Below are 288,358 nucleotides of genomic sequence, written 5' to 3'. Positions count from 1 at the left end.
ACAGTCCTGGGAGTTAGGTGTTATTATTATCCCCATTTTAAAGATGAAGACATTGAGGAAAATTTAAGTGACTTACCCAGGACCATATAGCTGATTAAATATCTGACATTGGATTTGAATACTGATCTTCCTAACCCCTAGCATTATCTAAGTACTAATCAAATTAGCTAGAAATAAAAAGCAAAACTAATAGTTAGGAATTTCCATGTGCCTTTCTCAGACCTAATTAAAACTAACAAATAAACAAGCAAGAAATTAAAAATCTGAATAGAATTGCAAAAAAATTAGGATCAAATCATAAGAAAATGGAAAAGGCACTGATTTTAGTTAGAAGATCCTGATTCAAATACTACCTTTGAAACTTCCTATTTGTGTAAATTTAAGCAAATCATTTATTGTCCCTAGGTCTTAGACAAAATGACCTCTAAGATCCCTTACAATTTGAGATCCACAATCCTAAATATATTTATTCTCTGGTAATTAATGAATGGAAATTTAAAAGAAAATATGTATTTCTCAGCTTGCATTACCTTAAAAAAATGACTGTGTTTGAGGACACAAAAAACACCCACAAATACCAAAACAACAAAAATATTATATGTTCCCTTCACTGAACATAGCAAATGAATACTATCATCACAAAAGGATAATTGAAGAAAGGAATCAAATGTAAATAGAGACTAAATAATATAATCTGATAGAACATCTGCATCAAAGAAAAATCAGAGGCATTGATAATTTAATCAAAGAGCAGAACAAAATGGAGGCAATATAATAAAACTTTTAGGATGTAGTTACATTCTTCATCTGTAAATACTTTCATGAATTATAAATTGAACATACAACTTAATTACCAGACTTTCTGAAAGCTATAATCAAGCAAAAAAAATTGATTTACAAAAAAAAAAAAAAAATCACAAAGTAACTCCCAGACCTATTAAGGGCAGAGGACAAAGTATATAGAGAAAGAATCCACCAATCATCTCCTAAAAGAAACTCTGAACTAGAACCTAGAAAAACAGGAAATCAAAAAACCCTGGCTAATTCAAAAGAAAAGAAAAGAAAAGAAAAGAAAAGAAAAGAAAAGAAAAGAAAAGAAAAGAAAAGAAAAGAAAAGAAAAGAAAAGAAATGAAAAGAAAAGAAAAGAAAAGAAAAGAAAAGAAAAGAAAAGAAAAGAAAAGAAAAGAAAAGAAAAGAAAAGAAAAGAAGAGAAAAGAAAAGAAATGAAATGAAACGAAAAGAAAAGAAAAGAAATGAAACAAAAAGAAAGAAAGAAAGAAAGAAAGAAAGAAAGAAAGAAAGAAAGAAAGAAAGAAAGAAAAGAAAGAAAAGAAAGAAAGAAAAGAAAGAAAGAAAGAAAGAAAGAAAGAAAGAAAGAAAGAAAGAAAGAAAGAAAGAAAGAAAGAAAGAAAAGAAAGAAAGAAAAGAAAGAAAGAAAGAAAGAAAGAAAGAAAGAAAGAAAGAAAGAAGGAAAGAAAGAAAGAAAGAAAGAAAGAAAGAAAGAAAGAAAGAGAAAGGAAGGAAGGAAGTAAGGAAGAAAAAATATTAAAACAAACAAAACCCTGAAGTGATTACTAAAACTAGATGTCTTTTAAACTAATAAAATAGGAAAAAAAATACACTAATTTGTTTCTTAAAAAGGATTTTTTTTTTTCTGAGGCAATTGGGGTTAAGTAATTTGCCCAGGGTCACACAGCTAGGAAGTATTAAGTGTCTGAGGCTGGAATTGAATTCAGGTCCTCCTGACTTCAGGGCCAGCACTCTATCCACTACTGGAAAATCAATTTTTAAATGAAAATTGAAAAGCAATTCATAAGAAAGTAGAAGAGATGAAGGACATTATTAGAAAGTATTTTGCTTAAATATAGGCCAACAAAAAAGGACAACTTAAATGAACTAGAGTAATTTTTTTAAACTATAAAATACTCAAAGAATCTAAATAACTCAATCTCAGAAAAAGAAATTGAACATTCCATAAAAGAACTCATAAAGAGAAAAAACCCTCTGGTCCAAATAGATTTATTAGTGAACTATATCAAATATTAAAACAAATAACTTTAATACTACCTAAATTGTTTACAAAAATAGAGAAAGAAACCATCATTGCAAGTTATTTTATATGAGATTAATATAATCCTGCTATGTAAGCTAGGAAAAGGTGAAATGGAGAAGAAAACTACAGGCTAACATCTCCAATCAATAGCAAAGCAAAAATATTTAATCAAAAATCACCAAAGACACTTTAGCATCATATGTAAATCATATACTATGATTGAGGTGGATATATATCTCAAATACAGAGTCAATTCAATATAAGGAAAACTACAAATGTAATAGACTATATTGATGACAGAAATATTTTTGGAGGAATATATGGTTATTTCATAGTTTTTATAAGCTGTAACAATTATCGATGTTTAAACATTTTGAAAATCATAGTAACAAAGGTTTTCCCTTAATACAGTGAATAGAATCTACCTAAAACCAAGTGCTAGTGTTGTCTTATAATAGAGGATTGTTAGCTGCCTTTCCAACAAGAGCATGGACAATGCAAGGGTATCTAGTGTCAAAACTAGTAATTTAATATGATCCAAGAGATGCTGTGTGTTGCAATAAAGCAACAGAAGAAACTGAAAGAATAAACATAAAAAGGAGGAATAAATGTATCTCTTTTATAAATGATAATGGTTTATTTTAAGAATGCTAGCTATTCATCTAACAATGAATTGCAAACTAATATCTTATTACTATCCATCTTCTTCAGATATATTTTTACATTTTTAAGGTCATCCATTATTATGCTACATTTTAGGAATCTTTCAGTGAGGAAACCACCATCTCCATCTATATAAATGAAAAACCATGGTTTTATAAAATTTTCTGAATTACTGAGAGACCAAATAATTTGCCTATAGAGATCATATAGCTTGCATGGGTCAAAGGCAGGTATTTAACCCAAGACTTCCTGAATTTAAAATCAACCCTCTCTCCCCTACCCTAGTATGTAATGGTATATTCCCATGCCTTTAATTTATGATAAGTACTTTCTCAAATAAGATTTGGAGGAAGGAAAGTATCATTTCAAGGACACTTAGTTCTTAGAAATAGAGGTGCATTTGGGAGAGCTTATCTTCTGTCTTGTGTGAGGAGTGGGTAAGAAAGATCTTTTCTAGAATAAATACTATTTACATGGTGTTTTGTTAAGATTTGCAAAATGGTTTACAACCATGTCCTGGTTTGAGTCTCACAATGTTGCTTGACCAGTACTTAACAAGGTCTTCAGCTTGTCTTTAAAATGAGCAGTTGAAATGAGGTGATTCAAGGAAATTCCAATAGACTTGTGTTGCAAAGAGCCTTCTGCATCTAGAGAGCTTAGAACCATGGAGACTAAATATGGATCATAGTATAGTAGTGTTTTCAACTTTGTCATTGTTGTTTGCTTGCTTGTTATTTTCTTTCTCGTTTTTTTCTTTTGATCTGATTTTTCTTGCACAGCATGATAATATGGAAATATATTTAGAAGAATTTCACATGTCGAACCTATATTTTTTGATTACTTGCTGAATATGAGAGGAGAGAAAGGAGGGGGAAAAATTGGAACTCAAGGTTTTGCAAAAGTGAATGTTAAAAACTCTATTTGCATATATTTTGAGAGAAAAAACTATTTTTATTAAAAAATTTAAACAATAAAATAATCAGCTATAAGTATGGGACCACTGAGGTCTTTTGCAATTCTAAATCAATGATTTTAGGATCTTATCAAAGTAATTAAAATTGAACATTAATAAGTGAATAGCATTTGTTATTGTATGGAACAATTCTCTGGGAGGGAAGAAAGGAAAGGGATTTAAGAGGAAATTTAATCAGGGTCCTCCAGCCCCTATGGTTTATTTCAGGTTAGCTGAGGAAACTGAAAATTTATAAGTAAAAATACATCAGTAAAAATGGCACTGGATATGACATCAAAAGGCTAAGTTCCAGTTCTGTCTGTCATCTCTACGTGACATTGGCTAAGTCCTTCAACTGTTCTGGGTCTCACGTTCCTCATCAGTAAAGGGCAAGGATTACATTAAATGATCTCTCAGAGTCATTCCATCTCTAACATTCAGTAGTCTGGAACAAAAGGGAAATTTAGGTATGATCTAAGGAAAAACTTCCCAACAATTATTATTAATAAAAATAACAACAGCTGAATTAGCACTTAAAGTTTACAAAGTGCTTTACAGCTATTATCTCATATGCTCATCACAACTACTCCATGAGGTAGATACTATTATAATCCTCATTTTATAAATTTAGAGCTATCTAAAAAAGGAATAAGATTCTGGGAGAAGTGGTAGGATCACTCTCACTGGAAGTCTTCAGGCAAAGGCAGGATAATTAAACTTCAGGTATGTTATAAGAAAGATTCTTTTTCAGGTATGGATTCAATCAGAAGGACACTGAAAAACCTTCCAATTCTAAAATCCTGTGACTCTATGAACCAGCTAAGACCATCAATGCCAATACTAATGAAACAACCTGAATCACTTCTATAAAATCACAAAATTGCAAAATCTCAGAGCTGGAAGGACCTTTAAAGATCATCTAACCTAACATTGAGCTAATGATTTCTTCTGCCACAAATCTAATGGCTACCTTTGATGCTGTTTAGTCATTTTTCAGTCAAAGACTTCTCTTCTAATGAGCAGAACCAGGAGATCATTATTTAGGGCAACAACAAAATTATACAATGATCAACTCTGATGCATGTGACTCTTTCCAATAATGAGATGATTCAGGCCAGTTGTGATGAAGAGACCCATCTATCCCCAGAGAGAGTGGGAACTGAGTGTGGATCACTACATGTCATTTTTACTCTTTGTTGTTGTTGGCTTGCATTTTGTTTTCTTTCTCATATATATATATATATTTTCCTTTTTGATCTGATGTTTCTTGTTCAGCGAGATAATTATATAAATATTTATGACTATATTGGATTTAACATATTTTAACATGTTTAACATATATTAGGTTACTTGCATATAGAGGAGGGGGGAAAGGAGGGGAAGTTTTGTAAGGGCCAATGTTGAAAAATTATCCATGCATATGTTTTGAAAATAAAAAATTTTAATTAAAAAAAAAAAAGACTTCTCTTCTAATTGGTCTCCCTGCTTCAATCCTCTTCCCAACCCACTTAATCTATTCAGCCATTAAGCAATTTTTTTTGAAGTGGAGGTCTAACTGTATCACTTCACTACTTAATAAACTCTTGTCATTGTTCAGTTCTTTCAGTCATGTCTAATGCTTCATGACCCCTTTTGGGGTTTTCTTAACAAAGAGCCTCAAGTAGTTTGCCATTTCTTTCTCCAACTCATTTTACAGATGAGGAAACTGAGGCAAATCAAGGTAAGTGATTTGCCCAAGGTCATACAATTAGTAAGTATCTGAAGCCTCAAGTGGTTTGCCATTTACTGATGAGGAAATTGAGGCAAATGAAGGTAAGTGATTTGCCCAAGGTCATACAATTAGTAAGTATCGGAAGCCAAATTTGAACTCAAGAAGAGAAGTCTTTCTGACTCTATCCAGTACATACCTAGCTGTCCCATTACTATCCAGCCTCTATTAAAAGACAACTAGTGATAGAGGTTATTACCTTCCTCCATATAACTAGCTCCCATGATGTTTCATTTTCTAGGAAAGACTTTGGTTCTGCTCTATCTTTTAGGCCCTTCTCCATCATAGAATAAAATAAATCTTTTCTCTTGTAACCTACTCTCAGACCTACCACTCTCCTTCTCTGTTCTTCATCTAGCCCCTTCATTTTAACACTCATTGGAGCATTCAAAAGCTTATATCCAGAGGTCTATTTAGCTGTTTGCTGTATTGTCACTATTAAGGTCTAAGGCAAACTATGACCCATGGGCCAGATGCGGCCTGCTGAGGACGTTTATGAGGCCCGCCAGGTTATGGCAAATGGGCTGAGGAATGGAGACAGTGTGAGTTTTTGTTTTTACTATAGTCTGGCCCTCCAACAGTCTGAGGGACAGTGAACTGGTTCCCTATTTTAAAAGTTTGAGGACCACTGGTCTATACAAAATTTTATCATGCATGGTGATGATCTGTCTGATATTGAGATGCTAAACCACAGAGGGGACTCAGGTGACCTTGAAGTAAGCTAGCCTTCCTTAGAGGCTTTTTAAGTCTTCTATCAGACCTGTCCACATCTTTGTGATTTTATTTTAAGATAATTAAAGGCACAAGTAATAGATAATGGTTTCTTCTATGTGTATGTAAAAGTACCTTCAAAAGTCTCTTCCACCCCCCCCCCAAAAAAAAACCCCAAAACTATATTGTGATCTTTCTGGAAATGTAAGCTTCCTTGATGCAAAGTGAAATGTACTATATACATAGTAACAGCAATATTAAAATGATCCAAAATTGGCTCAGAGAGGAAATAACATACACATTCAATATGGGTATAGAAATCTATCATCCCTTGCAGGAAAGTAAGAAAGGAATGGGGAATGGGAAGGGGAGAAGGTGATAAAAGAGAGGACACATTGGGGGAGGGAATGGTTAGCAGCAAAACACTTGAGGATGAACAGAATGAAAGAAGAGAGAATAGAATAAATGGGGAAGGGGAAATAATTAACTATAGTAATTGTAAAAAGAAGAAAGAAGAAGACGAAAATTGAAGCAAGCTTCTATGATAAGGCCTCATTTCTCAAACATAGAAGGAACTGAGTCAAATTTATAAAAAAATAAGAGCCTAATTGATAAATGATCAAATGTAATGTTCTTCTCTAAAATGCAATGTTCTCTGGAAGCAGGTTTCTTGGGGAGCTTCTGTAGGCAGCCTTAGTTTCAGTTCAGTTTCAATAATCACCTCAAATACAGCCAGGAGTTAAGTCCAATTCCTTTATTGTCTCTGTCCAAGTCTTGTCCTTCCTTGGGCCTGGTTAGCTTTAATAGAGGCCTTTCTCTCTCCTTGGTTCCAGGAGCTCTTGCTGCTAGTCCTTTGTCTCTGCCAGCTTCAGCCTCTATTCTTCCCAATGTCTCCATCCAGCACAAAGGTGAAAGTTGGAATGAATTTGACTCTGCCTCTGAGATAGTGGGCTTGTGGGCTTCTGACTTGTGAATCTCCCAAAAGTCCAAGAGTAGGCTTGTCCTTTTATGTGCTCTCATAAAGGTGTGAACTTTAATGTGTGAACTAATGTGTGAATTCCTTTAAAGGGATGAACTCCTTTATAAGTATGAACTAAGTACATAAGCATTAGCACCTTGTTTCAAGTTCTGGCCCAAAACAATCAAAAGCTATGATCTATGCACTAAGGACTATAAATTAATGCATTATCCTTTGACCTATTAATACCAATACTTGGCATGAATCTCAAAAGAGATTTTTTTAAAAAAGGAAAAGGACTTATATGTACAAACATATTTATAGAAACTCTCTTCTCAGGATAAAAATTTGGAAATTGAGGGTATGCCCATCAATTGGAGAATGGATGAATAAATTGTAATGTGATTATGATAGAATATCATTGTTCTGTGGGAAATGATGAGCAGTATACTCTCAGAAAAAAACCTGCAAAGTCCTCCATGGACTCAAGCAAAATAAAATGTCTATAATTAAAGTAATAGAATGTCTAGAATGATCAGCTGTAAATGACTGCTATTCTCAGAAGTACTCTGAAGGGCTTATATGAAAAATCCTATCCATACTCAGAGAAGATTGTGTCTGATTATACAGATTGTGTTGAATACAAACTGAAGTGTGTATATATATATATATATATATATATTCTCTCTCTCTCTCTCTCTCTCTCTCTCTCTCTCTCTTTCTCCCTCCCTCCCTCCGTCTCTGTCTCTCTGTCTCTCTCTGTCTCTATCTTTCTCTCTGTGTGTCTGTCTCTGTCTCTCTCTCTCTCTCAATTTTTTTTTAATTTTATTTTTCTTGGGGGTTTTCTTTTAGGGTAAGAGATCTATGTTTTCTTTCCCAACATGACTTTTAAGGGGAAAAAATTGTATGATCAGCTATGAATGACTTAACTATTCTCAGCAATACAATGATCCAAAGATCTTAAGGACTTATAAATGCTAAGAGAAAGAATTGATGGTGTCTGAATACAAATTTAATTTATACTTTTTTAAAACTTTATTTTTCTTGAGGGCTTTTTGTCTATGTTTTCTTTCACAGCAGGACTATTATGAAATTAGTTTGCATGACTACGTATATATAACATATCAAATTGCTTGCTTTTTCGATAAGGGGTTTGGGGATAGAGGAAGAAAGAGAATCAGGAACTCAAAGATTTCAAAATTAACTTTTAAAAAATTTAAATGTAACTGCGTGAAATTTATTTAGAATAAAATACTAAATAAATGAAAAAATAAAAGGAAAGAAAACAAAAAGAAAGTAAGCTTCCTAAATTTCTGGTTTGCTTTATGTGTATTGCTAGGCATAGCTCAAAGCCTGACATGTCATAAAAACCTGGTATGTATCCATTACAGTTTTGGATATGAAGCTTGTTTATGAAGGATTATGATAATATCCTCAGACCCCACCTGAAAAAAAAATCCCAGAAGATCAAATTTGATAATTTGGTCTTTTCCTTTGTAAAGCAAATCCCATGAAAAGAAATTAGAAGTGCATTCTCACTTCCACCATCTCTGAATTTTTTAAATTTTTTATCAATATCTTCTATTTCTTATATCATCATAGTTATTCCAAATATCTTTCCCCTTCCCCCACCCAGGATGCCATTGCATATCACAAATAGTATTTCTAAAGAGGAAAAAAAATAAGTACAACTGATTGATACATTGAAGAAATCCAAAAATATATGCAGTGTATTATGTCTTTTCAACTCCTACCCACTACAAAGGGTTAGGTTGAAGCTGTCTTCTCATATTCATTTGAGTCACTTGATCTTTACAATTTTGTTATATTCACTTTTGATTTTTTGGTATATGGTCATTCTTTCTATTTACATTGTTGCAGTTATTGTGTACAATGTTTTCTTGGCTCTGCTTACCTCAAAATGTATCAGTTCATATAAATCTCTCCATGCTTTTCTGCATTCAACATATCCATATTTTAACTACTCAGTAAATTTTCTAGTTTCTCTTCAGGTCATATAAATCTTTTGCCATTTACTAAAGATTTTCATAACATTCATGAACAATTTTTTGGCCATTTCCCAATCAATGAACATCTCCATTGTTTCCAACTCTTTGATATCACAAAAAATACTACTATAAAATTTTTGCATTTGTGGGGGACTTTCTTCTTATAAATAGCTTTACTTCAGGGATAAAGCCAATAAAGAATTCTCTGGCATGGTATGGATACCTTTGGATTGGAAAGGTATACTTTTGTCACTTTAGTTTTATAATTCCAAATTGCTTTCCAAAATAGTTTTGCTACTTCACAGCTATATCAACAGCATATGAGTGTGTATACTAATTCCACAACTCTTCTAATTTTGAACATTGCCATTTTCTGTCATTTTTGTGAGCTGTGAGGTGAACTATATCAAATAATAGTGGGGAAAGTGGGCTTACTTGTTTCACTTATATATTTATGGGGGAAAATGATCTCTTGTACAGTTGTTACACATGATGCTTTCTTTTGATTTTAGATAGATGCTTTTTAAGACATAAAACATAAATTAAGATAACTCTTAGATACTACTACACATCTCTCAGATTGGCTAAAATGACAAGAAAACTTAATGATGAATGTTAGAGGGGTGGTGGGAAAACTGGGACACTAATACATTGTTGGTGGAACTGTGAACAGATCCAACCATTCTGGAGAGCAATTTGAAACTATGTTCAAAAAGTTATCAAACTGTGCATTCCCTTTGATCCAGCAGTGTTTCTACGGGGCTTATATCCCAAAAAGATCTTAAAGGATGGAAAGGGACCCACATGTGCAAAAAATATTTGTGGCAGCCCTTTTTGTAGTGGCAAGAAACTGGAAACTGAGTGGATGCCCATCAATAGGAAAATAGCTAAAAAAGTTATGATATATGAATGTTATGGAATATTATTATTCTGTAAGAAACAATCAGCAGGATGCTTTTAGAGAGGCCTGGAGAGACTTACATGAACTGATGCTAAGTGAAGTGAGCAGAACTAGGACATCATTACACACAGAAACAAGAAGATTATATGATGATCAATTCTGATGGACATGGCTTTCTTCAATAATGAGATAATTCAAACCAGTTCCAATTGTTTAGTGATGAAGAGAGCCATCTACATCCCGAGAGAGGACTCTTGGAACTGAATGTGGTTCACAAAATAGCATTTTCACTCATTTTGTTGTTGTTTGTTTGCATTTTATTTTGCTTTTCTCTCTTTTTTATTAGTTTGATTTGACTTTTCTTGTACAGCATGATAATTATGTAAATATTTGTGCATATATTGGATTTAGCATATATTTCTACCATGTTTAACATATTTTGGACTACTTACTATCTGGAGGGTAGGGGAGGGGGGAAATTGGAACACAAGGTTTTGCAAGGGCTAATGGTGAAGAATTGTCCACACATGTTTTAAAAATTAAAAAGCTTTAATAAAGAAAAATAAAGAAAGAAAAAAGAAAAAGGGATGAAAGTCCTCTTTTGTCTATATTTTGTAGAATTAAAGCATAAAATATTATTGTACTTGATCAAAGACTTTGGGAGATTTCCTTATTAGTTCCATTTTCTCACTTTCTTTTATCTAGGTATTTAATTCTTCCCTTCTTTTTTTTTCTTGCAATAAAGAAAATCTTCACTTCTCTTCTTCTCTTTCCAATAGTCCTATGCATTAATTTCATACCCTTTTCTAAAGAAGATTTCTTTCTTTTTCTTCATTATCCATTTTCTCTTTCTGTCTCCCCTAGACATTCTTTCTCTGGTTCCTGACCTTTATCCAGTTTCTTTCTCTTTCTAGTCTCTATATTCCTCATGGAATCATGACTTCCAATGTATCCATTCTGGGTTCTCCCATCTTCACAACATCTGCAACTGCTTTGTAAAGAACTTGTTCCTAAAGTTAATTTTAAATTTATCCCGTATGTGTCTTGGAGTTTTCATCCTTGAATTTTTTTCTGGATCCTATCTATTAATTCTTTCAATTGGTATTTCATTTTCTATTTTTAGAAATTCTGGGGGGTTCTCTTATATTATTTTCTGCATAATAATGTTAAGAATTTATGTCCTGTCAAGTTCTTCTGGTAGACCTATGATCCTTAGATTGTCACTATACATCCTGTCTTCCATATTAGTATGTTTTTCTTATAGAATGAACATATTTTCTTTTAATGTTGTTATTTTTGCTTCTCTTCCTCTAAATTGTTTTTCACTTCCATGTATTTGCATTCTCAATCTATTGTTCTCTTTTGTGTTTCTTTGGGAAAATTTCTCCTTTAAGATTTGAAGTTTTTTTTTCTTCTGCCCATTATTTTTTTCTGTACTGGCCATAGAGTCTGTTCTCATTGTGCTTATTTCTCTTTTAAATAACTCAGGAACAGGATGGCTGTGATTCCATATTCTTAAATTCCACAGTCTTCTGTCTCATCAAATGATAGATCATTTTCTTTTATTTTGCATTATTTTTATTTTAGATGCCTGAAGGAATTTACTATATCTAAAGATCATAATTTCTTTTTCTGCTGTTAATATCTTCCTTAATGTTTTATTTGCTCAGATTGTATGTCCATCAGATTTCTTCCCTAACTGAGATATTTGTTAATTTCAGTCTTTCCATCCCCCTTCCTTTACTATCTCCTATTGCTTGTTTTATAACTCTGACTTTTTCCCTTCTGATAATAGTTTCCTTGGGAACTGGTTCTCAAAGTATCTCAATTTCTTATTCTGGGCAATTAATGGTACACCAACCTATATCTCTGCTCCAAATGACTTTTATAGGGACAAAACTGGTTCAAGCTAGTTGCTCATATCTTTCCCTCAGACTTAGTAAAATGGCTGCATGGCACCCCTTTCTCCTTCTCAAACACACTATGTCCTATTCCTCTGTCTTGTCCTCTTCTCTCTGTTTCTCAGTTGTAAATCTCAATGCCAGCAGTTCAGAGCTGTCATACTGGTGTCAACTGGGAGGTTGATTTTTGTAGTTTGGTCTGTGAGACTCTGAAAGGAGGGGTGGGATGTGATGTTGAATTCTATTTCCAATCCCTTTTCCTCCTCCTTGCTCTCTTGCAAAGATATTTTATGGCACAGAACACTAGTTTTTCATGATATTGACTATGTGACCTCAGAGAGCTTCAATAGTCTTATACATTACAGAGGCATGCTGGCTAACTGAACTGAGCTTAGGAGATTTCTACAGACGAGAATATGGGTTTGAACTTTGTTATGAGTCCAAATGGATCATCTAGTGCAGTTTTTCTTTTAGTAGTTATGATATGAGCTCAGCAGAGACAAATCAATTCACATGTATGTGTGTGTGTGTGTGTTGTGTATGTGTGTGTATGTGTGTGTTTTCTCCTTGTTTTGGATTTTGGGAATCCTAAATCATGGGTATACGTTAAGTTTCTTTATCTTTGGCACATAATTTTCTGTTTGGTTTAAGAGACCAAAGGGATTTGAGAAAATGTCTAGTCCTCCATAATTTTTTATCACATGGCCTAGAATTCTTCATCCATCACTTTAAATGGAAAACAAATTAAAGGTAGATTTCATTCTGGGAATTGTTAGACTAAATTTGGTGTTGATACAAGACAAGGAAATGAGTGTGACTTGGTAATCCCTTGTTAGTTACTAGATCTATTAGAGTTGGCACTGGTAAGGGACTAAAAGTTAAGAAAAATTACTTTTCTAATAACTCACTGTTCATTCTACTCACAGAGTGTTCCATTATTTGTACCAGCCTTGAAATTGCTAAGGTACCTAGGTTAGATTTTGTTTCCATAATAACTATCTAAAGAGAAACGTTTGTCATTTTAAGGTTTCCAAAGAAAAGAAAAATGTTCTGTTCCATTCAATTCTCTCAAGTTATCGCTGGAGTAGTTCCCTTGGAAAAGAAATATGAACTTCCTCAGAGCATCAGGGATTGAGAGATCTGTAACCAAGAGGATCAGATTTTTCTTTTGTTTTTTCCCCTTTAACTATAAACAATTTGTATTTAAAGCTAGAGAAATGTTTTTATTAGCTTCAAAGTGGTTTGATGATCATCATCATGCATAAATAATAGTGACCCTAATTTCTGTAATTTTTCCTTGTAGATAGAGGGGCATCATGATGGAGTGACCACATGAGAGTTGAAGGCAAAGAGAAGACAGAAGTAGTTAGAAGGAGGAAGAAGGAAATCTAAGAGGTGAATTTAACACATCTGACCAAAGATGGTTACCTAGTTGTTAAGAGTACTAGAATATAGGCCCCTTTTTTTCTCCTTTTGCCATATGAGCAACTGGATGAAATGAAAAATGCATTCCAAGAAATAAGGATGGTTTGGGGTCCATCTGGCAACTAAAAAAGATAGGAAAAAGTTGGGAAAGAAAACACCTGTAGGGAGAAACTAGACATAAAGCAAAAGAGAAGAACTAAGATGTTTTGTAGAACTGGGATTTGGTCATTGTCTACACTAAGAAGGTAGAATTTAAGAATTCCATACTGAACTACATGCTTTTGTTCAGATTTCAGTGTCCTAAGAAGTGAGAGAAGGGAAGAAGTAGAGACTGAGAGAGATAAAGACAGAGAAAAAATCTAGGAATTTTTCACTTGGGGCAAAAACACTTTAGTTACCAGGAATGTGGATTAAGAAGAGAGTAACCAGGATGCATGGCATACGATCATTAGTTAAAGAAACTGTAAACCTTTAGCCTAGGCAGGGGGCATCTAAGTTGAACCTTGAAGAAAGGGAAGGATCTCAACATAATAAAGATAATGAATTCAGAAAAGGCCATTCCAAAGTAAATGAAGAGACTATTCTAACCAAGACTCTAAAAGATACAGACAAATCAGTGCTTAAGAGAGAGGGAAAAAGTTGAAAATGTTTTTCCCTAGGATTCCCCTAGGATTTTTTTCCTTTTGGTCTGATAGCTGAGTATGACAAAGGCAGCTGCTTTTTTTTTCTTAACAGGCTGTGGGAAATATCAGTGCTCTAAACTAAAAGAATATGAGAGAGTCTTTGAAAAAGATTACTTCTAGCCAAGGATTCCAATTGAAGCAAAGCTAGAGGCAAAGAGATGCTTTATAAAAACACAGCTCTAGTGGACTGCAAACTGCCATCAGTCAGCAGTGACCACTGGATTAATGAAACAGTATCCAGAAGAGACAGATTGTCTGGGAGAGAAAAATACATTGATACCATGTGCACAATAGAGTGAAGTATGGAGAAGAGCTGTTTTAAGAAGCAAGATGACATCATTGGAAGATGTCATAATTGTCATGGTTATCTAATGTAGTTGTCAAACTCATGGCCCACAGGCTTCATACAGCCCATAACATTCATACATAAGCCCCAGATAAGATTAAAATATAATTAGGAAATAGTTAACAAGTTAAATAAAATATTAAAGCATAAGTAATATTACATTTTAAAGCTAAGTCAATATGCAGTCCATAAGGATCTTTGTGGATGGATTAGTGACCATCATTTCTACTTGAGTTTGATATTACTGATCTAACAGAAGTCCTTCCACATATAAGTCTTGGTCAAATGTATTCTCTACATGTGTGCTCTTATGACATCAGATTACCTATATGAACATGCTCTATAAATGTGTTTGCTCCTTTAACAAATATGGAGTTGCCTGTAGGAAATTTTAGACAGGTTTGTAACAAATATTGTATTTCTATTATTTTTGTATCTCTCTTACTGTGTTATTTCATTAAATGCCTTTGCTTTGAACCAATTGTGTCCTCCTAATGACAAGTAAAGATAAATACATCTATTTGTGTGTTGTGAACTAGTTTTGATTAGATATGGCTTCATAGAGTCTCATCTGGGAAATCTAAATGTGAGTTGAAGGATGTTCTCTGGGTGCTCCATTATCATTGTCATTATTACCAACCATTATTGTTATGACTCTTACTGATTTTGTGACCGTGGGTAAATTGTATATAATCTCCAAATTGCTCCTAGCTTAGTAAACAGTGATCTCAGACTTAAGTCTATTTTTTTAGATCATCATGTTTAAGTGATTTGTCCAGGATCACACAGACACTGTATGATCTGAATTAAAATTTGAATTTAGATCATTCTGACTCCAAAGCCAATTGTTTTATTCATCATACTACCTAACTATGCCTTCAAGTCTATTTTTTTTAATTCTACCTCCTGATTTCCAGAGTTTGCTTCTGTTTGAGATCTTATACTAGTTTAAGGGAAGTATTCCTTATGCTATCCTATCTTAATCTTGATGATTAATATAACCTAGAGATTCTCACAGCAAATTACCATGGGATTTCAAGGTTTGGAGTCCTCTATTTTTAGTTCCTAAACTCCTGTTCTTTCATGCAAATGAGTGGATGGGAGAAAAGGAACAGAGAAAAAAAATAAGGCAAATGAGCAAAGTTATTTTATCCCTGCTTAACTACATTCTTACTTTTATCAGCTAAGTCTTTTCATGCTTTGAACTTCCTTTACATCAATAGAAAATAAAGAAGCAAGGTCATAGAGTTCTGGACTTGGAGTCAAGAAGACTTCAGTTCAAATCTCATATACCTACCATCTGGATGAGTCACTTAATTTTTCTGTCTCTTGGTTTCTTCAATTGTAAAATGGGGGTAGTAAAAATACTACTTTACAGGTTTGTGGTGAGGATAAGATAAGTGTTATAAAGTGTTTTGCAAAACTTTAAACCATTATGTAAATGTTAACTTGGCATAGTGGATAGAATATTGAGCTTGGAGTCAGGAAGATTCATCTTTCTGAGTTCAAATCTGGTTACTAGCTATGTGATCCTGGACAAGTCACTTAATCTTCTTTGCCTCAGTTTCCTCATCTGTAAAATGGATTGGGGGATGAAATGACAAAGCACTCCTATATCTCTGCCCAGAAAACCCCAAATGTAGTCACAAAAAGTCAGACCCTACTGACACAATATAGCATAATTAGATTATTAACTCAAAAAAATTATAATAATAAGTAGCTACTCTTATCCCCTTATTGCAGATAAGAAAATTAAGAGCAAAGAGTCAAATGCCTAAGGTCAACATAGTGGTAAATGCATGAGGCAAAATTTGAACCTAGGCCTTCCCCACTAAAAGCTCAGCATACCATCTATCATCCCACACTGCCTCCATAGACTACTGTGTATTATAGTTACTTGTGACTCTTTGTTACCTTATTAGACTATAAACTACATAAGGGTAGGGATTGTATCTTATTTTACTTCGTAACTCTCCTAATAGAGTGCTTACTATATTTGTTGAATGAGTGAATAAAAGAATAAATGAATTGAATTGAATGAATGACTATGTCCTGAATCTCACATAGTTTTCACTTTCTGTCTCTGAATTCCTATAATACATATTATGTATAGAATGCAGAAGGTCTTCTATTTTTATTTTTTTATGTCTATGTCTTGTCTCCCAATTAAATGATGTACTCCTTCAGGGTAGAGATCATATTATTTCCCTGGGAGTGTCCCCAATGCTAGCATATTACCCTGCATATTATATATGTTCTAACAATGCTAATAGTAATGACAATAAAAACAAAGATGAGGAGGAGGAAATTAGCTAAGAGGGCAGGTTGGGATGTAACCCACTATGTGTATCCTCCATAATTCTTATGAAGAATCCCAAAGCCTCTTGGCATGTTACAGCATAGGATTCTGGAATACCTTGAAATGCTGCCAGGGTATAAGATTACTGTTGAAAGCCAGAGAAGATAATTTTAAAAATTTGGAAAGGGCCATTGCATCTCTATTTGGTTTGAAATCTATAAAAATTAAGGTCTCTTAGGTCTTTTTCAGCTTTAATGAACTGTAACTTTTTAAGATTTTCTGTCTTATAGCTACTATTTCAACTATACTGAGTATCAACATTAGCTAATTAATCTTAGCAATAAGCAGAGAGGTTTGTCTAAGCAACAAACTGGATACTCATTGACTAATAAACATAATCCACATTTTAAAATGTCATTAAATCTAGCCAGAGCTCTGAGCAAGAACACAAATGTAAATTTCTGGGTTTCTTCTCCTAAGACAAATCCCTCTGTTCATAATTAAAACTGGACAGCTAATACTAAAATCACTTAAAGTTTGGGCTTGTAGGATGTTATGCCTACAGGAATCTTAAGACTTTAGAAGTGAATTATTTTAAAAATCTCTACTCCTCCCCATTAAACAAATGAACATAGTGAAGCTAAGGGAGGTTGGGACTCACTCAAGAGTTAACAGCTTGCTAGTTTCAGAGCTGACAATAGAACTCAAGGTACTGATTCCAAGCCCAATTTTCATTTTTTATTTACTTTTTAATTAGCAAAAATCTATTTTCTCTCCTTTCTAACTGCTCTCCCATTAAATATATATATATATACATATTATATATACATATACATATATACATATATATATATATATATATATACAGAAAACCACAAATATTCAGATTTTCTAAAAAGTCCCTCATTAACTATATAAAAATACATATTCTACTCCTCCCCCTGAGACATCACCTCCCTTTCAAGAAGTAGGCAGATGTTGTGCCCTGCTTTCTAGAGCTCCCAAGCTGGGGTGACAAAAAATGTGCAGTGCTTTCTAGAATCCCCATGCCGAGAGGTTAAAATATACTGCCTTAGTGAAGGAGTGATGAGTCAGGACTCCTGAGGATGGTGAAAATATGGAGTCTATTTATTCTCATTTCTTTCCTCTTTTTATACCCTAATACCCTAATGTAACCAAAACAACACTGGGCATGCGCTAAGTATATACTGCGTGTGTGGGACCACATAAACAACTTGCTATTGTAGATTGCCACTGGTATCACTCTTCTTCAATTACAGCACAGGTTGTCACTGACCCCTGACTTCTCAGAAAGTCCGAGAGTTTTTAGGGGATATGGGGAGCCAAACCAGACATTGTTAGCAGGTTCCCTCTGAGCTGAAGGATCTTATATGTCACCCAGAATTCCCCCACTATTTGTGGCCCTTTACAAGCAGGATGTTTATCAGAGATTCACTAAAATTGTGGTTGGTCATTGAATTGATCAAAATTTTGTAGTTCCAAAGTTGTTTGTCTTTATAAGTTTGTATTGTAAAAATTATTCTCCTGGTTCTGCTCACTTCACTCTGTATTAATTCATACATGTTTTCCTAGGTTTATCAGAAACCATCCCCTTCATCACTTCTTTTAAGATGTAGTATTCCATTATATTTATCTAATATCATTTTTCAGCCAATCCCTCAAATGACTGACCCTCTTTTTATTTCCTATACTTCACCATAACACACATACACACACACACATACACACACACACACACGAATAGCTAAAAAATATTTTTTGCACATATGATATCTTCTGCTTTTTTACTGAGCTATTTGGAATACTAGCCTCATAGTAATACCATTGGGTCAAAGGATATGCACAATTTAGTAACCAGAGGGCATTGTTCTTCATTGCTTTCCATAATAGCTAGACCAAGGCACAACTCTATCAATGAAAATGTATTAATAGGCTTATTTTCTCACAGTCCCTCTAGTTATCCCAGCCTCATTTGTTTCTTTTTTTTTTTCATTTTAACTTGCAACCTATGTGATGTACTGTAAAAAAAAAAATCAATTGTAGACAGCACTCAATTTTCTTTTCCTAGATCACTGCAACATATTATATTTCAATCATAATTACATTTATTAATCAATGTCACTGACTTGCATACACCACTTTTAAGTTCTCCACCCTCTTGCTTAAAAGCAATATCCATGAATGGGGCAATTTCCTAGGAGAAAGTTAAAAGGTTTCCGAGTTTGGATGCCCAAGGAAAGGCGTTCCTGGCTCAGCAAGAGTTAGAAGAATGAAGAGTTTTCTGGCAGTCAGAGTAAAATAATGTGTTTGAATAAGCATGGAAATGAATGGGAGTTACAGTTTCCTGCCTAAAATTGTGCTCTTGGATGCATTTAACTACATTACAGAAACACACTTTTAAATTAATGTCAATTCTGATAGGATTCTCCAAGGGCCAGAAAATGACCTTTAGCCTTCTGATCTCAAACAATAGAAGGGGACCACAAAAATAAATAAATAAATAAATAGATATAAATAAATAAATAAATAAATAAATAAATAAATAAAGGTAACAAATGGAAATGGTCCCAATTGCACTCCATTTATGGCTAATTCCTTGTCTAAGGCTCACACCGCTGTTGGTTTCTGGTTAAATCCAAAACTACTTAGTTGTTAAAGTATATGATTTGAAGACAAGATCAGATGCCTTAAAACTCAGTCACAAACAAGTTGTGTGATGTTGGCTAAATCATGCAATGTCTCTGGGCCTCAGATTCAGCTTAGTTTACATGAAAGGGCACTGAATTTAGTGTCGGTAGACCTGGCCTCTTAAGTCTTAGTGTCTGAGTAAGCACAAGAAAATCATTTAATCCTGAGGCTCAGAAGGATAGGGATAGAAGGTGCTTTAAAAATACTTTTTGACTGATTATTTTGTCTCCCATTTGAATCTGAATTCCTTGAGAAAACAGTGTTTTTTGCCTTTGTTTGTATCCCCAGAGCTTAAAACAAGATCTGCCACATAGTAGGTACTTTAAAATGTTCATGTCTGATGAAATACTGATAAAATGAGCAAAATACTGACTGATCCTGTGAAGCTTTATTATCTATCAGATGATCACTAAGCATTCTAATGAACCATTACTAAAACTTGACAGCACAAAGCTATAGAAATTAATAGATTTAAAAACTAGGGAACTCACATTCTATTCCCTTGTGCTTTAGCCCAAGCAGTGCATTACTTTGTGGGGATTGAGTAGTCTTTTTTGGAAGTCAGGTGGCATAGTGGGCAAGCATGCTATACATAGAACAGGAAAATCCAAGTTTGAATCCAACATCAAATCCTAGCTTTATGGCCCTGAACAAGTCACTCTGAGATTCAGTTTTATCATCTATAAATTGGAGATAATAATAGAACCTAACTGATTCAGTTAATAGAAGGAAGTTGTTTATTCATATTACTTTCCATTTGACTTTTGATTAAGTATGAGATTTCCCCCAAAAAAATATGAAAATCTTTTTAACAACAGGAATTTTTCATTCATTTTTGTTCTGTTTTGTTTTTCCTGTGTGAAAAGTTAGGCTTAAATCCTTTGAGTAAATATTTCATTTAGCAAGTTCTGCAACATGCCAACTATGATATATAATTAGATTAACAAGTCAGAGAGCTGATCCATTATATAAATATCTTGTATATGCATGGATAATGGACAATGAAGTAGACCCAAAACTAAACAGGAAAAGAATGGATCTGGTTACATATGGGACATTGTGCAATGTATTAAATGATTCCAAAATACTTGCAGTGGCAAGAGATAGAAAGCAAGACTCTCAGCACATTGAGTATATACCCTATGAAGGATATATTGCTAGGACATGAATAACTGTTCTAAAAACTGAGGAAGTGTGGATACGCTGCAATATGCACTTTTTGGAGGGAATTCTCATCTGAATCCACCAAAGCACAACCCCTTTCCCTCTAGTAAGAATCCAGATGTTCTTACTCCAAATCCAGTTCTATGTCTTGAGCCTGCCTAAGCCCCACAATAATTTTGGCTATTCTTGACTTCATGAGTTCAAATCCAGCCTTAGACACATCCTAGCTGTGTGATCCTGGATAAGTCACTTAACCCTATTAACCTCAGTTTCCTCATCTGTAAAATGAGCACAAGGAGGAAATGGCAAATCACTCCAGTATCTTTTCCAAATAAAGCCTAAATAAGGTCATAAAGAGTCAGTCATGTAATTGAAAAGACAGAATAACAACTTTGACTGCACCTTGGCTAAGCTGCAAATTGAGAACTGTTCATCAGCACCATAAACTCCACTTAGTCTTAGCTCTTGATTGACTCTAGCTCTAATAAGCAAAAGAGCCAGAGGAAATCATATCATTAGTTGCAATATTCTTATTCTTTGAGCATGTTCTTATTTTTATGTCTGATGTTCCAGCCCTACCCTTTAATTCCTTCTTAAATCTCTTCAGCTTGAGTTTCTATTACTCTTCCAGAAGAGGCCAACACTACCACTCTAATTAACCATTTTTCAGGTCATCTAACTGTAATCTAATCCAACCCATATGTGTCCATTTCATATACAAAGATATTAAAAGAGGTTTGGACCATTGGTCCATGATGAAATATAGATCTCTTATGTCCATAGCACTCCCTGATCTCCTCTTCTAATAATCCTTGTCAAAAAGATTTGCTTCAAATTGAATTTGTCAAAAACATTTATACAACCCTATTACTATTACTTAAGATAGGTTTCAATTCCATAATAGGTATCTATCAAAGCTTAGTGTCAAATGGGATTTGAAGTCATATATAAAACCAGAATAATGACATTGAACCACTATAAAATGAAAGGAGGCTAGACTAAATAATATCTCAAGTGCATCTACTTTAATTCTATGAAATATAGGTATAAATACACACACACACACACAGATAGATAGATAGATAGATAGATAGATAGATAGATAGATAGATAGATAGATAGATTTTTTTTTCCATAGAGGTAGTGAGCAGCAAAGATGAGATTCAAACCCAGGACCCTAATTCTAAATCCAGATCTTTTCCCATTCTATCAAGCTGACTTTAAGAGAACAAGACATGACAATAAGAGGTAGGAGCTAGGAACAAATACAGTGTCAGCATTCCAAGGATATAGCGCCAGAAAAACTGACTTAGAGATTTAGGCAAAAATCAAACAAACAAAACAAAACAAAACACTCCAAATACTTTAAGAAAATAAAAGGGTGATTATTTCTAAACATAACAAAAGAAGTTCTTGTAAGCTTTTCTGATGATTAAGAAGACCAAGAAAGACTTCTGTTAAGGATATACAGCAAGACAGTGATAAGTAAGAGAAAGGACAGCATCATTTACTTTTTATTTCACTTCTGTTTTCTGTTTACAAGAGTATGAGAAAGAAATAGTTTTATTCCTGGTTCATTTCCTACAGAAAGCCTCTAAAATCAGAGAACTTGGGTCCAAATCCCACATCTGACCATGAAACTATCTTCCCTGGTCCCTTCCTAGCCCACAAGAAAATGCTCTCATAGAGCTTTGCCCATACTTGAGAGTTGTACTTACTTCATTCTCACTTTTATCATAGCTATTTATATATGTGGTTCTCTGTTGATCTATTAGTCCATAAATTCCTTAAGGGATGAATGAGTTTCTAGCTTATTGATCTTTGTATCCTTCTACCCCCAAGTCCCTTATTTGACTTAACCAAATCTCTGATATATAATATAATATATAATATAATATATAAAATATAAGTGTTTGCAGATCCTTACTACAGTTAGGATGAACCCAAGGTATACACTGAGTTTAACAAGAGAAACTAAATTAATTTTAAGAAATGAACAAGTAACAAAGGATCCAGCATGGTTGAAAAACTTTGAAGTAAAGTTAGCTAGAAAAGAGTAATCACTGTTTTTTCCTCTTTTTGGATGAAACAAAGAATTCAGGAGCTGTAGTGATGTTGTGACATAGATATTCAACTTTAGTTTTGCTCTCAACATGCCTTGAATACCCTTTTAATCAATCAAAAAACATTTATTAAGTATCTACTATGTTTCAGGCCCTATGCTGAGTACTAGGGATATACAACAAGGCAAAAGACAGACTTTGCCAAGTAGCTTGCAATCCAGTAGAGAAAGCAACATGCAAATATATATATAAAGTTAGCTATATACATATGTATATATATATATATATATGTATATATATATATATATATATACACACACACACACACACACACACACACACATATACATATATATATATATATATATATATATATATATATATATATATATATATATATATATATATATATATAAAATTAACAGAGAGAAGCAATTGGAATTAAGCTTATAAACTTGCCCCACATGATTTTAAGTGTCTTTGGTGATGGAAAATCTTTATTTCTGAAAGTGGGTATGATTTGGAGAAACAGACTAAAGTTCTTCAGAATTATGTCTATTGAGAAAAGTAGATGCCCAAAATGATTTATACTCTTTTGGGTCAAAAAAAAGTTATGGCAAGATTAGATTTCTTTGGTACCTCATCATCTGGCTCTAAGAGAAATTCTAAAAGAGGACTCTCAAATGTGCTTGGAGCAATAGAAGAAATTCTGGAATACATCCCAAGGTGGCAGCTGGAAAATACAGCACTCATTTGGCTGTTCTAGTTCTAGTAGATTTGTTCATATAAACACAGAGATGCAAAGGATTTGTGATTTTGTCAGCATGGGGAACTCCCAGTTTGGAAATCCCCTCCAATAATGAAGATTATAATTCATTTATCACTTAGTAGTTAAATTCAAGGGAGTTACACAATGAACTGAAAGGTTAAATGACTTGCCCAGAGTCACACAGTTCATGTAAGAGGATTATGAATGCCAATTATTTTTGACTCCAAGCCAGAATTCTATTCAAGATGTCATGCTAACTCTATTTTATGTTACACACATCTTATGACTCATCATCAAAAAGGTGTCACTATGCCTTGTCAAAATTTATGTCTAGATTCATTCAAATATTCAATTTGATCTATAACTCCAATGATTCAGAAGTTTCCTCCTCTGATACAGATTATGAGATATCCATAACTGCCTATCCTACACAACTCTTCCTATGTCTTTTCATAAATTCATCAGAAGTGATCCAGCTCAGAGACTTCTTCCTTTTTTTCCCTCTTAATATTTTAAAAATACTAGTGGAGCAATCTGGTTATCTGCTTGTTATTCCTTGGCCTCACCAAATAACTCTTCTATTTTCTCTTCCTATTATCTAATTGCTTGATGATATCATATATTATTATTCTTCATGGTTCTTCATGGTTATAGGTTTTATTCTGCTCATACATCCCCATTCACTTTCCCATTAGCTCCTATGAGATATTTATTTTTAATTCCTTGGAAACTTTAGGTAAGTCACTTAATCTCTCTGTACTTTATGCAACTAAGATAATTTTTTTTAAAGTTGCAACAACAATAGCAACAAGTTGCCAACCTGCATTATTAGTAGGCAGTTTTGCCACTCAGAAATTCCTATGTCAATGAACTCACAGTTCTAGTTCTCTCCCTCTCCCTGTCTTTGGAGATAGTTTTATTCCATGTCCCACTGCCATTAATTTTGCTTTATATATGTGTTCAAATTCCACCTCTGATTCTTACTAGCTATATGTTCAGGGGAAAGGCACTTAAACCTTTATAAGCCTCAATTACCTCATCTGTAAAAATGAGGATGATAAGGTATCTATCTCATAAAATTGTTGTAAAACTTAAATATGTAAATGCTGCTTATTATCATCATCATTATTATTTTTTATTACATACAGAAGGAAATGATGGTAAGCATTGGGGGAAAATTGGGAAAAAATATAAAAGACATGAGAAGAGAGAAACCAGAAATTAGGCAATTAATTGGAAATATAAAGTAAGGGAGAATATGGTGATAAAGATAACACCAAAATGGTAAACCCAAGTGACTTGAAAAATAGTGGTGACTTTGACAGAAAATGGGGAAATTTGGAAAAGGTGTAATTTGGGGAGGAGAGAAGGGGTAAAAGATTTATTTTGAACATTGAGTTTTGGTTACCTTTTAGAATATCTGATTTGAAATTCTTAATCAGTAATTTATAATGTTGGACAATTCAGTGTTTCCATGGGAGATTTATCTACAAGTCTTTGATGCCTATGCCTTTGTATGTATGTATGTATACCTTCAAAAGCTACACAGAATTTTTGGAGCAGTCCAGAGGGAGTGAAACTATCTGATTGTTCAGGAAAATTATTTTTTTCCACTAATTATTCAATGAGACTCTCTGATCATTTGTGAAAGGTAAAGTAAAATTTGTGAAAGGTGGAAAGCTCTCAGGATTAAAAAAAAATACATATATATATATATTTTTTTTTTTTGCCTGCTATCCAAATTGAGTTAAACTCCCATGAGTAACTACTTGGATTCTGAAGAAAGTTTCTTGGAAAGAGATCGGTCAGGTTTTTCCAGGACAATGATCAAATTCTTGTTGCTTCTTGTTGATATAGACTGAAGAGAATGAATTAGATTAGTGGTTTACATTTAGTAGTTTGGGACTCCCTTAAGGGGTTCTATACATAATGAAACAAGAGATTCATGCTAAATATTCTTTAATGAAGCCTTAAGTAGTAAATAATTGCAGAATTTTATGGCTAGTATATTAAATTAGTCTGGGGTTTTACAACACAGATTTTGTTGTTGAAATGTGTTCATGAAACAAAAAAAAAAAAAACATAGAAAACCATTGAGTTAGATTAAGAGGGCAATGTGTTTGAGCACATAGAGAGCTGGATTGAGAGTCAAAAATACTATATTTGAATCCTGGCTTTAACATTTACTAGATGTGTAACTTTAGGAAATTCACTTAACTTTTTTTGACCTTTATTTCCTTTTCTGTAAAATGTTGTGGGCAGGGGGGAGGGAGGAGGTGCTACTAGATGACCTTTAAAATCCCTTCCATCTATATGATAATATAAATTCCAGATGGCTGAGGTTAAATTATAGGATTTGATATTTCCTGGAAGGGACTTGTCATAAACAAGGATAGTGAGAGTAGCTTGGTGGAGACTCACATCCATTCCCCATTCCTCCCAATCTGTCTCCCATCCAGGGTCCCAAATCATAGAGCAGAATGCCCAGAGCCTCAAACTATTGCTGCTCCTATTTTTTCTCCTCCCTGCTCAAATCCAGGCTTTTCCATGAGACCCAGGAAACATCACTGACTGCCCTGTGGGGAAGTCCAACCTGATTCCATCCCTATGACATCCCCTACCGAAAGATGAGGACAGTGTGAGTCATGCAGATTAGCTTGGAGCTGGCTAAATGACAGAGTAAACAAACCAGTGCTGGACTCCCTTTGGACCTAGGATCATTGAAATTTCTGGGACCACTGGGACAAAACAGGGGGGCCAAACAGGAAACATAAGATTGCACATTTCTCCCTTCTTTGCAGAGATGGGGGGGGCGCTAAGGAGGTAGAAATATATGTTGACAGGCATGGTTGATGTGTTTGTTGTATGCTAAATTACCAGTTTTTCTCAGTCTTTTTTATTTTGTTACAAAAGATAGCTCACTGGGTGGGAGAATTTAAAAATCTAAAAATTAATATTATGCAAAAAAACAAAGGATATACATTTTAAAAGAATAATAATTGAGGAAAAGGAGCTGAAAAAAAAACTTTTAAAAAAAGAAAAGAAAAAGGATCTGATAGAATGATCTTGCCTGATAATGCATATAGTTTTCTGTCCTAGAGAGATTCTGACTATGCTAAGAGGAAGATATAGTTTATTTGTTCTATGGGACCATTATTGATTTTTTTCAGTTACTAAGAGTTTGGTTTCTGTTTAATGATTTCACTTTACACTATTTTAATAATAGTTTATTTTACTTATTTCATTCTGTCAATTCATACAAATTTTTGTCTTTCTTTGAATTCCTCATATTCCTCACTTATTTCTATACAATAAAATTGTATTACATTCATATACTACAGTTGATTCAGCTATTCCCTAGTTCATTGAAGATAAATTTTTTTCATTGCCTTGTTTCTATCCTCATAACAAAGACAGATTCATGCATCTGAGAAAGGACTTCTGAGAAAACTGGGACCCAGACAGAAAGTCTAAAAAACTTTTGTCAACTTTTAGTGATAAGTCAATGGGATGAAACATTTTTAAATTGACAGGACCAGTTGCTTGATCTCCTTAGATTGTTCCCAAGGACTTGATTCACTCTCAACCTTCTATCTCATTGTTCTTGGGGATGAAATGCTAGAAAACTAAACCCAGAAGTTAAGCCAGACTATCCAGTGGTCCTCCAGAAATTGGCTTTCTGTCTTAATTCAATTCCTAGTAGGTAGTAAGAAATCTCTGGGCCAAAATATTATTAGCATTGTCCCAAACTCAGGAAAGGAGAGGCCAGCAACTGAAAGGTTTGGAAAAGGACTGACTCGCTCCCACTCAGAGGTGGTTCCTTGAGGTCAGAGTTGAAGTCTTTTGGCAAGAAACCCAACAGCTGTGTTCAGGATTAAGTAAAGCCTATAAATTAAATTATCTGGGAGTTCAGACTCAGGAGAATGATGATAATTGAGTCTGACTTGGATAGTATGACATCATGATTCTATTTTTTTGGCAGAAGGTGAGGGATGGTTGAGAGGTGGAATGAAGTTTATTCTTCACTTGTTGGTTTTTAGTAATTCTAGGTTTGTTCTTCTCTGTCCCTCTTCTCCCTACCCCCATACCATATCCTTTTAAATGATACCAATTATTAGGGCCATAGTTAAATCAGGAAATGGCCTCAACCAGGGTTGATTCCAAAGAAATTCTAATTCACTGACTTACTTAAAACAAGACTAAAACTACCAAGGACAATTAACAAAGCTGGCAGGGAGGGGGAATTAGGAAGGACAGATTTTTCTCTGGACATTTTTTCCATTTGTATAGGGGATTCTCACCATTAAACTGTCTCACTGAAGCAAAGCAGCAACTCCTCTGCTGTTTAGTCTTAGAGCATTGTTTGGGGCAATAAAAGGTAAAGAGCCATATCCACAGTTGTATAGCTAGGATTCAAGAGCTGTAAATAGCAATTTGGGTGCTTGGAACAAATGTCATAAAATCCACCTTCAAATGCTCCTGGGAAGGTAAGAGAAAAATAGGGAAGCTAAACCAGGAAAGAACTCAGGAGAGATTTCCCTACACCTACACCTTCACCTCTATCCATATATATTGCTAACTAGGTTCTAGAATGATTTGAGTTGATTGGTCAACTACAGGCTCCAAGTCAAGCTACAGTTAGTCTTTGTTTGGACCCTGATTAGCTTGAAATTAATATAAAGAACAATTATTTCTGTTTTGGCCAGAAATTCTGAAGGTCTTCCCCTCCTAATTTTTTTTTTGGTGAGCAGAGGGGAAAGACTGGGTAAAAGAGGCCATTCTCTGCTTCATTTCTTACCTAGCCTTAATTTCTGATCAAGTGTTGCCTCAGTCAAACTGAGACCAGTTAAAGACCTTAGTTTACCTCTAAATCACAAAGAAATACAAATTAAGAAAACTCTGAGATATCACTATGTACCTCTTAGATTGGCTAAAATGGCAAAAAAAAAAAAAAAAAAGATAATAATGAATGTTGGGGGAGGGGAATGTGGGAAACAATGGGACACTAATACATTGTTGGTGGAACTGCCATTTAGCCATTCTGGAGAGCAATTTGGAAGTATGTTCAAAAAATTATCAAACTGTGTATACCCTTTGATCCAGCAGTGTTTCTTATTGGACCGTTATCCTAAAGAGCTCTTAAAGAGGAAAGGGACCCACATTTGCAAAAATGTTTGTAGCAGCCCTTTATGTAATGGCAAAAAACTGGAAACTGAGTGGATACCCATCAGTTGGGGAATGACTGAATGAGTTATGATATATGAATGTTATTGAACATTATTGTTCTATAAGAAAGGATCAGCAGGAAGATTTAGGCGTGGAGAGACTGACATGAACTGATGCTAAGTAAAATGAGTGGAGTCAGGAGATCATTATACATGACAACAAGATTATATGATGATCAAGTCTGATAAATGTGGCTCTTTCCAACAATGAGATGACTGACGCCAATGATCTTGTGATGAAAAGAGCCATCTACATACAGAGAGAGTACTGTGGGAACTGAATGTGGATCACAACATAATATTCTCACTCTTTTTGATGTTGTTCGCTTGCATTTTGTTTTCTTACTCATTAACTTTCCTTTTTGATCTGATTTTTCTTGTGCAGCAAGAGAATTGTATAAGTGTGTAAATATTGGATTACATATATTTTAACATATATAACATATGTTGAATTGCTTACCATCTAGGAGAGGGAGTGGGGGGAAGGAGGGGAAAATCTGAAACACAAGGCTATGCAAGGGTCAATGTTGAAAAATTATCCATGAATATGTTTTGAAAATAAAAAGCTTTTTAAAAAGTAGTCTTTAATTAAACTTATTGATTAAATTAGTAAAAAAAAATATCATTTATGTAATTTTAAAAACTTTAGTTTACAAAGACCAACGTCTCCCACTGCATTCAGGGCCATCTCTAGTCATCCTGTTCTCTATCTTGCCATTGGACCTAGATGGTTCTGAAAGAGTAAGGTTGGTGGCTTTGTATACCCCTCCCTCACATAAATTCAATGAACTTGCATGTCATGGCATCACCTCCCTAATGTCATGGTCCTCTTTGAAAACAGAGGATAAATGACAAAAACTTGGTTTTAAGCTCAATTGTTTCTTTGACATTGGATGGCTATAAGTGCTATCAGCACCCTTTAAATTGGGGGTAAAAGGGGCTCTCTGGGGCAAAGGATCAGTTCATCCTGATCCTGGTCATAGCTCTGGCAGGACTTTTTAACCTAGATTTTCTGGAGACCATGGTCAGTTTTCTATATACTATATTGTCTCTCACTACTGGTTAAATTTTTCTACCTTTCTAAAAAAAAGTCTGACCTATTTTAGGAGCGTTTTTAGCATTACTCCTATATACCCAGCTATCAGAGAGGTTGAGACTGACAAATCACAGGAATTCTAAGCTTTGTCAAGTTCAGCATTAACATGGTCAGCTCCCAGGGATCAGGATGGGGTACCAGTTACCTAAATAGGGGCAAACTGGCTCAAATTAGGAAAAGAACAGGTCAAAGCTGATCAGAGATGGATGAGAACCATGAATAACCCTTGGATTTTTGGCATCTGGGCAATTCTTAAAAAAACAAAAAATCTTGTTCACAAATATTTAAAGAATTAACCAAGAGTATCCTCCTTTACCCTCGCAAATAACCAGGATAATGATTTGCCTGAACCTCTACAGCCCTGAAAGTTTTATAATTATCAGTATGATTAATTTTCCAGATTTCCTGACTCCTAACCATCTGTGGCAAGCAATAAGTAAAGGCAATCCTAGACGTTCTCCTTAGTCATCAAATACCCCCTCTGATCTCTCTGTTCTGACTCTGCTCTCCAAAGACTATAAAAGAAATTATCCCTTTTCTGACCCTCATCCTCCAGTTACTCCAAGAGAAATTGTATTAGACCATTCTCTCTGATACCCATGATGGAATATAATCATAATTTACAAGTCTCTGAGTGAATTATACCCCCCACCAGGAAATGAAGAGAGAAGAATAAATCTATTTAGTTGTAGGCTAAAGAAGGACAAACAAACAATCTCTGTGAGTAAAGCTGGCCCACAAAATAGAATTGGTCAGCTGACTCTTCCTTCCTTCCTTCCTTCCTCCCTTCCTCCCTTCTTTCCTAACCTCCCTTCTTTCCTTCCTCCCTCCATTCCTTCCTTCCTCTTTCCCTTCCTCCCTCCTTCCCTTCCTCCTTCCCTCTCTTTCTTCCTTCTTTTCTCCCTCCTTCCCTCCCTTCTTCCCTTCTTCCTTCCTTCCCTTCCTTCCTTCCTCCTTCTCTTCCTTTCTTCCTTCCTCCCTCCCTCCCTCCATTCCTTCCTTCCTCTCTCCCTTCTTTCCTTCCTTCCTTCTTTCCTCCCTCCCTCCCTTATTCCCTCCTTTCCTTCCTCCCTCCCTACTTCCCTTCTTCCCTCCTTCCCTCCCTCTCCCCCTCCCTTCCTTCTTTCCTTCCTTCCTTCCTTTTTCTACAGATGCTCTTAAAACATCTTTTTTTTTTGCACCTCCCAAAATATCTTGGGCTTTACTGACTAGATTTTTATCTCAACAACCAAGCCTTAAACCAAAACAAATCTGATTCTAATTGACCACCAAGAAGTCCTAGGCCAAGCTCCATTTGGTCATTGTTTGATTCTGATTGATTCTGAATGAATGTAAATAGCAATCAATTCTTCCAGAAACCCTGAGGGTCTCCCTCAGATTTATTTATTCATTTATTTATTTAGATTTCTTTTTTTTGGGGGGGGCTAGATGAAAGAAGAGATTCTTGGTCTGAATTGCTACCTACCCTTAATCACTGAATGAAATCAGCTTCAGTCAAATTAAGACCTGTTAAAGATCTTAGCTTAAAAAGGCCAGGATCTCCCACTGCATCTCTGGCTATTTTCAGTCCTAGGATATATATCTGGCCACTGGAGCCAGATAACTCTGGAGAGGAACGTGAGGCTGGTGACCTTGAACAACCCTCCCTCATTTAAGTACAATTCACTTCCCTGATGTCATGGTCCTCTTCTAGAGCAAAAAATAAACAACTTCTGATGATTTTTAAAAAATGAGCAAGGAAGAATGTATGTGATGGTTTCTGACCAATTTCTTCTTTTCTTTCCCCATAAAGCATATAGTCAAATATAAAGATTAGCAAGAACATCAGCAAATGACAGTGTCATATTTTCCAAAGCAGGTCAATAACCTTTAAAGGGATCTAAAATCTCAATAATATTCCTTGTTGTTTTTTTTTTTTGTCATTACAGAAACATGAATAAATCCAGTTGTTTATTCAAGTATTTTATAAGCTTTTAGAGCTGAATAAGATCTTAGAAATCAACCAAAGTAATGCCCTCACTTAACAGATGGGGAAACTGAGGCATAAAATAGTAAAGTCATTTGTCCCACATCACACAGGTGGTAAATGAAAGAGATAATGATGAGGTCTTGAGTAACGAGGTGGGGGTTAGCAGAGAGAGCCTGAAATATTGATAAAATTACTCCCTGAGACAAGCAGAGAAGGGCACTGATGGGGATCAGTTTAATCTTATAATCCCATCCTCTATGGAAGTTGTGGATAGCCCCACCTTGCTATGTCCAGTCAGAAATCCAAGTTAGATATAACTCTGGAGGTTAAATTTCCCCTATATTAGTGGGTGGGGAAGGGAGGAGAAAATCTGAAACACATGGCTATGCAAGGGTCAGTGTAGTCAAATTATCAGTGTATATGTTTTGAAAATAAAAAGCTTCATAAAAATAAAATAAAATAAATTTCCCCTATAAATCCATCCATAGCCCATGTCATCTTTGCTTACTTCCTTTTGGGTTTATAGCTGCCATAACACTCTGCTTGTGCTGACTTTCTCTTTCCCTCTTTCCCCATATCTCATGATGTCTTTCTCTTTATAGCTAAATAAGTCTTTTAGGATCCTAAAGTCCTCTCTGGATTTAGCCTGCCACTTAAGGGCAGACTCATGGAGTATGCGTGATAAACTATGAATTCCCTAAGGGAATTTGTCTTTTCCATAGTTATTAAAACCCATTTTCTTGAAAACCCCATTGTCCTCCCAACTCTATTTCATCTTTACCATTCCTGGTGTCTATTACATTTCTTCATTTTGACTACAACCTCTTCTCCCAAATAAACTTACCTCTTGCCAAAGAGAGTGGCCACTGTGAATTTTTATATGATCATATCCCAACATTTGGGGCCTACATTAATCTCACAATTGGTGCTAAACCCCAAACATATCATTTGAGACTAGGAATTGCTACCCAGAACACAATAATAGGACATGGGTCTTGTTCCAAGGACCCAAAACCCAGCATAATATAGTGGAGAGAGCATTTGGTTTAGAGTCAAAACAGCTAGCATTGTCACCCATTTGTTGTGTGGGGTTAGACAAGCTTCTTTGACTCTCTAGACCTTCATCTGTCAAATGAACTTTTGCATAGATGTCCTCTTGCTTCATTTCTCTTCCACCCTTTTCTCTGCTCTCCAACTCACCTTCTAAAACAGCTGCTAAAGTGAAATTCTGAAAGCACAAGTTGTCCATAAAGCTCCAATAATTTCCTATTATCTCTAAGGATAAAATATGAACTCCTCTATTTGGCCTTTAGAGAGTTTTATAATCTGGTTGCTGCTTATCTTTCCAGGTTTATTATACATGACTCTCTTTTATGCACTCTACATTCCAACAGAACGGGTCTGTACGCTCTTCCTCTTACACAATATTTTATCTCTTGTCTATATTTTTGTACAGGCTATCTTCCACCTTATGTACTCCATGTACTCCCTCCTTTCTTCTCTTACAAAATCTCTGTTATCATTCACATTTCTGACAGAGCATCATTTCCTATACTAAATTTGCTTAGTATCCCTCTCACTTTTCATTGCTTTGTTCTGGAACTTACTTTATGTCTTTTTGTTGTTGTTAAGTTGTTTCAGTCACGTCTGACTATCTGTGATCCCATTTGGAGTTTTCTTAGCTAAGATACTAGAATAGTTTGCTTTTTTCTTTCTCCAACTCACTTTATAGATGAGAAAACTGAGCAAACTAAGTTGAGGGACTTGCCTAGAATCAGATAGCTAGGAAATGTCTGAGGTCAGATCCAGGTCCTTCTGACTCATACCAGTGCTCTATCCACTGTGCCACTAGCTGCCCACTTTATATATAACTTCTATTGAATTTTCAATGAATATGTTGTTTTCTTTAAATAGAATGCAAACTCCCTGAGAACAGGCATTGTTCCAGCTTCCCTTTATTAGTTTTAGCACAATTCCTAGCATGTAGTGCAATCTTAATAAATGCTTTTTGGCTCAAAGGGCCATTTGTGTAAGATTCTCCTCATTAGTGGAGATTTATTATTCAATACTTTGTGCTTGCATTAGGAGGAAATTTGGCAAAAACTAGATAGAAGAAACATGATCTGGCTTCCAACTTCAGAAGTTGGAATAAGATTTCAGCCTCTCTTCCTACCCCTGAAGCCAACATGGACAGATGCAGGCAATTTCCATCAGGTTCCTGTTCCCAGTTTGGTACATTAGAAACTTGAGGGAGTTTCCTTTTTTAGAGATATGAGAAACTCTTTCTTAGTTGAGGTGAGTTTTCTCACTCCTAATGGAAGAGTTCATTCCCCTTTATATATTGTCTGGCATATATTCTCCTGATGTGTTTGAGGTTCAGTACCAAATAACAATATTGATGTTCAGGCATCAAATGACAAGATTTAGGAAAACACTTGGCACCAAATATTGGGACTTGGTCTTGTGAAGACTTTACAAAGGCCATTCTCTTTACTAAAAGGAACATTTATTTAGGAGAAGTTACAGACAAAATGAAGAGGTAAAATAGACATCAGGAAATGATAACTATGAAATAGATTTGGAAGAATATATAGTTTACAGGAAAGTAGTCTTAACAATTAACAATGGAAAAAACAAGTTCCCTAGTGGAATCCAAAATTAAGGAAGGGAATACTCCATGAGGTGACTGATAGGCTAAATTCATACAGAGATTTAGTACCCTAAAGGGACTAGTTAGCTATAAGAAAGAGAAAGACATCATGAAGCATGGAGGAGGAATGGAAAGAAAGATACCAGGAATCATGGGGGAGGGGAGGGAGAAGAAAGATACCATAAGGCAGATACAGCAGGCTAACCCCAAAAGATTTAGCAAAGATAGCATAGGCCACGGGCAGTTTTATTCCTATAAAAAATTAATCTCAGGTATTGTGTCTTGCTTTCTAGAGCCCCTAAGTTAGGGTGACAAAATGTACCATGCTTTCTAGAGCCCCCACTGTCCTAGTGGAGAAGTGATGAAGAGGGACCCCTGAGGATGGTGGGAAAATGGAGCCCATTTACTACAAGGTCTTTCCCCTTTTTATACCCTCATGCCCTTATATAACAAAAACACTGGACACATGGGACCACATAAACAACTTGCTATAACTCTGCTTCAATCACAACACAGGTTGTCACGGCCCCCTAACCTCTCAGGCAGGCAGAGAGCCCTTAGGGGAGATGGGAGATGTACCAGACATTGTTAGCAGGTTCCCTCTGGGCTGAAGGGCCTTATACCTCACTCAGAGTTTCCCCACTGACTGTGACTCTCTACACTCAGGAGTTTGACATAATTTGGATTTCTGACTAGACACAGCAAAGTGGGGCTACTCAAGACCTCCACAGAAGGTGGAACTATAAGTTGATCTGATCCCCATAAATGCCCTTTTCTTTTTGTCTTGGGGAGTATTCTTATCGGTACTTCAGGCTTTCTCTGCCAACCCCACCTAGTTACCCCATTTCTCAAAACTCCTATATTACACTCTCTGATTTCTGTTTGCTGACTATTTGGATAAATGGGTTTGTTTGCCATGTTGCTGATTATGGAATTGGCATTTTATCAGAAAGGACTAAATCCTTAACTTGGGCTCAATTTTCTTAGTAAAGGACAGTTATCAGGGGTATAGCATGAACCCAAATATCATTTCTCTTATATTAACAATATTTAAGGGAGCAGATAGCTATAAATCTAGATGAATACCCCTTCTCTCTGAAAAGAAAAAAGTGGCTAGCCTTTGCCTTTCCTGATAGAAACCAAAATTTCCCTTGGAGAAAGGACTCTAGAAATAGCTATTCTTGCTTCCTTTTGACCCTATTTGACCCCTATCCATTGTGCCAAATTTAATTCATGTAGACATATATAATCTATATGAGCAAAAAAAAATAAACAAATTCCAGCACCATATACCTTGTACATTTAAACTGAAGACAAATCCACAGCTGTGGTATGGTTTCCCCTTCCCTACCTCCTCCAGTAAAATGATACCATAATCTCCTTCACTCTAGAGAGTATAATTGGAATATAATAATCTTTAATAATTGTAATAATAGCATATTTATTCAGGCTTATAATTCATTTCTTTCACCATAACCTTGTAAGACAGATAAGGATATTATCCTCATTTCCAAGTTGAGAAAACTAAGGACCAGAGAAGTTAAGAAGACTGTGACAAAATACAGAAAGCCTAGGATTTGGAATAGAAAGAATTGAATGCTACCTCAGATACTTCCTGATTATATGAACCTGAACCTCTCAATGACTCAGTTTCCTCAATAGTAAAATGGGGTTAATAATAACAACTCATGGGGGAGTTGTATGGAGGATCAAATGAGTAAATGCATATAAAGAATTTTATATATTAAAATTCTATCTAAATGTTCTATAATAGGAGCAATAGTGATGATGGTGATAGTCATAGTCATCTTTGTCAGTGACAGAACCCTAAGATTCATGCTCTTTCTTTTACCACACTGCCTCTTTTTTCTCTAAATACAATAATTTTTACTTGTTTCCTGGAAGATAGCTTCTATGTACAGCTTCACATGAATCAGAAAACATCTTTCCTTGCTTTAGTTCAATTGACCATTCATGTAGAGAATGAATGAAAATAATCTTTATTAATAATAACTAGCATTTTCATTTCATTCTTTTAAGTTTTTACAACACTTTTCATATGTTACTTCATTGGATCTTCTCTTTGGTGATGTCATTAAGACCTTGAGGCCTCTGAGTATAATCAATGGCATCATTCATACTTCCTTGGCAATCACACAGAAAGTTACCATTTCCCAGAACAATGGGAAGTGCTGCTCAGAGGTGACTGTTATAAATATTCTACAAAGATTAAAAGGACTCAGGAGTATATGAAGTAAGTTGGTTTATTTACAATTCTTGCAAGAAACTGGCAATCTACCCAGGGGCAGTCCCTGGGTGGATCAGCATTTATTGACTCAGGAAAGAACATTTTATTTCCTATCCTGAAATGCAAGGTCCTTCCCTTGTCAGCCCAATTGGCTGGGGATGTTGAAATTAACAGATTTCTTGATCCTCCCATTGCATGTTCCTCCTTGACATGTTTCCCCTCCTTTATCATACAATCCTTGTTCAAAAATGGCAGAAATATTTATAGTTTTTGTTGGCTTCTACCTCTAGGGGCTGGGCAGAGAGTGCTGTATTTAGGGGATCAAGATGCCAGGGTAAGTAGTGGATGAGTGAGGCTATGTGATCCCTAGAGGTGTAAGTAAAAAACTATTCCCATCTCAAAGGAAATTATTGCTTTTCCACATTATTACATAATTATGAGACTACAAGAGATAGGGACTAGATGTATGATTTCATCAAAAGGTGCTTCCTCCTGAACCACCTTCAACCATTGTAAGTGGCACCTCCAATTTAACAATTAAAAAGGAGTCTAGGCTACTTAGAATTAAATGAGGTTAAGTTTTTTCTGAGGATAACATTACTAGTGTGAATCAGAGATAGATCTTGAATTCAGATTCTTTTGTCTCTAAGACTATTACATAACACTATTTCTCATAAGAGAGGTAGAGACAGACACAGACAGGCAGACAGAAACAGAGACAATCATAGAGAATGTGTGACAGAGGCAGAAAAAGACAAAGATTTCGAGACGGGATCAAATGCCTGTGTAAGATTATGTCTTTGCCTTAATCAATACACTACTTTAAAAAAAAAAAAAAAAAAAAAGAGGTTTCCTAGAGAAAATAAAAAAAAAAAACCCTCTTTGTATCTTACTTCCCTTTTCCCATCCCACAGAGAGCACCCTCCAGAGAAAACTGTACCTGGTTCTGCTTTCAGAACACAACAAAGAGTTTCCTTATGGACATAGTCCAAGAAATTCAGAGGAACTCCTAGAAATGCCTATGGACTATCAGTGATTCAGATCTCAGAACCATCCTCTTATGTATGTCTACACAAATCATGTCCTTGATATGCACATATGCTACATATAAATATACATACAAAGACATATGTACATAAACCCATAGTGGAAAGGACAAGCATTTTTAAACACAAGTTTCTCCAAATTTTATAAACACACACATGCAATCTTTCTGGCCCCATTCCCTGTGTTCAGTCTTTAACTCTCTCCAGCTGTCTCCTAGTGAAAACTTACTGGCATCTCACTGTGTTCTGTAAGAATAGGCACTTTATCAGTGATTTTGCTCCTGGCTGGGGACTCTCTCTCTGCCAATGCAGATCAGCAATCTTTGCAATTTGGAGAGTTCTCCAGAGCACAAAAGAAGATGATTTGACCAAAGTTATACCAGTATAACTCAGAGATAGGACTTGAACCGTTGTCCTTTTAGCTTAGAAGCTAGTTCATTTCATTCTGCCATTAAGTCTTTTCCTACAAGATTTAATCCTTTTACTGGCAGATATCCCAGAAAGCTTCCAGTCTTCTCTATGAACTCCCTCTGGATTTACTATGCTTCAAACTGGAAGATGCTTCTGAGCCCACCCAGTTAGTCAGCCTCTGCCCTAAAGCAAGGTAATTTCTAGAGAACTTGGGGATGTTTACTCAAAACTGAGAAACCCTCCAAAAAAGAGGTCTCTTTAGCCTCTGTCTCCAATCATCATCATCAGGTACCTTTTCTGAGCAGGTTTTATATACATACCAAGTAATCTGTTCTCTTTTAAATGTTTTCAAGTCTTTACAAAAAGACTTTTGACCTCCTACCCTACCTACAAATAAATGATGTTTGAAATGTTATTGCCAAGAAATGTTTAGTTGTACAGAGATAGAAAAGTGGTTCTGAGTACAAATCTGACCTAAAACTCTTATTTGCTATGTGATCCTAGGCAATTTAAACTCTTCCTTAGCTTCCTCAACTATGAAATGGGGATGATAATAGTACCTAGCTCCCAAAGTTGTTTTGAGGATCAAAAAACACAATATTTCTAAAAAGTTCTTAACATAGTATCTGGCATATAGTAGGTGCTTATTCCCTCACCTTCAAACCCAGGGACAAAAACTTTTAGTTTATAACCGGAAAAACAAAAATGTTGAATATGAATATACCAGATTAATCATACCTTGGCTTAAATTCAGATTAAAATATAAATTACATTTTATATTCTTATTTAAAAGTAAATTGAGAAAGAAGAGGCATTGGGCAACTGAAAGGAGGAAGGAGAAATATAGAAGCAGACTTAGAGTAAAGGAACATAACTTTAGGACTGGAAGGAATTTTAGAAACCATCTAGTCAAACCCTTTAATTTTATAGATGAGGAAACTAACAAGTTATGCTTTGTCCAAGGTCATACATTTCATAACAGAGGTATAATGACGTGTAGAGCCACAGAGAATTGAATTTTTCTGGTGTTTGTAAAGAGAACCCTTGTTGGTAGTCCTCTGTAAATATAATGTTATTTCTACTATCAAGCTGGTCAATTTAATTAAAATGCAACTAAAAGAAGAAGTTTACTGAAAAATAAGTTAGAAAATAAGGCTGGAGCTAGATTGTGAAAGATCTGAAGACTTAGTCTATTATCCTCAGTTATCCTCAATTAATTTTCCTTTGAACCAACATCAGCTACTTCCTACATGTTTCTGTCATAACTAGTTCTTACCTTAGTATCTAAATAATGAGCATCTAGTTGGTGCAGTGGATAAAGTGTTGGGCCTGGAGTCAGGAAGACTCAACTTGTAAGTTCAAATCTGGGCTCAGATATTTATTATCTATATGATCTCAGGCAAGACACTTTATCCTGTTTGCCTCAGTTTCCTCATCTATAAAATGAGCTGGAGAAGGAAATGACAAACCAGTCCAGTATCTCTGTCAAGAAAAGCTCACATGGGGTCACAAAGCGTCAGACATGACTGAAATGAATAAACAATAAGTGGTTCAATAATAACGCTTTAAGGCTTTTTATATTGGCAAGGAACTAGAAATTGAGTGGACGCCCATCAGTTGGAGAATGGCTGAATAAGTTTTGGTATATGAATGTTATGGAATATTATTGTTCCATAAGAAACGATCAGCAGGATGATTTCAGAGAGACCTGGAGAGACTTCCATGAACTGATGCTGAGTAAAATGAGCAGAACCAAGAGAACATTGTATATAGCAACAAGATTATGAGATGATCAATTTTGATGGACTGGTCTCTTTTCAACAATGAGATGATTCAGAACAATTCCAATAGACTTGTGATGGACAAAGCCATCTGCATCCAGAAAGAGGACTGAATATAGATTACAACATAGTATTTTCATCTTTTTTTGTTGGTTTGCTTACATTTTGTTTTCTTTCTCATTTTTTTCTTTTTTGGTCTGATTTTTCTTATGCAGCATGATGATTGTAAAAATAAGTATAAAAAACTGCACATATTTAACATGTATTGGATTATTTGCTGTCTAAGGAAAGGGGTAGAGGGAAGGGAGGGAAAAAATTTGTAATACAAGGTTTTGCAAGAGTGAATATTGAAAACTAAGCATATATTTTGAAAATAAAAAGCTAAAAAAATTCAACCTAGTTCAATAAAAAAATAATAATAATAAAGTTTTAAGTTGTATAATGCATTTTACATATTAACTTATTTTTACGAAAGAGGACACTGAGTCAATTTTTGAAGTGGGCTTTAGAATTAAGGTCTGTCCTGATCCCAGAACACTCTTCACTATAACACCTTTATTTTTCCAGAATCATTCTCTCTCACAGTGAATTTCCTGGATCTTCTCTTTACATCTCTTAAAATGTAGAAAATCTGAAATATCATCTGAAAAATAACTTATAGATAGCTGCCCTGCCTTTTAGAGTTCCCAAAGCAGAATATAAAGAACTCTAATAGGAAAAAAACCAAAATATTCAAATTTTATTGTAGTGGATGTGTACCAGACCACCTTGTATTCAGAATGTGTAAGTGAGTTCCCGGGAATGAGATGAGGACCAAAGAGACATGGTCCATGCCAAGAAGCATTAATGAATCTATTACAAAAGGCTCTGCTGTTTCTCAATGAGCCAGGTCCACAGGCTGAACAAAGGATGCATGTTGGTAGCAGCCTATTGAAAATGTTGGCTATTGAAAGTGATCACAGAGAAATGAGAGAAAGTGAAAGGGGATAGGAGTAGGGAGAGAGTCCACTTCCTGGGACCCATGGGACAGGCCCAATAGTCCACTGGAGGCAAGCCAGAATGCTGTGAGCTGAGTTTGTGCTGCCTAAAGATATCATTGGAGAGAACAAACAACCAGAGAGGGATCTTCCCCCCAGAAACTTCACGGACTTTGTTTGGCTTGTCTATTGCCCAACTAAACAGAATATTTTCCCAATCTTGGGCTGTATCAATTTCTGACAATACAATTTCAGGCTGATGCTGGAAGGTATTGTCTGTTGGGCTTGCCAAGGAAATTGGGAGTTTGGTCTGGAATTGTAAATATCCTCTTGATATTTTGATTTGTTTACTTTGAAGTGAGTTTAGAGGGGGGAGGAATTTGTGGGACACACTGGCACCAGATTTTGGTGGGAAAGATCATGGGCTGAGATAAGGGCCGGGGTCCAGGTCTGCAGACTGGCCAAAGAGGGAGAGAAAGACTCTCTATAGTTATTACTCAGCTTAAGTAGTAATGAATGGGACTACAATGGGGCATTCAGGAGAGCACTTGGTGAGCAGGAAGGGCTTTGCAAACACAAATGATGCAGACAGTGGCGACAGAGGCAGTCACTTAGTGGCCTAAGGGATCCATCCGCTCCTCCCACCCCCACTTCCAGGAGCCTGTGGCTTCCTGCTGTGACACAGTTCCCAAGGCCTGGAAGGTGTCTTGATAAAGAAACAAAAAGGGCAGGGTTCCATTTTGCATAGATTGAGGAGAGGTTAGAGCTTTTACAAAGGAAGAAACCAATTCTATCCTGTGGATGGGCAGTTTCTAGGAGAGGGAGTGTGGTCAAGTGGATAGCACAGGGCTGGAAGTCAGAAAGACTTGGCATTTCCTCACTGTGTAATTCCCAGACTTAATCTCTCTGTCCCTCTGTCTCCTCATCTGTAAAATGTGGATGATAATAACCTCAACTTCATAGGGCTTTTGCCAAGATTGAATGAAATAGCATACACTAAACACTTGGCAATCCTTAAATTTCTATGTAAATGTGAACTATCATTATTACCCTTGGGGAAACAAATTGGCATAATAGACATAATTTAATGGTCTGGGATTCAGCAAAGGGGAGATCTTAAATCGCTTTGAGCTTCAGACTTATTCACTTCACATGGATATCATGAGAATGGCTCTTTAAAATGATTTATAAACCATATAATACCATATCATGAAAGCGATTAGTTAGAGAATTTCTATTATTATTATTTCATAAAAACAACTCTTAATTTGTTTATTATTCAATAGTTTTCTTTCAGTTTTATTAATCTTCTCTTATTTTCAGAATTTCAAATTTGGTATTTAATTGGGGGTTTTTAATTTGTTCTTTTTTAGTTTTTTTAGTTGCATGCCCAACTCATTGATCTTCTCTTTCTCTTTTTTATTTAAGTAAGCATCTAGAGATATAAAATTTGCCCCAAGAATTGCTGTGGCTGTATCCCATAAATCTTGGTATGTTGTCTCATTATTGTCATTCTCTTGGATGAAATTATCAATTGTTTCTATGATTTGTTGTTTCACTTACTCATTCTTTAGGATTAGATTATTTCGTTTCCAATTAATTTTGGGGCTATATTTCCCCTAGCCCTTTATTACATGTAAGTTTTATTGTATCATGATCTAAAAAAATGCGTTGATTATTTTTGCCTTTCTGCATTTGATTTTGGGGATTTTATTATCGTTATTATTTAGAAGCAGCCCAATACCACAGGAGCGAAAGTGTGAGACTTTGTCAGAAAGTACTGAATTCAAATTCTTACTTTAGATGCTTACTAGCTTAATGATCTTGGACAAGTCAAGTAACTCTCTTCATCTCAATTTCCCCCATCTGTGAAATGGCAACAACAATAGCACTTACCCCCCAATTTGTTATGAGGATAAAATGAGATAAATAATTGTATTTGTTGTTCTTCATTCATATTCAACTCTTTATATAATTATATACCCTGTGGATCATGCACACCATTGATATCCTTGGATTTTCTTAGCAAAAATATTGAGGTGGTTTGGCATTTCCTTCTTTAGTGTATTAAAGTAAAGAAAGATTAAATGATTTTCCAGGATCATGCATGTTTGAGGCTGGATTTTTTTTAATTTTATAATTATAAATTTTTTGACAGTATATATGCATGAGTAATTTTTTAATAACATTATCCCTTGTATTCATTTTTCCAAATTTTCCCCTCCCTCCCTCTACTCCTTCCCCTAGATGACAGGCAATTCCATACAATTTACATGTATTACAGTATAACCTAGATACAATATATGTGTGTAAATCCAATTTTCTTGTTGCACGTTAAGTATTAGATTCCGAAGGTATAAGTAACCTGGGTAGATAGACAGTAGTGCTAACAATTTACACTCAATTCCCAGTGTTCCTTCTCTGGGTGTAGTTGTTTCTGTCCATCACTGATCAACTAGAAGTGAGTTGGATCTTCTTTATATTGAAGATATCCACTTCCATCAGAATACATCTTCATACAGCATTGTTGTTGAAGTGTACAGCGATCTTCTGGTTCTGTTCATTTCACTCAGCATCAGTTCATGTAAGTCTCTCCAAGCCTCTCTGTATTGCTCCTATTGGTCATTTCTTACAGAGCAATAATATTCCATAGCCTTCATATACCATAATTTACCCAACCATTCTCCAATTGATGGACATCCATTCATCTTCCAGTTTCTAGCCACTATGAAAAGAGCTGCCACAAACATTTTGGCACATACAGGTCCCTTTCCCCTCTTTAGTATTTCTTTGGGATATAAGCCCAATAGCAGCACTGCTGGATCAAAGGATATGCACAGTTTGATAACTTTTGGGGCATAGTTACAAATTGCTCTCCAGAATGGCTGGATTCTTTCACAACTCCACCAACAATATATTAGTGTCCCAGTTTTCCCACATCCCCTTCAACATTCATCATTATTTGTTCCTGTCATCTTAGCCAATCTGACAGGTGTGTAGTGGTATCTCAGAGTTGTCTTAATTTGCATTTCTCTGATCAATAGTGATTTGGAACATATGAATGGATATAATTTCAATTTCATCATCTGAGAATTGTCTGTTCATATCCTTTGACTATTTATCAATTGGAGAATGGTTTGATTTCTTATAAATTAGGGTCAGTACTCTATATATTTTGGAAATGAGACCTTTATCAGAACCTTTAACTTTAAAAATATTTTCCCAATTTGTTACTTCCCTTCTAATCTTGTTTGCATTAGTATTGTTTGTACAGAAACTTTTTAGTTTGATGTAATCAAAATTTTCTATTTTGTGATCGATAATGATCTCTAGTTCTCCTTTGGACACAAATTCCTTCCTCCTCCACAGGTCTGAGAAGTAAACTATCCTATGTTCCTCTAATCTATTTATGATCTTGTTCTTTATGCCTAAATCATGGACCCATTTTGATCTTATCTTAGTATGTGGTGTTAAATGTGGATCCATATCTAATTTCTTCCATGAGGCTGGATTTTAAACTCCAGCCTATCCTAACTCCAGGTCCAGATCTCTATCCACTGAGTCATCTAGCTGCCTCAAATGATTGTATAGTGCTTTGCAAACATTAAAGCACTATATAAAAGTTAGTTATTATTATTATTGTTATTGTCATTATTATTATTATCATTATCATTATTGGGGCAGCTAGATGGTGCAATAGATAGAGCCCTGAAATCTGGAGTCAAGAAGATTTGAGTTCAAATCCAGATTCAGATACATACTGTTGGATGTCTTTGGCCAAGTCACTTAACCATTCATAACTCAATTTCCTCAACTGTGAAATGGGATAATAATAGCATCTATCTACCAGGGCTGTTGTGAAGATCAAATGAGGCAATAACTGTAAAGCACTTAGCACAATACCTGGCACATAGTAATCACTATATCAATGTTAACCATTATTTATAGTCAAAATCATCATAATAAGCAGTATTATTAAAACTGGGACAGCAATAGCATCCATATTATAAGATGGTTGTGAGGATCAGTCAGTCAGTCAGTAAGAACTTATTGTGTTAGGCATTGGGAATACAAAAAAAAAAAGAGGTGAAGATATATTTTATGCGCTTTGCAAACTTTAATGTATCATTTTAAAGTGTGTAAGCTATTACCAATCATTCACTCTGTTTCAGTAGAAGGATGGCCTAGTTAAAAATTGTCTTGAGGCAACTTTACTGACTTGAAGAAAGAATAGATAGGGAGGGAAAAAGATACAATCTGTAAAAGATAGATGCAGAGAATAACACACACAAAAAAAATTATGCACGTACACAGAAAAGCAGGCTCAAAGAAAACCAAGAGACACAGGCAAAAAAAAAAAAAAAAAACCAAGAATATCTATCCAGATTTTTTAAAGGTATTCATCAGGTCAGAGGGATGTGTTTACAATGCTAAAAAAGTCGCACAGACTAGGGGAAGCACAAACCCAGACTAGGAGAAGAACTGCACGTATATATACACAAAAACTCTCATAGAAAGAGAGAAAAACAAAAAGGGAAGACAAGAGCTAAACCTATGGATTGAGTGTTTGCTTTGGTATTGTTTTGTAACTGTCTGTCATTCCAAAGTTTGAAATCTCTTGTTTGTATTTAGTGTGGAGTGTCTTTCCCTAGAGGATATCCTGTCTGAGATTATTATTGGCTGGTTGTTCCTAATGTCCTTAAAGAAACATCCAGAGAAACTAAACAAACCCCCCATCCTCAAACAGCATGCCAAGTGAATAGGAAGAGGAAGAAGAGAAAGCTAGTAGAAACTAAGATTTCTCTACTGGTGTGACAAAGCCCCTCAAAGAAGCCAATAGCTCCACAATTGGAAGTGAATCTTGCTCCCAGTGGACCTGAATCTTGCTTTTTCTGTCTGTACCACACATTTGGCCAACCATCAGTATGTTATTATTGCAGCTTACTGAACTTTGGAATCAGGAACATTATAGTTAGAATCATGTCTCCAGGAGCTCAACTAACTTTGTGAGTCTAGCTTATTTAACTGCTCTAAACCTCAATTTCTTTGTCTATAAAATGGAGATAACAATACCATCCACATCATAAGACTTATGAAGATCAGTCAGTTAGGATATCATACCTTGGTTCTCTCAGTATTATCTTATTCTGTTCTTTTAAAATTGACCTCTGGAAGTTGAATGGTCACTATAAGTTATGTGGCAGAAGGGATTCTTGTTTAGGTTTGAGTTAGACTAGAAGTCCCAATATCCTTGGTCTACTCCCTCAATAAAGTATAAACTCCTCAAGAGAAGGAATTATTGTACATTCAATTTAATCCAATTCATAATATCCCAGATTTAGAGTTGAAAGAGAAATTAGAAGACAATTAATCCATTCTCTCATTTTATAGGTGAGGAGAGTATAAGACAGAGAGATCAAGGGAATTGCTTCTCATTACACAGGAAGTAAGTAGCAGAGCTAGGATTCAAATTCAGCTCTTTTGAACCTAGATCCAGCATCCTTTGCTATACAACATGAAAATGCACCACAGCCCTTTCCATAGCAAGTAGCATACAATAATATAGTTAATGTAGATAAACTGGTTGAAATGGGATACTTTGTCAGATATTCTATCATATACCTATAAATCATATACTCTATCTTGAGCTGAATTTTAGGGGCAAAACAAAAAACAGGTGGTGGGAACAGCCCAATCAATTCCCACCCTCAAACAATTGGTTAGTTGTACTTTCTGAACTATCTCATACCTAGAAAAAACTCAAATATTGCTTCCTTTTCCAATTATCAATTGCAACCATGGGTAAAATGAATGGTTCAATTAGGATATTGTCTTGTGTGGAATTGAGTCTGACCCTCTCTCAATATATGAGGTGGTTTAGGATCCTGAAGCACAATATAAGGAAGTAGGGAATACAGTCAAACAGTAAGTAGAAAGTCAGGAGAGACTTTATTGAAATGAAATATCTATGGTAAGAAAAAAGCAGTCAAGGAAAATGGAAACAGACCTGACAGAAGAACTGAGAAAATTGGGAGAATTGTTGTAGGGTTCTATCTAGATTGAGCTGGACCAAGCATTGGGGAAAGACAGCAAAAGTCTGGTCCTAAGATATAGGTCAAAATTGGAGAATGGTGTTAGTTAATGTTGAGGAAAAATTTGTAGAATAATCAATTTCCTTCCAAAAAAGAGGAAGAATTCAGCCTTTACTTAAGGATTTCTCTTGATAATGTAATTTAAGCTTCCCCTGTAACTTTTTCATTTAGCAGATAGGATACTGAGATCCACAGAGATCCCCAGAATGAAAATATTAAGTGTTTCCTTGTCCCTAATTATGCAAATAATTCACTTATCAAGAATACATTTCTTGGTTCCTTTTTCCTCATTCACCCAAAAGAATTATAACTCTAGAGCAACAAGGAATCTTAGAAGCATTTTGTCCAGCCTTCTCATATTACAAATGACAAAATTGATGTCCAGAAAAGTTTTGACTCCCAAATTTATGAAGGTAAGTAAGTATGAGATGTGGGATTTGGAATCCAGAATTCTCTAAGTCAAGATGTAAGGATAAGGAGAGTTATCTACTATACCACTTTTCTCCTTGGTTCTATGGCTTTGCTTTGTATTCTAAGTGAGCACTCTATTAGGGTGAAAATGAGGAATTCCAACTTAAACATTAGAAGAAGCTAGTTGGTAGAATCATGACTAGCAGGGAAGAAATAGGTTTTTTTCCTTAGGCACCAACATGGGCAATTAATACAATTTTTCCCTACAGTGGACCACTAATCCTTCATCTCAAGGTTCATCTTTAGGTCTACATTTTTGCCCTCCCCAATCTCATGAGTATAAGAGTCAAGGTATGTTCTCTTCCCCTGGCATGACTGGTTCCCCCTACCCATTCCATTCCTGCTCAACTTTTTTTTTCAACAGTGTAAAAACACTCCTAGTTATGCCTTTTTCCTGGTTTCCAGGATTTTTTGACTGCCTAAAAAGAGTTATAAAGAGTGTGAAATTGTTTTCTCTGGAGATTTTAAAGGAAGGGGAAGATGACTGTCCGTTGGGGAATTCTCTGAGTATAGTCCTGTCCAGAGGCAGTAAAACCAATTAGAAAATCTCTAGGGACCCTTCATTGAGGATTGTATATGAGCTCTATCCTATTGGAGCCAACTTAGAGAAAAGTGGCCAAAGAAGGCATGACTTACACCAAGAATAAGACATGGTTTCTTAACTGTTGGTATGATAGGGCCAGGACTGGTTTCAACTGTGTAGCAGATGGTGAAGCGAAGGAAAACCAAACAGTGAGAGCTCAAATATGAGCTTAAAAGCTTAAGCCTCCTCCTCCCAGAAGCTTTCAGGCTCTGAACCCAAAGTATTTCATCGCTCTTGCTGAAAAGCCAACTCTTTAGCTCTGAAAGCCAAATCTGAAAAATCTTGGAGATTGTGTAACCTTCTCTGGGAAATCCAGCCAAAACCAAGCCTTCAAAACTAGACAAAGTTAAAGACTATAGAAAGAAGATTTGAAATGTTTCCATGTAAGCAGAGAAGATACTGAAAAGATTACTAGCTTTGAAATCAAGGAAACAGCTTCAAATCTTGCCTTTGCCACTAAGTAGGTATGTGACTATAAAAAAAGTCACCACTTCTCCAAGCCTTGTTTTCCTCATTGGATTAATTTAAAAATTAGTTTTCCGATTAGTTAGTTAAATAAATAGTTCATAAATCAATTAATTATCATGGGAGGACTGTATGGTCTCTACAATTCCTTTCAGCTATAAGTATAATCCCATGATTCTGAACTTCCTATTTAGAATCATCCTATATCAAGTGCTACTAAGATGATAGTTCACGTTAAATCTCATTTAATTCTTCTTTTAAAAAAGGCAAAAAAAAAAAAAAGTAAATTACCACTAAGTAATAAAGCCATATTCACTCAAAATATTATTATTCAAATCTTTCTCAAATGCTAGAAGAAAAAGGATGAGCAAAGAATGAAATAATGTTAAGCCTTCCTATTTGCAACCTATTTACAAAGAAGTATCCTTGCCTTGGAAATTTTGCCAATAGCAAAGTTTTAGGCCACATCTGATTACGCTCCAAATTGTATTTGAGAAAATAAGTACTTCTCCTATCATCTCCTCTCACACACCCAGTCTTGTCTGTCTCTATGCCTTAAAATAGTTCGTTCCTAAAATGTCTGGATTCATTGTATCCATATTCTCTTCCAGAGAAGATTCTAAAGTCAAAAAGTGCAGGCCTGAGAAACTTGAAGTAGACTGGGCTTTGAGTAACTCTAGAATTATGAAATGAAAAATCTTTGCATTTTAAAACAATGAGCCTCTTCAAGATGATGACATCCATGTGCATGCTCCACTCAGGTCCCCATATGGCACCATTACCTAAGGGTTTCCAGGTTCAGGGTATTGTTTTGATCATAACACAAACTCTGAACTCCTATTCCATTTATCACTGCTAGAGTTTGCCAGAAAACACATGAAATCAAAGCAAAAAGCAATCAATAAAACTGAATAGCAAAGACAATTACAAGAAATTGTATCCAATTTTAAGTATTTCTAGCACATAATACAGATAATTTTCACCCTATGATGTCTCCCAAGAGAACTACTCAATTCCCCTAATCTCTCCATCTTCCCAACACAGCTGGGGATACCATCAATTCAATTATATAAGGGTGATAGAAACTAGTGTTCAAAGCAAATTGCACTTAATCACTTCCCTTTGATCTTGATGCAACATGGAATGAATATTGGCTGACTGTGAGCCAGAACCCTAGAATATCAGGTTTGGACTCCTGCTGTCTATTCTTAGACCTTGCAGCCATTAAAAATTACATCTTAGAAGTCTGGTTCTCAGAGCCTACGTTCATATTTTCAGCATAGACTATACATTACTTCCAGTTCTTCCTTCTTTTTTTTTTTTTTCTTTTCAGTTTGGTGGCTGAACCTCTCAAATATCACAACCCATTTATCTCCACTCTTGGGAGAATTTGATAAGCTCTCTAAACTGAATGCAGTTTAAAAGTGTTCCTCATAAGTCAGAATGGGATATAACTTCTCTTCATATTCATGTACAGTCTTCTTGGAAATGTAATTCAGACTATTTCAATCAATGAACATGGAAACAAGGAAGAAAAGAAGAAAGAATGGAGAGGAGGAAAAGAAGGAAGGAAGGAAGAAAGGAAGGAAGGAAGGAAGGAAGGAAGGAAGGAAGGAAGGAAGGAAGGAAGGAAGGAAGGAAGGAAGGAAGGAAGGAAGGAAGGAAGGAAGGAAGGAAGGAAGGAAGGAAAGAAGGAAGGAAGGAAGGAAAGAAGGAAGGAAGGAAGGAAAGAAGGAAGGAAGGAAGGAAAGAAGGAAGGAAGGAAGGAAAGAAGGAAGGAAGGGAGGGAGGGAGGGAGGGAGGGAGGGAGGAAGGAAGGGAGGAAGGAAGGAAGGAAGGAAGGAAGGAAGGAAGGAAGGAAGGAAGGGATTTTTTTTAAAAAGGAAAAAAATAGGAAGATAACTTTATTAAGTACTTACTATATGCCAAGCACTGTGCTAAGCAATTTAAAATATTACACAACACAACAATCCTAGGAGGTAGATGCTATTATTATTTCCACTTTACAGATGAGTAAACTGAAGGAAATAGAGGTTAAATGATGTGCCCAAAGGGCATAGGGCTAATAGTATATGAGGCTGGATTTGAACTCAGCTCTCCCTAACTTCACCCAGCTTCCTCAAGGTATTGTGAGTACATTTTTGAATATACTCTTCTATACATTTAACTCTTTATTTTACAGAAGCAAACAACGAGACCTGGAAGAGAGAGGCAGCTTATCCAAACTCATGCAGCTAATTTTTCCCACAATTGGAGTTAGAATTCAGATCTTCAGATTCCCTGAGCAGGTCCTCTTTCCAAAATTCTGCCCCTCTATTCTGCCTTCAAGATATGTTGTTTTTGAACGACTTAAGTGTGTGACTAGAGTTCATTGAAAAGCTGAGCTATGCAATTAGCTACATTTTGATGTTTTTAAAAATTAGCTCTTTATAAATTAGTAAGAAATACATGTATTTTCACCTATTTCTATTAATATCTAGATGAAGTATTTTAAGATTTACAAATTACTTCTCTCAGAGCTGCCCAACATCCTTATCCCCATTTTACAGATGAGGTATTAAGATTCATAGAGGTAACTTGTCCAAGGTCATAAAGTTCTTAAAGTTTCTAAGGCAAATTAAACAAAAATAAAATTGTATGCAGTTTGTTTTGTTATACTGGGTCATAACCTATTCAAGCTCTAAGTGACTCAACTCCTTTCCTTTCTTCTTTTTCTCATTCAAAACCCTGCTTTGATCTCTCAGCAATTTTGCCTTCTAAAAATCATAAGTAGCAATTTTGGCTCCAGGAAAGCTTCGTGAAATGTTCCCTGGGCAGGCATCATGAAATGAATTTTTAAATCAATTTTTAACATACAAATTCATCTAGGCCAGAACAGAGACCAGGACACCATCCTATAGTACAGACTTAAATCTCTGGGTTGCTAAGTGCTGACTTTAGTAGTCTCTACTCTGCTGAATGATTGTGTTTTCAGCATACTGTATACATTTGTTCTCTGGGTAAAAATCTCAATTGCCTGTCCTGATTACAGTGCTATACCCATTGCTCTCTAATGAGATAAGAGTGGTCTAAGTTGATAATAACAATAATAACAACAAGTAATTTATATAATATTTTTAAATTTTACAAAATATTTCCCAAAACACTCTTGTTTGGATTTGAGTGCAATAAACAGAAGTGAGACTAAAAATGATGTGGGTTGAGGTTCCTTTAAGATTCCTTTCTGATTCTCAACCCCCCCATGGCTGAAGAAGCTGGGATCTTTGATTCACAAATCCTGGTCAAAAAGCACCCTTTTGAATTCCAATGATATCTGGACTTTCCCAGCCCTCGCAGGATCTGAGCTAACTTGGGCTTTCCCAGCCCCCCACTATCTGCTCAGGTTCCCCAACCCCCACAAACAGCTTCTTCCTTATCTAAAAAACCCATTGAATTCTATTCAATGCTAACTTAGCTGAAATCAGCCAGGAGCCTGGGACTCCACCCACCTTCAAGATCAACAAGAGCTCCCATTATAAAAAGGAAACCCTGGATCCCATTCTTTTGCAGGAGCCCTAAAACATGGCATCCTTCCGGCCATGTAAGGGTTCCTGTCTGTCTGGTGTCTTTTTACCTTTACCTTTTTACCTTTACTCTTACTTCCAAACCCCTACAATAAACCTTTTTTATCAATCTAGGTTTTTCGGGCCTGTAAATTCCTTTACAGGGGACTCTGCGCCGGCACTAGACTGCATTTAACTATGTATCCTTGCGCTGAACCAAAAGGGGTTCCCCCTTTCCTCACTCTCATCAAAAATACCCAAGCTAGATAGCCACACCATATAGAAGAGAATTAATTAATTAATATTCTAGGAAATTAAGAGAAGATGGCAGGAAGTAGACAGGTCTTTGAGCACTTCCTGGCTTCTCTCAGATCAACACCAGATCATGCCTCTACATTAGTTTTGGAGCGACAAAACACACAAATATTTGGAGTGTAACAAATTTCCAGAAGAACATATTTTGGAAGCATGTCAGAAAAGGTCTATTTCAATCAAATATGGGTGAGGTGGCCAACCACAGGCACAGTACAGGGAGCCAGAGCAGTGTGTCTGCAAATCTAATGGGAAGTTTTTAGCCAAAACACAGCAGCATTGGCTACTCTGTCCTGGTTCAGAAGCCAGTGGATCAGCAGACTAGCTGTGAGACATCCAATGCAACTACAAAAGTCAAATAGTGAGCTCCTGAACCCCAGAATAACTCTGGACTTGGCCATTTCCACCCAGGAGCATTGGCCCAGGGCAGCATAAAGCCACTGTGGCATGAAGAGGAAGCTTGAGATAATCTCCTTTTTGTCCTAAAAGTAAACCTCAATCTTTAAAAATGAGCAAAAAGACAAAGAACAGACCCCAAATCCTGAGGACACTAAAAGCAAATCGTCTCCAGATGAATCTCCAAAGGGTGATGTGAGTTGGTCTCTATCTCACAAGGCTCTCTTTGAAGAATTCAAAAAGGATCTTAAAAGATAGAAAAAAAAAATGGGGAAAGGAAATGAGAGCTTTGTAGGAAAGTTTAGAAAAGAAAACACAGAAATTACATGAAGAAACTTCTTTAAAAGAATTTAAGGAAATTAAACTCTTTATGTCCTATTGACATTAGGAAATTAACCTCTCTGGGTCACAGAGTATTTATTTTGTGACATCATGTCACTCATCACTGGATTGCCAAGAATCACTCATAGAATGATGATGATCTACTTTGGCATAGAGGACATTCATTTATTTTACTAGTTTACAGTGTCAAGGCAGCAAAGTATAAAAAGTAGGACTAAGAAGATCAAACCCACTCACTTTCTGGGAAACCAGGAAACTGACTTTGTGAAAAATGAATGATGGAAGTTTTTCTGGCTTGATTTTACTTATTATAAATTGCATCCTATCCTTGAGTTGGGTGACAGTTTTTTGGGGGGAGTGGAAACTATTTTTTAAAATATATGTAAAGGTTGTTTTCAAAATTCATTTTTATAAGATATTGGAATTCTAAACTTTTTAATAAGATTTTGAGTTCTAAATTTTTTTTCCTTTCTCTCTCTCTTCTCTCTCTAAGATAGCAAACAATTTGACATAGGTTTTGATATAGATTTTACAAGTCAATCAATTGACTTTTTACATTCCTAATAATAGGTCAAGAGCTGGAAGGAACATCAGAAACTATCTGGTTCATCCCTCTTATTTTAAATATAAGGAAACAGACCTAGAGAGCTTAAATGAATTGCCAGAATATCCATGTATAGGTTGGCAATAGTAGAGATGGGATTATAATTGGTTCTGACTGATTGGAGGGGAAGGGGAGTAATCCTAAATTTTCAGGACTTTATTCTGGATAGGGTTTGAGCTAAATGAAATAAAATCTTATTGATACTGAACTTTCAGATAATTCTATGAATCATCCCCAAGCAGGGTAACAACAATCCATTTATATTCAAACCATATAATTCTCCCAAGTCACAACCAAATTAAAACAGTGATTTGGTAAACAAGAGGAGGCTTAAAGCAAATTTGCTCCCTTTATTGCTTTCTGACCAGCTGGGTGGGGGGGAAAGTTGACTGAGAGAAAGTCACACCCTTGGGGCCAACTAGAGGGAGTAACTTTATTTCTGCTAACCTAAATACCTTCAACCTTGGCTATTCCCAAGCTACACAAGGCTGGGTCAGACTGATACCAGCTGGATTCAGTTAAATTTTCATATTCTAGCCTGGCAGTTAACTCCACCCATTTCCTCTGCTTTATGTTGATGTCATGTATGACTACACCCTACCCCCATCCCCGTCAAGAAGTCACTCAAATTCACTTACATTTTTACAATACTATAGTACAGTAGACACAAATAATTTCTACTGAAAGTGAAGGAAGCAGCATTCCATTACAAGAGCTAAAGGGAGAACTCCCGCAATAGCATTCACTCATTCTGATATTTTCCTTTACAAAGTTCTCAAGAGTTAGATGTTCTCTCCTTTCTCCTGACTGTCCTCAAATCTCTCTTGATACATTGTAAACATACTCCTTTTTATTTTTGTCTTAATGAGCATGTTAAAAAAATACAGGGCTTTCCATATCAAATCTGAAACCCTTAGCACCTCTACTGACAGTGCGGCAAAGCAGACCATCCTGATGAAGTTTAGAGATACTTCCTGTGGCAAAATTTTCTTATTCCACTCAGATTTCTTGCAAATCCTTAAAGAACAGTAGTCAGAGGGAAGAAAAAGGTTAAGAATACTAAACAAAAGACATGAATTAGTGCTTCCAGTATTCTAGGTCTATTTGTATGGAAAAAGGAAGGGAGGAAGGGAGGAAGAAAGAGAAGGAGGGAGGAAGGGAGGGAGGAAGAAAGGAAAGGAGGGAGAGAAGGAAGGGAGGAAGAAAGAGAAGGAGGGAGGAAGGGAGGGAGGAAGAAAAGGAGAGAGGAGGGAGGAAGAAAGGAAAGGAGGGAGAGAAGGAAGGGAGAAGAGGGAGGGAAGGAGGAAAGGAAGGGAGGGAAGAAAGAAAAAAGGAAGGGAGGGAGGGAAGGAGGGAACAAAGGAGGGGGAAGGGAGGAAGGGAGGGAGAGAGAAATGGAAGAAAAGAGGAAGGAAGAGAGGGAGGAAAAGAGAGAAGGAAGAAAGGGAGGGAGGAAGAGAGGGAAGAAAGGAGAGGGGGGAGGAAGAGGGAAGAAGGGAGGGAAGGAGGAAGGGAGAGAAGAAGGAAGGAAGGGAGAGAGGAAAGGAGGGAGAAAATGGAGGGAGAAAGGGAGGGAGGGAAGGAAAGAAAGAAGATATTAAGGGGAAGAAGGGACCTTGAAATTCGAAAATCTCCTTCAACTCTGCCTCAGTAAGGGACTGGGGGGGTGGCAAAGAGGGGAGAAACAAGATAAACAGCTTCATTCTGTTATCTAGATAGGGTTGGTTCAGTCCAGAGTTATTCAATTAAATTCAACCCTATTCAATTAAAGTAACTCATTCAATTCTATTCAAATTCAGCTCAAGCTGAAACCCAACTTATAGCCAAAACTCCTATTATAAAAGAGCCAATCTAAAATCCTCTCTTTGCAGAGGTTCTAAACATGCCATGCTATGCCAAGGAGCCCTCTGCCCACTGGAATAATTTTAGCTTCCAATGCTATCCTCTCTTTACCCTCACCTATTTCCCTAAGGAGACTTTATGCCTCTCTGTCAGGATTTCTAACCTTGCTTCCCAATCCCTATAATAAACCTCTTATCAATCTAGGTTTTCGGGTTTGTAAATTCTTTTACAGAGGATCTCTGTGCCACCAGAAAGGGGTTCCCCAAAACTCCCTACCCTTGCACCGAATCCCAAAGAGGTGTAAGGGAGCCAAATCTCTCCATTTGGTTCCCTGAATCTGCCACTAGACCTTATCATTTAACTCCCTGACCATTAGAAACCCTAATCTCATTTTGGTTCCCTAAATCTAGACCTCATCATTTGGTTCCCTGAAAATAGAACCCCGAAACCTAAACATCATAATTTTTTTGTTCCCTGATTGGGAACCCTGAAAAACTACACTTCACCTCATCAAAGAGAGGGAGGAAAGGAAGGAAAGAAGAGAGGAAGGGAGGAGAAAAGGAGGGAGGGAAGGAAGGGAAGGAAGGAGGGAGGGAAGAAGGGAGACAGTAGAAGGGGAGGGGCAGGAAGGAGGAAAGATAGGAAAGGGAAGAAAAGAAAGGGAGAAAGGGAGAAAGAGAGGGATGGAGGGAAGAGATTAGAAAGGATAAACAAAAGGGGCAAGGGAGGAGAGAAGGCAAGAAACAAGCTATTTGATTCTATTTTCTAAGTTTCCATTCCTGTTAGTGTGAGAGTATGCTGTAAAGGCTGGCCAGGAAACAGAACTGAAACTTAATTGGAATAAGCTGCCTGGTGCAAAAAGAGTCACTTGCTTTGTATGATTCTGCACATTGTTCCCCTGTCGGTCTGAAGCTGACTGAGAAAGCTAGGTTAGGGGACTAATTGATTTCTCTTAATGATCAGGTGTTATGGGCCAGAACTCTGAACTTGAAACAAGGATGTTTACAAGGTACTAACTAAGTGGAATTGAGACAATGGTTATCTAGTTCAGTATGATTGATTTAATCTTACAACAAATAATGGTTTCCTAGTGATATAATGATTGGTTTATACTCAGTGTGGAGCATATAAGAAGGACTAGAGAGATAGAGAGGACAAGTGTACGAGAAGCTCTCCCAGCCAAAGAGACAGAAATTCATTTCACCTTCAGTCAGGCTCCTGGTGGTTGTCCTGGCCTCCTGCACTTACCCCACTGAGACCAAGGCCAGGCTGAAAGGCTCTCCAGAAAGCTGTCCAGAAAGGAAATAATAAGGATTTGGACTTTAACACCTGGCTGTTCTTGTAGTGATTACTGAACTGAAACAAAACCCATTCCCAAGAACCCAGAGACCCCAAGAAAACCCAACAAGAGAACATTACATTCAGGTGCCTTTATTTATTGCCATATTTAAGGAAAACACTCAAGAGACTGATTATTCCTGTATTTTTCTAGAAGGAGAAACTGTATTAGTGAAAATAATAACTCAGAGTGTTTTCAATCAAAAAGTCTTTCAATTAATCATTTAATTAACAAGCAATTATTAAGTCTCAACTTCTTACCTTCAAAATCAAGGAAGCAAGAAGAGAAAAATAGAGAAAACCCTAGACATAAAAGGACAATCAGACAGCACAATGGATAGAGTGCCAGCCCTGGAATAATCAGGAAGATGGGTTCAAATTTGACCTCAGACTGTTACTAGCCCCATTACTGAGGACAAATCATTTAATCCTGTTCACCTCAGTTGGAAATGAAAGTGACAAAACCATTCCATTATCTTTGCCAAGAAAGCCCCATATGAATGAAAAATGGCTGGATAATTAAACTCCCAGGATCACCACCCTAGTTCACATCTTACCATTTCTTCCTATTCCTTAGCAATATTCTCCTAATTACTCTCCCTGACTCAAGTCGTTCCCTTTCTGTAATGGATCCTCTCCACAGCAATCTAAATGATATTCCTAAAGCAGAAATCTGATTCTATCACTCCCTTGCTAAGTAACTCCACTGGGTCACTATTGCTTCTCACATTATTTCTTTGGCATTTAAATCCCTTTACTATTGAGTTCCTAATTCCCTTTCCAGTCAAATCACCCTTCTTGAGGTTCCTTTCACACAACATTCCTATTTCTAAACCTTTGCACAGATTTTCTCCCATGTCTGAAATGCCCCTCTCTCTTCATCTCCCCTTTGGAGAATCCCTACTTTCTTTCAAAGCTCATATCACCTCCTTCATCAGGAATTTTCTAATGTATTTAATTGTTAGTGCCTATTCCCATCTCCAAAAAAAATTAGCTTGCATTTACTTTCTTTTTTTTCTCAATAGTGTTTTATTTTTCCAGATACATGTAAAGGTAGTTTTCAACATCCATTTTTGTAAAACTTTGTCTTTCAAATTTTTTCTCCCTCCCTCACCTTCCCCCTCCAAAAGACAGAAAGTGATTTGATATAGGTTAAACACGTGCAATCATTTTAAACATATTTCCATATTTCAATTGTCATGTTGTACAAGAGAAATCAGACCAAAGGGGCAAAAAACATAAGAAAGCAAAAGCAAAAACAAAACAAAACAAAATAAAACAAAACAAAAAAAAACCATGCTTTAATTCACATTTAATCTCCATTGTTCTCTCTCTGAATGTGAATGGCATTTTCTATCCCAAGTCCATTGGAATTATCTTGGATCATTGCATTGCTATTGAATTGATGAGAAGAGCCAAGTCCAACATAGTTGATCATCACATAATGTTATTGTATATAGTATTCTCTTGCTTCTGCTCACTTCACTCAGCATCAGGTCTTTCCAGGTTTTTCTGAAATCAGCCTGCTCTTTATTTCTTATAGAACAATAATATTTCATTATATTTATATACCACAACTTAGCCATTTCCCAACTAATGAGCACCTACTCAATTTCAAAAAGAGCTGCTAAAAATATTTTTGCTCATGTGTATCCTTTCCCCTTTTTATGATCTCTGGTCTACAGACCCAACAGCAATACAGCTGGGTCAAAAGGTATGCATAATTTTACAACACAGTTCCAAATTGTTCTCCAAAATTGTTGGATCATTTTACAACTCGACCAACAACTTGCATTTATTTTCTATATTTACCTTTATATGTCCACATTTTCTCCACAGCAGGTAAGCTCTTTAAAGGCTGAAACTGTTGAGTTTTTGTTGTTCTTTCCATAATATATAGATTTTGTTATTTTTCATTCACTTTAATCATGCTCAATTCTTAGTGACCACATTTTGGGTTTTCCTGGCAAAGATACTGGAGAGGTTTTCCATTTCATTCTCCAATTCATTTTACAAATGAGGAAACGAAGCAAACTGACAACTTAGTGTCACACAACTAGGAAGTATCTGAGGTCAGATTTGAATTCAGGAAAATGGATTTTCCTGGTTCCATACGGAGTACTCTATCCATTGAGACACCTAGTTTCTCAGTATATAGACAATAAGTGTTTAATAAGTGCTGTTAATTGATTGATTAAATTGAAGACTGGCAACCTGAGTGGCTGGAATTATAGAAATAGCAACAAGAGAAATGGGAAAGTTAAGGAAAGTGTTTTGGTTTTGTTTGTTTGTTTTTTTTTTTTTTTGTTGAAAAAATGAATTATTTTTTGAACAAATAGAGTTTGAGACTCCTAAAGGGCACAATAGTGGAGCTGTCAGTAGATAGTTGGTGCCCAGGAAAGAAAGCTGAGAGTTATGAGTCATCTAAGTAAAGGTGAAAATTGAGGCTTCCCCACAAGAATCTTTTCAATATGTATTGTCATTATTGCCCAACATGAATTCTGCTTTTTCCACTGTTTCTCACAAGAAGTTTGCCTGATCTCTATTCTACATCTTTTTATATGAATGAGGTCTTTCCCCTCAATTGCTAAGGAGCTCAGTTGTTCATTTTTTTTAAATCATGTTGGACTGTGACCTCATTTGGGGTTTTCTTGGCAAAGATCCTGGAGTGGTTTTGCCATTTTCATCTCCAGCTCATTTTTAAAATGATAAAACTGAGACAAACAGAATTAAATTGTAATAATGATAGAGCTAGTAAGTATCCGAAATTTGAATTCAAGACTTCCTGATTCCAGACCTGGCATTCTATCCACTGTGCTATCCAACTGCTCTTTTTTGCCTAGAATTTTCTCTATTATTCTCTTTTTTGCTTCTGTGACTTTGAAGGGAAAAAAATTACATCCTTTATCTCAACTGTCAAACAAAACCTCTCAGCCCAACTGAAAGTTGTCCTGGTAGTAGGGAAGATAGTGAGAAAGGAAGAAGCTCCAGCTGAACTCCAGATGGGCCCTGAGTCCTGGCAAGTTCAATTCCAAAAACTCAGGATTGTGAGCCCTGTGGGTAGACCCTTCCTGAGAAAACTCTCTATTGCTCACTTTTCAGACAAGCACTTGCATTTCCTATTTGAGACAAGATAGAAAGACAACTTATTTTTAGAAACAACAGAAGGGAGTGTCTGATAACAGCTGTAATTTTAATGTCAGTAACAAGAACAACTTCAAAGCATCATATTCATTGGAAAGGGGACCAGCTCCAACTCCCCTAATGAAGACAAACTGATTACTATGGATAGAGTGCAGACCAGTCCAGGACAACTGTGGGATTCCTCTTACAAAGCAGAGTCCCAACTAGAAATTTTGGCAACAGAGTGAAAATCATGGGGGAGGGGAAGGAGGAGAGCACAAGGGGAGGGGAAGGGAAGAATGACAGGGAAGAGAAGAACATGGTAAAAAGTGCAGTACAATCTCTATGGACAATCCTGGTGAGGTTCAAAAGGAGTGGAGAAACTGAGGGGAAAAAAAAAATTATATATATATATATAATCTCACCTGACAATCTTCAGTAAGTGGGAAGAGGGAAAAAATAGGAGGGCAGAAGACATTTTACCCTGATTGGTGCAATCCTACCAGGAAACTTCCTGTAGGATTAGAAAGAAGGGAGGGAGAGCATGAATAATGGGCAGGGAGAAAGGTGGATACTCCTCTCATGATAGAAGATGGGCAGATAACAGTAAGGATACTGTTAGGATACTGTTAACAGTAAGAATGGGCAGATAACAGTAAGGAGTAGGACAGGATCCTCATTGCACGGTTGTTCTGAACTATTCCTAGAAGGAAATGGAGTTTGCAAAAGACAAATTGCTTCCTTGGGTTCAATCATTTTTTATTCATTTTGAATATAATTACAAAAAGAAAAAAAAAAGAACAATTTCATATACACATCATAAGATGAGAATTCAATATAAAACCATGAATTTTCATTTCACATTATTTATTAAAAAAAACAAACAAACTATGTAACAAATACTATACATTACTTCAGAGGTTCTCTCTTTTTTGTGCCACCTTCTAAATTTTCTTTTGTTCTCTGCTATGCACTATTTTTTTTCTCCCTCTCTTCCCATCCCACTCTAAAGAAGATGACCATTAAACACAAATATGTAGGTGTTTCTGTGCATATATCTACATATACACACATATATACATATATAAACATATGCAATATATATGTGTATATATATATGTATATGTATATAAAATATGAATATGTGTGTGAAGCCATACTATAAATACTCCTCTTTATCAATTCTTTCTCTGGAGTAGATAGCAGCTTCCTTCATATGTCCTTTGGAATTGATTTGGGTATTTATAATATTCAAAATGACTCAGTCATTCAAAGTTGTTCTTAGAATAATATTGCTGTGACTGTATACAATGTTCTTTTAGTTCTGCTCATTTTGTTTATTATTTCATGCAAGTCTTCCCATGTATTTCTAAAATCAACTCCTTCATCCTTTCTTAGTTGAGTTAAGTCTTAAGAAAATCCTCTGATGGGTAGGAAGAAAGGGTAAGGGGTCTCTACATACAGACTTCCATTGAAGAAATATCACTGATGTCTGAGGCAATCTAATCTGCTTCAGATTAACTCTAATTGCTAAGAACTCTCTCCTTATATAAAAGTCAAATTGGCCTCCATGCAACATCCAGCCAGTACTACCAGTTCTGAATTCTGGGACCAATCAGAATCACTCTTTATTAAATACTTATGATGTGCCAGGCTAAGTATATACTCTAATGAGAGATGTTAATGTCAATAATGAGAGGTATAAGATATATACAGAATAGATGAAGGCAATTTGAAACTAGAAGGCATGGGTTTGATAAAAAGATGGGAATAGAGTCAAGAAAGGCCACCTACTGAAAATAAGGAAGCCAAAAAACCCAAGAGGTGGAAGTGAAGAAGATGGACAGAACATTCTAGGAATTGAGAGTACCCATTGTAAAAACGTGGAGATGGGAGATAAAATGTCATGTTTGAGGAACTACAAGTAGAAATATGACTACTCTTATTCTTAAAAGAATCCAGGGAACTAAGAGACAGATGAAAAGGAAAGGCAATGGCACAGTCTTGGGAGACATTAAAGGGAAGTATAAAAGCCAATTTTGATGAATATTAAGATTCTAGAAATCTTCCTTATAAAAATGATGATGATGGGAGCAGGTGACATCTTCAACAGAGAGAAAAGAGAACAGGCCCTAGAATAGTCTAGAGGGACACACTATTCTAACAGCATAGGAGATGGATGATGAACCTAAAAAGGAGGAGTGGTCATATTAATAGTGGAAGAATCAAGAAACATCAGTGTCAAATTTACCAAAAGAGGTGAGAGCATCCATGAATTTGTGGATGAAAGATATGCTAAGACTAAAATTATTGAAAGGTTATTAGTAACCTTTGAAAGAGCACATTCAATTGAGTGTTGAAGTCAGAAGCCAGATTGTGAGGAGGAGTAAATAGATCAATAAAGGGAGCAAATGTATATGACCTTTTGTGTTCAGATGTGAAAAGGAAAGGAAATGTGTTTTGATTTTCTGCAGGAGACTTTGGCCTTGGAAGAATACATCTACTTTTATGACTTATTTGATAAAACTTGGTAGGTCAAAAACTGGTACAGACTTCAAAAGTTACAACTTAGGTCAATCCCCCCATTTTGCAGTTGAGGAAAATGGGGTTCAAAGAAGTTGAATTACTTGTTCAATAATTTGCACAGTTCAATAAGAGCACAGCAGAGCCTGAATTTGAATTCTGATCCAGCAATGTCAAGTTCAGCATTCATTCCAATGCACTAGCTTCCTTTATGATTTCATCCATTCTACTATTGGTGGCTCTGTTCAATAGTTCTAGAAAACAATTTGGAATTATGACCAAAGGGTTATATAATTATACAATCCCACAGATTGACATGAGCTTTCATGGAGCAAATCATACTATTGACTCCCACTGAGCTTTTTTGTTTGTTTGTTTTTCTGCAACTGAAAGGCAGTTGAGGTTAAGTGACTTGCCCAGTATTACACAGCTAAGAAGTGATAAGTACCTGAGACTGGATTTGAACTCAGGCTCTATTCACTGCACAATTTAGCTGCTCCTAAAACTTTTTTTCAGACCCACATACAGTCGTGCCTCCTCCATCTTAGATATGGGTTTTTTTTTTTTTTCTGCACTCCACAGAATGATGCCTTCCAAAGTGACTTTGAATCCTTACCCACAATTCTTTAGGTTTTCCAACTCAATAAGTTCTAAATCTGCTTAATGGTCTTGTCTGTCACCTTGCTTATACTTAACCTTTTTTGTAAGAATTACATGACAGAGTTTGTAAAATTCCTCTCTAAACTTTAGATAAATTCTATAGTACTCCCAGGTTCAGTACATTTAGTAATCAATCAACATCAAAATAAGGTTAGAAGATAACATTGTACACAGCAACAACAAGATTGTGCAATGATAAATTGATAACTCTTTTCAACAATGAAGTGATTCAGGCCAATTCCAATAGATTTGAACAGAGAGAGACATCTGTATCCAGACAGAGGACTGTGGGGACTGAATGTGGATCAAAATATCATATTTTCATTTTTTTGTTGTTCTCTGCTTTTTTTTCTTTTTCATTTTTTTCTCATTTTAATCTGATTTTCCTTGTGCAACATAATGAATGTGGAAATGTCTTTAGAAAAAACTGCACATTTTAAACCTATATTGGGATTGCTTGCTCTCTAGGGGAACAGGGTGGGGGGAAGAGAGGAAGAAAAATTTGGAACACAAAGTTTTGCAAGGGTGAATGTTGAAAATTATCTTTACATGTATTTTGAAAATAAGAAGCTATTATTAAAAAAAAATAAGGTTAGTCTGGCACGAATTGTTCTTGAGAAAGCTCTTCTGGCTTTTGATGCTTATCTGTTTCTTTCCCAAATATTTACTAACTATCCATTTAATAGCACATTGTATAATCCTACCAGCAATCAAAGTTGAGCATCTTGATCTAGAGTTTATACATTCCAGTTTTATCCCTTTATTGAAAATCAGAACCAACTAGCAAATCAATTAAAATTAAAACTACTAAATACCTACTATGAATCAGGTACTATGCTAAGCAGTGAATATTAGCCTTCTCCAGGCCTGCCATACACTCCAGGACGTCATATTTTTTTCAAAGATCCTTGACAGATCAAGTTGGAGTTGTTTTAAATGTATGCCATATCTTCCCATTTTAATATATTTTTTCAATTTTGTCTTATTTTTACCTATGCTTTAGTACATGTATTTGTAACTCTTTTTTTACATTATGGAATCTAATGAAACCCATAGATGCCTTCTCAGGTCTTTATACATCTACTTATACATGTCTGTAAATAAGGGAAAGAATTGCTAAATCTCAATAAGAGGTTGCTGAAAATAAAGATGATTATTTTCCCCATTAAAGTTTGCAGACTTCTTCAGAAAACACAATGATAATCAGCTATCCCCTGTCTATTATAATATAATTAGTTTTAGTATGTTGTCTAATGTTGGTCAAATCTAATACTTTATGACTCTTTTCAAAATATTTATGCTATTGAGTTGTTGTTTCTGTAACTTAATTAATAAGTTAACTTAATAGTTAACAATTCTATAATTCTTTAAGGTTTGCAAAGCAGTTTCCACATATTATCTCATTTAATCCTCATAACACTCTTTTAAGGTTGGTGTCATTATTATATCCTTGTTTTACAGATGAGGAAACTGAAGACAAAATATTAAATGATTTACCTATGGTCACTTAGTGTCTGAGGTAGGATTCGAACTCAAATTTCCCTGGATCCAAGAACAGGATTCCATCTATTGAGCACTTTACTATATAGTCATCAAGAATTCAGCTTCTCACTGTAGCCTCGGCAATAAGAGCGGAGAAAGAGATTCAAGGAATTAGAGTAGGAAATGAGGAAATCAAATTATCACTTTTTGCAGATGACATGATGGTATACTTAGAGAACCCCAAAGACTCTGCTAAAAAGCTATTAGAAATAATTCAGAATTTTAGCAAAGTTGCAGGATACAAAATAAATCCACATAATCCTCAGCATTTTTATACATTAACAACACAATCCAACAGCAAGAGATACAAAGAGAAATTCAATTCAAAATAACGATCGATAGTATAAAATATTTGGGAATATATCTACCGAAGGAGAGTCAGGAATTATATGAGCAAAATTACAAAGCACTTGCCACAAAAATAAAGTCAGATTTAAATAATTGGAAAGACATTTCAGTGCTCTTGGATAGGCCGAGCGAATATAATAAAGATGACAATACTCCCTAAACTAATCTATTTATTTAGTGCTATACCAATCAGACTCCCAAGAAACTATTTTAATGACCTAGAAAAAATAACAACAGAATTCATATGGAAGAACAAAAGGTTGAGAATTTCAAGGGAAGTAATGAAAAAAAAATTAAGTGAAGGTGATCTAGCTGTACCTGATCTAGAACTGTATTATAAAGCAACAGTCACCAAAACCATTTGGTATTGGCTAAGAAATAGACTAGTTGATCAGTGGCATAGGTTAGGTTCACAGGGCAAGATAGTGAATAAAAATAGCAATCTAGTGTTTGACAAACCCAAAAATCCCACATTTTGGGATAAGAATTCATTATTTGACAAAAACTGCAGGGAAAACTAGAAATTAGTATGGCAGAAACTAGGCATGGATCCACATTTAACACCACATACTAAGATTAGATCAAAATGGGTCCAAGATTTAGGCATAAAGAACGAAATCATAAATAAATTGGAGGAACATGGGATGGTTTACCTCTCAGACTTGTGGAGGAGGAAGGAGTTTATGTCCAAGGGAGAACTAGAGACCATTATTGATCACAAAATAGAACATTTTGATTACACCAAATTAAAAAGTTTCTGCACAAACAAAACTAATGCAAACAAGATTAGAAGGGAAGTAACAAATTGGGAAACATTTTTACAGTTAAAGGTTCTGATAAAGGCCTCATCTCCAAAATATACAGAGAATTGACTTTAATTTATAAGAAATCAAGCCATTCTCCAATTGATAAATGGTCAAAGGATATGAACAGACAATTTTCAGATGATGAAATTAAAACTATTTCCGCTCATATAAAAGAGTGTTCCAAATCACTATTGATCAGAGAAATGCAAATTAAGACAACTCTGAGATATCATTACACACCTGTCAGATTGGCTAAAATGACAGGAACAAATAACGATGAATGTTGGAGGGGCTGTGGGAAAACTGGGACACTGATGCATTGTTGGTGGAGTTGTGAAAGAATCCAACCATTCTGGAGAGCAATCTGGAATTATGCCCAAAAAGTTATCAAAATGTGCATACCCTTTGACCCAGCCATACTACTACTAGGCTTATATCCCAAGGAAATACTAAAGAAGGGAAAGGGACCTGTATGTGTCAAAATGTTTGTGGCAGCCCTTTTCATAGTGGCTAGAAGCTGGAAGATGAATGGATGTCCATCAATTGGAGAATGGTTGGGTAAATTATGGTATATGAATGTTATGGAATATTATTGTTGTGTAAGAAATGACCAACAGGAGAAATACAGAGAGGCTTGGGAAGACTTACATCAACTGATGCTGAGTGAAACGAGCAGAACTAGGGGATCATTATACACTTCAATAATGATACTGTATGAGGATATATTCTGATGGAAGTGGATATCTTCAACACAGAGAAGAGCTAATCGAATTCCATTTGATCAATGATGGACAGAATCAGCTACATCCAGAAAAGGAACACTGGGAAATGAGTGTAAACTGTGAGCATTGGTTTTGCTTTTGTTTTTGTTTTTGTTTTTGTTTTGTTTCTCTTCCCAGATTATTTTTATCTTGTGAATACAATCCTTCCTTTGCAACAACAACAACAACAAAATTCGGCTCTGCATATATATATATTGTACTTAAGATATACTATAAGATATTTAATATGTATGGGAATGCCTGCCATCCAGGGGAGGGGGTGGAAGGAAGGAGGGGAAAAACTCGGAACAGAAGGGAGTACAAAGGATAATGTTGTAAAAAAAATTACCTATGCATATGTACTGCTAAAGAAAATGTTATAATTATAAAAATTAATTTTAAAATGCTTAATAAAAAAATAAAAAAAAAAGAATTCAGCTTCTCACCTTCCTGACTCCCCAATTTTTCAACATAAGATTTCCAATATGTTTTTAATCATTCTCTCCCATGCTCACTTTAGGCCTGAAATCATTTAGTTTTTCAGGATATGTTGACTTAATTTGATGTAGCTTGGTAACCAGTTCTGGGAGTCCTTGAGAACCCAGAAAAGAAAGCTCTCACATCCAAAGTTATTAGCATTGTTAAATTGTTCAAAATTAGAAACAGATAGGATTTTATCAGTACAGATGACATTAAAGGGAAGGAAAGAAGGAAGGAAGGAAGGAAGGAAGGAAGGAAGGAAGGAAGGAAGGAAGGAAGGAAGGAAGGAAGGAAGGAAGGAAGGAAGGAAGGAAGGAAGGAAGGAAGGAAGGAAGGAAGGAAGGAAGGAAGGAAGGAAGGAAGGAAGGAAGGAAGGAAGGAGGGAGGGAGGGAAGGAAGGAGGGAGGGAAGGAAGGAGGGAAGGAGGGAAGGAGGGAAGGAGGGAAGGAAGGAAGGAAGGAGGGAAGGAGGGAAGGAGGGAAGGAGGGAAGGAGGGAAGGAGGGAAGGAGGAAGGAGGGAAGGAGGGAAGGAGGGAAGGAGGGAAGGAGGGAAGGAGGGAAGGAGGGAAGGAAGGGAGGAAGAGAGGAAGGGAGGAAGGGAGGAAGGGAGGAAGGGAGGAAGGGAGGAAGGGAGGAAGGGAGGAAGGAAGGAAGGAAGGAAGGAAGGAAGGAAGGAAGGAAGGAAGGAAGGAAGGAAGGAAGGAAGGAAGGAAAGAAGGAAGGAAGGAAGGGAGGAAGGGAGGAAGGGAGGAAGGGAGGAAGGGAGGAAGGGAGGAAGGAAGGAAGGAAGGAAGGAAGGAAGGAAGGAAGGAAGGAAGGAAGGAAGGAAGGAAGGAAAGAAGGAAGGGAGGAAGGGAGGAAGGAAGGAAGGAAGGAAGGAAGGAAGGAAGGAAGGAAGGAAGGAAGGAAGGAAGGAAGGAAAGAAGGAAGGAAGGAAGGAAAGAAGGAAGGAAGGAAGGAAGGAGGAAAGGAAGGAAGGAAGGAAGGAACTAAGGAAGGAAGGAGAGAAGGAAGGAAGGAAGGAAGGAAGGAAGGAAGGAAGGAAGGAAGGAAGGAAGGAAGGAAGGAAGGAAGGAAGGAAGGAAGGAAGGAGGGAGGGAGGGAGGGAAGGAAGGAAGGAAGGAAGGAAGGAAGGAAGGAAGGAGGGAGGGAGGGATAGGGAACTAAAGAGGAGATAAAAGTACCTAGCGTGGGAGTATAATTCTATAGACTTGGAACTGGCTTTGCAGAGGGGTAGCCTGTAATGAACAGGCTACACGTTTAGTAGGATGGTCTGAGGTGAGGAGACTCAGGGTTTCAGAAGGAGATAGTAACAGAGGTGTGACTTTGAAGACCAAAGGCCAAATGAAGGCAGTCTGGTCTAAGCCCTTTCACATAATGGAGGCTTCAGGAAGAATTTAACAATGGGGAAAGAGTCTAGATCTTTTCAGATGGATATTCCACAGTGAACAGGTTGCAAAAATATAGAAAGGCCCCCTAGGAGAGGTAGGTATTTAATATTTTTTCCAGTTACTCATTCATCATCCATTTATTCATTCAGTTCCTTATCTCAAAAGAGGAGATAATGTCAATTAAATAGTTAGATGGCCCAGTGGACATAGTTCTGGGCCTGGATATAGGGGGTCCAAATCTAGTCTCAATAATTTAATTATCTGTACAATCTTAGTTAGTTCCTTAATCTCTGCCTCCAATTCTTTTCCATAAAGTGAGAATAGTAATAGCACTTATTTCCTAGGATTGTTAGAAGGATCAAATAAGATAATATTTATAAAATGCTTAGCACAGTCCTCGGCCCATAGTAGGTGCTTAATAAGTATTTGCTGAATTAAATTGAATGGAACTAAATTATATTGAATCAACTCCTTTATGGAGAAGCTTCCATTTCTCCCCTGAGAGCTGGCACAAAACTTTTTCTACCAAGTCTCTGCTTCTGATTAACTGTCCAAGGCACTATTAGTATTAAAACAATCCAACTGTGGGAAGTCATCAACAGATTTTCCACACTGTACTCAGAGGACCTGGGAACTTACAAGAGAAGTGGGTAAGGGGCAGGAGGCCAGATGACATCATAAGGCTACAGGAGGTCCTGTTTTTATAACAGTTGCTGAGGGAGAGTGGTGAGGAGGAAGCTGGTGTAATGGAAAGAGCTCTAGACTTGAAACCAGAAAAACAAGATTTACCTCCTAGTTCTCACACATAGTAGGTATTTAACTTTAGGAAAATCACTTCACTTTTCTGGACCTGTTTCTTCTTCTATATAATGAGAGGATTGGACTCATTCTGTGGTTCTTAGCATGGATGGTAATTAATGCATGTTGTCATTCAGGTATTTCATTCATGACCAGCTCTTTGTGACTCCATTTGGGGTGGTTTTCTTGGCAGAGATACTAGAGCAGTTTGCCATTTCCTTTTCCAGTTCATTTTTACAGATGAGGAAACTGAGGCATACAGGGTGAAGTGATTGCCCAGGATCACACAGCTAGTATGTGTCTGAGGCTGGATTTGAAGTCAGTAAGTAAAGTCTCTTTGACTAAAGGTACAACATTTTATATACTATACCACTTAGTTGCCCTCCTGGCACATAATTTAATTAAATTAATTTATTGTATTATAATAACTATTCTTTTAATATCATTAATATTAATTAATAATATTGATTTAAAATATTAATAAATGTTTTTTCCTGTTTCAGCTGTTAGTATCTTCCCTCACCTCCCTCATCAATTATTTTACATTAATTCTATGTCTACAATACACATTTGTGTACTTGCTGTTCCTCACTCCACTAAAATATAAGCACTTTGAGGGTAGGGAGTGTTTCATATTCCACTCCTTACAGTGCCTTACATGATTGCTTTAGTTTCAAATCTGCTATGTGATTTCATTGGGACAAGGACTACCCCATAAGAAACTCCCTCTACCAATATACATAACAATAGCATAATCATAGCATTTGGAAAGCATTTAAGGATTGTAAAGCATTTAACAAATATTATCCTATGTTTTACTTATGTTTTACCCTAGAAGGTAGGTGCTATTATTGTTTCCATTTTACAGATTAGGAAATTAAGGATGAAAGAGATAAGTGATTTACCCATGATCAAACAGCCAATAAGTATCCATAGAAGAAATCTGAACTCAGTACTTGATTCTAAGTTTAGCACTCCTGCTATTATGCTATATAAACTATGTATACCTGTTCTTAAAAACAGGAGCTCTTACTCTTTTTGTTGTTATAGACCCTCTCCTCAGAATAATGCTTTTAAGTAATTAAAGGGAATGTCAAATTTCAGTTAAAAGTAGTGATAATTAAACTGTATACTTAATATCCAAATTCATTAAATCCCTGAAATCTATCCCCTTACCTTAGGTTAAGAGCCATTTATCTTATAAAGAGACTGAGGACCTAGAAAAGTTAAATGGCTTTCAGTATGTAGCCAAGAATGAAGTTAAGATCAGGTCTTTCTGATCTTAAAAAAAACCCAAGCTGGTTTTTATTTAGTTGGTTGGTCGTTGTCCTTTGTTCTTGAAGAGGATCAACATGACATGGCTATGTTAGGGTCATGTTAAAGTGTGTCCAACTGTGGTTGATCAGACCACCACAAGTTCTGAATGTTCCACCACAGATCAAGCATAAATAATATCTATGAACATGTGGGTAGATATTTTTAAATTTGCTTATCTTGTGTTTCTTTTGAGTTACTACAATTCTGCTTTGCTCAAAGAGCCCAGCATCTTCTCTGATTAACCCCATTGTCACTAGTAATATGGCCCTGAGTAAGTTAATGGTAACATTGTAGGATGAAGAAATTGGGAGGCTGGGTTGGTAAAAGTAGAAACTCAAGTTCAAAGATATCAAGATGACCTATGAGGAGATTGTGAGAAAGAATCTCAGAAAAGTATTACCAGTCATGAGGATAAGCACTCAGTCATGGATTTCTCTGAGACCTAGAGCATCATCATTAAGGAGCAGAACATTGGACTCAAATTTGAAATTGACTGACTGTCACCTTCCTAAAGAATCCCATACAATGATAACAGAATGATTTTTCAGAAAGAACACCTATCAACCAGATGTTGATACAAGTGATGGAAACCTGTCAAAGTTGTCAAATCTTGCCTTTTCTACTTTCATAGGTTCATTGATATAGCTACCACCTTATAATTTTTCTCCTAGATTATTGCAACAACTTCTTATTTGGTCTTCATGCCTCATATTTAAGTATAGATTTGACCATGTGACCACTCTACTCAGTTAATTCCAGTGGCTTCCTGGTACCTCTAAATAAAACTTCTCTGTTTAGCTTGAAAAGTCCTACAGTATCCTGTCCCCAAATCAATCCCTTAAACTATCATTAATAGATTGAAGGGAGATAAGGTTTAAACCTGTGATCTCAATGAGATAGAGAATTTTGTTTACAAATTCAGGTTGACACCATCTCTTGAATTTATAGTCTCAGAGAGTTGTAGAGAACTTCCAGTAGAGAACTGGAAGATTTTACAAAGTCAGGATAAGACAAACAGGATATAACAGAGTAAGACTAAACTTCAGGTCTTCCTAGCTTGGAAGCCTGCTGTCTTCATCCTATCACACACATCTCTTAAGTGAGAAGCCAATAGATTGTTCTCTAACCTAACTTTTCTGCATGCATCCACCCTACGAGAGAAATGGTTGGGTGTTTTTCAAATCTAGATTAAATCAATCATCAAAACCATGGTCTGTTGATTGTTCTCCCCCCCACCAATTTCTCCCCATTAAATTAACTTTGTAATAATTTCCTGACTGGGGAAGTAATCACCTAGTTTAACGTTCCCAGGTTTCCTCCCTCCTTTTTGCTCTGTTAGTTTTAGTCTTTGTTCTTTTTCTTCCCCTCACCAACTACCTCCCCTTCCCCTTGCCCCCCTATCTGATTTGGCTTTATGACAATGCTCTTGTTTTCCGTAGTCCTCTTAACTCTGTCTCCTTGGAAACATCAGTTGACTAATATTTAAGTGAACAGCTGGCTCAAATCACAACTTTAAAATATTCATCATCAAATGCCTATAGCCACCACAATCTTGGATTAAAAACACAAAGAAATAGGTGAAACAAAGTAAAATGAGTTGTTATATATAAAGCACTTAGCAATCATAAAGTATTTTACAAGTGTGTCATTATTAGAATTATTATTAAAAGTTAAAGACTTTAATATTCACTTCTTAATGATCATATGAGAGAAAATAAAGCATTCCTTTTGGATATAAAATAATTTAAATTTTCCAAGAAAGAGAAAAGAGGAAAATATAGCCCACCCAACTCCTTTGCAGAGGTAAAATATCTGTGAACACCATTTGTTGCATATATTTTCAGACTTTGTTTTATGCATTCATTTTACCGGGTTTCCCTCTTTTTCTTCTTTTTCTTTAAAATATTTTGTGGAATGGCTCCATGGAAGAAGGAAAGATGAGATACTGAGAAAATTTCTAATGATGTAGAAAACAAAAGATGTATATATGTATAGATATATATATATACATATATTTTTTTTAAAAAAGAACAGCTTTCATTATATGATCAATTCAGATGGACTTGGCTCTTTTCAACAGCAAGATTATGCAGGCCAGTTCTAATGGACTGGTGAGGGAGAGAGCCATCTGCATCTAGAGAGAGGACTGTGGGGATTGAGCACAGATCACAACATAGTATTTTTACTTTTTTGTTGTTTGCTTGCTTTTTCTTTTCTTTCTTATTTTTTCCTTTTTGATCTGATTTTTCTGGTACAGCATGATGATTGTGGAAATAACATATAGAAGAATTGCACATGTTTTACATATGTTGAATTACTTGCTGTCTAAGAGAGGGAGTGAGGGAACGGGAAGAAGAAAAAAAATTCGAACACATTTTTTGCAAGGTTGAATGTTGAAAACTGCATATATTTTGAAAATAAAAGGTTTCAAAAATTTAATGAAAAAATGAAAATAAAATAAAAGGTGTCATTTTCATCTTTTTACAACTTGTATAAGGAGTCTTCAGTTCTAGTGAGTCCTTTTCTTTCACAATACAGGGAGAGAATTAAGAATTATTTTTTATTCTTAACAATCTGGCACTAAAGAATTCCAAGTGGAGTTCAGTTTTATAATCACTTGTTAAGTGTTTACTATATATAAGACACAATACTAAACACTGGAAATAAAAAGATTTAATTTTTAATGACATAGTTTCTCTTCTGAAAGTGCTATATTTCCTGAAAGAAATACAACCTACATCCAATTAAGAATCCAACATATTATATTTTGTCAGGAGGTATGGAACAAAAATATAGATAAAGTACTCTAAGAAAATTTGAGGATGGAGAGAGAGCTACTTACTTAGTTCTGTCCTGAGAAAAAACAGACTCAAGAAACATCCTCCATAAGTATAAAGCCCAAGAGTTTTATTGCTCACTCACAAAAATTATCTAACCTGGACCAGCTATAACCATTTTTCATATATATGGTAGTACCTTTAGGACCAATTAAGGTTTTCACAAATAGGCAGTGACTCTTAGAATTTGTCACTCCAAAAAGGTCCTTCAACCTGACAAAGCAGAGTCCTCAGTTCTTCAGAAAAAAAAAAATTCCAATATGCTTACCAAAGATCAGATGTCCAAGTGACATTTGCTATAATAAAACAAATTGACAATTGCTTGTGATAAATCAATACTCTATTTTAAAATTAAATATAAGGGGCATAACGGATGATGTTGTACCTTAGAGTGGATTCAAGGTATGAATTAATACATAAAAATGGGAAGTTTGGGAAAGAAATGGAAGTGAGAAGGAGAAAATACAATGGTTCATGTGTCTGGGACACCACTAGAGCCAAATCCATCTTCTCAGGGTGTGGTGTCAAATTTCTGAACCAGATGGATTAGGATTCTCTAAGCTCTATGATGTCTCTACTAAGAACTTTCCAGCCAGAAGTTGATGGAAAGAGCCAGGATGATTTTAGGTAACAAAAAGTTACAAAACCAAAGTGGTTCACCAACACCAAGGGGACTTTCACTCCTCTTGACTATTAAATGAATCAATTAATTGAAGTAGCAAGTTGTTTTTCCAAATATGACTCTTGTCTCCATGCCTGACAGAATTCATTGCATGATTATGATTGACTAATTTCTCATCTCTCTCAGCAATTCTCAAAGTGATCAGCTCTGGCAACTGAGACATAAAAGAAGCAACACATTTTATGTTTATCCAAGTGAAAGTATCTAAGAAAACATCTTTGAGGTATCTAGGTTGATACCCCAGGCCTGGGACCAAGCTTTAGGAGGGAGATCAGGTTGGTTTTGGGAGGAAATGTTGTGGTTTTCTTGAAGCACTGGGTGAGTTAGAAATACTTCCTTATGATTTATTTTCCTGGTATTTCAATGTTTGCTATTTTGAATGATTTTTTTTGTTTTCAAATCTATGGTATAAAGTCTAAATGATTTTTAATGTGTAGATCTCAATAAAAGGAGTTTCTATTGGGTAAGGGCTAACGAGACTCTTGAAAAGGAAGAAAATGGCAGTACTGGGAATATCACCTACATCCTTACCACATCTACCCCCATACACATACATAACTTGCTAAACAGAAAAGGCAAATATTACTGCAGAATAACATTTAGCATGACTTGTTTTCCTCCATGGAATGGAGGTGATGGTTACTTAACAAACTTCACTTTTGCTGGATATTGCTTTTCCTTTTGTTTTCAATAATTTTCAGCAGATCTAAAAACAACAAGCATTTATTAAGCACCTCCTAAGTGTCAGACACAGAATCATTTAACTTAGAAGTGATTATAGAGAAGCCTGGATTAAAAGGCGACTATAAAGAAGTCCTAGAATGAGTTCCTCATTTGAAATCTGATGGAACTGTGACAAAAAGAGTTGTACAGGTCACACAGAAATTGTCAGAACCAGCATTTAAAATCATTTCTTTAAATCACACTATTCTTTCCATTACATTACACTATCTCTTTCGTTATCTCCAATCCTTTGCTGTAGCATATACCTTGATAAGTAGTGGTTTAAAAAAGTGCTTTTTAAAAATGACAAAATCCTGTTAGATATCACTGCTCTCAAAGCTAAGTACAATATTGGGTTGAGAAGAGAAAAAAATCAATTTTCATTCATTAGAAGAGACAAGGAACTACCAATCACACCCTGTTAATGTGGACTAATGACTGAATTTCTAGCTGGGAAAGATGTGCTTTAGATTATAGAAGAATAGAATGTTTGATGGCCAAAATGGAAATGTGCTTTGCATGACTTCACAAGTATAATGAGTTTCATATTATTTGCCTTCTCTATGAGTAGGAGAGGGACTGCAAAAAGAGAGAATTTGGAACTCAAAATTGTTAAATATGAATGTTAAATAAATAAATTGTAATCATAAAAACATTCTAAAAAATAGAATGTAAGAGCTGGAAGATTTCTTACAAAATATCTATTTATTCTAGCCCAAACTTCATCATTTTTCATAGAAGAAAACAAGTTCTAGAGAAAAAGAAAATAAGTTTCCCTACATCAAAGAGCTAAAAAAATGTTGTTGCTTTCTTTTTTCTATCTCTCCCTTACTTTTGTTCAAAGTATGTGACATACTGTTTTTAAAATGTTTGCATCCTTCTAGTAAAGTTATCTTAGGCTGTATAATAAATAGTAGCTGCCCTTCTTATAGTCCTTCAAGGTTTGCAAAAGACCTTACATATATTATCTAATTATATATATATATATATTAAGATTTATCAGTCCTTTCAGATCCTGGTGATTACCATCTACCATCCCCTGTCATTCTTCCTCCTTTAATTCAAGATACTGCTAACACCCTGGTGCAAGCCTTTTTCAGCTCAAGCATAGAATATTGCAGTAGCCTGTTGATGGGTATCTTTGTTTTAAGTTTCTCTTCTTCTACTCTGTCCTCCACTCATCTGTCCAAGTGATCTTCCTAATGTATAGGCTGTCACCCCCATCTCCATTCTCCAGTAAACTCCATTATCTCCCTATCACTTCCAGCATCAAATATAAAATCCTCTATTTGGTTTTCAAAGTCCTTTATAACCCAGCCTCTTCCTACCTTTCCACTTCCTACCTCTCCACCTACTTGGTTTTCAAATAAGATACTCCATTTCTCAACTCCGGATATTTTCACTTGATTTTATTTCATATCTTGAATTTTCTACTTCCTCTTCTTTGCTCCAGTTTCCCTGGCTTCTTTCAAGTCTTAGCTAATATCTTACCCTCTGCAAGATTTTCCTGAATATGTTTGGAATAATTGCACATGTTTGGCTGATATAGAATTAATTACTGTCTTTGGGAAGGGGTGAAAGAGAAAAAAATTGGAGCACAAGGTTTTGCAAAGATGAGTGTTGAAAACTATTTTTGCATATATTTAGAAAAATAAAATACTATTAAAATAAAATAAAGAATTTTTTAAAAGATTTTCCTGGACTTCTTTAATATCTTTACTCTGAGATTATCTCCAATTTATTTATTTATATACTAAATTATAATGATGTGTATTGGACTACCTGCCATCTAGGGGAGAGAGTGGGGGGAAGGAGGGGATAATTTGGAACAGAAGACTTTGCAAGGATCTATGATGAAAAATTACCCATGCATATGTTTTGTAAATAAAAAGGCTTTAATAAAAAATAAATTATAATGCTATTTTCTTATTGTTTTTGTTCAGTTAATTTGTGTTCAACTCTTCCTGTATATCAGGCTCTTCTCTCTCTCCCAAAGTTGATCTAAGTTCATGTTCATTATTTCTTTTATCCATCTCATTCTCTGTTGTCTCCTTTTCCTTTTGCCTTCAATGTTTCCCAATATCAGAGTCATTTCCAATGAGTTATTTCAATATATTTAAGTAGCAGCTGCAGTATTTGACCTTCCAGTGAATAGTATGAATTAATTTAAGTATTGACTAATTTGATCTCCTTTCTGTTCAAGGGACTCTCAAAAGTCTTCTCCAACACCAAAATCTGAAAGTTGATTATACAATGCTCAGCTTTCCTTACAGTTCAACTCTCATAACTGTGCATTTGACTGTATGCATCTTTGTCAATAAGGTGATATCTCTGCTTTTTAGTATGCTGTCCAAATTTGCCATAGCTTGCTTTCCAAGGAGCATGTATCTTTTAAAATAAAATATTAAAATAACACATGTAAATGGATATTTTTTGACAAAAAAGTTATTTCTTTGATGTTTCCACTATTAGATTGTGAGCTTCTCAAGAATAAGTGCTTTTATTTATTTATTTACTTATTTATTTATTTGATTTTTTAAATTTATTTATTTTCGTATTCCCAACCCATAACTCAGAGCTTGGAATGTAGTAGGTGCTTAATAAATGCTTGTTCACTTGACTTGTCATCTCCAATTCATCTTTGCATGGACTGCCTTCCATATCTGAAATCTATTCTTTCCTTACTTTTTCTCTGAAAATCCTTGGTCCCCTTCCTAACTCTCTTCAATCACCATCATTTGCATGAGGCCTTTGCTGGTTTTCTCAGCTTTTACAGCTTCTCCCCTTCCCCAAGATTATCTTATTCAGGCTTTGTGTATTCATGTTATCTCTTCTGTTAGAATGTGAGCTCTTCCTGGGAAGGGACAGCTTTGCTTTTGTCTTTGTATCCCCTGTCTATCATAGGTCCTAGAATTTATTGCTTTCTTAATTATTACTTGTTGAATGAATCAATTTGTCCAAGATTAAACATAATTGACAAAATCTGAATTTCAATCCAGATCTCCACTCTGTCCTGTGCTTCTCTATAAAGTCAGAATTTCCTCCAAGCCACTGAACTTCACGAACTCATGCTTGTGGAAAAGTAGATTCTATGGCTATGATGTGACATTTCTAGACTGAAAAACAAGATCAAATTAGGTAAGTAAAAATGCTGTCATAGCCCCTGGTTTCCCATTTCTTTCACATTCAAGGGCTTATATACCTAAATTTCCTTTTTCTTTTAGGAAGGAAAAAGAAACAATTTAAATGTACTGGCCAGTTGTGTGTATGTTCTTCTCAACCTGAGCAGTTCCTAGATGAATGCACATTCTTATCTCTAGGGAAAAGTTATGTTAATTAAATCCATCTGTTGCATTTGAACAGCCTGTTCAAGGAACTAGGCTCACTTCACAGTGTTTGTGACTTGGGAAAAATCTGCAGGGTAGTGGCAAGAAGGCAATGAGGGGGCTAGATATAGAAAAAGAAAGAATCATCCCCCACAACAAACTCACAAAGAGAACTTGAAGTGGGGATGGGGGTTAACTACATTATATTCTTATGTGTGATTATCTTTCACATCCCCCCCAAAAAAATCCTCTTCTAATCTTTCTCTTCTTCTTGATTTTCATGACACCAACATATCTCCAATCATCTACACATAAAATCAGGAAGTTACTTTTTGACAACTCATTCTTTTTTGTCTTCCCACATTGCTAGCTGCTATATATTCTGCCCCTCCACTGCTTCTTCTATTAGTCCCTGACTCTTCTTTCTGACTAGTCTCAATTCTAATTTCACAGTTGACTAACATCCAGAAAGGAAAGCAGTGATTCACAAGAGTTAGTATGTGATTTGATCAAAAAGAGATTGCACTACACTGACCTTATTTCCTTTGTTGAAAAATTAACTAAACTAAATGAGGGGAATCCTATGGATATTGTTTACTTAGTTCTTAGCAAAATTCTTGGTAAAGTATCTCCTACTTTTCTTAGGAAGAAGGATAGAGAAATATGGATTAGTCAGGTTTAGCATGAGTTGGATGGCAGACTCAATAAAGAGTTATGGATGCTATTGATCAGAGAAATGCAAATTAAGACAACTCTGAAATACCACTACACACCTGTCACATTGGCTAAGATGACAGAAAAAATAATGATGAATGTTGGAGGGGATGTGGGAAAACTGGGACACTGATGCATTGTTGGTGAATACATCCAGCCATTCTGGAGAGCAATCTGGAATTATGCTCAAAAAGTTATCAATCTGTGCATACCTTTTGATCCAGCAGTGCTGCTATTGGGCTTATATCCCTAGGGAGTACTAAAGAAGGGAAAGGGACCTGTATGTGCCAAAATGTTGGTGGCAGCTCTTTTCATAGTGGCTAGAAACTGGAAAATGAACGGATGCCCATCAATTGGAGAATGGTTGGGTAAATTGTGGTATATGAATGTTATGGAATATTGTTGTTCTGTAAGAAATGACCAGCAGGATGAATACAGAGAGGCCTGAAGAGAATAACATGAACTGATGCTGAGTGAAATGAGCAGAACCAGGAGATCATTATACTCTTCAAAAACAATACTGCATGAGGATGTATTCTGACAGAAGTGGATATCTTCAACAAAGAGAAGATCTAACTCAGATCCAATTGATCAATGATGGACAGAATCAGCTACACTCAGAGAAAGGACACTGGGAAATGAGTGTAAACTGTTTGTATTTTTGTTTTTCTTCCCAGGTTATTTTTACCTCTGAATCCAATTCTTCCTGTGCAACAAGAAATTCGGTTCTGCACACATATATTGTATCTAGGATATACTATAACATATTTAACATGTATAAGACTGCCTGCCATCTAGGAAAGGGGGTGGAGGAAGGGAAGGGAAAAATCAGAACAGAAGTGAGTGCAAGGGATAATGTTGTAAAAAAAATTATCTATGCATATGTACTGTCAAAAAAAGTTATAATTATAAAATAAAATAAAAAGATTACACAAAAGAGAGTTATGGATGGTTCAAATAATTGTAGAAGGTCTCTAGTGAAATATCTTAGGGATCTGTAATTTTTCTTATAATTTATCTGGGAAAAAATAAAATACTATTATTTTTTTAAAAAGAGTAGAAGAGGTCAGGGTTCATCTGCAAGTTCAATGCTGCCCCTCTTCTGCTCAAAGGTCCTCAGTGCTTCTTGGAAATAAAATAAAAATTCCTTAGCCTGACATTCAAGAGCCTCCATGATTAGAACTTAATCTTCTTTTTCAACCTTATCTCCCACAATTCTTACTCTACATTTCTGCTACCATGTTCTGTGACAAGTGGATAATCATCATTCCTTAACTTTTCTGCCTCCATGCAGCTAGATGGTTCAATGGCTGGACTACGTACACAGAGACAGAAAAATTTCAGTTCCAATTTGGCTTCAAACACTTCCCAGATGTGTGACTTTGGGAAAATCGTTTAACTTCTATCTGCCTTAGTTTCCTCAGTTGTAAAATGTGGATAAATAGCACACAACTCCCAAGTCAGAACATATTGATAAAGTACTTAGCACACATAATAGGGATTTAATAAATGTTTCTTCCCTTCTTTCCTTGCTTTGCTCAAATTCTTTCTTCAGTTATAAATTCCCTTCTGACAAAGCTCTAGAAATTTAGACCTTCAAGACCTAATTAAAATGCTTTTGGTTCCATGAAACATATCCTGACCTATTTACCCTCAGTTGGAAAATCCAACCTTTTATCCCCCAAAGCACTGAGTTTGTACTTTAAGAATCAGAGGGGATAGAATATAATTCTTCAAGGTTTTAAATGGGTAGTAGGGAGAGGAGAGATTCTATTTCTTCCTTGCTCCAAAAGGCTTAACTAGCAATTAATTGAAATGAAGAAAAACAGAGTTTAGCTTAATATAAGGAGAAAATTATTTTAAAATTAGAGCTGTCCAAAAGTAGGATAGGTTGTCTATAAAATAATAAATTGCCCTTCCCTGGAAATATTCAAGTGGGGCTAGATGTTTATTAGTTTAGTATTTAATAGAGATGGTTCTCACTTAGATATAGGCTAGACTATATCAGCTCTTCTTAAACTTTTTCCACTCACAATTCTTTTTCACTCAAGAAGTTCTTTATGCAACACAAGTATATAGAGGCATGTAAAATAATTTATTTTAAAACAATTTTGGCATATATATACATATATATATATAAATATATATATATATAATTTTATCATTTATTAAAGATGAAAGCAACTTTATATAGTAATGAGATGGATGTGGGTTTTTTTTTACATAAATAATTAAATCTTTGTGGAATATTTGATACCTTTTATTGTGGCCAAATTTTTCATGACTCCCACATTCTGTTACACAACCCTATATGTGATTACAACTCTCTAAATTTAAGAAGCTTTGGAATAAATGACCTTAGGAATTCTGTGAATGTAGGACTCTTATTAGACAGCTAGATGGTGTAGTGGTTAGAGTGTTGAACCGTGAGTCAAGAAGATTCATCTGCATGAGTTCAAATTCAGTCTCAAACTCATATACCAGCTGGGCAACCCTGGGCAAGTTACTTAACCCTGTTTGCCTCAGTTTCCTCATCAGTAAAATGAGCTGGAGAAAGAAAAGTAACTTACTCCAGTATCTATGCCAAGAAAACCCCAAATGGAATCACAGAGAGTAGGAATCAACAGAATAACAAAAACTTGGCTTTTATGACTCTATTTAATATGCTATCTTGTTTTGCATTTATTTATGAATGTTTATGAATTATCTCCTTCGCTAGAATTGAAGACATTGTGTAAATGTCAAGATTAAATCTTAATTCATCTTGACATTCTAGCACACTACCTAGTATAGGAATAGCATCTGTAATTTCATAGCACAGGGAATTCTCCATTGAGGAAACTATTTACTAAAGTTTGCAATTTATAATCTTAGATGCTATAGCCCCCCAGAGAAATGTAACTTGCTCAGGATCACACTGATAGTATATGTCAGAAGTGAGACTTGAAAACAGATCTTCCTTTCTTTGCAGCTGACTCCTTATCCATTCATTCTTTTATGCTGTCTCTTCTTTTACACATTTTTATTGGTTAGTCACTTTCAGTCATATTCAACCATTCATGATTCCTTTTATGATTTTCTTGACAAAGATATTAAAGTAGTTTGCCATTTCCTTCTCCAGTTCATTTTACATATGAAGGAATTGAAGCTATCTATTTTACAAATAGTAGGTACTTAATAAATATCTACTGATTAAATGGTAAAAGTGAAAGGAGAAATTTATTTTTTTTTAATTTTTTATTTTATTTTATAATTATAACATTTTTTGACAGTACATATGCATGGGTAATTTTTTACAACATTATCCCTTGCACTTACTTCTATTCAGATATTTTCCCTTCCTCCCCCAACCCCCTCCCCCAGATGGCAAGCAGTCTTATATATGTTAAATATATTACAGTATAATTTAGATACAATATATGTGTGTAGAACCGAATTTTTTGTTGCACAGGAAGAATTGGATTCAGAAGGTAAAAATAACAGTTTACATTCATTTCCCAGTGTTCCTTTTCTGGATGTAGCTGGTTCTGTCCATCATTAATCAATTGGAATTGGATTAGCTCTTCTCTATGTTGAAGAAATCCACTTCCATCAGCATACATCCTCGTACAGTATCATTGTTGAAGTGTATAATGATCTTCTGGTTCTGCTCGTTTCACTCAGCATCAGTTGATGTAAGTCTCTCCAAGCCTCTCTGTATTTCTCCTGTTGGTCATTTCTTATAGAACAATAATATTCCATAACATTCATATACCATAGTTTACCCAACCATTCTCCAATTGTTGGACATCCATTCATCTTCCAGCTTCTAGCCACTATGAAAAGGGCTGCCACAAACATTTTGGCACATACAGGACCCTTTCCCTTCTCTAGTAGTTCCTTGGGGTATAAGCCCAGTAGTAGTATGGCTGGGTCAAAGGGTATGCACATTTTGATAACTTTTTGGGCATAATTCCAGATTGCTCTCCAGAATGGTTGGATTCTTTCACAACTCCACCAACAATGCATCAGTGTCCCAGTTTTCCCACAGCCCCTCCAACATTCATCGTTATTTGTTCCTGTCATCTTAGCCAATCTGACAGGTGTGTAATGATACCTCAGAGTTGTCTTAATTTGCATTTCTCTGATCAATAGTGATTTGGAACACTCTTTCATATGAGTGGAAATAGTTTTAATTTCATCATCTGAAAATTGTCTGTTCATATCCTTTGACCATTTATCAATTGGAGAATGGCTTGATTTATTGGAGAATGGCTTGATTGAAAGGAGAAATTTAAACCATGACCTGGAATGATAGCTCTGGGCTTACAGGAAATGGATTCAGTTTTGGGGAGCTTCTCTCTAAAATAGTTTTTGCTCATGCCCCTCACTTAGGATTTTTCCTGGATTACTCTTCAGAATTTGGATTGCTTATAGTTTTTTATAATAAAAAGAAATACTCATGCTAGCCAAACTACCAAATATAGGATAGGCTTTCTTAAATTTAATAAAAAGTGCAAAGGACATGACTCAAGCTCACAAATGGAAAATACAATTCATTTTTCTTTCTTTGGTGGGGTTTCTAGTTCTCAGGGATGTATATATGTGTATGTCTGTGTATGTGTATGTATAGATGTGTATGAAGAGAGGGGGAAAGAAAGAAAATGAGACGGAGAGAGAGTGAAAGAGAGATGGAGGAAGGGAGAAAGAGAGAGAGAAGAGAGAGAAAAAAGGGGAGAGAGAGGGAGGGAGGAAGAGAGAGAGAGAGAGAGAGAGAGAGAGAGAGAGAGAGAGAGAGAGAGAGAGAGAGAGAGAGAGAGGCCTTGAAGAAATAGATCTCACAAGGGGAAAATCACTTCAGTAGTTTAAAAAAGCAATCTCCTTACACAGATGGAAAAAATAGTGGATTTCAAAAACTCAAAAGATATAGGTTCTAGTTCCTTTGTCCTCTAAATTTCAGTTTTCGAATCTATGAAGTGACCATACCCTCTATTGTCTAAATTCTTATCTAGCTCTTAGTCATTGAATGTTGCCTCAAACTGAGACCTGGGAAAGACATTAATTTAGAAAAGTGATCCTAACCAATGCACCCTAAGCCATCATCAGCCTTGACTTTTGTCTTTCCACTGGACTCAGATGACTGGAGGAAAAGGTGAGGCCGATGACTTTGCACAGCTCTGGCTTATTTAAATCCAATTCTCTTGTAATTCAAGATATCATCCTCCTGATATCATTGGTACTCTTCAAGAATAAAGGCTGAAACACAACAACAATGTGGCCATAAAAATGTCTACCCACTTTTGTCTCACAGGATTATTGAGTAAGGATAAAATAACATTCAATATATGAGAAGATGTTTTGAAAAATGAGTATTATTGTTAACCTATAGGACAGCTGGGTGACTCAGGAAAGAGAGCTCTGGACTTCAATCTGACTTGAAATCCTGTCTCAGACACTAGCTGTGTGATCCTAGGAAAATCATTTAAAACTCATTCTAGTTGTTTCCTTCTATATAGAATGAGGATAATAATAGCACCTGCCTCAAAATGAGTATTAAATGAGATATTTATAAAATTATTTTAAAACTTCAAAGCTATATATAAATTCTAGCTCTATTAAAGTACAAGAACCATTACACTTCACAATACTGGGTCTAGAGTCAGAAAGAGTCACCTTTCTGAGTTTAAAAGTGGCCTCACCAAGAAATTGGAAATTGAATGGATGCCCATCACTTGGAGAATGGCTGAATAATTTTGGTATATGAATATAATGGAATATTATTGTCTTATAAGAAATGATGAGCCGGCCAATTTCAGAAAACCCTAGAAAACTTACATGAATTGATAAGTGAATCAGAAGAAGATTGTACACAGTAACAACAAGATTATATAATGATCAACTTCAATAGACTTACCTTTTCTCAGCAATGTGGTAATTCAAGACAATTCCAATAAATTTGGGATGGAAAATGCCATCTGTATCCAGAGAGAGAACTATGGAGACTGAATGCAGATCAAAGCATACTATTTTCACCACCTTTTTGTTTCTTTTTTTCTTTTTAATAGTTTTTCCCCTTTGTTCTGATTTTTCTTTCACAGCATGATAAATATGAAAATATGTTTTAAATTATTTTACATGTATAACCTATATCAGATTGCTTGTTGTCTTGGAGAAGAAGGAAGGAGAGAGAAAAGAAAATATGAATGTTGAAAACTATCTTTACATGTAATTGGAAAAAATAAAATACTATTAATTTTTAATTGATCATATTTGTTAGCTATGAGACCCTGGGTGAGTCACTTAACATTATTTGCCTTAGCTTCCTCATCTGTAAAATGAGCTGGAGAAGACAATGACAAACTGCTCTATATCTTTGCCAAAAACAAAAACAAAAACAAAAACAAAAACCAAATGGGGTAATAAAGAGTAGGACATGACTGAAAAACAACTGAACAACAAAAATTATAGCAAGTGAGATGTAGATTAGAAAAGAACAACTACTGGTTTCTAAAATAAAGAATAAAAAAGATGAAACATTGTAAAATCTTATTTCTATAAATTTAGCATAGTGAACATAGGATTACTATCCAATCTAATTTTAAATTTCAATTATTTAATTTAAAAATTTTCCCCAGTTATATTCAAAACATTTTTTTACATTTGTTTTTAAGATTTTTGAGTTCTAGGTTCTCTCCCTCCCCCCCCAATTAAGAAACAACATGTGAAGTTATGCAAAACATTTCCATAAAAGTCATTATAAAAGAAAACATAGATCTCCTACTCTAATGAAAATAAAAAACCTCAAGAAAAATTAAGTTAAAAATAGAGACATATAGAGAATGCTTCAGTCTGTATCCAGACATTATCAGTTCCTTCTCTGGTTATGGATAGGAGTTTTTCATCATAAGACCTATAGAGTAGTTGTGAATGATTGTATTACTGAGAATAACAAAGTCATTTCCAGGTGGTCATCCCAGAACATTGCTATTACTTTATATACAGCATATTTCATTTTGTTCATGGAGGACTTTCCAGTTTTTTTTTTTTCCCTGAGAACACCCTGCTCATCATTTCCCAGAGAACAATAATATTCCATCAGAGAAACTTGTTTTGAAAATATTTTACAATTACTATTGCTAATTGTATTCCCCACCCATTTATTCTCTCTCTCTCTCTTTCACTTTGTCCCTCCTCAAAAGTGTTTTGCTATTGACCATTCTCTTCCCCAATATGCCCTCTCTTTTATCACCCACCTCCCTTTTCTATATCCCCTTCCCCTCCTGTTTTCCTGCAGGGTAAGACAGATTTCTATACCCCTATTGAGGATGTATGTTATTTCCTATTTGAGTCAATTCTAATGAGAGTAAAATTTCCTCACTCAACCTCTCCTCTTCTTCCCCTCCATTGTAAAAGCTTTTTCTTGTCTCTTTTTTTATGGCAGATAATTTGCACTGTTCCACTTCTCCCTTTCCCTTTCTCCCAGTACATTCCCTTCTCACCCCTTAATTTCAACCTTTTTTAAAAAACATAATATCCCTTCATATTCAACTCACATCTATGCCCTTTCTCTACTATATTTACTCCTTCTAACTGCCATAATAATGAGAATGTTCTAATGAGTTACAATAAACCTTATTGTCTCATATGATGTCACTTTTCTAATTTTCTCCTTATGTTTCTCCAGAAGTTTGTATTTGAAAATCAAATTTTCCTTTAAGCTCTGGTTTTTTCATCATGAACACTTGAAAATTTTCTGTTTCATTGAATGACCACCTTTTCTTCTGAAGGAGTATAGTCAGTTTTTCGGGGGGGGGGTGATTCTTGGTTGCAATCCTAGTCCCATTACCTTCTGGGATATCATATTTCAAGCTCTCTGGTCCTTTAACGTAGAGCTGCTAAATCTTGTGTTATCCTGACTTAGCTCCACTATACTTGAATTGTTTCTTTTGATATGCTTGCAATATTTTCTCCTTCACCTGGGAGTTCCAGAATTTGGCTATAATATGCCTGGGATCTCTTTCAGAAGGCGATCAGTGGATTCTTTCAATTTATATTTTCCCCTGTGGTTCTAGAATATCAGGACAGTTTTCTTTGATAGTTTCTTGAAAGATGATGTCCAGGGTCTTTTTTTGATCATGACTTTCAGGTAGACCAATATTTTTAAATTATCTCTCCTGTATCTCTCTTCCAAGTCAGTTGTTTTTCTAAATTCACATTTTTTTCTATTTTTTTTTTGGGGGGGGGGAGGGTTTGCTTCATTGTATCTTGATTTCTCAGGAAGTCATTAGCTTCCATTTGCTCAATTCTATTTTTTAAGAAAATATTTTCCTTATAAGGTTTTATATCTCCTTTCCCAATTGACCAATTTTGCTTTTAAAGACATTCTTTTCATTAGCTTTTTGTATTTCCTTTTGCACCTCGATTCTTTCCTTAATTTTTCATCTATCTCTCTTACTTGATTTTCAAAGTCCCTTTTGAGCTCTTCCTTGGCCCAAGCCCAATTCTTATTTTTCTTGGACACTTTGGATATAGGAACTTTGACTTTGTTGTCATTTTCTGAGTGTGTGTTTTCATACTCCTTGTCACCATAACTTTCAGTGGTCAGAAACTTTTTTTGTTTTCTGCTCATTTTCCTAGCCTATTCTCTGCTTTTAACTCTTTATTAAAATAAGGTTCTGCTTCCAAGGTGGAAGGTGCAATGTCACAGTCTTCAAGGATTTTGTACAGCTTTTCAGAAATTCTTCTAGGATATATAAAATCCACAAGCACTCTTTTATGCCCTGCTATAAGAGTTAGTATGTTGGCCTGGGCTGGAGCTTGCCCTATCTATTAAAAAGGGATGCTGTACTTCAGGAAGTCTGAGAATTTATTAATTTTCCAACAGCCAAGCAAATTTTCCTAAACCACAACTTTGACCAAGTTATTTTAAAGCCAAAAAAAATCTTTGGGGAATTCTTATTTCTCTATAATTAATTAATCTTCCAACTCAAATACCAGCAGCAAACTCCTTAGGCTGGCTTTTTTTGCAAGGCAGTTGGGCTTAAGTGATTTGCCCATGGTCCTACAGCTAGGTATTTGAGGTTGGATTTTAACTCAGGTCCTACTGACTTCAGGACGAGTATTCTAACCACTTGGTCATCTAGCTGCCCCAAAACTAGCTTTTTAAAGACTTCAAACATTTGCTGTCAGTCTACCTTTCTAGAACTAATCACATGACTCTTCTTCATGTAATTTATTATGTTTTGTCATACTAGCCAACAGTCAACATCTAATTCTGTGCCTTTGGTTAAATTGATCCCCCAATGTATCCTCACTTCAGGGTTTTAGAATCTTCAGCACCTTTCAAAGATCAGTTTACTTTGAGTAAACTGGAAAGTGCCTCATCTTCCATGAAGCCCTTCCTAACCATCCCAAGCTTTAGTGCTTATCCCCCTTTCTCCTCAAATCATCTTGTAATTGCCCCTAGTAGAATGTAAGTCTCTTAAAGGCAGGAATACTTTTTCAAAATTATTTTAGCTTATGGAATAAAATAAGCATTTCCATTATATAGTACAATAGAAAGATGCATGCACATAAAATTGCAAATCTACTATTCCTTTCAAATATACAACAAACATCATCTAAATTTCTTTTTTTTTCTTTCTTTTCTTCCTTCTCCCTGTGATAAAGATGGTTAGAAACAAATAGGTATATATAAAAACCATGTTAATATTATAAATATTTTAATAACATATATATTATTTTATACATGTTTCTATTTTCCAGTTCTTTCTCTGGATGTAGATAGTATCTTTCTTCTATATCCTTTTCAGTTAATTTGAGTATTTTAATTTTGTTTAAAGTTTGTTTTAAATTTGTTTAAAGTCATTCTTAAAACAATATTGTTTTCTGTATATAATGTTCTCCTGATTCTGTTCATTTCACTCTCCATTGTTTTGTGCAAGTTTTTCCATGTTTTTCTAAGATCTTTGAGCTCATCATTTCTTATAGCACAATATTCCATCGCATTTATATATCACAACTTGTTTACCCATTCTTCAATTAATGGGCTTATCTGTAATTTTCAGTTCTTTCTTTGCCACAGCAAGGAGAGTTACTACAACATTTTGCACTTTTAAAAAATCCATCAGCATTTTAAATTGTTTGAGGGAATTTCCTGAAAATTCCCTATACTAATCAAATCACAGTCCAGTCTATATCCTCTCCTTATCCTATAAGAACTTCATTCTGAAAAGCAATATGGTGCATCTTTGTTTTTCTGTGCCAAGCATCCCACTGGCCATCAAGACCCATTTCCTCACTTATTCTCAGTGTTTGTGGCATTGCATTACTCACACCTGTTATCTAGTGCTCCGGTCTTTCCTGAAGGATAAAGAGAGGATTGTCTGAGGCTAAGGAAAAACCCTTGGCTCAAGGTAGAACTGCTAGAAGAATGAACAAGGTCTAGTGAAATAATGTCTGGTAATAAAGGAAAATTGTGCTTCCATGGAGTCTACATGAAACCCTGAATATAAGGGTCATACTGTGAACCAGGATATCCCCAAATCTGCACTCATTGTTGTTTCTGACAGGTGAGCCAAGGTCTATTAAAATCTGTTCTTTGGGGAAAGTTGTTGGATTATGCTGAGAGACACTGCCAAAACAGCCCAGAAAGCCTTTATTGCAGAAGTCTCACTCTGAAGTCCTGTAACTTCAAATTTTATTTTTTGTTACATCACAAAAGTCTAGAGAGGACACAAAGTCCAGCAATTTAAAATCCCCTTTTGGAAATAAGAAGAATAAAACATCTGTTAAAAGTTAGGGTCAAACATATAAATGGGGAGGGGGAGCAAGAGTGAGTGCACTGAGCCACTTACATCTGTGACGTCAATGACTGGTGGGTTTGGACAGATCCTGCTCTCATGTATCAGTCAGGGACCTATTAATGTTATCCAGCACTGCCGTGTTTATGTGGAAAATCCAAGACCAGGAAGTCTCCCTTCATTGTGCAATGAACATTGTAGAAAGTAATTTATTCTTCAGGAGTATAACTCTCTCTCTTTGTCTGTCTCAGTTTCTGTCTCTGTCACTGTCTGTCTCTCTGTTTGTCTTTCTGTCTCTGTGTATGTCTCTATGTTTCTCTCTATCTCTGTCTCTGTCTCACTATCACTGTGTCTTTTCTTTCTCTATTTGTATATGTTTGTATCTTTGTCTATCTGGTCTCCCTACCTCTGGGTATTTGTATCTCAGTATCTCCTTGGGTCTGTCCCCATCTTTGTTATCTCTTTCTCATCCTGTTTCTTTGAGTAGACATGTCTCTGTGTCTTTCAGTGCTCCTGCTCCTCCCAAGGTCTATGTAACTGGCTCTTCCTCTAGTTTTCCAGACTCACTCTGTCTCATCATGTTCTCTCTGTTTCTTCTGATTCTCTGTCCCTTCATGTCTCCCTGTTTCCTAGTATTTATGTCTCTGTCTTTTTGTAATTTCAGCCTCATTCTAGATCTTTGCATATTTATTTATTTATTTATTGTTTTATTTTATTTTATTTTATTTTTGCTGAGGCAATTGGGATTAAGTGACTTGCTGAGTGTCATACAGCCAGTAAGTATTATGTGTCTGAGGCCAAATTTGAACTCAAGTACTCCTGACTTCAGGGCTGGTGCTCTATCCATTGTACCACCTAGCTGTCCCCTATTTATTTCTTTAGGTAATACCCTTCAACATTTCCTCTCTCCTTGCTAAATGTTTAGATCTAAATGTTTCTTTGCTATCCCTATTGTTCTTGTAGTTCTGTCTCAGTAATTCGATCTCAGTGCCCTTGTTTCCTTCTTTGGTTGGCTCTCTCATGTCTCCTGTTTATTTGCCTAGCAGTAGCCAGGTGGCACAGTGGCTCAAGCAGAGGGCCTGGAGTATAGAAGATCTGAGTTCAAATCCAGGCTTAACCGCTTATTAACTGTATGACCCTGGACCAGTCACTTTAAAAAATTCAGTCTGATTTAGTTTCCTCATCTGTAGATGTGAATAATAATAATTACCACTCAAAGTTGCTATGAAGATAAAATTTGTAAAATGCTTAGTGCCTATTCATAGTAGGAGCTTAATAAATGCCTATTTTCGTCTTTATTTCCTTCCTTCATTTCATTGTTCCACAACAGCTGGAGTGTCTCTACATTCTATGCTTTCATTCACAGACACTCAGAGCCAATAAAATTTTCATATATTTTTCTCTCAATCTACAAGGACCCCCCTTATTTCTCCAAGCACATGTATGGCTTGTCATTAAAACAGAACAAGAATGAGATATAACTTGGCAAAAACAAGCTGTCATAAAAAGAAAAAAAGAGCTATATTAAGCAAATATTTTGTTTTCCTCAAGTGGTATTGAATTAGTTAATTATAATTATATAATTATTAATAAATTATATGGAAAGTTACATATAAATTTCATACAAATAACAATTATATATTTAGTATATTAATGAATATATATGTCAATAAACTATTAATTTTGTAACTATGTTGAAAGAAAAGAATCAGAAAAACTAGATCTGGACAGGAAAAGATGCTCATCACCTTTCTGTATTAGTCCCTCATCAAAAATTAAAATATATATATTGAACAAAGGCAACTGCCTGGAATACCACAGGTCATCAGGATCACAGCAATAAGTTGGGAACAGGACAACCCATAGTAAAGCAGCAGAAAATTTCAAATCCAACACTTGCTTTTATACTTGCTCTCTTTTCCAGTTCCTAACAGTCATTCTGGGAGTGAAATATTAAGGAAACTTGAGTCTTAAAAAGGGAAGGAGAGTAAAGAAGAGAAGAGCCTACTTAAACAAATGTTTTTAAATACTAAGCTGAGCCAAGCCCAGATTAAGAAGGCTAACCTGCCAAAAAACAAAAACAAACTATCCTCAAATATAATTTTTGGAGCATTTTGGGGATTTTATATGTCATAGGTGACTGAGTTAGCATTCTACATGAAAGGTACATGAGGGTCTCATTAAGATATAATGTTTTTTAATAACTATACCAAAAAATACACAAAATGCCAAAAAAAAGGTACACAAAAGACACACAGGATTCTATTTAGTAAATAACTTAACAGATGTTGCCTTACATCCATTTCTCATCATCATATATAATATTATAGAAATAGCCATCAGAAAACCTGCCTTTAGATTTAATAGTAGTCTGACTTTAAATGAGTTACTTAACCATTTGGAAACTCAGTTTCATTATCTGTAAAATTAGACATTACATACATTACTTGCCTCACTTAGGCTGCTGTAAGAATCCAATGTGAGGTCCCCATGAAAGAACTCTTTAAATAGCTCACAGCTAATGGACTGGACCTGGTTTAGTAGGAACAGTCAAGGGAGTCCCCAGGTGAATTTAATGAATTAAATTCAATGAGAATATAGAGCATGGTCATGTTTTTTGTAAGAGAGGATGTGATTTGGTTTCTTCTCAACTCAATTAATTACAGGTGTTAATATCTAATGATCTCCTTAGGAAATGTGAATAGCTTTCTTTCTCTAGGTGAATTGAAAGAGACAATACCATTAGCTGATGGAGATAGCCACGCTCCAGTGATCCTTAAGAGATAAATTGAGAATCAATTCAAGTTTAGTGCCAGTTGAGTCTGCAATGGAGGCATGATGTGACCATCTTAGAGAGAATTGATTAGGGGGAGAAGATGGATTTCTTGCCTCTCCCCCCCATATTAATCCTGAAATATTCACACAGAATAGTGCACCCTATAAAGTAAGTTTGATATGAAAAGCTACCATATGAGATGGATATTTCCTTCTAGGAAAGTAACTTTGCTGCTAGATATTCCCTCCCAAATCCCTTCCATATTTCTCACCCTGGTGGATTAAATCCCTAGGGTTCCTACGGGTTCTAGGATAGTCTGTGAACCTGATCTTCCACAACCCTAGTTTATGAGCCCTCATCAGTGGGCTTCCCATTTGTAGTCAGTGTATAAGTAGTTACAACTACTCTTACCAAAGGCATCTACTCAGCTGGCATTATTTTAGCATATTAAGCATATTCTACCATTGTTAGCATACTAAGAACACTAGCTATAAAACAATTATACCCAGAAACCTGGAGCACAATCTCCTACAAAGTACATCCAGAATCTGTGAGAATATTAGTACATATGGTATATTTTGTACATATTGTGAGAATACAGTGCAACAATATAGGAAATTAGATATACATATAGGAAAGGTATTCACATAGGAAATTGATGTGACTAAAGCAACATAAAGCTAAACTTTAAAGTATTTTTTATTTCTGATGAAGTTTATACACTATTTCCCACTGGGTATAGTTTATATGCTGGTCAGTTTGGGCCAATGCTGGGTAGAGCTTATTTCTCATAAGAAAAATTTCCTGATTTTTTTGGTTTGGTAGTTTGCTATTTTAAAATTTTTTTCTCTAGTATCAAGCTCAGATGTAATCCTCTGAGGGGAACTGCTGTGATCTTTTATAAAAAAAAAGCAGAAATTGGCTGAAATCTCCTAGCTCTTCTCCTTTTGGACTTAGATTCTGAGCCTCAGAACCCAGGCAAGAGATAAAAGAGCAGAGGTTTAGCCTTCTTCTCTAGCTGGCTCTCCAACAGCTGGATAAACTTTCCTTTTGAATTCCTTTTGAATAATTATCTCCAAATTAGATATCATGGCCAATGGTAAAAGAAAAGAAAAGAAAGAAGTCTTCTCTTACTACTTCAAATAGTTCCCTCAGGGTGCCAGGTATTTCTCCCACCTCAGGCTCTTGTTTAAACTAACTTCAAACTGATTCTTAAACTGTGGTTTTTTTTTTAAGGACTACTATGCAAGTATGGATATTTTCCATCAGCCATTGGGATTACTCCTTCCAATCCATAAAAGGGTCACCAATGTTAACATCTTATTAATATATTAATATCTTATCAATGCAAAACCATGTCAGTGAAACTGGCGTGAAACAATATCTCTCAGGTACTACTTCCACTGAAGATGGAAAGGTATTTCTCTGTGGAGAGAGGTGAAGGGGAATATTTGCCCTAGCACCTTATGAACTGGCTTTCAGAGATTTGAGCTACTGAGGATTACTTGACTGAGACTCAGGAGTATGGACTTTGCTAAGAAGAGCTGGCTCCTACATTGTCTATCTCATCAAGCTATGAAAATATAATAAATCTTATAAATCATTTTAGTGTTTTGAATTTGCTCACTAGATGCAATGAATCTTTTGAATGTTTTGCATTTTCTGTAGTGGAAGAAATAAAGCTGTCCCTAATGAGATGCTATTATTATTTATTGAATGTCTTTGAGGGAAGAAACCCTATTTCCTTCCCAGGATTAATATACTGAGTACTTTTGTAGGAAGACACTTCTGCTAGAGACACTAGAAATGAGCCATAACTAAGCTTTATTATTATTATTTATTAGTTATTATTATTTATTATTATATTTCCTTAGAGTTTATTCCAAGGTGAGGGCAAAAAGCTAAAGAAACATTGAATCATTTGGAAAGCAAATATAGTCCATATCTACTCAAAGAGTTTAAAGCCTAAATTAGAGGATAATCATGGATTTTGCACTTGGTTTAAAAAATACCCTCCCCAGATTTTATATGTGTGTATGGGAAATATACCTAATCTTGTTGGGGCCAGAGGGACTGAAATTTAATTGAATTTTGGGTATGCCATTGGCAACACTAATGTTGTTTGAGAAGAGACAGTAGAGGCATTTAACACTAACCATTTAATTCTCAGGGCAGGGAATATTGTAAAAATTTTAGGAGGGGGACTAGGACAACTATTATCCAAAGGAGTCAGGGGGTTAAGAGTAGGAAACAACAGAGAAACAGAACAAGTTGCTAGAGATGAGTTGCTGAAGATCAAGAGAATTGGTTTTTAGAGAAAGGCAGAAATTTTTGAGCTGGAATGAAGTCACTATAGGGGATCACAAATTAAGATCTAAAATGTATCATTGACTTTAGAGTCCAAACCTCTCTTCTTCAGATAAGAAAGCTGAGGGCCAGAGAGATGAAGTTGCCTAAGGTTACACAGAATAATGGAAAAGCCAAGATTTGAACACAGATCTTCCAACTTCAAAATTAACACTTCACTTTGTTACTTTGACTTTTTAGATAGGTTCAGAACCATTTTCTTTTCTTTTCAGATCCACACTCTCCCTCCACTTCACCCAACATTCATTGAGAAGGCAAGAGAAACAAAAACTGTAACAAACATGCAAAACATAGATTCTATATACATAAGTGTGTATATATATATGTGTGTAGCATATATATGCATGCTATATGTGTCATATGTACATATACATGTATGTTTCTATATACCTATCCCTCAGGCTATTATATATATATATATATATATATATATACATTTCAACATATGAATATATACACATTTACACAGAGATATGTATATGGCCCTGTACATATTGTGCATGTGTACATAGATGTATGGGTATTATATACATATACATCTATACACATATGGATTAGACTATCTATAAACATGTATTTCTCCATGTACTATATAAATATATGCATATATGTATACAGATATATACATGTTTTGCATTGTGCAACATATATGTATCAGTCTATACACTTGTATATATGTATGCATTTGTATCTTTCTAAAATATACACACAGACATATGTGTACACATAGACACACTTATGTCTTCATTAATGTATACAAGTAACATATATACACATATATCTGTATATACATGTACATACCTATCTGTCTCTTCTAACTTATAATACATATACACACATACATACATATACAAATATATATACCTATATACACTTACATACATATGTGTCAATATGTACTCTTAGTCTGTAGTCTTAAGTCCATTACTATCAAGAACATTTCACCTGGAGTCCTCTGGAGTTGTGGTTGATCACTGTGTTGATCAGCATTCCTAAGTCCTTCCAAGTTGTTTGAGTCAAGGTGGCCTATGCCTAGACCGCAGGAGGGGTTAATTAATTCTGGGGTCCAAAATATGAGAGATACCACTGAGTGGGGATTTAAGTGGCTGAAAGAACAGTTTTAGCATGTAGCTGAGCAATAGATTCATAGCCACTCCCTACCTCTACTGCTCCCTTCCACATACACATACACACATAAAACCTGTTTTTCTAAGGACCAAAAAAGCTTGAGAAGGAAAACTTCATAGAAGCCTAGGTGGAAATTGGGTGAATTGAGAAAAAAGAGACTGATCTGAAGAGTGAGCAGAAGGAAAGTCATACAAAAGGAAGAGAAGATAAACAGAGAAGATACAGCTGTAAGAGGCTGATTAAATTCACACCAAGAGAATTGTGCAATCAGTACTATAACTTCCTTATCTGTCTATAGTTTGTTTCCTGTGTGGAGGGCTTGTAGGACGAAGATCCAGAAAAGCCGAAAATGCCCTGGTAGTTTGTTAATGGGGATCTAGGCAAACAAGGGCTTGTATATGGTATGTCAGCAAAGACAAAGAAAAAAAGGTAAGTCCCATAGGCAAAGGCAGGCAAGATAGGATGTAGAATCTAAATTGTAACTTTCAGCAAGTATCACTAAAGGAAAGATCAGACCTGCTGAGTTCTGTCATGGAGCAGAGGTAGCTTCTTCTTGGCCTTGATTCCTATTTTCTGCTGAGACTTGACAGCCCTGGGTTCATTGTCAGCTAAAGCCAAAAAGAGTTCAGAAGCCTGGATATGAACCTACTTTTAATAGAGGCTGGTATAGAGAAAGTAGGGTGGCTTTGCGTTATTTCCCTATTCTTTCTACAATGGACTTGAAAAAGTGGAGTAAATAGGTACTTTCCTTCTAACCCTCTAACAGCTGCCATTATTGGCCAACAAAGAGGGAATTAGAGAATAGCTTCCAGTAAAGTATAAATCATTCATTGAGAATCCCCAATTGGTTGCTGAGTCAAAGAAATGATGACATCAAATGCCCCAATGGATAACACAATCATCAGTCAGTAAATTTTTATCAATCCCCTACCATATTCTAAGTACTGTGGTAGGAACTAAGGACAAGTACAATGAACTAAAGAAGATAATAAACAAAAAAGACATGGGTTTGTGTTGAGTTCCTCTAATAAGCCAGTGACTTAGCAGTGGAAAAGTAAAACCCTGATCTATTCTAACATAATGACAATGAGAGTAGCAACCCCCTATGTTTTGGAAAAAATAAAGCTTTCCTAATGAGATGGCCTTATTATTTATTGAATGTCTTTGAGGAAAGAAAATCAATTTTCTTCTCAGAATTAATATACTAAATATTTTTATAGAAAGATATTTCTGCAAGGGACACTAGAATGAACCATAACTAAGCTTGATGATGATGATGATGGTGGTGGTGGTGGTGGTGGTGGTGGTGGTGGTGATATTTCCTTGAAGTAGGGAAGGTTTTGGAAGGTGGACTCAATTAGTCTTGTATCAAGGGGCTCTAGCTACTTTAAGCATCAACCTTGTTCATATCTAAAAATTTGGAACTGACAGCTTTCCCTTCCCCAGCACCTAACTAACAGTGGGGAGAGAGTTCTTAACTAATAGTAGGAATGGATAAATGAAAAGAATCATAGACAGACCCCCAGAAAGACCAAGCTTGTCTATTTCATTAAACAGTGCCAACAGAGTTGACATGCAACAGGGCTCAAGTGAAGTCTTGCAAAAATTGTTTGATATTTCAACAATGACTGAATATTAATTAGCCTCCCACCTGGCTGTACTAGTAGTAATAAGTTAAAATACCGAATCCCATCTAAATTATACTGTTAATGCACATTGTAATTCCTGTGTGCTTATCATTTGCTTTGTGGAAATAAATACCCAATTTATATCATGTGTTGGATAATTCTTTTATTAACCTCCTTTCTGCAGTGAAACCACAGACTAGAGCCAAAAGTAACATTGTCTCTGGAGTTGCTGGGATGGGGGTTTTATGAACTTATCAGACTTCCCCAGAGCTGAACTCAGGCAAGCACAGTGGCTAAGTAAAATCCAGACTCATGAAGATCATTAAGCAGAAACATCTATACTCTATGCTAGAATAGACTGGGAAATGAGTCAAGGAAGACATATTAAAAAAAAAAAAAAGATGTCCAAGCCAAAAAGAGACTTGTGGAAAGTACTTTCGGTAATTACTATGATAAGAAAGAGGAAAATAGGAACAAAATGACCAGGGAAACAGCAAATGGATGACACAGTAGAGGAGGGAATCCAGAGGAAAAAAAAAAAAGTCAGGCTCCTTTTTGGTAAGAAGTTTTAACAAACTAAAAAATTCAGGGTTTTTTTTTTCATGAAAGAAATAAGAAAACATAAGAAACATTAATAAAGTAAAAATCTATGTGTGGCCAGCTGAATAGAAGAAAACAGGAAATAGAATTCCAGATTTAAGAGAGAATAGGCAGAAACACTAAGATAAAAGCTCCTGAAGTCCAAAATCCCATGAAAATCCTTGTAAATCAGCCTAAAAGAAATGTGTAGAAACACCAATGAAAGCATAAGGTCAGACTTGGGAGTTCGCTGATTCTGAGAACCCCTGAATAAGGAAACTCCTACCAATTCAAGTCAGCATCTTCTCTCTAATTTATAGTATTAGAAGGATACTTAGAGCTTACCGAATTAAGTGACTTGCTCAGTCAAGAAATTTAGAAATATCAGAGACTAGGCTTAAACCCAGATATTCCCAGATCTAAGACCAACTTTATCCATTATGCTTCTCTGTCCCTAAGAAACATTAGAGAAGATAAAACCAAAAACATAGAAGAACAAAGAAGTCATTGAAAATGGGTGAAGGATGACATCATCAGACTAGGAATACAAAATTTTCAAGCTGGAAGTGATTAAAGTGGGAAGAACTTCAAGATACTTCTGAAGAAAAATACACACACGACACATGCAAAGCTTTCATGTTGTTAATTATAACTCACAGGAATGGGCATGCTATATATGTGTGTGTGTGTGTGTGTATGTAAACAAAGAAAGCCAACAATATATTTATTAAATTACATCTCACACCTGCTTTATAGGTGTATATACTACTTGTTCATTGCACTCTTTTCTGGAAGCATGTCCATTAATTGCCTCCAGGTTTTATGCCTTATCTCTGCTTCATCAAACATCCTAGTGAATAAATTACCATTGATTTTATCTCCTTGGAAATCAATCTTCATAATAATATTTTTGGAGAACTTAAGTATTTTCATCATGATCACAAAAGATGAAAAATAATGACAAAAGAAAATGATATTTTGATGGAAATATGGAAAAGCTAGTCTTACTATATTGCTTTTATTTGGCAGCCTACATCTGTTCAAGGCTCTGAATGACCACTAATCAGAACCCTTACTAAACGTCAAAATAAAAAGATGTGATCAAACATATTTCTCATGGTAGCCTCTGAGATAGGTGTGGGGACTTGCATAAACATAGTATATATCTATACAAGGAATTTATATTTTGACTCTGTAATAACTGCTCCATCAACTTTATTTGCACCTTAGAGAAGGTATTCTTCACTGTATTGAAAGTGACCATTTCCACCTTGAATTTATTTTACTCTTTAATATTGCTTTTAAAAAACATATACAGTTTAAACAATGAGATTAGAGATATAGTTTACACAAGAATGAGAATCTACCTACCTCTTTGATTAAAAAGTCTTAACAAAAGTTTAATGATCAATATCACTTTATTCAAACTCTTATATGAAGTTTCTCCTTCAGTTATATCAGGGCTTCTTAAACTATTTTTTTGCCCAAGAAATTTTTATGTGACCCCAGGTAAATAAGTATATAAAATAGTCATACAAATCAACCATTTACTAATAATAAATCATGATTTCATGACCTCCACATTCAGTTACAAGACCCCATATGGGAACAAAATCAGTTTAAGAAGTTCCGAGTTACTTCATTGTGTCCAGACTAGCTCTCTGCAGGACCTCAGTACCAGCCTGAGTCCTTGGTTTTAGAAGAGGAGTGATGAGGTGAGACTCATGTGGATGGTCAAACGTGGAGTACATTTATTCCAAATTCTCTCAGCCTTATGTACTCTAATGCCCTTATATAACTAAAGCAACACTGTATGTGTACTAACTATATACTGTGCATATGGGGCTGCATCAACAACTTGCTATTGTATGTAAATGATTCTTCACTCTGCTTTAACTACAACACAGGTTGTCACTACCCCCTGACTTCTCAGAAAGGCAGAGAGATGGAGAGGCAAACCAGACATTATTTGCAGATTCTCTCTGGGCTGATGGGTCTTACACCTCACCCAGAGTTCCCCCCACTATCTGTGGACTTCTACATTACTTAACAGCCAATAAAAGAAAGAAAGCAGCTTTGACTATTCTTTACCTGGTAAGCCAAGCTGCTGGCTTAATAGAAACTTACATATACATATATCTGTACACATAAGATACCTGACCAAATTACTAAGGAAATTCTATAAGAGGAAATTAATTTGGGCTATAGACTTGTTAAATTCAGAAGCTTCTATAAGCAATTCACCTCTTACCTGTACATCTCTCCCTTAAAACCATGAAATATATTCAAAATAAATTAAAGTAATTTTGCAAAGGAGAACATTAAATAACTAGAGTGACAAAGAAAATATTTCTGTGGAAAGCAGTATGAGTGTTATTCTTTGATAGAAGGTAGCACTTCTATGATATGAAGGCAAAAAGAGACAATGATCCAGAAATATCAGAGAGGCCATACAAAGGCAGGAGCTGGGAGATGAAATGTAATGTATAATAGGGTGGAAAGTAGATTTGGGGACTGGAAGAAATATGCAATTGATGTGCAAAGATGAATTTTATCAAAACATTTCCTTAAAAGTCTGTGGCACGTTTAAGCCAGAGATTCTACTAGTAGGCAGAAAAAGACTCATATACACTACACCCCACCATCAACACCCAAAGCTGATATTCTCCTTAAACTATTTCCTGCACCTCATCACAAAAAATTTCTCAATTAGTTAATGAATTTTAATTCATATACTATCTCAGTATTAAATTTTTTTCACAAAAAAACTAATTACATAATATTTATGCTATAGGACATACTTACACATAGGACATTCCATATTATTCAAAGAAATACTTTTAGTAACAATAATAGGAAACAAAATAGCAACCCATCAGATTAGGAATGGTTTTTAAAATGTGGCATGTAATTGAATATTGGGAAGACTGGCATGAAATAGTACGAAAGTGAATTATTACTAGAAGAATAAATCCAATGATTAAATGAAGTAAAGATATTAGACACTAGAATAAAGGTGAACCCTGGAGAAAATGTGTGTAATCATCTCCTTCCTTGCAATAGAGAGGTAGGGGATTAGTAACACAATATAATTGTCTATATTCTTGCATGCCATCATTGTCAGTTAGTTTGCTTCACTGATTTTCTTTGTTACAAAGGTAATCTACAACTTGAACCTAAGTTTTTACAAAAGATTCTCTTCATTGCTAAAGAGAATTATTACTCATCACTTTGAATCTATCTGAAGGGTAGAATTGGAGAGAGCTTGAAAGATGAGAATTGCCTTTCCGGTATCTGGTTTCAGGAGAGAGCATTCTCCCCCATTCTTGGCTTTCACTAACTCCACCTCTCATAAAGGCATCATTCTCCCCACTAATGAGGAAAGTTTTGTATAACTGTTTAGGTTGAAACATTAAATTAAACAACATAGGATCATTTTTGTAATGTGAAAAGAAAATATATATCCTGAAAACATTATGACATTAAAAATTCAAAGCATCAATGAAGCATTAAAAACAATAATCATTCTATTACAGCTTCTCAACAAACTGTAAGAAAGTTTTTTTTGCACAATAGTTATAGGACAGAGAAGGCTCTAGAATATTTTTTCCACTACCGATCAAAATAGCCAAAAACAATGAGGCTATTTTCAGCATATTAGCTTTTGGTTCAATAGAAGGAATCTTCTTTGGTACAAACTGTACAATCTCCATATAAAACCTCAGCCATCAGTGTTTCTTTGGAATCTATATTAAAGAAAAAAACAAAATACAATTACTAACATCAATATGGACTGAGACAGTATCATGATAGGTACAATACCAGTCTTTAAAGATATCATGTCTTTGTATAGCTCTTTTTTATTCTATATATGAACAACTTGAAATAGTTGTTAAATAAGCTGATAAATAGATTCCTAAAATAGGAAATAAGAAAATAAATATCCTCCTTTAGTTTATGTGCCCAGTGAGAGGATTTTCTTTTCTTCCTCCTTTCCCCAAATTGCTTTAGGAAAATGAAAATCTGAAGAATAACTAAAGGCATAATCCTTACTTGAGATAATATCAATAAAGATATTTGCCCAATTTGATAACTAGTATAAGTCACTGACAGTATTAGATTATTTAAATAGGGTCACCCAGTTATTTTAGGTGATTCAATTATGGAACAAATGATGTTTTGTCAGACCTTGGACAGTATTTCTCTAGGTGAGGAATCAGGACTACAAGTCATATTGCCTCTATAGAGACTAAAGGAAAGATGGTCCACTGGAAAAAGGAAGAATTCAATTTCCTACTGAGTTGTAAATTCTTATCTCCTATAAGAGAATACCTCCTAGAAGATGAAATGACTATGTAGATCCCTAATGGAGAAAGAGACCCACATAGAAGGAGAAATAACTTGATTCTCTAACAATCTCAAGTCCTTTTCCTTCTAGGAATTCCCATGCAGGACAGCACTATAAATCTATAAATCTGGACAGACACACACACACACACACACACACACACACACACACACACATCCCTATGGGAATGCAGAATTCCTATAGGAAGGGAATGGAGGTACTGTTTCTTGATCTCAGGTTCAAGTTCTCTCTGAATTCTTTTCTGTATAAATAAGTTTTCTCTGTGATGCTTGTAACATCTGCCTTATAAGTAACATGGTAAGTCTGAATGCTTGTAAGTAGACCTTTAAAGGATGCCGTAAATTAGTTTCCAGGTGCTCCTTGAGTGGGGAAAGATGAGACAGATTAATGTTTTAGGTTATGTTATATGCTGATGTTTACAAATTTAACATTGGTAAAAACACATGTGCCAAAGAAAGTTGGGAGAAGTCACTAAATTAAACTCATACTCTTCATGTAAGGAGGAGATTCCCTTACAGAAAGAATACATTTTGATTCCATGATTCTAGTCTTTTGACCAAATACTGGAAGTTTCAGCTGCCAAATATGGTAGAATCCTACTAACCTAAAAAAAGAATTCTGAGCTGACTTTCCACAATCTTGATAATGATTTAAAGAGAATTAAAGATTGAAGTCTCCTCCAACCTTAATATTTATTTTAGAGCTACTAAGTACACAAATTCACCTGAGGTGGGTAGCGATCAGAACTTATTCTTATGAACATTGAGGAAGCTAAAGATTATTATCTAAAACTACAAATGGTAAGTCTTTCCAGACTATGGACTATCCTTGGCAAAGGGATATTGACCTTAGTGGCAAGAAGAAGAGGGACATTAAAGGTGTGTGCAAATAATCAGCTGCTACATCTTCTACAACCCAGAACTGAAGATAGGTCACTAGTAAAGAAATAGAGTGACTTTACTCCTAGGAATCCCCTGGCAGCCAGAGGCAACTGAGATATAGGGGGTTTCTATAAGAAGAGTAAATATATATCTAGACTCTTTTTGCCAAAGCAATAAGAAAAAGACCATTTCATTATAGGAAAAACCTTGGCCTGTGCATGAGGAAACCACAATTATAACCAAAGCTCTTCTTCTTACCAGCTGTGTGAACTTAGGCAAGTTACATTGTCTAGGGATTGCAGTATTTTCATTTATTAAATACAGGTATTGAAATAAAAGATTCTTTTCAGGTCCAAATACTAATATATTATAAAACTGCAGAAATCTGATGCAAATATAGGTACTTCCATTTACTTGCTCCACCTCCTGGTTCCCTTGGCTCTGAGAGCCCTGATTTTCCTTTTTTGTGAGGGCCCAAGTTTCCATTCCATTTTCCAACCTGTATTAGCCATGCCCCATTCTCCTATCTCCTTTCCCCCTCTCCTTTATATATCTTTTCCTACTTGAATTCAAGATTATGGAGATCAGAGATGGTCTTGATTATTTGTACTTGTAACTCCATCACTTAGCAGAGTACCTGATATTTTGTTTTTGTTGTTGTTGTTGTTGTTGAGTCATTCAGTCATGTCTGACTCTACGTGATTCCATGGACTTTTGTCCCATGAAATTTTCTCAGCAAAGATACTGTAGTGGTTTGCCATATTCTTCTCCTGTGTGTCCCCATTTTACAGATGAGAAATTAGGACAAATAGGGGTTTAAAAAAAAAACCTTTCCCAGGGTTACATAACTAGTAAGTGTCCGATTTGAACTTGGATCTTCCGATTCCAAGCTCAGTGCTCTATCATGTGCACCATCTAACTGACTCTGATATAAGATAAGCTCTTAATAATTACTCTATATATACCTATATGTCCATCTCTCTATTTAACTATCCATATCTGTCTGCAATTTTTCTTTCTTTTTTCTTTCTCTTCTTTCTTTCTTTTTCCTTCCTTTCTTGCTTTTTTCTTTCTTTCATTCTTTCTTTTGTTCTTTTTTCCTTCCTTTCATTTTCTCTTTCTCTTTCTATTATTATTATTATCTATTTATCTATCTATATGTAATATGTAACCATGATCAAATCCCTCCATCTCCCTGAGCTCCGTTTTTTTCATGTGAAAATGGTTATAATATTTGTACTACCTACCTTCAAATATTATTGAAGAAGGATTTGATTTGTAAATCTTAAATTATTAATTAATTTGAGCAATTATTGCACTGTCAAAACTGAAATTATCCACCTTGCAGTGACCAAAGTGAGAGATAGAAACTTCTTTTTTAATATTTGGGCCTGAACATCTGGTAGAAAATACTGGCCCAAGAAAAAGGTGAGTCCACCCACTTAGGACAATATAACCAAGGTCACAACAGCAGAGTATTTTTTTCATCAAGTAATTGAAAGAATAGTATCTTTATTAAAGCTGAAAGATCAGTAAGTCTCATCCTAGATAAGGAAAGACTACAGCTGCCTATAGCTACTACTCACACCTTCCACCCTGAGTATAAAAGAAACATAAGGGATTTTCTCCAACATTTTCAGTTATCTTCATGGTTGTCTAGCTTCTTATGCTCTTGGTAAACCTTGAAATACAAAAGCCAACAGCTTAGCATACAGCAAGCATTCAATAAAGAGTTGTTAACTGATTGACCAAATGTCTCATTTCTTATTCTTTTAAGTACCCAAGAAAATCCATTCCAACCACTTCTTTTATTTCTGTCATTTGAGGAGAATCTGTCAACCAGTCTTCTATGTAGTTGCAACTTATAACTTTATCTTCTGATTTTCATTTACAGAAAGAATGGCAATTTGGATATAGTTCAATTCTTCTATTAGTATTTCAACTCTTTCCCCCATTCCTTTGGACAAAAATTGCATGGTAAGAATACCAACAAATAAGTTTAAATTTATAAAGTGCTAAATTGTTAACACCCTTGGATCAAACCATGATTGAGATCATACCTCTTGAAAAGGAGAAAAAATAAAGGACTCATAGGTAACAAAATATTTATACAATTCTATTAATAATAAGAAAAAACTAAAAACAAATTATATCTACAATGCCTGGGATATAATTTAAGAAACTGTGCTAAGTGAATGGATTTGGAGTGTTACTGTAATATAATAATAAATGTGAACATGAAGAATTGAAGGAAAATGGGAAAACATAAACTGTTGCTGTATGAAAAAGCAGAACTAAAAAAGCAGAGTACACTACAAATTATGTACAGAAATTACTAAAGTATATAAATGAAGCAATACAAATGGCTGCAAATTCAGATCAAACACATTGGACAATGTTGGTTACAAAAGAAAAGCACAAATCTATCATTTTCGGTAAAAAAAAAAAAGTGAAATTCATATGATGTTTATAAAGTTTGAGAGATATAATTTTTGTGTTTTTAGTTATTTAATTAATAATTATAACATTTCATTAACAAAAGAGGTCACTGGCCAAATGGCCAAGACAATCGTAGGATGGCAGACTCACAGCATATTACCCTTGGTGAAGTGAATGCTCCAAAGAGTAGCAATCAAATCTGATTGGTTAATATGTAGTGAAAAACAATGAATATTACAATAAGGATTTAGATCTATGCTCTTGAACTTTGATTATGTCATACACACACACACACACACACACACACACACACACACACACACACACACAGCCTTAGACAATTTAATCAAAGAATTTATCCCTCCCACCAAATCTGAATTGAACAGTGGGCAGAAATTCACCTTAGATTATTTGACTCCTTATAAATCTGGGTAGAATCTGACCAAGACTGAAAAGAAACTTAGTTCATACTTTCAGAGACTAAGCTTTTAAGATAACTTTTAAAAAAGGAGGAACTCTTGACCTACCCAAATCATTGGTAATAATCATTTCTTTCATTCAAAAAATACTGTTGGTGTTATTTATGTATACATATGTAGATACACACACACACACACACACACACACACACACACACACATCTTTCCTATATCAGGGCTGACTAATTAAATTCTACTCCATAATTTGTATTACTAATACTTACCTTCTCCCCACCCAGAGATTCCTCTCTTGTCTTTTCTCATCTTCTGCTTCCCCATCTACCCATTTCTCTCCCCTTGTTTCTTTATAGATTTGAAGGGGGCTTTGCCCTTCATGATATATATGTAGTATTGCCTAACTAAAGCCATTCCATATGTGAGTAGGTTTTCAGAACTATGAGCCCTCCTCCCCCCTCTAATGGAAACTGTGTCTATTCTTCCTCTGTCATTTGTATAACATGATTATTATTTTTACCTTAACTGTGCCAATCTTTCTTTTAAGCTATCCTATTGTGGATGTAAACCTTAAACATTTAAAATACATTTCTCATGTAAAAAAAAAAAAACATAAACAATTCATCCATGTTTAAACAAGTTTGTCCATGCTGAGTTCCTTAAAGTTGATCTTTGATTTATATGTTCAATTTTCTGTTAAATTTGAGTTTGGTTGATAGAAAGTCCTAAAAATCTGCAAGTTCATTGATTATAGATAATTTGCTAGATATAATATTTTTGGCCTAATTCTTTTGATTATCAGTAGATATGATTCTAGGACCTGTCTTTTGTTGTAGCTGCTGATAAGTCTTGTACAATTCTAATTGTAACTCCAGCAATTTGAATTTTTTCTTTCTGTTTCTTGCAAAATTTTCTCTTTGATCTATGGGTTTCAAAATTTGGCAATAATATTCCTGTGTTTTCCACAAAGGATCTCTTTGAAGTGGTCACCGATGGGGTTTTTAATTTCTATTTCTACTTTCTCCTCCTGTTCTACCACTCCAAGACAATTTTCTTGGATTATTTTCTGCATTATTGTGTCAAGGTTCTCTTTTTGGTCACAACTTTCTGGCAGTTCAATTATTCATATATTTTCTCTTCTTGATTTATTCTCCAGATCTGTCATTCTTCTTATGTTTCACCTTCTGTTGTATTTTCTCATTCTCTATCATCTGTTTTGTTATTTCTTGGTCTCTCATGATTTCACTGACTTCTCCTTGCCCAATTGTAATTTTCAAAGAATTATTTTCATCTTTGAGACTCTGTACCTCCTTTTCTAATTGGTTAGCTCTTTTTTCATAATTTTATTGTTTTTCTTGGATGGTTTTTATTTATTTATCCATTTATCATTCTGTCTATTTTAGTTTTTCCTCAATGTCTCTCATTTGATTCTTAAATTCTTCTTTGAGTTCTTCTATAAATTTTCTCTGGGCAGTGAGCCATTTTACTTTACTTTTGGGGGCAGAAGCTTTTTTTTTTTTTCCTAAAGTGTTCTCCTCTGAAGATGAACACAGATCTTCTCTGTTCCCATAGTATTTTTCAGTAGTGGGGTTCTTTCTTCTTTGTTAGTTCATTTTTTAAATGAAAGGTATTAGTGCAAGCACATCCAATCTTGGGGTGGGGGCCTCAAGTTTTCCATTAGCTTTTCACTCTAACCAGCAACCCCAAACGGAGAGCTCCACCCTCTTAGTGCTCACAGTCAACAGCATCCCTGCCCTGCTGATTCTGCTGGTTCCTTCTCACCCAAGGCTGTTTCTCAGCAGCACAGCTGGGCTTGACTTTCCCAATCAGATGACGTTCACTTTGTCTTTCTGGACTCAGACTCTAACTCCACATACAGTCCTGGAGATGAAAGTTTCTATGGTTCCTACAAAGACACCAGCCACACCCAGCTTGCTCCAGGATTCCCCACTTAGTGTTTCTGTGGAGCTAGCCTGGAGGTGTTTGCATTTCAGGCAAATTAATTTCCAGGCCTGGGTCTCTCCAGATTTTCTCAAATTGTAGGAGGAGGATCCCTGTTCTGCCCCAAATCTTCTTGATTTTTCACCAGTCTATATTGGCCCTAAGGTGAAAATTTGTTCTGTTTGTAGGGGTAATGGGAATATCTTGAAATTTGCCAACCTATTCTGCCATGTTCCTAGATTCCTCCCCTATTGTTATTGTTGATCCTTCATTTTCAAAGAGGCTCAATGACATCGCAGGGTAACCCCTTTTGCAGAGCTGCCCATCTGCCTTTAGTGTCTACCTATTCCTCAATTCTCACCTGTGGCTCCAAAAAGCAATAGCATGAGCAGAAGCCACACCCCAATAAAGCCATCTTGGTAGACAAACTAAACTAAGTTAATATACAGAGTACCTTAAACCTGGACTTATCTAGAAGATACACTATTTAAGTTGGGAAATTGTTGCTCTTGAAGCCTTGCAAAATAATAAAAATAAAATAAAATAACAATAGGCAAGAGAAAAACATTTGAAAAATCTAGCATAAATACATATTCAAAGCTTAGAAATAGAGTATGTTTCTGAATTTTATTAAAACAATATAAAAATATTTCATCTGTGATATAAACAAATGGGAAAATTGATTTTAAATTTTATTTAAAAAAGGAACAAGATCATGTCCTTTGTCTGCAATACTATTTAATTTAGCAATGGGAATGTTGAGGTTCAGAATGAGAGCCCAAAAGGTTGAAGGTCGCAGACCAGTGTAGTGAGGTATCTCAAAAGAACCCGAAGACTTGAACATGGGTTCAAGTCAAGGGGCAAAATTTATTGTAATTGTAACACCAATTGAAACAGGCTAGGTTCCAAAGAACTTAACAAACAACCAAGAGAAAGGAGATAGATTTATAGGAAAAAGTTAGATAAGAGTTTCATGTCACTTATTTGCTAATTTTATGGCTTACAGGTAGGTTTGAGGGGTAATCTATTCACTATTGTCTCAGGAACCTGGTTATCACTGACCAACAGATTATCTATCTGACAGTCAGTAATGTTTTCTAAGACCAGAAGACTTTAAAATCATTGACAGACATATTGTTAGAACAATAGCATTCTAAGGTCAGAGGGCCTCAGGAGCACGAATATATCTTCCCTAAAGTCTAAGGGAAGAGATATTATATTTCTAGGCTAGAACACTTTTACAACAAGTGACGACAGACTGTTAGAACAATAGCACTCTAAGGTCAGGAGGGACTTCAGGATCACTGATTCTAAAGCCAGAAAACTTTAGAATCACTGACAGATTATTAGAACAGATGCACTCTAAGGTCAGGAGACCTTAAAATTATTGCTACATTGCCCCTAGAAGCTGTATCCTATCAGGAATACTATGTGATTTCACTAAGAATCAATGAAAAATCAAAAGTATGAAATCACAGAGAACAAAACTCAAGCCTCTAGTTTTCAAGAGAAAAGTAAGTAGCAAGACTGAAATGATTTAACATAGAGGAAAAATCTCTTTAAATATCTGGGATCCTGCACATCTCACAATGCTGAGGGCAGTCTCCAAGTACATTACAAAGTATTAGAAAAACAAGCACACTAAAAACAATAATTTGGTCTTGAATGAATAAATTGGGTGTAGCCACAACTATTACTTAGAAACAATCCAACTTTTCTATGCCTCTCATGAAAGTTACACAAGTTGGCAGGATTTTAAAATAGAATTGAAAAAAATAAAAAATAAGTTAATTTAGGAAAACAAAAAGACCAAAGTAAAGAGAAAATTACTGATGGTAATAAAAGAGAAGGCTGGTTCTTCTCAATTTCCAGTTATAATAATAAAATAACCATCCTTGTGCTCAGAACAAAATGGGGAAGGGGAGAAATACATTAGATATTACATTATTTAAAGGATCTACATTTTTAAATTTCTCATTTTTGAGAAAGATCTTTATAAAGATTATTTGAAAATAACTAACCAAAAAAAATTAAAACAATTAACCCATTGAAAAGGGTTAGCCAGATGGCACAATGGATAAAGTGAGAAAGTCAGAAAGATTTATCCTCCATAATTCAATTCTAATCTCAGACACATTCTAGTTGTATAACCCTAGGCAAGTTACTTAGCCCTGTTTACCTCAGTTTCCTCATCTATAAAATGAGCTAGAGAAGAAAATGGCAAGCCACTCCAATATCTTTGCCAAGAAAACCTCAAATGGGGTCACCTAAGATCAGACATAATTGAAAAATGGCTAAATAATACTTTTTTTTAAAAATTGAAAATAATTCAGTGATTTTATCTCAGTAACATAAGAATTCAGGGATATAAATTGATTTCTGTGTACTGCTTTGGCTGCATTCTAATTTCCCAATTACAATTCTTCAGATTTGTACCAAATGTTCCTGTCTGAAAAATTTTTACTATCTAGAATTATTACTTCTAAAAAAAATATCAATAAACCTAAAAACTTCATTCTTCCTTCACTTCATCCTTCTCTCTTTATCCTTATGGTTCAGTCTCCCACTTCCTTTTTTTTTTTTTTTTTTCTAATTCTTTGTTTGCATCATTCCTTCCAAAGTGTCTAAGACTGACCTCGTTAAGACTACAGAGAATGGAGGATCTACAGTAGAGATATGCGATATTTCACCAGTCATTCATCAGGTTTGGAAATACCTACCTCTATCACTCTGATCCAAACTCAGAGATCACTAAAAGATTACCAAAACTCTCTAATGTTCTGCTAAGATTAATGAGGTCTTACAAACTAAGCTTCAGAATACTCTTCTTCACAACTCTACTCCCCCATCCCTTAATTTATTATTTAACATTTACTATTTGTTATTATTTAACATTTCCTGTTAGAGATGATCATGTCTGCTCTTTCTCCTTACCATCTCAGCAGTATCATTCTTCTATCGTGCCTGACCTGAATTGACTTGATTTCATTTCATTTCATTAACTCTTTTCATCTGCCAAGGAAAAGTATGGAAGGGGGAAGAGAAGAGAACAAGTATTTATTAAGCACCTATTATGTTCTGGTACTGTGCTAGGTGCTTTATAAATATTATTTCATTTAATCCTCAATACAACCCTGAGAGAGATGTTGAGAAACTGCCAAGCTCTGCTATTACCTATTATCTCTTTATCTGTGTTTAGTGCTTCCCTCAATGCATATGCATATATTTCTTAGGGTCTGTAGAGACATTTCAAATCTTCTCAATTCTATCTCCATAACAGATCTTGCACCCATTCCTTTCTTATCACTCCACAAAGTTATCAGTTTAGTTCAAACTCCCATTACTTCTCATAATGGATTAAATAATTGGTCTTCTTACCTCTAAGCTCTCCTGCTCTCATCCACCTTTCTAACAGCTAACTAATTAATATCTCTAAATCACAGACCTGATATGTCATGTCTCTGATCAAGAAATTCTGATAGTTCATTCTTGTTCTAAGATAAAATAGAAATTCCTCTATTTGTCTGTTAAAGCCCTTTACAACTTAGCTCTTTTTCCAGGATTGTAAAGGGCTGAAACTCTTGAGTTAATGCACTGAGGTCTGACAACAGAGCACTTAAGGCTAATCACCAATTTGACAATATTCTATAAGCATATACTTGGAAAATGGCCCTTCCCAATATTCTGTGCTGGCTGGATAATTGGTGTATACAGAGAGTTGTAGAAGAGATTAGGGAGTGGAGTAAGACTAGCCAGAGTCACTTTTTGGGTGGGAGACTAAGAGGAGATATCGTAGAGATCCTGTGCGTCCATTCCCTTCACTTCTACCACTAAAGACCAAGAATAAAGACCAAGGACTTTTACTTATCCTGACTCCAGCTGATTCTAGGGTGCTAATGCGGTCATCACACAGGATTATTGAATATTACTCTCCTTCAAACATTTTATGTTCCAATAAAAGTAAATTATTTGTATGTCCCCATGTAGAACAAACCATCTGTCATTTCATGCTTTCCATTCCCTGGATACACTATGGCCTCATCTTTGTCCTCACAGAACAGCTAACTTTAAAGCTTATTTGATGTCACCTCCTACCCAAGAAACCCAATTTGTCTCTAGATGCTAGTGTCCACTCTCAGAAAATGACTGTTTATATTATATATTTATTTGTTATAAATATTTTGTCCCTCCCTCTCCTCCCCCTAATTATTAATAACTAATAATTAGTTATTAGACTAACTAATGTTAGTCTCTTGAGGAGAAAGACTGTTATAGTTTCATCTGTGTCTCCAGAAACTAGTACAGAGTCTACATAAAGCAGACATTTAAAAATGTTTGTTGAATTAAATTGAACTGAATTGAATTAAAGCAACAATCCTTGTAGAGTCACTCTTCTGCCATCTGCTTCAAATCTATCCTCAAAAAGAACAGAAATAAAGGAATATGGATAGGGATGGAGGTGACAGAAATAGTGGTTATATAACTCTAGATATAGAATAGACAAAGACATAATTGAGACAAAGACATAATTGAGACAAAGACATAAAGGTACCAATAGAGCTACCAATGTACAAGGTGACCCAAAAGTCATAGTGCAGTTTTAAGCTTGAAAAGTCTCACATATTCATATATGTGTGCATTTATAATGCACATGTGTATCGATGTGCAAATATACACATGTGTACTTTTATTAATTGTATATATAAAAATATTTTAAGCATTTGCAGCCATAACTAATATAATTGGTATATGCATAAACATATGAATAAAAATACATATACTGTCAATTCTTGTCTTCATTCACAATAGTTAAGTTCTATAAAGCCATCACAAACACTGAATTTTAGTTGTTATTTGATCATAACTAATTCTTTATGACTCTATTTTGGGGTTTTCTAGATAAAAATGCTGAAGTGATTTGCCATTTCCTTCTCTAGCTTATTTTATAGATTAGGAAACTGAGGTAAACAAGGTTCGGTGACTTATCTGGGTTCACACAAGTAGTAAGTATCTAACTTTACATTTGAATTCAGGTCTTTCTTACTCCAGACCTTGAGTTCTATCCATTATATCACTTCACTGAACCACTGCCCCTAAGAGAAATCTAGGACTAAGTTCCTGAGAGCTTCTGCTTACATTTACTTTAGTACTATCCAGAGAAATTTCATATCAAGATTAATGAATTTCTTCTTCCTTTTTCTGGTTATGCCATATTGCTGTTTTTATTAACACTGAACTCAGTCAGCAGCGTTACAACTCAGGCCAAAGTATGGCTAACATCCATATATTCTCCATAAGACCTATCAGAGACTTTTTGCACCCAGGAACACTCAGGACAGCATCTCACCATTAAACTTGAAGACCATTTTAAAAGCAACATGAACAAGAAAAATATGACAATTAAAAAGACAGTTGTTTAAAGTAGTAGAGCTAAAACAAGATGAAAGAAGTTCACTTTTTTCAATCTCAACTGGAGATATCCACATTGGGTGATTCAATTTTTTTTATCATTCTGTCCATGTCCTCACATGAGCAGAAAAGTACCACAAATATAGGCATACCTTCTTTCATAGAATTTTACTTTGTAAACTTCAAAGATATTGCATTTTTTTACAAATTGAAGGTCTATGGTAGCCCTGCTTTAAATGTTGCCATTTTTCCAACAACATGGGCTCACATCATGTCTCTGTATCATATTGTTGCAATTCTCTCAATATTTCAAGCTTTCTTATTATTATTATAACATCTATTACACTGATCTGTGATCAATGATCTTTGATGTTACTATTACAATTGTTTCGGAGTGCCATAAATCATGTCCATATAAGATGGTGAACTTAATGGATAAATGATGTGTTCTCTCTGCTTTGCCAATCAACTATTCCTCCATCTTCCTTCTTTTCAGGTCTCTGTATCCATGAGACATAAAAACATTGAAATTAGGTAAATTAATAACTTCCAATGGCCTCTAAGTGTTCAAAATGAAAGGAAGAGTTGATCCATGCAGCAAATTTCATTCTTACCTTATTTTAAGAAATTGACAAAGCTACTCCAATCTTTAGCCACCATCACCCTGATCAGACAGCAGCCATCACCATTGAGGTAAGACTCTCCATCAGTAAAAAGATTACAACCCACTGAAGATTCAGATGATGATTCACATTTTTAAGCAATAAAGTCTTTTTAAATGAAGATATGTAATTATTTTTAGACAATACTATTGCAAATTTAATAGATTACAGAGTATTATAAACACAGCTTTTCTATGTACCCAGAAACCAAAGAATTGGTGTGAATTACTTGATTATAATCTTCATTTTATTGTGATGGTCTGGAATTGAACTTGCAATATCTCCAAAGTATTCCTGGATTTGTAAATTTTAACAAGTAGGTAAAACTGTGAATATGGAATACATGAAGAATGAGACTGTACTGCATGTGTGTGTGTGTGTGTGTACACATACACATGCAGAGACCTGCAGAGTTAATTAAAGTTTAAAGATATAAGGCCTAATATGCTGTCAACCAAGAGCATTGATTTGCAGTTAGAAGGCTGCTTATGGACACGATCCCAGAAGAGGTTGGCAGGATCCTCACAGCTAATGGCTCTGATACTTTCAATACAATCTGAGAAAGGTTTTTGCAACTGACCCATGAGGATTTCCACAGTTCTACTGCTGAAAGACCTTGTTTGACATATACCCCATGTTCTGAATTACAGTGTTAAGAATATAACTTGATCCAACTCCACAATCCTAAAAATACTGCTTTTTGTGACTGAAATGAGTGAGAAGTAGTGATGTGAATAGAACAACATTTAACTGCCTCTTTAACTGTCTAGCAAATCCTCTGGCTTATAAGACATGATAGGCTTGAGATAGCACCAAAATATATGGCAAGATAATTATGAGATATTTAGTAGCATTGCCCTTTTCTACAAGTATACCTCATTTATTTACAATTTTGTGTCTTAAAATTATTTCTAAGGTCCCATTAATACAAAATTCTGCATCTATTCCCACCCTATTAATAACTCACCATGGCTAACTTTTATTGCCACATATTGGATAACATACTAATGAATAAGAAATTTAACAAATTTTCTTGGCCATGTTCCTTCAACAATTCCCTTTAGGCATCCTTGGTAGTTTGTTCTATGCTTTCAACAGGACCACTTCCTTGAGAGTAATGAAGCATGATAGTGGTGACAGCTAGGATAAAACTCCTGTCTGCAAATTCCTTAAACTCTATGCAGACTCATTTTCAGGAATGATCAATTATACCTTGTAATCTGCATACTACAGATAAGTAGGACAATGCTATAGTTGTTGCTCTGAAGGCTTGAGTTGGAACCAGAAGGTGTCTGCCATACTGAAGAATGATTCCTTTGAAATAAGAAAGTAAATAGGGATTCTTGACTAAGGTTTATTAATTACTTCCTCCAGAAAAGGAGATGCCCTTTTGGGTGTTATGATGAGTAACCTGGAAACTAGTGTATTCTTCTATCTTTACAATATCAAAATCAATCCCAAAACATTGAGAACTAGCTTCTATTTAATGTTCTTATGTCAATAATTATTGATGTTTAAGATAATGTAATTATTAGTTTCTTATCTGAGCAAATAATGTGATTCTTAGCTGATGGACAACAAATTTCCAAATAAAAGATATCCTTTATGGACTCGTAATCAATGTTAATAAATATTAAATGGCTTAAATTTCTTAGAAAGTTTCTCTGTAAACCTCTTTTCCTATCATGTTCCAGTATTCATTGCCAGACTATCTTCCCTAGTCACCACTAGGGCTAGGGGATTTGGAATACTTTAGCAGTTGAAATTCAGATAAGCAGATCTAGACTGGATCCAAAATAAAGCTCCTTCATCACTTCTCCAATTCAATTCAGTTTGTCCATCATGAATTAAGTTCTGACTACTCTGCCAGGATTAAAATAGAGGAATTGAGGATAGAAAAACAAAAAACAAAAGTCCCCATCTTCATAAAACATATAGTCTATTGAAGAATAATACAACACGGCACAAATAAGTAAATGTGAGCTAATTTGAAAAGAGAAAAAAACATTTAACAACAAGAAAATCAGTATATTCAATGGATTGGGTGGTATTTTCACTGAACCTGGAAGAAAGATGAGGATTCTGAGAAGCAGAGATGAAAAAGGAACCCATTCCAAGTATAAAGAATAACTCAAGCAAATGTACAGAGATGGGAGATGAATTGTTAATTTCAAGGTTGGAGTGTTGGCTCTTCTATTTACTATCTATATGGCACTGGGCATGTCACTTGACAATTCTCAGTCTGTTTTCTTATCTATAAAATGAGGTGTTGGGCTAGATGACCTCTGAATTCTCATTCTAGTACTGCTCTATGATCCAAATTTTGACTAATATATAAGCAGTCAAGATCAATGTGAAATACTGTTAAAGCTTTACCTTTATTACATTTTGAATAACATACTTTTCCAAAGTATCCCTTCATCTTAGAGATTATGGGCGCTTGACTCTATAAGCAGAAAGTCAATATAACCCTGGAAAAGGAACTGTTATGTTCAAATGGGTCTATAAACCACTGTTGAAGATGCCTTTCCCTGTATTCTACTGACCCCATTGATACCAGCTACCTGTCTCCATATTATAGACAACACTGATGATAATTTCATTTCTGTGACATGCAGCAATAATATCACTCTCTAGGGCCTCATCTTGAACCATCATAAATGTCAAATTTGGTCCAGTCACAAGTTGGTAATGGAAATCTCAAATGTCACATATAGAAGAATTTCACCATACAGTATGTAAAAACATTTCAAAATTTCAGTTCTGAGTCAAATGAAACAGCTCAGTACTATTGATAAGCAAGGATGCTTCTCTCAGTCTATTGATTTCAACAGTGAACTTTAAGCCTTTGGAAATTACTGGTGTATACTAGTGAAAATTAGGCTTTCAAAAGGTACAAAGCATCTAGGAATACACAGAGAAGGATAAAATTTTTTTTTACTTAATAATTTTTATTATATATATATTTTTTATAATATTATCCCTTGTATTCATTTTTCCAAATTATCCCCCCCTCCCTTTATTCCCTCCCCCCGATGACAGACAATCCCATACATTTTACATGTGTTACAATATAGTCTAGATACAATACATGTGTGTGAATATCATTTTCTTGTTGCACAATAAACATTAGATTCCGAAGATACATGCAACCTGGGCAGACAGATATTAGTGCTAACAATTTACATTCACTTCCCAGTGTTTCTTCGATGAGTGTAGCTACCTCTGTCCATCATTGATCAACTGGAAGTGAGTTGGTTTTTCTTTATGTTGAAGATTTCCACTTCCATCAGAATACATCCTCATACAGTATTGTTGTTGAAGTGTACAGTGATCTTCTGGTTCTGCTCATTTCACTTAGCATCAGTTGATTTAAGTCTCTCCAGGCCTCTCTGTATTCCTCCTGCTGGTCATTTCTTACAGAGCAATAATATTCCATAACCTTCATATACCATAATTTACCCAACCATTCTCCAACTGATGGACATCCATTCAGAAGGATAAAAATTAGATGGCAAAACAAAACAAGCAAAAAAACCTACCCAGCTGATTTCATAGCAGTAGTATCTGTGGGAGAAATATGTGGGAATGCAGGTTATTATAGATTTACTTAATGATTATAATAAAAATGATTATGATAGCATTTATGTAATGACTTAAGGTCAAAGTGCTTTACAAATATTACCTCATCTTACCCTTACAAATACCCTGGGAAGTAGAAGTTATTATTATCCCCATTTTATAGGTGAAGAAATATCAATTTACACAAGATCATTTAGCTGTAAGTATCTAAGGATGACTCAGATCTCAGTGAGAGGTGCTTTTATTATCCCCATTTTACAGATGAGGAAAATGAGCCTGAGGGAAGTTAAACTTCTTGATCAAAGTCAAACAACTAATGTCTCTGACAGGATTTGAACTCAGATCTTACATCTGACTTTGAATTAGGTCTAGAACTATTGACTTGGAATTCATTATGGAACCAATTTCAATTTCAAGTCCTAACATCCATTCCTCTTCCCAAACACACATTTCTGCTACGCCTTTCCTCTTTCTCCTTTCTAACACAGCCTTCCAACCCTTACCCAATGATGATCTTTTCAAGTGAAAAGAAGACAGACATTTCCTTGCCAGATTTCAGGAACTCAGCCTTTTGATGATGCAAGGACTCACATCAGGTTTGGGGTTTTGTTTTGCTTTGTTTTTTTTACAAACTGTAGAAAGCTCTATGGTTCTTTCTGCCAAGAAGTAGAGCCAAACTGCTAGAAGAGGGGATGAGGAATAATCATTTGATTCAAAACCAAATCACTGACTCTTTTGAAGGAAGGATATCAAATGAAACCGTAAAGAGGGGGATATTACAATGCAATTTTCAGCTTACTTTGGATCTCTCAGCATCAGACCCACACTCCATATAGTTCAGGGGGTGGGTGACAAGTTTTAGGAAGGCATATTTCCCAATCTAAAGCATGAATACTGAAGCACTAGGGTTGTTGAATTTCAAGGCAAGTAATTGCCTGGGCTGAGAATCAAGTCTTCCCTATGGGAAAGGAAGGAAAAAAGGGATTGGGGGGGGGGTAAACAGTGCACGGAGGAGACCCTTCTGCCTCCAAAGCTTTTGAGTTCTAGCCTTGGATTCTGTAGTGTGCCCTAATCAATGGCGTCCCTCCCTCATCTCTCTGAGCTCCCTCCCAACACACACAATAGGGGCCAGAGAGAGATGCACACTCCAACAAAAATGTCCCAAACACTGTAAATGCTGCTTGTCTCTCAGCCTCCTGAGAAACCCGAGCTCTGTGTGATTTTATTCCTTTGCCCTTATCACAGCAGGCTGTTTTGTGGAATTAAACTTCCATCCAAAAAAGCCTTTTCTTTTCGCCTTCCCTAGCTTTTTCTTTCCTCTTTTCCAGTAAGAGGCAATAAGGAAGTAATGGGTAGCACAAAGGACTCTGAAAGGCTGAAATACTTGTATTTATCTTCTGCCTCTGAAACTTGCTAGTTATGTGTGAAAGCTAAGTTATTTAAATTCTCTGAGCCTTGGTTTTCTCATCTATAAAAAGGAAATCATTAAAAACTTTTAAAACAAATAAATAAATAATCGTAAATTGATAATCGGAAGAAACTTAAAGACTTTCAAAGCCAACTCATTAGTTTACAGATGAGGAAACTGAGGCTGAGAGTATCTAAGTAACTTACCCAGGGTTACTTGAACTCAGGTCTTTCTGGTTACAAAGCCAGCCCTCAATTCATTGCCATCTAGCTAATAATTGTAGTTTTACTCATAGATCTATCATGAAGCCCAAATGAAATAGTGTTTGTAAAGCATGGAGGGTCTTAGAAGTTAAATTTGACCAATATCTCATAGCCAGTATGTCAGAGGCAAATCTTGAATGCAGGCCTTCCAGAATCTAAGGGATGTACTTAATCCACCACCCCACACTTCTTCCCTTTAGTCACTTTGACTCTCAGGAGCCCAGGCAATGCTCTAAGACTTTTAGAAACAGATGTATACTCTATAGCAGCTTACATGCTAGAGTAATTCCTCATTGAATAAAATCATAAATGTTGATCCTCTCACTCAGTTTCCTTATTGTTAGAGCATCTGCATCTATCCCTTGGGATTCTGGGATAACTGGGGGATTTGGAGAAGGGTTCTTTTCTCTACTACCATCAGTTTGAGTTGCCACTGGCTGTATTTCCTTTACTTTTAAGTGCTAGTAACCAGACCCCTGGTTCTATGTAATCATTTAACATATTTACTTCAAAATAAAATCAAAAGGGAATAAACAGTTTTCTTTACCCAACACTTTGATACATTCTTCCCTATTTCACTTTAGTCATCCAAAGAGAAACGCTCGGTTTTAGCAGAGTTCCTACATAACATTGGTCCACCAAGTTCAGAGCTAGCTGTATTATGACTATTGTATAAGTCCTCCTTGGTTCAGCTACCCTGGATAGAGATCTGAAAGTCATTTTTGAATGCCATTCCTTGTTCCTCATTCAAAAATGTTGAGCTGGCTGAAAAACTTGTCACTGAGATACAGAATCTCCACTTTCTTCACCTAAACAGAAGAACAAATACCTAAAGCAGGAGAGTATTTGTTACTCAAGCTTGTATTGATGAAGCCATATGCTAGCTTTAGTGAGAATGTTCCAAGGCTTTTTCCCATAAGTCAAATGCCAAGTTCAAAAGATCTATCAAGAATATGGCCAAAGAGAAAATGGAGAGACAAGGGGAAGATTAACTTAAGCCTTTTGTAATTTTTCCCATTCCTGGCTACACAACCAATCAAAAAAAAGGGCTTTTTCTAACCAAGTTGTTAATAATCTGGAACCTGTTAGAGAATATCTCCTCATTCTCTGCAATGTCTCCAAAGACTATCACATCATATATGATACATAGTCTCCCCATATGGGAGACATTATGAAAGGCACTCTGCATATGGACCAGACCCTCACTGTATGACAAAAAAAAAAGTAAGGCACACGTATAAATGGCAGATTAGTAGTAGTAGTAGTAGTAGTAGTAGTAGTAGTAGTAGTAGTAGTAGTAGTAGTAGCATCTCTCAGCTCAACCCCAACACCTTTCCCTGCTGATGAAAGTCACTAGCTAATAACTGAATTGTCTTTTTTAATAGAGTATTGATAAAGGCCAATGAACTTCCAAGTGAGCAAGCTTTCTCTACTAATGTAGGCTGGCAAATGATCCCCATTATAGACCTAGAGCAGGAGTCTCTCTACCTATGCTTTGCCCCACAGGTCCCTGAACACAATTGAATAGAGTCCTATCTTTGCTTCTCTACTATTTAAAAAAAATAGACCTCAGACTGGGACACTGATTATGTCCATCATTTGCATCTATTTGAAGGAATATAAACTGAATTAGATTCATTTTCTGGCCATTCACAGTCTAACAGCCAAATTAAAAAAATAAAGCTAGACAAATCCACTTGCCACACACCAAATTTTACCCACCCCTTCTCACACCAAATTAGTCATCAAGAATTGAGATTGCTGAGGAATAACTATGTCTACACAACTTCTATTGCTCCATGGGAAAGAAAAATATTTGAGAATCAACTGGGAATGAATGTATACTGAAAATTCCTTATCAATTCATTAGTGTCCATAGAGGGAAATCAGTGGTTCCTGAGGCTATTGTTAAGTGTTCCCCTACTATATCCTTTGGTGCAGGAGGGGTGGTGCAGTGAATAGAGCTCTATTTTTGGAGTCGGGAGATACTAAGGTCAGATTCAGCCTCAAACCCTTACTAGCTGTGTGACTGTGAGCAAGGATATTAATCCTGTTTGCCTCAATTTCCTTATCTGTAAAATGAGCTGAAAAAGTAAATGGTAAACCATTCCAATATTTTTGCAAAGAAAACCCCAATTGGGATCACAAAGATCTGAACATTACTGAAACTCCTGAACAACAACAATCTTTACATATGCATCTTTTTCTACCTTACTTTTTCTTTCTGTTTCACCCTCTCTTGCTTTCCTTCTTTTTTCCCTCTCTCCTAACCTTTTTCTCTTTCCTAACCATTCTTATATTCCTTTATGCTTTCATTATATATCTGCAAAGTACTTAGCACAGTGCCCACACCTAGTAGATTCTTAAATGCTTATTCACTTCTCTTATGCTCAAGATTGAAGAAAGCATGGTCTTTCTTATAACATCCCTTTTGGGTGGGAAAATGTCTCTTCCCTGGCCAAAAACTAATAGTCTATAAAATCAATGATATAAAAATTAAGTCTAAATAGATAACAATCAAATTACACAAGATGGTTGCTACTTTTCATACTCTATATGCTTTGAAATCTCTCTAAATAAACTCTTCTAACATGAGAAAGTTTCTGGGTTCAAGTAATATAAAATTGTCTGTTTGAGTAGGTTGGGTCTGGAAATGGGGACCTTTAAATGCCAAACCCAGAAGTTTATTTTCTGTCTTATAGGCAATAGAGAACCACTGAGTAGATGAAGTAGGGAAGTAACACAGTCAGATCTGTGCTTTTTTAAAAAATCATTTTATCAATTATGATATGGCTAGATGGAAAAGAACAGAGACTGGAGTTAGGGACAGTGGTTGGGAGGCTATTGCAATCATCGGAAGAGAGTGAGAAAACTTTAACTACAGTAATGACTCTAACTGTATTACTTGATCTCTGTCTCTACTTCCTCAATTGTAAAATGAAGTAGACTTAATATCTTCTCAGTTTCCTTCTAACTCTAAGTATATAATCCTATAATCATCTTATAGATGAGAACACAGAGTCCCAAAGAAGTTAACATGATGGCTGAAAGAATGAATACTTGAAGATAAAGCTAAGATTTGGAAGCCAGGAGATTGATAGCATGGTGATACCCTCCATAGAACAGAGAAGTTTGGGAGAGATACGGGTATCTAGATGAAGATAATGAGTTCTGATTTGGACTGAGTTGAGATGCTTAGAACAGTACTTTTATTATTACAGTTTTTTTTTTAATTTCAGACCCATAAATGAAAGGAAAGCACCTTTTGTCATCATTTCCAGAATAGCTGGGGTTTCCAGTCAACCATTTTGAATTAATGAGTAAGCTTCAAGGGTCAGACTAATAGGGACTTCCTTTTTAATCATAAATCCTATTGGAAGAGAAACTCAACCTGATATAGTGTAGAGTTCTCATTTTTGTTTGTGTTGGCAATCTGATGAAAGCCTGAGACACCCTAATTCAGAAAAAAAAAGTTTTTAAGTATATAAAATAGAATTAAAAAGTTGTAAAGGAAGCTAACTATATAATAGTTATCAATTTTTTTAAGTTCTTGGACTATTGGTTAAATGTCCCTAGATACTAGAAACTGTTCTGGATTTACAGTCAGAGGACTTGTATTTGAATCCTGGTTCTGTCACTTACTCTGCATGTGAAATCTTGGTCATTTAATTTCTCTATGTTTCAGTTTCCTTACCTGTAAAATGGTAGCATTTTACAAGTGATCTCTAAGCTCTAAATTCTAGGACCCTAAAATCACCAGCCTGTCCTGTGAAAAAACTGACTTGGAGAAATAAATTAGTGAGTCCTAGGGATATATTTCCTAACATCTTTGTGAATGTTGACCTTAAAGAGATTTTTCTAATGCCCTTGTAATATTTAAAATTGAGAGTCTTGAGTTTGAATTTTGATCCAAAACCTTAGACATTAGCTGGAAAGTCACTAAACCTCTTCTAGCCTCAGTTTCCTCATGTGTAAAAATGAGAATAATAATAGCACCAGTCTCAAAGAAACCTATGTATGAGGATTGTGAAGACCAAATAAGATAATGTCTGTAAAGTTCTTTGTAGATCTTAAAGCATTATATAAATGTTTTTGTTATTGTTGTTGTCATTTTTCCTTTCTTTCTATGTAGCCATAGATCAGAGAACTTCTGAGACTTGGAAATCCTAGGGAAAAGGAAAAAGGAGCCTCTTCCCACTTATACTGTGGCCCTTGCCAGCATTGACATGGCAAACTGATGTGAGAAAGGTTCCCTATAGCTTCAGTGGCAAAGATGATACCCTGCACTCAGTGGAAAGAGATTGAACTGGATTCATTTTGCAGGTTTTAGAAAGGAAATAAATGAACCAAGTGTGAATTTTTATTGATTCCATAGCACCCACAGCACCAACACTATCCTTACCATTACCAAGTGTACATCTGGCTCACATCACCTATCACACTTACTTAGTGAATCTTTCTCTAAATGCACACTTAAACTGATTCCAATCAGCAATAGTTGCTTCTTTCTGGGATTCTAGCCTTCCTGGATAGTATGACTTGGGATAGAGAGCCCAGAAAATAGACTCAGAGTGGATAACATAATAAAGAATAACTCTCCTACAGCTCCCTTAGTGCCATGTATAAAGACAAAGTAGACCAGAAAAACCATTGATCTTATAAAGTGAAAAATTCTTATACTCAAGAGAATATCATGGTTCTCTATTGTCTATCATTATAATTATCATAATACTTTACAAGTACTAATAAGGAGAGTTAGCATTGATAGAGACTTTAAGGTTTGCAAAATACTTTATGCATATTTGTTATACAATATTCACAACAATCCTAGGATATTATTATTACCATTCACAAATATATGTAACATAGCCTATCTTAAGAATCCCTGATCTATACCATCCATGCCCCTTTTTTTCAGAAGTGAGATGATTCTGAAGGTTAGAAAAATAACAGTAAAGTCCCAAAGTTGAAACAGTAAATGATTAAAGAGAAAAGAGTCATTGATGGGAGTATAAATTAGAGAGAAAAGTAAAAATGTGATCCAGGACAAAGTTGGATTTTTATCTAGAAGAAATCTTAGAGGATTAGTCCCATTCTTTCATTTTATAAATGAAGAAACTGAGACTCAGGGACTGATTTGTCCAAGATTACCTAGATAATTAATGGAAGTTTGGGACAAGAACTCAGTTCTCCTTTGTCCTAGTCCAAATGTTAGTTTTGTTTTTATCCCACACTGACTTGCTTCAACAGAGCCTTCTAAAAAGAAGGTTCTTTCTTCCCTGAATCCCTGAAAGAAGCAAAGAAGCAGCTATTGCTCACTTTTGCAGGAAGAGGCATAAAATAAAGGATGACTCCAAGATTATATCGTGTTTTCATGCTTGAGAAACAGGAGGATGGTTTGGGGGAAGATTGGAATCAGCTTATCTGTATATTTGGAGAAAGCAAGTATGACAAGTGATGTGAGCCAGATGTACACATGGTGGTAACAGTGATGTGTATCAGTGCTGCTAGTGCTATAGAATCAATTTAAGTTCATACTTGGTTCATTTATTTCCTTTCTAAAACCTGCAGAATGAATCCAGTTCAATCTCATTCCACTTGGTTTTTGCCACTGCATCTGTTGGAACCACAGATTTTTGTCTTGGAGTAAATGCCCCGGCTTCATTTTATAATTCTGCAAAATGTCCATCTACAACTTGAGATATGGAGTTCTTAGGATAAATGAATTGAAATCCTGGAAATTCTAAGAATTGCTAGGACATTTTCACCTAAATTTTACTCTCTGACAACAATAATGAGAGAACATTTAAGGCTCAGGCCAGTGGCTACCTATACTATGAAGCCTTCACTAACATACACCCCTCCCCCATTTCCCAGTCAGACAAAAATGATCTTTCCTTTCTTTAATCTTTCATACTACTCCCTTTGAACTTTTGTCACACTCTTATATTAAATCACATTGTAGTTATCTGGGTATTTATCTTATTCACCTATTTCCCATTAAATAATATGGTTCTAGAAAACATGGATAAAGTCATTTCCCATCTTTGAAACCTGCCGTGATGAGTTGTACATAGGTACATAGTTGTACATTCAAGAAATGTGTATTAGGTTGAAGTGAACTGAAATGAAGATTTGAATTGAATTTGAACAATGATTACTATCAATACAAAATAGACGATAGAAGTATCAGGAAACAGAAGGCTGAGAATGTATTGAAAGGCTATGGACGTGACTAAGTTTGTAACATGGAACAATGTAAAGAGGAAAGGAGGAAAGAGCTTAAGAATTGAGTATGTGAGGTGGGAAGTCTTTATGGTAACATTGACTATAGGAGGATGGGAGGAGGACTAGAGCTAACGTCATTCATATATTCAGGTTAATTTCAGGAGCCTGCTTTGGGAAAGTGAGAGAAGTATATTTTTTGTGCTATAGCAAGTCCTGCAAAACAGTCAAAGATATTCACATATGAGATATTCAATACATGGGAACTAGAAACAGATTAGTCTGGATTTATTCAGAATAAATGAAAGACAATATCTTTAGGACCCCCTCTGATCCTTCCATAAGCAGTAAAAACTGTTGTTTTTATTGTTTGTCCTTTGATCTTGAAAAGAACCATCAGAGAGATGATGCCATGACATACAAGTGAACTACCTTGAAGTGAGGGAAGGCTGTGGCACCTGCCTCACTTTCCCCTTCAGAGCCATTTGCAGTAGCCAGATAAAGATAAGAATGAATGGAGATGGCCCTGGATTCAGTAGTACACCTTGGCCTTTTGAAGCTAAGGTCTTCAGCAGGATGAATACAGAGAGCCTGGGAGAGACTTACATCAACTGATGCTAAGTGAAACGAGCAGAACTAGATCATTATCCACTTCAACAACAATACTGTATGAGGATTATTCTGATGGAAGTGGATATCTTCAACATAGAGAAGATCTAATCCAGTTCCAATTGATCAATGATGGACAGAATCAGCTACATCCAGAAAAGGAACACTGGGAAATGAGTGTAAACTGTTAGCATTTTTTTGTTTTTCTTCCCAGGTTATTTTTATCTTCCGAACCCAATTCTTCCTTTGCAACAAAAACAACAACAAAATTCAGTTCTGCACATATATATTGTATCTAGAATATACTATAACATATTTAATATGTATGGGAATGACTGCCATCCAGGGGAGGGGGTGGAGGGAAGGAGGGGAAAATTCGGAACAGAAGGGAGTACAAGGGATAATGTTGAAAATATTACCTATGCATATGTACTGTCAAAAAATGTTATAATTATAAAATTAATTTAAAAAAAGAAACTAAGGTCTTAAGGACTGCATCAGATGTATCAAAAAGAAGAGAGACATCTACTTTTTTCCTTTGTGTCTTTTATCTGGAAGATCTACTTATCAAAGGTGAATGTCCTTTTGATTTTTGTCAAGCTATTTTGTCATCCATTTTTCCATTTTTTTTCCTTTCACATTGTCTCCCCTCATAAGTCCCAAGAAACCCTTGATAAAATGCATGCCTTTGATCTAAAAGAGATGGCCAAATGACTGTTCTTTTTAATAACCTGTTGACCTTGTTAATAAAATGATTAATTGCTTTCTCCTCCCCCTTAAAAAAAAAAGAAACTAAGGTTTTTGAAGGACATTAAAATTTTTAATGTCCTTCATTCTCAAAGAGGACCATGACATCAGGGACATGATGTTAAGACATGAAAATGAATTGGATTTAAACAGTAAAAGGAAGGTTAATTCAGGTCGCTGCATTTTATAGGTAAGGATTGATGAGGGATTGTGACTTATCTGTGGGAATAAATAGCAGACATAGATTTCAGACCCAATGTCCTGCATCTAAACTCAGATTACATTCATTGGACCACAATTATGAAAACCCTTCACCATCCACATCTCTTCACCCTATCCCTCAACCTACCTTATAACAACTCCTGCATCAAATGAAAGGATTGCAAGAGTTGATTTCTAAAATCCTTTCCAGCTCTAATATCTGGATATTAGATAATTTCCATCCTAGTATTCCATGTGCCCAGGATGTTATTGTATGCCCTCATCTCCACCCATCCCTGACTTTTTTGAGTTATCTGTTCCTGATGGGTCAGAAAAAATAAGTGATTTTCACATGGCACCAAACATCCTTAGGAATGTTATCTCCTTGCCTTACATTTTTATCTTGCTATTGTGCTGTCTGTTTAGGAATTAGTCTCCATTCCAGACTATTGTATGTCTTTAGTTAATTGTTAGGGTTGCATTCCATTTCTTGAATGATCATATCTACTTAAACAACATTCTGTGTTTATGGGAAATTGTAGTTGAGCTCGGGTGTTTATTCAGAAGGAATGAATTATTAGATTGGATAATATTCTAGGTCCTTTCCAGTTCCAAATCCTATGATCCTATTTGTAAGCCTTTAAGTGTCATATAAATGTAAGCTACTATTACTCATGGCCATCTAGTAATAATAGCTTGCATATATATTGAAATTGGAAGTTTATAAAGCATTTCATTATTTTAACTTTATTATTGTTATCATCATAATCATCAACATCACCACAGACATTATTATATTCCCAAGATTTCACTGTCAAAAGCTAATGTTGAACTTGCTTTTAATAAAATTAATATTTCATTTCTTTTTTCTCCTGAAAATTTCCCAAATCTAAAGTTCAAAGTCTAAGCCAGTTCTTTTTAATTTTACCAAATTCTTTGCTGCCTCTCCAAGCAATGTGCATTCATTAGGATTATGATCTTGGGATCCATCCCAATTGAATAAGTATCTGACTTTTATCAGTGGCTTCCATCGATGGCCAAAAGAGGAGCTCAGGCCTTGTGAAGACCTTTAAAATGGCAGAAAGAGGAGAGAGTGCTGCCAAACACCTCCCTCCTCCCTTTCATAGCTCTCCAAGCAGCCCAAACAGTTTTTCAATATCTGGAGACATGAGATGAACTTATTGGACCATTCTCTTCTTTCCCACTGTTCCTTGCACTGTGGGGGCAATCCCAGGGAAAGCTAAATTGTATGTTCTTAATTTCTTCATTTTTAACTCGGCCAAATGACCTTTTGCCAGCACTTGGTGAAGTTTAGAGAAATTCTTGTAGGATTTTCTGAGATTTATTTCTTTTAAACTGGCCTTTCCTCCAGTGTCTCTCTTTATTCATCTGGGAATCAAAGAAAATCTCAGCTTTCAGCTCAATGCCACATTTTTGGTTAAACACCATGTTCCCATAAGAGCTTTCCTTTACAATATTTTTTGAAGCCAGATCTCAGATTGGTCAATTTTGTGATCAAGATTGTACCCAATAAAAATTAATTTTATTCCATTAAGGTTATGTCGACATGTGCAAACTAGTTAGGCCAGGAAAGAAGAATGTAAAATTGGATTCAAATTAATCATAATTTTAAAAATAGTCTACTGGTGGTCCAGAAAAGATTATAGTTTTTCAGACATAGTCTTTTTCTTAAAGGGAAGTTTTTATTCTGGCCATGTTGAAGGCAGCTAGTGGAACAAAATAAAATGCTGGACTTAGAAAGGAGCAGTCCTGAATTCAAATGCACCTCAGATAAAAGTCACTTAACCTTGTCTGCCTCAGTTTTCTCAATGGGGGGAAGGGGAGTGATTCTGAAATTCAGTGGTTCTGAAATTTTTTTTTTTACCTGTATTCAAGTTCAAGTTTTCTTTTGTTTTGTTAAATTAGATATACATATTTTCTTTCTCTTTTTTTAAAAAAAAGTTTTATTTATTCTATTTTAATTTATGGAATAAAACAAGAATTTCCATAATACTGTATAATAAAAAGATGATTGTACATGAAACTGCAGTATCTTATGTACATTTAAATATATCTCTTTTTTTTGGTTTGTTTTTTGTTTTTTGTTGAGGCAATTGGGGTTAAATGACTTGCCCAGTATCATACAGCTAAGGAAGTGTTAAATGTCTGAAATCACATTCTACATATACTATTATTTATCAGTTCTTTTTTCTGGAAGTAGATACAATATTCCTTCATATGTCCTTTGTAGTTAATTTCAGTATTATTTGCTCAAAGTTGTTCTTATTTTTTTTATTATTTCAATCTTTTTACTTTATTTTGACATACGTTTTCTTATGGAGTCAGTGAGGTATGTTTACTCTATTACTTTTTTTGAGGGCATCTACTACTTAAGTAAGGCTTCCCATCCTTTCTCATTTTTTTTCAACTAGAGCTCTAATTTCACTTTTTTAAAGCTCTTATTCCATTTCTTTTAGGCATTCTTATAGTCCCTGTGTGCAAATCACCTTTTTTTCCTCTTAAACTGTTCTTATAATTGTGTGGAATTATTCTCTTCTGGTTTTCCATTTAATCTCCTCTTATCCCATATTTTTTTTCATTTTTTTTTGGATGTCTTCTTCTGTTTCCTCATTAGCAGCCTCAATTCTTTGACTGAGCTTTTGTATTCTGGTCAGCATCTTCAATACTATTTCATGGGTTAGACATAATTTCATCCTGTCCCCTCTTGAGATTAGAAACTATTCCTGCTAATACTGCCACTATGTATGGGATAGCTGGCTTGAATCCCTATATTCTGTCTCAGTCTTTAGGGAGTCTACTTTGGACTCAAATCTCAATTGGTCTCTTTCTTCTCTGATCATGATCTTCAATATAGAATTTGGGTCCATACTCTATTTTATCCATGACTGAGTGACATGTTGGAGATCATACTGATCTCAAATTTTCTTCATAGTCCTCTCCTTTCTTTTATTTAGTAGCTAAATTAACACTATCTCCTGTTGTGACTTCAATTCTCTAACTAGTAAATGGTCAAGCTCTATCTCAATATGATAACCTTTGGAAATTGGTTCTGACCCATTTTATTTTATGGCAGACCAAGAAGAGGAATCTACTTCAGCCACTGCTAATTAGAGACTCACTGCATTCCAGCCCTCACCATCCCTTTGTCTGGTTTAGATTTAGATTGAATATCTAAGTAAGTTTATTTGATGCTACTAATAATGAGATATGCATTGAAAAGTAGGATGAAAAGCACTCAGAAAAGCAATTGAACCATTCATATACAGTCAAGTTCAAATTATTGTTGTTTAGTCATTTCAATCAACTCTCTATGACCCCATTTGGATTTTCCTAGCAAAGATGCTGGAGTGTTTTGCCATTTCCTTCTTCAGCTCATTTTACAAATGAGGAAACTGAGGCAAATATAGTTAAGTGACTTGCCCAGGAGCAAACACATAGTGGTTTGTCATTCTCCAGTTCATTTTACAGATGAGGAAACTGAGGCAAACAAGATTAAATGACTTACTCAGGATCACACAGAAAGTAAGTGTCTGAGTCCAGATTTGAATTCACAAGAGGTAAATCTTTCTGAGTCTAAGCCTAGCAATCTATCCACTACACCACCTAGCTATCTTAGGTTCCTAGAAGAATGAATTACTAAAATCTCCCTGAATTCTTCATATTGATACTATGTATTTCCATTAGGCTGAAACCAATTGCCATAATGTGAATTTGAATATTTGCAATCACTTCAGGATATCCAGTATTTGCACTAATCAGGACTTGTCTGTAGAGAAAATGATTGAGTGACATATTAGTATTGTAGAGATAATAAAAGAACTTCTTAGTCTATGTGGGCTAAGATGAAATATCACAAAGAACAAGAAGGCAGCTTTCTAACTGTTTTATAACCTCTATGAAATACTTATGGGAAAATATCAGCTAAAAGGATGGTCACAGGGTCATAGACTTCTATATAAAAGGAACTCTAGAAATTATCTTTCCCTATGACATATTTTGAACTGACAAGAACCATAGAGGTCACCTTATTTTACTTCCTACTTACCTACCAAACTGATTTTCCTAAAATGTAGATCTGACACCAACAAACTCCAGTTTATAGAGTTCCTATTGATTCTATGACAAAATGGAATATTTTTTATTAATTTTATAATTATAATATTTTTGACAGTACATATGCATAGGTAATATTTTACAACATTATCCCTTGTACCCCCTTCTGTTCTGAATTTTCCCCTCCTTCCCTCCACCCTCTCCCCTAGATGGCAGGCATTCCCATACATATTAAGTATGTTATAGTATATCCTAAATACAATATATATGTGCAGAACTGAATTGTTGTTGTTGTTGTTGTTGTTGTTGTTGTTGTTGTTGTTGTTGTTGTTGTTGTTGTTGCAAAGGAAGAATTGGATTCGGAAAGTAAAAATAACCTGGGAAGAAAAACAAAAAATGCAAACAGTTCACATTCATTTCCCAGTGTTCCTTCTCTGAGTGTAGCTGATTCTGTCCATCATTGATCAATTGTAACTGGATTAGCTCTTCTCTATGTTGAAGATATCCACTTACGTCAGAATACATCCTCATACAGTATCATTGTTGAAGTGTCTCCTACTTCTGCTCGTTTCACTCAGCATCAGTTGATGTAAGTCTCTCCAAGCCTCTCTGTATTCATCCTGCTGGTCATTTCTTACAGAACAATAATGTTCTGAGTTCAAATCTGCCCTCAGACACCTACTAGATGTGTGACTAGGACAAGTCACATAGCCCTGTTTCCTTCAATTCCTCACCTGTAAAATTATCTGGAGAAGAAAATGGCAAACCCCTCCAGTATCTTTGCCAAGAAAACTCCAGATAAGGTCATGAAGAGTCAGACATAACTAATCCACAAAATGACAATATTCTATAATCACTGATTTTTCTTGGACAGAGGTACACTGATATCAGGGGTTCGAGTATCTGAAAGGTGGCAAGTGGAGAGCCATTTTTAAAGTTGTCACAGCTTTCCAGGGGAAGGAACTTCATTTAGATCTTGACAACTTTCAATGAAGTTCCTTATGTTAATCAGTTTTGCAGTTATAGTAGTTAGATAATTGTTTTTTAAATCATAGATTAAGAATCGCAAAGGATATTAAAGGTCACACTGGTCTATTCATTTTACAGATGAGAAAATCAAGTACCAGAGAGATGATAATGGCTTGCCTAAGATTAAAAAAAATAGTGGTCAAGATTTGAATACAGAATATCCTACTCCAAATTCAGTTTTCTGTCTACTATAATCCCTTCTAGGCAATTGAAATATTTCTAAAAGCATCTATCACTTAGGAACAAGGTTTAGTCTTATCTAATCAACTCTTTTCTAAGGCAATAGAAGAGAGCAGAGGTGTGGATAATTCAAAAACAGAAAACAATCTGACACTCATTCTTATTATTTTATATTGTCTCCCCCTGTTAGAATGTGAGCTCCTTAAGAATGGAGACTGTCTTGTTTTTCTATATTTTATCCCCAATACTTAGTATAAAACTTTGTACATAGTAAACAATAAATGTTTTTCCATTCAATCATTCATTCATTGATACAGGGATTTGTTCTATGACATATGAGACAGGAAACATTTATCTTTTAATCTAAAGAATATTTTCCACAAACTGATGCTGAAATAACTTCACTACACTGAATACACACAGATTGATAGGTGGGTAATGAAAAGGCAAAATGCCCCAAAGTTCATTGGGTATCCAGAAGCATCCAGTGAGGAGATTCCCTAAAAATAATTCCATCATTTGTATAATGAAGAAGAAAATACCCTTTGAAAATCTAAAAGAAAGTAACCATGCTTGAAAGAAATTAGCTGCTTCTTTTCATTACCAAATGAAATTAATGACTTTTTTAAAGACTTTAAAAATTATGAAGGAAGAGGTGGGGGAAAGAGAGAGGAGAGAAAAAAAGTCCGTCCTCATCCACAAGTTCATTTCCTCCCTTGGGCCAGGAAGAAAAATCAATACAGTTAACTTAGACTTGCCATAGGGATGTGGTCTTCTATTGCCCTCTCCTGACTGGGAACTAGACTGCATGCATCTGACTTCCCAAGGAGAAAACAAGGCATACCCAAAATAATTATAGTCTCTCTTCTAACCAAGGTAGCTTCTAAATTGGGAAGCACTGAGCCTGACCCTCCAAGAATAACCAGTCCCATTCATAGCAAAAGAAACATAAAATTCTTTAAGAAACTCCTGACCAAAGGGATAGGGTGAAATGTTCAGTTATCCTAAGAAAATGTGATTAATTCAGTCATCAAATGTTTCTTTCCTGTATACCTCCAAGCAATTCCAAACTCTCAAAGGTTTGCAAATATAAGTGGAAGGATTTTTGAATCTTCTTGTCCTTTTTGACCTTGAATCTCAGGACACTAAGTTAGAAGTCAAGAAACCTAGGTACCACCAAAACCTATCTGTGGCATCTAGAGTAAGTCAGTTCCTTTCTCTAAGTCTCACTTTTCTCATATGAAATAGGAATGAGGTAGACAGAATAATTTCATAAGACTTTCATAAGAATAAATTCAAGAATAAAATAATTTCAAGGTCCAACATTCTAAGAATTCATATTCTTCCAAATGTTTGTTATTTACTAAGCTTCTAATCCTTTATTATTACCTTTCTCATTTTTCTTCTTCTTTTTCTTTTCTACTCTTCTGACTTAAAATAAAGATGTTTATTGGACACCTACTATATGCAAGGAATTTCATTAGGTGCTTTTGGTACAAAAAAAAAAAAAATAGAAAACCAAAGCTCACCTTTGGCTCATAAGGAGCAAACACTGTGATTCAGTGGGAAGAACTCTGGCTCTAGCATAAGAGATCCTAGGTTTGAAGCCTGCTCCTAATTTTGAATAACAGTGTTTTGCTAAGCAAGTTATATGACCTCAATTTCCTCATTTGTAAAATGATTGGGGGAGAGGAGAGGAAAACTAGATGACATGTGACTTCTAACTTCTATAATCCTTGCATTATATTGAAGAAATCAAATTCACATATGTGGAAAAATTAAATAATAATTGATGATTGAGAAAATAAGTCAAATTCCCTAGAATACAATTCATAAAATCATTCATGATAAATTATTTAACTCGATAGATGTATATGCATATATTTCTGCTTGTATATATATATATACATATGTATATATAATATTATGAATCATATAATACTATGAAGATAGACATCATATGTGTAGGTATATATTATATACATATGTATTATGTGTTTCTATTATATGTGGAGGCTATATGTATGTATTGCATATATTTACATATATGTGTATTATATGGATGGGGAATATATACATATAGAGGGAACTGATGACTTAATAGACAGAGCAGTGGGCCTGGAGTTAGGAAGATCTGAGTTCAAATTCATCTTCAGACATTTCCTAGATATGTGACTATGGATAAGTCACTTAATCTCTGATTGCTTGACAAAATGAATCTGCTGGATTTAAAGAAGAAAATCACAAACCACTCCAGGATCTTTTGCAAGAAAATCCCTAATGGAGTCAAGAAGGGTTAGTCATGACTGAAACAACTGAACAACAATACACATGCGTGTGTGCGAACACACACACACACATACATACAAAAGCAATAAATGCTATGAATTCATAAAGGAAAAGGAATACCTCAAACAGAAGAGTTTTTAAAAAAAACTAGGATGTGATATTTAAGATAAAGTTTGAATGATGGATAAAATTTAAATAGATGGGTGGTTCATCATGAGCACAACCATATAGATGGGAAAGTACAAGCTATGTTTTTGAGATGCTAAAAATAAAAATTTGTTTGGCTGAAGCATAGGATTTATGTGAAAGGAGAGAGGGAAATTAGATTGGAAAGGTAGATCATGGAGAGCTTTCAATGTGACATAAGCAGTTTGGAACTTTCTTCTGTAAGTAATGAGGAGCCATTGAAGAATTTTGAGCAATGAAGTAGAATAAGCATAAAATTATTTTAGTAAGATTACTTTAGTGGGAATACAACATGCAAAGTTACTTTGTCCAGTGCCATAAATTCCCCTCTCTTGGTACAGGAAAATGGAAACAGTTTGTACTACTCAGACAAACTATGCTAGAATATATCAGGCCTCCCTTCATTATCATCAGCTTCCTCGATTCTAATGTATGGCCTTTGGTAATATCAGCTTATATAAACTATAAACCCAGACCACTAGTCAAGAAAAAAAAACAAAAACATTAATCTATCACATTTTATCAACATTGCAGATATAAACTACACCATTATTTTCTTTTTCATTTTTATGGTTCTATTTTGTTTTTATATCACATCCCTGCTGAGTCATCCATTATAACAAAAAGAAGAAAGGAAGGAGAGGAAGAAGAAGGAGAGAAAGAAGAAGGAGAGGAAGAAGAAGGAGAAGAGGAATGAGAGGAAGAAAGAAGAGGAGAAGGAGAAGGAGGAAGAGGAGAAGGAGGAGGAGGAGGAGGAGGAAAAGGAGGAAAAGAAAGGGTAGGAGGAGGAGTAGAAGTGCAAAATGAAGGCAGTTCAGCAAAGCTGACTAACACATCAAAGTATTTGTAATCTATATCTATATAGATATCGCATCTATATATCTAAAAAGATCTATAAAGAACAGATTTATTTTTAAGCTCCTTATCCAGAGACAAATTCAATAATTATATAATGTTTAGTTTAATTTGGGATCTTTCCATTGACGTTGTATAAACATTGTATATGTTTTTTCCTGACTGTTTATTTCTCTCTAAATCAGTTCATCTAAGTTTTCCCACACTTTTCTGAATTCATAATCAGTATTTTTACATTCATTTACATTTTAACATTCATTAGATTATGTAAAGTAATTTATTTGGCTATTCCCCAGTTGATGCATCTTATGACATGTCATGACCTCACGATCAACTTTGCTCTTCCTCATAAGCATATCTCTTACCAGATAGTCTTTGCCCACAGAGGAATGGTCAGTGTCCTCAGAAACCAAAGCATACTTAAACCATACCAGAAGTCTTCCTATATCATAGCACCATCACTTTCTGCTTCCTTAACTGTTCCCCATAAGGAGAGTATCTCAGGGAGCTTCACTGTACATATTTTACTTATATTTCCCAGTCCCATAAAGTTCTCAGAGGAGAGACCCTAGAGCCCAGTTAGGTAATCAAGAGGTCCAACTATGAGATAATGAAGGCTTTATATGGTTATATATGAAGAAAATATAAGGCTATATATGGTTAGAGAAGATAAGCAAAGGAAAGACAAATACAGAGAGACAGAGACAGGCAGAGAAAAACAGAGAGATAGAGACAGAGAGAGACAAGTAGACAGAGACAGAGATGAGAGAGACAGAGAAAGGAAAAAGTCAAAGATAAATATTGATTCAATGTCTTCTTGCTCAGCAAGCCATATTTATTTGCTACGTCTAGGCCATAGATCTAATATTTCCACGTTAGAAAACAGGATCAGATCCATCCTCTTCTCCTTTTCTGTTCTCCCTTCATTCCAACTTTCTCTCATTCCTTTCCCAGGCTAGATCCACAAATCCCAATACCTTTAACCTCATCATTAAATGAATGTTTAGGGAAACCTCAAACTCATTTGGCCATTTGCACAATATTCAACAGTTTGATCCTAATCTGCCTTGTGTGAAATTAAGTAATTCTTGCTTGAGGCAATATAGTTTATTCAATTGAAGAAAATGTTTACAAAATGCTTTGTAAGAAAATCAACTAAACCACACTGTCCCAGGGAAATGTAAAGAGAGAACTGGAAAGAGAACAATGAAAAACAACTATCCCCTCCAAAAAAAAATGAAAAAGATCTACATAGATTTCTATAAGAAAGATCTTTCCTAGTGATGATATCACTACAGTGGAGTCACCACTTTTAGATTCTAATTTCAGTCTTTTATGTACTAAGTGATAAGTTAGAAGGAAAACCCTTCTAGATACAGAATCTAAGTGGTCTCCTGTAAAGGGCTAGCACTGAGCAATGCACTTGGATAATGAAGCACGTGAGACTAATTGCCAATTGGACAGTTCCCTATTAACTTGTTTGAAGGTTGACACTCCCCAGCTGTTCTGTGCTGACTTGATTGGTGGGACAAAGAGGGGGAAGTGACTTGGGTGGGAGGAGTAGGAGAAACTTGGGTGGTGGAACTCACGCTCTCTCGCACTTGTGACCTGGCCTTAGAGGGTGATGGTAAAAGATCTAGAATAAAGACATTTAGTGATCCTGACTCCGGCTGATTTCTGGGAAGATAGAGTTCCAGCAGTCTCCATTATGGGTTCAGCTTTACAGTATGTACAATAGAGGTGAAAATTTGTCAGCAATTCCAGCAGAGAATATATATATATATATATATATATATATATATATATATATATATATATACACACACACATATACATGTATACACACACACACACACACACACACACATATATATATACATATATATATATATGTATATATAGATATATATAGATATATATATGATTTGTCAGTACAAAATCAAATAGATCAAAGGTCACAATACTAACTAGATTCCTAAGGAAAACAGAGGTTGCCTTAGGAACAGAAGAGAAATTTGTCTGTCTAACAGAAAGATATTTAGGAGACAAAAACTACTTATGAAAAGAATTTAAGATAAATCTGAAATCATGCATAAAATCATAAGAAAATAAGAGAAAGACAGAAGAAGATCAAAGAGCAGAATATGCTGAATTCAGTAGCCATGGACACTATGTCATCATCAGCTTGTTTGAACCACCATTTTCTAAACTCTGAATGAAAGCAGGCATCAGGGATATATTGTTAAATTTTAGCAACCAGTGTTTGGTGGAAAAAATGTATGCACAACATAGTTTTTTTGTTTTTTTTCCTGAGTCAATTGGGACTAAGTGATGCACAACATATTTTTAAGTTAGTCTGAGTATTATATTAAATTTAAAAAAAATCTTTGCATCAAGTTTCTCTGATAAATCTTATTTCTAAGATATGTTAGAAATGATTAAAATTTATATGAGAGCTATTCCCCAATTCATAAATAATCAACGTATATGACTATGTAATTTTCCAGTGAAGAAATCTAAACTATGGATGGTTATATGAAATATTGTTTAATATTTTTAAAGAAATGAAAACAAAAGTACCTCTTAGATACTACCTCAAATCATCATAGTTGTCCCCCCAAAATGAAAAATGCAAATGCTGGAGGGACTGTGAGAAACAGTACATTGATACACTATTGATGGTGCTGTGACTTGGTCTACTCATTCTGGAAAGCAATTTGGGACTATGTCCTGTTGTAAAATTAGATACACTTTTTGACCTAGCAGTACTACTACTAAGATCTATACTCCAAAAAGATTAAAGGAAAAGGAACGATACATAAATAAATATTTAGAACAACTTTTTTTTTTTGTAGTGGCAACAAAAACTAAAGAAACACATATCAATTGAGAAAATGAATGAACAAAATATGGCATATAAATATGATGGAATACTGTTGTCTTGTAAAAAATAATGAAAGGGATAATTTCATAGAAATCTGGAAAGACTTACATGAATTAATATGTAGTAAAGTAAGAAGAAAGAGGAGAATAATATTTACATTACCAACAACATTGAAAGGACAACTTTGAAGGATCAAGAACTCTGATCAATGCCATGACCAACCATAATTCCAAAGGAATTATGAAGGAAAGAATGAATCACTAAGTATTCATTAATTAATATTAATTGATGCTTATTTGGTTTTGACTTGATTACCTTTCTGCAGGGAAGTGAGTAATATTAATTAATGAATACTTAGTGATTCATTCTTTGGCCATGGCAATCCATAAAACAAAAGAGGACCTTCAGTCCTATGTAACATCTTTCTCTATTTGTAATGATAATACTAGAATGGTAAAAAATTAAAATTAAAATAAAAAGTCCACAAGTGATAAAACTCTATTTTTAAACAGTCTATAAGCATTAGTTTGAGTATTATTTAGTTAATTAGTCATTAGCTTATCTGAATATGAGATCCTTGCCCAATGACAACAATTGGACTTCCTATTAGAGCAATTGAATCATGACAATACTGATATTCTCAGTTCTAAATTAAGTCATATATATAAAGAAATAAACCGCTGCTCAATTTTTTAAAAATGGCTTTAAGCTTCTTTACCGAAAAACAAAGGAGTTGTTATACTTATATGCCGAAGGACAGTGAAAAATATAATTTCAGGGGAATTCTGTTCATCTCAATGACATTGCTCAATAAGAATTTGCAAAAATGTAGTGACAAAAACAAGACAGCTAGGTGGTACAATGGATAGAGCATTGCCCTGGAGTAAGGAGGAGCTGAGTTCAAAATCTGGCCTCAGACACCTGCTGTGTGATTCTGGGAAGTCACTTAATCCTCTTTCCCTCAGTTTCCTCATCTGTAAAATGATCCAAAGAAGAAAATGGCAAACCACTTCACTATCTTTGCAAAGAAAACTCCAAATTTGTAACTTTTGAGTCATAAAGAGTCAGTGTGACTTAAAATACTCAACAATAACAAAAATTGCATCTTATATCTCAAAATATTTTACAGAGCATGGGGAAATAAAATTCTACAAAGATAAAACCCTATGGAATAAATCAACACAAACTTTAATACTCAGCTTCTTTGATGAAATGGTGGGAAAAAACTAGATCGGTAAAAATGTTGTTCAAAAAGTATGGTCACAGTGTGATAAAAAATATATACAAATCCATATGTAGACACATAAATAAATATATACACATACACATAATAGGTACATATGTAAGTTTATTCCTACTATATATATTATATATATATATATATATTCAAATTTATACACATGTGTGTATGTTCATATATGTGTGTATATTCATATACATTTTATCATGCATGCATATCACAAATATTCTCTTCAAGAAGGAAATAAAGGGTTTTGGACATGGCTAAAAATGCATGACATCACAAAAATTGAAATTGATTATATCTGAATCATTGAAAATGGTTAAAAATATGAGGGTCATTTCTGAATCAATTCTATATATAATAATACCAACCTTATTAAAGATAAAAATCAATTCCAAATAAGAAGAAAGAATAAAAATTGGAAGCTCAGGCATCCAAAACTCTCTAAACAAGCTGTTGACTATTTGTTTGTTTTTAATATAAAGGATAATAAATCCTTAAGAAGTTCAACAATTCACAGTGGATAGAGCACCAGCCCTGAAGTCAGGAGGACCTGAGTTCAGATCTGATCTCAGACACAACACTTTCTAGCTGTGTGACCTTGGGCAAGTCACTTAACCCCAAATGCCTCAGGGGAAAAAAAAATTCAATTATTGCAAATCAAGTACCATAGTGAGATCAAGGAGATCCTAAAAAAAGGTTTCAGCCAGCAAACACTTTATTTCCTTGTCAAATGGGAAAAGATAACAGCCAAGGCAATACTGTATTAGAATATAAACTCATGCCATGTTTGGGAAAACTATGCCTAAAATGTTACTAAATGTTGGGTATCCTTTAACTCAGCAAAAATTCTATTAGATTCATACTTCAAAGATATCATACAAAAAATGCATACCAAAAAATTGTAATAGCTATTTTTGTAATGATAAAGAACTGGAACCTAAAAATTTTAGTCATCAATTTAAGAATGACTAGACAAATCATATCATATTAAAAACAATAAAATACTACTATGTTGTAAGTAATTAAGAAAAAGATGCTTCCTGAGGAACTTAGAAAGACTTTGTATAAACTGATACAAAGAGAAATAAGCAAGAACCGGGAGAACAACTTATAACACAAAAACAATACTATAAAAAGCAAATAACTGAAAAACTTAGAATTCTAAACAATGCAATGAATAATGATTATTGAAGCAAAGAAATGAAAACAAAATAAATATCCATTAATCAGGGGATGTCTAAAAAAATTGTGGTACATTATGTTGGGATTTTATTGTACCATAAGAAGCAGTACATATAAAGAATTATGAGAAACATGAAAAGACTTATATGAATTGATGAAGAGTGAAATAATCAGAACTAAGACAGTTTATCTTTCACTAGCAGAGTCATCTCTATCCTACAATACATCGGAATAAAACTTAAATATAGGATGTTTCTCTACTGGTCAATTTTTTAAACTTTTACATGGAAAAAAAGAGGAGAGAGTAAAGGATAAAGAAAGATGAGAAAAGGAAGAGAGAAAGAATTATATATACTTAGATTAATTGAACAAAGGTTGGAAGAAAGAAGGAATGGAGAAAATGAGATAAACTTTTGCCTGAAGTAAAGGCCTATCTTTTTAATACCAATATTCTTCTGGTGGAGTCCTATATCTTCCAATCATGGAATATTAATTAACCTCTTAAGAATTAAAGTTGACAGTCATTGAAAGGGTGATCAGCATACTCAATATTCCATAGTTCTTCTCCTCTGCAAGGAAGGATACATGCTAGGCATGAGTGAGTAGGCCTCATTACAATGAGAAATTAATTATGTAACAGATGTTTAATCAATTTAAAATCATTAACTCAAGAAAATTGACAGAGCCATAAAACAAGATCAAACAGCTAATAATTACTCTCCTTACCATGGGAAGATACAGGAAAGCCAAGTCAAATTAATAGCAGTTTAAAGCATAAACTCATCAACAAAATATCATGAAAAAAATAATAAATTATAAGCAGTGTCATCTCACACTTTGCTCACTTTACTACAAAAGTAAAGAAAGAGAAAATTAAAGTAAACAGATATGAATAGGAAACCCAGAAAGTCATTTTATTCTAAGTGCACTGGCTGATTAAACTGAGAAAACAACTGAAAAAAGGGAGCATGAAACAGATTTGCAAGTGTTTTTAGAGTGAAGTATTCTCAATAGTCATGAACATAAAGGTTCAGTATGCATTATTGTTGAGCTCAACAACCTATGTGCAGAAGAAACACATGATAGTCTTCATAATTTAAAAGCATCCAAAAATTGGTTTTCTTAACAAAAAAAAATTTCAGAACAATGTAAAAGATCATAGTAATTGAGATTATCAACAACTTTTGACCCTTATACCTGCTTTACTATCTCTATAAAATCCTCATAAGAATAAATTATGTATATATTAGTTAAAATATGAGGAAAAAGCAGAAAGATTTTTATAAGATTTTCCACAATAACCAGAGTTATGGTTTTTCTACTAAGTTTTAGAGAAAGCAAGGTCTATTTAGTCAGTAGTCAGTTAGTTACTTTGTGTTTAGTCAGTTAGTTAGTTAGTCAGTTAGTTAAAATCAATAAATTAGTTTTTGAGAACTAGGATTGTTTTTCCCTTCTTTTTGTCTCCAAAGTATTGTGCCTGGCACTTAGTAGTGCCTTGAAGAAGATGGTATCTTCATCTCTGACTAGCTTGAAGAAACAGGTCTCTGCTGGTATATTAAAGTCTTGGTAGGATAAGAAAGTTTCCTGAATCCCTGACTTATTAATGGGATATTAGAGGTCCTTATAATCAATGAAGGGATCCCTCTACAACTTCTAAGATAGAAAGTCAGTTATCAATGGGAATCAATGGGATGCCCATCCTTTGGGGAATGGCTGAATACTCTATAGTATATGAATATATATTGTGCACTAAGAAATGATGAGCAGGCTACTTTCAGAAAAACCTAGAAAGGCTTGCACTAAGTGATGCAAAATGAAATAAGCAGAACCAGAAAAATATTCTACACAGTATCAGCAATATTGTATAATGATCAACTATGAATGATTCAACTCTTCTTAGCAACATAAAGATCCAACAAGTACAAAGGACTCAAAGAAAGAAAATGCTATCCTAACCTGATGGACTTAGTGCAGATCAAAGCATATTTTTTCCATTTACTTCATTCTTTCTAGTGTTTTTTCTTTTGATTTTTTTTCTTTTACAACTATGACTAATATAGAAATATGTTTTACATGATAGCACATCTATAAACTACATTAAACTGCCTACCATTTTTGAGAAAGAGGAGGGAGAAGATAAGAGTGGGAGAAAACTTTGGAACTCAAAATGTTGTAAAAATGAAAGCTGAAGATTTTCTTGTCACATATCTGGGGGGAAATAAAATACTATTATATTTTTAAAAGGCTTCCCTAATGATGGTGAAATTCAACAAATGTACCTGTTCATTGCCCTAATCATACAGCACCATATTACATATACAGAGCTCTAAAACATTACACAGTAACATCAGTAAAACCCATAGCAATAGAAACATCACCTATAGATTGGTGGTAGAAAAACTAATCTTTAATGGGTGTAACAGTTGATCCAAAATTAATTAAATCAAGCAGGGATCACATTTGGGGTACTATGTAGTGCTGTTAAGTATCTCCAAGTTACTATCTTCTTTAAGAATTCCATCTTTTTAACACCCATACTTTCCCAGGGATGCCATATGACTAAGAAATATGAACTATCTTCATCTCAGAAAAATTAACATAATACATAATCCAAATAGAAATAGAAATATATTCAGGGGTTTTGTTTTTGTTTTTGTTTTTTTTTTGTTGTTTTTCCTGGAATGCCTTTTCATTACACTGATCACCAGAATTCCATTGAAACTGGTTTGGGAAAGATTGGCTTAACTGAAACTAACCAGATACCCAAAGGAATGTGTGCTCCACCTTGCCCTTTTCTCAAGGAAAGTTCACTGGAATGGCATCAACTGGCTCCAGATTCCCATGTTCCTGCCTTCCTTGTTCTCAGGGAGAAATCACAATTTGATACTGAGATATTTTAGAATGTGATGTCCAAGGGCAGAGAAGACTGATAATAATGATTCATTCCAGAACTGACTTCTTGGAGATATCCTGGGGTCTTCTAAAATAGAAATAGGATAAGAGTAGGGAGAAAATGAGAGAACAGGGGTCCCCCCAAAAAAGTCTAGCCCTTTAAATATTTGAAAAAAATTCTCATGTCCTTCCTCCCCTAAATTTTCACTTTTCCACAGTAAACAATCCCAGTTCTTTCAACAGTTCTTCACATCACATGGTTTCCATTCTCCTCACTAGTCTAGTCATACTCCACATTGTCAATGTCCCTCTTAAAATGTTGCCTCCAGAAATGAATACAATACTCCAAATGTGGTCTAACTAATACATTGGCACTCTGCCTTCCTAGTTCTGCACATCATCTTTCCATTAATGCAACCTCAGATTACATTAGCATTTTTGGCATCCGTACCATTGTGTTGCCTCATATGAACTTGCAGTCGATTAAAACCCTTAAATAGTTTTCACATGATTGACCTACTGTTGAACTATGGCTCCTCTATCCTTTACTTACTTGTTGTTTTTTTTTTTTTTATCCTAAGTATAGGATTAAATATTTAGCCTTGTAAAAAGTTTATGTTTGAGATTAGAGCCTGTATTTTATGCTGTCAAGAAGCATTTAAAATTTTGCTTATTACATAAGCTTTCCCTCTTAAGCATGTCATTTGCAATTTTGATAAATTATCTGTTTTCAAGCAAATCACTTTTTGAAATGTTGAAGAGGACAGATACAAATGCTGAGTCCTGTGATACTCCAAGTCAACACCATCTATATAATGTCTAGTTATAGATCTAAGCAGGAGGTGACAAAATGAATAAAGTTGGAAGATCTGAATTCACTTCCTGCCTCTAGCACTAAGAGTGTGACCCTGGCAAAGGCATTTAACCCCTCTCAAACTCAATTTTGTCATTTGGAAAATAATTAATATTAGCCACTAACTCATAGGTCTATTGTGGAGATCAAATAAGACATGTGGAAAGCATTTTAACAAACCTTAAAGTTACATGTAAATGTTAGATATTATTAGTAGGTAGAGATTTTGCTCGAAATTTTATTGGTGTACGGATTCATAGGTGAAAAACCTCCCAATTCCAGTATAAATTAGTACCTTCTCTGAACCTAAAGGGTAAGCAATTTTTCAAAAGTCACCTTCTGGATTCAAAGGCAGCTCTTTATCTGCAATATATATCAGGATGTCTCCCATCATTATAAATCAGCCAATAAACATTTATTAAGTGTCTACTGTGTGCTAAACATTATGCTAAGTCCTGTAGATATTAAGAAAGCCAAAATATAGCCCTTGCTCTCAAGGATCTTATTGTTTAATAGGGGAGACATCATGCAAACAACTGTATACAAATGAGTTATATACACAACCAATTGGAAATAATCAATAGAGTGAAGGCACTTGAATTAAGTGAGACCAGGAAAGATTTTCTGTACAGGGTGGGATTTAGCTGGAAGTTGATCATTATTATGTTGATCATTATTATTATTGATCAATGCACTTTGGGTATACTTGTTCATACTTGTTCATAAATCCAACTATCTGAACTATCTATTATCCTTCTGCCCACATTACACCATCTTGTCCATAAGGTTCCTTAATTTCATCTCTCAATACCATCATGAACCAAACAACTTCATGCTGCATTTTACCTCCCATTACTTCATCTACCATCATATTCTCATCATCTCCCTATCACCCGCATTACCAACAACAACACCATAATCTTTATCCTGTCTTCTAATCATTTTTTTTTTTTACTTTAGAGAGTCTAAGTGTTCTCCTCTTTGACCACTAGATGGTGGAAGAGGAAAGTATCTGGAAGTAAAAGTGGCTTATAGAATTCAGGGATAGTACAAGAAAAAGAAATATCAGGATGAATAAAATATATTTTTGTAGGGAGTTTTTCACTTGGTATTCCCAAAATATTCCTATGAGTAAACTTATTCACTTTTCTTCATAGTATCATAAAATCTTAGATTTAGGGTTAGTTAAGGATCTTAAAGATCATCGGATGCAACCCTCTTATTTAACAAATGAGGTAACAGGTCAGAGAAGTTAATCAGCTTGTCTAGGAACATAGGGCAGCTAGAGGGCTCAATGGATAGAACATTGGGCCTGGAGTCAGAAAGACCTCAAACACTTAATACCTCTGTGAGTCTGGGCAATTCACTTAACTAATGAACCAAAGAAGGAAATGGCAAATTACTTCAGTATCTTTCCCCAAAAAATCCCAAATGTGATTGATCATGAAGAGTCTGACACAATTAAAAATGATTAATCAAGGGGCAGCCAGGTGGCGCAGTGGATAGAGCACCAGCCCTGAATTCACGAGGACAGGAGTTCAAATCTGATCTCAGACACTTAACACTTTCTAGCTGTGTGACCCTGGGCAAGTCACTTAACCCCAGCCTCAGAAAAAAATAAAATAAAATTAGATAAGATAAAATAAAATAAAATAAAATAAAATGATTAATCAACAACACTAACATCTCGAATCATACAAGTAGTAAATATTTGAAGCAGAATTTCCTGACTCCATATTCAGTATTCTACTCATCATACCACACTGCCTCCCTATATGCCAAGTTACATAGTACCCCAATTTTCTCTGGACCTCTGTCCAAATTCTATGTGAGCTTTCCATTAATGGATCCAGTAGCTGCACCTACACGTGATATATAGAATTTATCCATTACTGATTTGTTTTTCAATATCACAACTCAGTTTTGTTGATCAGATCTTCATCCAAAACAATGGCTTCCAGTAATGAAAGAGATCATGTCTCTATTGAAATATTAAATACTGTTGTCCATTTCACCAGAGCAGAAAAAAGTCCATATATGATCTTTTGTTCTGTAAAAAAATATACATAAATACATCACTGAGTCCCTTATATATAGTATGTTTAGAATACCCTACATTCTTAAATTTTATGTTAAGATATCATTTAAACTCAAAATGAATCCTTATTAATATTTTATGAGGAAAGCATATCTATACATATGTATACATATACCTACATCATATATACATTTATATCTATACATTTTACTTGTCTTTCTTATTTTATTCACATGTGCTTCTAGGGAAAAAATGCTAAATGACTTCAAATATTTTAAAGTTAGTTGCTCATTATAAGGAATTCCTAAGAATTTTCCAAAATCTTCCCTGAAGATGAAACTAAAGATGAGACTTGCTTGAGATCAACTAAAGTTTGATATTCTATAATTTTCCACTGTTTTTTGCCTGTCATAATTAAATTCAACCTGCAGTGTAATATCTTATCAGTATCTGCCAAACAATTAATCAAATAGCACATCTGTTAATAAAAACTTACAGAATCTTTCCTTTCCAGAACAGAATGAAACGAAATGTAATAAGACCTGACATTGACACTTGGAACATTGTGTATTTGTACAGTTTAGAGTGTGCCTTGTAGATTCCTATCTCTGTGGCAAATTTTTCTTGAGATGTCACTGACCTAAAAGGATGATTCAAAATAAAAGCAGATAAGCTAAAGAATCAGAGGATGCCAGAGGATTCTCTTCTTCTGATTTTAAGTCTTGTGCTCTTTTTTATCTGCCACATATCTAACCAAAATATGGAGGCAAGATGGGGTTTTGCGCTCAGGTGCCAAATTTAGAGGGCATTGATAATCCTTCAAAGAACCAGATTCAATAAAGCTTCATTGGTTTGTTGTAGACAAGAGACCTGTAATTCCTTCTGTCTGGGAAGTTGTTGGGTGTGGAATTCTCTCTGTGATAAGATCAGTTATTGTTCAGCAGCTCACAATCTTTGAGAGATGCTTAGAACACTGATAGTATAATTGATTTGCCCAGCGTTACACAGTCAGTGGCTATTAAAGATGAATTTGAACTCAGGACTTCCTGATCTGAAGAATCTAGTTAGAGAAATAATTAGGGGAAAAGGGCTCAGATGATTTCCTTCCTATTTCTGGCAGTCTCTTGTCAAGTGAAATGTATCCTAAACCCAGGCAAACCCTAACCCTTATGATTCCCCATTCCCCAGTAGCCTCCAAAGCATCTGCTTCCATGTTTCCCAGGGGTCTTCCCTTCTTCTGTTGCCTCTATTTTTAAAAGATGATTGGAGGGGCAGCTAGGTGATGCAGTGGATAGAGCACCAACCCTGAAGACAGGAAGACCTGAGTTCAAATCTGCCTTCAGACTCTTAGCATTTCCTAGCTGTGTGACGCTGGGCAAGTCACTTAACCCCAATTGCCTCAGCAAGAAAAAAAAAAAGAAAGAAAGAAAAAAAGATGACTGGGGTGGAGTATGTTTCATGCTGTTTTCTGGCCAAAAAAAAAAAAAATGCTAATCGCAACCTTGTTCTAGTATGACAAAATATGGACAAACCCTTAGATCAAACTTGAATAGAATAAGAATTCCCTTCTCATTAATAAAAAGTCTATTTTAAATGAGTATAATATAATATAACCACTAAAATCTTTTTCTAATGCTTCTAGCTGTGATGTGGATGGTTGCAGGTACTAGCCTGGTGAGGAAGAAACTCATTAATCCTTTCCCCCCATAAACATGTACTGCTGTCTCCAAGCTCCTTTTTCTGCAACTCATTGGGCATGGCTTAGTTTTCATTTTAAACCCAGCTTCTGAAAAGGAATGATGAGAAAAGGAAATGGTCAATGGTTATACCTCCCTTACCAGTCATAGTATCCAGCATCCATAGCTATTAAACAGATTTATCTAGAGAGAAATATGAATCTATTTATTTCTCTCCCTGCCTTGGGGAAGCTATAAAATGTGAATCAATAAAGTCTGTCTGTCTGTCTGTCTCTATCTCTCTCAAACACACACACACACACACACACACACACACACACACACACACACACACCATTGACTGCCACATTTGAGCAATGAAGCACATAGATAAGAATGCAATATTTAACCACATTTTTAGGAATCTTAGATAGTTTAAACAACAGGCCAAAAAAAAAAAAAAAAAACACTTATGAAATTGAGGTTGGGATGCCTAAATGCCTACCTCTCTTAGGAAAGAAGATGCAAAAGAAAAAGAAGGAAGAAATGAAAGAAAAGAGAAAGGGGAAAAGAGACGACAAGAGAGAGAAGGAGAAAAGGAGAAAGAAGAGGAAGAAAAGAGATAGAGAAATCACTAGTTTTGCATCAGTCAACTGTGAACTGAGCAAAACAGAATCTTCCTAAATGTGACTGTTTCATGACCCAAGAACACATTGCTATCAGCTTCATCACTGATATTGCACTTCTGCCTCCATAGTGACTGTTACCCTGAGCTCCTGCTCTCTTGGTCTTCTGATGCACTGCTTTGTCAAAACTCCTTCTCTCGTTGCCCTTGGACATCTCTCCCATTTAGCAGAGCCCAGCACAGCCTCCATTGTCCCTCCCAGGTTGTCAATGTGTTCACCCTCTTCTTTCACTCCACTTCCACCTTTTGAATTTCTTGATCTTATGTGTATATCTACTATCTTAAATTGGGAGAAAGGCAAATTTTATAGCCATAGTCTTGGTGGCCCCTCAGGGATTGAAGGAGATTAAATATTGAGCAATTTATGTCTCCTAGTGAACATTGACTTATAATATACTGTTATATTTTACTTAATAGTTTAGAAAGCTCTGGATTCACAAAGAAAATGCTAGTGTAACATAAATGCTTTGTTCTTCAGTCATGTTCAGTCACGTCTGACTCTTAATGACCCCATTTGGGGTTTTCTTGGCAAAGATACTGAAGAAGTGTGCCATTTCCTTCTCCAGCTCATTTTATGGATGAGGAAAAGGAGGCAGAGTTAAATGACCTATCCAGGATTACACACCAGTGTCTGAGGCCAGTTTTGAACTCAGAAAGAGGACTCTTTCTGATTCCAGGCTGAGCTCTCCATTCATTGAACCACCTAGCTATGCCATTGGTAAATCCTACCAGTCTATAAAAGTTTCAAATACAAGAGTATTCACAGACTATACATGTCATTTAAGGTCAGCCTACCTAAGTCAGAAAACTCTAATTATCAGGAGGCAATAAAGTAGTGAAATTTTTGGCCAACCATTCTGGAACACTATCTACTGAGTTATAGGGTTTCAACACTCAAAATCATAGACCTTTATTATACTGACATATTAAATAAATTTGTGAGATACAGCATTCATTACTTAATCTAGCATGAGAACATTCTTGTCTCTTAAGATATCCCTGAAGGACATCCAACCAAAAAACAGCAAAAAGATTCAATGGAGACCCCAACCCAGGTTTTAGCACCAGATTTGCCACATCAATAATCTTGCTAGGTTTATTGGCAAATCAATAAATCTTGCTAGGGTTATAGTACACATCCATAAAAATCAAGATAATAACATTACTAAAGTAGTTTGAAAGAACGGTTTGGAACTGAGTTGCCTATGATGGGGAATTCTTTTAAAAATGGACAGGAATTAACATGTATGAGACTGCCTGACATCTAGGGGAAGCAGTGGAGGGAAGGAAGGGAAAAGTTGGAAGTGATTGCAAGGGTCAATGTTGAAAAATTACCCATGCATATCTTCTGTCAATAAAAAGCTATAATAATAATAAATGGATAGGAAAATGGAAAAGAGAGCAAATATATTATAAAAAAAAAACAGGGCATGAAAGGAAGAACTAATACAGAACAAGCAGGTGGAATGGAGAGCTGGTTATGCTGGATCCTATTTCTCAGCTGAGTTGAAGAGGAAATAATATGTACATCTAAAAAGGTATAGAAATCTTCTAAACATATAGAAAGGAAAGAATACTGAAGGATTAAGGTAGGAGAGGGACTTTCAGAGAGGTGTAAGAATTGAAATGGGAGAGGTGGTGAGAACTTGGGAAGGTAGTCTTTGGAGGGATGGTCAAAGTAGGAAACAGGAGGGTGGGGCGAGAAGATAAGATAACAGGAATGGGGTAAAAAGAGAGACTGAGAAAAAAATTAGTGAGTAAAAATAAGATGAAAAGAAATTTACTAAGTGGTGACAAAGAACTGGAAATTGCAGGTAACCCCATTAACTGGAGAATGACTGAACAAATTATGGTATATAGTTGTGACAGAATACTACTATGCTATAAGAAATGAATTCAATGATCTTAGAAAGATATGAAATAATTAAGAGCAAAGTGAACAGAACATTGAATATAATAACAGAAATATTGTTTTAAGGACAACTTTAAATGACTATCATTTAGACTATTATAAATACACAAATTAAAAACAAAGGACAGGGGCAGCTAGGTGGCACAGTGGAGAGAGCACCAGCCCTGAATTCAGGAGGACCTGAGTTCAAATGTGACCTCAGACATTTAACAATTCCTAGCTGTGTGACCCTAGACAATTCACTTAACCCCAATTGCCTCAGCAAAAAATAATAAAAAATAAATAAATAAAGGACTTATGAAGAAAGATGCAATTCGCATTCAGAGAAAGAACTGATAAATAGAAGTATGTATAGAATCATTTCACATATAAATACACAGGGTATGTGTAGAGGTGGGGGGTGTTTCATAGTATCCATCTTTGGGGGGAAGGAAATCCAAAAAGGGAGGGAAAGAAATCTATCTAATAATTTGTATATTTGGAAGGAATAGCAAGTTGTATATGGTAGATTTGCAGTATCATGTATTTTTTTATTATATTGTGTTATATAAATGCTACTTTATTCTGTGCTTTGAAAATAAAATAAATTATTTTTTAAAAAATAATATTCAACCTATCTCTCACTAAAGGTTTTTGATAGAATCAATCAAGAGTTATTTGCTAAGCACCTACTCAGCCAAAAATAAGATTATTTGGATTTATTAGGTGACCTAGAAGGGGTGACCTAGAAGTCATTTTTGAAGAGGAAAAATCCAGAAAGGTAGTAATTTGCCTAAGAGCACACAACTAGCAAGCAGAAGGATTTAAATTCAAACCAATCCAGATCCAGTGCATTTTCTACTGCTTAACTACCTTAAGGCCTTTGCCAGCCTTCGAGAGGCACATATTCAGCAAAGCAACACAGCTTCTTTTTTCTGATTCCTCTGCCAACACTTCCTCTTCAGCAGATGCTCTGGTCTAAATCACTAAGTCCCCTTTTACCTTTTTAGTCACTGCTGCATTTTTCTGATACAATCTTAGCTCTAAGAAGTAGATTTTGTTTCTGTGTATGTGTGTATGTACATATATATGTGTGCACACACAAATATCCCCCTACATAAATGGAAAATAAGTAGTGTGGTACAATAAATAGAAACCCATCCTTGCAATCAGAAAGAACTGGATTCAAGAACCATAGTTGACATGTACTGATTCTGATACAATAGGAAAGTCACATGATCTCTTATTGCTCTCCAAGAAAACCTCTAAGGCATAATAGTATACAAAGTGAGGAATGAAACTCCTTGAAAGGTCTTTATTGACCTTAAGTAGTATGTGATCAGCCAATCAGAGAGTGGAAAGATGGGCCATATCCCATATTGATTGCCACATTGAACCAAGGGACTTGTCTTTAACTCAACTAAATCTATCTATTCTGCTCCCTCCCTTTCTAGTGCAAATTCTCAGCACCCTCTTTCTGAGCATCCATCATCCCCTCAAAGTAATTATAACCAAGGGTACACTAGAGTTGAGTCATATTTGCTTATGAGAGGTAATTGTTAAATTTTCATTGTGGGCATTTATACCTCAGAAATTGGGAAAGTTTACAAATCAGGACTCGATTATTCTTTTGTTGATTATCTAACTTGAGAAATGTGATGTAGAAAATTTCAATAAAGTAACTTAAATTTAAAAGCATATCCTCTGTGTGTGTGTATATATATATGTATATATATACATAAGTGTTTATGTATGTGTACAGATGTATATATATATATATATATATATATATATATATATATATATATATATATATATATATATATATGTAAATCTTCCACCCCCCAACTGATCACCTGATAAGCTTTATCAAATGCCCTTGACTAGGAGCTCCATCACAATCCTTTCATTTTCAGTGAAACAGAATAATTTTCATAGATACCATTGTGAACTATGGTGCAAATTTCATTTCATTATCTTTTCCTAAAGCATCCCCCTCTTCTGCATTTTTCTGTTGAAAACACCACCATCCTTCCAGTCATCCAGATTCACAACCTTGGTGTTATCTTTCACATTCCATTCTCTCCCACATAGTGAAACACTTACCAGATCTTACCCTTTCTATCTACTCACTATCCTTAGCATATGTCTCCTTCTCTCTTCTCACAAAGAACCAATATAGTTAAGGTCATCATCATCCATCCATCTCCTAATCAGCTTTCCTGTCTCAAGTCTTTCACCACTTCAATTCATCCTCCACTCAGCTACCAAAGTGCTTTTTTTTAAAAGCACTAGTCTGACAATGTCACTCCCTCACTCAATAAAATCCAGTCATGCTCTATTGATTTTAGGATGAAATATTAATTGATTTTTATTTTAATCTTTATATTTTCTATTTTTGTAAATTTTATAATATGGATAATTGTGAATATAATTTACAAATAAGTAAATATGTATTTGGAGGCTCAATAGATAGAATATTGGGCCTGGAGTCAGCAAGTTGTGTCCAACTTTTTACAACTCCATTTGGAGTTTTCTTGGCAAAAACATAGAATAGTTTACCAACTTCTTCTTCAGCTCATCTCACAGATAAGGAAGCTGAGATAAGCAGGGTTGAGTGACTTGTTCAGGGTAACAGAAGGCTAGATTTGAACTGAGGAAGATGAATCTGCTAGACCCCAAGCCCAGTACTCTATCCACTGTACTACCTAACTACCAGTCAGGAAGCTCTGAGTTCAAAGTTAAGGTGGTCAAGGAAATAGCAAATCATTCCAATATCTTTGCCAAGAAAAACCTCATGGACAATATTAGCATTATATACCTATGACATCATGAAGAATTACATGACTGTAATACAACAACAAATAAACATTTATTAGAAGTGTTGTTTCAAAAATACTTTACTAATGATGGATGCTATTAAAATAGTTTGGAGACCATTCTTCTAAGATCCTAAATTGCAGAGGAGATATAATTGTACATTAATAGGAGTACACACAAAGGTTTATTCCATGCCAATAAAATCACAAGACTGAAGCAAATGAAAAAGATGGTAATTGGAAGTATTTATGGTGAATTGGAAAGAGTCATGTCTTGAGAATCAGAAGAACTGGGTTCCAGTCCCAAGATAACCTCTTAGTGACTGTTTGAATTTGGACAAGTCATTTACTTCTCTGAACTTCACTACTGGGAGTGTGATATCCACCCAAAAGCATTTTCTATCTTTCAGGCACTTGCATAGAACAGCTAGGTAGCACAATGGACAGTCGAGTTTTGAGCCTAGAATCAAGAAGATTCATCTTCCTGAATTCAAATCCAACCTCTGATATTCACTAGCTATGGGCCCCTGTTTGTCTCAGTTTCCTCATCTGTAAAATGAGCTGGAGAAGGAATTAGCAAAGCACTCTAGTATCTTTACCAAGAAAATTTCAAATGAAGTTGGACACAACTGAAATGACTAAACAACAAAAACACTGGGAACAAATATAATAATTAATTAATAATTAAAAATTAAAAGACAAAAATAGTACTCCTGCCCTCAAAAAGCTTACACTTCAATACAGGAGAGAATATGTCTGAATATGGATATTAAAAATATATATACACAGGATAGATGAAAGGTCACTATAGAGGGAGTTGGGAGTAAAAAAGATGGGGGAAAAGAATCTGACATAAGGTGGCATTTAAGTCTCAAAGACAGCCAGGAATTCTCACAGGTGGAGGTGCTGCATATTAGTTGGGTCACCTTGGACAGATCAATTCTCTCATCTTCAGTTTTTTCAGTGGTGAAATTTGGTCCTTTCCAGCATTGAGCTACATTGTTTCTCAGATCCCTTCTAATTCTATGTTTACTAGATGATAATCTATTTGGGAGAAGAGAAGGTGGGTGGGTTTAAGACTGCATGGATACAGTTACCTTTGTAGCCATTCCCACAGCAACCACTGCAGAGCATTACTGCTGGGTAGTACGGTGGTTAGAGTGCTCAGACACAAGTCAGAAAAATCTGAGTTCAAATGTGACTTCAGATACATTTACTTGTATGACTCTGAGAAAATCGCTAAACCTCAGTTTCCTCACCTGTAAAACGGTAGTACCAGCACTTCCTTGCAGGGTTATTGTAGGGATTAAATCAGATATTTATAAAACTTAGCACAGTACTTGGTATAAAGTATTTCTATATAAATACTTATTCTCTTCTCCCCTGTCTCCATCATGCGTATTAAATGTTTATAAATGTTGCCTGTGCATTATTATTCAAACTTCTCTAGTTTATTTAAACAGTACAGTGACATTTAGTAGGAAGGGAGGGGATATAGGGATACAAACAGTAGGTGAGCTTTGAGAGGCAGCTTGTGTGCTTTGGGAAGCACAGCATTAAAAGAAGGTGCTTAAGTTATTAAAGTGAGGCACTTTAATCAACCAGTCCTCCTAGAGGGCTGGGGATTAATGTATTTTTACCACAAAGCCAATGAATCTATTCTGGTCATTTCAGGATCGCTCTCCCAAGCAAGGGAGAAACTTGTTCTGCTGCCCTTTCTGTGGGGTAAGGAGATGGAGTTTTACTTGGAAATTGATCCTGTTACCTTGAACCTGATTATCCTAGTGGCAAGCTATGTCATCTTGCTGCTGGTTTTTCTCATCTCCTGTATCCTCTACGATTGCAGAGGGAAAGACCCCAGTAAAGAGTACGCACCTGAAGCACCTCTAGACTCTCCACCATCCATCCAGCTGGTATTAATGAAACAGAGTTCTCCTGGTAGCCACTGGGCAAAGGGACCTGGCCTGCCTTATGGCACTTCAGCTCCTCTTGGGAAGAAGAGCACAGTGGTTTGAAGGGTACCAGGCAAGCAGTGGGCAAGAATTGGACCCTCTTCCATCATGTTTGCCTTCCCCTGGCACAGGACCAGCTTAGGCAAGTAAGTAGAAATCCTTCCTTCCTTTGTTTTTGCTTATCCCACCCCCACTTTGAGACTGCTGATTTTACCATTTGGGAATATTAAGCTAGAAGGGTGGCACTTGGTCATGCTCTCCAGTAGGAAAATCTCAATGATATTAGTAGAGTGGGGATAGCAAGTTTAAGTCTACAAACCTGCTATCAGGACAGGACAGGAAATATAAAAGCTTCTGGGAAAGATTAACATTTAAGGCATAGAGACAACAGAAGGGATACCCATATAACATAGAACTTCTGTGAGAAATGAGATGGGCTTACAGCTGTACTGCCTTCAGCAAATTCTCACTTTCCAAAACATTCATTTGGTGTCATTTCATCTCTGGATCATGCCCATAAATCCATATGGCCAGTTCTTTGCACTCATTTTTCTTCCCTGTGAATTCAGGTATCTTTTTGTAATATAGGCAGTGAATACTGTAAAGAACTTTCAGACATAGAATTTATGAATCAGGGGATTGCTTGAATGTACTGAAGATTCATATTATTGAATATATGGGTACCTTCCTACCAGTTGTAGGTCCAAATCAGTTGGTTTGGAGAAGTTTGAGGAGATATAGATTTGGAGTCAGGAGACTAATGATCAAATTTCAAGTTGGCTATTTCCTATTTGGGTCTTTGGCCACTTCCTCCTTGTTCAAGTCTTTAAGCTCTTTGAGTCTCTGTTTCCCAGGCTATAATAGGAGGGTTTGAAATTGATGATATTTAAGGTCTTTTTCAATTTTAAATTTCTGATGTTAAGTAGAATTCTTCCAGAATACTGTGAACTTTTCTAAGTAAAATCATCCCCATTTGTTCACTTATTCAAAAATTTAGAACTGTCTCTAAAAAGTTTTTGCATCTTATGTTACCTGAATCCAGATCAAATTATTCCCATTCTTAGATAAGCAACTTAAAACATGATAGGAAACAAGATAAAGAAACCATTCCCCTCCCCCCCTTACTAATGCAGAATGCAGGAGAAGAGGTTTTTTTGGAAATTAGCATTAGTCCAATACATCCTGCATTGTGTTGCCATATTACTTTCTGTTTTGGACCTTTTAGCTATTGCAGCCAACATAAAAATAACACCTTCCCTCATTACTTGGTTATGATCATTTGGGAAAGGATTGGTGTGAACAATATTTTATTATAAAGCTATGCTTTTCTCTAAAGCATGTTATTTGTCATAGTTTTCTATATTCATAAGTATAATTTATCTCAGAGTCAAAATATTATATATATATGTATGTGTATGTATATATATATAATGAGATTGTATAATACATGCATTATATAACTCATAATTATAGTATTATCATATATAATATAATATATATTATTACAACATAACATATTGTACATCCTTATATGTACATACACATATGTTTGGGCAATGTATATATCTATATATATACATATGTATATACACACACATATATATATATATATATACATATATTTAAAAAATATATGTATATATATATATGAAGGTCAATGGGAAAATGCCATTTAACATGAAGAGCTGCACTTCACATAGACCTAATCCACAAAGTGAAATTCACCTAAATTGCTCATGGCAGAATTGGGAGATCATTTTTCTATAAAGGGATAATAAGCTATATAAGAAAAAGAAGTTGAGGAATTCACAGAAATAAAAAGCAGTCTGATTTTTCTCTAGGTTTGAGAACAAGGAAGGAGAAAGGGGAAAGGAGAGAAGAGAGACAGACACAAACAGAATGAGAAAGGAAGAAGAGAAAGGAATTACTCTCAATTTTTAATAATAGAAAATACACAAATATAAAAAACTATTTCTATCTCATATAATAAACATTACATAAGAAGGAATTTTAAAGATCATTTAGTCCCCAGCTGCTTAAAACTATGGGTCTCAACCTCATATGGATCATAACTGAATGTGAGAGTCATGAAATTATAGTTTATTATCAATAGATGTTTAATTTGTATACCTATTTTATATACTTATATACCCAGGGTCACATAAAAAATGGGGGCAAAAAGAGATTGCAAATGGATAAAGTTTAAGAAGCCCTGAATTATAATTCAGTTATTTGAAATATGTAATAATGTATCACAATGGAGAGAGCACTGGATTTGCAGTGAGCACCTATCTACAAGTGTCAGTTTGGTCACTTGCTACCTCTAATCTGAGTGTGCCTATGTCTAGTGAGGAGTAAATAGTGAGGAAACTGAGCCTTTTATAGTGAGAAAACTGAAGCTTAAGGAAGATAAAGTGACTCAAATTGATATTTGAATACAGGTGCTCACTGCAAACCCAGTGCTCTCTCTATTGTGACACATTATTACATATTTCAAATAATTGAAGAGAAAAACAGAAAGAGGAGAAAAATAAGAAAAATGTAGTGGTAGTGGGGAGTGATAAAAGAGAGAAAAACAAACCCAGGAGAAAGAAGGGTGAATGTCTTATTAGAATGTATAAATTGTTCTTTTCACACCTTCATTTGCTTCTGTGAAAAGCCATCTGAGCAACGTTTTCATTGCTCTTTGAAATTCTGATCTCCTTCAACAGTATAAGAATGTCTCTTGCTGTGAAACAGCTTAGAATCCTCAAATGTTAGAGCTGGAAGGAATCTTGAGATCTAGTCCAACTTATCCTGTGCGTTGTGGAGTTGTGGAATTGTGGAAAATGAGGCCAAGAGAATTTAAACAACCTTCCCATGGTCAGAGAGAAAGTAGAAAGAATGGAGCTATATATAACAATGCTTCTTCTCTGCTTTCATTTTTAATATATATATTTTTATTATTATTAAATATATTATCTTCTATATTTATATTTGATAGTTGTATTTAATATTTATATCATGGTTGTAGTTTAACTATATTTATATGTTTATCTAAATTATAATGTTTATATTAATCTATAATTATATTCATATGTTAATAATTTATTTATATTGTGCTGTGCACAATATGCAAAACATATTGACTCATTTGATCCTTATGACAGCTCTGGAAAATATGTGCTATTAGCACCCCCATTTACAGATTGAAGTCTGTTTTTTTTTAAATAAAGATTTGTTTTCCCACGAAATTATGATTGCTTTATACCTATATGAATTTAGCAATTAATTTAGGACCCTAGAAGTGGCTGTTGATTTCTTAGTTACATCCTGAATATCCCTCCTATATTCAAAACCTGTCTGATTTTTATGGTAATTTAGGCTACCTCATTCCCAAATGGTTAAGAATTCTCTTCGGAATCATCATTTATTTCATTATTCTGATATCCCCCTCAAATCTATTCCCTTACATAATCTTTTCATATTTAAAAGGAATGGGTTTATAGTTTAATGTGTAATCATATTTTTATTATACTATGTTATGGAAATTCTTGTTTTATTCCATAAATTAAAAATAAGATAAACAAATGTGAAAAAATAAAGAATGTGATTCAAGGTATTTTTAAAAATCAGTCCCTAATTCCCCTATTCCTATTTCAGGTTGTCAGATTGTAATCCAAGTTCTTAGTCTAGCTGGTGTATGAGATAATGGAAAAATGAAAATCTCTTTTTACAAAATAAAAAAGAACCCTTTAGGGAGAAAAGGGTTAAGCTCTGTTTGTAGTTTTCCTTGCTCATAGCAAACCTTCAAATGTTGTATTGAATAAGGTAGCCAGAGCAGATAAACCTATAGGTGATAGGACTTTGGCCAGATCTCACATGGTAGCTATTGGTCAGGTGAAATCAAAGAAGGAGCCGGATTGATTTTCTATAAAGGTTAGTCAGAAATCCTCCACTCAGGCTTAGCTTGGGTTATATGGATAATCCTTCCCTCTCCCCCATTTAACAGATAACCTTGTGTATTTTTTTTAAATGAGGGCATCAATCAGAAATAACTGAAGATAACCTTTTTTTAATATTCTTAATTGCAGGGATTTTTGTGATTTCTGTGTTTCTAATTTTGCAAGGATTAAGAAGCTGACTATAAATTGGCAGTTAGGCACAGTGCTGGACTTACAGTCAGAAAGATCTGAGTTCAAATTCAGCTTCAGACACTTACTAGCGTGTACGACCCCTGATAAGCTATTTAGCTGCTGTTTGAGTCAGTTTCCTCATCTGTAAAATAATAATACTTAGCTCCCAGGATTGTTGTTAGGATCAAATGAGGTAAAGTGCCCTAACATAGTACCTAGCATATTTTTGTTGTTCAGTTATTTCAGTGGTGTCTAATTCTTTGTGACCCTACTTTGGGATTTTCTTGGCAAAGACACTTCTGTGGCTCACTATTTCCTTCTCCAACTCATTTTACACATGAGGAAACTGAGGCAATGTTAAGTGACTTGCCTAGGGTCACACAGCTGGTAAGTGTCTGAGGCCAGATTTGAACTCATAGAGTTACTTCCTGACTCCAAGCTTGGTGCTGTATTTACAGCACAATTTATCTGCTCTACCCAGCACATAATAAGTGCGACACACATATTAGGTATTATTATGAAGTTTAAAAATAGGAGTTGCAGTATCTATTCATAAAGGAATAAATTAATGAAATTCAAGGAGCAGCTATTTGGTTTAATCAAAAAGCCTCTCAATGATCATAACTGTTGGGTCAAATGCATTGCATTCTGTGGACACTATAGTAAATATTAATTAAAAGTTGTTAATCTCATGATAGATCTAGCTGGCAGAAAATAGAAAGATCTCAAAATAAAGGAAGAACCAGCCCACTTCCCTTTAGTACACCTCTTTCCATTGTACCTATACTTTTTTACCCCGAGTCCAGTGGAAATTTTTTTCCAAAGTAAGCAAGGCTGGTGTCTGTTCATTCACCAGGTTAAGATTCCATCTGTGCTTTGGCCAGTCCACAGAGAGAAAAATTAAGTTTCACTTATTAATGACAATAGAAATATATATATATATATATATTTTTTTTTTCTCATTAGACTCATCATGGAGTTTTATGGATGTTAGTGGTTGAGGTTATCTTGGAAAATGCCAGTGTTTAGGAAAGAAGCTTCTTACTTTTTTAAAATTCCAGACTTCAGTACTACAATAAAAATAAGTTTTGGAAGTAGAGCCAAGAGGGCAGAGTAAAGGCAGTAACCCTCCCAACCTCTTCCCCAAACTGCTCCAAATTCCTTTAAATAATGACTTTAAATAAATTTTAGAGCATCAGAACACCCTGAAAGATGGAGTAAAACATTTTCCAGCTGAAGGCAACTTAGAAGATCAGCAGAAATGGTCTGTGACACCAGGGTAGGAGTCCAGCATGCAGTTCTGGTGCAGGCTGTGCCATCACAGCCCTGGACCTGAACCTGGACCCAGACCCAGATCCAGCTAGATCTCTGAATCATTGGCAGTACTGGTGGTTTTCAGACCTCTCATCTCAAATCACAAAGAGGATCTGGAAGGGCAATAAAAATAGGCTTTTTGGAACCAAATAGTTTGCATCGGATGAATATGAGACATCATCACTTTCCTGAGTCTCAGTTTTCCTACCCATAAAATGAAAGGGTTAAACAATGGGCCTATTTAAAATGTAGATAGGGACAGTTAGGTGGCAAAATGGATAAAGGATCATCCCTGGAGTCAGAAGGACCTGAATTCAAATACAGGCTCAGACATTTAGTTGCTATATGACCTTGACTTCAATTATCACCAAAAAAAAAAAAAAAAAAGAAAAGAAAAAAGAAAAAAAAAGAAATGCTATGGTTAGAGCACTAGGAAGATGTGGATTTAAAACTTGTCTTAGACACTTTCTGGCTGCAAGTATCCTAGGAAAGCCACTCATTTTCTGTTTGCCTTGGTTTCCTCATTTGTAAAATGGGGATAATAATAGCACCTATTCCCCAAGATTGTTAAGAAGATAAAATAAGATCATATCTGTAAATTACTTTGTAAACTTTATATAAATGATAGCTTTAAAAGCTATCTACTATTCTTATTTTTTATTATGGATAGAAATTCTGGGGAGGGAGCTATAGGCTGTGAGCAAGAAGAAATTTAATAATGGCTAGCATTTGTATGGAACATTAAGGTTTACTAAACATTTTATAGATATTATCTAATTTTGTACTTATGACAACCCTGAAAAGCAGGTGCTGTTATTATCTCCATTTTATAGATGAGGAAGATGAAATAAGTAGAAGTTAAGGTACTTGACTTTCCCAGGGTCACACAGCTAATAAATGTCTGAGGCAGAATTTGAACTCAAATCTTTCTAATTATAGGACCTGAGTTCTATCCTTAACTGCCCCTTACAATGAGAGTTGTCCAAAGTAGAATGGGCCATCCCAGGGAGGGAATGGGTGCTCTTTCACTGGGTAAGGTCTTTAAGCAAAAGTTCAATGACCACTTATCTGAAATGCTTCAGAGAGGATTCTCTTTCTGGTACAAACTGGCCCCTGAGGTATCTTTAATTCTTTTCTAGAAAGAGAGAAAATCTTGTGCCAAGTAAACTTAGCCAAAAATAAGAATCGAGGGGCAGCTAGAAGGTTCAGTGCATAGAGCACCAGCCCTGAGGTCAGGAGGAACTGAGTTCAAATTTGGCCTCAGACACTTAGAACTTCATAGCTGTGTGACCCTAGGCAAGTCACTTAACCCCAATTGCCTCAGCAAAACAAAATAAGAGTTGAATTGTTGCTATGGAGGCAGCTAAGTAGCACAGTGGACAGAGTTGGTCCTCCAACCAGGAAGATTTGAGTTCAAATCCAACTTCAAATACTTACTAATTGTGTGCCCCTAGGCATTTGTTTTCCACAGTTTCCTCAGCTATAAAATAGAATTTAACAATAACACCTACCACTCAGGGTTCTTAAAAGGTTCATACAAAACAAGATTTTGTACCACTTGAAAAGTTGGAGAGACATAGTTTCTGGGTAAGATAATTTTATTAATAAGGTTAACTTGTTGTTAATAAAAGAAATCAGTGACACTCTTGAATGCCAAAGTCCCTCATGGCAGCAGCTTCACAACTTGTATGACCTTGGAAAAGTAGATATTGTTGAAGGTGACAATAAACTCTAATTGGTTAACAATTAATTAGAAAATTAATATTATAATTAGTTGTGTGCTCATTCTAATGAGAGTCTTGGGGGTATGACTTGGATCATCTAAGTCTTGTTCAAAGACATTTATCAATATACATCAAAGAAAGAATCCACTTATAATCCAGACCCATAATGAATAGGAATTCATCAATTCTCTTAGCCTGATTGGGTAAGTTTTTCCCAAGATTTTCCTCACTGGTTGATTTCTGGGTGAGGAAGTCTAAAACCTTTTAATTCTAATACCATAATTGGTTATTTATATAAGAAATAAATAATCATTTCTCTCAATTTATAAAGCACCTAGCAGATATTAAGAGCTTAATAAATGTTTGTCCCCTTCCTCTCTTGATAGAATTAATAGTATCGAATTTATTGGGTATGAGCAAAAGTTCCTAATAATTTGACCACCAGATACAGTCAATGTTGTCTTATTATTTCAAGGGCAGCCTCATTCTAAGTGACATCATCATGCCCTGGCACTCAGAAGTTAGTGTTAGAGGTAAAACTCTTGTTTACAATATTTGCTTAATATACATCTGTTGCAACAGTTCATCTGGACTTTGGCCATTGCTATGCTGTCACTGTGTTCCTGATAAGAGTTTTCGAGGCCATAACTGAAAAACATCTTGGCTATATTGCACTCTCCCAGGATACTAAAAATTAATCCCCATCTGCTTAATTTATAATCAAGGCTCCACTGTACCCAACCATTATTTTAATTAAACATCAACTTTGTGCTGAGCTCACCAATGAACTTAAGATTGGTCATGTCCCACACTGTTGGCCATTGCTATACATTAAATTATTCAGGCAGTATAAAACTCTGAGAATGTGGGAGAAACAGCAGGACCTGGGGTATGATAGGGAAAGCAGAATAACTCATGTGCTTAAAAGAAAGAAGAAAAAAATTATAACAGTCGATGAGTTAATAGATGGGAACGTGGCAATAGAGTTTGGAACCTAGGTTATTTGCAAGGAATTATCTAAGTGTTCATTAGCCTAAGAATTTATCAGCAATAGGTTTCTTGCAATTTCAAGGGCAGAGATTATGTTACTAGAGTGATAGTGCTGTTGTTGCTTTGCCCTTTATTCTTGAAAAAGACCATGACATCAGGGTGATGATACCATTTAAGTCAGGGTGGTCTAGTATATAGTGATGATACAATGATAGTGATTTCTTGCAGGAAGGACATACAAAGTATTATAAAACATGTTGTTCATTTCTTAGATCTAGAGGGAAACTCAAAAGATTACTTGATCTATTTTTTTGATCCAGAAAGGAAGATAATTATTTAAATTTTTTCTGATAATTCTAATTCAAAATATATCTATACTGTAATACAGTCAATAAACAACAATAAGAAATGAAACTTTCAGATAAGATGTTCTTAATTTTTTTTTGTATGTGTCATAGTCCCCTTTGACAATCTAGTGAAACCTTAGAGCCCTTCTCAGAATAATGTTCTTAAATGCATAAAATAAAACATAGGATTACAATGAGAACCAATTTTATTAAAATATAGTTATTGAAATTCTTTTTTAAATTCACATCTGAATACATATTTAAATATACTTTTTGCCTTCACTTTTATTTTTTGTTTTATTTATGTTTTCTTTAACAACATGGTTAGTATAGAACTATGTTTTCCATGACTTCACATGTATAATAGATATCAAATTGCTTTGTCTTCTCAAAGAAAGGGGCTAGGAGGAAGGGAGGGAGAAAAATTGGAACTCAAAAAAAATTTTTAAATGATAGTTAATTTTTTATAATTGAGAAATATTTAATGAAATAAATTAAAATAATTAAAAATAAAATAAGACAAGTTCACAGAACCTGTCTGCAGGTTAGGAAGCCCTGATTTAATGAGAATCAAAAAACATTAATTTCAGAAGTTGTCTTAAAAGTTCAGTTCCCTCATTTTTTAGAAGAGGATCCTTAAACCCAGATTGGAGAAAAGATTTTTCAAGGTCTCAATGTGGTAACATCTACCTCAGGATTATGCATACAGGGGAAATTGGGCAAGTTTGGACCATAATTGACCAGAAAAGCAAAAAGGAAATTTTCATTTCCATTATAAAACTACTATACATGAATTACTAGAAGAAGAAGGTTGAGGGAGGATTGGATTGCCCAATATGATTCAGTGACACCAGCTTCTCCTCAGTTTCTCATACAAGCTCCTCCAACTCCCAGCTCCATGCATCTTCACTGTCTCCCATGTCTGGAATTTTCTCCCTCCCCATCTTAGCATACTAAATTTTACGTCTTCATTCAAGTCTCAGCTAAAACCCACCTTCTGCAAGAAGCCTTTCCCAGTCCTCCTTCATTTTATGCATTGTCCCTGAAACTTTTTATTGTTGAGTCATTTGGGTTTTTTTTTCTTTTTTTCTTTTTTCAGTTGTATTCAACTGTTTGTGATGCCATTTTGGAGGTTTTCTGGACAAAGATACTAAAGTGACTTGCCATTTTCTTCTCCAGCTCATTTTATAGATAAGAGAACTGAGGGAAACAGGATTAAGTGACTTGTTCAGAGTCAAAGAACTATTCAGTGTCTGAGACTAGATTTGAAGTCAGGGCCCAGCACTCTATCCACTACATCACTACCCCAAAGTTATTCTGTATATATATATATTGTTTGTACATAGTTATGAATAATGTCATCTTCCCCATTCGATTGTTAGCTCCTTGTTGTATCCCCAGTGCTAGCACAGTGCCTGATAAAGAGAATGCATAAATAAAAGGGGAAGGCATTACTTGAATGAGCCTACCAAATAAAATCCTATAACTGTGACTCTTAGGGAGAAAAATTGGAACTCAAATTTTTAAAAATTTATTATTAAAATTTTAGATTATTAATTTCAATTTAATTATCTTTAATTTAAATAAATTAAAATTATTAATTTTTATAATTAGGAAATATTTAATTAAATTAATAAAAAATAATTAAAAATAACATAAGACCAGTTCACAGAACCTATCCCCAGGTTAGGAAGCCCTGATTTAAAGAGAATCAAAAAACATTAATTTCAGAAGTTGTCTTAAAAGTGCAATACAGTTACAATGTATTTTTGTTAAAGATACAAAAATATTCAAAAAGAGAACTAGAAAATTATATAGAGAAACTGAAACATTATTGACAACAAATCTAATTGATTCAATACTGGTTTGTTTTTGTGTTTTCCTTCGTTCTTCCTCCTTCCCTCCCTCCCTCCCTCCCTCTTTCCTCATTTCCTCTCTCATTTCCTCTCTCTTCCTTTCTCTCTTCTTTCCTCTTTCTTCCTCCTTCCTTCACTCCCTCTTCCTCCCTTCCTTTTCCTCCATCTCTCCCTCTCTCTCTGTAATTTCTTTTCATTCCATTCCTCTTCCATAGTAGAATTACTATATGGATAACAACACATCCTTCTCTATACTCCCATTTTTTAACTTATAGAATCACAAATCTAGAAGGCCATCTAGTCCAACTCCCTCAACTCACATATGAGAAAACTTAGAGAAACAGGGTGGACAAGTGCCTTGCCCAAGATCATGCACATAATAAGCATCAGAGAAGAGGGGGGATTTGAACCAAAGTCCTCTGACTATATGGTCAATACTTGTTTCAAAGTGCTTCATTCTCAGAGGAAAGCATGGGAGTAATAACAGGGTATGCTTGAAACTTCCAAGGCTTGGGGGGAGAGGGTTCATTTGCCAGCTCTACCACTAACTAACTCGATGACCTTGAGTTACGTCTAAGTTTTGGGCTTTTTTTCTTTCTCAGGAAAATGTGGGATGTGGACAAAATGCTGTCAAACTCATCCAGGCCTGGAATCTTATGATTTCTCCTTTCCTTTTGCCTGTTCTTTAATCCCTCTTTTCTGCCTGGCATTTTAAAATGAAGTATGAAAGCAAAAATGAGCTTTAGAATTTGTCCTAGAAAACTGCTGGTATCTGACAACACCATTGCTAATTAGGGAGCCCCATATTGAATGCACGGTGACAGTTAAGAGAGGTTGGGGGAATAAGTGAGACCTTTTGAGTGCCAGATGTATGACCATGCCTTATTATATAACCTCTTTTTCATCTGACATTCTAAGTATCAATCCCCAGGTTACCACTTCTACACATCAGTGGTTATTTCACCTTCCTCTTGAGGAGAATAAACAGAAGGCAAATGGTCCCTAAATAGGCATATGGTGATGCATGGATTTCATATTTGGAGAGAGTGCATTAACCAAACTTATTGGTCCCAAATGTATGAAATGCTGAATTTATCATATCACGTGTTATCTTTTACAAAATGAGTCTCAGTGCATTAACTGGAACCTCACAAACAGCCCTTATTTTTCTAGATTATAATTCTTCTACATGGAAAGGAATTTCAAATTTCAAATACATTTCCTTAACATACATATGATAGTTGGATTAAAAAGAAATAGATATGTTAGTTGTAGAATTATAGCTATAGAGGATATACACACACACACACATATACACACACACACACACACACACACACACACACACACACACACACATATATATATATATACAAAGATGTATATATTTATTATGTTTCAGAATCTGTGCAAGATGCTAAAGGTAGAAAGATAGAAAATAGTGCTTGCCCTCAAGGAATTTATTTTCTGTTGGAAGGAGGCAAGGTATTCTTAACCTGCTGGGGTTGCAAACCAACTCCTTTATGTCTCACTTCAGTTCTTTAAAATTCTGGGGTAGGTTAGGTGATGATACATTATGTAAATTAGTTCCAAAATTTTTCTCCATCCACTCCCCCCCTCAAAAAAAAAAAACCTCACCAACTACTCTGGATTGTAGAAATTTAAGTCAAACAGACCTCACCTGATGCTTCAGTGCATCTCTAGAGCAACTTAATTACTTGAGATTGTCTCTTCCATCATTATTTATAGTAAAACATGGAAAATCTGGCACCTTTTCCCCAGTATGGAAGATCTCATGATCATTTTTAGTTCTATGGATTAAAACAAACATTTTCATAACATAGTACAATTTTTAAAAAATTGTACAAGAAACTGCAACTGTACTATGCATAATTTTTCTGTTCCTTTCAAAAATACAATAAAATTATCATGTATATTTTTCTTTTTTTTCCTTCTCTTCCCCCCCCTCCCCAGAAATGGTTGTGCTTAGATAGAAATATATATATATATATATATATATATATATATATATATATATATATATATATATATATTTTACATATATATATTTTACATATATATATTTTACATATATATATACATACATATATATGTATGTATATATATATATGTAAAAATTATTCTGCCTATAGCTTATATATTTATCATTTCTTTCTTTGGATATATAGATAGCACCTTTCTTCAAATGTCCTTTATATTAAATTTAGGTATCGTAATCAACAAAATAATTTATTCACTCAAATTTGTTTTTAAAATAACATTGCTGTTATTGTATGCAATTTTTTTTGTTTTGCTCATTTCACTCTTTGTTATTTAATGCAAGTCTTTGAATGTTTTTCTAAAATTATTAAGCTCATCATTTCTTATAGTACAGTGGCATTGCATCATATGTCATAACTTCTTCAGTCCTTCCCCAATTGATGGGTGTCTTTGTAATTTTGAATCTTTTGCCACCACCAAGAGAGAGCTGCTATAAACATTTTAGAACATACAGGTTCTTTTCCTTTTTTCCAAATCATCTTTGGAAAGTAGTGGAATTGTTGGGTCAAATAGCCTACTTAATTTAACAACTTTTTGTGCATAGTTCCAAATTGCTCTCCAAAATAGTTGAATCATTTTATAATTTTACACTTTTCAATACCACAAACAAGGAATTAATGTCCCAATTTTTCTATTTCCTCTCCAACATTTGTCATTTTCCCCTTCTATCATTTTAGCAAATCTGGTAAGTGTAAAATGACATCTCAAAGTTGTTTTAATTTGCATTTCTCTAATCAATAATAATTTGAGGAATTTTCTATATGACTATAAATTATTTTGATATCTTCATTGGAAAACTATCTGTTCATATCCTTTGGCCATTTTATCAACTGGAGAATGATTTGAATTCTTATAAATTTGACAAAGCTCTAAATACTATTTATGAATTTCCTTCTTTTTTTACTAGCTATTTTCCTTCTTAGCCTCTCTTTTGAATCTATCTCTATTACCTTATCTTTTTCACTAACCCTCTTATTTAGTATTTTATCCAGCCCTCTAAAAATTCCTTCCTTGTTTTTTTTTCTCCCACCTCCTAATCTTATTCTATACACTCTCATGATCATTTGTAAGATTTTTTTGAATCACAAGTAGTATTTTATCTTTCCATTTCAAAACAATATTAGGCATTGACTTAAAGAATTTTTAAACTGAAGACATCCCTTCTAATCTAACATTTTTTATTCTGTAAATATGGAAACTGAGGTCCAGAATAATCAAATAACTTCTCAAAATTGAATAATTAGAATTAACACTCTATAACTGGATGAGACTTCAGTGGCCATTAAGGTCCAATCCTTTATCTTATAGTAAAGCCAAAGAAATAATCTGAGGTGATACAGGGAACATCAGAGATAGGCTGTAGACCAAGGTCATTTCTTACTCTTAGATCTCTACTTTCCACTGTCCCTCTCTGACTTTTCCATTGGGTAATGCCTGGGAGAGAATTAGGACCCTGACTTCTTGTTACATTCTACCACACCATGACCAAGAATGATACTAAACAATCAAACTCAGTCTTTTTTTTTTTAACAAAGTATCTTAAGGAGATGGATTTTTATTGTGAGGGTATTATATCCTCCTTTCTCTTCCTCTTATAGGCACAATTTGGGATGGTGATATAGAGATAGAGCATAACATATACAGATATATATGTGTGTATGTGTATACATATATAAAGTATACATGTATATAATGTATGTAAACATGCATTATATGTATCTATCACATGTGTAATATGTGCATATCATATAAACACACATATATTGTATATGCATATAAGTGCATTGCTTTATTAACATACATATGCACATGCTACAGGCATATACATGAGCATATGTTATACTTTGTGATTTATGTACATGTACATAATATGAATTTATATTATATATATATATATGTGTGTGTATGTATTTTTGTTGATCAGTCCATTACTTCATGACACTGAAGTAATTTGTCATTTCCTTCTCCAGCTCATTTTACAGATGAGGACACTGAGACAGCCAATTTAAACTTAGATTTTCTTGACTCAAGGTCCAGTACCACCTAGCTGCCCCTATTTGTATATAATTATCTATCAACTTTAGCACAGTGGTCCTGATACCACCCTTCTTGTAGACAATTTGGAGATTTCAAAATTAACAAAGTTATAGGGCACCAGGGCTTCTTCTGAGGGGTAGGTCTTCTCTGCAGCTATTCTGTGATAGGGCCAATTCAGTGTCACTGACACAACTTGAATGTGCCCTTTAGATATTATAGCTTTTGTTCTAATACTTTAAAGTGGTTGTGACATACATTCTAACCCACACACCATGTGATTTCTAAGACTTATAAGTACAGGAAGCACAAGAAGAAAAATATCAAGTAATAAATAGCCAGAGCCAGCAGATGAATGAAATTGGAAGGAATATAAAAAGACTTTGCTTTTCTGTGCTTGTTCTGACCAGGCAACACTACTACACAGATACAAGAAGGGCAGAATTAGTACTATCATATTAAATTTGATTTTTATGAAACTTTTTAAAAAGTTATTCAGTGTTCTACCCTTTTACACATAGAAAAATATTCATATATGTAGACGAATACCAAATTCATGATAAAAATAATTTTTAAAAGCAATGTTGCAAAAAAGATAAAGAAGAAATACAGGAGAAGAAGAAAAAGAAGGAAGGTGAGAAGGAGGAAATGAATGAGATAGAGGAGAAGGAGAAAGAAGTAAAGAGAGGTGGAGAAATATCACAATAACAACAACACATAAGAAAAAGAAGAACAAGAGCAGGAAAAAAACATGGAGGAGGAAAGGAAAGAGAAGAGGGTAAAGATTTTTTTTCATATATCTTTACAAATATCTTCAAATCTGATCTCCACACCAACCGGATGAGGTAGATTTTATCTCCTTTTTACCAGGAAAAATTGAAGCACAGGAATATTCAGCTTTAAATATACAACAAAATTTATAAATATAATAGTCTGAAATTATACCAACAAGACAGGTTTAGATGTCATATGTGACTATAGAATCAACCATCAAAGAAATATCTCATTTGTAAAATGAACAAATTTCTTTTTTTATTTTTTGTAATGGCTTTAATGTCAAACAGAAGAGATCTGTAATTAATGTAGAGGCCATTGAGAGGCACCAAAGGTTTCTGAGAAAGGGACTAATGCAATCAGAATTGTGTCTCAATTATATCAGCTTGGCAGCCAGCACAGGAAAGAGGCCTGCTTCCATGTGGAAGAACAATTGGGCGGCTCTAGCTGCTATCCCGGTGAGAGGTGAGGAGGACTTGAACTGGAACAGTGGCTGCCAGAGAAAAGAGGACAAATGTAAGCTAAGCTGCGGGGGAAGACTTCACAGCATTTGGCAACTAATTGGATGTGATGAGGAAGAGCACAGAGAGATAGATGACCATGACATTTTGAACCTGGAGACTAAGAAGATAGCAATGTCCTTGATGGAAATAAGGAAGTTTGAGAAAGGAGTTGCTTTAGTTTGGAAAGAGAGGAAGTTTTATTTTGGATGTGTTGAGTTTGAAATAAAGAAGTCCATCAGAGAATTGGCAATGAAAAAAAAGAAAGAAAGAAAAAAGTAGGGGAGTGGGAGGCCAATCTTTCTATTTTACAAGAAATTAAGAACACATAAATGCAAGTTCTACAAGATTATCCATGAGTAACGAAGCTCATTTTCCTCTGCCAAGCTGTAATCCTTGGTTTCTAACTGCCTGCTAGACGTTTCCACATGGATATCTTGCTGACACTTCAAATTCAACACGTTTCATCATATCCCCAACCAGAGTCTCCTGATTTTTCTTTATCTCCAAGTGGCTCCTAAATTCTCCTGTTTTCTCAGGCTCAGAACCAGAGAGATAACTTTCCTTCTGCTGTCTTCCTCTTCCCACCCCTACCCCCACCAATTCAAATCAGTCACCAACTCTTTCAGTCTTCCTGTCTTGGATCTTACAAATCTATCCCCTCTTTTCTTTGCATTCTTAACACTATGATCCTAGTTTCAGTGTTCATTCTTGCCAGCCTCTTAACTAATCTCTCTGCTGACAGCTTCTCTCCTTTCTAATCCATTGTGCATAGGGCAGCCAAATTAATCTTTCTAAAGGACACATCTGATTAGCCATATAACTCCTCTATGCAAAAGCCTTTGAATGATTTTCAAATTATTTAACCTGCCACTCAAAATACTATGATAATAATAGCAGCAGTAATAGCAAATAAGAGTGGAAGGGAGCAAGCATTTATTTAAGCACTTACTGCTCTAAGGTTTTTATAACAAATATCTCATTTTATCCTCACAATAACTCAGGGAGATAAGTGTCATCATCTCCATTTTACAGATGAGACAGAAGTTAAATGACTTTCTTAGATCACACAACTAGTAAGGGTCTGAGACTAGATTTGAGTTCAAATCTTCCTACCTCTTTCTTTCCTTCTTTTCTACTTAACCTCCCATCACTTTTTCTATTGCACCACCTATTCCTTACAATATAGCTCCAACTTTCCAGTTTCATAATTATATATAGAATTTTAAGATTTGTTAAGTTTACTTTTTTTTTCAGACCCTCATGACAACTCTGTGAGGTTGGAACGATTATTACTCTAGTTTTATAGGTGAGAAAATTGAAGTCCAGGAAGTTAAATAATTTACTTGGGGTTACTTAAAGTAGAAAATGTCTGAAGGAAGATTCAAACTTGGGTTTTTTCTAAGTCCAACCTTCTATCCACTATACAACCATCTACTGTCTCACAATTCCAGCATAGAAGCCCTATTTTTCTAAATAAATTAGATGACTCATCATTCTCTAAAGATATCTTGTGCTCTTCTGCTTCTGTTGTGACTATTCTTTTTTTCTTCACCTGGGGTGCCCTCTGTAACTTCATTGCCCAAGAAAAGATAAATGAATTCTTCTACTCTGCTCAAAGCTTCCAAAATCTTCCTTAGCCATTGTATTACCCACAATCCACGATTAGAGAAAAAACCATAGCACAGACTACCTCAAATCATAACTAAAGATCTAGAAAGAAGCTCTTAAGTCATCCAGTCCAATATCTGGCCCCCATTTTAATAATGGAATTAATGATGAGGAAATTGAAACCAAAGGAGGTTAAGTAATTTTTGTCCAAAGGTCTCAAGGATATGTATCAAAGATAGGATTATGAATTAAAGTCCAAGCCTGTGTTTTTTTACTAATGTAACACATCTTCAATGCCAAAGCACATAGTACCTACTCCTAAAACCAAACTTGCTTAGCATATCACATGGGACAAGAACAGAAGGTAAAGTTTGAGTTGTTTTTATTAGCTGTATGTTGGGTGACCCTTAGCTTCCTTATCTGAAAAATGAAAAAGAAAATTATTCAATTACTTTGAAGAAAGGGCTAAATGTGACATATCAATAAACCACAGCATATTACAAGGAAATGATTTGGAAGTATGGTGTTTTTTTTCCTCTAGAATATAAGTTCCATAGCTTACATGTTAAGTTACATAACAAGTACTTACAAGTACTTACAAGTAAGTTACATAACTTACTTGGGGGCTAGAACAGATTTTTGTTATTGTATTATCACATAGTTGGGACAGAGAGACAGATGGGAAAATGGGGACAAGAGAGGAGAGACCAGATTTGTGATTTTATGTTAATGGAATTTAGAGTGAGGCAACTGCTTCCATGAGTAATACAAAATTTTACCTGTCCCAAAATATATTGTTTTAGACCTCATTTTTTGGTATAATGGACCCTCTTGTGAGACATGATTACAAAGGAAACAATTATGTTGAAAGACAATTTCCTATCTGTCTTTGTGTTTATATAAACATATTTAATATATACTGTAAAAATTATAGCAACAATTATGTGGCACAATGGAGAAAGCAGTAGGCATAGAAGCAAAAAGACCTGAGTTCAAATTTGCCTCCAGACAGTTACTAGCTCTATGAACAATTAACTCTTTTGCCTTGTGCAGTTTTCATTTATGATTTCTTGAAATATCTCTTTGAAAAAGCCAGATACTGTTAAAGCTCACTGTAATTCAAATAGGGCTATTTGACTATGCCTTTTTTTTAATATAATACTTTATTTTTTCCCCAGTTACATGTCAAGAAGATTTTTAGCATTTATTTTTACAAGATTTTGGGTTTCCAAGTTTCCTCTCCTCTTCCATACCTCCCCTTCCCTTTTCTGAAGATGGAAGGCAGTTTGATTTCATTTATGCTTGTGCTATCATGTATCATTCTCATTGGCTGAGGTTCTTAGAATCTAAATTCAGGAACTACCCAGGAAATTGAATTTTGGCCAATAGGTACATAGGTGCCCATATTTGATTGAGGTAGGAGGAAATTAATATCATGGAAGAATAGTAGGAAGGGGACTTAGGTATATCCTTGAGTCAATGCCCAAGGACTACCTTCAAATCCATTCCAACTCTGGGGTAGATGATACTTTACTCGATTTTCACAACTGTCTTGAGTGATTTCTATTTCGTTTACATATACATATATACATACACAGTACACACACACATACACACACACACACACACACACACACACACACACACACACACTTCTATCTGCATTCCATGTCCATCAGTTCTTTATCTAGTTATGGATAGCATTTTCTTTCATTGAGTCCTTTATACTTGTCTTGGATCATTGTCTTGAGAAGAGTTGAGTCAATCATAATCCATTGTCATATAATCTTGCTGATATTGTCCACAATGTTTTTCCCAGGTTCTGCTCATTTCATTTTGCAACAAGTCTTCATACAAGTCTTTCCAGGGTTTTCTGAAAATCTGCTTTTCATCATTTTTTATTGTGCAATAATATTCCATCATTTTCATATACCACAATTTGTTATTCCCCAAAAGATGGGCATCCCCTCAACTTCCAACATTTTGCCACAACAAAAAGGACAGCTATAAATATTTTTGCACATGTAAGAACTTTTCCCTTTTTGGTTTTGGTTACCCTTTGGGCATATTGACTTTGCCTTTAAAGCTAAATCTCTCTGGCTTTCACTGATTGACCAATAATCGGTTCCAGCTAAAACCTCACTAGTTCTTTGTTTGAATTTGGATGGCTCCCTGTGAATGTAAATAGCAACTGTTTCCTATCTGGCCAGAAACCCTGAGGGTCTTCCCTTTTCAGACTGATTGTTTTGTGAAAGCAAATTAGTTCAACTTTTTCTTCCATTCTTACCTAGCCTTTAATATTGAATGGGTGTTGCCTTAGACAAATAGAAACCTGGGAAAGACCTTTGATTTAAAAACACCAAAGTCTCCCACAACATCCAGAACCATCACCAGTCATCTTGACCTGTGTCTTGCCACTGGAATCCCATGACTAGAGGAAGAGAATGAAGCTGATGACTTTGCACAGTTCTGCTTCACCAAAATCCAATCCACTTGCAAATCAGAACATCACTTTCCTGATGTCTGGTTCTCTTTAAGAAGGAAGGAAGCACAACAAGAGCTGTGTGATCCTAGTCAAAAGGTCTAATTCTGTGTGCTCAGGTTCCTCATCTATAAAATGAGCTAGAGAAGGAAATGGCAAACCGTTTCAGTATCTTTGCCAAGAAAACCCCAAATGGGATCAGGAAGAGTCAGACGCAACTGAACAACAGCAACAAAATATAAGTCATGTGGGGATTGATTGATTGTGAGACATGGAATCCATTTATCCACCCGGAATGGCATGCCTACATGAAAGAAAGTACTTTCTCTATGAGAAAAACAGAATTGCAGTAGCTCAAAAGAAACATGAGAAGTGCAAATTTAGAGACATATGTCTTCCAAATGTTCATATGGACTATTTGTGCCATATCTCCAGTAGCACCTTCCAAGCTTGTATTGGCCTGATCAGCCACAGTGGACACATTGTATCAACACCAACATAATGCTGTTATTTTGGTCCTCCTTGAGAATGAAAAACAACAACCAACCAACTAGCTGTGTGACACTAGGCACATCATTTTACCCTGTTTGCCTCCATTTTCTCATGTGTATAATGAGCAGGAGAAGGAAATGGCAAATTGCTCCAATATCTCTACCAAGAAAACTCCAAATGAGGTCGTGAAGAATAGGGTATAACTGAAGCAGTTGAACAACAATAAAATATAAGTCATACTGGGCAGCTAGATGTCTCATACAAGAGCTAACTCCAAATCCAGCCTCAGAACACTTATGCTCTCTGTCCATAGACAGTCATATAACTTCAGAAGTCATATAACTTCTGTCTTAATCCACTGGAGAAGGAAACGGCAAACCATTCTAGTATATTTGCCAAGAAAACCTCACAAACAGTATGGTCCATAGGGTCACAAAAAATTGGACACAATTGAACAACAACAAATACAAAGCATATATAAATATTAAGATATTCTATTATATAGATATGTGTGGGTATTTGTATATGCTTATTTATATATGCAATACATATACACTGTTTATGCATAGGGCATGACTGAACTACAAAGACAACAAGTCACATGTGAAGTGACTCACTCAGATCAGATATTATTCAGTATATGTCAGAGGTGATTTAAACCCAGCTGTTCCTGACTTTGAGGTTTATCTCTAACCACAATGTCACAGCTGTCTGGCACAGAGTTCCTGCTTAATAAATGTTTCCTGAATGATTAAATGTAGTGGACAAGCAGTAAATTCTTATTAATTATACTGATGATAATGATATGTGTCTATCTTATTTTGGTCATTTAAATTCAATTTGCAGAAAATTCCTTGCATATTAACTAGTTATGTGAATGGACTGGTGAAAAGGCATGGCAAAATAACAATTGATCTTAAAAAGATCTAGGAGTTTTAGTAGACTTTTGAAACTTTATTAAATTTACTGTGAGTCAGCTTTGGGATATTACAACCAAAAAAGCTAATGGCATCTCAGGGAGATGGCACTTTTAGGAACAAGGGCCTAATAGCTCTGTTGCCCCATGCCCTAGTTAAGTCTATAAAGAAACATATGTGTGTAGATAGATGGATAGATAGAGTAGAAAGACAGACTGATAAATAGACAGATAGATAAATGGACAGACAGATGGACAGAGATAGCTTGATCAGATAGATCAGAAAGTCAGAAAGAGAAAGAAAGAAAGAGAAAGAGACAGACAGACAGATGGATGAACAGACACACAAACAGATAAATGGACAGATAGATAGGCAGATAGGTAGATAAACCAGACAGAAGGATATATAAATGGATGGATAGATGGACAGAAATAGGTATACAGACAGAAAAACAGATATTTAGACTAGATAGATAGATAGATAGATAGATAGATAGATAGAGACAGAACTTGGGAATCACATTTGGAACGACTCAGACTACCTCTCTAAGCACTCTTCCCTAAAACAATCTACCTGAGATCCAGACTAACTCTGTAAACTTGGATTAATTTATACTAATACCATAACACTGGACTTAATCAGAAAGATCTGGGTTCAGATTCCATCCCATTGCTTACTCATTGTATGACTACAAGGCAAGTCACCCAAACATCATTGTGCCTTTGTTTCCTTTTCTAGACTCAATTACTTATAAGATTTCTTTATGCTCTAAATATGTGATCATAAGTAATAGATATTTATTAGCTATGTGACCTTTAGCAAAATATTTAACCTCTCTTTGCCTCAACTATAAAATGAGAATAATAATACCACTTATTTCCCAAGGTTGTCTTAAGCATCAAATGAGATAAAAGCACAGCTCCTGGCACACAGTAGGCCATTATATAACTCCTTATTCCCTTTTCTTCCCCCCAATCACTTAATTTCTCAGCGTCAGATTTCTAAGACTCTATAATTTGCCAGTTATCAATCTGTTTTGAGAGAATCAATTTCTTTAGCAGGAGTTCCCTACAACCCCAAGCTGCTAACACGGTAGGAATGGAAACTGTCTCCAACTGTTAGTTCCTCAGACTCTTTGTCCTGTAGTGACTTACAAGATAAATTCTTGTAACACTGTTGAAGGTCAAGAAGAAGGAGAGCTAAGCAAAATTGGGTTATTCCTCTGCATTCAATTGAAACAAAAGAATTCAATTCCCAAGGGAAGTTTGGCCACTTTAGTTGAACTAGAACAAGAACTTAAAAAAACCATCCTGGGGCTGACTTCTAGAGATTATCTTTGTTTTTCTCTGCTGGTTTCATATTAAATGCTGCTAACTAACTCATTTATGTGGAATGGATGTGTTAGCCAATTTTCTAGTCTCTCTTCTGTAGGCCATATTTAATGTTTCTGCTGCTGTTGAGCAGTAAATGGAAACCTGTGCTACAAATCAGACACCTGTGCTCAAATCCTGCCTGAGAAATTTGCAGTTTTTTTCCCCCACCCAATGGAATTTAATTCAGTGGGCTCTAAGTTTCCCTTCCTAGCTTTAAATTTAAAATTCTAAGACCAAAGGAACTCTTCTATTACTCTCCACCAATTGCCTGAATCTCTGCTAGTTTCCCTAGGAAAGAAATAACCTGTAATTTTTCCCTTGAGTTGTTCTCATTTTCCATGCAGCCCCAAACCAATAAAATCCAATCCAATAAGCATCAATTAAATTCCAACAGTGTACATACAAGGCACTATGCTAGGTTCTAAAGATACAAACAAAAATAGTCTATGACCTCAGGGAGCTTATATTTAACCGAGGGGTTAGAATTTATAATTAGATAAAAATATATATGAGATTTTTTTAAAGAGAGAGAAAACAACTAATAACCAGGGAAATCAGAAAAGCCTTTCCCAGAGAAGTAGCACATAAACTGAACTCTGAATAAAAGTAGGGAAATGAAGGGACAGAAAGGTGAAGAGAAAGCTCATTACAAACATGAGAGGAAATAATGAGAAAAGAAATGGAAAGAAATGTGGAATGCTGAGTTCAGGATATTAAAAATAAGCCAGCTGGCATTTAAGAGAAGAAAAAAAAAATGGGCATTCAAGAAACCCTTCAAGTTCTTATGGAATCATAGAGTTTCAGAACTTCAGAATTGTGCTCTGGTCTAGGGGGCCATTTGCTAACCCCTGGTCTAGTTTAACACAACAAAATATTAAAATCTACTTTCTAATACAGTGGAAAGAATATTGGATTTGAGATCAAGTGATTGGTACTTAAATCCCAGCTCTTCCGTTAACCACTTGTACAACCTGAAGTAAATAATTTCAACTTTCTGACCTCCTCTGCTTTACCTACAAATTGAGGGGCTGGATCACATGTGTCAAATTCAGATAGAAATAGCCACTAAGCCATACTTATGGATCCCTATGGATTTTGGTGTTAGAGAACTATATATAATAGGTAGAACATATGTTCATTGTGTTTTTATTAAGTTTATTAAATATTTCCCAATTATATTTTAATCTGATTTAGTTACACTCAGGAGTACTGTGGAGTAAAACTACATGTTTAACACTTCTGAATTCAATGACCTTAAATTCATACTGTAGAAAACAAATCTTAAAGTACTGTGTAAATGTCATATATTAGAATACATGAAATGTTTAACTTGACCTTTCCTAACCATTCAGTTCATCAGTCTTTCCTCCTTTGAAATCTGAAGGTTAGTGTCATATCTATGCAGACTTTGCACTTCAAGGTATCAAGAAGTCACAGGATTGGAGGAGCCAAAAGTCTGAGCTAACATTGATTTTTTTTTCACTATACCAAACAGTAGCTCCAAATGGAATTTGATCCTAAAAACAATCCTAGATGTAGGTGTTGTTATTATCCCATTTTATAGATGAAGAAAATGACATGGAGAAAGGTTGATCAACTTGCCCAGGATCATACCAGAAGTGGCATTGTGAACTCTGATCTTACTCACTCTGAACCCAGTATTCTCTGCCATTCTGTTCCCTAAAAATAACTAGAATTATTTCATTTGATAACATTTATTTTCTCACTTGACAACAACCCCTGGGTATTATGAGCCCTGGTTTATAGTTAAGAAAACTGAGACAGACAGTGGCTGTGACTTGTTCAGGATTGCACAACTAGTAAGTGCTTGAGGCTGGATTTGAACTCAGGTTTTTTTGCCCTAGCTTTATCTCTTTATGTAGTCATGTACTGGGTAATGGCTCTGTTCCCTGGTGTGGTCTGGACAAGTCCCTCCTGTCTATCAAAAGACTGATCTGCTTTCACAGGCCTCCTAGAGGGCTCTGACGTAGGAACTGCTTGGTGGGCTCCATCCTTTCACCTGTTAGCACAGTCACTGACCAAGAACAGACTGTTCCTTGCAATAGGTACAGATCTGAACAACCCACTGGCATAAGACCCCCCCACTTACTAGAAATCACCCTGGATTCAGAATCCCCTGAAGATTTCCCCAATCAAAATTCCCCCAGGCTTCTAGCTATTTGTGCAAAGCTGGTCTAGAGAGAAGAGCTAATGACTGTTTCTCTGGGATTTCCTCGAATTTCTACCTCATCAATGTTTCTGGTTCATCTTTGTGGGGGTGTTTCTCTGGGGAGCTAGATTTGGCTGAAACCCTTCACATTACTAGCTTTGCCCAAAGTCCTTTATTTCATTTATGAAAGGCAATGATGTGAACTAGGACCATCTTTTAGAGGCAAGAGGTGGGAGTTATCCTCAGGAGAAGCAATTTATCCAACATGGTCTTTAGTTTTCTAAATGATTGCTTCCATCACTGAACTCCTTGTTTTCACCAGAGTCCCTCATTTCCCATAGTAAGAACCCAGCAATAAGCAAACACTGTTGCATAACAGGCTGACTGGTCTAACGGGTGCTATTAAGTGACACAATCAACTGTGGGTTTTTTTTTTCCTCCCTCCCTCCCCCTTCTAAAAATTTAGGATCATGGGAATTTTAGAGTTTAGACTCTTAGAGGCCAGATATCCTAAAGTCCTGAGAGATTTAGAGCTAGAATGGCCCTTAAATATCACCTAATTACAGCAAAATAGGAAGGAACCTCAGAAATCTACCTGTCAAATCTAGACCTGTACAGAAATCACTTCCATTAACTTACTAATGTTCCTTCAGTCTTTGTTTAAAGACCTCCAGTCATGCCTTTACATGTGGGTACTCCGACCAAAAAAATTTTAATGTTGATTGTTTACATGTCTCATGGTATCTTGGGATTTGGGGGCTAGATTTTTTTTTTCTTCCCTATTTATTCTATCATTTTTTCCCTAGAAAATTGGGACAATTAACCTTTTTGTCTCACAAAGATTTCATTTATGATTTCATGAAATACAGCTTTGAAAAATCAGGTTTTGATAAAAGCCTTAATTTTTTAAGCTAAGATCTCTCCCAGGTCTCAATTAGTCTGAGGCAATATCTGTTTAGTAATTAAAGGTTAGGTAAGAATTGAAACTAAAGATGGTCAATCTAATCTTCTAATCCTGCCTTCCCTCTGTAGGTTATCTCCAATTTATTTTGTCTATATCTTGTTTGTATATAATCATTCACGTTGTTTCATGTTGTTTCCCCCATAGTGTGAGCTCTTTGAGAGAGAATGTCCTTTGCCTTTCTTTATAATTCCTGCTACAAGGTACCTAATAAATGCTTATTGATTGATTGATTACTCTCCCACTTAAAGTTCCAAAAATATTTGAAGTCAGCTATCATGTCATCTTACACACACACACACACACACACACACACACACACACACACACACACACATATACCTCTAACACCTTCTCTTCTGCAGATTAAACATTTCCAGTTCCTTTAGTGAATCTTCATAAGACTTGGGCTTAAGGACAACCAACTCTATTCATGAACCTCATCCTGCTAGTTAGTGTCCTTTCTAAAATGTGACATCCTGAACATCACAATGCCACTTTTGGTATTTATGGCTTGTTCAGGTCATAATACGGCAAGCCCATTACTTCCCTGGTCCTGGACATTATAACCCACTGAATAAAGGCTAATATAGTATAGGCTTTTTTTTGTTTTAGCCATCACATGACAATGAATGTGTAGTTTAGTCAATAAGCACATAAATAAAAGTGATATATTAATGAAAATAAGTGGTGACTGGGTGACAGAAACTGTGCTAAATTCTGGGGAAACAATGTAAGGCAAAACTATAATCCCCACTCCTAGCAGAAACAACACATAAATAGCTAAGTAAATCATATAGTTTAGACTTGATAGCTAGAGAAGCTGGAAAGGGGAAGTAAGGAAAGAGAACAATTATATACTTGGACTTTTTTGCATGGGGGACAAACATCAGCAAGAAATGGATTCATTCCATCTATCTCAAGGTTATAGCCCTGGGTGGTGGATAAAATTTCAAACTTAAACACATATAAGCAGCAAATCTGACTGTTTTGAATTTTCCCTTGTCTCCTTTTACATGGTCCTTCATGGTCATTCATCTAGAGCTTGAATATCTTCAGTGAAGGGGAGTTCATTATCTCTTGGAACAATATATTCCACAGATAACATTCTGGGCTCTGAGAAAAATTTGGCCTTTCTCATTGCCAAGGTCAGCCTCCTTTCCTTGAACCAGTGATTTCAACCCCTTTTATCTCCCCATGGAGCTTGTCCCATCAATCCTTCCCTCTTTTTTTTTTCTCTCATTTTAAATCTTTTCTTCTTCAATGATTTCTTTTCTACCTACAAAGTCAGATCAACCCGACTCTAATAATAATAATAATAAATTTTAAAAATCATTTGAGTCTTTCATCTCTTTGATATGTCACACTATATTTCTTCTCTTATTTCATAGCCAAATTCTTAGAACGGATAAGGAATACTTACTACGTTGATCTCTTTGCCTCCTATTTGCTTCTTTATACTTCCTATCTTTTGCAGTAAGGTTTCTTCCCTAACCACTCAACTGAAACTGTTCTTTCTAAAGATACCAACAATCTCATAATTGCAGAATCCAATGTTCTTTTTTTATTATTATTTTAATAGTTATTATTTACCAGATATATGCATGGGTAATTTTACAACATTGACAATTGCCAAACCTTTTGTTCTAATTTTTCCCCTCCTTCCCCCCCTCCAGATGGCAGGTTGACCAATACGTGTTAAATATGTTAGAGTGTAAATTAAATACAATATATGTATACATGTCCAAACAATTGTTTCACTGTACAAAAAGAATTGGACTTTGAAATAGTGTGCAATTAGCCTGTGAAGGAAATCAAAAATGCAGGTGGACAAAAATAGAGGGATTGGGAATTCTATGTAGTGGTTCATAATCATCTCCTAGAGTTCTTTTGCTGGGTGTAGCTGGTTCAATTCATTACTGTCCTATTAGAACTGATTTGGTTTATTTCATTGTTGAAAATGGCCACATCCATCAGAATTGGTCATCATATAGTATTGTTGTTGAAGTATATAATGATCTCCTGATCCTGCTCATTTCACTCCACATCAGTTCACGTAAGTTTCTCCAGGCCTTTCTGAAATCATCCTGCTGGTCATTTCTTACAGAACAACAATATTACATAATATTCATATATCATAACTTATTCAGCCATTCTCCAGTTGATGGGCATCCACTTAGTTTCCAGTTTCTGGCCACTACAAAGAGGGCTGCCACAAACATTCTTGCACATACAGGTACCTTTCCCTTCTTTAAGATCTCTTTGGGATATAAACCCAGTAGTACCACTGCTGGGTCAAAGGATATGCACAGTTTGATAACTTTTTGAGCATAGTTCCAAATTGCTCTCCAGAATGGCTGGATGTATTCACAACTCCACCAACAATGTATCAGTGTCCCTGTTTTCCCACATCCCCTCCAACAGAATCCAATTTTCTTAATTCATTTCTCATTTGGAGCTTTTTAACATGAAGAGTTTGCTCTTCTGCCCGGATTCTCTCCTCCCTTGATTTCTATGACACTGCTTTCTTTTGGTTTTCCTTCTACCTCTCTGATTGCTCCTTCTCAGTCTACTTTGATGGATTTGTATCCATTTTCTGCCTCCCTTACATGGATATCTTCCAGAACTCCATAATGAGTGCTTATCTTATACTATTTTCCTTGAAGGTTCAAGTATCATTGCTATTCAGATGACTGCTAGATATGAAGAAATGTTCTTGAGTAATGGTTAGCTTCAAAGCCAAGAATTCACTATCACTTATCTTGATATATACTGGTTACTTGACCCATGCCAGTAACTTGATTTCTCAGCACTCTGGGAAGCCTCTAAGACTATATAGAAGAATTGTAGAGAAGGGCTTGAGCAACCTTGATAAATAAAACTTCTTCTTGGGATTTATTTTGCCAATGAAATCACAGTACTAGTCTCTATTCAGATAGATAGATAGATAGTTAGATAGATAGATAGATAGATAGATAGATAGATAGATAGATAGATAGATAGATGTAGACAGATGGATGGATCAATGAATAAATAAGAAGTCTTATTGCAAAAGATAAAATAAGGAAATAAAAGCATTGAGTATGGCTGATCCTTTCTAGGAGTTTGGCTATGAATTGCAAAAGAAATAAAGGATGAGGAAAATATGTGTGTATTTAGGGGTATATATGTACACAACATTAAGCAATCAATATTTATTAAACACGTGCTAGGAATTGTGCTAAGTCCTATAGACATAAAAAGAGGCAAAAGATAGTCTCTTCACTCAGGAAGCTTACGGTTTGATCAAGGAAGACAACATGCAAATAAATAATGGGATAAATAAGAAATAACTAACAGAGAAAAGGTACTAGAATTAAGAGTCTAGAGCAGGTTTCCTATAGAATATAAGATTTTAGTTGGGACTTAATGGAAGCCAGGAAGGTAAGTAGTTGGAGTAGAGTAGGAAGAGTATTCCATGCATAAGGAGACAGTCAGAAAATATCCAAAATGGAAAGGTGAAATGTTTTGCTCATCAAACAATCAGAAGGCCAATGTCACTGAATTGAAGGGTATGTGTTAGCAAGTAAGGTATAAGAAGACTGAAAAAGAATAAGAAGGCTAGTTATAAAGGGCTTTGAATGCCCAACAAAGCATTTTTTTTTATTTTGATCCTAGAGCAATAAGAAGTCACTGGAGTAATTGCAGGAAGTTTCATAGGACTGGACCTGTACTTTATGAAAATCACTTTATTGTATGAATGGAGGATAGACAAGTAGAGAGAGATTTAAAGCAAGCAAACCAACCAGTAGGATATTATAAAAATCTAGTCTTCACCAGAAAGATGGCAGTATCAGAGGAGAGAAGGGAGAATATTCATGAGAATATTACAAAGATAAAATCAATAGGCCTTAGCAATAAATTGCATATGAGAGGAGGAGGGGGTAGAAGGGAAAGGAGTGTTAAGAAATAGTGAAGAGTCTAGGATGACTCCTAAGTTGCAAGCCTGAGGAACTAGGAAGATGGTGTTCCCTCAGCAGTAATAGGCAAAGTTGAGAGTTAGGGGAAGCTTTAGGTGGAAAGATAATGAGTTCCATTTATTCAATAAATTTAAGATATCTAAAGGACATCTAATTCAAAATGTCTGAAGGGCAATTGGATGCAAGATTGGAGGTCAGCAGAGAGTTTGAAGCAGGGGAGGTACATCTGAGAATCATCAGCATAGAGATGGCAAATAAATCAAAAGAGAGAAGGAGAAAAAGAGAAAGAGATGTATATGTATATATGTGTGTGTGTGTGTGTGTGTGTGTGTGTATTTTTTTTAACTTTTAACATGATAAAACAAACTTTTCCGCCTGGATTCTCTCCTCCCTTGATTTCTATGACACTGCTTTCTTTTGGTTTTCCTTCTACCTCTCTGATTGCTCCTTCTCAGTCTACTTTGATGGATTTGTATCCATTTTCTGCCTCCCTTACATGGATATCTTCCAGAACTCCATAATGAGTGCTTATCTTATACTATTTTCCTTGAAGGTTCAAGTATCATTGCTATTCAGATGACTGCTAGATATGAAGAAATGTTCTTGAGTAATGGTTAGCTTCAAAGCCAAGAATTCACTATCACTTATCTTGATATATACTGGTTACTTGACCCATGCCAGTAACTTGATTTCTCAGCACTCTGGGAAGCCTCTAAGACTATATAGAAGAATTGTAGAGAAGGGCTTGAGCAACCTTGATAAATAAAGCTTCTTCTTGGGATTTATTTTGCCAATGAAATCACAGCACTAGTCTCTATACAGATAGATAGATAGATAGATAGATAGATAGATAGATAAATAGATAGATAACATGGAAAATTATAGGCTTTACATAACTATGTTATGTATAATATTAATTTAAACAATTATGTATTTCTATATAAACAATTTTATACAAATATGCATATATGTGTATATATATACACATATATGTGTGTGTATGTGTATGTGTAAACTATTGGGGAATCCAAAGAAATCACAACTATTAACAGTGCTATGAACAAGGAATATGAGAGATTTTGTCATTATTAAAATACTAATCCTCAAGTGATTAAGTGTTTTAAAAGATGCAGAAAAACAAGAAAAAAACTAAGATTAGACACCAGGTTTCTTGACTCCTGAGGAAATGGGGAATCAGAAATTGGGGAAAAACAGAGTCTATGACAAAAGAAGCCCTTTTGAGGAAAAGAAATTCAAAAGAGGGGGAAATGTCCAAAAAGGCAGCTGCAAAAGGAATAGTAAAGGACTCAAAAGTGGGAATAGTTAAAGGGGTCAGAGATGACAGCATCTTGCTTAGGACCAAGTCCTAGAGATATCCTGTTTGCTAGCAGGTTTTAGAAGCAGAGAGAAGCCTGTATAGTGCAGTGTCTGAAGTCAGGAAGACCTGAGTTCAAACACGGCCTCAGAGATTTACTAGTTGTGTGAATAATCCTGTTTTTCTCAGTTTCTTTATCTATAAAATGAGCTGGAGAAGGAAATGACAAGAAAACTCCAAATAGGGTCACAAAAAGTTGGATATGACTGAAACAAGTGAATATCCTTTTGGCTAAAGGAAGAAGAATTAATTTTATGAAAATCAAGTTCAAAATAAATGCCCCAGTCTTTTAAGGAGGTCCCTATGGCTTAAACATAAATCTTGTGTCATGGTTTAATTCCTTCTTTAGGGAAAAAAATAGTTTTGGCAAAACATCAACAGCCATTAACCCTAACTCCCCAAGCCCCACCATGAAATAGCTGACACAGAGATCCTTAGTTATGCAGTTCAGAAGCTGAAGTCCAGACTGAACCTTCAGAACTTTTCTAAATTATAGACTAAGTATTTATTAAGCATCTACTGTATAATAGGAACTGTACTATTTATCTTACAAATATTATCTCATTTGATCTTCACAATAACCATGGAAGAGAGGTGCTCTTATTGTCCATATTTTATAGTTGAGAAAACAGAAAGGGAAAGAAATCAAATGATTTTTCTCAATCACCCAGCTAGTAAGTATCTATGGTCAAATTTGAATTCAGATCTTTATGACATAAAGAGTGGAACACTTCTGCAAAACAACAAACTTCCTGACTTCACACTCAGTGCTGTCTATCCACTGCCTCACTTAGCTGTCTTTATTTTTGTTTCATTTAAAAGCTGTTTTTGTTTTCTTGAAAAGCACCAGATCCTTATCATCTCTGACCTCCTATATTAGTTCATTATATGCTTTCCATTTTATCTTCAGCCAAATGGCATATGATTTTCTTTCTGATTTTAAGCCTTTCCTGAAAATGGTTAACAGCTACTTTGGAAGTTCTGGCCAAGAAATACTACAAATTATATCACCTTGGTGGAAAAATGGAGGCTCCTCTACAAGCAAAAGTTAATATCTTCAAACAAGCTCACTTCTTTGGAACGAGCTCTTCCCCACTCCACTCTCCCACTTCAGTGTCTTTTCAGAAACTGTCTCCCTTGCTCATAGAAACCCTTGATATTTTTCAGTAGTTTTTCACTTATATCTGACTCTTCATGACCCCATTTGAGTTGTCTTAGCAAAGATTCTAGAACGGTTTGCCATTTCCTTCTCCAGTTCATTTTACAAATTAAAAGGCTGAAGCAAATAAAATTAAATAGCAAACCTAGGATCACATAGTTACTCTCTAACGTCAAATTTGGATGCAGGATGATGAGTTTTTGACTCTAGGCTTAGCATTCTAACCACTGTACCATCTAACTGTCACATTTTACAGATGAGGAAATGAAGGCTAGGAAAGGTTAAATTATTTGTTCTGTATTTAATAAGTGTGTAAAACTAGATTTAATTGGGTTTTTCCTCACGTAGTCTTTGAAATATATTTTCTGAACTTGCTGTTTCCTACATGTTTTCTCTTCTAACTTCCATTACATGTAAACTACTTGGATAAATGAATTTAAAAAATTATTAAGCATTTACTATTATCAAAGAAAAAAAAGCTATTTCTATGTTATAAGCACAAGCCTGACAGAAACAATTTTCATTAATTTATTATATTTTTATCCAAGCATTGTTCTATTTGGAGAGAACAGTGTTCAAACTGACAGAGTCCCCTCATGCCCTCAGCCATGTTTTCCCTCACAAGTCATTTGCATCCCAGTTTGTTGTTGTTCATCCTTCATTTTTGAAAAGGACCATTGACACTGGGGGAGTAATGTCTTGACTTGAAAATGAATTGGATTTGAATGAGGCAGAGTTGGGCAAAGTCGTTAACTCCACTTTCTTATCCAGAGCCATCAGAGTCCAGAGGGAGGACAACTGGTGATGGTCCCAGATGCAGTGAAAGATTTTTTTTTAAGATAAGTTCTTTCCCAAGTCTCAGTTTGTCTGAAACAATGTCTATTCTGTAATTAAAAGCTAGGTAGGAATTGAGGCAAACAATACACAAAGCAATCAATCTGAGAGAGGAAGACTTCAAAGTTTCTGGCAAAACAGAAATAATTGCTATTGACATTCCAACATTCCAATTTATAGGATTCTTGAATGAGAACTATCTCACAGCCAAGATTAAACAAGAACCCACAATTTAGATAACAGTTCTGTCAACAGTTTGCTTCATTAAAGAGAAGAATAGCCCACAACTTTAGGCACACTCTTAGAAAATCATTTTCCTAAAGTCACGCAGTCCCTCTATGATTTGTCCAGTAAAGGCACTAACCACTCTACTCCCAACCTAGACTTTTCCTTTTTCTCATATGGATTATTCTTAAATGGACCAATAAAGCATTGCTAACTCCTTGTTGTCCTATACAGTCACTGTCCTAATTATTTTAAAGGAGGAATTTGTCCTCTAGTACGGAGTTCAGTGAATAAGATAGGATGGTGACCATTTAATAAATACAAAGAAAACATTTAATAATATTGTTGTTTTTCAGTGATGTCCATGTCTCCATGATCCTATTTGGGGGTTTTGGCAAAGATACGGAGTGGTCTGTCATTTTCTCCTCCAACTCATTTTATAAATGAGAAACAGGGGCAAACGGAGCTAAGTTGCTTGTCCAGGGTCACACCGCTAGTACATGTCTGAGATCAGCTTTGAATTCATGAAAATGAGTCTTCCTGATTCCAAGCCCAGTGCTTTATGCATCGAGATGCTCCTTAAAAATAATAATAGCTAGCATCTATTAAGTGCCTATTATAGACTAGGCATTGTGCCGAGTGCTTTACAAATATTATTTCATTTGATTCTCACAACAACCCTGAGAGGGATGTTCTATTACTAGTCCCATTTTACAGGAGAAGAAACTGAAACAGATGAAGTGATTTGTCAGGATCATGCAGATAGTAAATATCTAAGACTAGTTTTGAATTCAGGTCTCCCTGATTCCAGACCCCACCATTGTATCCACTGTGTCACCTAGCCTAAAACAAATAAATAAATAAGCTGGGTATCATTCTTTTACCATTCACGTTAGGAAGATAAAGGAAAAGGAGGGCTTGTAAATTAGGGGAATCAATTACACTAATAAAACAGGTTTAAAATAACTAACAGGCATACCATGTGCAACTCCATCAAAGATGGATTATATAAATGCTGGAAGTTGTAAATTCTTGAGAGTTTAAGGTAAAGGGCATGTGATATTCTGAATAAGAGGAGTTTTGAAGGAAGAGAGATATAGGAGTGGAGGACCAGGGATGTGACTTCTACAAAAATAAGATTATTAGAATATGGAAACTGCATGCAAGCCAATAAGACTTTCTTGCCTACTGTAGAAATGATATAGGGTTTGGGTTTAAAAAGGGCCTTGGCAATCATCTCCAGGTGTTCTTACCCTGGAGTCTGTGAACCTAATTTTAATATTTTGATGCCTTTCAATATAATTGGTTTCCTTTGTATATCCTATGTATTTTATTTTATGCATTTAAAAGCATTAATCTAAGGAATCCATCAGTCTCACCCAACTGCTAAAGGGGATCATGCTACAACATGGAAAAAATTAAAAATTCTAATCTAGTATATCTCCCTCATTTCATAGATGAGAAAGCTGAGGCCAAGAGAAAGGAACTGTTTTGTCTAAGATCAACTGGGTATTAAGTGGAAAAGCTGGGATTAGAACTAAAGAGCTTTGACTGCTGGTCAAGAACCTAATGTTTTTTCCCCATTATTTTATTCTGAAACAATTTTATGGAATATCAATGTACCTACCTCAAATCCCACCTTCTATGGGAAGACTTTTCTAACCTCCCCACCTTAATTCTAGTGTTTTTTTCTTTCTGCTCAATTTTTTTAATCTATCCTGCATATAGTTTCTAGTTCATTGTTGTTTACATGTTGAATCCTTTATCAGATTTTGAGCTTTTGAGGGCAGGGAATATCTTTTACCTTTCTTTGTATGCCCAGTGCTTAGTAAAATGTCTAGTATATAGTAGGTGTTTAATAAATGCTTAGTGAATGATGGATCATCTCAGGCCATGTAAGGATGAATTAGAGGCAGGTCTCAGCAGAAACTTGCATAGGTAGTGTCTGGGCATACAAATTGTAACTATCTTGATTGAAGGAGTTTCTTCACTGGGAACTCCCTAAATGGATGAAATCATAGATCTGCAACCCACCCCCACTAAAAAAAATTTCTTTAATTCAAAAAACATAAACTACCTTGAAACATGTAATTCTAATGTTCTCACCTCCAGAAATACCCAGACTCTATGTAGTGAATACATAGAACTTGCAAGCACAGGTAATGAATGACAGGTAAAACAGGTCTTAATATTTAGCCCAGCCCATCCAGGTCCTTGATACTCAACATGTTATCGGGTTTTGGTTTTGACCTTTTAAAAGAATTAGCCTGAGGTAGTTTCCAGCAGCAGAGAGCTACTGTTGTGTGTGCTGGCTCAGAGCACCCAATCATATCTCCCTAGTGTCTTCATTTTTCCCTTCTGTTACTGAGCATCCCACTGCATTAGAGTTAATTGTTGAGGTTAATTAATTTAACTATTGCCTTGAGACAGGAAGGAAAGAAAAACCAGCTTCCATCTTTGGGGACTTAACTATAGGCAAGTCACTACATCTTTCTAGATCTGTTTTTTTTCCATCTAAAACAATAAAGGGTTTAGATCAGATGACTTTTTAATGCCCCTTCCAGCTCTAAATCTATGATTCTATGACTCTACAGTGTACAACTTTTAACTTCAGTTATTCAGCTTTTTATTGATGCTCATGATGAAACTTTGAAATAATTGTATTTTGTTCAATCAGATGCATAGGATTTTGCTTTTGTCACCTAAAAGATGTGAATTGGGAAAGAGATCAGCTTTGTCCTTCTCCCTACATACTGTTCAGACAACTGAGACTAATAAAGAAGTTGGCTTGGTATAATTGCATATATACATATATATATATATATATATATATATATATATATATATATATATATATATATATATATGGTGCTGTGGAGTATGAAAAGCAGTGAGAATCTAACCATAGAAATGGTCTTCACTGAAAACTGAGTGGATGCCCATCGGTTGAGAAATAGCTGAATAAGTTATGGAATATGAATGTAATGAAATATTACTGTTCTATAAGAAATTATGAGCAGACTGATTCAGAAAAGCCTGGAGAAACTTACACGAACTGATGCTAAGTAAAGTGAGCAGAACCAAGAGAATACTACACATAGTAACAATAAGATTATGTGATGATTAAGAGTGATGAACTTGACTCTTCTCAACAATGAGATGACTCAAGACAATTTCAATAGAGTTGGGATGGAAAGTGCCATTTACATCCAGAAAGAGAACTGTGGAGACTGAATATAGATCAAAGCATAGTATTTTCACCTTTTATTATTGTTACTGTTTGTTTACTTGAGTTTTTTCCTTTCTCATATTTTCCTTTTTGATTAGATTTTTTTGTGCAACATGATGAATATGGAAATATGTTTAGAAGAATTACACATCTAACCTTTATCAGATTGCTTTCTGTCTTTAGGAAGAGCAAGGAGGAAGAGAGGTACGAAAATTTGGAACACAAGGTTTTGCAAAGGTCTATGTTGAAAACTACCTTTGTGTGTATTTTGGAAAAACAAAAATTACTATTAAAATATGGGGGGGTGGGGAGAAATGGTCCTCCCAGGGACTGAAGTCTTCTGGTATTCATCCAGCATCCCTAAGTTCAATTCAATTCAATAAACATTTACTAAATATCTATTATAGGCCAGATACTGTGCTAAACTTTGAGGATACAAATAAGAAAACGGAAGATAGTCATTGCTTACAATCTAAGAAGTTATCTTCTTTGGATTAAAGGAAGCTGAAAAAGCTGGAGGGGGAAGCAAAGACCAGGGAAAATCACCAAGATGGTAGAAGATGGAAAGTTACTCAGATCTAGACCTTCTGTAGAGGAAAACTTTGTAAAGGGTTTATTACTTTACTCTCTAGCCCTCTAAGAAGAGTGAAGAGGCAATTGAGGGAATTATGAAGATGTTAAGTATTAAAACCTGAGTCAATCAGCTTAGTTAGAGATTCAGCTGATTAGCTCATTCCAGAGAAAGCTTGATGTTCCTTGCAATAGAAACAAGAAGAACTGTTCATGGAAAATGAGGTAATAAGTGGTTACTAAGAAATGAGATGTGTCAGAAATGCAGAAATTATTTCAAGGGCAATAGTATGAACTTCTCACTGTCTTTGATTTCAGACCCCAAATGATTTTTTTTCAGGCATTATAGTGGAGCAAACAAAAAGTAGTAGAGTAGAGGCTAAGGAGATACATAGGTCTAGAATGTCAAGGAACAGGAAAGATCATCGCGTCCATGTGTCCTTTTATACCTAAGGAAACTATGGTGATTTATGCCTGTAATCCCTGCTACTGAGAAAGTTGACATATCTTTTGAGCTCAGGGATTCTGAGCTCTAAACTAAGCCAATCAGGTACCTATGGTAGGTTTGCCTTTAAAATGGGAATAGGAGGAGAACCAAGAATCTTTTTGCTAGATTAAGAACAGAACAGTTTAAAGCTCCCATGAAAATTATAGCAGGATCTTCCAATGAATATCCTGTATTTTAAGATAAAAAGATTCCATCTTTTAAAAAAAGAAAGAAAGAATAATAATTTGAGGCCCACAGAGATGTAATAATTAGTCTATGGTCCTCTTGTGTCCAGCATGTTTTAAGTCTCCCAATTCCTGCCTCACCCAATTACTAAATGTTATACTCAAGGAATATGCACTTTCGTCACGTTAATATAAGGCAGATATCATAAGGATGAAAAACCTACAAAAAATGAAATTAAAATGATCTAGTTCAGAGCCACACAGAAAGAAGATTTTGGTTTATTCATTCTGTTGTATGCCTCTCTGGCTGAAGAGAGTAGAGCATTTGTCTCCTAGGACTGACAACAAAGAGGTCCCTGATATTTTCTTCATTGGGACATCTTTAGAAGTCTCCTAGGATTTGAAAGATCCAGTGGCTTGGCATATGTCATCAAATGTCCCAGCCATGAGAAGAATTGGAGTACTTTGAGATTAGAGAACAAAAAGCCCTTTCTTTTAAAGATTGGTCAGGTGAAAGGGGGGAAAAAAGGATCTTTTTTAGTTTTTTGTGGTATTTTTCTCAAAGATTTCATTATCTGTCCATATCAATGAGTCCAGCAGGACTCTATACACAGTCCATGCTCACTTTGCATTGTTAACTACTGAATGGGTGGTTTCCCATTGGGACAGACTAGTATCTCATGCCAGGCAAGACTAGTATCCGCTAACCAACATTGAGCCTGCTGTGTATAATCTGTAGTCAGAGCAGAGTCAATCACCGCCTTGCACACAGCCCCTCTCCAAAGAGATAGCAACAGACTAGCTATTTCAGTTGTTTAAAATGGAGAGCTCTTGGAGTGAAATTCAAGCTTCAGTGACCAGTTAGTTTATCTTTATTCCAGACTGCAACCCTAACCATGCCAACCCAGATTAAAAAATGCATCCTTAAATTCAACAAGTATTTATGAAGTACCTACTATGTGCCAGGCAGGCAATAGAGAGAGTGCTGGGCTTGGAGTCAGGATGACTCATCTTCCTAACACTTAATAAATGTTTCACCTTGAGCAAGTCACTTAATCTTGTGTGCCTCAGTTTCTTCATCTGTAAAGTGAGCTAGAGAAAAATATGACAAGCCACTCTAGTATCTTTGCCAAGAAAACCTCAAAAGGGATCACAAAGAGTCAGACACTCCAGAAATGAACTGAACAACAACAAAGGTAATGCATAAACACTATATACATATTTATATACATATTTTCACAAAGATATATAGATATAAGTATATACAATATATAATTCATAATTAAATATTTGCTTTCTTTCTCTATTGTAAAATAAGGCACCTAGCAATAAACAACAGCAATTATGGAAATCAAAATAGCTGCTATATGGTTTACACATGGCTCCTTGATGTCTTTTGTTGGAGGGCAGATTACCACTATAAATAGATGAATATATAGGTAGATGATGATGACAGACGGGCAGATGGACAGAGAGAGAGAGAGAGAGAGAGAGAGAGAGAGAGAGAGAGAGAGAGAGAGGTAGACAGAAGAAAATTGGATAGATGATAGATAGGTGAATGGATAACTAGATAAATAAATAAATATGTTGATGAATGGATAGAAATTTGGATAAATAGATAATATAGATTAATAGCTAGGTAGATGATAGAAAATTGGATAGGGTGGTAGACAAATAAATAAATGGATAGATAAATAAATAGAAGATTCAGGCCTTTCTAATTCTTTCCACATACTGCCTTGAATGCCCACAGTGCTAACTTCTCCTATGATATGAGCCATTTAATTCAAATCCATTTGGAAGTGTAAAGCTTCCCTTACATTTCCTCTCTCAACTAGGAAATAGGAAAAGGCATTTATCCCTGACAAGTGGCTGGTACTTCTTTCAATACCCAAAAGAAGGGTCCAAAATAAATTTGCCATGTCTTAGAATTGCAATTGGAGATATGAAAGACTTCAACTTTCTCTGTTGGCTGCCCTTGGAGTTACCAGGAAACTTCACAATTCCAACTTTGTTGTGGAAAGAGTAGTGTCCACATGTTATAAAAATCCCTAAGCCCAGGGGGGTGAAGCTTTGGTTGTTAAGTGAAACTATTGACTTGCTTGGAGCTTTTGTTTGCTTATTGCTTTGCAAATAAACATGCTTCAAGAGAAAGAAGAATAAATCAACAATGGGAGCTTATCACTCTTTTTTAATCTGTAGTCAAATATTTATTCTCTTTATCTACTCTAAAATAAGGCAGCTGAGCTCACTAATAATAAACAACAGCTACTAAGGAAATGATAGTAGCTGTAATACAGTTATACTTGGTGTCTTGATTTCTTTGTTGGGGTCAGAAATGGGGACAGCTTTGAAAGATCCACTTTCCCTCCAGATAGTTCTAGGAAATGTAACTTTTTTCCAGATGCAGATTTAATGGATAGCAAACTGGTCTTGGAGTTAGGAAGGCTTTGGTTTAAGTCCAGGTTCTGATTTATACTGACAGCTCTCTAAAACCATAAATTATACAACATATTGGTCTGCAAAGATAGAAGGAATTTCTTCACTGGTAACTCCCCACATGGAAGAAATCACAGATCCAAAGGATGCACACAAGCCCCTCTCCCCACCCCCATAAAAATAAAGTCTCTAATATGTGATTCTAGTCTTTCTGCTGCTGTTCTCATCTCCACACCTCAAGGACTTGAAAGTTCCAAACTACAAGCAATATATAAACTTGCAAGCACAAGTAATGACAAGTAAAACAGGTTAGGTCTTAATTATCCAGAGAAGTGCATATGCAAATTAAAAAAAAAAAAAGTTATTCAAACCCTTCAATTTAACTTTAAGTTTCACCTATCTGCTCCACAAAGCCTGAATGACGGATGCTTACAAGATCATTTCAATCCCCCACCCCAACCCTTTCCATCCATCTTCATCTGTAAAATAAGCTGGGAAAAGAAATGAAAAAAACACTCCAGTATCTTTACTAAGAAAACCCCATATGGGTCACAAAGAATGAGACATGACTGAAAAATGATTGAACAACACTTATTTACAATAGTATAAGTCGTCCTGGACATCTGAATATCTGTAAACTGATCTAATTTTAATTTTTAGAAACAGATAGATGTTTACAAACACAAAGTCCTTCCAACTCTTTTCTTTCCCATAGGCATTTTTTCATTAAGTTCAGGAAAACTGTGAACCCTCAGAATAACCCATCTTTGTCTAGTTTGGCATGGACAAGCCTCTTTCTTGAGCCCTAGATATGCATTTCCTTGGGCAGATTCGAATTCAACCTAAAACAAATGGTCTTGGCAGTTAATCAGAAGACATTAAATAAACAGCAATTAAAGGCTTAAAATTTTTTTTTGACTGACTGACTATACCGATCACATTTCCAAAAAATAGATTATATTACCATCTACTTACCTTTATAGAAGGTAGTAGATGATGCAAAACTAAAAATTGACAATGAAGGTTCTACTACTAGGGAAAAAAATGGGATGGGGGATTTGACCACAGGAACTCTGCAGTGAGAGGCAGCAGAGTGAAAGATTATTGGGCAGCAATGGGTGAAGGGGTGTGAGATTATGTTAAGTATGGCAAGGAAAATGGGATTCAACTATTTTCCCACTCTCTGATTAGTTATTCCTTGGGTTTATGCCATACCTTATTTAAAGTCATATTATAGCCACTGATGGCTAGTGCCAAATAGATATTTCAACATATGAAAATAGATCCTGAGTCCAGGTAACCTCCAAATCTCATCCCTGAAATAAAGATTAGACCAGCGTATCACCCTCCTATGACCAGTTATTGAGTGTGGAAGGGAATGGAGAATGAAACGTGAGGCAAGAGACTTCCTGACATTCACAGAAACCTAGATCCAGAGGTATAAAGAACTTTTAGAAGCCATTTGGTCCAACCCCATCATTTTATAGATAAAGAAACTAAGGCTTAGAGAAATTAAGTGACTTACACAGATCACTTAGCAGAATTAGGATAGGAATCAATCAAATCAAAGGATTTGATTTGACTTCAAAGCCAGGATTTTTTCATTCATTTCAGAGAGAATATGTTTATCTTCTACAAAGGGTGTTGGGTTCCCGGATGAGGAGAGCACCTAACCCAGTCCCTGAAAATGGGCTGGTTCTGGGCCACCCATCGTCACTGATCTAGTAATGGTGACACAGTGCTTTTTCAGTCAGCGGACCCGGCTTCAAATTCTGCTTCTGCTACTTACTACTCAAATGGTCACGGTAAAGTTATTTAATATTTCTGGGTCTAAATGTTCTCATCTGTAAAAGAGCAAGTTTTGAATAGAGTTCTTACTTTCTAGTTCTAAACCTAATGATCTCTATGAATCTTTCTAAACTACAGTTTTCACCCAGTGTATCTCACAGAACAGTAAGGAAAGCATTTTGTAAAATGTGAAACACTATAAGGATTTGAGAGAGTATATAATTTTTCTTTTTTTACTTTTAATAATATTTTATTTCTCCAAATAAATACACGGAAAGATAGTTCTCAACATTCATCTTTGTAAAACCTTGTGTTCCAAATTTTTCTCCCTATCTCCCTCTTTTCCCTCTCTCTAAGTCAGCAAGCAATCCTATATAGGTTAAATATGAGCAATTTTCTAAACATGTTTCCATATTTATTATTTTGTATAAGAAAAATAAGATCAAAAATGTAAAAAACACAAAAAAAGAAAGAAAAGAACAAGTAAGCAAACAACAACCAAAAAAAGATGAAAATATTGTGCATGATCTGTATTCAGTCCCCATAGTCCTCTTTCTGAATGCAGATGGCTATCTCCATCAAAAGTCTATTGAAATTGGCTTGAATCACCTGATTATTGAAAAGAGCCAAATCCATCACAGTTGATCATCACATAATCTTGTTATTGTATACAATGTTCTCTTAGTTTTGCTCACTTCACTTAGCATCAGTTCATAACATTTTTCATAAAACAAAGAATCTCCAACTCAAAGAAGACTTGCGTGATATGCAGTGTGGGACCAGTTATCTCAGAACAGTTGACTATTTTTCTGGAGGCCTTTAGAATAGAATGCATTTTTATAGTCATTGGGGTTTTTTACCAGACGTGTAGAAATGGAAAAAGAACAAAAAAGGGACACTTGAAAATTTCCCCCAGTAATCTGGCACTTGGAAACATGCCAGTTTGATGAAATTGACCAAATATTAGTGTTCTGGAGGTGATGCACAGACATAAACAATATCATTCACTTTATTTCTACAATATGTATAAATCAGAGTTAATTTATAACCTGCAAGGTGTTTTATTTTGTGTATATTTTCTGCATTCATATATGTATGTGTGTGTGTTGTCTCTCTCAAAAGAATGTAAGCTATTTGAGGACAGATACTTTTGTCTTTGCATCTGTTATGGCAAATAACCTAATAAATATAGGCTTCTTTTTTGTTTGATTGACCCTGGTCAAGTGACTTCAGCTCTCTGTTCTTCAGTAACCAGCATTTATATATCACCTTAAGGTGTGTAAAGCATGTCTCTACTGACCTTCAGTCTCAAATCTTCAACTGACTGCTGGGCATCTCAAATTGGATGTCTCATAGGTTTCTTAAACCAACATGTCCAAAACTGAACTTATATTTCGCAGAAAACTCTCTTCTTTTCCTAACTTTCCTATAATTTTTAGTAGTACCATCATCCTCCCTATCACCCAGATTGGAAACCTAACATCTCAAGGGAGAAAAATGCAAAAGGAGTATACTTCAAGCATGGAAGACAACTTTTGTAAAGGGATCAAAAAGGGAAATAGAATAACAAATTAAGATGGTAGTTGTTGTCTTTGTTCTCAAAGATGATCAAAACAACATCACTATGTTAGACTCAAGTTGCAGTTTGTCCAACTGTGGCTGATCAGATAATACCTCACTGGACAATTTGTTGTATTCATATAGATCGTTGACTTAATTCTATAGACAAGGGAGGAGGAAGAAAGAAAAAAATGAGTAAGAGGGTGAAATAAAGGAGAAAGACTATAAAAAATCCAAATCTCCTTAGGTTTAGAGTTTTTAATATGCATCCCAATATTAAAGACCCTCATACCTAATGTTTCCATGATCTCATTATTTGGATATTTTCTCTACATAAACAACTCATAATCTACCACCTATCCATGGCCCCATCAGTTGACTAAAACTATAAATGAATAAAACCAAACAATAATATGGCTTTCTTGCTTCTATGTTATGTGATTAAATTAAACTCCCAGACCTAATAGGAAATAGAGGAAAAAAGGGAAGAAAATATGACACTGAAAAACATGAACAGGTACTTTTGAAATATAACCTGTTACAATGGAAAGAGCACTGATTTGAGAATCAAAGGTTGTTGGGGTGATATGTTCTATTGAGCACCAGATCTAAAGTCAGGAAGACCTTCATTCAAATCCTCCCTCATATACTTACTAGGTGTGTGACCCTAGAGAAGTTAACTAATTTCTCAAACTTTGTTTCCTCATCTAAAAAAAAAAATGGAACGACACTCACCTTACAAGGTATTGTATGGCTCAAATGAGATGACAGATGTAAAGTACTTTGCCAAAGTACTTAAAATTTTATATAAATATTTGCTATCATTAGCTTTCTTTTTAATTCCTCTTTGGTCTCAGTTCCCTCATCCGTAAAATGAGAACATTAGACTAAATGGTCTCTTAGATCCCTCCAGCTAAATATCTTTTTTTTATTTTAAATAAGAAAAGAAAAAAAGTATCATGTTCACAGTAAAACATAAAAGAGGATTCAAAACATAAAGCAATAAATTTACATTTCAACAAAGCCTATATAATAAATACTACATATTGTGAACAGAACTGTCAATCTTTTCTTGGTTTCCTTGTAGATTTTCTTTTGTTCTCTGCTGTGCCCTTTTTACTTTATTCTTTTTCCCCCTTCCTTTCCCTTCCTCCCTCTTTCCCCAAGAAAGCTACAATTAAGTATGGATATATATACATACACACACACACACACACACACACACAGACACACATATATATATATGTACACATATATATACATACAAAATATATGCACATACATAAACACATGCCCACATACACATACATAGATATCCATAATCATACACATATTTATTCAAATGCCTCTATGTAAGATCATATTATGCTTATTTGTCCTCTGTTTCTCTGAAAGTGCATTACATCTTCCTTCATAATTTCAAGTCTTTTCATATTTATATATTTTTTATCTTGGAAGTAAAATATACAGTCTACATACACAAGTTGTACATATTAATAACAAGAAGGCAGTGGGTTGTTTGGGTTAGTAGCATAGAAAAATGTGTCCCATTCTGTTTTATAACAAGATCACATGGGCTTTCCAAGTGGATTTTTCAGAAATAGGTTTATTCATATACTTCATATCTGAGACTAAGAAAAATCATTAGGTATTCATGTTTACTACCACTGCTCACTTATTTAAAGACTGCTTGATTTCCTGATCCTTTCCTATTCCTTTGTTTTTTCCAGCTTCCAGAATATAATCTCTTAGCTTTCAGGTTTCTGCTTTGGGAGATGACATTGAATTAAAATCCTTTATCATCCATTTTGCAATCCTCTTTGCCACAAGAAATCCCCTATCAAAAATTACTATGCAGGGCTTGCAGTGATTTCTGAATGCTCATCATTTAGCAAGTCCTATTTTAGAATAGAGTTCAGGAATATATAGGTTAGTCTCACCATGACTTTAGCAAATGCATCAAAATTTGATAGAGGTAAAACACCATTCCATTGTTTTCCATGGGTCCCATAGAAGGTCAGTTCTGTACAATTTACCAGCAATAAGGATTCCCAACCTACTTTCAGGAACAATAATAGATCTCATAGTAAAAAAAGTATTTTTTTATTTGAAAATAAGTTTTGCTGATACCTTCTGATTTTATTTCAGTCCTCTACACATCCAAATTAGTCTCTCCTTTGTAGCATAAAAGAAAAGAGTTAAGCAATGGCAGTGGTTAGCAATATGCACAACATTTTATCCTCAGCTCCCTTCAGCAGTAATGAAGGAAAACATGTTTCATGATCTGATCTCCAGGATATTATTGGTTTTACAATTTTTTCAACATTAATTTTTTGCGGTCTTTTGCATTGACATAAATTGTTTTCTTTGACCCTGTTCATTTCACTTAGATTCAGTTTGTACCAATCTCCCCATATTTGTGACTTTTGGCCACCTAGTAAATAGCTGGTTAATTCACCATTTAGTTTGATGCAATCCAGTTCCATTCCATTCCATTCAAAGCAACAGACATAGGGCAAGAATTTTTCCTAGTCATTTCTTGTAGCACAATACATTTATATTCATGTCAAAGTTTGGGGATTTTTTTAAACCATACCTCAGTTGATCAGCACCTACTTTGTTTCTATGTTTTTCAGCTGCAGAATTGCTGCTCTGCAGATTTGCATACATTTTGGAACTTTGTTTCTGTCTTATACCTCCTAGGGTTTCTCTTAAAGTTCCCAAAACCACACTCATTCTACATATCAGTTGCTAGATATTGTCATTTCTATCTCCATATTTCTCCAATATGCCTTTTTTTAGAGTTATACAACTACCAATCAGGTACTCATAAACTCTTGCCTCATTATTGCAATAAGTCTTCTAATTGGTCTCTCTGCCTCAAGTCTCTTCCCATCCCAATTAATCTATTCAGTCTGCTAAGCAATTGTTTTTGAAGTGCTGGTCTGACTATATCACTCTGCTACTCAACAAATCCTTCTTGTTGTTCAGTCATGTGCAATGCTTCATGACCCCATTTGGGATTTTTCTTGTCATATTTACTGGAGTATTTTGCCATTTCCTTCTCCAGATGATTTTATAGATGAGAAAACTAAAACAAATAGTTAAATGACTTGCCCAGAGTTACATAGCTAAAAAGTGTCTGAGGTCAGATTTGAATGCAGGAAGATGAATCTTCCTGACTCCAGTCTCCGCACTCTATCCATTGTGTTTACCTAGTTTCATGATAAAGAGTGTTTCCTGCAGAATTTTTTTGTCTATGTCCACAACTTTATCATGATATAGTGGAAAAGATTCCTGAAGTTAGAAGCCCTAATTCATAAAAAATGACTTTACTTCTTCCTATTTGTGTAGCCTTGAATGAGTGGTTACGTTCTTCACATTGGACCTAACTTTTCTCCTTTGAAAAAGCAAGAGATTGATCTTCTCTAAGGAGCCTTCCAGTCCTAAGTTATATAATCCTCTAATAATTCTACTTTAATATGTGATATTGAATCCTAAAACTGGGTAAGAGATCCAGAAATTTCAATTCTGTTATGGATATATGTATTAGGTGTATGATTAGGCATACAGCTAAACTTCAGTGTCTCCGAGTCTTCCTGATTTCAGGCTTGGAGCTTTATTCACTATGCTATCTAACTTAAATTTTCCTCACAAAAGCTTCAGGGATCTTCTATCCTCTTATTAGTTAGAAAGATTTTTCCCAACAATAGTTCCTCAAATCAATGAATAACAGGTCCAATCCAAAATAAATAAAATAAACTTTTGACTTTTTTTTGAAATGGAAAATAATGACATTGATTCTGACCTTATTTCTTAAAAATGTTCAAGTAGGGGCAGCTAGGTGGCGCAGTGGATAGAGCACCAGCCTTGAATTCAGGAGGACCCTAGTTCAAATGTGGTCTCAGACACTTAACACTTAACCACTTCCTAGCTGCGTGATCCTGGGCAAGTCACTTAACCCCAGCCTCAGGAGAAAAAAAAAAAAAAATGTTCAAGCATTGACATTCCTAGAAATCATCTCAACCAACAATCTCCTTGCCAGATAGACCCAGCCAGCCAAAGGCAATAGTGATTTAGAAAACAAAATCCTTTGTGAAACATTGTCTAGAAGTAGAAGATAGATATTCATTCAATCTTCATGGATCTCTATTCTGTTATTGGTAGTTAGATGTGTGTATAGAAAATGCACCTTTTAAGGAAAAGGATTTTCTCACTAGTGCCTTTGTATCTCAAGCACCTAGTACAATGACTTACATATAGTAGTCCACAGAAGGCACTTTACAAAAGCTTGTTTCATTGACTTGGATTGGCTTGGCTTGAGTGTGTTTCATGGTTTTTCTCATTCCTTAGCTAGGCTGATATATAATATTATATATATATATAATATAATACAAATAACTAACTTAGCCAAATGTCTTCTCTTTTCATATCAGTTTCTCCAACTGTAAAATGAAGAGAAATTAGATCATCTGATACCCAAATACCCCTAGAGGCAGATGGTTGATAAAATGGATTTACATCCTGAGCCTGGAGGCCAGAAGACCAGAATTCAAATTCATTGGCACACACTAACTAGTTGTGTGACCTTGGGCCAATCACTTAACTGTTGCCTGCTTCAGTTTTCTCAAATGTAAAATAGAGATAGTAAAATGGATTTTTGTAAGGATCAAATGAAATAATTTGGGTAAAACATTGAACAATTGGCACATAGTAAATGCTAATTAAGTGTTCATTTCCTTTCCCTTCCAGCTCTAACATCCCATAAATCTCAATTTCCCTCACCTAAAAAGGCTCAAAAATAGCAAGCATGATCTCACTTTTAAATCCCAGGAAGTAAATATGGTTTTCTTCTTATTCAGGTGAAATTTACTCTGAAACATCTCACCATAAAGGAGAAGAGGGAAAAAAAACCCAGATAAGGATCTTCATTTTCCAGTGCTGAGTGCCCAGATCAGACTACTCTAGAGTTTTGCAATAAGAAGGATCACATTACACAGAATACTATCTTCAAACCATCTCCCTACAACACTGTTCCAGCTTAGCAAAGGGCTAGTGAATATTACAGTTGACAAAATTACTTTAAAAAAAAAAAGTTAATTTTCCTTTGGCTTAATGGTCTTAAAATAAATAACTATGTGGTTCAGTGGAAAGAGTGCTTTGCCTGGAATCACAAAGACCAGCATTCACATTGACCTCAGACACTTGGTAGTTGTATAACCCTGGACAAACGATTTAACTTCTCTTTGCCTCAGTTTTCCCAGATACAAAAATGGAGATAATACCTCTCAGTGTTTGTTGTAAGGATCAAATGAGTGAGATATTGGTAAAGTTCTTAGTTCAGCTCTTGCTGTTGTTCAAATGATTTATAACTTTTAAAACTTTGTAGTTTTCTTGGCAGAGATACTGAAGTTCTTTGCCATTTTCTTCTTTAGCTCATTTTACAAATGAGGAAACAGAGGCAAAAAGGGTTAAGTGATTTGCCTACAGTCATTCAGCTAGTATCTGAGGCCAAGTTTGAACTTAGAACTTTCTCACTCCATTCCTAGCACTCTATCCACAGTGCCAACTAGCTGTCCTTAGCACATATTAGGTACTTAATAAATGCTTGTTTCTAACTTTCCTTAAATCCTGTACCTAACTCTTCATCCCACTTAAAAGAAAACTTCCTCAGGAACTGCATTTGCATATCCAAAGTATTAACTAGAGTGGAAAGACAAAATTTCCCATCCTTTTTCCTCCTCTTTCTATCTTGATCCTTGATGATCAAGTATAGTTTCCTACTATAGAGAGAATACTTAAACAGATTGTCACATGTAGAAGTTAGAAAATAATATAAAGCAAGAATACTCACCTACAGACACTGGTTAAGCTCAGGGCAGATACCACAGCTCAGTAAAGTGTCAGTGTTAATACAGAACCCTTTTCCTGGATTGATTTATATTCTCAAATGGAGGTCTGATGAATGGGTGGAGGATATTTTACTCATCAATAAGTAAATAACATATTCCCTAAAATCCACTTTTCAGTATTCACTCTGGATATCTTATTTCTTTATTTTTGCATATCCAAAGATTGATCTATGCTTTAATTGTGGGGTAAATCATAATACCTTACCTTCATATAGTATTTATGATAATTTATAAAATACTTTCACATGTTATCTCCTTTCACCTAATCTAAAAACAAGAATAACATAAAGCAAAATATAGTAGAAGGAAACAAAATGACATGTTGTAATAGCTAAATGATTCCTTGGATTCAGGAAGAGTTGAGTTCAAATCCAACTTCAGACACTGTCTAGTTGTGTGACAGCTCAGTCATTTGACCTCTTTTATTTAAGTTTCATCCATCAGGTAAGGATAATAATAGTTTCTGTCTCCCAGGATTGTTGAAGGATCAAATGAGATAATATTTGTAAAGTCCTTTGCAAGCAAAGTGCTATGTAAATACTAATTCTTATTATTATAGCATGAGAGAATATAAAATACATGATATGTGACATGATAATATGTAACAAGACATGACAATGTAATATGACATAATTCAAGATAATACAAAACAATATAATACAATCTAATATAATAATATGAGGGCAGCTAGAAGTGCATTGGATAGAATACCAAGTCTAGAATCATGAAGACTTGAATTTAAATATGACCTCAAACATTTACTAGCTGTGTGACCCTGGGCAAATCACTTAACCCTTTGTTTCAGTTTCCTCACCTGTAAAAATGAGCTAGAGAAGAAAATGGCAAACTACTTTAGAATCTTCGCCAAGAAAATCCCAAATAAAGTCAGGTAGAGTTGTACATGACAGAAAAACAACTCAACAACAAAATATAACATGAAATAAGGTAATATGATAGGACACTATAGGATACAATGTAACAATATATTATGCTAAAACATATAATGCTATAAGTATTATAACATAATATATATGTTTTAATATATAATGATACTGTTGAAATTTTAACTAATTTCAATACAAATGTTTCACTCGACACTCAATATTCTTGGCCCACTCTTGTTTTCCCCTAAATATTTGTATTTCCCAGATTTCTCTCCTCAATAGTCTTCTTAGTCCTCTCTCTCTCTCTCTCTCTCTCTCTCTCTCTCTCTCTCTCTCTCTCTCTCTCTCTCTCTCTCTCTCTCTCTCTCCCCCCATCCCTCCCTCTCTCTTTTCCTCTCTCTTTGTCTCTGTTTTAACACCTCTAAACAGGTGATTCTCTAATCTCTATTACCAATCTGACTTAGGAGATAACTCCCAAGTTTCAGACTCACATTTTCTGGATATCTCCAACAGACATCTCTCTGATACCTTCAAAGGCAATGTTCCAAGATGAATCAGTCACCTTTTCCCTTACTTAATATCCTCAAATCAAATCTTCTTCTTGATTTCCATGTTTCTCTAAATGACACCACCCTAGCAACCAAGTTCAGATGCTTAGAATGATAGATACAATGATATCTCATAGATTTTAAATTGGAAAGGGCCCTAAAGATCATCTGGAGCAGTCCCTCTTTAAAAAATAAAAAACAAAAACAGATGAAATAGCTAAACACTAAAGATAGAACGAGTCATTTCAATTTATACATGACAGAGACAGGGTGGATCAGACTCTATTCCTTTACTTCCAACTGTTTTCATCTTTAGATCTTCTCTTTAAATCTACTCATGCCAACATAGCATCAATCCCTAGATTCTGTCATTTTGATCTCCATATTAACTTTTGCTTCATTTTCTCCCAATTAGACTCTAGCAATGGTTCCTTAATCTCTCTCTCCATCTCCAGATTTTCTACTCCATCCCATCCATATTATTCAATGTCATGAAGTCTGTCTACCAATTAATTATTCTGATCATATTGACAGCCCTCCAAAATCCTTTAATGATTCTACACTGCCTACAGGATAAAACTTCAATTGCTTAGCTTAGAGTTTAAGATCCTTCACTAATTGACCTCCACCATGTGCAATCTTATCCCTCCACTGGTCCCCAGCAGACTTCAGGTGAATAGCAATATTTACTGTTCTCCAAACATGCCCCCATAATTCTGACCATTTTGCTCCAAGGAATACTATTTTAACCACCTGGAGTAACCTTCCCCTAAAAAAATTTCCTAACAATTCTACGAAGTCCAACTCAGAAATGTAGAATCACAGAGCCAGAAAGATACTTCAGAGGTTATATAGTCTACCCAATATCAGAATAATAATCTACTCTACAACACTCCCAATGATTGGATAGCCTTTCCTTAAAGATGTCTAGTAAGATGGATATATTATCACTGAAGGTACCCCACTCCATTTTAGACAGCTAAAATTGTTTTATATATAGCCTGAAGTTGCCTCTCTATAATTAACATTGAGACAAAGTAGAAAGAGAGTCTAAAGGATCTGGGTTCAATTCTTAGCTTTGCCATTTACTAGCTGTGTGGCTCTCAGAAGTCTCTTAATTCCTTTCAGCCTAAGTTACTTTATCTATGAAATGAGGAACTGGAATAAATGATCTCCAAGATCCCACCATACTCTACATCTATGATACTCTGGTCTTACCATTACTTTTAGTTCAACCCTCTAAGGCTAAGCAGAAAATAAATAAACTTAATTCCTCTTCCATAACAATTCTTTAAATCCTTGAAGAGGATAATCATGTTCCCCTAACTTGTCTGTGCTCCACACAGAATATCCTCATTTCTTTTAACTAGTATTTTTATGACACAATCATCCTTCTTTGTCATCTTCAGTCTCCCTTCTGTGCTCTATCTCCTTAAAATATGATGCCCTGGGGCAGCTATCTGGTGCAATAGATAGAACATTAGCCCTGAAGTTAGGAGGACCTGAGTTCAAATTTAGCCTCAGACATCTAACATTAGCTATGTGATCCTGGACAAGTCACTTAATGCAAATTGCCTTGACAAAAAAAAAAAAAAAAAAAAAAAAAGAATTTAAAAGGTGATACCCAGAACTGTATGCCATCACAGATATGGTCTAACTAAGACAGAGTTGTCCTCATTTTGCATTTGTTCCCCAAAAGATTCAAATGTCATCTCTTTTCCAAGATGTCTTTCCTAATTCTTGCTGGTCAATTATCAATCAACAAGTCTTTATTCAATTAGCCAAAAAAAAAAAAAATGTTTTCTATGTGCTAAACATTGTGCTAAAGTCTAAGGATTTAAAAAAAAAAAAAAAAAAGATAAAAGAAGGACAGTTGGATTACACAGTGGTTAGAATCCTGGATCTGGAGTCAGGAAGACTCATCTTCCTTTTTTTTTTTTTTTTTTAGCTTTTTTATTTACATAGTATATGCATGGATAATTTTTCAGCATTAACAATTGCAAAACTTTTTGTTCCAATTTTTCCCCTCCTTTCCCCCCCCACCTCCCCCAGATGGCAGGTTGACCAATACATGTTAAATATTTTAAAGTATATGTTAAGTACAATATATGTATACATGTCCATATAGTTACATAAAGAATTGGACTTTGAAATAGTGTACAATTAACCTGTGAGGGAAATAAAAAATCCAGGCAGACAAAAATAGAGGGATTGGGAATTCTATGTAGTGGTTCACACTCATTTCCCTGAGTTCTTTCACTGGGTGTAGCTGGTTCAATTCATTACTGTTCTATTGGAGCTGATTTGTTTCATCTCATTGTTGAAGAGGGCACGTCCATCAGAATTAATCATCATATAGTACTGCTCATTTCACTCAACATCAGTTCATGTAAATCTCTCCAGGCCTTTCTGAAATTATCCTGCTGGTTGTTTATTACAGAACAATAATATCTTAATTCTGTTTGCCTCAGTTTCCTCATCTATAAGAATGAATAGAGGAAGGAAATAGCAAATCACTTCAGTAACTTTGACAAGAAACCCCAAAATGGGATCACAAGGAGTTGGACATGACTCAAAAATTACTGTACAGAACAGTCTTCAAGGAACTCGCATTTTAATATAAAGGAAAGGGGGGTGCTTTACAACTATTATTTCATTTTATCCTTATGATAGGTAGGTGTTACTCTCAGTCCCATTTTAGAGTTGAGGAAACTTGGAGAGAAGTATGATTTGAAATCAAATTTTCCCTACTATGGGTCTACTGCTCTATCCACTATGGCAGCTGCCTCTAATGGGCTTTTGTTGTTGTTCTTTATCCTTCCTTCTGAAAAACAATCACTGTTGTGACTGCATTAGTACCCTGGATATCTTAGAATCAGCTGGAGTCAGGATAAGCAAAAGTCTTTATTCTTGGTCCTTTGGGGTCACAATCAGGGGATTAGATCTAGCAATCTCTACATCTCCTTTCTCTCTCTCCACCACCAAAGAAAGATCCCGCTTGTCCTACTCCACCCTCTGATCTCTCTCCCCTTCTCTGTCCACACCCATAAATCGAGCCAGCACTGATCAGAGTAGGGTTATCCTCCAAGCATATGTTAATAAAGTATTGTCCAATTGGTAATTAGCCTCAAGTGCTAGGTTATCTGCATCTGCTCAGTTCTAGCCCTTTACAAATCATGACATCAGAGAAGTGATGTCATAACATGCAAGTGAATTATATTTAACTAATATATTTATTTGTTATATATATTATTATATATAATATATATGTACAATATAAATAATTAAATATACACAAAATATATACAGAGTAGACAGAAGGCAATCTCAGAACTACTCTAACAACTAGTAGGAATCAAGAAAGACCTTTTGCTGAAGGTAGCTTTTGAGCTGAGTCTTGAAAGAAGCCTGAAAAGCTAAAAGGCAGAAGTGAAAAAGGAGAGCATTACATTTATGATTTACAGCAAATACAAAGGCATGGATAGTAGAAATTAAGTGTCCTGCAAGAAACAGCAAGTGAGTCCATACAGCTAGGCCACAACATTCATAGAAGGGAATAAAGTGTAAGAAGATGGAAAACAGAAAAGGTCTGTGTGAAAAGCTTTAAGTACCAAATGGAGAATTTTATATTTAATCCTCCATGTAAAAGGGAGTCATTGGCATTTATGAGGATAAGCAAAGAGAAGGAGAGATAAGATGGTCACACCTGTATTTCAAAAAATCATTTTGGCAACATTGTGGAGGATAAATTGGAGTGAGGAGAGACTTGAGATGAGAAGACTAATTAAAAGATTAGTACAACAATCTAATCAAGAACTGAGGACAAATAGACTTGTAATGGAAAATGCCATCTATATCCAGAGAGAAAACTATAGAGACTGAATGTGGATCAAAACATAGCATTTTTACTTTTTTTGCTGTTGTTTGTTTGGTTGTAGTTTTTTCTTATTTTTTTTTCCTTTTTGATCTGATTTTTCTTGTGCAGCATGACAAATATGGAAATTGTTTAGAAGGATTGTACATGTTTAACCTATATAGAATTGCTTGCTTTCTAGAAGAAAGGATTGAGGGGAAAGAGGGAGAAAAATTTGGAATAGAAGGTGTTGCACTGGTGAATGTTGAAAACTATCTTTGCATGTATTTGGAAAAATAAAATACTATTTAAAAAAAGAATAAGAAATAGAAGGGCCTGATCTAGAGTGATGGCTCTGTGAGAAAAGAAGAAATTTTGTGAAAATAGAAATTACCTTATTTATTTGAGAATTGATTGGATATATGTGGTGAGTAAGAACAAGAAAGATGGGGTTAAATGGGAAGGTGGCGGTACTATCACTTCAACAAGAAAGTTAAAAACAGGAGAAGGTTTGAGAAAGGGAGGAAAATATGTTTGATTCTGGATGCCTATAAGATCTCCAATTGCAAATGTTCATTATTAAATTGGGGATCTGAACTTGGAGTTTAAGAGACAGGCTAGGGCTAAATATGGAATCATCTACATGCAGATAATAATAAAACCACAGGAAGTGAACCCAGTGAAAAGTGGTCCTCTCACAGCCCTCAAAGTAGTTTTCATATCTTATTATACTTTTATATTCTGAAAAATATGGAAATATGTTTAAAAGGATTACACATATTTAAACCCAATATCAAATTGCTTGCTGTCTTGGGGGTGAGGTAATGGAGGGAGGGAGAAAATTTTAGAACACAAAGTTTTACAAAAATAAATGCTGAAAACTATCTTTGGAATATTTGGAAAAATAAAATACTATTGAATAAAAAATATACTTATATATTCTCTCTTGTATTGAGAGTATTTTATTTCTTCTACCAAGGCCACAAGCCTTAGGTGAGGGGACCCTACTTTATCCTTCTCTGTAACCTCCATAGGAGCACCTGGCATTATACTCCAACTCTAGTTCTCAAGGAAAAGTCAGAAGCCCTGAGCTCAGATTTGGGTTCCAATACTCTTTTACTATGTGATTATAGGCAAAACTCAGCACTTCTATGAACTTCAGTCTCCTCATCTATAAAATGAGAGAAGAGTGGGAAATAAAACATGTACTGAGGAGGAATACATTTTATCTTTAAAATGTTATAGAAATAAATATGAGTAGCTTTTATTGATGGTAACAATAAATATTTGTTGAATGCATTATTAATGGCAATTTAATATGGAACCAGAGCAATTATATTAAAATCCTTAGGAGTAGTACTCTTCTTGGTATCCTTGGCCTTTTTTCCCCTACTGAAACTGGATCTTCCTGCCTCTCACAGCCTGGAATGTATCCATGGACTTGATACCTATGCTCAGAAGCACAGAAGCTTTAGCTTGTTTCATTTTTCCAGTCTGGGCTGGACTCCTTAGAAAGCTTGGTGGCAATCTGTTACCTAATGGTACCAAACTCAGTGCAGAGCTTTAGCTTTAATACAGCTCAGAACTCTAAAACTCAAGTCCTCAAGCCATCAGATATAACCTCCCCAGAAAGAGAAACAGTACACACTATGCCCGGATCCTTAATTTCATGGTTTTCACTTACTACAGACTGTTGTTCCTCACTAGATACATGGCAGAGTAAAGAGATTATAATTGAACTATTCAAATATTAAATAATCTATCATCTTTAATGGAGATCAGTAGTTTATCAGGCTATTGGTATTTCATGTTGGCCTTTGCTTTTCTGGAAAAATCCCCACATCATTAGATTCCACACTATTAAAATGTTTGTTTTCAAAATAAAGATGAAAATCTAGGAGGGGAACTAGTAAATTACACCCTTACCCATTAATGGCAGAGGTTAAGAAACAGCATCTCATAGAGTGTTGGATCTGAATCAGGAAGACACCTCAATATTATTTATGTCACAGTAACTGTATGACTATAGGCTAATCACTTAAGCCCTCTGAGCCTCCATTTCCTCATTTGTAAAACAGATAGGGCAACTAAGTGGCACAATGGATAAAACACTGGGATTGGAATTAGAAAAATTCATCTTCTTTAGTTCAAATCCAGCTTCAGACACTTACTAGTTGTATGATCCTGGACAAATCACTTAATCTTGCTTGCCTCAGTTTCCTCCTCTGTAAAATAAACTGAAGAAGGAAATGGTGGGCAGCTAGATGGCACAGTGGATAGAGCACAGGCCTTGGAATCATAATTGCTGGTATGTATTACATTTTATTTCTCTCTAGTAGAATGCAGGTCTCTTGGGGGGGATAGATTGTTTTATTTTTGCCTTTTTATCCTCAATATATGGCATAATGCCTGGCATATAGTATATATATATATGTAAATATTTGGGGAACATTACATGGTACAGGGTGAAAAAAAATATTGGCTGGGAAATTGAAGGACATGGGTTCAAATTCCTTCTCTGATGCTTACTAGCTATGTGAATTTAGACAAATCTAACTTCCCTAGGAAATTATTTTCTCAACTGAGAGTCTCTGAGATCCTTTAGGACTGAATACACTAACCTATTGTAGCTATGTTCAGGGTTGAAGATATTTAGGCTAACTGTTATTGGCCAGAATTCTGAAACAAGGATCCTTACAAGGTGTTAAGTCAGAATTGATGAGACAATGGTTATCTAGTTTAGCGTGGTACTTAATAGCTCTCTAAATTTGGTAAGATTGATTTAATCTTACAACAAATAATGGTTTCCTAGTGATATAATGTTTTGTTTATACTCAGTGTAGAGCATATAAGCTGGGAGCTCAAGTTCTGGGGGTGGGAGTAGGATAAGGAGAGATTCATTTCCATCTTCATCAGCCTTATGGTGGTTGGCCTGGCCCCAGGCAAGGAGACAAGACTCTGAAGGAGATAATAAAGGATTTGGACTTTAACACCTGGTTGTTCTTGTGGTGATTACTCAACTGAAAAGAAGGCTGCCCCAAAGACCTCCAGAAACTCACCAAGAACATTACAGCTAACAGAAATCGAGTTATTCCCTCTTAAATGTCCCTCCCCTGTGGCTCCAGAAGTTGTAACACACACAATAGCCACAATCTAACCATCTTAGTAGACAGACTGAACTAGGTTGAGGGTTACCAACAAGCTTCAAATCTATTGGTGACTTAGGGGGATGTCTACCCCAAGCATGTGAAGAATTCCTTGGATGAATAAGAACATCCTTAGTTGTCTAGACTTTTGTCTTGCCACTATACTTTAATTATTCTGGAAGAAAGTGATATCAATGACTTTGTACAACTCTGCCTCACTTCAATTCATGTGCAAATCAAGATATCACCCTGTGATGTCACTGGTCCACTTTGAAAACTAAAAAGGAACAATTTTAGTCCTGATTCTGAAGCAGATAGGGCTTTTAGAACAATGATGGAAGTTAATTTTCCTGAAACATACTTCTACTGTTGTTGTTTTATTTCCCCCCGAAAATCAATTTTTTTAAACTTGTTTCGGGGAGAAAGGGAATCATTATGTTTGAGTTTCCATGTGATTGCTACTTTGTTTGGAAAATTATAAAATTAATTTTAAAAATAATATCAGTAACATTCTCTCATTTGTGTCAAGACACTAGACAGAATAAAGGCCTAAATTTCAGTCTCTTTATCACTTTATGCCACATAGGCTATCCATTGCCTGCTTTCTTTTTGCCTTTTTCTTTCACAAATAATGAAATACACCCTGTAAGGAAAAATTAACATTGAGCTTTTTTCAGACAACATTCATGTAAATTAAATATAAAATGTAAGCATAACCTTGAAGAATAGAAAACCTCTGGAAAAGAAATTCACTTTCTCTGGAAGGACAGAAAGAAGGGGAGATAGGTAGAGGAGAAGGAAATTTCACCATCAGTGGTCTTAGTAAATCTAGTATCTTTCCTGCCTTAGTCTCAGTTGATGTCCTCACAGCTTAATCAAGTCATGAAATCACATACTCAGCATCTTCGTACAGTGTCATGTCATGGTACATGTTTCCTTCCAATAGCAAACTAAAAAGTTTCATCCCAGCTTGCAAAACTTATCTGAGGCTAAATTTGAACTCAGATCCTCCTGAATTTAGAGCCAATATTCTATCCACTGTTCACCTAGTTATCCCTTTACAGATTTTAATTATCATATCAATATCAACTATTCCATATCTAACTAAATGTTGGCTATTGCTCATCTATAAGGGATAATTGTAGTGTACCCCACAAGTCTCTTAATGGAAAGAAAACCAAGGAATAAGTTATTTTCTTGAGACATATGAAGGATACAATTTTTCAATTGAAAAATGAATGCCGCAAACAGCCCCAAAAGAAAACTTCAGAATGAATACCAATTTCATGGAGGGAAAGTTGTTCCATCTGATGTGTAGGATTGCAAGGGAAAGATTTCTTAATACTGGGATCCAAAGTCTCTACTTGGGCCACCCCTACCAGCAGATGGTTATGCTCAGAAAATTCACTCTCCCTCCTCTTCAAGTGTTAGGTTACCAGATGTCCTCTGTCCTGCCAGCATTTTAAAACACTCAGTTTCACAATCAAACAGTTCTTTTTGAAAGTGAGGTATTTGGTTTTTTTTTATTCAAGCTTTTAGAATTCCAGTTTAAATTTGTTCTCTTTTATCTTCCATTTCCAACTTTTCTGTTCTCCTTTTAATTCTTTGGTGTCTAGTAACCATATTCCATAAACTCTTTTTGATTTGAGAGACAAAAGTTGGGAGGAAAAGATTAGTTACTGCCAAGGTCATCTTCATGAAAAGATATTGAATCATAGTGCTTCAAGGCTTCCAACTAGGGAAAAGCTGTTACTTGATCCTGAAAATTTCAATGACTAATAAACTGGGTTTGTAGATCAATTTTTTATCATACCAAATTTAAAAGATACAAGTGAGGTGATTAAAACATATATTCTCAAATGATCTACTGGTCCAAAAAACTCATAGGTAGATTATGGGGAAGGAAGAGTAGAGATGGGATTATAGTATTCATTTCCATATATTTTACAAGTAACAACATATATGTGCATTACTATACGTATGTGTAGTGTATCAGAATTCAACTATACCTACTGTGCAAAAGAGACAGAGATAAACAAGAGAGGAAAAGAAGGAGGGGGGGGGGAGAGAAATGGAATGAGAGAAAAATGGAGTGAGAAAAAAGAGAGACAGAGACAAAGAAAGAAAAGAAGAATAAAAAAGGAGAGTCAGATAAAAAAATAAAGAAAGGACAGAAAGATAGGAGAGGAGAAAGTATAAGAGAAAAAAGGAGAGAAGAGAATAGAAAGAAAGGAAGGGAGGAGAAAGGAGAAAAAGAAGGAAGGAAGGAAGGAAGGAAGAAAGAAAGAAAGAAAGAAAAGAAAGAAAGAAAGAAAGAAAGAAAGAAAAGAAAGAAAGAAAAGAAAGAAAGAAAGAAAGAAAGAAAGAAAGAAAGAAAGAAAGAAAGAAAGAAAGAAAAGAAGAAGAAAGAAAGGAGTATGTAGGAAGGGAAGAGGAGGAAGAAAGGAAGAAAGAAAGGAAGGAAGGAAGAAAAGAAAAGAAAGAAAGGAAGGAAGGAAGAAAGAAAGAAAGGAAGGAAGAAGGAAGGAAGGAAGGAAGGAAGGAAGGAAGGAAGGAAGGAAGGAAGGAAGGAAGGAAGGAAGGAAGGAAGGAAAGAAAAGAAAGAAAGGAAGGAAGGAAGGAAAGGAAGAAAAGAAAAGAAAGAAAGGAAGGAAGAAAGAAAGGAAGGAAGGAAGGAAGGAAGGAAGGAAGGAAGGAAGGAAGGAAGGAAGGAAGGAAGGAAGGAAGGAAGGAAGGAAGGAAGAAAGAAAGAAAGAAAGGAAGAAAGAAAGAAAGAAAGAAAGGAAGAAAGAAAGAAAGAAAGAAAGAAAGAAAGAAAGAAAGAAAGAAAGAAAGAAAGAAAGAAAGAAAGAAAGAAAGAAAGAGAGAAAGAAAGAGAGAAAGAAAGAAGAGAAAGAGAGAGAGAAAGAGAGAGAGAAAGAGAGAGAGAAAGAGAGAGAGAAAGAGAGAGAGAAAGAGAGAGAGAAAGAGAGAGAGAAAGAAAGAAAGAAAGAAAGAAAGAAAGAAAGAAAGAAAGAAAGAAAGAAAGAAAGAAAGAAAGAAAGAAAGAAGAAGAAGGAAAGAAGGAAAGAAGGAAGGAAAGAAGGAAAGAAAGAAGGAAGGAAAGAAGGAAAGAAAGAAGGAAGGAAAGAAGGAAAGAAAGAAAGAAAGAAAGAAAGAAAGAAAGAAAGAAAGAAAGAAAGAAAGAAAGAAAGAAAGAAAGAAAGAAAGAAAGAAAGAAAGAAAGAAAGAAAGAAAGAAAGAAAGAAAGAAAGAAAGAAAGAAAGAAAGAAGAGAAAGTGAGAGGAACAAATGAATGGGAAATGAAATGGGAAAATGTCCCAGAATAAATGGGAGATGGAAATTCAACACCTAACACAGTGCCTAACTACTGTTTCCTCAGTGGGTCTCAGTTTCCACATGCTTCTCATACATCAAACATCTCTCACACACTGTTATACTAGTACCTCTCCAACCCACAGACAATCCTTCAACCTAGGCTGATAGAAATAATAAGCACAGCCTTAGTTGGTCTTCCTAACCCTCCTGGTCAGCTGGAAGCACTATTAGATTCCCTTTGACTTACATCATTTAGCCTTGTGGTGAAGCAGGAAGAACAAATACCCTCTAACATAATGACACTTGTACATGAAACCCTTACAAGGGTATATGTTTCCCCTAATCATCAGCCAAGTCTTTCTTTTTATTTTCTTTTGTTTGAAGAGAAGTCCTATTTTCTACCTTCCTCTTAATAAATAGCTCAGCTGAGTGTTGTGAAAAATAAAATTTACATTCCCAACTCAAATCCATCATCTCTCTTTAAAGGAGGTTTTAACCTGAGATCTATAAACATCTTTTAAGAAACATATTTTGATATCACTGGTTTCTTTTGTATTTACAGGCATTTTATTTTAGGGATTTGAAAACATTATTTTAAGAGCTGATCTGTAGGTTTCACCTTCCTGCCAAAGGGGCACACCAAAAAAAGTTAAGAATTCCTCCTTTAAAGAGGGAGAACCTGATCTTTTCTAGTTCCAACTATTAAAGTACTATATACTATAGACAACTCAAAGAATTATCCAGGGTAATTTTGATTATGGGGGATTTTGTCATTGCATAATAATTTAATAACCTAATTCCCAACTAAGAAGCAACTCCACTGGATAGATTTCTTTACTTAATCTGCTGACTCTACAATCTAACTCCTGTATAAGATGCAACTCCATTGTACTCTTATAACAAAAACTCATAAATGTTGGTCTATTAAAAAGATGAAGGGAAAATATAAACAACTGTAAATGTAAATTCCTCTGAGCAATTCAGTCTCAGTGACGTAATACTCCATATTTTTTAATCCTTATCATTATGTCCTCAGAGTCCCATAAGCATTAGACTCTACTTACTAACTCTATGACCCTGAGCAAGCAACCTAACTTTTGTCTCCCTCAGTTTCCTCAACTGTAAAATGGAAATAATAAAGGCATCTTCCTTGCAGAGTTGTCAGGAGGGTCAAATGAGAAATTATTTGTAAAGTGCTTAGCAGACACAATAGTAGACACAATATAAATTCTTATTCCCTTCCTCTAATCCTCCTCTGCCTTTTGGCTTGTGGTTGATACTAATGTTTCTTTTGTTTGTTTGTTTTTCCGGTTATACATGTACATTGATTTTTTTAAATACACATTTCTTTATGAGTCATGTTAGGTGAGAAAAATCGGAACAAAAGGGAAAAACCACAGGAGAAAAAAAAAAAAGAAGAAGAAAAAAGGGAAAAAAATAAACATAGCATGTATGGATTTACATTCAATCTCCCTGGTTCTCTCTCTAGATGCAGATGGCATTTTCTATCCAAAGTTTATTGGAATTGCCTTGGATCACTGAACTGTTGAGAAGAACCAAATGTTTCATAGTTGATCATCACTCAATTTTGCTGTTACTGTGTACAATGTATTCCTGGTTCTGCTTGTTTTGCTCAGCTGATGCTGAGTTCCTGCAAAACTTTCCAAGCCTTTCTAAAATCAGCTTGTTCATCATTTTTATAGAACAATAATATTCATTACTTTCATATACTATATCTTTTTCAGCCATTCCCAAATTGATAGGCATCTATTTATTTTCCAATTCTTTACCACCACAAAAAGAACTGTTACAAACATTTTTACACACGTGAATCCTTTTCCCTTCTTTATTATTTGCTTGGGATACAGACCTAGTAGTGACACTACTGGATCAAAAGGTATACACAGTGTTATAGCTCTTTGGGCATAGTTCCAAATTGCTCTCCATAATGGTTGGATGGTCCTCATATTTTAGATGAAGGAGTTACAACAAATAAAAGAATAAAGATGCAATTGACTTGCTGGTATTTTGGGGTCAGCAAAGCTAGATTACTATCTGGACCTACAGGTTAGGAAGTCAGCTGTTAAGGGACTGAACCTCTCAGAAGAAATTCCAGCAATGAATTATTTCTAATAGCTGTCCACCAAGCTCCTCCTTCTCCTCACCCCCACCTCTTCAGCTCATATTGGTGCATCTCAAGTTATAAGAGACCATAGAGATCTAATCCAATCAATTTATTTTACAGATTAGGAAACTAAGGTCCAGAAATATTGACTCTAGACCATTTCACAACCCAGCTCAAGTACCACTTCCTTTCTACATGAGACCTTTTCTAATTTCCCCTTCCCCTCCTCTCCCAGTTGTTGGCGCTCTCTTACCATTCCTCCACAAATTATTTTGTATTCCCAATCTATTATTTTTAATATGATGCCTCTTTTTCTTTAATAGAATAACTCTTGAGCTCAAGGGTCACATGCTACCTAGAAAACTCAGCACAGATCTTTCCTGCTCTGATGAACTTGGAGTCTTTAGATTTGACAAACTTTCGTTCTTGATGAGACCTGAAAAGCTAGTCTTCTGTCCAATCCAAAATTAGGCCCACTTCTACACTAACATTTCTGGCTGGTAACTGCCCACTAGGGGCTAAGATTACTTAGATTAGATTAGATTACTTAAATCAAACAAACATGTATTAAGTAACTGCCACATGAAAGACATGCAGCTATCTAATACTTACAAACTCCAAGGTTATTTTAGGGAAGAGAAAAATAAACTACTAGGTGGATAGAGTGCTAGATTTAGACTCAGGAAGAGCCAAATTCACTCAGCCTCTGTATGTCTCAGTTTCCTAATTTGTAAAATGAGGATAAGAATACTTAACCTCCAAATTTTTTTATAAAGATAAATGAGATAATTGTAAATTGCTTTGCAAGCCTTTAAAGCATCATCTAAATGCTAGCTATTATTATTATCTTCTCTGTATTCAAGAATGCAGAAAACTGTCTGTCAATAACATCTGGTGTTTAAACATTTGCCTTCTTCAGAGTTGGTAAGCTTGGAGCCTTGAAGGTCAGCCCTGTTTATAATATAGGGAAAACCTCTCAGAGGCAGAAACTGCCAATTATATTTTTTATGGAACCCCAAATGTGAGTGCTATGTCTCATCACATTATCTAGACTTTGAATTTCCCGATGATTCACTTATGGTGGAATTTGATTCTGGGCCAGCATTGTCACTCATAAATGCTGAATTCCTTCCCTCATTCCAAGGAGATGTAATCTCCTGCTACTTATTTCACAGACATAGCAACTCTTGCCCTGACATGAACTCCTCTTGCCCTAAAAGTGTGGATGGAGGACAGGAACTTTTGTCCTGGATTACTCAAGTTAAGAAAGGAAGTCCAGTGCCTGCCTTCTTTCTACTAGGACTCCAGTCTTACCTGAAAGTTTCAGGCTCATTCATGGCTCAGAATTCCTTGTGTCTTTAGATAGAGCAGTGAAATAATTTAGTAATGTAACTTTAAAAAATAAGATTTTATTGATATCTTTGGTTTGTTTACATTACCATTGTTTGGGCCATTTTTCCTCCACCTCCCAGAAAGCTATCTCATATAGCAAATATTGTTATAAAAAGATGAAAAAGAAAAAGAAAATCAGTGTAACTGATCAGTACATTGGAAAAAATCTTAAAATATGTCTAATGTACAATATTTGACTTACCTTTTGTAAAGATATGGGGCAGGAGTGTCTTCTTATAGTTCTTCTTTCCAGTAATGTTTGTTCTTTATAATTTTGTAACATCCAAAATTGTAACATCTTGATTTTGTCTGTTTTTTCACATTGTTTATATTTTTCTTTGCTTAACTTCATTCTGCATCAGTTCAATTATATCTTTTCATTCTATCAATATTCAAATCTACATCATTTCTTATGGTATTCTAATATTGCATTATATTTGTGCATCACAATTTGTTTAGCCATTCCCCAATTAATGGGCATTTCCAGTTCTTTGCTAACACTAAAAGCACTACTATAAATATTTTGGTATCTATGGAGACTTTCTCCTTATTAGCCCAGTGAAGGGCAGCAGGAAAAGTCTAAAAGACTCTGAGTCAAAGTATATGGACATTTTAGTCATTTTTTTTTGCAATGCAAACACCTTCAAGTTCCCCACTTATATCAACTCTAGGTTGGTTCCTTCTCTTGGCTTAATAAACAACCTATTCAAAAGAGGCAGAAGGAAGTTGTAAGGAGAAGGGACAAAGGCTAGAAGTGGGAGTAACTTTAAATTAAGAAGAAAGGTTTAACTGGAACACAATACTACACATCCTTTTTGAAATCACTTGGTGTTACTCTGTATCATTTATTTATATATGTATATAACACACACATACATATATATACATATATATATACACACATACACATATATGTACATCTACACTCTCATATATATGTTGTGCTCACTTATCTGCATGTTTTATGCCCCAACAAAAATGAAAGTCCCCAATAGCAGGAACTGATTTCATTTTTTTATCTGTTCCTCTGTGCCTAGTTCAGTGCCTGGAATATAGCAAGGCCTCAGTAAAACCACCAAGTTGTTGAAAGGGAGTCTCCAACTGTTTAAGTGTCTCAGGCTGGGTTTGAACTTTAGTCATTAGAGTTAGAAGGGGCCTTAGAGACCATCTTGTCCAATATTCTCCTTTTACAAAAGAGAAACTTAAGACCCAAAGGAAGGGAAATGACTTACTTATGGTCACACACAAAATAATTAAGTTAAGTTTCAAGCACAGAATACAAAACCTGTATTTGTTCAACTACAGAAAAATGCTTAGAGTAGGAAACTGGTTCTGCTGGTCTCTCCCTAGACTATATATATTGCTTAAATAGGGGAAGAGAATGAGCATTTATTAAGCACCTACTATGTGCCATTCATTACTTTGTATAAATACTATTTCATTTGATCCTCTCAATAATCCTATGAGGGAGGAATAATTATTATCCTATTTTTATAATTGAGGAAGCTGAGACAGGCAGAAGTTAATGATCACAAAACTAGACTTTGGAATTCTATCAGTCATCTTTGTATGCTTTGTGGGATCAATTACAGTGCCTTGCAGAGAGTAGCTGTGTGTCAGGGACAGTGATTTCATTGTAGTGAGCAATGGATCCCTGTTGCAGATGAAACATAACTCTTAATTACAGGGATCTGATAAGCAGCTATTACAAAACAATGAGGGAGTGGCACTAGATAATTACCAAGATTTCTTCCACTTCTAAATCTTATGATCTACACTAGGATGATTTCAGAGAGGTCTGGAGAGACTTACATGAATTGATGCTAAGTGAAATGAGCAGAGCCTGGAAATCATTGTACACAGCAATAACAAGATTATACAATGATCAATTCTGATGGACATAGCTCTTCAACAGAGATGATTAGGACCAATTCCAATGGTCTTGTGATGAAGAAAGCCATCTGTACCCAAAAAGAGGACAGTGGAAATTGAATGTGGACCACAACACAGTATTTTCACTCTTTTTGTTGATGTTTGCTTGCATTTTGTTTTCTTTTCCATTTTTTTCCCTTTTGATCTGATTTTTCTTGTGCAGTATGATATTTGTGAAAATACATATAGAAGAATTACACATGTTTAACATATATTGGACGTCTAGGGGAGAGGGGAGGGGGAAAAATTAGAACACAAGGTTTTATAAGGGTGAATGTTGAAAATTATCTATGTATATATTTTTGAAAATAAAAAGCTTTAATCTAAAAAAAAAATCTTATGATCTAATGAAAGACCATCTTCAGGTGTTTTAGTAGAAGAAAGAAAGAAAAAGAAAGAAGGAAGGAGAAGAAAGAAAGGAAAACAGAGAAAGGAAGGAAGGAAGGAAGGAAGGAAGGAAGGAAGGAAGGAAGGAAGGAAGGAAGGAAGGAAGGAAGGAAGGAAGGAAGGAAGGAAGGAAGGAAGGAAGGAAGGAAGGAAGGAAGGAAGAAAAAGGAAGGAAGAAAAAGAAAAGGAAGGAAGGAAGGAAGGGAAGGGAAGGGAAGGGAAGGAAGGGAAGGGAAGGGAAGGGAAGGAAGGAAGGAAGGAAGGAAGGAAGGAAGGAAGGAAGGAAGGAAGGAAGGAAGGAAGGAAGGAAGGAAGGAAGGAAGGAAGGAAGGAAGGAAGGAAGGAAAATACCTTAGTTGTCAGCCTGCTGATAATGAAGCCTTCTGAACTTAATTAGGCTGATTTATAGATAACACATGCAAAGTTTGTCTAGAGACCTTCATGCAATGCCTTTTACTTTGGTAGTTAAGAATTTGCCCTTCAAATTTCCACCTCCATAAACATGGGGTGGAAAATAAGCACAACATCAGCAGAAACTTGCACATAGCTAGTACTCACTAAATACTTGGTAAAGGAATTAATGAATTTATGAATAAATACATTCATGAATTAGCAATACTGGTAACAGCTGCTGTTTTGGAAATGTATTTAGTACTTTCAAAACAATTACTCGAGCAGCTAGATAAAGTCCTACTTACTCCCAAAGACTAGTCTGTTCAATTATAAGGTTAATAGGACAAGAGGGAGTCAGGGTGATAATAATATAGAGTCCTAGAGGACTTCAAATTAGGGAGATCTGAGTTCTAGATCCATCTCTGATATAAAACTACAAGCTCTTGAAGCCTCCAGACAACCATCTCAGAATTGGTGGGCGTTTCCTCACTAGAAGTTCCCTAATGAAAACACAGGTCTTATCCCCAAAAATACAAAGGCAATAAAATGCAGGGTAATCTCTCCTTCCAACATAATGTGGATGAGGTGAAGATTCTAGATTCTGCTTAACTTCCTACCTATTTTAAGGCCACAGAGCACAGACAGAAATCTCAACAATATAGTCAGTGACCTTTCAAATGTATGCCTTTGGTGGCTAAGTGAAAAGTGGAATAATTTAATGCAACCCATTCCGGAACTGGAAAAATAACATAAAGTCTTTCTTCTGTTAATTCTGAGTCATTAGCTAATCTAAGCACAGCACATCTGCTAGAACTGCATTACTAATAGATTGAAGCATGGATGGAATCTTTGCCCTATCCGAAGTATTCCCACCTTGGGGGAGGAAAGTCTACTTGGTAAATACTAACCAAACCATAATCTTATTGCATTTATTCTGTCCTGTTTTTCCAGTAGAGGCTGTATAATATTGCATTAGCCAGATAATTCTGCAACATAATGTAAATGACATAAGGTGTGTGCTTGTGTCTGAACATGATTCTGAGGAAGGATTTCTGCCAACCCATCTGTTTCTCTGGGGATTCTGCCCAGAAGTAATTCAGTTAAAGTCTTAAAAACTACCGACTACCTTTGGCAGGGTGACCCTAATGATTGAAAATGAAAAGTTTCTGAGCTAGAGGGACTCTCTGAGAAAGAGAAGCCATCAGTGAAAGTGACTCATCACATCTTGTCAAATCATTAAAGCTGTGTGATTTCATCACAGAAGATGACAACTCCTTCCATCAACCATAACTTAGGAGATAAATTTAGGGAGTTGGATGAGACTTAGAGAACTTGTGACTTGCCCATATTCACATACCTATCAGATGCAGGATTCAAGGTTCTATCCTGAAAGCTATCTGGCATCTACTATATCATATCTCTTTTACTGCCATCTCCATCCTCTCTCCCTACTCCTCAGAAATATCTCAACTGCTGGTAGCTGAGTAGGAAAATAAGAAGCAAAATTTTATAAGAAAATAGCAAGAATTATATACGTGGATCTTTTTTGTTTGCTTGTTTTTGTTTTTTTAATTAACTAATTAATTTTATCAATTTTTACAACAATTTTATGCATAAGTAATTTTCCATTGACAATTACAAAACCTTTTGTTCCAACTTTTCCCCTTCTTCCCTCCACCCCTTCCTCCAGATGGCAGGTTGATCAATACATGTTAAATATGTTAAAGTATAAGTTAAATACAATATATGTGTATATGTCCAAACAGTTATTTTGCTGTACAAAAAAGAATCGGACTTTGAAACAGTGGGAAGGAAATCAGAAATGCAGGCGGACAAAAATAGAGAGATTGGGAATTCTGTGTAGTGATTCATAGTCAACTCCCAGACTTCTTTCGCTGGGTGTAGTTGGTTCAGTTCATTACTGCTCTATTGGAACTGATTTGGGCCTGGTCCATCAGAATTGATCATCATATAGTATTGTTGTTGAAGTATATAATGATCTCCTGGTCCTGCTCATTTCTATGTGGATCTTTCTTAATAGAAAAGTTTCATTTTCAAAGGAAAAATCATGATAATAATAATATCCATGTCAACAAGCTGGCATGGGAATCAAATGAGATAAAATAACATGAGCAAAGCACTTTATAAACCTTAAAGTTTATATATAATATATATTTGTATATTTACTACATATTTATGTGTGTGTGCATATACATTTACCAAGCATTTACTACGTGCCAGACACTATGTAAGATTTTGGTGATGATACTGAGGTATATATATACATACATATTATATATATATACACATATATATACACACAAACACATACATATATGTTACATATATGTGCATGTAATAAATATATACATGCATATATACATTTTATATTTATAGATCTATATTTATACCTATAACTACATATCATTACTATTATTAAGGTTTAAATGCCTGAATTTGGGCATACCCTAAAATTTCTTCAAATATGACTTTGTAATTTAACAACATGTCTCTTTTAATTTTAAGGTAGTGTATATAGATGCAGTAAGTAACAAATTCATTTGAATGGAAAAATGAACAGAAAATATGCATTCTCTTCAAGTGTAGATACTGGCATAACAGTAATGCCCTCCCCCCATCATGTATACATACACAGTCCTCATGCAATTTTGGGGAGCCACTACTTTACTGACTGGGTTGCAAGGTTTGGGGAATGAATATCCGTGAAAGTCACTTCCTAATAAGCAAATTGTATATTACATTCTAACTCAATTAAAGTCATTAATTTTATTTTTAACGTTTACTTCAGATTTAGTTTAATTGGTGTAGTGAATAAAAAAATCTTTTAAGATTAAATATTCAATAAATGTTCTCCATTTTAAATAAGTAAATTTCCAGGGTATACAGCCAAATAAAATGTGATGTATATACCTATCATATTGAGATTGTATGCAATGCATGGGATGAATTTTTAGATGTGAGCTTGTTGGTAAAAAAACAAATATAAGAGAGAGAGATTGTCAGCCTGGTATCATCCCCTAGGCTTGTAGAGTCTCTGGTTGCAAAGTCAAGTTATTGCCCACAAACAGCCACATTCCTTTGTTCTTGCTAATGAATCTTTTTTTTTTTTTTTTTTTTTTTTAACAACATAAGCCCCTGTATCAGCAGGATGGATCTGTTTTTCTTTGGCTCTGCTAACTCATCAGCTAAAAATGTATCCTGAGCTGCTTTTCCATAGGCAGGCAGCCTCAGTCCCAGCTGTTCAAAATCTCCTTTTGTTTCCTTTCTCATTTCACATCCTGCACAGTCCTGGTCTGACCTCCTTTCTTCCCTCAAATCAGAGAAGTTGAGAAATCTTCATATCCCCAAGAACTTAACATTTGGATAGATATTGAGGGCAATATGGTGTAACATGGAAAGAGTATAAGGATTAGAGCAGAGGACATGGGTTCAAATTTCAGCTCTGCCATTTACTTTCTATATGACTTAACCTCTTCAGGCCTCAACCAGTTTAACTGAAAAAAAAATTAACTTCCTTTCCTTCTTCCTCCCAACTTTCTTGTTTGCTTGCTTTTTATCCTCTCGTCGCTTCCTTCTTTCTTTCTCTTTATTTTCTCTCTCTTTTTCCTTCCTTCTTTTCCTTTCCCTCCCTCCTTTTTCTTTTCCTTCTCTCTTTTCTGTTCTCTCTCCTCCCTCCCTCCCTCCCTTCCTTCCTCCCTTCCTTCCTTCCTTCCTTCCCTCCTTCCTTCCTTCCTTCCTTCCTTCCTTCCTTCCTTCCTTCCTTCCTTCCTTCCTTCCTTCCCTCCCTCCCTCCCTCCCTCCCTCCTTCCTTCCTTCCTTCCTTCCTTCCTTCCTTCCTTCCTTCCTTCCTTCCTTCCTTCCTTCCTTCCTTCCTTCCTTCCTTCCTTCCTTTGTTCCTCCTCTCTTTTTTTCTTCTTTTTGACAGGGTCTCCCTATCTCACCTACATGGGAAGTGCAAAAGTCACTTATGGTATGATTCTAATACTGATCAGTACAGGAGCTTTGATTTCTTTCATTTTTCCATTCTAGACTCATTCTCCTTTCTATAGGCAGCCTGAGGGTTATCCCACTCCAGGGACTTGCCATATTAGAATTCCATCTAATACTAACACCTAACTTACTTAATCTCAGAATTCTAGGGCTCAGAATTCATGAACTCAAGAACTCATAAACTCATGAATACCAGCCTCTGCTTCTTCATCAAGGATTATAGGCTACCACTAGGGCAAATTTGACATTACTACAATGTCAGTAAGCAAATTCAAGCTATAATGAAGTTTATCTATTCATTGATACAAGCTCCTAAAATTCCTACTTAAATGTAATGTCCAGGCTAGTTTTCTGGAGGATCTCAAGACGAGATCCTTAGGAAACAACTAGCCCAACTCTTTAATTGTATAGGGGAAGAAACTGAGGCCTAGGGAAATAAAATGATTTACTCAAGATGACAAAGCTAATTAAAGACAAACGCAGAATTTTAATCCAGGCCGCTTAAGTAACTAAATTTCACTTCTTTCTAAATGATTTGAAATAATTGTCCTATTATTCTTCCCTTCAGTTAATCCAAGTTAATGACTTATCCCTTTAGTTCTAGATCATAGGCCCTGTGGTCATCTGTAAACTCTAAAATCACTATAAGGCTGGGTAGTTCCCAATTAAGTCAGATTCCTGGGTCACTTTAATTATACTCATAGTGAAACAGAACTGAGCTGATTTTAAGGAAGACCATCTGCCCTAGTTCAATTTCCCTTTCATAATTTACCTTCTATTTATAAAAATGGTACCAAATTGGGCATCAAAGGTAGCCCTCACAGCACTACTGAATATAGTAATCACAAATTTATGATTTATTATCAGCAAATGTTTGATTTGCTCATGTAAAAATTTCTTGGGTGAAAAGGGGACACAAATGGAAAAAATTTTCGAAGATCTAAGAAGCTGGAATTTGAACCTGGGATTTATTTCTTTCCCATCTCTGTGATTTTGGGAGTCATTCCTCTCTTATTCTGTGTTTGACTGAAGGATCTTTAAGGTCCCTTTCAATTCTGATGCTCCATAATTTTATGATCCCCATGATTCACATGTGACATAAATGTGGCCATTTTAGAGACATTAATTGGGTAAAAAAAAATCTAGTTTCTGGATTGATTCCTGTCACTGCTTGTCAAGATTTCTCCACAATGGTTCCTCTTCATTCCATCACATAATGTCCCTTTAGCAGAGCAAATTTTAAGGTTTGTGCTCAACAGGGTCTTTCATTCTTCCTAAAGGGTTTCTGTATGAGTTTTGCTACTAATTAACAAGTCCCTTCCTCTTTCTGGGTTTGTTTACTTCCCTATAAAATAAGACAGTTAGATGATCTCTAAGGACCTTTCTACCTCTGAGATTCTATGACAATCAGAGTTATTGGCAAACCTATGGGAAATATTCCTAAACCAAATATGGATGAGTAGAGCAAATGTTTGATCAGAATCTTTTTTGCTGCCCACATCTGACACAAGGAAAAAAATATTTCTTATGCATAGGTAACATTCAAGTATCAATGCAAACATATATACCCTGAACTTTTGTAAAGAAGTTTTAAAAAAATCTCTGGGCTGCCAAATATCATATGTGTGTGTATAAAAAATTCACCACTATCAAAACTGTCTATACTTAGTTGAGGGGAAAGGACCCTGGTTTGGGAGTCAGAAGATCTGTTTGAAATCCCAGCACTTTTTCTTACAACCCATATTTTTGGGGGGCAATTTACTTCCCCTAGTTAAGTCTCAATTTCCCCATCTATAACCCTCCCTTCTGGGCCCAAAGAAAGAAAGAAAACATGTTTATTAGGTATATCCTATGTGCCAAACACTCTACTAAGTCTACTAAGATAAAAATAGAAAAAGTGAGATAATCCCTTTTCTCAAGGGCCTCTTATTCTAATTGAGAGACAATATGTAAAAGAAAGTTCAGTAACAGGGTGGATGGAAAGGCCCAGATTCTAAGGATATGTCTTCTGTGTGGCTGGCAGACCTAAAGGTCTTTAGCATACAATAGGTCTTCATTTCACTAGAAAGATTAGAGTCTGTAATTTTTAATCCAACTGATGTGAGTTGTCAAGAGATTACATTGAATTCTGAGTCCCAATACAATGAAGATGACAAGAGAAGGTTAAGTAATACAGGGAAAAAGTTCAGCAATAATGATGTCTTCCATAGACCCAGCTACACCCAGCGAAAGAACATTGGGAAATGAGTGTGGACCACAACATGGCATTTACACTCTTTCTATTATTGTTTGCTTGCATTTTTGTTTTTCTTCCCAGGTTATTTTTACCTTTCTAAATCTGATTTTTCTTGTGCAGCAAAATAACTATATAAATATGTATGTGTGTATATATACATATATATATATATATACACATACACATATATATGTATGTATATATATACACACACACATATATGTATATATATACACACATATATATGTATGTATGTGTATATATATACATATATATGTGTGTATATATGTGTATGTATATATATATATATATATATATATATAGTATTTAACATATACTTTAACATATAAACATACATGGGACTACCTGCCATCTAGGAGAGGGTGTAGAGGGAAGGAGGGGATAAATTGCAATAGAAGTTTTTGCAAAAGTCAATGTTGAAAAATTACCCATGCATATATTTTGTCAATAAAAAGCTATAATTAAAAAAATGGTGTCTTTCCATCACCAAGTAACATGGAGGAGAGGCAAAGGGAAGATAAAGAGGGGAAAGTAACTCAAAGGCCTTTATAGATTTTGGATATAGGAATTGAAAGAGCGGGAAAAGGAAAACTCTAAAACAATAATTGTGGGATCCTACAGTTTTCAAACTCAATCTCTTCTTTGCTCCCTACAACACAAATCTCCCAAAGCATCAACATTATGCTGTAAATAGTCTAGATTCCTCCCCAGAATTCAGTGGATACCTGGCATAGGAATCTAAAAGGATTTCCCATATGTCTTTTAAGGCTCCTGTTTGATTTTTTTAAAACTTCACTGATCTTTGTAACAGTGATAAGGAGACATTTTTCTTCAGTTTAAGCAGTTTACATTAGATTCTCTAGGCCTAAGGGCTTTCTCACAACATTTCCCTTGATCTGAAGAATATATTCTCCTATTCCTCATCTCTTGGAATATTCACTCAGTCTATTTCTGTCATCTCTACAGAAACAGTTTTTAAAGCTCATTCCTTTCTGATATCCATCCCTAATCAGAGCCACAACCATGGAGAAAACAAGCAGGACTTTGTCCCAGAGTGCTGAAATCTAGAGACTGCTGATACTTTATTGTGCTCTCTTATCAGGTAGGAAACTACTGGATGATGTGCTTCCTCTGCTTCCCAGACCAAAGCCATAGGGTAAATGTGCTCCTCCCTAAACTGGCCCCCATCCTACATGCTCTTACAATCTCCCCAAAATTGGTTTCATATGTCACTAGTGACCCATCCTCACAAGAAATTTTTCTACGGTTTCTATCTGCTTCTCATTTTTTGTGGTGATCACCTTTTATGCCAAATATGCTTATTAAAGCTCTATGATTATTGCTGCTGCTTTCTGACTTTTCCATTATTTTTTACCCCTACCATCTGTAAAATGTTATTTAGCCCTTGCTGAAAGCATGCTTTGTAATAATTTTTTATTTTGTATCAATTAATAAACAAGTTTATATTAACTGTATTTTATATGCTCAGCATTGTGCCTGGTACAATAGGCACTGTAGATATAAAGACAAAAATGAAACAACCCCTGCCCTCAAGGAGTTTACATTTTATTGGAGGAGACAAATATGTAAATAAATATATAAAGAAAACACAGAAGATAATTTTGAAAAGAAGAGGACTAAGGAGTTGGTGGGATCAGCATTTGTTTTTCTTCCATTTTCAAAGACGACCATGGCATCAGGAAGCAATTTCCATAGCATGCAAATAAATTGGATTTAAGTGAGGAATGAACTGTGAAAATTCACAACTTCACTTTTTTCTCCAGAGACATCTGTGTGCACTGGTAAGATATAGATCAGAATGATTAGAGATGGCCCTGGAAGTAATAGGAAACCGACTGAGACAACACCCATTCAGTGACTAAAGCTAGATCAAAAAAGAGGCAAAGAATGGCCTCTTTTACCTGGTCAAAAAAAAAAAATATATATATATATATATGTATATCAATCTGGGATCAGCAAAATCTTCATGTAGAAGGTGATGCTAGAACCATGTCTTAAAGGAGATCAAGATTCTTAGAGGCAAAGTCTTAGACACAAAAGACAATCAGTGAAAAGTCATGGAGACAATTAATGCAGTGCCATGTATGAAAAATAGCATTTAAGCCAGGTAGACTTAACTGTAGAATACTGGGAGGTGAGTAATGAATAATAATGTTGGAGAGATATGTTTGGGTAAGATTGTGAAGGACTTTAAATGCCAAACAAATACGTTTACATTGGACCTAGAGAAATTAGAGAATTACTAGTTTATTGAGCAGATGAGTGACATGGTCAGACTGGAAATTTTAGAAAATCATTTTGGCAGCCATGTGAAGGATAAAATGGAAAAGGGAGAGACATAAGACAGAAGTACTAATTAAAGGCTTTTGCATTATTTCAGATGAGAGGTGATAAGAAAGTCAACTAAGTTTGTTCTTGTGGGGTAGTATTAGCAGCTGGGAAAGAATAGTGTCATAAAAACACATTGAAAAGAAAGTACTATATTTAGACATATTTCCTCCTTCAGTTACAACATTAGGTCTGCAAAAGAAGGAACCATCTTCCTTTTCTTCTATGATCTCTCACATTTAGTATAGGATTTTTATCATAGCAAGGATTTATCCAATTAAATTTGTCAACTTTGCAGATAAGTTGGAAAAAAAAAACAAGAAATTTTTCAATTAAATGAGATATGGACTGAGAGTGAGGAGTTAAGAATAATGTTAAAGTTACACACTTGGGAGACTGGAAAAGATGGTGGTGTCCTCAACACACAGAGAGATGTTAATAAGGGTGGTTGTGACTCCTATTTTGCCTGTGTTGAATTTGAGAAGCCCAAGGACATCCAGTTTGAAATATCCAGTAGGTACTTACTAATGTGGGAATAGATGTCAGGAAAAACTAAGGCTGAAAATAATCTGCAGAGAGATAATCCCATGACAGAAATTGGAGCATAGAGAGAGAAAAACGGGAAAAGGGTAGGAGTGTCACCTTTGGAGAATATTCACAATTAAAGACCATGATACAGATCCAATAGAGAAGCTAGAGGAGTGATCAGACAGGTAGGACAAGAAGTAAGCATTCATTAAGTGCCAACTATAGATCCAGGGGATATAAAGACAAAATATTTAGGGATATAATATATAAAATATATATAAAGATATAAACAAAAATAGAAACAGCAAGGACATATAAATATATAATATATACACAGATACATTTTATATATACACACACACACACACAATATAAAAGCAAAATAGATATAAGATGATTTTTATAGGGGGGTAATAGAAGATGGGAAAGAGTAATGTCACAAAAACACACAGAAGAGAGAGTGTTGCATTGGCTCCTTCAGTTACATCACAAGGATCCTGAAAGAAGGAATCACTTTTTTTGTCTGTGATCTCCCACAACACTTAGGATAGGATTCTTCTCATAGCAGATATGGATCAGGTTTAATTTGACAAAAAACTGTTGTGTGTCCACCCACATAAAAGGCTTCTTTCTAGGTCATACAATGGATACAAAGATCAAAAAGGCACATTCCCTTCACTCAAAGAACTTAAAGTCCAGTACCCAAGATAAGATAGATACACAACTAACTATAGTACGAAGGAAGACAAACATGGGGTTTTGGGGGAAAGAAGGTCATATTCAGTTGTGGAAAAACTTCAGAAGAGGAGCTAACATATGAACTTGGCTGTGATCAGTGGATACAATTTTGATAGAGATGTGGAGAGAAGCCTTTCCTAGTGCAAGGTCAGAGTATTATAGATTTAGAGCCAGAAGAATTCCTTAAAGATTAAATACACTCCCTTCTCTTCTCTCCTACCGAGTGAATCAACCCTTATCGAAAAGAATAAAGTAAAAGACAGAAAAATAAACAGTTGACCAAAACTGGTCTGACCATCAACTATGTCTGACATTATATACAATATTCCATAGCCATAACTTCCAGATCTCATTATGAGGATAGGGAAGTGTATTTTCCAGGTCAAGGATGGTTCAATATAATTGCAGAGCTTTCAATGTCCATTTTTCATTCTTTCCTTTTACTTTTCTATATTTTATACACAGGTTTTAATAATCCCACTCTGAATAAACACATGTATATCTTCTGATAATTCTCTGAATTTTTTCATATTTTTTGGCTATGGTATTATTCCATTACATTCATGAAGCACAGATTTGTTTTATCTCCCTCTACTTAACAGGCACCTACTTTGTTTCCAAGTCTTTGCTTCTACAAAAAGTGTTGCTGTCAATATTTTGGTGTATTTAGAACCTTTCTTTTTTCCTTTGGTTCCTTGAAGAATTCATGGGATTCAAAGGGTTTTATCATAATCTCAAACTGCCTTTTCTAGTCCAGTTTAGCTAGGTGGCAGAGTGGATAGAAAACTGGACATGAAATTAGGAAGAATTCAAAATTCAAATCCTGTTTCAAACATTATTAGTTTTGTGACTCTTCACATGCTACTTAGCCTCCATTAGCCTTAGTTTCGTTATCTGAAAAATGTAGACAATATTCGCACAAATCCCCCAGAGGTGTTGTGAAGATCTAGTAGTGTGAAGATCACTTTGTAAAACTTAAAGCACTGTGTAAATATTAGGTATTATTATTCTTTGTAGTTCTGCCAGAAGTGTATTTGAGTGCTTGTCTTCCTTTGGCCCCTCTAATATTGCCTACTTGTCTTTTTTATCATCTTTGCCAATTTACTAAACATAAGGTGAAATCTCACCCTTTTTATAGAGAAAAGTGATGCCCAAGGTGGCGAATGGGTAAGTGGTGACGCCAATATAAGTCAGTCGTCTAATTACAAATCTGTGGCTCTTTCCACCATACAATCCCACCTTCCACTTTGAACAAAACTAGAAAAACAGAAAAGTGTAAAATGGTTGGAAAATAAGAAAATATTTAGTCTTGCTGAAATGTGAAACATGTTGAGGTTGGAATCCTTCTATCAAGGGTTTTCAATGTCAGACTTCATGTTGTAGATCATGGAAAGCAGTTGAAAGATTTTAAACCTGGAAATGACAAAGTCAGAGTTGTGCTTTACAGAATATTAGTCCTGTGTCTCATAAACTGGAGTAGAGAGAAGCCTAAAGCAGAAAGATCATTTAGAAGATTATTTCAATAGTTCAACAGAATAGTAATAAAATCTGAACTGAAGGCAGGTATGCAAATAGAAAGGCAAGAGCAGATGCAAGAAACATTTAGAAGGTAGAAATAATAGAATACAGCAACTTGTTGCTATGTCTTACAAGTTAGTTTTCTTTTTTTTCAGCATGAATCTCTTGGATTTATTGCATTATCTTCTAGAGCCTCCCTGATGTTAGTTGTCTTTAACATACAAGTTTGCTTACTTGAATTTATATTGTGCATGTCAGTTTTTATTTTCTTCACAATTACCTTTTCAGCTAGGTAGTGAAATGTAGAGGGGATATAAAAACAAGAAAGAAAATACCTGCCTTCAAACAAGAAAGAAACTACTTGTACATAGATAAGTTTAAAAAAATATATACACAAATAGTGTATATACTAAACATATACACAAAGTCATTTAGGTGTGAGAGAGGAAGAAGTGCTAATAATTGAGGGGGAGGAAGAGGTATAAGACTGGGAAGGTTGGAGAATGTTAGGAAAGACCTCTTTTAGGAAGATGGTATTTAAGTTGAGACTAGAGTGGTTTGGGATAACAGGTGATAGGAGCGGAGGTGAGGAGGAAGCATATTCCAGATATGGGTAACCTACAAGTATTACCTTGGCCATATTACAGGCAAAGGTACAGAGGCTCAGGAAGCCATGTTGATGCTAAATGACAGAACCAGAACTTGAACCCACATACTAACTGTGTGATCTTGTTCAAGCCATTTAGACCACCATGGGTCTCAGTTTCCTCATTTGTAAGGAACAGATGATTTCTGAAGTTTCTTCAGGCTCTAAATCAAATTAAAATTCCTGGAACTTCCTTGGGGAAGTCAGGGAATAAACCTTAACATGGAGATATATTATTGCAAAATCTTAATGGGAACACAGGAAAGGGGAATATGATGGACCAACAAAAATGAGGGCAAAAAAAGGAGAAGAGGACCTTTGAACAGAACACATGGGAGTGTTCCTATTTAGAGAAGGGAGTAGGTAGGGGGTGGGGAAAGAGTAGTCAGCAAAACCTAGAATGTCTACTAATTGAAAGTGAAGAGGAACTAAAGTTAACAGATCTCTAGAAAGACTATGTCAAAGGTCAGACAGTAAATATAGAAAGAAAAGAGCATTTCCTGGGAGCAGCTGTTTAGACTCAGGCTGTAGTGTTAGGAAAGTTGCCACAAGGTAAGTGCATTTTATAGGAGAAGACCTCTCTTTCAAAGACCAAAGGGAGAGAAACTTAATGCACTAATCTGGGGCACATTGTATGGTCTAATCAAAAGTATTTAACACCAAAGTTCAGGACTATAGAGGAAAGAGATTAGACAAAATACATGTTATAACACAGAATCTCTGTAAAAGATGGTTCACTACTTATACCCAAATTTAGTGAATAACAAGAACTATACATGTGAGATACTTCAACTGAAGAATAATAAAAATAATTAGCATATATATAGTATTTTAAAATTCATAAAGCACCTTAGTAATATCATTTAAATAGTGTGTTATGGTTTCAAAATACTTTACAGATAGTATCTTAACAATTTATGAGAAATCCTCATTTTACAGATGAAAAAATTGAAGCAGACAGGCTTCTCAGGGACTTGCCTAGAGTCATACAGTTAGTCATTGAGCCAGATTTGAACTTAGATATTCCTGAATCCAGGTGCAGCACTTTGTACATAGTGCCACTTAGAATCATAGATTTTGAACTGAACAAGACCTTAGAGATCTAGTCCAACCCCTTCCTTTGACAGATATAAAAAAGACTCAAAGAGAAGAAGAAATTTGGCCAACTTTGCATAGGTTACAGTAGGTTACTTACTTTTTTAATTCAATGATTCCTTACAATTGGAATAGGGGAATATATAGGAAGGCAGGCAAGATGAAGTAACAAATTAATCATTTTTTCCTAGCTTTCTCATCTTTCTTAGAAATATGAATCAAGTGTATTTTATTGAGCACACAGGGTTTTCAGTGTCTAATCTAAAATTCAGTGGAAATTATTAGCAAGAAGACTGGAGCATGGGGGGAGGGGGAAAAGTCATCTTGATATATTACAGGCTATATTTTTTTATGATTTTTAATGATTTCTTCATTTTCCAGTTCTCTCCATGATCCTTTTTATCTGGGTTCTTTAGACCTTAGAGATAATCTAGTCCAAGGTTGTGTCATGGAGCCCTGTGACAGGTGAAACCAATGAATCCCTTGTTAGAATTATGTTCTTAAATGTATAAAACAAACGCATAGATCACAAAGGAAACAATTATATTGAAATAGTTACAAAATAGGTTTTAAAAATTCACAACTCCAGGTTAATCTAACTTTCTAAATTGATGGATGAAGAAATAGAGGCCCAAACAGGAAAGTACTTTGTCCAGGGTCCGAGACTCAGCTAAGCCAGTTTTGAAAATGCACATTCTTTCTTTGCATTAAAAGCATAGGATCAGAGATTTAAAGCTGGTCGCAAGGATCCTTCCTAGTGACTTTCTTACCCTACAGAATAACTGGCGAATAACTACAGAATAACATTTTTCACTTATTTTAGTTTCACTTCACCCTTTGCTTCCCTTCTCTCTTCATCTGCCTCCTCCCCTCTTGCCAGCATCACCACCCCCTTTTTCTCCCACTCTTTCATCCTAGGCACGCCCCTTTCACTTAGCCCCGCCCCTCTTCCCCAGCTCCTCCTTTCTTTATTCTTCGCTCTGCCCTTTTCCACTTAGCCCAGCCTCCTCATGTCCCAAGTCTTTCTCTCTCCTCTCTCCTCTCCCCACCTCCTTCCCCTTTAACCCCGCCCTTCTTCTACAGACCTTACTTCATCCTCGCTTCTAGCTCCACCCCTTTCCCCTTAGGCCCTCCCCTTCTCATTTCCAGCTCTATATCTTTTCTCCCTCATAACCCCACCACCTTCTCCCAGGCTCGACCAGAATGAATGACAGGTTTGCCGCCGCGGCTGCTCGTCATTCTGATTGGTTAGACAGGACAGTGACGCGAGCGGCACGCACGATAGGTGGGGCTGAGGCTCTGGGGGGCCGGGCTGCAGGGCGGGGCCCGGGGCTCCGGGGGCGGGGGAGCCCGGGAGGCGGGAGGCTTTGGGCTGTTTAAGCGGCCTCCCCAGCCGCCGCCCGGCCTGCCCGGCCCGGGCCCCAGTCGCCCTCCCTCCGGCCCTGTTTGTGGAGCCCCAGCCCGGCAGAGCTGTCTCCGGCGGGGACGGGGGGGCGGGCGGCCGAGCGGGCAGTGTCCGGAGCAACCTGAGCCGGAGCCCAGGAGATGAGGGCCCTGAGCCCGCGGGGCCAGCCACACTAAGAGCCCAGGCGGAGACCCCGAGGCGCCCGGAGCATCCATGCGGTTCAAGAGCCGATTCCAGCGGTGAGCATCAGTCAGCTCAAGGCCTTATCCCGACCCGGCCCCGTCTCTCCCGTCCAGCCTAGAGAGGATCCTATTCCGCTCCCTCCTCCTCGGGTTCTGTCCCCCAGGAGCAATCCCCCTCCATCTCCACCGGTGGATCTCAGCTCCAGCTTCAGAATCTTTCCCCAGGGACGATTCCAATCCACCCCCTGCTGGTGAATCTCGGCTCCAGCCTCTGAATCTTTCCCCAGGGGCGATCCCGTTCCACCCTCTGGTAGATCTCCACGAATGGATCTCTGCTCTGGTTCCAGGATCTCTTCCCCCGAGAGTAACCCCTCCCCCTCTCATCTCTTGGAGTGGATCCTAGCTCGGTACCCACAATCTTTCCCCCTGCTCCCTCGAGGGCTGATCCTCATCCCTCCTTCCGAGGGTCTCTCGTTGTGGATCCTATCTCTGGGTAGGATGTCCCCAGTGGAACTCTTTCGTAGAAGCGATTCCTTCCTTCCTCCTCCTCTTCTTCCTCCCTCCTTCATCTCCCTTTCTTCTCCTCCTTCCTCCCTCCCCACCCCGCCCCCAGGAGCTGTTCACAGCGGTTCCCTTGGATCTCCCAGTATCACCCTCCTCCCCCCTCCTGTCCCAGTCCCCACCGCCTGATCTTGGTACAGCCGCACGGCGGGGCGCTAGGGAGCCCGTTCTTTCGCCCTATATGGCCTGGGAGTCCCAGGCTGCAGGGGCAGGGTCTGAGCGCAGCTCTCTCTGCCTCTCCCAATCCTCCTCCCCCCAGTCTCCCCTAGTCCCAGGCTGGCCCCTGCATCCATAACCACCGGACTCGCGGGGGGTCCAGGGCCCAGGCAGTCGTTTCCCTGTGGCTGCAGCTCATGGAGTCGAGGTAAAGCTTCCGAACGGCAAAGCCGGGCTGCTCAGCCTTTCTGCATTTCTCAAGCTCTGTCGCATCCCCGGCTGCTTTGTGGGCCGGCTTTCGTAGCTGAGAGGTTGAGGTGGGGGAGGGGAGGTAAACTGAGGCAGGCCGATGCGGCGTCTGATGCGCCTAGTCCTAGCTGCCACCTCATGCCTTGGTTTAGCATCCTCAGTCTGTGCTATTCTTAGGCACAGAGAAACCCAACGTTAATTTCGGCGTGAGGGACCAGCTCTGGCCCTCTCGGGTTAGGAAATGAGAAGAATGAGCCCAGCCCTTCCTGGGAAAGCCCCGGCCGGTCCTTCTTGGAAGAGCTGGTTAGGATCCCACTGAGGCTGAGGGAGCCTGGCTTTGCTTCCGGGCTTCTTTTCTTCTACGGTAGAAACCGATGGGGGAATTTGCGCATAGTTTCCGAAAGGAAGTTGGGGGTGCAGGGGGAAAAGATTTTTCCTTTTTAATTTAAGTGGGTGAAGGGTCACCTATCCGGTGGCTCTCGCCACGCTTCATCCATGTGCCTTTTGACTGGATCACGCAGACTTCCCCTTTTTATGCACTTTAGAGCAAGAAGCTTTGTCGTTTAAGAGTAGGGAAATAGAATTTTAGGAGTTGCTATTTCAAGTCCTTTTAATGATTTTCACTGGAGTGAGGACCAATGTTGATTGATGACTTGAGTTTATAGACCGTTGGGCTTTATTTGTAGCAGAAAAAAAGGGGGGAAACTTAATTTATCCCTGAATAAAAAAATCCTCTTTGGCATTTTCTATTCTGGTTCCTCCACCTATTCCTTACTCAGTCTGGGCTTCTAGCTTTCTTTCTTTCTCACCCTTCACCCTCACCCAGAAGCTATAGGGTGAAAATGAAAAAGAATGGAGTTGGTCAGATCTGCCAGGAGAATGACAGGTTAAGACAGATTAATTTCTTTGTGATAAAGAGTATTCAATCAACTGGTTGTCTGGGAATTTTGCTCCTCCTGGGAGCTTTCTATCAGCACCCCTAAATTAAAACCAAGCTTTCTACCATCTTCTAGATGTGTTAGGGTTGAATACTTGAGAAAACAAACCTGTGTGGAGACAGAAAGGAAGAAAATGAAGTGCATGGTTGGGCCTGCTCTGTTCTGTGGCTTATTCAATTTGGTTTTGCTTTTCTTTATTCTTTACACCTTCTTTGGTTTTCCAATTTGAGAAAGGAGCTGCATACTACTGAAATCACTGCCTCCAGGTTTGTGGGTGGTCTTTTATTTCCTCCCAGTGGCCTTTACATTTAATCTTAAGTGTAACCCAGCTTTCTTTATTTCCCATAATTCACTTTTATTCCACAAAAAATGTACTTCTATTTTTCATTGGATAGATTTGTGTGCATGTATTCAAGAACACAAAAAGTCCGAAAAGTCTCATTTGACAAAAGAGTAGTATCCTGTTTTCCCAATTCACATACTAACATACCAAGGATACTATGGTACATACTTTAAAGGGGTAGGTTGGGGGAAGGGGAAGGACAAGGAAAGTATTTCTCAAGTCATAATAATAGTGAGGATATTTACATATAAGTAAAACATAGAGTTCCATGTATTGAATGGGAGTATTTTCAGTGAAAACATTTCATTAGACTAGGGTTTCTTCAAAATGTGTTCCCACCACACTCCTACCAGAAGCTAGCAATATTAAAAAAAAAAAAAAAAAAAGTTGCTGACAAAAATTTTTGAGATTTTCCTTACAATAAGACTATATCAAAATTCCTGGGAATTTTTTTGGGGGGGGGTTAGAAAGTGGACTAAATTTTCTCATTTACTCCAAAAATTACTTTATTCTATGCTTCCTAAGTCAGCATTTATGATTTTTTCCAATATATCTTAAGTCCCAAAACATTCCATGACCAAATTAGGAGACATTATATTAAATTGTAATTTCTAGCCATGCACATAATAAGAAAACACTAAACATTCTATTCGGTTGTCCACAATGGAAATTTCATTGTTATTTTGACTTTGGGTCAGTTTCCAGAATAGTTAGGCTTCTACAACAACCAATGGGTTGTGAAGAAAATTCAGTCTACTGCATAATTTACAGTAGGCATTATACTTGGTGTGCTAAAATCTAAAGATCTAAAAATTCTATTTGAATCCCACAATGACCACATTTGTTTGCCTACCACAGACACAATTTTCAGCCACTCCTCTTCCAAACTTTTTTTTACTGTGAATTCCTGCAGTATTTCTTCCAGGATCATATAACTCTAATCCCTGTGATTTTTCATTTTCTCCTATTTCTCTGGATTTTTCCTCTGCTTTTCCCTTGAGATTTTGAGATTGATTTGCACTGTACTACTTTTACCCAAAAGATGCATAACCCATTTCTTAACCATAGATATATTATGTGATTGTTTTAACAGTTTAAAAACAATACAAGGCTTTTTGGAGTACTCAAACACTCTACATTCCCCATTAACTTCATTTTTTTATGTTGTAGCACTTGCTGGAACCATTTGGGGAAGGGAGAGGGTCGAATTGTATGAGCCATTAGGCCATTATTTTAATGAACAATTTATAGTCTGAATCCGTGATGATAATGGAAGTTGTTCTTAAGGAAATGTTCTCTCAAAAATGTCTCAAAATAAAGGACAATTAATATGTACAAGTATGAAGCATTCATGGCAGATAGATATTATTTATAACAGATGATTGGATTCAAGGCTAATTTATTATTCCTTGTTAAAGGAAACTTTTTTGGTGGGTCAAAAATTTTCTAATTTGAAATGAGGTAGTATGTCTCTGAGAAACAAAATTGTTATGGAGTATCACTTTCCGGGCAAGATAGAGATAGTATTAATGTTACTGAAGCAAGGACATTCTTCTTACTAATCCTCTGAGATCCTTTATGATTTGCAAAGCTGCTTTCGGAAAATACCCTACTTTAGAAAGAAGGAGCTCAAGAACCAGAACTAATCTGCTGATCTTGAATCTTGATCACTCTCTCCTCCACACACCCATCTTTTTTTTTTTTTTTTTTTTTTTTTTTTTTAGCCTCAGTAAGGAGAGAGGCATTAAATGTTATGAATAGTATTCCTCTTTAATTTTGTGTTTATTTCAAAACATAATGTATCAGGTGTCTAACTGTGGGGTAGGGATGATATTACATCTATCTAGGCAGCTGCCTATGTAATATACTTTAGAGAGCACTGGATCACTCTCCCCTCCTCCTTTTTAGCTCCTTTCCTTCAAACTGCCATAGTGCTTTTTCATTATTGGAGATGTGTTCTTTGGATTCACACATTATAATCTTCAGAAATCTCTTTAGATTGTAGAATTTAGATTCTTGGGTCCTGGGAGGGCCAATAGGTGATATATCTGCTATTCACATTTCATTGTGAATCAGTTTTTGTAGCAGTTTTCCATAGCTGCGTGAGAAAAGAATAGAGAAAGCACACAGAAGTTGGTTTTTTTTTTCTTAAACTTTAATCCTTAATATTAAAATCCCCTTTCTCACCTCCTTATTTAAAAAGAACAGATATTCATAATCAAACAAAATTAATTCCAGAGCAGGTACATTTTAATAGGGAGGAGGGATGAAGATGGAGCAGCCTGGAGGGAACAAAAGGTTTTGGAGAAACAACAGGAAGGCTTTGTTCTGGGCAGATTGGACAGAAAAGAAACAATGGCACCCACCAAAGAATGAAGAAGTTCTTTAAAAAGGGGGGGGGGAGTCAAATGAAGGATTAAACTGTTCACTTCTTAATCCTTTTGCCTTGATTAAATGGTCATCATTTAACCAAATTTGGTTTTGTTTTTTCTTCTACAGGAAGGTGATACTTTTCTTACTGAGGATAGAATATTAGATAACCTGTAGAGTATATCAGTATCTATGGTAGAAGTGGTGTTTTTGTTTTGTTTTGTTTTGTTTTGTTTTTAACCACAACACTTAAGATCCTTTCTTGATTTTTATTTTTGTGTGAGAAATGTTTTTTCTGTATCAAATTTAATTCTATTTTTATTCTAATTAGTCCTAGGTGCATATTTTTTGGGGGGGCACAAGAATGGAGGTTTGACATTGGCAGGAAGTTGGGAAATAACAACACACTTGTTTTCAAAACCTTTCCTCCAAAGCAATGATGCTGAAGTTTCCAGCAAAACCCTAGATGTACTTTTTGAAGGGGAGAAAAAGAAATATTTTAGTTCAAGGCTTGTTTATCTTTTTTGTATCATGGATTCCTTTTGCATTCTGGTAAGACTGATGGGGATGTACCCCTTCTCCAAATAATGAGTTTAAATGCATAAGGTAAAATATGTGGGATTACAAACAAAACCAATTGAAATATAGTTATCAACCCCTTTTTTAAAGCGTTAAAGGACTCCAGATTAAGAACCCCTGCCCAGAAGGAGAATAATTGATAATCTTATGTCATATCTTTGTTATCCATTAGATAAAGTTAAGTTATTGGGGGAGGGTGAGAAAGTGAGAAGAAAGAAAGAATATAGTATTTTTTCCCTTAAACTTTTTTTTTTTTTTAACTGATGCAGTTGGGGTTAAGTGACTTGCCCAGAGTCATAAAGCTAGGAAGTATTATGTATCTGAGACCAGATTACCAGAGTTCAAACATACATCATTCAAAGTGGAGATAATATAAATCATTCTGTGTAAATCCATAATGTCTCATTGTGTTTAGAAGAAAATTAGGACAATTTGTATCCTTTTCTATGTGAGGGTCTCTATATTTCTAATTGTGGGCCAACAATAATATAAACTTTTCTTTTAGCATTAATCTTGATAGTAGGTGGTTTTAACTCTCCTTACTCCACCCTAGGTTGAAAGCTGCCAATTTAATTTAACCTCAACCATCCTGGGGCATTGCCATTTACCCTATAAAATTGTTCCTTACAGGGTGTGCTTACTTACAGATATGTTGTTATGTCTGAACTTAATGATGTGTTAGATTTTTGGACGCTTTTAAAGCACTTTTCCCTAGAGTATAATTATTTTCCTTTCTCTTAATAAGACCTATATGGCAACACACTGGTCTCAAAGGAAATTAGCAAAAATTATTTGAGGGATTATCAGGAGCCAAAAATGTTGCATGAAGTCTACATAAATACATGAGAGAATACTTTAAAAGCATTTTGCTTCACTTCACTATGCAATTCTCTTAACAATTAATTTCCAAACAGAGTAGTAACTTCAGTTTAACAAATATGTGTTGACTGCCTGGCAAATGACTAGCACCTCAACCAATCTAGGTTAATCAAACTGTGATCAATTGTGCAGGTGTGCAATCTACATAAAAATTCACTACTGAAAGCTTTGCATCATTCTCAAGACCACATGCCCTACTTGATTCTAAAGTGGATGTGTTTGGTTTTATCTGTGCATAAAATAGGTTTTGTTTTTTTAATAGCTTGGGACCCAAATGCTAGATCTAGCTTACAGTAGCCTAAATATGTTTCCTCAGTTTGAACTGGTAACTGTCATGTGAGGCAAGCTCCTGCAGATTTCCTCCAGGATTCCCTTTAGACATGGGAGAGTCTTGTTTATCTATTCAGAAAGCCAGCCTCTCAAAAGAAAAGACGTTCTATGCTAGATCAACTCTCTCAAATTGTCAAGTAAACGTGTCTGAAGGAAAACTCAGCTTAATGATGGAATAAAAGAAGAGTAATGGGTACTCCTGGTGAGGTTTGGAGCCTACCTCATTTATTCATGCAGGGAACAGAGGACAGTCCACCTCCTAAGGTTAGGCTTGAGCTAGCAAAATACCTGAGGGTGTTTATATGGAAGGGTGTCTATCCTGAATATTCTAATAGAAATCATTTAAATGCATTATCTTTCTTTGGGTTTTAATATCCAGAAGAGTGCCGTATGTATGCATTTGTATAAGTTTAGAAAAGCACATTTGATGTTGGTTGGGGAGAGCTTGTTTTTTCTTTTAAATGAACAAAAGGAACACTTCGTTAAACAAACTATGTTACAAATATTTTGCTATTAATTTAGTATATATTTTTACTGTAACTTATTTTTTCCAGCATTTATTGAATAAATAGGTAACATTTATTTAGCTAAGATTTGCAAAGCACTTTATACATCATCTCAATTTGATACTGACAGTATGAGAGAGATGTTAGTATTAACCTTTCTTTACAAGTGAGGAAACTAAGGCTGATAGAAGTTAAAGTTACATAGCAGTGTCAAACTACTAAACAAACATTTGAGGCAGAATTGGAACTTAGGTCTTCCTGACTCCAAGTTCAATACCACTTACTTGCTTTTTTACCATAACTTCTTATAGTTTGGTTTTGAAGGGAGATATTTCTAATCACCACCTCCCTATCTGCCAGATACAAGATATCCTTATCCTCTCTTCACCTTTGCTTTCCTAACAAGATGTCTGTTTTTGTTTTTACTAGGTTTATGAACCATCGGGCCCCAGCCAACAGCCGCTATAAACCTACTTGCTACGAACATGCAGCTAACTGTTACACACATGCAGTGAGTATGCTACTCAGCCAGCCTCTAAATTCTTCCCAGTGACCAGAAATGGAGTTCTTTGTATTATCTGAAATACATAACTAATAGAATTTGCAATCTGTGAGCCAAAAAGACACTGGCAAAATTATGCTTATTTACTCTACCACGTTGTCAGTGTTGAGTCACTTTGGAAACTGCAGTCCTCTTTCAATTAAAGGGACTTATCCTGGCCTTCTCTGTCTGATGAGGTCTTTACAAAATGAATAATAATGCATCCTATTGATAAAGAGAATTATTTTAAGAAGAATACTAACTCTAAAATGAAATACTTCACTTTTTTCAAATGTGCTTTAACTCCTTTTTTTGGCCTAAAATAGTAAAAGTTATTGGGAAACTATATTTTCCTCAGAGACCCCTTAAAATTCAGTGCCTACTTTCAGACGGCAGACTGATCCAGATCTTTTGGGTCCAAGATAATTTTATTTTCTCTGCTTAGTTGGCATGGGGGTTTATTAAAAAAATGTTTTTGGATGAAAACAGCACAAGTGAAACTAGTTAAGCAAATACCAGGCACTTGTGAGGAGGCAATAGGAATTATAAGGCTGGGAACTAAAAACAACAGTGTATATCCACTTAGAGAATAGGAAAGGGTATTCAATCATTTTAGCCAGTGAAGAAAAAAATGCACTGCCTTATCGTTGAAGTGAGTGGATATCAAAGCACCAGGATTTTTACCCAGAATGATTTCCAAAACATAAATGTTTGGCCTGGAAAAGATGTCAAATAAAGATGAATTAGATTTATTCTGTTTGGGCAGAAAGAGCAGACCCTGAGTTAACCATGGGGTGAAGTTTTAAAAAGAGATATTTAAAGTTTGATGTTAGGAAATTCTCCTCCCAAAGCAGACTTATCCAAAAGTAGAATAGACTACCTTGTTTCTTTTCATTGAAGTTCTTTGAGAACAGTCTGGATAGCTACTTGTCTTGTATGTTCTAGCTGAAATTCCTATTTGGATATAGAGTAAGCTAGATGGCTACTGAATACCATTCCAACAACAAATTCTTTGAGTCTATGAAATCCTTTCCCAGTATGTAATCACCTGTGTTCCTCTCAGGAAATGTGAAGTTTCCTTAACTCCTTAACAAACCACCTTTTATGATTGGATTATTTGATCCTCAAGTATTCTTATTCAGTAATGGTTAAGTTTTTTTCTTTTTTAAGTCATTTGTTCATTGATCAGGATAAACCAAACTTCACAAAGCTTCTTTTCTATCTGTGTTAAGACAAAGATTAAAGTATTGTTACCTAAGCTGTCTAAAACAAGTTCTACTAGAGATATACTTGGGTGTCCTTTATAGTTGGATATAAATCATCAGTTAAATGCATGTTATTATTAGAAACTGGATTTTAACACTTAGTGCAATAGAATATTTAGTTCCATTAGATCTATGTTCTCTCCCAATAAAGATACAAAATTCTAAAATTCAAAAAGATACCCTCTTCAAGAAGATTGTTCCTTAAAGTTGGTCCCATAATAAGAATGCCATGGCTCATGATACTCCAATGTATTTTGGTTTTGGACTGGGTCCCAGTTTCAAGAGAGTGGTACATTTTCAAGTAACAGGATAGGTGCTACCCGGCTTGTGGTTTCAAACTTCCTTTCAAATGCCATATGGCTTAACTTGGTCCCTGTTGCACTAAAGATTGTACAATTTAGAGCTAAAGAGACTTGAGAGATCATGTAGTCCAGCCCCTTTGTTTTATAAAGATGTAAATTGTTCTTTTGTTAGAAGTAAGGAGGTTCTTGCCCAGACCTATCATTTTATCTGGGTCAGGAGCCTCTGAGTGAGGAAAATTATCTAGTTTTGGAAAGTTGACTGATGCACTGAGTGTTTAAGGGACTTGCTCAGGAACACATAGATATTGTTTGTTTGTCATTTGATCTCAAAGAGAACCATGGCATCAGGGCAAAGATGCCATGACATGCAAATGAATTGCATTGAATGAGGGAGGGCTATGCAGAGTCACCTGCCTCAATTTCACCTCCAGAGCCATCTGGATCCAGGGGCCCAGATATAGATCAGGATGACTGGAGATAAGTCTGGATGCAGTGGGAGACCTTGGCCTTTTTAAAGTAAGGTCTTCAACTGGTCTCAGTTTGACTGAGGCTGCACCTATTCAGTGATTAAGGCTAGGTAAGAAATGAGTCAGAGAATGGTCTCTTTTGCTTAGTCAAAAAAAATAATATATATATATATGTGTGTGTGTGTATATATATATATATATATATATGTATATGTATGTATGTATGTATGTATGTATGTATGTATGTATGTATATATCAGTCTGGGAGAGGAAGACCCTCAGAGTTTCCAGCCAAAACAGAAACAATTGCTATTTATGTTTACTCTGAGTCAATCAGGAGCCAAACAATGACAAAATGGGGCTCAGTCAATTCATGAAAGCCAGAGTGATTTAGGTTTAAACAATGGTCTTAAAAAAAAAGTCTAGCAGTGATCAAAATTTATATTTTTCTGAAAGGGTATGATATCCTATGGACAGAGAGAAGGGAAGGGAAAAAAGAAAGGGGAAAAAAGAAAAGGAAAGAGCTATGTTGCCCAACTGGCCAGTTCTAGTTGGGTCCCCAGTGGGGCAATTCCTATTACTACTCACAGAGGTTGTTGTTTGTCCATTATTCTAAAAGGAGACTGTGATATCAGGGAGGTCATGCCATGTCATGAAGTTGAACACTTGCATGTTTAAGGGACTTGCCTAGGGACACATAGCAAGTATGGGTCAAAAGCCAACAGGAATTTCTAGGCAGGCTTTTTAGTCACTGTACCTCCCTCCCCTTTCTCACATATGTAGAATGTACCCAATCATTTTGAAAATGTAATTGATTCTGATGACAGCTATTTACTAATAAGCCACTAAGAACATCTAGGCTGGGGTATAATTGAGTTGCCAAGAATAAAATGAAAGTTTAGCTTATAACCTTGTTTGGACATAAATATATATTAGCTTCTCCATATAGAACATACTGATGAAAAATACACACAAACTTATGTAGCTTATTTATGTGGTACTAACCAAGGAAAATAATCTTTAGATATATTTGTGTATCAAAATAAGCAAAATACTAAGTTTTTGAAAAGATAGCCTTAATGGTACTAGCAGAATTGCCTTACTTTAGCCTTGCACAAAAAGCTAGTATGTATATACAGACTATTAGATAATATGAATTCTGTACAGGTTGTGTTTATGGTGAGGCTAAAACCATTGTTAAAAATATATTTTTCAGCTCTTTATTCACTCCCAACTTGTTATTACTTCTGTAAGTTTCAAAAGAAAAACCACAGACTCATGCTATATAAATAGAAAATTCGCCCCCACACTGAAGAGTTGAAGAGGAAGTTGTTCAGTTAAACGGGAAATCCTCTCAGACTCGGAGAAGGGGTATGACCTCATGTTCTATGAGGTGCATCAAGTTTAGATGTTGCAGTAAGGGGAGTTGTGTTAGAGAAGCAGTGGAAATCTTTACAATTTATGTGCAGAATTAAATTTTTTCTAGTTCAGATATTAGGTTGTTTATTTCCCTTGGGAAGTAAGAAATAAAAGACCCATATGATATGGATATTTTAAAAAATCTGGGTCAGGCAGAGAATATAGAAAATGAACCAGAAAAGAGAATTCCTTCTACCTCTGAGATTCTAGTCTCTCTTAACAATGGCATTCCATAAATGGGCTTTAAGGGAGAGCTTTTTCATATTAAGAGAGAGGCTGTTAAAAAGCCTTGTTAAAAAGACCCAGAGCTTGACAAAAAGACTTACATAGTACTACAAAAATACTATTTGGGGTATTTTAAGCAAGAACTTTAAATTGAGTCTAGGGAGTAGGATGAAGTCTAATCACAGTATTTAATTTCATAAATTAGGGTGAGTAATATAATTGCCAGACATTGAACATTAATAACAATAGCCAATTCAAGAATCTTCAGTGCTATAGTTTTTGTTCTAATTATCCAAAAGCAAAATTTATGTCATTTTGAAGTTTTATTTTTCTGATATGGATATGAACACATAGGAAATATATAGAAACAAAGTTCTACATTCAATAAAACCTAAGTATTTATCTGTGCTATTTCCATAGCTCCTCATTGTTCCTGCTATCGTAGGCAGTGCCCTCCTCCATCGGCTATCAGATGACTGTTGGGAGAAGATCACAGCATGGATTTATGGAATGGGCCTATGTGCCCTCTTCATCGTTTCCACAGTGTTTCACATTGTTTCATGGAAAAAGAGTCACTTAAGGTATGGCAAACAACCTGTTCTTTTAGTAGATGAACCCATTTGGACTGAAAATCTACTGACAAAAATAAGATCAAATGATGCCATTTTGTAGGCAGGAAAAAATAATTATTAAATGACCTCTTAGCCTAAAAGAGCCAAATCCCTATTAAAAAGGGAGTTTCAAAAGCAAGATGACTAACCAACATGAGAAACAGTATGGCCTGGCAGAAAGACTACTGGACTTGTAATTAAGAATACCTAGAGCAAATCCAACCTTGGATACTCATCAGCTATGTGACCCCAGGCAACTTACTTAACTCTTTTGAGCCTCAGTTTCCCCATCTGTATAATGGGGATAATAATACCTATGTTTTCTGCTTTGTAAGATTATTAGATTTTAGTAAACTAACCGATCAACAATCATTTATTGGGCATATTTCAGGTGCTTTGCAAATCTTCAAATGTTGTCAGTGATTATTTTTATTACCTATTGATTTGTAGGACTTGTCTAAATAGCCCAAAACAACCAACTATTACAAAATGCTTCAAATAAAAACAAAATTTAATTTCCTCTGGGTTAGATATTTTTAGTTATGAATTCAAGATCCCACATTCAAAGTTTTAAAGGAGAAAAATTCTGAATTTGAAATCTTCAAGTGAAGGGCCTACAAGCCAATGCTTAAATTGCTTTAGGAAATAGCCTTCAAGTGTTTTAACAATGCACAAGCAGATTTGGCAATTCATAGATTTCAAAATGAAGAGCCTTTAGGTTTTCAGCTACTCACAATCTCACAGCAGGCACCACAGAGATAAGGGGTTCATGTCCTCATTGGAGAAACCTAAAGTCAGCACAGGTTAAGTTATTTGCCTCCCAGTCACACGAGCTTTATGTAGTGGAACTAAAACTTAAACCCTAGGCCTCAGATTCCAAACTTAGGGCTTTCTTCATTTCTACAGTCCTCCCTCCTCTTCTCAAAGGTCTACAGCTGCAAGAACTTTCAATTGATTCTGGTGTTGACAGAAAAAAAGTGCCATATAATCTAAAATATTCAGAGCAAATTTTCTGGAAGCAAAGAACCAGAAAAATGTCTAGAAAAAAATGACAAATTACAAATATAATGAAATAGTGTACAGCAAGAAATGATGAGTATGAGGGAATTGGAGAAACATGGGAAGATTTGCATGAACTGATGCAGAGCAAAATAAGCAGACCAAGGGAACAATGTACACAACAGTCTCCCACAGCATAAATAAAAAGATCCCTAAAAGGAAACAGAAGTTCTAGAGAGTAAAGGTTGAAATATAGTATACCTCCTTCTCTCCATCAGAGAGACAGGGCACTGAGATAGAATATTATATACATTGTCAGACCTAGTCACTGTAATAGATGTTTTTGCTTAATAGTTTTTTGGGGGACAAAGGGAGAGGTTATTAGAAACAGAATAAGGGAGATGCCAAAAGGACTATAGTAGAAAGAGAAAAACCATCAAGATGTAAAGAAAAAAAAACTCCCTTGGTTTTTTGGGTCATACTGCTCCAAAGCCCTAGAGGCTAGTCAATGAACATAGTAATTTATTATCTTGGCACAAGTAAATGCTTTGTGGTTACTTCAGTAGGCTTACTTTGACATTCTGATTTCTAAATCAATAAAGATTTATAGATGCTTACTTCACATTATTTAGAGCCACTTTGCCATGAACTGGAGAAATGGAGAGAATGCAAAATAAAGGGCACTACAAGCCATGAAATAAAATTCCAAAATTTTTCCATTTTGTAAAAGTTTCCGCAAATATCAATATGCAACCTCATTTCATAGAAAACCTTGACTATAAAGTATCCTGTACAGCTATTGTGTGGTATGTCCACAGCAAGGAAAGGGGAGAAGGACAGGCTGTAAAAGGATCATCTAATGAAGCTTGTAAAATTTGATTCTTTACACTGGGGTACAAGTAATGGATTAAGTCTGGTACAGACTTAAAATCATTGAGTCTTACAATGACTCATCCATCCTTTCCTTGTATCCTTAAATTCCTTCAGTTAGCTTAAAGATTATGAGCTGAATAGATTCTTTGCTCTTAGTGGTCCCATCTATGACTCCCATGTCCCACTGAGTCTGTTTTAATGAGTAGGACATAGTATAGTAAAAGAACAAAACCAAATGCCAGTGCTTCATCTTAACTGTTGCCTTTAAAGTACTAAAAAAAGTCTTGGAGAAGATCTCAAGTCCTTTACTTCAAAATGGGTAGTGATATCTGGCATGTCTAATAAACAAACTCAAATGAAGCAAAAACCCTAGGTGCTTAATCACTTTCCCACTTGAGAGATTATTAGGTGTCCAACAATTTCTTGTCACAAGCCTACTTTTCACCTTTGTGCTTAAATTGTTTTTTAAATGTTATTTAAAATGTGATATTGAACTCTACTACAATTCTACTCAAGTACTATCTCATAGTGTAGAAAGATTCTGGGTTTTCCAATGCTATGTGCAGAATACACACCATGGCTAACATTGCTAAGGGAGGACCTGTCATTCAAGGACCATTCTAGCTAATCTCCTTTTACAGAACTGCCTTATCATAGACCTACATACTTATGAGCATTTGACCACATCTGAAAAATGACATACAAAAATATGGAAGGGTTAAAAATTACATCAGTGAAGGCACAAATAACTTTTGTGAAGATTTTTTGTGAGACAGAGAGAAATATATACTTCAAAGAGATCCTGAATAAAATGGGTTCTAGAAATTAAACAATTATCTAATGAACATATTGGAGATTAGACATTGAGGATAAAATCTCTGCTTCTAAAATAAAGATGAAATCTCTGCCTCCAAAATAAGTTGTTTTTAATTAGAGGAAATAAAATAGACCTTGGAAAATATTTCGTTTTCCTAGACCAAGGTGGTGAGAGAAAATGCTCAATTTTTTTTGTTTGTTTGTTCATCTCACTGAGTCTTTAAATGCCTTTTCTGTTTTAAGAAGAACAAAATATTCCTTAGGAGAAGTTTCACTTGCATTGTCTAATATTTTGTTTTTTAAAAATGCAACTAGATTGTGAAGAACAGCCATGATAAACTTAGCACTTCTCAGAATGTAGTGATCTAGGATAATTCCAATAGACTTGGGATGAAAAATGCCATCTATATCCAGAGAGAGAACTATGGAGATTGAAGGTGGATTGAAGTACCTTGTTTTGGGTTTTATTTGTTTGCTTATTCTTTCTTGTGGTTTTTTCCCCTTTTCGTCTGATTTTTCTTGCACAACATGACAAATATGGAAATATGTTTAGAAGAATTATACATATTTAACTTTTATCATATTACTTGCCATCTTGGGGAGAAAGGAGAAGGAAAGGAGAAAACATTGGGGATACAAAATCTTACAGAAATGATTCTTGAAAACTATATATATATATATGTACATATATATATATATATATATATATATATATATATATTTGGAAAAATAAAATACTATTGAGGGAGAAAAAAATAAAAGGGGAGAACAAAAAGACTTGCAACTACCATGAGAAAAATAAAACGAAAATGTTATGGAAATTGCAACACGATAGAATATATTAGGGATCATTTCTAGGGAAAAGCGATATACCTCAATATATTTATCTTATCCACTAGAACAATGGAGCATTGTTTTCATATGTGCGATAGAATGGTGATCTATTTCTTCATTGCTGCCTCCTATGCACCATGGTAAGAAACTAACTTTCTATTTAAAAAATAGTACTCTCTCTTTTCTTTTTGTATCTATTTTTTGATTGTGTTTTGTTGTGGTGTTCTCATCAGGTGTTTATTATAACTTTAGTAAATGCTACTTTTTATTTTTAAAAATTAGTTTTTAAATATATCTTTGCCACTTACAGAACACTTATTTAAATCTACTTAAGTGAATATACTCATTTGCCATTCCCTACTAAGAAAAGAGGCCTTTCTTTTAGTTCTTACTTCCATTTTCCTCACATGTTAATTTAATCTTGTGCAACTATGATATTCCAAATAAATTTTTTTATACTAAATACCTTTTGAAATTTTATTCTACTTATAGATCTTTATCTCCTTTTTGGTGCAGATCTAATAATGCCTTTGTTGCTTTGAAGAAAAAAAAAAAGCCTTTGCAGATTAAAAAACAAAAAAGTTCTTCCCACAAAGGAAGTTTTTAATCTCTTTCAAAAATCTCTCTATGCCAGGAACTGCTGTAGACTTCTAATGGTAGTTGGCCTCTAGGTCTGGCTATAGCAACACACTTGGTTCTTAGAGGCTTACTAACATGGTGCTATAAAAACAAACCCTGCTGGTTTCTTAACATGATCCAGAATTGTGTGGGCCTAATTCACATTGGGGAACAAAAACCAGAATTAGCCTGAGTTCAGCACTCTTTTAATGAGGACTCATTGAAAAAACACTTATCGAATGCCTTGTTTGAGCAATCCCTCTCATTCTAGCACATGAGGCAATTGATACTTACATTGAATAAATAGCAGCTATATCTCTGTGATCTACATACAGACTTTTATCAAAGGCTCCCTGAATTTCAAATGCAATATGCTCACAATTATAATTGCCAAGAACAAAGAAGCCTTAGTAGCATCCCACTTAAATAGAATTGGAGGGATATACCTACAAACAGCTACCTTCAGTCTAGCCCAATTTTAATTCATATTTAGGGCAAGAGAACCTGAAACCACCTCCTATGTTGAAAGCATTTTTTTTTCATTTAGCTTTTTCTCCTCTGCGATTACAGCTCCTGTAGCTAATTTTCTGCTCTCATGGTTAGGGGGAGGAAAACACACTAATCCCATTCATTTATCACTTCTGCTCTTGTTGTCATTTCTACATTTTTAGGTTAAATCTCCGTGAACTTGGACCTCTGGCATCTCATATGCGTTGGTTTATCTGGCTCATGGCAGCTGGAGGAACCATTTATGTATTTCTCTACCATGAAAAGTAAGAAATTGATCATTTGCATTTAACTTTAAGATGAACTTCCTTAAATACACAACTTTGCTATTCCTATTTTACAATTTCAAAATAGTAGAAATACATAAATAGGATGTAAATTTTTTTTCAACAAATGCTTAGATCCATTTGATGTAAAAGTTACAAAGGTTATTGTTTTTATAGAAAAAGTATTATCTTAAGAACAACAGCTGTGTTGGGCTGTGATACACATACAAATAAATTAAGAATTATGATATCCTATGCTGAAAATATTTGTTTGTATGCAGAGATGAATTTATGAGGAAATGGAAAAATAATTGAAAGTTATGTACTTGAAGCTCGAAAGGACTTCAGACTGTCAGATCTGGTTGTTTGTCAATTATAACTATTTTTCCTTGTTACAAGGGAGGGAGGGCTTAGTGGAGGAGATAGAGAATATCAAGAAATGACTGCTGTAGAAACAAGGAAACAATAACAAACTATGTTCAAAAAAGTATCACTCTAATATTAAACAATGAATTTAATTTTGATGTATGGCAAAGAAAAGGAAGAGAATTTCATATGAGAAACCATCAAGAGATGAACCTGACAAGAGTGAAGGTTGTCTTGTGCTAGGGAGAGAGAAGGTTGATTTGTAAGGCAGGACTTTGACTACGATTACATAAGTCTACAGGACATGATAAAGATTTTGAGCATATTTATCTTTTAATGAAATTGAAATTACTCCACAAGCTAAAAATACACACTCCCCCCAAAAAATCCTTATAAACTATCTAGTCCAACATTTTTATTCATTTTATAGCTACTGACAAACAGCCTCCCAAAGGTGAAAAGATTTAACCTAACATGTAACATGTGTGGCATTAGACTCTGGTCTCCTACTCTGCTATCTTTTTTGTTAAGCCATGTTGCCGCCACTATTTTGAAATATTATTAGCATGCTTAGGACATTCCTCACTGGTTAGAATCTATTAAAACGCCATATTTGTTAGAATCAGTGTTACTCTTTCAGAACCAAACATAATTCGCATTTATCATTAAGTATTCCTTTTCAGAAGTTGAAATGAAAATTGTTATTTCTGGCATCAAAAATTATAACATTAATTTCCATTTATATATTCTTCCTTGTCATAATATACAATCCTGGATTATTTAGTCTTTTGTATGTCATGGGTCCCCTTGGAAGTCAGAAGAAACCCAAACTTTCTCAGAAAAAGAAAAATATAGATACATGCATATGTGTATGTTTGTATATATGTATAGTTCAGAGAACCTAGGTTAAGAGTCCCTATTATAATCTAGTTACTTCAAGAATGAGTTAACATTATAGGATAGCAAAGAATACTAACTATAATGAGAATGGGCAATTCTTATCCATTCTAGCATTGGTCTGATGCAACAGGTATAAGTTTGAATCCTATAGCTCCACCAATTACTATCTTTGTAATCCCAGGCAAGTCACTTAGCTTCTAAGTTTTTCCCATCTATAAAACGGAGATAGAAAGATATTCCCTACTACTTACTGGTAGGAGTATAAGGAAATTGCATAAACCATAAGTTGCCACTTAAACATGAATAGTTTTTCTTAGAGACATTAGATTTTGTCACCTTATGATGAGTGTCTTTTCCACTGGATCTTTTGCAGAGCAAGAAGCTTTTGTTCTTTGCTACCCACCTCCATATTCTAAAAGTTCTTTCTTCAGTTCTTCCAAGTATACATCTTTTCTTCTTAACAAAGGGCTCCATGTTTGTCAGAAAGATAAATGTGAAACATAGGGTCAGAAAATGGAAGTAGGAGAATGGATTTTAGTTAACAGTAGTTGACATTTGCTAAAAGATATTTGTCAGATAAGGATTTGAGTTTGAAACCTTTTAAAATTCTTTGCCATTGTTACTCAACTGAAACTGTTTTAGTTTAGGGGTCTCATTGACTCCTAGGATAATTGATTTCTTTTGGTTAGGTAAAAATTTACATATCTTTTCATAGGAGAAGAGGAAGAAAGCATGGAAGTATCATGTTTGGTATGATGGAAATACACATACTAGGTATAACTATTTTATTCCTCTAGGTATAAAGTGGTCGAGCTCTTTTTCTATCTAACAATGGGATTTTCTCCTGCCTTGGTAGTAACATCAATGGTAAGAAATATAATCATTACTTTGATGATCTCATGATCTTAACTTTAAAAAAAAAAAAAAAAAAAAAAAGAATTAAGGGATTGCCGAGAGCCTTTATCTGGCCACTCGGTTTGATGTATAATGTAGCATTTCTATTTAATTATTCTTAGGTAATGTCCAAAAACATAAGAGGAAACATTTCTACCAAGCATATATCAGATTTATAAAATGTTGATTTTCCAGACTAGTGATATAATTGCTTCATAGAATGAAAATTTCCTGATTATGGTTTTCCCAATTTACTTTCTTTGAAGATTTTTCTGGACCCTCAAAAGGTAGACTTATTGTATGTACTTAATTTTTTCAAAAATTTCAATTTATCATTAATTTTTAGCCACCTTTTTAAATTTTTAGTTCCAAATTTCTCCCTCCCTTCCACCTCTTCCTACCCACTGAGAAGGCTAGCAATGATATCAATTATACATGTGAAATCATACAAAACATATTTCATTATAAGTTATATTTCCCCCCAAAAAATGAGTAAAATAAAGTAAGTTAGAAAATGTACTTTAGTTTGCACTCAGTTCATCATTCTCTCTCTGGGGATAATAAATATTTTTTCATCATGAATCCTTTGAAATTGTCTTGGATTATTTTATTGATCAGAGTAACCAAGTCTTTCACAGTTGATCATTATTACAACATTACAACAGTGTTTATTGGGCACTATTGTCTTCTGTTTTTTCTCCCTTCCCTTTACATCATTTCATATAGTTCTTGCCATGTTTTTCTGAAATCACCCTCTCAGCATTTCTTATAGCACATTAGTACACCATGACAATCATATGCCATAACTTCTTTAGCCATTTCTCAATTGATAAATATCCCTTAGATTTCTAATTCTTTGCCTCCACAAAAAAGATCTGCTATACATATTTTTGTATAGATAGATCCTTTTGGCTTTTCTTTGATCCCTTTGGGTATTTCTGGGTTAAAGGATATGAAGTTTTATATCCTTTTAGGCATGTTTCAAATTGTTCTCCAGAATGGTTGAACCAGCTCATTTTGCCACTGTAATTCACTAGTACTTATTTTTCCTTTATCCCCTCCATCATTTGTCATTTTTGATAAGTGTGAAATAGTGCCTAAGAGATTTTAATTTGTATTTCCCTAATAAATAGTGAATTAGAGCTTTTTTTTTTTATGTGATTACTAAGGTAGCTAAATGAATTAGTGGATAGGGAAGTCAGAAAGATTCATTTTCCTGAATTCAAATGTTGCCTTAGACTGTGTGACTCTGGACAAGTCACTTAATCCCATCTGCCTCAGTTCATCTGTAAAATGAGCTGCAGAAGGAAATGGCAAACCACTTCAGTATATTTGCCAAAAAATAAAAAATCAAATCAAATCCCAAATGGAATTATGAAGAGAAGGGACACGACTGAAATGACTGAACAAAAACAGCAGTAGAACAAAAACTTCTTCTGAAAACTACCTATTTATATCTTTTGACCATTTATCAATTGAGAAATATAAATTTTACTTATTTTGCACTCAGTATATATTTTTAAGAAATGAGGCAAAGGAACTTGATGTAAATATTTTGATAATATTTCATTATTTATGGTACCTTTAAGCATAATGTACTTCCCCATTTAATTAGGTGTATTTTTGCTTTTGCTTTGTCTGAGATCATGATGCAATAGTTGGGTGTTCATGTTGCGGATGCAATTTCCTATAGTGCCTTTGAATTAATGCCCCCCCAAAACCTTAATAGAAATATTTGGTACGGCTTTGGTCTATAATGTAGTTTTTAAATAGTATTTGAATCCTTTGAGAAGCAGGAACTCTCTATGGTAAATTCAGTTATGTCTGTAAATTAAAATTAGGACTAAGTAGACCATCCTACTTACTGATCTAATCATGATGAATTAATAGAACATAGATTGTATTTGCAGAAAAAAGTTGTGAGGCATCCTACTATATGCCAGTTTAAGAGTGTTGGTAAACAATGGAGGATATTGCTTTATTTCAAATGGATACCAGTGTCCAATGATACAAGGTTTTCTAGGTGGTATACATTTCTCAGAGGAACAAAATACAATTCAGTATTATCTATTAAATATCTCCTTTGGAAAAATACTATATAGAAAACACTATGAAGCATACTAGGAAGAGATAAAGTTTGCATAAGACACTTTTTTTAAAATAATATTTTATTTTCCCCCCAACTACATGCAGAAATCATTTTTTAACATTTGTTTCTTATTAAGTTTTGAATTCCAAATTCTCTCTCTCCTCTGCCCTTCATTGAAAAGGCAAGCAATAATAAGGCTACACATGTGCAGCAGCCACAGAAAACATATTTCCATACCAGTCATGCTGTGATAGAAAACAGACAAAATAAAAAAAGAAAGTTTACCAAAAAACAAAAAGCTTACCTTGATCTGCACTCAGACACTACTAGTTCCCTACCCTAGAGAGGTGGATAGCATCCTTCATCAGAAGTCCCTCATTAAAGGTCCTGGATCACTACACCACTGAGACCAAGTCATTTGCAATTGATCATCACACAGTGTCACCGGGGAAAACATTCTCCTGGTTCTGCTGATCCCCCTGCATCAGCCCACGAAAGTTTTTCCAGATCTCTCTAAAAGCAGCCTGTTCATCATCTACCACAGCACAACAGCATTCCATCACAAAAATATGCCATCAGCTAGTTAAGCCATTCTCCAATTATAGACATCTCCTCAATTTCTTATTCTTTGACACTACTAAAGGAGCTGCCATTAATATTTTTATACATAAAAATTTATGCTAATATACAAGGTTCAGAGTCTAGTTGTAAGTTAATAATGACTGCACACCTCTTTTTGTAGTTTTTGGTATGATGAGGGGAAGGGTTTGTGTTTGGTTGTTGGGGGTTTGTTTGTTTGTTTTTTTAATTTGAGAGGTACAACAAAGCAGCTGTCATCAGCAACCAGGAGAAAAGGGGAAGATTTCCAGGAAGCAATTGCATTTGAACTAAATTTAAAAGGTTTGGTAGGAATTTAGTAGATGGAAGTAGGGAAGGTTATTATAGGCAGAGGTAGTAGCAAAAGTAACGAGAGTAGGAAGGCATAAGGCATGTAAAAGTAGTAATAAGTTCAGTTTGGCTGGAACGTGTGAAGTGGACTGTGAAAGCATTACTTTGTAATAGCTGCACAAAAATAGCTGGGCTTCAGACTGGAACCAAGATTACAAAGCAAAGTCAGAGTAAACCTAGGTTAGTGAGTAATGAAACCAGAATTCTTAATTCAAAGTTTTAAATATATGGAGATTCAATAATTTTGAAATAATTCCAGATGGTTCCTTCTATCACAGTAATAAATGTCAAAACTTTTTTATTTTTTCTCTAATAGAATAACACTGATGGGCTGCAAGAACTTGCCTGTGGAGGCTTAATTTATTGCTTGGGAGTCGTGTTCTTCAAAAGTGATGGCATCATTCCATTCGCCCATGCCATCTGGCACCTTTTTGTGGCCACAGCGGCGGCAGTACATTACTATGCCATTTGGAAATACCTTTACCGAAGTCCTACAGACTTTATCCGACACTTATGATCGAATCTGTGCTAAGTCTCCAAACCAGTATTACTTCAATTGTAAAATTGGATGTAGGAGAGAGTAGACAATTGCACAGAAGAAAAAAAAGCTGCACTGACTTTGCTAGATTTAAATATATATATATATAATTACTGTGAATTGAAATGATGATCTGTGTTGGGTTGGGTTCTTCCCCTCAGCAAATAAGATACTGTATTAACTGTCTATTCCATTCCATCCTCATGAAATATTCTGTATAGAATGGCCAATGGATATTTGCAAATGAGAATTTTATATTTTAATCTTATCAATTTTACTGCATGGATTTTCTAAATTAGTAACTCAATGTAAGAAGTCAGTGCTTAAGTGCAATAACAAAATTATTTTTTCTTTTTAAAAAATAATTTTTACCACTTTATCCATTAGCTTTGTGAAGAATCATGGACAGAATTCAGACTAATTTTTTTGCCATGTTTCATTGTGGCATAATGTGCTTATTTTTAAATGGAAACTTTAGGTTTTTGTAAATTTTTTAAAGAATTTCATTGAGAAGACATCTATGCAGTTATTCATTCATCTGGGTTGCAAATCTCTGCAACCAACAATCAACATTCCACATATTGATAAACATTATACCTCTTCCAGCAATTTTATTATGTCAAGTAATTGCCAATTTTTTTAAACTACAGATTCAAAACTTGCCTGCCAACCTGTATCTATAAAGTCAATGCTGCTTCAGACACTTGACCTAATGTAGTCTAGTAGTAATGGAAAAATTCTTTTGACCTCATTAGCTTTTATGGAGACCTGACTCTCCCTCTGCCTTTGCCACTGTTACTTCAGGGATCCTTTAGATGATGATGAATAAGGGCATACTTCAGTAACAGGTCAGTATTCATGGAATTGGGTTAACCATCAATTGAAAATCCTTGAAGATTATGATGAATTAAATTGAATGCTCATTGTATATTTGGTATCCAGTGGTTAACTTGATGTAGTTTAGCTTCAATATTGACTATCTTTACATGTGAAATTTGCTTTAAATTGTGTGGTTAGATGCATCAATTCACTTATACTCCTATCTTTCAACAAACTTTTCCTTTTCTTCTTATAAAAATTTTTGAACATCCTGGGACCGAAAATCATGAGTTTAGAATGCACAGTTCCAGTCTCAACTCAATGACATGATAATAGTATGTTTAGCATGTTATTGTATGTCTTAACCTTTTATCAATGTCTTATATTAAGATTGACACTGTTGCTCCATTCCCTTGTTCTTTCATGTTGCTATTTTTAATAATGAAACAACCTCTTGCCTTCAGTTTTGATTCCAGGTATTGCCTGTTTTCCACTAATGGGCCTGATCAGTGAGAATTACCTAACATTGATAACCTACTTTAGCCTCACCAATGTGGTAAACAAAAACAAAACCAAAAACCTTTTTTTCTTCATAGGGGCTTCAAAGGGGATAAATTTTGTTGTTATTTTAATATGTTAAGAACTTGGCACATTTGTGTAAATTATGTGGGAATGAATGAGCAGAAAACCTCTACAGTATTATGTGGTAAATATAAAATTACATTTCTAAAGCAGGCCCCCATTACAGCAATCACAGACCACTCTTTTGAATGCATGGTTCTTACACATTTGGATGCCTGATACCTTCCTGTGTATATTTGTTTTAATATGTTGCTGGTTTTTTGTGGGTTCCTTTGCTCAGTTCAAAAGTAGCACTGTCAAAACCACTAAAACTCATGTAAAATCCTGCTGTAGTCTTGAATAAAATTGTAATTTGGAGTTGTTCCATTGTCTCTAAATTATTTTACTATCAAGATGAAGGCTTTGCCTTTGCTTTTTTTTTTTTTTTTTTTTTTTTTTGGTTTGAGCTCATCCAGAATTTATAATTCACATTCTAGCCTGTTCTGTTTCAATAGTCAGCATGGGAGGAAAAATAAACACTACAGTCTGGAACTTTCCAGTATCCTTTTGAATAATTGAAATGACATCTCCAACACATACTCATCCGTAGGCATTTTCATCCTGCAGTTACTTAAGGGAAATTATAGATAATGATTGGATGCCCCTTAGTCAAAGTAAGCTTTATATGTAGGATATTTGATATACCAGGAGATCTATATTATAATAGACTTGCTTACTAAGCAGAGAAAGTAACTTTTTGCTGAAATGCTATCAGATGTGTACATGTTCAACAACAGCCTAACAATTCAGGCTGGCTGTCCAACTTTTATTCCAAATGCTAAATTTTCCTGAAAAACATTTATTTTAATCATTTTGGACCAGAAGAACACAACTCTAATGCCAGTATTTAAGTGGACTCCTGCTGACCCACTAAGGCTTGAAATTAATGGTTTGCCTGGGTTTAGATGCCTGGGAAGTTCATTACTACACCAGGAAAAGGAAAGAGAGAAGGAGAGGGAGAAGGAGGGAGTGCTTTGTAACATAGATTAACTTTGTTTCATAACATAGCTACAAAAAATACCAAAATGTATTATAAGGACCAACTTGACCTTCCTGACTTCTAAATCCTGCCTACCTGCCTGCCACACTTAGGTAGCAGATTGAATGGAAACATTCACTTTTCCGCTTAGGACCAAAGTCATATAGCAAAGCTTCTGACTCATTACAAAATTTTGAGTCAGCAGGGCCTCTTTAAACTCTAATAACATTTGTTATGTCACTCTTCCAGGCCTTCATTGCCACCTAAATGATTTTCTTATCTACTTTCTAATGGAACAAAGAATGTTTCCATAAAGTGTGCTAGGAATTTGTATAATAATGGAGTAACTTGGTGTTCTTCTATTAATGTTTGTGGCATGTTAGTTAAAAAAAAAAAAAATTGGCCTGGAAACTACAATGCAAGAAACAGCAGAAGAAAAATATCCAGAGCTTCTGATTACAGAATGAAGTACAAAACAAAAGAATACAGACATCCACCTATGTGATGGAGGGTAGTGAGGGAGAAACCCTAGGCTGCAAACTCCCAAAAACAGAGTGGTTAAATTAAATGATGCCGTCAATAAACTTTTCATTCAACTATGAGGTAAGACCTGTAAACATAAAAGATAGAAAATTTAAGTAACAGAAGATTATTCTACATTCACCAGAAACCACAGGAAATAAAGATACAGTGTTCCAAAGAACAAAGCTCAAGATTTAACTCAAGGTAACATATTCTTCAAACCTGAGTCTAATCATCAATTTAATATGATGGGTGTTTAAAGCAACGTAAGAGATTATTTCTTTGCAAACTTACAGGTGACAGAAGCACAAGATAAATATTGCACAGGAAAAAATACTCCCCCAAAAGGGGGTTAGGGCAAGAACTAGAAACAAACCTATCTAAGGAATTTTAAAAATAACCATAACAAAATTGAGGAACCACTAAGACATTTCTTTCTAAAAACACATGGGGAGACAGATGAAAGTAGAACTTAAATAGAAATCATGGTGGTGGAAGTCCTGAAACACTATGGACCAAGACTCAATACTTGCCTTGCCTACAAGTAAACCAATGTCTTTTTGTTTTGTTTTTGAATTTTTGTTAGTTTTTTTTTGGGGGGGAGGGTGGAATATAAACTGAAATATGGAATATGGAATGAAAAGTACATAAAAGAGGAGAAGGGAAGGAGAAAATAGAGGGGAATGTATAATGTACCCTAATCAAGTCCACGGTAATCAATGAATGGAAAAATAACTTTCATAGTCTTTCATGTAGAAAAGGAACAAGAGGACAGTGGATGAGGTGGTAAAAGGAAGAACTGGAATTGGGGGGAAAAGATGACAAAATCTTAATTCAAAGGTGAGAGGAGAGTCTTATCAAAAACATTCCTTTGGTAGGAGAGGTATTGTCTATAATAGTAGATAGTCTGCAAGGATCTGCTCAGACAGACCATTGCCTCAGAGAATCTTGTGTTTCCATGGACAGCATCTTATCTATAGATAGGGGAGTCAGAGCTTCTGGGGAAAATTAGAAAATGGAAAAGGTGAGGGAGTTTAGAAACGAGTTTAAGTGACAGCTGAAGGGGAAAGAGTGGAAGAATTAATTAGATAAATAGGTAAAAGGAAGAAGATGGGATTCTTAAAGGAAGTACAACTTCAAAACTAGAAAAAGATGTCAATAAGCTAAGAGAGGAAGGAGTATTTGAGGAGAGGAAGAGTCTATGGAAGAGTTAGATTAAAGTGGATTAATCAGATTGGATAATAAAAAAAAAAAACCTCACAATATATTGCTTATGAGAAACATCCCTAAAAAGCAAAGACAGAATAAAAATGGATGCTAAAATAAAATATACATCAGGAGCTGTAATACATGATATCAGACAAAGCAAAAACAAAAGTTTACCATGTAAAGAATAAACAAGAGAGATTATACTGAGAAGGAACCCTACACAACAAACCATTATCAATATTAAACATATGTTTTAAATATTTTAGCATCTAGATTCATAAAGAAAAAAATAGATGAATTGCAAGAAGACACAGTAACACAAAAATATTAGCAGATTTTAATACCCTTCTCTGTTTTGGAAAAAAAAAAAAAAGATCTGAAACAAAAAACATAAAATTAGCAAATTACTAGGGAAATTAGAATGAAAAGACAAGGCAACTTTTAAATAAGCCTGCTTTAAAATATATAAACTTTTATATTAACATTTTAACATGTATTGGTCTACCTGTCATTTGGGAGAGGGAGTGGGGATAAGGAGGGGAAAAGTTGGAACAAAAGGTTTTACAAGAGTCAATGCTGAAAAATTACCCATGCATATAGTTTATAAATAAAAAGCTTAATAATAAAAAAAAAAAAGAATATACACTTTTTCTCAGCACCTCATGTAATATTTACAGAAATTAACTGTGTATTGAAGCACAGAGTTAATTGCAAATGAGTGTAAAATGGTGGAAATAATAAATAGATCCTTTACAATAAAACTACAATTAAAAAATAGTAATCAGTTCAGGAAGCATAAACAAAATAAACAATGGAGATTTAACAACGAAATACTATAAAAATGTAGGTTCAAAGAGCAAGTTACAGAAATAATAATTATGTGATAGAAAATGAGAATGATGAAAACATACCAAAAATTTGGGGATGCAGCTAAAGCAGTCCTTGGGAAGAACTTATACAAATATATATTATCAAAAAAGGAAAGAATTAACATGCATTTTTAAAAAGTTAGAAAGTCAATTAATGAACCTAGAGAAGTTGAGGCATTGGAAATTAGAGGAGAAATAAACTGAAACTCCCAAATTATAGAAAGTGTAAAACTAAAATTGGTTCTTTGAAAAGATGATGAAATTGATAAATCTTTCTCCAACTTGTTTATGAAGAGGAAAATCAAATCAACTGATGCAATGAACAATGTGAATGCAATGAACAAGGTGAAATAAAAAAGAAGTAAAAGAAAAAAAAAGAATTATCAGAATTATGTAATTATATGCTAACAAAACAACATATAAGACATAAGGGAATGTTTATTAAATAGATCCAAATTCACAGAAAACCAAATAGAAAATAGAAAACTTAAATAATCTAATCTCAGAAAAGGAAATAAATGTAGCCATGAAGGATCGACCAATGGGAGGGGGAAAAACCAATCTTGATGGATTCATGGAATTCCATCTAAAATTTAATTTGAGGGGCTGTTTTCAATATCAATTAACTATCAGTAAACATTTATTAAGCACTTTTATGCCAGAAACTGCTAAATGCTAGAGATACAAATGAGAAAAAGAAAGTCCCTGCCCTCAAGAAGTTTATAATCTAATGAAGGAAGATAATACACAAAAGGAAGCTGAAGGTGGAATTTAGGGAACCAGGAAATACTTGACCTTGGGAACATGTTTGTAGAGTTGAAACCAAGTAGAGCTGGTGAAAAATGACAAGCGGGATAGGTTCTTTTTGAAGACTTGCCCAGGCTGGAAATATAATAGTTACTCATGGCTTTACCAACCCCACCCCATCCCCAATCCCAATCCCATGGCTCATCCTATTAATGCTGAACTAACTGCAGGCAACAACAACCTTTGGGAGGTAGGTACTATTATTATCCCCACTTGAATTTATCTCTACCCATTTGAATTTAGCCCAAGTTTACTGCAGTTCAGAGATCCCAGACTTTAATGATTTTCTGAGCTCAGCCTCCCCCATAGCAGGGTCTACAGATGTGTCACTACACCTGAAGTATAATTTTTTAAAAAATAGTTCACTCTAACCCTATGCAAATTACCCTCAAAAAGTGAGAAAGAAAGTATTCCACTCCTCTTTTTCTAAAACAAATAATCCTGTGTGGTACAGAAATGGTGAGGGGTCACCATTTAATAAAAAAGCTGGAGAGAGCTCTAGAGAAAAGCAAAGTTTATTGTACATTCTCGAGAGAAGGGCGTCCCACCCTTCCAGCAGACAATCGAAGAAGCGCCTTCTATGGGCAGAACAGCACCTTTAATCCCTAAGCAAAACACCCCCTCCCATCACTGACCCTCATCCTCATTGGCTGAGAGTTTTACATTCTAAACTAGAAATCTGCCCATGAAATTGAACTTGACCAATAAGTACATAGTTGCCCATATGTGGCTGAAATAGGGAGGAGATATCATGAGAGGGGAACGCAATTATGCCCTTGACTAGATGTTCTGAGTCCTTCAGGCCTACTCAAACACTGAAGTAGATGAAGCTTTACACGATTTTCACAACTGTCTTGAAAGATCTCACCTCATCTCATTCAATCCTAATACCTAAACTAGGGAGGACAAAGCAAACTCATAAACCAGTATGATTAATGAATATTAGTTAAAAACTTAAATAAAATCCTGAATACAATACAAATTATTCATTTATGACCCAGTTGGATTTATACTATAGAGGTAAGAATGGTTTGACAGGAGGGAAATCAACACAAATAATTATATATATTGGGCAGCTGAGTAGGTTTGTGATAGAATAATGGCTTTGGAGTCATGAAGATCTGAATTCAAATCTAGCCTCAGAACTGTGTGTATATACACACACACACACACACACACACACACACACATACAAAATATGTATCCAAAACCACATGATTATCACAGTAAATGCAGAAAAAAAAAGCTTTTTATAAAGTGCGAAACTTATTTATACAGAAGGAAAAACCTACAAACTGGCATAAAAGGACTTTTACTATCATAAAAGTGCCTAAAACCAAAAGCATCATATGTAATGGATATTTTTCAAATTTTCCCAATAAATTCAAGGGGAAATCAAGAATATCCACTCTTTCTTTTATTATTTAATAAAGTTCTAAAAATTATAACAAGATTACAAAAAAGAAATTAAACTTAAAGATAAGGAAATAAAACTATTCCTAATGGCCTGTAGCAGCATGGTGGGTAGGATGCTGAACTGGAGAAAAGAAAATCAATCCAAATTAAAATGCAGCCTTGATCTGGGCAAATCTTTTAACCCCTCTTAGTCTGTTTCCTCACCTGCAAAATGAGGACAATAATAGCACCAATCTCCCAAGGTGGTTGTGAGAATCAAATGAGAAAACTATACAGCACATAGCATATGTCTGGCATATAGCCAGGATGATATAAATGTCAGTTATTATTATTGTTATTATTATTTACACGATGATTTATTTACAAAATCCTAGACAATCAGCAAAAATGAGATTACAGTTTTAGATAAGATACAAAATAAATCCACAAGTCAATGGTATTTCTATATAACAAAATTCAAGAGAAAATAATATAGAGACCTCATTCAAAGTAACTACAAAATCCATAAAATATTTGGGGATCAATATGCTAAAATACACAAAATACTTATATAGATTCAATTACAAAGTATTCTTTAAAGAAATAAAGAACAATTTAAATAACTGGATGAATATTTACTAATGCTGGCTCATGCCAATATAATAAAAATAGTTAATTTACAGTTTTCATGCTATGCCAAACTTTCAAAGGTGTATTTTATGGCAGAGGTGTCAAACACATAGCCTGTAGTCATACGCAACCCATAATACTCAAGTACTGTCTGAAATATATTAAGATATAATTGGAAAATACTTAACAAATTAAATAAAGACATAATAAAACATAGACAATACTGTATTTTAAAATTAAGACAAGTAAATAGCCTGCAGGGATATTCATGTGTGACTTAGTGGCCCTAGTTTCTATTTTAATTTGACTTTACTGCTTTACAGAATTAGATAAAATAATAATAATAATAATGTTCATTTAGAGTAACAAAAATTATAGAATTTAAAATGAAATAATGTAAAATGATAAAAAAATTAAGGTGGGGGAAAGAATTTCTAAACATTACAAAACAGTAACAACAAAACAAATTGGTATTGGTTTAAAAAGAAGGGTAGATCAATAATCCAAAGTACAGGAGAATAAAATAAAGAAGAATTAAAAGCAATGGAACTTAATGACTTAATGTTTCATAAACCAGAAAACATAAATTACGTAAGATAAAACTCCTTATTTGATAAAAATGCTTGGAAAACTGGAAAACAATCTGGCAGAAAGTAGGTTTAAACTAATATTTCATAGTAAAACAGCTAGATGATGCAGTAGATAGAACACTGGGCTTGCAAGCTGGAAGACCTAAATTCTAAATTGGTTTCTAACATTTACTAGTTGTGTGACCCTATTTACCTCAGTTTCCTTATCTGTAAAATGAGCTGGAGAAGGAAATGACAAGCTACTCTAGTATCTTTGCCAAGAAAACCTCAAATGGGGTCACAAAGAACAGAACATGATTGAAATGACTTAATGACTACAACAAAAATATCTCATGGCATATTTCACAATAAATTTTAAATTGATACGTGAGTTTAGTATTAAAGAAACTACCATTAAAAATCTTTAGAAGAGGCATATCATATTATACCTCTGGCAGCTATGTTGATAATAGTAATAATGACTAGCATTTGTATAGTGCCTTTTATGTGCCAACTGATTTGTAAATATCTCATTAGATCCTCACAACAACCCTGGAAGGTAGATATTAATGGTAGATATTAGTAGATATTCCCCATTGTACAGACCAGGAAACAGAGTAGAGGTTAAGTGATTTGACCAGACTCACTGTCTGGTGTGTGAGACCACATTTGTACTAACTTTTTGATTCCAGGCCCAGCATTTTTATCATTCAAGAGATAAAGGCAATTACAAGAGATAAGAAAGATAATTTTGATTACATGAAACAGAAAAGTTGCTACATCACCAAAATTTAATACCTTGGAAAAGAAGAGAAGTAATCAGATGGGGAAAAAATTATTTGTAACAAATTTGTAAGATATTGTCCCATATATAGACAATTGACAACTACTCTAGAGGAATATATAGCTATTCCTAGATGTAAGTATAACTATATGTATAGATATAGATAAACATACACACATAAATACACATGTATTTGTCATATATACATATAAAATTAAAAGTTGTTAGATAAATGGTTGCAAATCTCAAAAGAATTGCATACTTTAATATTTCTATTGTTTATTCTTCATTCTCAAGAGGAAAATGACATCAGGGAAGTGATGCCCTGACATAAAGTTGAGTTGAATTTAAGTGAGGAAGGGCTGTGGAAAAAACACTAACTTCACTTTCCTCTCCAGAGCCACTGGGTCCAGTGGCCAGATATATGGGCAACACCCAGTCAGTGATTCAAACTAAATTCCTTATTTAATTTGGAAAGAAGGAAGGAAGGAAGGAAAGAAGGAAGGAAGGAAGGAAAGGAGGGAGGGAGGGAGGGAGGAAGGAAGGAAGGAAGGAAGGAAGGAAGGAAGGAAGGAAGGAAGGAAGGAAGGAAGGAAGGAAGGAAGGAAGGAAGGAAGGAAGGAAGGAAGGAAGGAAGGAAGGAAGGGAGGGAGGGAGGGAGGGAGGGAGGGAGGGAGGGAGGGAGGGAGGGAGGGAGGGAGGGAAGAGAGGAAATTGCCCAAATGACAAGTTCCAAGTGCTTCCAATGAGCAACTTTACTCATAGACATTGCTGTTTCTCTCTTGTTTCTCCAAGAGAACTATGATATCAGGGAGGTGATGCCATGACATGCAAGTGAGTTGGTTTGAAGTGAGGAAGAGCTGTTCAAAGTCAGCAGCCCTTCTTCTCTAGAGAAGGTTCTGGTTCTGGAGGTCTGGAGCCAAATATAGATAGGACAATTAGAAATGGCCCTGGATTCAGTAGGAGACCATTGTTTAATAATCAAATGAAAGAATACACCAAATCACTAATAAGAGAAATGGGAACCAAAATAACTCTAAGGATAACTCCACATCTTGAAAATTGGCAAACAAAAATGGGAATAGTCAATGTCAGAGGAATTGCAGGAAAATAAGCACACTAGCCCATTTTTGATGGAGCTCAGAATCAGTATAACTATTTTGAAAGCAATTTGGAATTTTACAAATAAAGTGACTAAAATGCCCATACCCTTTGATTTAGAGATTTTTACTATTTGTCAAAAAAGGAGACCATTAATAAGAAATATTTATAATGGCACTTTTTATAGGTAGTAAAAAATTGGAAACAAAGTAGTTGCCCTTCAGTGGGGGTTAGCTAAACTGATTGTGGTACATGAATATAATGGAATATTACAGTTTTGAAAGAAACAATGAATGTGATGAATACAGAGAAGCATGGAAAAACTTCCCCCAAGAATGAAGCAGAGCCAAGAAAACAATTTACACAGTGGCTAGAGTAAAGTAAACAGAAAGAACAATAACAATGACCAATCAACCAAAAAGTGAACATTGCAGAATTACAGAGAACAAACAGGGCCCCAAAGAGATTTGAGGATTTACCTCCCTAATCCTTTGCACTAGCAAAAGTTCCATGAATATGGAACATTACATATGTTTTTGTATATTTTTGATGTATTGCTTAATTTTGCTAAATTTTTTTCTCTTCTTCCTCTTTTATCCATTAAATTTTTTTTTTGCCATATATATTTGTTCCCATAAAGGGATAAAGGTAGGGATACTAGGAGAAACTGAGGCAATGTCAAAACAAAAGTTATGCAAAAAAAATTTTTAAAGAAAAAGATACAGTTATCCTCATTGTCCTGAAATCCTTCATTTAGAAATTGCACAAAGCATGAAGCTGCTCTGTCTTCTGAAATGAAGCTTTGTTTCCTCATTATTATGCGAAGGCAGCAAAGCAATTGTGGCCTTGAGTCTACTGGTTATTTCTTTGCTTATCTTTTATTATTGAGTAGTTTGAATCTGTCCTGCCTGGAATATGCAATTCCCATGCTAGTAAGAAAAAAATATATCTATACACCCCAAATCTCTGATTTCATTTGTTTTAGATAGATATATCTGTCTGTACATAATTACCTTGTTCCTGAAAAGTCGGGTCTGGATTTAACATCTACTTTTAAGTGTGAATAATGGAAACTTGAGTACAAACAGGTAGATACATGGCTGTAGAATCCCAAAACCACAGGATTAAAGGGATCTTGAAGTCTATGTGGTTCAACTCATATAGGTATAGGCATTTAGATGGCACAGTGGATAGAGCGCTGTATCTTCAGTTAGAAATACCCAAGTTTTTTTGTTTTTGTTTTTGTTTTTTTGTTTTTTAGAAAGGCAAGATTGCTCAAAGTTTTATTAAAAGATGAATGGGTTTTATCACTTCTTAAATAACGATTCCCAAGCATTAAAAGATTGAAATGGCAACAAAGAAGGACTATTTTGTCTCTGATAATTGGTAATCATAAAAGTAAATTAATACCTACCCCTAAGCAAGCCACACATGGTATATTACCTTATAGTGTTTTCTAACACAGGATATCTTGTAAAGACCCAAGTTTTAATTTAACTTAACACACTGTGTGACCTTGGACTAGTCATTTAATTTCTGTCTGCCTCAGTTTCCCTAGTTGTAAAATGAGGGTATAAAATAAAATGTCACCTACTTTCCAGAGTTGTTGGATCAAATGAGAAATTTGTACAATACTTTGCCAACCTTAAAGCACTCAAAAATGTGAACTATTATTTTTTTTTAATTAGCAAGTACCATCTACAATATTTATGGCATCCAACAACTATTTGATGTCCTTCAATGATGTACAACTCACCACCACCAGAGCATGGTCACACCACTTCTGAATCCTAATTTTTTTAAAGGTTAAGCCCAATCTGCCTCTGCAATGTTCTTCCATTCTTCCTGAAACCCTGGGTCAAGCAGGGCAAGGTTAATCCATGTTTCATGAAATGGCTCTTCAAATACTTGATTGCAGCTGTCATATTCCCCTGAAATCTTCTTCAGACTCAATATCCCCATTACAGTGTGTAACAGTAGAAAGAATGTGGGTGCTAGTCAGAGGACCTGAGTTCAAATGCTGCATTTAGTGTAAATAAAGAAAAAATTCTTGATCTTTTTCTGCCTCAAGTCACTCATCTGCAAAATGAAGGGGTTGGATTCTGAAGAGCAATTTAGAATTATGCCCCAAGGATTGTATATAATGTTTGACCAAGCAATACCAGTACTTGGTATGTATCCCAAAGAGATAAAATAGGGAAAGTATCTATTTGTACAAAAACATAGCATCCCTTTTTGTTTTGGCCAAGAACTGGAAATCTAAGGGATATCCATCAATTGGCCAGTGATTAAAAACATTATAGCATATATGTGATTGTAAAGGAATATAATTATGCTATAAGAAATAACAGCAAGATGGTTTCAGAAAAACCTGAAAGACATATGAACTGATACAAAGTGAAATAAGCAGAACCAGGAGAACACAGTACACAGTAACATTGTACATTGTACAATAATCAACAGTGAAAAACTTAACTATTCTCAAAAATACAATGATCTAAGACAATTTTAAAAATGCTATACATCTCATCTAATGATGAAAAATACTACATATCTCCAGAGAAAGAACTGAGGATGTCTGAAAGTAGATTGTAGCATACTGTTTTTCCTTTTTTTTTCTTTTTTTTTTGTTTTGTGTTTTCTTTTATAACATGACTAATGTGGAAGCATATTTTACATGCCTGTAATGTAAAAGCTATATCAAATTGCTTACTGTCTCAGGTGGAAGGAAGAAGAGAATTTGGAACCAAAAATTTTTTAAATGGTCAAAATTGTTTTTGTTTTTTACATGAAGCTAAGAAAAGTTTTTACATGCAGTTGAGAAAAATAAGATTATTTTAAAAATTAAGAAGTTGGACCAAATGATCTCTGAGGTCCCTTCCAGTTCTTGAACTGTGTTTCTATGATTTCCTTCGGTTAATTCATAGGAAAAAAATATGAATTAGTATACTGGTATCATCGCCAAAAAGGTAAATGCTGTAAACTTTCTTTTTAATTGCCATCTGTCTCAGGAGGCTAAAATGGGCCAGTCCATTCCAGAGCCAATTCTGAATTTGTTTCTATGTAGCATTTGCAATTAAAACACTGACTCAGAAGATAAAACAATTGGAGAACTGAGTTCATAATTATCTATTAATTCTCCCCATCTCATCCCCAGAATAGAATTTTCACTACTTTCAAAGATTTCTAGGCCATTTTTTTCTCCCTATTCCTTCCTTCTTTCCCCCTTTCTACAATCTTTCCCAATCTACTTCTTTCTCTTTTGGAGTTCTTTCCTTGTGTTCCTTGTGTAAGACTTATTAGCAGAATAACAACCCATCTTCACCTTGACCACAGTTTTGTTTAGCTTTCTCATTTTAAGGTTTTCAGGACATCTGGGAGATAGGAAATTGACAGTTCAGGGAGAGCAAAGCTGCTGGTTTGCCTGTTCAGGGATCATGATCAAAATATTCTTTCTAAGTATATGGCACTGGCTTAGAGGTCAAGGACTAGCAGTTCTAGTCCAAACTCCATCACTAATCTGCATGTGTAAACTTGAACAAATCCCTTCTCTCTAGATCTTATTTTCGTCTTCTGGAAAATGAATAGATTTGGAGTTGGAAGAAACATTAATCTGGGGATTTAGTCTATAGGTTTCCAACCTATAGCTAATAGTGATAATTTCTGTCCTACCTATATCCTAAAATAATTATGAAGATCATAATTCACAGAGAAAACAACATGAGACTGTGAAACAGTATATGAATTGAGAATTTTAAATTTTTTTAAATGGATGGAAGTCTTATCTGGGGGTAAAATAAAAGGAAACATTTACCTATTTTTCCTTGGGAAATGCTTCTGACTATAAATAGCTCAAGTCTCTCCCCTGAACTCCAGTCCCACATCACTAGGTGCCTAATGGACATGTCAGACTAGATGTCTAGAAGACATCTCAAACTTAACATGTCCAAAATAGAATTCATTATCTTTTCCTCTAAACCCATCCCTCTGTCCAACTTCCCTATGTCGCTAAGAACAGTAACATTCTTCCAATCTTCCAGGTTTGTAGCCTCAGCAATTTCCTTAGCTCCTCACTCTCTCTCATTCCATCTATTCAATCAGATGCTAAATTCTATTTCTACCTCCACCATATTTTTCATATCTGATACCTTGTTTTTACACATTCACTCACTCAGGTTCCCAGCCCCTCTCCTGAAATATTGCAATAGCATCTCAATTGGTCTCCCTGGCTCAAATTTCTCCATCTTTTCTAGCTGTACCTGATCTAGAACTATATTATAAAGCAACAGTCACCAAAACCATTTGGTATTGGCTAAGAAATAGACTAGTTGATCAGTGGAATAGGTTAGGTTCACAGGGCAAGATAGTGAATAAAAATAGCAATCTAGTGTTTGACAAACCCAAAGATCCCAACTTTTGGGATAAGAATTCATTATTTGACAAAAACTGCTGGGAAAACTGGAAATTAGTATGGCAGAAACTAGGCATGGACCCACATTTAACACCATATACTAAGATAAGATCAAAATGGATCCAAGATTTAGGCATAAAGAACGAAATCATAAATAAATTGGAGGAACATGGGATGGTTTACCTCTCGGACTTGTGAAGGAGGAAGGAGTTTGTGTCCAAGGGAGAACTAGAGACCATTATTGATCACAAAATAGAACATTTTGATTACACCAAATTAAAAAGTTTCTGCACAAACAAAACTAATGCAAACAAGATTAGAAGGGAAGTAACAAATTGGGAAACATTTTTACAGTTAAAGATTCTGATAAAGGCCTCATCTCCAAAATATACAGAGAATTGACTTTAATTTATAAGAAATCAAGCCATTCTCCAATTGATAAATGGTCAAAGGATATGAACAGACAATTTTCAGATGATGAAATTGAAACTATTGCCATTCATATGAAAGAGTGTTCCAAATCACTATTGATCAGAGAAATGCAAATTAAGACAACTCTGAGATATCACTACACACCTTTCAGATTGGCTAAGATGACAGGAACAAATAATGATGAATGTTGGAGGGGCTGTGGGAAAACTGGGACACTGATGCATTGTTGGTGGAGTTGTGAAAGAATCCAACCATTCTGGAGAGCAATCTAGAATTATGCCCAAAAAGTTATCAAAATGTGCATACCCTTTGACCCAGCAGTGCTACTCCTGGGCTTATATCCCAAGGAAATACTAAAGAAGGGAAAGGGACCTGTATGTGCCAAAATATTTGTGGCAGCCCTTTTCATAGTGGCTAGAAACTGGAAAATGAATGGATGTCCATCAATTGGAGAATGGTTGGGTAAATTGTGGTATGTAAATATTATGGAATATTATTGCTCTGTAAGAAATGACCAGCAGGAGGAATACACAGAGGCTTGGAGAGACTTACATCAACTGATGCTAAGTGAAACAAGCAGAACCAGGAGATCATTATAGACTTCAACAATGATACTGTATGAGGATGTATTCTGATGGAAGTGGATATCTTCAACATAGAGAAGAGCTAATCCAATTCCAATTGATCAATGAGGGACAGAATCAGCTACATCCAGAAAAGGAACACCGGAAAATGAGTATAAACTGTAAGCACTGTTTTGTTTTGTTTTGTTTTGTTTTTCTTCCCAGATTATTTTTAGCTTCCGAATACAATCCTTCCTTTGCAACAACAACAACAACAAAATTCGGTTCTGCACATATATATTGTACCTAGGATATAATATAAGATATTTAATATGTATGGGAATGCCTGCCATCTAGGGGAGGGTATGGAGGGAAGGAGGGGAAAAATTTGGAACAGAAGGGAGTACAAGGGATAATGTTGTAAAAAAAAAATTACCTATGAATATGTACTGTCAAAGAAAATGTTATAATTATAAAAATTAATAAAAAATTTTTTTTAAAAATAAAAAAAACAAATTTCTCCATATTCTACACAATAGCCAAAATAAATTTTCTTATGTACAGATCCTAGCCATGTCACTCTCCTACTCAGTAAACTTTATTGGAACCCATTTTCCTTTAGGATAAAATATAAAATCCTCTTTTTGATTTTTAAAGTCCTTCAAAACTTAGCTATCCCCTAACCTATTTTTTCCAGTCTCATTATATATTACTTTCCTTTCTCTACTCTGTGGAACAGCAAAGCTATTTTTCTTCCAGTTTCATAAATCTTGTCAGCCATCTCTGTGCCTCTTCATTGGTTGTCCCCAGTGCCTAGAATGCACCCTTCTCTTCTCTGACTCATGAAATACCTTAATTTCTTCTAAAAGCAGTTTAAATATCACCTTTTATAGAGACCTTTCATGATAACCTCTGCTAGCCTTTTCTCCTGTCTACATGCATTTATTTCAGATTCATTCTGTGTATACACAAACATACACATACATATATAGAATCCTCTGTTGTCTACCTCCAAAAGAATGTAAGTTCCTTGAGGAAAAGGGTTGTTTCACTATTGTTTTTATATCCTCCACATAGTACACACTTAACTGATTATTGATTAGCAAGTTTATGAGACATTTTCTTTAATTCCAAAATAAGCTTTAAAAAGGAGAGATAAATCAGATTGCTTGCCTTCTCAAGGAAAAAGAAGAGAGAGAGAAAAAATTTGAAATTCATAATTTAAAAAAATGGTTGTTGAAAAGTTATTTTTACATGTTATTGGGAGGGAGCTTTTTTTTTTTTTTTTTTTTTTTTTTAAATCAGCACTTGATTTTTCTTAACAAAGGCATCTGAACAAGTTTCAAATTTAGTGACCTAGTGACCCCTTCTGGAAGTCTTGGGAAGAATCCACATTCTGAACTGTGTTGTGATATCAGAAACACCTCTATGGATCATAGGTTCATAGATCTAAAGCAGGAAGTCACCTCATTTTACAGAAGAGGAAACTGAGGTCCTCTAGGGACTGGCTCCAAAGGTTAGCTAGGTCTGAATCTAAATTTTAATCTATCCTGCTCAAAAATGAACCACTGGACTCTTTTCAGTTTTCCACAGGTTAGTTAATCAATAGGCATTTATTAAGTACCTACTATGTTCAAGGTATTGTGCAAGGCTTTGGAGATTTAAAAAAAAGTAAACAAAAATTTTGGCTCTAAAGGAGCTCTCAGTTCATGGGAGACACAAGGTATGAGCAAACCATATACAAGATGAATTGGAAATATCCATTAGAGGGAAGACAGGGCGATTAAATGGGATTGGGACAGATTTCCTGCAGCAGGTTGGATTTTAGATGAGATTGAAGGAAACCAGGAAAACCAGGAGGTAGAGTTGAGAAGGATAGTATTCTGAGAAAAGGGTGAAAGGAACAAGCAGAGAAAATGCTCATAAATTGGGAGGTCTTGTTCAGGGAACAGAAAGGAGGATCATGGCCCTGGATTGAAAAGTATGAGGAGACCTGCTCTGGATTACTGTAGTAAGCAATTAATCAATCAAGTAATATTTATTAAGATTTACTAAGTACTTTTGCATAGTTCATAGGAAGAATCTAAAGAATTGAAGAAACTGTCTACTTTCCTTCAAGGAGTTTCATTGTAATTAGGAAGACATCAATCCATTATTCATTCATTCACTAAATGTTTACCAAATAACTGCTAAGAATTAGTATGACATAATAAAAAAAATCAGAGATTCAGAATCAGAATACCTGGATTTGAATCCTGACTATGATACTAAATGACCTTTGGGAAAATTACTTAACCTCCCTAAAACCTTTTCCTTATTAATTGGAAGACCTTAAACCCCATCAGTGAGTTGGGAGGATATCCACCCCAAGTACTTGAAGACTTCCCTCTGACAAAATGGATAGAAGTGAACAATTTGTTCCAAGAGCCAGCTGAAGCGGGTGCTGTGGAACACTTAGAGCTTGGTCAGACAGCAAAGATGCTAAGATGATCCACCATATGCTGGACCACTGACAGTCATCTTGACTTTTGCCTCGCCATTGAACTTTGGTGACTCTGGAAGAGAGAGCTAGGCTGATAACTTTGTACAATTCTGCCTCACTTAAATCCAGTCATGCACAGGTCAAGATCTCATCCATTACATGATGTCATTGGTCCTCTTCAAAAACAAAGGATAAACAATAAAAACATAATGTGAGTTGTTCACTCAGACATTATACTAGGTGCTACAGGCTAAGATACAAAAATGAAACTATTTTCCTTGATCTAAAGTTATTTATAGCCTAATGAGAAGGATAAGGTAAGGAAAGTACAGAAAAAGCTACAAGAAAAAAAATGCAGCTCCTATATAAGATATAACAATTATATATGTGAGGCAATCTTCTATTGCTGGATTTAAGAAGGAAATTACAAAAATAGTAATAAAAAAGTTTGGTGGGAAGCAGAAATATATTTATAGAAAGCTTAATGTGAGACTCAATGAACCCAGATAATCTATAGAACATTTAAGGATGAAACTTGAAGGAGGACAGCAAACATATGAGAAATGAAAAAGATCTGTCAAGATTTTAGCTAGAGTGATGACCTTGTTATTATACATAAAGAAGAGGAAATGGCAATAAAGAAAATAAGGATAAGAAAAGCAGAGACAGCCCAAGATTGCATGGAGGTCTGTTTGAGGTGATGCTATTTGAGTGGGAATTTTAATGAAGGAAGTGGTTTGAGGGAGGACAATCTAAGTATTAGATTAAGGTGGCACAATGGCTAGAGTGCAGGGCCTAGAGTCAGGAGAACTTGAGTTCAAATTTGATCTCAGACACTTACTTAGCTGTGTGATCCTGGGCAAGTCACTTAACCCAATTTGCCTCAGTTTTCTTATCTGTAAAATGATCTGGAGAAGAAAATGGCAAATCACTGCAGTATCTTTGTCAAGAAATCTCCAAATGAGGTTATGAAGAGTCGGATATGCCTGAAAAATGACTGAACAACAACAATCTAAGTAGGAGAAATGATATAATCAAAGATACGGAGAAGTGAGAGCATACAGCTATTTAGGGGGCAGAGAATAGTTTGATTAAAGCTTTATTGGAATGGAAGAGTTGCATAGAAATGGAAAATGTAGGTATTCTGCTACATTGTATTTTCCCTGGCTTTCTGCTTTTTTAAATTCTTTTCATTTTTTATTATAGAGGATCATATTCCAGGTGGGAGAAGGAAAGGGTTAGGGGTTATATTTATTTGGAAATGAAAGTGGTGTAAAAAAAAAGATTTCTGCAAAAGTTTTAATAAAGGATAATTATAATTAGGTCTAAACTGTAGAGGCTAAAGAGGAGAATTGGAGTCATTTGCATAATAAATTTTATATACAGATTTCCTTGAGGTTTATCCAGCACTTTCTCTCATATGGTCCTCACAACAACCCTATTTAGGGTCACAGGTATTATAATCACCATTTTACAAATGAAGCCAAAGAGTAATAGAGAGGTGATTTGCCCAGAATTATATAATAGGTATATGATGGCAAGTCCAAAGCTGTCTTTTTGACTCCCAATCCATCCCTCTAAAATTTCTCCATGATGAACACAAATGAAATCCTTGATCCAAGGGAGGCAACATGGTATAGTAGAAAGAATACTAGTTCTGGAGTCACAAGACCTTGGATTCAAATCTATTCTTCTCCTCACATTTCCTATGTGACCTGAGTTGATCATTTTATAATTTCCTGAGTTTAAATTATCTCTCATGTCCCTTTCAATTCTAGAGCTACAGATCCTATGATTCTTTCACATATAGCAGAATTAGTAAGAAGTAAAAAAGCATTGGACCAAGAAAGGCATAGTGGGGAACATCTAAAGTTAGGAAGTGAGATAAGGATGGGGATTCACTGAGAGGATCCCAGTTAGATATAGTCAGAGTTGAGGAGAACCAACATAATCTTTCTTGATATTTTCTCTGCTAGTCATTCTTCTCCTAATTATCTTGCATTTATTTTTATATAATTAGGACTTATAACAAAGTTCCCAAAAATCATTTTGACATGCAAAATCAATCAGTAAAATGAAGTTGAAGGGTTGAACATTCAAAAACTTTAGTCACACACACAAAAATAAATCTAATGAAAATAATAGCACAGTTTTATAAATGTTAAATGGTTAAGAAATACATAGATCCTATAATAGATGGTGGCAGTGTGCAAAGTCTGCCCAGGGATAGCAAAGTTGAGTTGTTGAGGGTAAGTGGGCAGCTTCAAGTGCCAAAACTCTCCCATGGTAAAAGTTGGGCGCTGGCAAGGGAACAGCCTACAGCTGCTCCTACTGCACTAGAATATTACACAATAAATATGATGCTTTATCTTGAAAAAGACCTAAAGTTTGCTGAAAGAAATGATCATTGGAAGGATTGCAGTTTTTAAAAAGTAATATAATTTTCCCTCTTCTCTCACTGTTCTCAGAGACAAAATTGAGCATAAACACACATAAAATTCATGTTCAAATTTTCCCCTAACATATTTATGTTTTCGAAACAATCATATTAAAACTAACTGCACATACATGTCATTTCCCATTACAGAGTATAAATGCCTTGAAGGAAAAAATGATTTCTTCAGTCTTCATACACCCACATTTTGGTATATCACATATTGTGTAATTGTTGATCTAAATGTCAATTGATAATGAGATCTAAGAGAAAGGGTTTCAAGGAGCTACCTGAGCATAGCATTGAATCTGGGTAAGTCATGTCTAACATTCCAGGGTCATTAATGGTAAATGAATATTGAGAAGAGAAAAAAAATTAGTAACACTCAAAAGGAATTCCTGTTCAAGGGGCAGAAAGGGATGTAATGAAGAACCTAAACCTCCCTTAGAATAGAAAAATATTATCTTTTATTCAGACAGTAAAGAAAGTGAAAAACATGAGGTGAGGTATGAAAAAACAAAGTTAAGGAAACTCATCTCACCAAGCATGATGTAAAACTCTTCTAGGAAGAGCTTGGATGGAAGAAGGAACAGAAGCTTTAGGAGAGTGAAAGTAAGTAGTATTCTAAGAAATGACCAAGAGGGTAAAAAAAAATTACTGAAATGCAATAAAGCATCAGTTGACATTAAGTAGCATTCATTTGTAGCATGTTCATCATAGAGAAATTTCAGTGATGGATCGGGAGTTAAAAAGACCTGGCTTTGGACTTGTCACATACCCCTACTATATAATTTTAGCAAATTTATTTCCAGCAATAATGGGATCCAGAAAAAGGAATAAAGAAAGGAGTCAATTGTAACTGCAAGGATGGCAAGGGACAGTTTTCCTGTTCTGGAAATTGGAATATCTTGATGTAAATTAAAAGGTTAAGATATAAGAGTCCTCAATATTAGTGAGGAGGGGATGGCAGCAGGTCAGGCTGGAGGGAGTGAGATGGGGGAAGGTTAAAAAGTGGTTAGAGGTAGGAAGCAACAAGTGTGAGATTTCAAAGTAAAGTGCCAAGAGATGATAAAGTGCAGGGTGTGGCAATATTGATCAGTGGCTGATAAGAAATAAAGATACAGGTCAGTTGAGCTGATGAAGACAAGTCATTATGAAATCAGCTTTTCAGGCAGAGCATCAACATGACTGTTAAGGCCACTTCCTAGAGGTTTGACTTTGGACAAGACATTTAACCTCACTGGGCCTCAGTTTCCAAATTTGTAAAATGGAGAGGTTGAATAAGAACCTCTGAGGTCCTTTCTAATTCCAGATGTATGAGTCTAAATACCTACAAGCCTTGGAGGCAGCTAGGTTGCTTTGTGGATAGGGCCTCAGACACTTACTAGCTGTGTGATGGTGGGCAAGTTACTTAACTTCTGTCTGCCTTAATCTGCTACAGAAGGAAATGGCAAACCAATTCAGTATCTTTGCCAAAAAAAAAAAATCACAGGTGAAAACATTGGCATTTATTTCACAAAGAGTTAGACACAACTCTACAGCAACATCTCAAAATCACTTGGACCTCAACGGCTGCACAAAATGACCTGTGAGGTCCTTCCTAGCTCCAGATCTGCAAGCCTTTTTGAGGTCCCTTCTAACTCTGACATTCTATGTTTCTATAACAAGGAGGAAGTAGAAAATGAGATATTTTAATTACCAACTGACTTCGTGACCCATCCCACTTTGAGGACACCCTTCCTACCTATTTATTATATTCAGTTCTTTTTTTTATCTCACCATGAATAAAACATAATTAGTAAAACTAAGCCTGCATTTAGAAAAAAAGTAGCAGTACAACAGGGAAATAAATACCTCTCCTTGGAACTATCCATATCATTATTCATCTTCATTGCACAGATAATTGAGAGATGTTGATATCTCTGTCTCAGAGAGTCATTCTAGAGGCACCCCAAAGAAAACAATGACTAAGTTTAAAGTAGACCAGAGAGACTGATTCTTGGGTTACAAAAAGTGTTGGGCCTTAGCCCCAAAATCCACAAGCCATTCTGTAAACCGTAGGCATCTGTCTTGCAAAACTGCAGGTGCAGCAGAGATATCACCTGCCTTTTCAGCATTCCTGGGAGGTCAGTATGGCAGATATTAATGCCATCCTTATTTTCCAGATTGAGAAATAGTCACACAGAAACCAAAAATTACTCTCCTCAAATCAAATAGCAAGTTGTTGACAGAACCAAGACTAGAACCATGAAGATTAGCTTCTTAAAAAAAAATCATTCCTGCCAAGTTCTCTATGAGGCATCATCTGCTTTTTAGTCAAAGTCTAGGAAAAATTAAACTTGAAGAAATGAATAGAACCATAATTAAGGGACCTGGCAAGGAAACCCAACTCCCTGAGAGAACAGCTTGTGCCGCTTTCTTTTCTTATATTTCTAGAGCAGTTGCATGTTTTTTTTTCCCCTTCCTTTTGCCCAAAACTGTCTTGCTTTAAAATCAAAACTTCATGAAAAGGAAACAAAAGTTGTTCTGGATATACAGATAAACATTCTAGGACCAAAGGATCTAAAACTAAAAGGAACTTCAAAGATCACCTAGTCTAGGGGAATTTTGTCTTTCTTTATGTATCACAGACCCTTTTAGTAGTTTATAAAAAGATAGTTTATAAATGTATAGATCACTTATCAGGAGAGCATTTTTAAACTATATAAAATACATGAGTTATTAAAAATGTGTTTTTTAAAAAAGATCACAAGTTCAAAGTTAAAAACTTAAATCTTGTTCCTTCCTTTTAAAGACAAGGAAATGGACACCTAGGGAAATAAAATTAGTTGCTCAAATCTGATTATTGCTTTTATGGATTCTTAGGCTTTTCTTTAAAGTCTATTGATTCCCAATTCTCCATCTCTTCTCCAATATTAATGGGTGTTGTGTAGTTATAAGAGAGTACATACATGAATCCTGGATTTGAATTAAGAATGATAGACCAAAACCCAGTGCTTCTTATTACCATATGATTTTGGGCAAACTTGAACCTTCCTGGGTTTTGAGGCATCTTAGAACTTTCCAGTCTTTTTATCAACCCTACAGCTAAGATTTCTCTTATGTGTCCTTTCCCTCAAAAGAGTTTGAGCTCCTTCATCAAGAAATGTTTCCTTTTTTCTCCTTATATTCCACAGAACTTGGCATAGCACTTGTCACACAGTAAGCATTTAATAAATACTTTTTTTCATTCATTCATTCATTGGGCCTTAGGTTTTTTTATGTATAAGTTGAGTTAAATCTCTAAGGTCCCTTTCAGCTCTAAATTTAATGATACCATGACTCATCAATATTATTCTAAATCCATTTCTTGGGGAGTGGTCAGTTCTTTTAGTATGGAAGAGCACCATGTGAGTAAGAGTGGGAATGGAGAAGAGCAAAGGGAGAAAGAAGCTACATGGAGGAGTGAGAAGAGTATTTCTGACCAGTAATTAAGATGGGTGAAAGAGAACTAGTTTATGAATGGATATGGCATTACAAAGGCCAGCTGGGTGGTATCATAATGCACAGAATGCTAGGTCTGAAGTTAAAAAGACTCACCTTCCTCGGTTCAAAACTGGCTGTAGACACTTAGTGGCTGTGTGACCCTACATGAGTCATTTACTTCTGTTTGCCTCAGTTTCTTCATCTGTAAAATGAACTGGAGAAGGAAATGGTGAGCTACTCCAATATCTTTGCTAAGATAAACTCAAATAGCGTCAGGAAAAGCTTACATGACTGAACAACAAGAAAATGGCATTACAAACTCTAAGGGGCTGAGTAAAGAGGGTCAGAAAAAGAGAAAGCAAGGATTGTTTTATAAAGAGAACTTATGGTGATTTAAAGACACATCTGCAAATAAACTAGATAGGCTTACAGGCTAGTACCCTCAAACAGCAATAACAATAACTAATGTTGTTAATTATTATATATTAATGTTATTAATATTAACTAAAGTTAATAGAACTTTAAGATTTGCATAGCACTCTATCGTTTTGGTCGATGATCTCAATAACCCTGGGAATTAGATACTAATATGACCCCCATTTTACAGATAAATAACTGAGATGAAAGATTGGTTGACTTGCCCTTTAGATACTTACAATTAGTGTCTAAAGAAGTATTTGAATTCTCATCATCTGACTTCAAGTCCCTATTTTATCCACTACATTATTTACCTGATTCATAGTCCCAGTTAAGCCTTACATGCCCAGGATCTAAGTCAGGGGTCTGATCGGTCCACTCAGATCTGAGGACTCAAAATTCTGGTTTTTGTTTTTTAACTCAGAAAACATTCCAATATTCAAGAGGAGTCAATGCAGTCCAGAAAGAAAAACAGATAAAAACTTCTAGAGAGAGTTAAAAAAAAAAAAAAAAAACAGTCAATAAGGAAGTTCACAGAGTTCTCAGAAGTTCCCCTGCAAAGGCTTAAAAAATTCATTTTAACTCCATTTGCTCACACGTGGGTCTCCCTGTCCATGTGGGGGCAAAGTTAACCACTTCTATTCTAGGTTTGCACAACTTCCTTGCTCTCAGCACTCCTACCTGTGAGAATATGAGTGTGGGGAGAGGTATTAACTATTTCCCCCCATTCCACCCAATTCAACCAGTATCCTAGCTCATAGCATACTCTTGGGTTGAGGAGGTCAGTCAAAGAGAAGGAGAGCAAAGACTAAAGGGACAAGCAGAGATACAGTTTATTTGTTCAAGAAAAGCAAAAGAACCTGTAGACACAAGTGCCAATGAGATGAATTAAAGAACAAAAGACCTGCAGAAGTTGGGTCAGAGCAGAAAACTTAGGGTGAGGCGGGCCATGTGTTATTCATCAGTGTTAGACACATTGCCAAGGCACCAGAGAGAGATCTTCTTCCCCCCTGCCTCTCAACACATACACACAAATGCTAGTAACAGGAATGCTGCTCAGCTACTTGCTATGGTTCCCTACTATCAGACCTGACATCAATCAATCCCACTGTGGACAGAGGTTGTATGTTTGTGTGTTCGCAGCAATGGCTACAACTGCCCCTTCTCCCAGATCACTTTCTAGCAATAAGCTGATTTTTTTTTAACCCTAACCTGTGCTTAAACAACTTTTGTATAATGAATGCATAGAGTCAAAAAAAAAAAAGTCTGGGATTCTTGCTTTTTAAAAAATGTATATATTTCCTGTTTAATTTTTCTCTTAGGTTCTTAGGAACCATAATTCTAGAGACTACAGGGGCCTTAGAGAGATATTATAGTCCAATCTTCTCATCTTACAGATAAGGAAACTGAGGTTCAGAGAGATTAAATAATTTGCCCAGAGTATACAAGTAGTAAGTATTAAAAAGTGCTGGACCTGGAATAAGGAAGAAGCGAGTTTGAATTCTGATTCAGGACATTTAACTAGCTGTGTGATCTGAGCAAGTTACTTATGCTTTCTTAGCTTCAGTGAACTGATCTGTATAATGAGGATAATAATACCACTTACTTCTCAGGGTTGATGTAAGAATAAAATGAGCTTTCATTTATAAAGCATTTTCAAATCTTCTTTTTAAAATTTTTTTTAGCATTTTCAAATCTTTAAGTGCTAGTTATTATTGTTATTATTATTATTATTTATTTCAATTACATAATACCAGCATATCTCTCAACTTCTTCCCAAGGCATCATCCAAACAAACTCAACCAACAATATGTCAACAAAGAAGCATTAAATAAATAGCTGAGTCATGAGGATATGTTTACAGGAACAGATTGATTTATGATAGCAATTAGAGACAAAAGGATTGATGTAAGGAGTTAAGATGAAGGATATAATCTGTCCTTTAGGAATTTGGATTTATTGACTGATGGAGATTATGTAAGAAAACTGTATAATATATCACTGCAAATTGCAAAAATTTAGCACTTACCTACCAAATACCTAGAAAAATCTAATCAGGTGGCCAGAATTATACAGCAAAAACTCACAGTCTTTTATAAACAAATAGCTTACATATCCCCTAAAATTACAAATACAATCTCAAAATATCCTTGAGAAGTTCCTAAACTATGTTCTGGGGAACCCTTGGGATCTGCAGGAAGGAATTAAGGGGGGCAGTCTTCCAGATCAAAACTATTTTCATAATTCTAAGATGTCAATTTCTATTATGAAATATAGGTAGATATAACCCACACAAACACTTTTTTGGAAAGGGTGGGCTTAATAATTTTTAAGAATGTAAAAGGGTCCTGAGATCTTGAGAACTGTATTGGAACTGGGGCATTATCACCAGCAAAACTGGTGCTAACAATGCCTAAACATGGCAAGGCCCCATATAAACTCAAGAACAAATTTTTTTGTTGGTAACCAAACATTCATGACTTCTGATAGATATGGAATAAAAACATTCTCAAAAAATAGAAATCAATAATTCAAGACAATTCCAATAGACTTGTGATGGAAAGAACCATTTGCATCCAGAGAGAGAACTATGGAGACTAAATGTGGATCAAAGCATAGTGTTTTCACCTTTGTTGTTGTACTTTTTTTTTTCTTTCTCATGCTTTTTTTCCCCATTTATGATCTTATTTTTCTTGCATAGTATGATGAATATGGAAATATGTTTAAACGAATTGCACGTTTAACCTGTTTTGAGAAGAGAGGAGAGGGGAAGGGAAGAGAGAAGAAAAAAATTTGGAACACAAAGTTTTGCAAAGGTGAATGTTGAAAACTATCTTTTGCATATATTTGGAAAAATAAAATACCATTTAAAAAATAGAAAGAGGGGGCAGAGCCAAGATGGTGAAGTAAAGGCAAGAATTTGCCCAACTTCTCCCCCAAACTGCTTCAAATTCCTTTAAATAATGACTTTAAACAAATTTTAGAGCATCAGAACACCCAAAAATATGGAATAGGACATTTTCCAGCTGAAGAAAACTTAGAAATTCAATAGAAAATTCTGTGATACTAGGATGGGAGTCAAATATACAGTGCTGGTGGGAGTACCAGCACAACCTCTGACCCAGTCCCAGCCCTGGCCTGGACCCCAGTGTCTGAATAAGCAGCAGTGCTGGAGGCTTCTGGACCTCTCAGCTCAGGGAAACCAGGAAGGACTCCAAGGTCAGTGGAGAAGTCTGTGGCAATGGAATGGGAGTCTTATGTTCAGTCCCAGTGCAGTCCCTGTGGTGGAATCCCAACCCAGCCCAGCCCAGCACACTAAATCTTACAGCTACAATGGGGTAGGGAAATACCTAA

General features: G+C 35.3%; 2 protein-coding genes across 4 annotated transcripts; both read left to right on the top strand.

The window, feature by feature from the left end:
- The first annotated feature begins 155,579 nt into the window (after nt 1–155,579).
- SMIM36 (small integral membrane protein 36) lies at nt 155,580–156,019 on the top strand. Its single transcript, XM_074261844.1, has one exon. The coding sequence runs from the start codon at nt 155,633–155,635 to the stop codon at nt 156,017–156,019; it is 387 nt and encodes a 128-aa protein (XP_074117945.1). The 5' UTR covers nt 155,580–155,632.
- MMD (monocyte to macrophage differentiation associated) lies at nt 155,966–262,253 on the top strand. 3 transcript variants are annotated; one of them, XM_074261840.1, is made up of 7 exons: nt 155,966–156,102; nt 245,447–245,528; nt 249,657–249,817; nt 253,435–253,509; nt 254,659–254,760; nt 256,824–256,893; nt 260,274–262,253. In XM_074261840.1, the coding sequence occupies exons 1-7, from the start codon at nt 156,065–156,067 to the stop codon at nt 260,472–260,474; spliced, it is 729 nt and encodes a 242-aa protein (XP_074117941.1). In that variant the 5' UTR covers nt 155,966–156,064; the 3' UTR covers nt 260,475–262,253. The 3 variants fall into 3 exon arrangements, with proteins under 3 accessions (XP_074117941.1, XP_074117942.1, XP_074117944.1); XM_074261841.1 differs by lacking the exon at nt 155,966–156,102 and adding an exon at nt 237,851–238,163; XM_074261843.1 differs by lacking the exon at nt 155,966–156,102 and adding an exon at nt 238,830–239,031.
- The last annotated feature ends 26,105 nt before the right edge of the window (nt 262,254–288,358 follow it).

The sequence above is a fragment of the Sminthopsis crassicaudata genome, chromosome 4 (genome assembly GCF_048593235.1).
Source record: "Sminthopsis crassicaudata isolate SCR6 chromosome 4, ASM4859323v1, whole genome shotgun sequence".
In the NCBI taxonomy this organism is placed as follows: Eukaryota; Metazoa; Chordata; class Mammalia; order Dasyuromorphia; family Dasyuridae; genus Sminthopsis; species Sminthopsis crassicaudata.
Note: the sequence above shows the minus strand (reverse complement) of the source record. Positions and strands in the feature narration are given on the sequence as shown.

Coding starts and splice junctions, on each gene's coding strand:
- SMIM36 (XM_074261844.1), top strand. CDS start 155,633: ATGTATTTTTACCACAAAGCCAATGAATCTATTCTGGTCATTTCAGGA.
- MMD (XM_074261840.1), top strand. CDS start 156,065: ATGTTTGCCTTCCCCTGGCACAGGACCAGCTTAGGCAA. Junction 156,103..245,446: donor CACAGGACCAGCTTAGGCAA/GTAAGTAGAAAT, acceptor TGTTTTTACTAG/GTTTATGAACCATCGGGCCC. Junction 254,761..256,823: donor GTATTTCTCTACCATGAAAA/GTAAGAAATTGA, acceptor TTATTCCTCTAG/GTATAAAGTGGTCGAGCTCT.